This window comes from Saccopteryx bilineata, chromosome 2 (genome assembly GCF_036850765.1).
Source record: "Saccopteryx bilineata isolate mSacBil1 chromosome 2, mSacBil1_pri_phased_curated, whole genome shotgun sequence".
NCBI classification, from domain to species: Eukaryota; Metazoa; Chordata; class Mammalia; order Chiroptera; family Emballonuridae; genus Saccopteryx; species Saccopteryx bilineata.
The window spans coordinates 642894-896505 of NC_089491.1; the positions used below are offsets into that span (position 1 = coordinate 642894).

The 253612-nt window shown below is 58.9% G+C and overlaps 25 protein-coding genes, 2 long non-coding RNA genes, 1 other non-coding gene and 2 pseudogenes across 58 annotated transcripts in view; 15 read left to right on the forward strand and 15 right to left on the reverse strand.

Annotated features, from left to right (window-relative positions):
- The window catches only part of EXD3 (exonuclease 3'-5' domain containing 3), a 75551-nt gene extending 46950 nt beyond the window's left edge, over positions 1–28601 (forward strand). The window contains 10 exon segments of the mRNA XM_066259080.1: positions 1–73; positions 516–678; positions 763–908; positions 1391–1552; positions 12088–12141; positions 12330–12371; positions 12373–12462; positions 26090–26186; positions 27920–27955; positions 28219–28601. The exon segment at positions 1–73 is cut by the window's left edge and continues 4 nt beyond it. Of these exon segments, the coding sequence (XP_066115177.1) occupies positions 1–73; positions 516–678; positions 763–908; positions 1391–1552; positions 12088–12141; positions 12330–12371; positions 12373–12462; positions 26090–26186; positions 27920–27955; positions 28219–28532 (1177 nt within the window). The 3' untranslated portion in view covers positions 28533–28601.
- A 5187-nt stretch (positions 28602–33788) lies between these two features.
- Positions 33789–36367, forward strand: NRARP (NOTCH regulated ankyrin repeat protein). Its single transcript, XM_066255604.1, has one exon. It carries the CDS (start codon positions 34143–34145, stop codon positions 34485–34487), a length of 345 nt encoding a protein of 114 aa, XP_066111701.1. The 5' UTR covers positions 33789–34142; the 3' UTR covers positions 34488–36367.
- Positions 36368–44504: 8137 nt separating this feature from the next.
- Positions 44505–44580, forward strand: TRNAN-GUU (transfer RNA asparagine (anticodon GUU)). The gene has a single exon. It is a non-coding gene; the product is annotated as a tRNA-Asn (tRNA).
- Positions 44581–49228: 4648 nt separating this feature from the next.
- LOC136325188 (small ribosomal subunit protein bS21m pseudogene) lies at positions 49229–54243 on the forward strand (annotated as a pseudogene).
- A 4710-nt stretch (positions 54244–58953) lies between these two features.
- On the reverse strand, positions 58954–61377 carry TOR4A (torsin family 4 member A). The gene is made up of 2 exons (XM_066255606.1): positions 61144–61377; positions 58954–60379 (listed from the first exon to the last, which is right to left on the reverse strand). Exon 2 carries the CDS (start codon positions 60340–60342, stop codon positions 59116–59118), a length of 1227 nt encoding a protein of 408 aa, XP_066111703.1. The 5' UTR covers positions 60343–60379; positions 61144–61377; the 3' UTR covers positions 58954–59115.
- Positions 61378–64151: 2774 nt separating this feature from the next.
- NELFB (negative elongation factor complex member B) lies at positions 64152–76537 on the reverse strand. Its single transcript, XM_066255607.1, has 13 exons — positions 76209–76537; positions 75709–75872; positions 73808–73907; positions 73182–73412; positions 70302–70487; positions 69454–69566; positions 68293–68395; positions 67998–68093; positions 67719–67861; positions 67520–67626; positions 65304–65445; positions 65095–65203; positions 64152–64970 (listed from the first exon to the last, which is right to left on the reverse strand). Exons 1-13 carry the CDS (start codon positions 76308–76310, stop codon positions 64824–64826), a joined length of 1743 nt encoding a protein of 580 aa, XP_066111704.1. The 5' UTR covers positions 76311–76537; the 3' UTR covers positions 64152–64823.
- Positions 76538–85112: 8575 nt separating this feature from the next.
- Positions 85113–86522, reverse strand: STPG3 (sperm-tail PG-rich repeat containing 3). Its single transcript, XM_066259194.1, has 6 exons — positions 86414–86522; positions 86150–86307; positions 85944–86094; positions 85744–85832; positions 85366–85657; positions 85113–85243 (listed from the first exon to the last, which is right to left on the reverse strand). Exons 1-6 carry the CDS (start codon positions 86520–86522, stop codon positions 85113–85115), a joined length of 930 nt encoding a protein of 309 aa, XP_066115291.1.
- Positions 86523–89576: 3054 nt separating this feature from the next.
- Positions 89577–92599, forward strand: CIMIP2A (ciliary microtubule inner protein 2A). The gene is made up of 7 exons (XM_066255608.1): positions 89577–89632; positions 90647–90861; positions 90941–91203; positions 91296–91422; positions 91647–91741; positions 92052–92169; positions 92511–92599. The coding sequence occupies exons 1-7, from the start codon at positions 89577–89579 to the stop codon at positions 92597–92599; spliced, it is 963 nt and encodes a 320-aa protein (XP_066111705.1).
- TUBB4B (tubulin beta 4B class IVb) lies at positions 92592–95082 on the reverse strand. The gene is made up of 4 exons (XM_066255609.1): positions 94945–95082; positions 94546–94654; positions 94334–94444; positions 92592–93805 (listed from the first exon to the last, which is right to left on the reverse strand). Exons 1-4 carry the CDS (start codon positions 94999–95001, stop codon positions 92745–92747), a joined length of 1338 nt encoding a protein of 445 aa, XP_066111706.1. The 5' UTR covers positions 95002–95082; the 3' UTR covers positions 92592–92744.
- Positions 95083–95429: 347 nt separating this feature from the next.
- On the forward strand, positions 95430–97466 carry LOC136322702 (uncharacterized). Of its 2 annotated transcripts, none has more exons than XR_010728853.1 (2): positions 95430–95806; positions 96299–97466. It is a non-coding gene; the product is annotated as an uncharacterized lncRNA (long non-coding RNA). The 2 variants fall into 2 exon arrangements; XR_010728852.1 differs by having other exon boundaries at positions 95430–95746.
- A 3343-nt stretch (positions 97467–100809) lies between these two features.
- SLC34A3 (solute carrier family 34 member 3) lies at positions 100810–106091 on the reverse strand. 8 transcript variants are annotated; one of them, XM_066255610.1, is made up of 13 exons: positions 105996–106080; positions 105151–105270; positions 104848–104937; positions 104353–104481; positions 104130–104273; positions 103940–104051; positions 103666–103861; positions 103427–103516; positions 103241–103325; positions 102974–103141; positions 102761–102877; positions 102549–102673; positions 100810–101390 (listed from the first exon to the last, which is right to left on the reverse strand). In XM_066255610.1, exons 1-13 carry the CDS (start codon positions 106078–106080, stop codon positions 100926–100928), a joined length of 1926 nt encoding a protein of 641 aa, XP_066111707.1. In that variant the 3' UTR covers positions 100810–100925. The 8 variants fall into 8 exon arrangements, with proteins under 8 accessions (XP_066111707.1, XP_066111714.1, XP_066111710.1 ...); XM_066255617.1 differs by having other exon boundaries at positions 105147–105270; positions 105996–106070; XM_066255613.1 differs by having other exon boundaries at positions 104848–104961; positions 105147–105270; positions 105996–106070.
- A 97-nt stretch (positions 106092–106188) lies between these two features.
- On the reverse strand, positions 106189–108869 carry RNF224 (ring finger protein 224). The gene is made up of 2 exons (XM_066255619.1): positions 108622–108869; positions 106189–108369 (listed from the first exon to the last, which is right to left on the reverse strand). Exon 2 carries the CDS (start codon positions 108366–108368, stop codon positions 107898–107900), a length of 471 nt encoding a protein of 156 aa, XP_066111716.1. The 5' UTR covers position 108369; positions 108622–108869; the 3' UTR covers positions 106189–107897.
- Positions 108870–110443: 1574 nt separating this feature from the next.
- On the reverse strand, positions 110444–111613 carry CYSRT1 (cysteine rich tail 1). Its single transcript, XM_066255620.1, has 2 exons — positions 111495–111613; positions 110444–111194 (listed from the first exon to the last, which is right to left on the reverse strand). The coding sequence occupies exons 1-2, from the start codon at positions 111601–111603 to the stop codon at positions 110734–110736; spliced, it is 570 nt and encodes a 189-aa protein (XP_066111717.1). The 5' UTR covers positions 111604–111613; the 3' UTR covers positions 110444–110733.
- Positions 111614–113936: 2323 nt separating this feature from the next.
- RNF208 (ring finger protein 208) lies at positions 113937–117193 on the forward strand. Its single transcript, XM_066255629.1, has 2 exons — positions 113937–115469; positions 115696–117193. The coding sequence occupies exon 2, from the start codon at positions 116216–116218 to the stop codon at positions 117014–117016; it is 801 nt and encodes a 266-aa protein (XP_066111726.1). The 5' UTR covers positions 113937–115469; positions 115696–116215; the 3' UTR covers positions 117017–117193.
- A 1719-nt stretch (positions 117194–118912) lies between these two features.
- LOC136323796 (uncharacterized) lies at positions 118913–120397 on the reverse strand. The gene is made up of 2 exons (XM_066255628.1): positions 119898–120397; positions 118913–119649 (listed from the first exon to the last, which is right to left on the reverse strand). Exons 1-2 carry the CDS (start codon positions 120395–120397, stop codon positions 119031–119033), a joined length of 1119 nt encoding a protein of 372 aa, XP_066111725.1. The 3' UTR covers positions 118913–119030.
- Positions 120398–120482: 85 nt separating this feature from the next.
- Positions 120483–130014, reverse strand: NDOR1 (NADPH dependent diflavin oxidoreductase 1). 6 transcript variants are annotated; one of them, XM_066255626.1, is made up of 14 exons: positions 129784–130013; positions 129384–129461; positions 124906–125003; positions 123868–123966; positions 123684–123785; positions 123359–123568; positions 122987–123132; positions 122410–122630; positions 122214–122321; positions 122024–122138; positions 121791–121937; positions 121570–121688; positions 121397–121491; positions 120483–121278 (listed from the first exon to the last, which is right to left on the reverse strand). In XM_066255626.1, the coding sequence occupies exons 1-14, from the start codon at positions 129916–129918 to the stop codon at positions 121221–121223; spliced, it is 1731 nt and encodes a 576-aa protein (XP_066111723.1). In that variant the 5' UTR covers positions 129919–130013; the 3' UTR covers positions 120483–121220. The 6 variants fall into 6 exon arrangements, 5 of the variants coding, with proteins under 5 accessions (XP_066111723.1, XP_066111722.1, XP_066111721.1 ...); XM_066255625.1 differs by having other exon boundaries at positions 120483–121301; positions 122987–123108; positions 129784–130011; XM_066255624.1 differs by having other exon boundaries at positions 120483–121301; positions 129784–130011.
- Positions 130015–130051: 37 nt separating this feature from the next.
- On the forward strand, positions 130052–131271 carry TMEM203 (transmembrane protein 203). The gene has a single exon (XM_066255630.1). It carries the CDS (start codon positions 130072–130074, stop codon positions 130699–130701), a length of 630 nt encoding a protein of 209 aa, XP_066111727.1. The 5' UTR covers positions 130052–130071; the 3' UTR covers positions 130702–131271.
- A 2668-nt stretch (positions 131272–133939) lies between these two features.
- On the forward strand, positions 133940–142579 carry TPRN (taperin). Its single transcript, XM_066255621.1, is given in 5 exon segments — positions 133940–134021; positions 134024–135870; positions 141636–141897; positions 141988–142094; positions 142191–142579. Coding segments are annotated over 5 exon segments (2346 nt in total). The 5' UTR covers positions 133940–133954; the 3' UTR covers positions 142254–142579.
- Positions 142580–143873: 1294 nt separating this feature from the next.
- On the reverse strand, positions 143874–145739 carry SSNA1 (SS nuclear autoantigen 1). Its single transcript, XM_066254595.1, has 3 exons — positions 145622–145739; positions 144888–145087; positions 143874–144438 (listed from the first exon to the last, which is right to left on the reverse strand). Exons 1-3 carry the CDS (start codon positions 145671–145673, stop codon positions 144331–144333), a joined length of 360 nt encoding a protein of 119 aa, XP_066110692.1. The 5' UTR covers positions 145674–145739; the 3' UTR covers positions 143874–144330.
- Positions 145740–145824: 85 nt separating this feature from the next.
- On the forward strand, positions 145825–157262 carry ANAPC2 (anaphase promoting complex subunit 2). Of its 2 annotated transcripts, none has more exons than XM_066255632.1 (13): positions 145825–145973; positions 146250–146872; positions 148137–148269; positions 149228–149402; positions 150210–150329; positions 150891–151008; positions 151518–151699; positions 151934–152075; positions 152588–152663; positions 152749–152952; positions 156412–156541; positions 156716–156951; positions 157033–157262. In XM_066255632.1, exons 1-13 carry the CDS (start codon positions 145866–145868, stop codon positions 157243–157245), a joined length of 2460 nt encoding a protein of 819 aa, XP_066111729.1. In that variant the 5' UTR covers positions 145825–145865; the 3' UTR covers positions 157246–157262. The 2 variants fall into 2 exon arrangements, with proteins under 2 accessions (XP_066111729.1, XP_066111728.1); XM_066255631.1 differs by having other exon boundaries at positions 145835–145994.
- A 1744-nt stretch (positions 157263–159006) lies between these two features.
- On the forward strand, positions 159007–160746 carry TMEM210 (transmembrane protein 210). 2 transcript variants are annotated; one of them, XM_066255634.1, is made up of 4 exons: positions 159007–159102; positions 160032–160167; positions 160389–160418; positions 160530–160746. In XM_066255634.1, the coding sequence occupies exons 1-4, from the start codon at positions 159063–159065 to the stop codon at positions 160717–160719; spliced, it is 396 nt and encodes a 131-aa protein (XP_066111731.1). In that variant the 5' UTR covers positions 159007–159062; the 3' UTR covers positions 160720–160746. The 2 variants fall into 2 exon arrangements, with proteins under 2 accessions (XP_066111731.1, XP_066111730.1); XM_066255633.1 differs by lacking the exon at positions 159007–159102 and having other exon boundaries at positions 159520–160167.
- A 639-nt stretch (positions 160747–161385) lies between these two features.
- LRRC26 (leucine rich repeat containing 26) lies at positions 161386–162875 on the forward strand. The gene is made up of 2 exons (XM_066255650.1): positions 161386–162392; positions 162479–162875. The coding sequence occupies exons 1-2, from the start codon at positions 161726–161728 to the stop codon at positions 162715–162717; spliced, it is 906 nt and encodes a 301-aa protein (XP_066111747.1). The 5' UTR covers positions 161386–161725; the 3' UTR covers positions 162718–162875.
- On the reverse strand, positions 162876–188374 carry GRIN1 (glutamate ionotropic receptor NMDA type subunit 1). 12 transcript variants are annotated; one of them, XM_066255641.1, is made up of 21 exons: positions 187555–188364; positions 185124–185258; positions 182555–182731; positions 180398–180460; positions 179524–179624; positions 174197–174318; positions 173938–174112; positions 172710–172854; positions 172529–172612; positions 170554–170695; positions 170312–170439; positions 169367–169531; positions 169174–169292; positions 168949–169061; positions 168712–168860; positions 168456–168613; positions 168104–168265; positions 167849–167958; positions 167592–167737; positions 166216–166326; positions 162876–163782 (listed from the first exon to the last, which is right to left on the reverse strand). In XM_066255641.1, the coding sequence occupies exons 1-21, from the start codon at positions 187810–187812 to the stop codon at positions 163714–163716; spliced, it is 2832 nt and encodes a 943-aa protein (XP_066111738.1). In that variant the 5' UTR covers positions 187813–188364; the 3' UTR covers positions 162876–163713. The 12 variants fall into 12 exon arrangements, with proteins under 12 accessions (XP_066111738.1, XP_066111737.1, XP_066111732.1 ...); XM_066255640.1 differs by having other exon boundaries at positions 162876–164149; XM_066255635.1 differs by having other exon boundaries at positions 162876–166326; positions 187555–188374.
- On the reverse strand, positions 184016–184965 carry LOC136322701 (fatty acid-binding protein 5 pseudogene; annotated as a pseudogene).
- A 9206-nt stretch (positions 188375–197580) lies between the features above and the next one.
- On the forward strand, positions 197581–206967 carry LOC136323805 (uncharacterized). 4 transcript variants are annotated; one of them, XM_066255653.1, is made up of 7 exons: positions 197581–197747; positions 201638–201746; positions 202383–202498; positions 202691–202780; positions 202930–203061; positions 203351–203460; positions 206534–206967. In XM_066255653.1, the coding sequence occupies exons 2-7, from the start codon at positions 201728–201730 to the stop codon at positions 206700–206702; spliced, it is 636 nt and encodes a 211-aa protein (XP_066111750.1). In that variant the 5' UTR covers positions 197581–197747; positions 201638–201727; the 3' UTR covers positions 206703–206967. The 4 variants fall into 4 exon arrangements, with proteins under 4 accessions (XP_066111750.1, XP_066111749.1, XP_066111752.1 ...); XM_066255652.1 differs by having other exon boundaries at positions 197581–197716; XM_066255655.1 differs by lacking the exon at positions 206534–206967 and adding an exon at positions 203785–203884 and having other exon boundaries at positions 197581–197716.
- Positions 202510–209755, reverse strand: LOC136323806 (uncharacterized). Its single transcript, XR_010729010.1, has 4 exons — positions 209594–209755; positions 207913–208011; positions 203030–203128; positions 202510–202651 (listed from the first exon to the last, which is right to left on the reverse strand). It is a non-coding gene; the product is annotated as an uncharacterized lncRNA (long non-coding RNA).
- Positions 209756–209847: 92 nt separating this feature from the next.
- Positions 209848–213407, forward strand: DPP7 (dipeptidyl peptidase 7). Its single transcript, XM_066255651.1, has 13 exons — positions 209848–209993; positions 210067–210180; positions 210269–210408; positions 210503–210666; positions 210870–211005; positions 211101–211182; positions 211308–211474; positions 211659–211719; positions 212000–212118; positions 212207–212363; positions 212472–212536; positions 212877–212947; positions 213076–213407. The coding sequence occupies exons 1-13, from the start codon at positions 209909–209911 to the stop codon at positions 213230–213232; spliced, it is 1518 nt and encodes a 505-aa protein (XP_066111748.1). The 5' UTR covers positions 209848–209908; the 3' UTR covers positions 213233–213407.
- Positions 213408–214255: 848 nt separating this feature from the next.
- On the reverse strand, positions 214256–226198 carry LOC136323807 (endoplasmic reticulum mannosyl-oligosaccharide 1,2-alpha-mannosidase-like). Its single transcript, XM_066255657.1, has 13 exons — positions 225961–226198; positions 225204–225312; positions 224451–224566; positions 222196–222350; positions 221803–221912; positions 220549–220734; positions 219774–219922; positions 219221–219409; positions 217496–217686; positions 216781–216901; positions 216024–216221; positions 215817–215948; positions 214256–215159 (listed from the first exon to the last, which is right to left on the reverse strand). The coding sequence occupies exons 1-13, from the start codon at positions 226069–226071 to the stop codon at positions 214956–214958; spliced, it is 1971 nt and encodes a 656-aa protein (XP_066111754.1). The 5' UTR covers positions 226072–226198; the 3' UTR covers positions 214256–214955.
- Positions 226199–227226: 1028 nt separating this feature from the next.
- On the reverse strand, positions 227227–233805 carry UAP1L1 (UDP-N-acetylglucosamine pyrophosphorylase 1 like 1). Of its 2 annotated transcripts, none has more exons than XM_066255658.1 (9): positions 233463–233805; positions 232803–233007; positions 232381–232556; positions 231917–232089; positions 231480–231673; positions 230911–231051; positions 230205–230390; positions 229563–229674; positions 227227–229123 (listed from the first exon to the last, which is right to left on the reverse strand). In XM_066255658.1, exons 1-9 carry the CDS (start codon positions 233749–233751, stop codon positions 229040–229042), a joined length of 1560 nt encoding a protein of 519 aa, XP_066111755.1. In that variant the 5' UTR covers positions 233752–233805; the 3' UTR covers positions 227227–229039. The 2 variants fall into 2 exon arrangements, with proteins under 2 accessions (XP_066111755.1, XP_066111756.1); XM_066255659.1 differs by having other exon boundaries at positions 227228–229123; positions 229563–229629.
- Positions 233806–238243: 4438 nt separating this feature from the next.
- Positions 238244–243464, forward strand: SAPCD2 (suppressor APC domain containing 2). Its single transcript, XM_066255673.1, has 6 exons — positions 238244–238984; positions 240859–240971; positions 241560–241706; positions 242014–242121; positions 242206–242328; positions 242398–243464. The coding sequence occupies exons 1-6, from the start codon at positions 238384–238386 to the stop codon at positions 242524–242526; spliced, it is 1221 nt and encodes a 406-aa protein (XP_066111770.1). The 5' UTR covers positions 238244–238383; the 3' UTR covers positions 242527–243464.
- The last annotated feature ends 10148 nt before the right edge of the window (positions 243465–253612 follow it).

Consider the following 253612-nt stretch of genomic DNA (forward strand, 5'->3'; position numbering starts at 1 on the left):
TGGGATGGCAGGGGACCTGAAGAGCCTGGGCACCTCCTACCCAGCCCTGGCCCACGTGCAGAAGCAGCTGCAGGTCAGCACATGGGCCAGGGGGTGGAGGGGTCCTCAGCACCACTGCAGGTTGGTGGTGTCTATCCTCGCAGTGCCTTCCTGGCCCCAGCCCTGATCCCTGACCACAGATGACCAGAGGCCCAGACTGGGATCCCCCGGGAGGGGGTCCCTGCAGGTGCCACGACTTCCCCAGAACCAGCCCTGCTCTGGGCTCCTTGTGGGAGCTCTCAGCATGAACCTTGGGAGTTAAGACATCAGTCAGCCCCAGAGCTGACCGGTGGGCAGTGACCATCACCTTGAGACCCCCAGCACTGCCAGCCTTAGCCATCCTTGCCCTTCTGTCCCTGCACTGACCACTGTGGGGCACAGGACCTTCCCAAGAGCCCTGAGTGGGGCCGCGAGGGCATGGGTGGTGGCAGTCCTCTCCCCAGGACAGGCCTCAGCCCGAGGACAATGTCTTGCAGATCCGGGTGGCCGGCATGCCTGTCCCAGGTGTGGATGCCAATGTGGGCCCACGGGGCCTCAGCCTCCTGGTGCAGCAGGTGCTGGGTAAGCCCCTGGACAAGACACAGCAGCTCTCCAACTGGGACCGGCGGCCGCTGGACGAGGGGCAGCTGCTGTGTGCAGGTGTGCGCCCTCTGCCCTCCCCCCCATGCCTCCTACACCCCTGGCCCCCAGGCGGGAGGCTAAGGCTGGCCCCTGCTCACCCAGCTGCCGATGCCTACTGCCTGCTGGAGGTGTACCAGGCGTTGTGCAGAGAGCCTGCCCGCTTCCACCTGTCGGAGGACCTGGCCAGAGGCCTGAGGCCAGGACGCAGAGAGAGAGCAGGGGCTCAAGAGTCGCCCCACCCGCAGGAGGCCTGGCAGGTGACAGAGCCCCCGGGACCCCTTCACAGGATTCTCCGGAGGGAGGACCACCGTCCGTACAATGGGGGCCTCACACGTGTGGAGGGCTGGGTGGGAGGCTTGGGCTCCTCTAGCTGGACTCCACCTGGAGCGAAGGAACACAAAGTGTGGGTCACTTCCCAGAGGAAGGTCCAGCCCTTCCTGACTCCAGGCCTGGTGTGTCCCCTGAGCCCTGAACCCTGCTTCAGTGCACACAGGACCCCCAGAAAACGTGCATGCGACCCTTGGGGTCCAGTGTGGGTGATTCGGTATCATTTTACCGGTTTTCTGCATTGAGCACATATTTCTCACGGTTCTCTTCATCAAGTTTTTTTAAAAAGAGTGACCACACTGAGGCCCCCACTTCCCACCGAGCAACCCTGGGGCCCCCACTCCCCACTGAGTCCAGGGTGGGCCCGGGGGGCCGCAGGCTGCTGAGCAGGGCTGTGTTGCAGGCGCCTGCGACTGTGGGTGAGGACACGGCCCCCTAGGTCCCGGCCAGGGCCTTCCGCGTGGTGTGTGACAGTATGCTGCAGGGGCTGGCGCGCAGCCTCCGCTGTCTGGGCGCAGACGTGCTGGTGCTGGGCTCCGGGGACGACCACCGCCTCGTGGCTGAGGTGAGCATGCAGGGCTCTGTGCTGCCCGCCGGACCCTGTGTCCCCGCCTGCCAGGCTCTGTGCTGCCCGCCAGCCCTGTGTTCCCGCCTGCTGGGCTCTGTTGGGAGCAGGGCTGTGTGTGTTGTGCTGCATGGGCCACCCCACCCCGGAGCAGAAGGCACAGCACCCAGACATGGCAATGGCCACACAGCACTTGCGGCTCCTTTGACACAGGCAGACTCTGGTGGCCCTGCCCCGGGTCCTGGGGCACCTGGAAACGCTGTGTACCCATAAGCCCTCTGTCCTCTGAGAAGCCAGGGTGGATCCCTGGGTGTGTGTGCGCGCGCAGGCCGGGTGCCCTCCACACTGGGCTCTGTCCACGCCCACACTAGGGCTCCACTGGGGGCACCAGCCCCAAGGTCATGAAGGAGTGCCCTGTCATGGAGGGCAGCTCTGGGGTGACCCCACCACGTGGGTCACAGGGATCAAAGCCACGTGTCTGGTTTTCCACAGAGACTTGTCTGGCCATCTGTGTGGAGGTCACATTCACCAGATAAAAGTGGAACTGTGTGTCCAGGCGTTTCCCGTGCGTGTGTCCTACCAAACAGCCACCAGAGCGCGGCTGGCTGGGAGAGACACAGGGAGCCGGGCAGCACCCGCCAGAGGGCCCAAGGCACAGAGGAGGGCATGCTGTGCCGTCGGTGCCAGCCTGGTGGGCGCGGAGGGACCCCCACTCTCACGCGTGGAGAGGCTGGGCTGTGGCTGCCCTGGGCCTGGGCAGCTGCCTCTCAATTCCGGGGCGGGAACTGGGATGGTAATGTCTTTTTAACAGGTTTATTGAGATAGAACTCACCCGCCAAGTTCCCGTCCCTTGGCTCTTAGTGCATCCTCAGAGCTGTGCGACCAGTCCCTGGTCAGCTTTAGAGAATGGTCATTCATGAAGTGGTCACTCCCCGGCCCCTGGCAATCTGCTTTCTGTCCCTGGATGTGCGTGTTCCGGGCATTTTTTTGTATTTTTCTGAAGCTGGAAACGGGGAGAGACAGTCAGACAGACTCCCGCATGCGCCCGACCGAGATCCACCCGGCACGCCCACCAGGGGCGACGCTCTGCCCACCAGGGGGCGATGCTCTGCCCATCCTGGGTGTCGCCATATTGCGACCAGAGCCATTCTAGCACCTGAGGCAGAGGCCACAGAGCCATCCCCAGCGCCCGGGCCATCTTTGCTCCAATTGGAGCCTTGGCTGCAGGAGGGGAAGAGAGAGACAGAGAGGAAGGGAGGGGGGTGGAGAAGCAAATGGGCACTTCTCCTATGTGCCCTGGCCGGGAATCGATCCCGGGTCCCCTGCACGCCAGGCCGACGCTCTACCGCTGAGCCAACCAGCCAGGGCCCCGGGCATTTCTTTATGTGGCATCGTCCATGTGGCCTTTGGCGGCTGGCTGCTCTCCCTTGGCCTCCTGTCGTCCGGGTTCACCCTGTCAGAGCCTCTGTCAGCCTTCGTCTCATTTTGTGGCGAGTAGTGGGCCACTGTGCGGATGGGCTGTGGCTCTGGACACAGCCTTCTCATGTCCTGCCCGTGTGAATCGCTGCTGTAAGATGCAGCCGTACTACCTGACCAGGCGGTGGCTCAGTGGATAGAGCGTTGGACTGGGATGCAGAGGACCCAGGTTCGAGACCCCGAGGTCACCAGCTTGAGCGTGGGCTCATCTGGTTTGAGCAAAAGCTCACCAGCTTGGACCCAAGGTCGCTGGCTTGAGCAAGGGGTTACTCGGTCTGCTGAAGGCCAGCAGTCAAGGCACATATGAGAAAGCAATCAACGAACAACTAAGGTGTCACAACAAAAAATTGATGCTTTCTCTCTCCCTTCCTGTCTGTCCCTCTCTCTGACTCTCTCTGTTATAAAATAAATAAAATTAAAAAAAGAAAAGCTCACCAGCTTGGACCCAAGGTTGCTAGCTTGAGCAAGGGATTACTTGGTCTGCTGAAGGCCAGCAGTCAAGGCACATATGAGAAAGCAATCAGTGAACTAAGATCTCACAACAAAAAACTAATGATTGATGCGTCTCATCTCTCTTCATTCCTGTCTGTCTGTCCCTCTCTATCTCTCTCTCTGACTCTCTCTGTCTCTGTAAAAAAAAAAAAAAAAATGCAGCCGTACTGACCCTGTGATCTCTATATGGGTCTTCCTTGATGGATTTGGAACTGTTCTTCTGGGAAGCGGTCCCCACGCTCACCGCGAGGACAGAGCTGTCAGGGACCTGGAACAGCAGAGCAGTGGGCTGGCTGGTCAGCAGGCACCCTGGGCAGCAGAAGACCCGCGGTTCCTGCGAGCATGCGTGCTTGGCTCTCGGGCCTGGCTCAGCCGGCAACATCCCTGGCTGTCCCTGGGGCCAACCTCACTAATGAGGAAGCTGAGTTTGAAGGCCCACGATCATGGTACTCTCTCTGTCATAAAATAAATGAGAAGAGAGAAGCCCCCCATGTGGGAGGGCAAACCCCAATATCCTGCCTGGTCGGAGCCCCGCCTGTGTGCTGACCCCTGGCATGCATGAGCGGATGTCCACTCTCTCCCCTGTCTCCAGCCCCTCACAGACCACCTCTCCCAGAGGCCTGGTCCCAGCATCCAGGAAATGTTGTGCCGTTGGTGGCCCCGGCCACTGTCCCTGTAGAAAACCCATCTGTCCCCCAGCCTGGGTTGTTTCCAGCTTCTGGGAGCTGAGACTGAGCTGTCAACCTGGCTTCTCAAGGACTCCAGGCATCAGCGGTCAAGCAGCCCAGCCGCTGGGAAGAGGTGTCTTCCCACCAGCCCTGAGGGGACCCAGGTCTCCAGCAAGTGGGAGGCCGGGCCTGGACCCTGTCTTCCTCACCCACGATGGAAAAAGCCTGGAAGACGTTGGGTAGAAATGCAGGTGCTCAGGCTCGGTGCTGAGGGCTCACAGGTTGTGTGTCCTTCAGGTGTCAGCAGAGCCTCCTGCTCTGTCACGTGCCTCGTGCAGGGACGAGTGGGCGAGTGTGTGACACTCTCCTCAGGAAGGCTTGTACGCAGGGTTGGTCCTCGTCTGGTGCCCGGTAGCCATGCTGGTTGATATAAAACTTGCCCTGGACCGTCCAACGGGGTGGTGTGCATGGACCCCTGCAGTCCGTCTGGGAGTCTCCAACCGGGTCTGTGCCCGGCAAGGGGTTCCCATGCGACCGCCCCTGGGTGCCCTCGGGGTCTGCGTCTCCAATGGACTTCCATGACAGGCCACACGTGTGCTACGCCGCCGCCGGGGTAGAGGGTCATGTCCAGGTGACCGCTGCTGCCCACGTGTCCTGTCTGTTACAGAACTGGCCACGAGCACACCGTGCACCCACGTCCTTCTAGTGAGTCGGTTTGGAGGACCCTCAGAGGAGTCTGCTCAGGGCTCCTGGTGCCGCTCTGGCAGGTAGCTCCCTGGAGGCCTCCTGGGGAGGGTGAGAGCAGACGAGGGGCCTGGAGCTGCTGCCGCTGATGGGTCTCGGGCAGGACGTGGACTCACATCTCCCGTGAAGCTGGTGCGTGGTTTGTTTGCTGTGGCCCCAGGAGCTTGGCGTTTTTGCTGCTGTAATAAGTTGTGCCGTTCTGTTTTTCGCTGAGGCTGGAACTACGGCTGCCCTGGTTCCTAGCTGCCTCAGAGTCCATCTTATGTCCAGAAACCTTGTGAAACTCTCTCAGGTTCTCCTGAACTGGCTGTCCGTGCTGTGGGGTCCTGTGTGTAGGCATGCCGTCTATGAGCAATGACAGTTTTCATCCTTCCTGTCCGACCCTTACGGGGTTTCGTTTCTTTTCCTTATCTCACTCACTGAGAGAATCGTGGAGGCCTATGCCCTTCCACCTCGAACGAGGGGAACCACATTCCCGACAGGACCCTGTGGCACCGACCTGCCGTCCTGTGTGGCTGCTTTGGAAGCTCAGCTCTGTCTCAGGAGCACGTCCAGGGTGGAACATCTTTTTCCCTCACCTTCTTTTCTGGCCTTCTAGACCCGTTGGGGGGTCTCTCCTCTCCTCCGTCTCCGGCGACTTGGAGCGCACATGGACTGTCTGCTCCACAGTGTCCTCCGGCAAGACGTGCGGGCCTGTTGCTTGGCGGAGGAATGCCTGGCGCTGGCTCCTGTAAGTCAGGGTCACACAGCTGCTGAGCCGCCTGCCTCTTAGCCACTCTGGTAATCCGCGCCTTTCCCTGGGATGTCAGACGGCACAGCTGCTGGGACCCTCGGTGGAGCTCGGCTGGCTCTGGGAGGTGTGCTCAGCCCTGTGCCCCTCGGTCCCTGCGCCCCTCTCACTCCGTCCTCCGGGGACCCGTCCGTTTAGTGAGTCTGCTCAAGGAACGAGGATTCAGCCTCACTGGTCCTTTCTATTGCATTTTTTGGTTTCTATCTCGTTAATTCCCATTCTTATCTTTATGGTTTCCTTCCTTTGCTTTCTTGGGGTTATTTCCAAGTGGAGTGCTTAGCGCTTTAATTTTCAGGCTTTTAAATTTTATGATGTAAACAGTCAAGACCATAAATTTTTCCTGAAGTACTGTTTTCACTTCATTCTATCAGTTTTGTTTTGAGATGTTGTGTTTCCCTTAATTTTTTTTTAAATTTCAGTTCTAATAATTTTTGAGTGTCTGTTATAATTATTTGCTTGACTTTTTTTTTTCTTTTTTTAATAATGCTGTCTCCTAATTTCAGAAAACTTAGAATTTGGTAATTTTTCAGTTATGTTTTTAGAATGGATTTTTTTTTTTAATTCTTAACCATTTTTTTTAAGATTTTATTTATTCATTATAGAGAGGGGAGAGAGAGAGAGATAGAGAGAGAGAAGGGGGGGGAGCAGGACGCATCAACTCCCATATGTGCCTTGACCAGGCAAGCCCAGGGTTTAGAACCGGCAACCTCAGCGTTTCCAGGTTGACGCTAGAATGGATTTCTTACCTAACTGAATTGTAGCCAACGGGGGCTTGTTCTGTACACTGCCAGACTTGCTTTGTAGCCAAGGGGGTGATCCTTTTCATAAATGTTCTGCGTGGATTTTAAAAGAATACATGTTCTACTTGTATAGAACAATAGTCTATTTGACTATTTCTCCACCTGACTCTATCAAAGTCTGAGAGAGCTGTGCTGAATTCTCCTGTGATGGCAGTTACCAAATTCTTTGTGGTCATGTCAGTCTTTATTTTACTTGTTTTTTGTTTTTATTTTTACTTTATTTTTTTAAATTTATGTTATTAGGTGCATATGTGCACAATTTTTAGTACTCGTATATCTTTCTGTTGAGTGAAATCTTGTACAATTATGAAGTGAACCTCTTTGGCTCTAGTAAAACTCTTTACCTTAAAGTCTATTTAAACTAATGTTAAAATACCATTTCTCCAGCATTCTTTGGTTATTACTTATATATCATTTTCTCACGCTTTCATTTTCAACCTTCCTGTAATCTTAGGTATTAGGTATATTTCTTATAAACTGCTTCTGCCTGGATTAAAAAAATATATAGTCTGATAGTCTTTGCTTTTCAACTTAATTTAGTCCATTTACGTTTTTTGTAATCAGTGATATAATATGGGTTTAGTTGTATGGCTCGTTTTCTTTTTAGTTGCACTGTTCTGGTTTGTGCTTTCCATTTGTCCTGGTTTTTCCCCTTAGGTTTTATTAGCTTTATCACCTTGTTTTACATTGCCTTCTGTCAGTTTCAAAGTTATAAGTTCTATTTCTGTTCTTTTAAGGGTCACTCCAGAAATTTGAACATGTATAGTTCAGTTCACAATTTCTAAAGTTAAATTTAGTACAGGGGTCTTAGCTCAGTTTAGCTTTCTCAGCACTTTTCATCTTAACTGTTATTATTTTCCTGCCTTTTTTTTTTTTTTTTAAGTGAGAGGCGAGGGGGAGGGAAAGAGATGAGAAGCATCGACCCATAGTTGTGTCAATTTAGTTGTTCATTGATTGCTTCATATATGGGTCTTGACCAGGGAGCTCCAGTCAAACCAGTGACCTTGCTCAAGTCAATGACCTTGGGCTCAAGCCAGCAACCTTGGACTTCAAGCCAGCGACCTTTGGGCTCAAGCCAGAGACCATAGGATCATGTTGATGAACCCATGCTCAAGCTGGCAACCACAGGTTTTCGAACCTGGGACCTCAGTGACCCAAGTCGAAGCTCTATCCATTGTGCTACCACCAATCAGGTTACCTTCCAACATTTTAACAAAATGTGTTTTTTTCTTAATTCTACAAATTAGACATTGTATTTGTTTTATGTGTATGATGGCCTTCAGAGTTTATGCTGTGTGGATGTGCGCAGACATGACAGACCTTGCTCTAAGAAAAAGCAAGCTCTAGCCTGGCCAGGCAGTGGCACAGTGGATTGAGCGTCAACCTGGGATGTTGAAGACCCAAGTTTGAAACCTCGAGGTCACCAGTTTGAGTGTGGGCTCATCCAGCTTGAGTGCAGGGTCTCCAACTTGAGTGTAGAATCATAGACATGACCCCATGCTATCGTCCAAAGATCTGTGGCTTGAAGCCCATGGTTGTTGGCTTGAGCAGGGGGTCACTGGCTTCGCAAGAGCTCCCCAGTCAAGACACGTATGAGAGGCAATCAATGAACAACTAATGTAATGCCACTACGAGTTGATACTTCTCATCTCTCTCCCTTCCTGCCTCTCTCACACTCACTAAAAAAGAAAGAAAAGAAAAAGCAAGGCCTTTCTTGTTCAAAAGATCTCCCTTTGGCCATGTCCTTTCCTTGGGGCCATTTCCCCTGGGCCACTTTCTCTTCCTCTGTCCTGAGGACGTGTGGCTGGGTTTGTGATTGCAGTTTGACAGAAACTTGAGAACAGCCCACTGTGGGTTGGTGTCCACTGTGGGTTGGTGTCCACTGTGGGTTGATGTCCACTGTGGGTTGGTGTCCACTGTGGGTTGATGTCCACTGTGGGTTGGTGTCCACTGTGGGTTGATGTCCACTGTGGGTTGGTGTCCACTGTGGGTTGATGTCCACTGTGGGTTGGTGTCCACTGTGGGTTGATGTCCACTGTGGGTTGGTGTCCACTGTGGGTTGGTGTCCACTGTGGGTTGATGTCCACTGTGGGTTGGTGTCCACTGTTGCCGTTGACATGCCTGCTGTTGCCCTTTGTCATTCTTTTGTGGAGCTCATCTGGTTTTTTTTTCTCTCTTGACTACCCTTTCACTTGGTTCTTTCCTCATATTTACTTCAGTTCTGTTTGTTTTTAATTTTGTTACTCATGCCTGACCAGGCAGTGCCACAGTGGATAGACCATCGGACTGGGACATGGAGGACCCAGGTTTGAAACCCTGAGTTCGCCAGCTTGAGCGCAGGGTCACTGGCTTGAGCATGGAATCATAGACTTGACCCCATGGTCGCTGGCTTAAGTCCCAAGGTCGCTGGCTTGAGCCCAAGGTCGCTGGCTTGAGCCCAAGATCGCTGGCTTGAGCAAGGGGTCACTCACTCTGCTGTAGCCCCCCCCCCAGTGAAGGCACATATGAGAAAGCAATCAATGAACAACTAAGATACCACAACAAAGAACTGATGCTTCTCATCTCTCTCCCTTCCTATCTGTCTGTCCCTGTCTGTTCTTCTCTCTGTCTCTGTCTCGGTCTCTCTCTCTCTCTCTCTCTCACACACACACATACACACACACACACACTTGTTACTCATCACATAGCTGTCTATGTGTTATCACTAGAAATAATCACTTGCTTTATTGCTTTATTCTCCCCCCCCCTTTTTTTTTGGTGGTAAAATGTACATCACAAAATTTATCATCCTAATCACAATTTGCAATTTACAATTCGGTGGCCTGAAGTACATTCACAATGTTGTGTCGCCATCACCAGTATCTGTTTCCAGAAAATTTTCATCAGCCCAGACAAAAATTCTGTCCCCACTGAACAACCGTTCTTCATCGTCCCCTCCCCCACTCCTGGCCACCCACCGTTCCGCTTTCTGTCTCTGTGACTCCGACTCCCATCAGCGCCTCATTTCAGGGGAATCACACAGTATTTGTCCTCTGCTGTCTAACTTATTTCTCTCAGCATAATGTCTTCAAAGTCAATCTACGATGGAGCATGTGCCAGAGTTTCCTTACTCTTTAAAACAGAATAAATCCCATGTGTGTGTATCTTTGTGTGTGAGTGAGTGTGTGTGTGTGTGTGTGTGTGTGTGTGTGTGTGTATTTTTTGTTTGTTAACTCATTCACCTATTGATGGACACTTGGATGGTTTCCACCTTTCGGCTGTTGTGAATGACGCTATTATGTACCTTAGAAGAGCACCGGTATCTGTTTAAGTTTCTGCTTACAATTGTTTGGGGAGGATACCGAGAAGTGGAATTGCTGAACCTTAGGGTCATTCTATGTCCTGCTGCCACAGCGGCCGGCAACATGGGACATTCCCACCAGCAGTGCATGAGGACTCCAGTTTCTACAGCCTCACCAACACGGATGTTCCTTTTTTCTTTCTTTCTGGTTTTGTTTTAAATAAAAGCCACCCTAGTGGGTGTGGATTGTCTCCCACTGCGGTTCTGATGTACGTTTCCCTCATGACTGCCGATGTGGGTCATCTTTCCTTGTGCTTGCTGGTCACGTGTATGTCTTCGTTGGAGAGATATCTCTTCGAGTCTTTTGCCTATTTTCTAATTGGGTTGTTTGCTTTTCGTTATTGTTGTTAATCAAAGTCGTAGTTCTTAATAGATTCTGAACATTCCTTCCCAACAAGATACATGATTTGCAAATATCTTTGCCCAGTCTGTTTGTCTTTTTACTTTCTTGATGGTGTTCTATGATGTACACAAGTCCTTAATTTTCATGAAGTTCAGTTTATCTATTTTTATTTTTGTTGTCTTTGCTTTCGGTGCTATAGCTAAGAAATCACTGCCAAATGCAATCGCCTGGCTTTTCCCCAGTTTTTGCTTAGGAGTTTTTTTGTTTTGTTTTTTTTTTTCATTTTTCTGAAGCTGGAAACAGGGAGGCAGTCAGACAGACTCCCGCGTGTGCCCGACTGGGATCCACCCAGCACGCCCACCAGGGGGCGATGATCTGCCCATCCAGGGCATCGCTCTGTCGAGATCAGAGCCACTCTAGCGCCTGAGGCAGAGGCCAAAGAGCCATCCCCAGCACCAGGACCATCTTTGCTCCAATGGAGCCTCGGCTGCGGGAGCGGAAGAGAGAGACAGAGAGGAAGGAGAGGGGGAGGGGTGGAGAAGCAGGTGGGCGCTTCTCCTGTGTGCCCTGGCCGGAAATCGAACCTGGGACTTCCGCACGCCAGGCCGACGCTCTACCACTGAGCCAACTGGCCAGGGCCTCTTAGGAGTTTTATTGTTCAGCTGTTACGTTCTTGAGTCGGCCCCTGCATCCTCAAAGATAACTAATGATATTTAAGGAAGCATGTGAAACACACAGCGGAGCTGTGTGTGACATTTCCGCCTGTCGCCGCTGTCACCTCTCTGAGGGGCATCCTGTCCCCCTGTGGCATGTGGGAGCCTTCACTGGATCCTGAATCCTTTTGACGTGACACTCGTAGACTTTGATAACTTCTTTGCCTTCTGACGTGAGGAGATGTTCCAGCTTCGTTGCGTGCATTCTCTGCCTGAGACACGGAGTTAGCTATTTCTCCAAAAAACCCTTGTTTTCCTTTATCAGGAAACCTAGTTATGAACCCGTCTGGGCACAGGGTGCTCTCAGCTGCAGGGTTGGTTCTTGTTTCTACGCTTTCCCAGTAGACAGAGCGTGAAACAGTGTTGGCCTGGGACACAGGCCAGGTTCAAAACCCTCGGTCGCCAGCTTGAGCACGGGCTCACAAGCTTGAGTACGGGGTCACTGGCTTAAGCGTGGAATCATAAACATGACCCCATGGTCACTAGCTTGAAGCCCAAGGTCTCTGGTTTGAGCAAGGGGTCACTTGGTCTGCTGGAGCCCCCTAGTCAAGGCACATATGAGAAAGCAATCAATAAACAACTAAGGTGCTGCAACGAGGAATTGATGCTTCTCATCTCTCTCCCTTCCTGTCTTTCTGTCCCTCTCTCTGTTTCTCTCGCTAAAAAAACAACAACAAAAAACACTGAAGATTTCCATTCAGATCTGAGGTTCATGGTAAAATCTCTGGTTTTATCCATAGCTCCTTTCTCTCAGCTGAAAACCCTCACTCTCACAACATAAGCATCGTCAGTGTGCATTGTGTCACAGTTCACACACAGACATTTCAGAATAACAACGTCAGCGTCGCTGCCCACAGCAGGACCCTGCAGGGCTGTGCCCACTGCCGGTCTCCACGCAGCACCTAGAGATGTGTGGTCAGCAGCACGCGCGCTTCCGTGTCCCTAGAACAAGTCTCTCTTTTGGGTTTTTAGAGATTGCTTTTTAAATGCAATGTGGTTCGCAATGATGTAGAATGTTTGCATGGTTCTAAGACCAGATCTATAAAGCGAGACCATGCCCGGGACTGAGCTGGCTTCTCGGGTCCCGGCAGAGGCCACTCAGGGGAAGCCCAGCAGCCCAGCCCTGGAAGGCCGCCTGCCCTCACTGGTCGCCCTCGCCTCCTGCACAGGTCGCCAGGCGGGAGGGAAGGATCATCCTGACGTCGGGCCTGCCGTACCACAAGGTGAGGACCCCGCCTCACCCAGGCCTCCAGCCACCCCCAGTGCAGGCTCTGCCGCGGGGCCGGCGGCCGTAGACTTCACCCGGTAGTGCCGCATTACGGGTGGGCCACAGGGAGGCTCTTGAAGCCAGAGCTAGGGGAAGTGGGGCAGCCCAGACGGTTCTGGGCTCAGTGGCCGCCTCTCTTCGCAGCTCCGGGCCCAGGTCGGGGCTGGGCACTGCCTCTGGGTGGAGCTGCTCCCTCAAGGCCGCGCAGCAGGCGAAGGCCGTGCTCAGGCATTTCCACGTGCGCGTCACACCCGCAGACATCTTCAGCCGCTGCCCGGTAGGTCCTGGTGTGCCAGGGTTTGGTGGGCCGGTGCGTGAGCCGTGGGGCTGCCGTGGGCCGGTGCGTGAGCCGTGGGCCGGTGCGTGAGCCGTGGGGCTGCCATGGCCGGTGCGTGAGCCGTGGGGCTGCCGTGGGGCTGCCATGGCCGGTGCGTGAGCCGTGGGGCTGCCGTGGGCCGGTGCGTGAGCCGTGGGGCTGCCGTGGGGCTGCCATGGCCGGTGCGTGAGCCGTGGGGCTGCCGTGGCCGGTGCGTGAGCCGTGGGGCTGCCGTGGGGCTGCCATGGCCGGTGCGTGAGCCGTGGGGCTGCCGTGGCCGGTGCGTGAGCCGTGGGGCTGCCGTGGGCCGGTGCGTGAGCCGTGGGGCTGCCGTGGGCCGGTGCGTGAGCCGTGGGGCTGCCGTGGGCCGGTGCGTGAGCCGTGGGGCTGCCGTGGCCGGTGCGTGAGCCGTGGGGCTGCCGTGGGGAACCTGGCATGTCCCTGGTGGACAGCTGGACAGCAGAGGCCACGTGCCTTGGCGCCTCCACTCCTCTGAGCAGTCGTCACTGCCTCATTGGTGGTGTTTCCTCCACTTCCTCCCACACAAGGCGGGTGAGGGTTCGGGGGGACCCTGCAGCCTAGGGCCAAGAGGTAGCCAAGGTAAGTGGCTGCCGTCCGGGGAGCAGCTTGGAGGATTTGGGGGATGTTGTGTGCCCAGGGCTGGCCTCCCACGGGGCTTCTGGCTGGAGTATAGGAAGCCCTCGGAAGTCCTGTCTGGCCGGGGGTGGGAAGGGTGTGTTCCATTTTCCAAGGGCGACGTCCACAGCCACAGGCGGCACTGGGTACCTACCACCCTGACCTCTAGAGAAGTCTGGGTGAGAAGCTCCCCAGGTGAGGGTTCCGAGAGGGGTCTGGGGCCGGGGGGCCCCACGCTTACTCACCCTAGGAGGGCACCCCCCCTCCTCTCTGGCCGGCCCAGGTGCTGGCTGAGGGCGCAGGCTCCCCAGGCTATCTGGATGGGGGAGAGGTGATGCAGCCTCTCGGCCTGGCCCTGCAGGGGGTGGGGGCTCCCGGCACAGAGTGCTGGCTACTCCCAGAACATTCCGGAATTTGGGCCACGACCCGGAGCAGACCCCTGCACCCGCCCACCTGGCTCATTCCTGCCAGCTCCCCCGGGCCAGCATCCGGCAGTGGGAGGAAGGAAGGCCGGAGGGAAGCCCCTGTTTTCAGGCCCCTGCCCGGCCGGGGCCCACAGTGGCCTCTGGGCAGCGGGAGGAGCGCGCCAGGCCTTTCCGTCAGACTGGGCCCCGGAGGACAGGAACTGGGTCTGCTGCCTCTTTGTACTTGAGCGGCGAGTGTGCAGACCCCAGGATGTCCAGGAAGCAGGGAGGCATTTTAATGAGCTTTTCAGTGCCTCTGCTGGTACGTTTTCTTGAGAAAACAGGAAGTTGGGGAGCTGGGAGGAAGTCCCCACTGGCGCCCTGGGAAGCCCCGTGCTGGGGAGCAGCCTGGTCCCCTGTCAGACCCACGAAGGCCGGGCCTGGAGGGCAGCCTCAGTGAGGACTTCAATGAGCCCTTGCCCCAGCAGCCTCCAGCCGAGAGCACCATGCCCTGCCAAGCGGGCCTGGGCTGGGAGACCATACTGGGGGTGGCGTTGGGCAGATTCAAAGGCTGGGTAGCAGATCTCTGTCCTGGTGGGGACCCGCTCGTGATTGGTGGGGACCCGCTCGTGACTGGTGGGGACCCACACGTGACTGGTGGGGACCCACAAGTGCTGAGCCGGGCAGCAGTGCACGGATTCCGTGTTCTGACCGCAGGGCGGGAGGCGGGGGACCTGGGAGTGGGCGCTGTGCCTGCCCAGGTAAGAGGCAGTGGTGGCTGGCACCTGAGCGGCAGCTGTGCCGGATAAGGACCGGAGGGTTCAGAACATTCCAGCATGTGGCCACGGGCCCCGTGGTGGAGGAGGGAGGGGGCTGGGCCCGGGCTCTCAGGGTGTGGACTGGAGGGCAGGTCAGGCGCCCAGCCCCGCCCGGGAGGGAGGGGTGTGGGGCAGGGGGTCACCCGGCCTCAGCCCCCAACTCACTGCTCAGCTGGGGGCCCCGCCCAGCTGTCCCGTGTGTGATACATGTATGCACGTGGTCCGCAGGCGAGGAGAACGGGGTGGACCCCCGGCTTGGCGTGCGGCTGCCCTGGCCAGTGCTGGAGGGCACACGGCTGGTGGGAACGGGGTTGGTGCCAGGCAGAGACCAGGGGCGGGGGCTCTGAAGAGCTCGCTGCCGCAAGGGTGACAGGTGATGGGAGCCTGGTGTGAGGTGGACACTAGCACCCCAGGAGGTGGACACTGGCACCCCGTGGGCCTCCACGGGAAGTGGGGAACCCAGCCTGGGGAGGCACCAGGGCTCACCCCTGTCCAGCGGCACCCAGCCAGGCTCCGCTCCAGAGGAAGGCAAGCTGGGCATGCCCAGGCCAGGACCCCCTGGGTGGTAGCCAGGGTCCACAGGTGTTCACGAGACCCTCCTGAGAGGCCAGCATGACTAGGGCCAGGTGAGCAGAGAAGGGGTCTCTGAGAAGCCAAGGTTTCTAAATTGGAACCTGGCCTTAAGGATTGTGGAGGTGTCGTCGGTGTGGTGGGAGGACCAAGCCTGCACGTGTCAGCCGACAGGTGGCCTTAGTGCTCAGGGCAGAGGCTGGTCCCGGTCACCAGGAGAGGAGGCAGCGTCGGCCCGGCTCGTGATCTCGCACTGGGCACTGGGGGAGACACGGCCGCGGAACCCCCCCGCACAACCCTGGCGGCCCTGTCCCACCGGTACTCCCTTCCTGAGCGCCCCCCAATGTGCCCGCGCTGAGAGCAGCCGGAGGCTGGGCACGGAGTCCGGGCAGGCCTCATACCCATTCCCACCCGCCTCCCGAGCCCCTGGGTGCGGCACTCCCGGCAAACCCCAGGAGCTCAGCCTGGGCAGCAGCTGGGAACAGAGGACCCCCAGCCCTGCACACAGCGGCCCCACTCCCAGCCCAGGTCCAGCTGAGATGCTGTTCTCAAGGCCGGCCACGGGGGAACAGAGGTCCTCCCACCGGTGGACACTGACCAACCTAGAAAAGGTGCCACACGTACACCTCTGGGTGATGGCCTAAGGCTCCGCATGGTCACCAGACTGGCTCCACGGCCGCTGACCCTGCTCTGCCCCCAGAGGCTGCAGTGAGGGCTGGGTTGGCTCATAAGCCGGTGCGGACATCAGCAGGTGCTGGCCAGCAGAGAGCAGTACCTCCAGACTGACCCAGAGAAGGGCCCCGTGCCTGGCACCCCAAGGGACCTGAGCACCCTGGGCGCTGGCTCGGGGCCTCCGCTGCCCCCGCCCCGGCTGGAGCTGGCCGCCTCCCTGGGGACTCCGGCCGCCAGGCTGAGTTTCCATTTCTTTTCCTTCCTTCTGCTATTTTGGTGCCATTCCCAGAGGGGAAACCCACTCAGCGCCCGAGCATTCCCAGAGAAAGCCCGGCCGCTCTCAGCGTGGGCACATCGGGGGGCACTCGGGAAGGGAGTGCCGGTGGGCAGGGCCGCCAGGGCTGTGCCGGGGGGGGGGTTCCGCAGCCATGTCTCCCCCAGTGCCCAGCACGGGACCACGAGCCGGGCCGACGCTGCCCGTGGTGGGCGCCCTGAGCACTGGGGCTGGATTTCTGAGACACCTGCTGTGAGGACAGAGACCCTTGCGAGCCCGCCGGCCACGGGCCTGGTGGGTAAGGGGCGGTGGGCTCTTTGTGCTGGGCGGGCGGGGCTGTGACCCCTGACGCTGGCGATCCGGGCCTGGGATTATCCATCAGCAGCGGCTGCCAAGAGGACATTCCCAGTGCCGTCCACCATGGGAAAATATTTTATCAAAGAAATTTGAGTTTAAAAAAAAAAAGCCTACGCACAAACCCCTGACATGGCCAGGCAAAACGTCTATTTTTACTGTCCCTCTGGTCCCCTCGCTGTGATGGGGAGCGGGCCGTGGCCCGAGTGGGAGGAAGGGAGTGTCCTCCATGTCGGGGATGCTGGCACCCAAAATGTAGCGTGTCAGGGGGACTCCACGGTGGCCACCCCCAAGCGCCCACACCCAGAGCTCAGGTCCAGGCCGCCGGGATGCCCAGGCCTGGCCTCATCCCCAGGTCTGGAGACCCCTGCCTCTCTCCCGATGACCATCCCCAGATGGAGGGACAGACAGGAAGAGGCTCGGCAGAGCTGACCCCACCCCTCCCCGGCCTTTGTGCTGCTGTGCTGGAGGCCCCCAGCCCGGTTCCCACACTTGGTGCCCCCGGGGTCACACAGGCACAAAGGCTGTGGGAGGGATGGCCACCACCCTGCTCTGAGGCTACGAGAGGGGCCGCCCTGGGGAGGTCTGGGGGGGAGGACGGGCCGGAGCAGCAGACCCCGTGGGGCTGCCAGAGCCGTCTTGGAGTGTCGAGGGCAGTCGGAGCTACTAGGCAGGTTCTGGCAAGACTGGGGTCCGGCACTACCCCAGACTCCGGACGCTGGCTGTGGTGATGACCGAATGGACGAGGTCGGCACGACCCCCAGGGGTGACAGCAGGGTGGGCCCAGGCTGCTCCCAGCACCCACGAGGCCACCCAGGCCCTCCCACAGGTGGTGGGGCCTCTTCCTCTGCTCCTGTCCCTGCCCCCTCCAGAAGAGCCCTGGTCCTCACCAGATGGCCCTTGGGGAACTGAGGACCTGGACCCCCACCACCTGTGGCCCTTGGCTCCTGGCAGTCCTGGTCCAACCCCAGGAAGGACCCTGGCACTGCTGAGCCAGCATTGTCACCCACACCCTTCCCTGCACCTCCGCTGCTGCTGGTGTGCTGTCAGCCGCCCTTGGTGTGTCGTCCCTGGGACCAGCCAAGCGGAGGCACCTTCAGCGGCATCTCTACCCCAGGGCCTGGGGACAGGGGTGTGCAAGTCCCCAGCTTGTTTCACACCCTTTCTCTTTCCTTTGTCTGGGGGGGGGGATGCCCCAGACCCAGTGGTCAGTGTCACTCCTCTCTAGACCTTCGTAATGGGTGTTCCCGTCAGCGGTCTGGGGGCCCCTCAGGACAGGCTTCTCTGGCTGCACCGCTGAACACTGACAGAAGAGTAAACACATGTCCTGTCCACTTCCAAAAGGGGTGTCAAGCCTCAAGTCGAGACTCAGAGGACGCACCCAGCACAGGACGAGCGTGCAGCCCAGACGGGGGTTCCGTGCCGCCCAGGCTGCGGACGGAACGGCAGGCATATGTGCCCATCTGTCGCTGGGATTCAGCCTGTCCGTGGTGCACAGACACACCCAAGGCCACGACACCAGCCCCGAGCCCGGCCAGTGTGGAGGGGCCGAGGGCAGCTGGTGCAGCTGAGAACCAGCAGCTGGGAGCACGGGGGAGGGGCAGCAGAGAGGTTTCCGGAGCAAGCACTGGCGACTTCATGCCGTCCTCCCGGGCCTGGGGTCAGTGGAGGGAAGCCTCACCACCTGGGAGAGGGCCGGGATCCTCCTTTCCGAAGCCCTCTGCAACCACTGGCCAGACACGGCAAAGGCCAGCTCCTAAACCCGTCGCCCCAGGGTCTGGCTGCAGCCCGGAAGTGGGCTTGGGAGAAACAGGGAAGAAGGGCAGAGTGCCCCTGGCACGCCTTCCGCATGGTGGGGGCACCCCCAGTCTGCGGGACCCCAAGGTTCAGGGTCGGAGCTGGCGGCACACCTGACCCTGATGTCAGCAATCCGCAGTCTTCAAGCTAAACCACGTGAAATTCAAGTCTCAGTGTCCATCAGTACCCACCCATGTGTGCTGGTGGCCATGGGGTCCGGCTCAGGACAGCAGGCCTGACTTCTGCAGGCCGGCTCTCCACTGGGCCTGGGAGGAAGAAACAGGGCCCAAGGGTCTGCAGGTAAAGGAGGCAGGGCAGCTGTGATTTAAGTCTGGTCAGGGTCCTCAAGGTGATACAGCAGAGTCTGCTGGGCAGTGACACTCCACTGATGTCAGGGCAGGGACCTGTGGATGCATGCCCACCCCCACCCCGCGACCTGGGCACCTTGCTTCCCCGGCTGCACAAAGGAAGACAGAGGCTAGAGAGTGGGGACTTCCCCTCCCGCCCCCTCTCAGGCAGCTTGGCTGGTGGGCTCTGGGAGTCCTGCCTGGGCAGAGTGGGACCTGGGTGAGCCCCCTGCGAGTCCGGGAGGGGGCGGGGCCCCAGGGGAAGGAGCTCTGTGTAGCGAGAGGCCTGCTTCCCAATCCTGGCACCCTTCCTGGAGGCTGAGGTGCAGGCAGGGAGAAGGGTGGATTGTGGGGGTCCCTCAGAGAAGTGGGGAGAGTAGGCTCATGCTGCAACTGCTCCCTCCCCCTTCTTGGCAAACCTGTTTGATGAGGCACGTGTGTGTGTGTGTGTGTGTGTGTGTGTGTGTGTGTGTGTGTCTCCTGACTCAGTTGCCCTGGGGGAGGGGCCAGGAGACCTCAGCCCCTGTGCTCACCCAGACTGCCAGCTTCCTCCACACTGCTCCTCACATCACTCACACCAGCCCCTGTCCACCCCAGCCCTCTGCAACCTCCCTGGGCCCCCTACACCCTCGCTCCTGCAGCATCTGAGCTCCCACCCTCTCCACCTGGCCTGCCGAACTCCAATGTTAGATGGTGCTTCCTCCAGGAAGTCCTCCACGCCCTTGGCCCAATTGCAGAACACCACCACTCTTTGGAAGAGTACTTTAGGGTTACTGGGAACACAGGGGACAGGGATGGCCCCCTGACCCCAGTGCAGCCCTGAGCCAAGTGGGTGACAGGTCCCTGAGACATGACGGCAGGTTCAGATGCCAGGCTACAGGGCTTGGGTTCAGGGCCTGCCACCTGCTGTCTGAGCGCTGGGCTCCTCTCTCGTGTGAGAATGGGCAGGACCACCCCTGGCCCCGCCTGGGCTCTCAACCTCTCCCCAACTTTCCCAGTCCGCGCTGCTTGCTGGCTTCCCCTGTTCCCTCCCCAAGGGCCCTGGGCTGACTGGGTCCCCCAGCCCCACTCCCTACCCCCGCAGTCCTGGGTGGGAGGAGGCCCCCCCGACACCCCCCCCGGGCCCTGGGCGGGCCGGGTCCCCCAGCACCCCCTCGCACCCCCCCACCCCGCCTGGGCGCGAGAAGGCGGGCAGGCAGGCGGCCGTTTGCTTTTGAATCTCGGCCCGGCGCCCTGAGTGGCCCTTTCAAAGGCCGGCCAGGGGCGGGGGCCGTTCCCAGGCGAGCCCCGCCCTCCCCGCCCGCCCCTCCCCCCGCTTTCCCACGCGGCCCGGCCGCCGGCGGGTTCTCACGGCCGCCGCCCCTCCCCCGCCTGGGAACGGCCCGCTGCGCCCGGGGTGCCCGGGAGCCCCGGCATGGGGGGCGCCTCTCGGGCTCCTCGGGGACGGGGTGGGGTGCGGGTGGAGTGATACGCCGAGGGGGTAACGCTCAGGCGCCACGGGAGGTCCCGGGCGAGGGGGCGGCCAAGGGGAGATCTGTGCTGTCTGGGGGTGGCGGGGCTCTAGTCCAGGGGGGTGCCCAGTGAGGGGCATCTTCTGGTCCAGTTTCTGTTTGACTTGACCCAGAACAAGTGGTTACCCACCACCACCACCCCACCTCATGGAGAAATCTGTGGGGATCCCAAACAGGCCTGCCTTGTGCCGGGGCACAGGGAGCCATGACCTCTCCGTAGGGCTTCAGCACTGGCCTCTCTTGCTGCTCTGCTCCTGCAGAAAAGGCTGAGCAGGCCAGGGTGCAGACCCCCTGCAGAAAGTGGACTTCACAACACTGAGCACCTGCTCACAGGAAATGTCCCACACTTGATCGGAAATTCCCACTCAGGGCCGGTGGTCTTCCCGGTGGTGGGGGCCTTGGCTTTCTCATGGCAGAGTCCAGGAATCCGGGGCAGGAGGGCTTGGCCACCCGTCCGCGGGGACTCGGAGCCCTCAGCCTGCCTCGGTGGACCCAGCCCACCCAAGCAGGCGGGATTGTGAGGTCTCCTTCTGATGGACCTTTGATAGCCTAGGCTGGGCTGTCAGCCCCACGGACCCTACACAGAGGCGTCTGCAGTCCAGGTCCTCAGGGAGCCCTGGGCTGTGGGTGGTGCAGTAGGAAAGAGGGAGGCTTTGGGGGGCCGGAGTTCCCAGGGTGGGGCTGGGCACTGAGTGGGAGGCCTGCCACCTTGTCCTGTTTGCAGCCACTTCTATGTCCTTGGCAGGGGTGACCCTGGGCGGGCACTGCCTCCCATGCAGGCCCCAGTGGTCACCCTGTGCCAACCCCGCCTTCCCTCCCTGACCCTCAGAGGTACCAGCATGCTTCACCTTCACCCCAGCCGTGGCCGGTGGAGTCCCCTCAGCTGCTTCTTGGCCTCGCTCGGCCACTTGGCAAGTGTGCTCAGGGTTTAGGCCATGGGGCTTCCACTCCCAGAAAGTCTGAGGCAGGTGAGGTGGCCTTCCTGTCCCCATGGCAGGAGGTGGACCAAGCAGGAGTGAGGGGAGGATCCAGTTCAGGGGTTCCAGGCCCACACTTTCCTATGAGGCCAGGAAACCCTGTGAGGCTGCGTAAGTTCTGAGCCTGGCCCAGCCAGGAAAGCCCCAGATGCCACGATCCCTTCCCCATCTGCTCGGAGAGGCTGTTATTTAGGGATCTTCGTACCCCCAAAAATGGAGGCCTGGGTCACACCTCTGTCACTGCCCCATGTGGTGCCCATGGGTGCCCGTCCAGGCCGCGCACACAGTCACAGGGGCAGGGGAACACCTGAGGTCACAGGTACCCCCCGTTCACATCCCTGCCTGGTGATCGCACAGACGCACACCGCTCATGTCATATGTGGGTGCTTATAAGAGACACCTGCCGAGGGCTGGCTCTTGCACACTCACCCAGACCTGGCCCCCTTGAGTCCTTGGGGACTCTGCCTGGCCTGTGACCCGCCCCACCCCCACCCCCCAGGGGATCAGCACTGTGCTGACAGCGCCTGAGGCCCATCCCCCCGCTCTGTCTGTGCAGACATTGTCCTGGCCCCACAAAGGGGATGGGCAGTGGTGGGTGGGGGAGGGGCCAGGCCCGTGGGAATAGACTTTCCTGGGCCAGGGGGCTGGGCGCACAATCCAAGTCCCCAGCAGGGCCACCATCCCAGGTCTCAGGCCCTGAGGGCGACGCCAGGGAGCTGAGGGACGGAGCCTGCTTCATGAGAACAGAAGAGCAGGCGAGGGCACACTCCCGGCCAGGAGCCTCCCTAGGGGCCAGCGGCCTGGCCCTCCTGCCCCCAGCGTGTGCCCCTTCACATCCCACAGTGCCCTGGGGACCTAGGGGCTGGGCCAGCTGCTGGGGAAGGAGCACAGTCCTCCGGCCCCCGCTCCAGCCCATCTCCAGGGGTAACCAGGGCCAGGCTGGGCGGAACAGCACCCCGTAGTGCTGGGGACAGCGGGGTCTTCCTGGGCAACGTGGGGTGACAAGCTTGTCTCGGAGGAGGCTCCTGGGCCGTGTCACCTTTGAGAGCAGATGGCTCAGGGCCCACAAGTGGCTGCTGAGACAGCGTGGGAAAGTGAGGTGTGGAGGAGACCCAGGCCTCGGGCGCCTAATTGCTTCCTCCCCGCCGGTCCCACTCCGTCCAGCAAGGTGTCAGGGCAACACCCCAGGCCGGGGTCTCCATCCCAGCCCTTTGTTCTGCACCCGGCCCCATTTGTTGGAGCGTCTCTGGTGGGGGGGGGCAGTTAAGGTGGACAAGCTGGCCAGGTGAGGCGGCGGGACCCCTCCGTCTCAGGGTAGAATCCTGGACAGGGCCGGAGGCGGCTGTGCCCAGCAGTCACCTTGGGGGCCGGGGACATTGGTGTCCTGGAGCTGAGACCGGCCTGTGTCTCCCGTCCCCCTGACGTGAGCACCTGAGACACTGCTCAGAGGTTCTGGGAACCACTGGAGGCAGCCCTGGGGTGGGGGCGATGTTGACTCCCCTCGAGTTCTTGTGCTTTGTTTTCTCCCGGTTGGCTCTGAGTGAGAAATGACCCATTACTCCAGAGTATGTCCCAGCTCCTGGGTCCAGGCTCCCACCCTCCCTGCTGTGGGGTCAGACACCCCAGAATGGGGCGCTTAGGGCACCAGACTGACCACGCCTCCCCTCCCCTGCACAGGTCCTGGCTCTGCTGGGGCACGAGGGGCAGGGGTGGGCAGGGCCCTGCTGGAGCCCCGGGTCCCATAGCCCTCCCCCTTGCTCAGAAGCAAGGGGGCCCAACTTTCCCGGGCGGTCGGTGCCTGAGCTGAGCACAGAGGAGAAACCCCTCAGACCAGGCTGCCGGAGTGGCCTGGCCCCATTCCTCCAGCGGGAAGGTGGTGCCTGAGCCTCTTGACCATGCCAGGGCCCTGCTGGGCAGGGAGAGCAGGGTTGGCTGCCGGCCGGGCAGGGAGCCTCACCCAGGTCCTCCCTAGGACTGGGCCCTTCAAGGGGCTCCCAGCCTGGACAGGCCCCTCGCGCTGCCCTGCACCCTGAGGAGCACGGTTGTCTCTCACGCCCCTGCCTGGTCTCAGCCCTTCCCTCTTCAGTGAAGCCTCGGGGCTCGGGGCTGTTTAGAGGTGGTCACAGGCTTGAGCACAGTTTGCTGCACTCCGTGGTAGGAAGGGCCACTCGGCTCTGGGGAAGAGCATGGCGGGGCCCCTCCACAGCCCTCTCTCAGCTGTGTCCACCACATTCCTGGGCCCTGCCTGGAGCCTGCCCGTAAGAGCCCTCTCCTCAGCCCCTACCCATGCACCAGCTCCGCTGTTTGGTGTGTGCACAATAGACCCCTGCAGGCCTACGGGCCAGGGCAGGGCACGTGTGGGCCTCGCACCCAGGGCAGCCTGGAGCGCTGACGTTCCTGGGGACACGTCCCGGACAGATGCAGGGACCTGGCCTCTCCATCAGCCCAGGCTCATTAGCTGGATCACTCCCCTGGCGGGTGTGGCTGGGTGGGATTCCCAGGTTCTCAGCAGAGAGCAGACTGGCTCTTAGCTGTGGCCTTCAGCACCTGGTAACTGAAACCTCTGAGCCCTCCAGCTGCCTGACCCCCCAAGTCTCACCCTCATTGGAAGGGCAGGTGTTCCGGGGACCCGCTATGACGCCTGCTCAAACCCTCTCGAACCCAGCGAGATCTACCTCCCAGGGAAGTGGCTGGAGCAACCCTCTCGTCTGTCCCACCCTCCTGGGGCCTGGGGCTGCAGGGGCTGCACAGGGCAGATTGCCTGGAACCCAGAACCAGGTCCCTGTGGTGGCCCAGCCCCCAGGAGGCAGCCTCATGCCCGTGGGCTCCTACCCCTGCCCAAGGCTGTCCCTGGTTTGCCCTGAGTCGGTGGCACGGCAGGCGTTGGCTCTGAGCAGCCTCAGGAGCCGTGGGAACCAGGCACACAGGCGGACCCCTGGGACCAGGGAGCCAGGAACCTTCCCAGCCCCTCCTGCCTCCACTCACCTGGCCCCTCCCTCCCAGCCAGGATCTGGGGGCGGTGGCCAGCCCAGCCCTGCCCTCAGGCTCCCTGACTGGATGGTGTGTGTGGGGGGTGCCACAGAGACTGGAGGTCAGCCAGGGGGGACCCAGGACCCATATCCAGAATGCCACCCCAGTCTCCATGCAGACCCATGGGCATCCCAAAGCTGGGGTCTGCATGGCCCACCCAGGAAGTGAGCATGACTCAGGTGCCACCTATACACACCGGCAACTGGAGCTGAGGGGACCCTGCAGCTGAGCGAGTGACTCAGCCCCTCAGAAGCCCTCTTTCTTCAAAATGGGAGGCCAGAGGCTCTGCTGCTTGCTACCCCCTCGGTGGCATCAGAGAGGGACCGGCCTCAAAGGGACACTCAAGGGCAGGGCCACAGCCTCCCTTGAGGGGCAGCCAGCCGCTGCCCACCCACAGCAGGTGGGCAGGCGAAGGCTGCTGAACCAGAGTGGACAGGAGAGGGACAGGGAAGCCCAGGCTGCCAGGCCCTCCTGCAGGTGGGAGAGGCCGGGCAGAGGGCGGGCAAGCAGGTGAGGAACCGGCTTTTCCAGCCCCGGGGTGGGGGCAGGGCCTCTCAGGGCCCTATCGGGGGACAGTGGGCAGCAGCCGTGGGAACACCGGCACTGGTGGTTCCCGAGGGTGTGGCCAGGTCCCTGTGGATGGCACCAGGCGTTTGTCTGCGTGCCGTGACTCAGCGTGAGCTGGCAGCCCCGCCCTGGCATGCACAGCCAGCCCAGGTCCTGGGAAGGCTGGTGGACCCCGCACAGAGGACCCCACACCACCTTCCTGTTGCTGCTCAGCCCCTCCTACAACCTGCGGGCACTGTCCCCTCAGGCGGCCTGCTCAGGGGAAGCGTGGGCCCTTGTGCCAGGCAGCCCAGGGCAGCAGCAAGGCTGGACATGGAGTGACCGCGGGCCAGTCCTGCAGCCAGGGCTTTGCCTGCAAGGCTGGCCCAGGGAGCCCCCTAGACCTGAGACCAGGGGAGCAGTGCCCCAGCTGCCTACCTGGGCCAGAGGCCAGCTGAGTGGGGTGGCAGGGGAACAGGAGACGCCCCCCTGTGGAGGAGGGCTCTGCTTTGGGATCAGCCCTGCCCCAGCCCAGCTGGGTCTTTCCAGCAGAGATGGCCCCCTGGCCAGACGCAGTCCTGGAAATGTAGCAGTGAGGCCACAGCTTAGCCCAAAGTGTCGAAAGGCCCGTGGGAAAGGGGTGTGTGGGGGCAGGGCAGGCCCGGCCCCTGACACGGGCTCACCCTGCAGCTCCCAGGGCCCGAGGCCACCGCCCACCCACCTGCCCCCAGAGCCATGTCATCCCGGGTGCTTGCCCAGCTCACCCAGGAGGGGCCGGGAGGAATTGCAGGAGCACAGGTGGCAGCCCCATCCCTCCTGTGGCTTAGGAGCACCGCCCCCGGGCCTGCTCTTGACTCACCCTCCTCCCGTAAGCTGGCACACTGGTGTCCCCCTCAGGAGGGGCTGTGACCAGTGGGTGCAGCTCCGTAGATACCTGCCTGGGAGCCCGGTCTCCGTGGGCGCAGACCCCTTCCACTCTCCCATCCCCCAGGGGGTCCGGGGGGTCCCTTCTCACACCTGCCAGGTAGTAACTTGCATGAAACAGCCTCAGGCAGCTGAGTTGAGAGGGCAGGATTGACCCTCCAGGACTTGCCCACAACCCAGAGTCCGGGAGAGCAACAGCAGGGCTGACCTGAGCTCACCGGAGCCCACTGTGTGTCCCAGACAAGGACTGAATAGAAACAGAGTGGCTTCACCCCTGACCCCTCACAGACTTGGCGTTAGGCCCGCGGAGCAGCTCAGAGAGACACGGACACTGAAATGGCCCCGGCTGTCCTCAAGACAGGCTGCGAGGCCAGGGCAGCCATCGCTGTGACCCCCCGATGCTGGGCCTGGCCTCCCCCACCTGTGCCGAGCCAACCCCGGGCAGCACCCAGGCCTGGCTCTGTCCTCCCAGACTCGGGTTGGGAAGGGCAGCCAGGGTGATGGCAGTGCCCTTCAGGGTCTCGGGAGCTGGAGGAGACCACCCCGGAACCACTAGGAGCTGCTGAGGTCAGGAAGGACTCCCAGGAAGTGGTGTGCTGCCCGTGTTTCTGTGTCCTTTGTCTCCGTGAAACACCCTGGCCAGACCCAGAGAGACAAGGAGCATCGGGCTGGGGGGTGGGGGGGACGGAGGGAGCCTCTTGTGGCCTCAGCACCCACTCTGCCCCTAGGCCTGTAACTGTGACCAGTATCTGAAGGTTTCCAAGGACATGATGACCCAGCTCCTGAGGCTCAACGGCCACCAGGAAAGCCCCAGGGGCGGTACCGGTAAGCGCGCCCCTGGGGGAGGGAGGCGGGCGCGGGCGTGGTGGGGTCTGGACGGCAGCCCAGGTGCCAGCCGCTCCGGGGCTCGCCTGCAGCTGGTGACAGGTGGAAAGAGGACACTCGGGCTGGACCGGGGTGCGTCCGAGCTCCTGTCTGTGTGGCATGCAGGCTGCCCGTGCCGGGGACCAGGGAGTGGAGGCGTGCTGGGCCCCTCCAAGGCGGCGAGTACCACCCTCTCTGCAGTGGGCCCTGCTTGGCTGTCGCTCACCCTGCCCTGAGCGTGGAGCACACATGGGCTCTGGTGCACGCACACAGGTGTGCACGCAGAGAGTCCCTTGCACGCCCATGCAGCAGTGACGCTTGGCTACCTGAGCATTGCCGAGTCCGGGCAAACAGGAACGAGGACAAGCCTGGGTATCCGTCCCCAACCAGGGCAGGCTCTACCCGGGGACCCAGCCTCAGTTTCCCTTTTTGTAAAACTAGGAAGACTAGGGTGCAGGGCACCCAAAGCCTGTGAAGTTGCCCACTGGGGCGGTGGCTGTGCCTGACCATCGGAACCACTTTCTCCTGCACCCTCCAGAGAGAGGGGGCCCAGCGGTGGACAGTGCAGGCAGCCTTGGGCCCCCTTCTCAGGGGAGGGCTGGAATGGGGTGGACAAAGAGCATCTTAGGACCCTCTTGTGGGGTCATCCCGAGGCCGGGGCGCCTCTCCAGGAAACTGCTGTCCCCACTCGGCTGCTCCTGTCCTTCCCGCCTCCCTCTGAGGCCTGGCGTCTGTGCAGGGGGCCACCTGCCCGTGGGGGAGCTGTCCTGACACGTGTCCGGCTCCAGGCAGCTCTCAGCTGTGGCCGTGGCGCTCTGGAGGCCCGGAGGAGAGGAGCTGAAGCAGCCCCTCCACAGGCCGCCTGGTCCCCCGCATCCCCCTCCGCCTGGTCCCCAGCGCCCCACCCGGAGGCGAGGCTCTCGCTGCTCCTGGGGGGCCCGGGGTGGAGGAAGACAGCACACCCGGGGGGCTCCCTGGTATCTCGGGAGCTGCTGGAGAAGGGCCGGGGTCAGACAGGCTGGGTGGAGACAAGGAGGCCAGAAGGAGGTCGTGGCCTTTCTGGGCTCCGAGGAGGCAGCGGGGCTGGCGGGGGGTTGGGGGGGGCACCCTCCATTCAGAGCCATCTGCAGAGAGATGTTTGCCAAGCAAATTACGAAGGTCAACAGGACTAGGGAGGCCACTTCTCCCACCTGCTGGACGGGATTCCTCAGCTCTCCTGCCCCGAGCCCTGAACTGGCCCCTGGCCCCTCGCAGGCAGCCCTGTGCTCCCCGTGAGGTGGAGGCCTCGCAGGGCTCCTCCCCCAGGGTCTCTCCTAGCACCCTGAGCGCTCCAGCAGGTGCCCTGGGCACCCGCCCCCCCCCTCCGCTGTGGTGCTAGCGTGTTGTGCAACTGACTGCTTGGCAATGGACTTATCTGCTCATCGCCACAGATGGGCCGCCCCTGCCCCCGCCCCCGCCTGCCCGTTCTCAGGCCCACGAGTGCCCTAAGCGACTGATCTTGCGTCCAGAACATGTTTTTCAAGGACCTTTGAGCCTCAAGAACGTTCCAAGGTGTGAGTTCCCATGGGAGGGGCCTGGGCTGGCACCGAGGCGTCTCAGCCCCCTGCCCTTTGCCCCTCTCTGCTGGGGGTGGTGGGAGAGGCTGGGGCCACCGGGCCCTGTCCTCAGGGGTTCCTACCATTCTTGATTGACAGGTGACAAGGGCCAAAGCGAGGACACATGGGAGCCAGGTGAGCACTGGGACTGCCCACAGAGGAGACATGGGGCCCCAGGACCTGGACCCACCCTAAGATGGGGTTTGGGTCCTGGCCCAGAAGAGGGACCGCTCTCAGGGGACGGTCCCTGTGCCCTAGGCTGGTGGAGGGGACAGTGGCAGGGAGCAATGGGAAGAGAGGGCTGGGGTCCCTGGTGGGATGCAGCAGAGTCTGGCAGATGGGAAACTAGGGGAGTGCACACCTGGGGCCCCTGGGGTGACTGTTTGCAACCTGTCCAGGCTCACCCACAGGGGAGACACCTGGAGGCTGCACCTATGACCCCCCTTGCCGCTGGCTGGAGGAGGCAGACCTGCAGGCCAGCATCCCGGCCACGCTGGGCAACGGCACTCGGCTGCAGCTGGCGGGGGTCCCAGCAGGGGTGCTGCGGCGGCCGGGGCTATGACACTTCTACTGCTGCGTGGGCTGCGGCAAGGTCTTCTGGGAAGGCTCCCACCTGGGCCGTGTCACCTCGCAGTTCCACGAGGTCCTGAACAGTGCCCCCAGTTCCCGAGAGCCCAGCCTGGCCCCCAGCCGAGCCAGCAGCCCCTCCTGAGAGTGCCCCGGGCCCCACTGGCCCGCCTCCTGACAATAAAAGTGGAAAAGGCCCCGCCTGCGTGGGCCGTGGCTGCAGATTCATTTGTGTATCGGTCATTGCACACACCTGAGGCACAGCTGTGGGGCGAAGGTGACAATTTCCACATGGCCGGGGTGCTTGGCCCCCGAGCTGAGAACTTTCCTGATGATCGGGAGAGAGGCAGACGGGAGGTGCAAAAGGCATGCCTGGTGGAGGAGATGGTCTGGGCAAAGGTCCAGGGGCTGGACCGAGGTGGCTCCCCAAGTCAGCCGGAGCTCAGTGAGGTGGGAGGGGTGAGGTGGGGCGGACAGGCCCCCCTGTGTGCTGGGCAGCCCACCCAGTTTGCCTTGGCAGTAAACACCACCTACTCCATGCCACCCTCCCTGCCTTCTCAGGCCAAGAGCCAACCCTCTGGCTGGGGCTCCTCGGTCCTCCAGCTTCAAGGAGTGTAGACTGTGGGATCCTGGGGGACAGGGCCCCTTAGGCCAGGTTGGGGGGCTTTCTGGGGAACAGACCCCCGCCCAGCCTGGTGCCGGAGGCAGGGCGCCCGCCCTCATGGAGGCACCCCTGCCCGTGGTCTCCCTCCTCCACCCCTGGTCAGGGCTGGGTGGCCTCCTCCTGGGAGAGAACCCAGCGACCGCAGGACACGTCGCTGCACCCCTGTGTGTTCATGCCTTCGTCCTAGACCTCCTCTGCCCACACTGGGAGAAGCAGACGCTCAGCTGCACGGCTGACCCTGCGGAGGGCCCGAGGGTGCCGGGCCAGGTGTGCTGAGGAGGGGGTGCCAGGGGGCCCGTGGGGAGAGGCTCCGGCCAGTGGCAGGCCTGGTCCCAGACTGCTCTTTGCCCCCGCCCACCTCCTCCTGCTCACCCCCCAGGAATGCACCCCTCCCTCGCTCACATCCCTTTCCTGTCCGTCCTGCCCAGAGCGGAAACCAGCTCCGATTTGGCCGAGAAGCCCAGGCGGAAGCCTCCGGGTGCTGGAGGCCCAGGGCCTGCAGGTCCAGGTGTGATGGCCTCGAGTGTTGGGTGGACACCAGCCAGGCCAGGCCAGCCCTTGCCTCTGGCTGCCTGGTCACACCAGGGCTGGTACTCGTGCCTCTCGGCCCCTTTAGGGTGCAGCCCCAGGGGGCGGTCAGACTGAGGGGTGTGCAGGGTGGGGGCTCATGCAGGGAGTGCACAGGCATCCGGCCAAACTCGACATCTTTTCCTTTCCTTTCCCTTGGAGCACCCACCCTGTGCCATGCACCAGTCTACTCGGCCCCCTAGCAACCCCGGGGCCAGCTGGGCCAGGGTGCCGCTCCACAGCTGGGGAGGGGAGGCCCAAGCCAGACAGGCAACCCTGGCCTTCCAGCTGGCCAGGGTCACTGCTGAGTTCCAAGGTCAGGCAGGGAGGCCAAGGTGAGCATGTAAACGGGAACCCAGCAGGGACAGGGACCCTCTGCCACTGGGGGGCAACTTCTAGGAACAGAACCTCCGGCCCTGCGTCCTGTCCTGGGAGGGAGACGGACCCCACTCCTTCCCTGGTAGGGTTAAGAGGAAGCAGTAAGGATGCCCGGCCCATTTCCCAGCACAGCTGCTTCCTGGAGACTCTGCTCTGAACTGAGGCTCTGGACAGACAGAAACTTGAGCCAGGGAGAGAGGCCAGGGACCACAGGCTAGGGGACAGGAGGCTGTGTGTCCTTCCTGTCCCTGGCAGGTCCAGCCCCAGCCTCACTCTGCCCTTCTACTCTGTGCCACCCCTAGGAAGAGCAGAGGGCTACACAGTCCGACCTGCCTCTCCGCCTCCCCAGCCCTCCGGCCCCGGGCTGGCTGGCTGCCTCCACAAACCCCCCTGGGTTCACCTGCTTGCTGGCAGCCCACCCTAGTTCTGAAGCACCCACACTTGGTCCTAAGCCTCCCTCAGCCTGGGGACCACCTCAGGCTCCTTCACAAGCCGGGGTCAGACACCAGGCCAACCGGGAGGGCAGTGGCCCTGGTGCCAGGCGGAGCCTCAGCGGCCAGCCAGGCGGGCAGGAGCCGCCGCGATTGTCTGCCGCAGTTCCTGCCCCGGGCGTCCTTCCTGCGCACTGGCCGCGCTGGCCTGGCTGAGTGTTTGTTATTTGATCTGTATCCTTGCACAGCCCTTCTACCAGGTGTCTGGGCTGCTGGGAAGAAATCCTCTCCTCTTTCCCACGCTCCCCGACACATTTTAATGAATTAGCTGGAAGCCCCGCCCCCACTGCCCGCCTGCCCACCGGCCTCCCCGCCCTCCCTCCCCTGCCCAGCACCTTTAAGGAGGCCGCAGGCTTAGTTATCAGGACTTGCTCTGCTTTGGTTAGCCGCCCCCCCATTGCCCCATCAGTGCCCTCGTCCTCCTCCTACATCCCCTTACCCAGACCTTCCCAGCCCACATCCAGAACGCTCCCCAACCTGACAGCACCCCCACTGCTCTGAGTCTCCAGAGAAAATGGGTTCCCAGAGGGAGAAGGGGTATCTCTCCCAACTCAGGCCTTCACCTCGGGCCATCACCCAGGAGAAGGAGGGGGTCCAACCTGGTAGTCAGGGTTGGGTCTGTCTCCCCAGATATGGACTTCCCCTTCAGAGCCAGTGAATGACACCCCCACACACACACACACACACATATGCGGGGAGGGAGGGGGAAGGCTTCTCAGAGCCCCAGGGAGCCCCCTCCCCCTCCCCCCAAGGCATTTGGAACAAATGTCCTCTTTTTGGATGTGTCCTTCAGCAAACGTTTAGAACGTGTGCATTGGGAAGGCTGGGCTGCACAAGGTCAGCTCTGGGACATGGGGTGTGTGGCCCAGCGAGAGGGGGAGCAAAATGACCCTCTGGGCCACAGTGAAGGGGCAGGACCCTTGTGCCTCAGCGGTCTGTAGGCTCCTCATGCAGAGTGTGGCTGTCACCTGAGCCCACAGAGGAGCAGCCAGGAGAGGAGGGCTCCGGCAATGGCCGCACGGCAGTGGCAGGACCAGATACACCTATCAAACCTGTACGAAGGACGGGTGGGGTGGCCTGTGACCTCAGGCTAGATTCCCGTGGCCACTTCAGCCACATGGTCCCTCTTGGGGGGTGTTGAAGCTGCCAATTTCATGGCCCATGGTGGCGGCCGTGAGTTCCCACACTGAGCTCACAGGGCCCCTTTGTCTGCCCACCCTGACGCCTGCTGAGGGTGTCAATGGGACTTTTCTCCCAGGCTCTGCTCCCAGGCCCAACAGTCTCCAGAGGCCCTTCTCCAGACCAGGGGGCCTGAGCCCACCTGGACGGGGGCCTGTCTGTGAACCCACCACCTTCGAGGGACAGCCCTGGGCACGTCTGGGCCTGGCAGATGCATGAAAAACACAGACATGAGGGGGAAGCAAGTCTGGCCCATCAGAACATGTACAGCCGCTCCTCCCCATCCACCCTGTTCCAGGGGGCAGCGGGCAGCAAGTGGACCAGCCCTGGGCAGGGTCGCATGTTCTCTCACTCCAAGGCTGCCCCTGTCCTGGTCCCTGATGCTGGGGGGTGGGGAGTCCGGGGGTGTCAGCAGCCTCACGCTCCAGATGTTCACAGTTTAGCTGCATCCCAGACCTTCCTGGGCCACAGATGCGTCCTCACAGATTGACAAGGACCAGGAATGGCTCCCAATAGCAGTGACACCCCCAGGGTCACAACTAGAGAGCCAGGCCAAGCCAGGACCTGGGGGCTCCTGGCTCTTGTCTCTCCTCAGCCAGGGCTTACCCACCTCCTGGGGGTGGGGTCCCTGAGAGGAGCAGGTCTGAGCAGACTAGCTAGACCACCAGCCTCAGGAAATCCAAAGCCAGGGACTCAGAGGGTCCTGGCTACCAGGAGGACCACAAGGAAATCAGCCAGAGTCAGATCTTCATGTGCAGCTGGCCGGAGGCAGCCAGCCCCGGGGTGGCCTTGCCTAATTCTCCTTGTGGTTTGGCTCTGACCTCTCCCAGAGCGCAGAGCAAGGTGGGGATACACCCACTGGGTGATGAGGCATGGGGGGGGGGAGCCCATCCCCAAACAAGGCCTAACAGGGTGGTCCCCCGAGCTGAGGCCCAGAGGGCCTCATGGGGAATTCCCAGCAGCCTCTGAAGGAATGCAAGTCCCTGCCTGCTGCCTGGCTGCTGGCCTGGCTGCGGGCCTACAGCTCCGTGAACCTTTTCTCTTTCATTCCTGGCGACCACAACCAAGCTATAAACTGTAAAACCCTAATGGAGAAATTTGGTGGCAGTGTGAGAGTGTAAATTAAAAATGGGTTTACAGTTTGGACATGAGTCACGTCAGAGTTCCCTTTCAGAGTAGTCCTGGTGCTTGACCTGGGGCAGCTCACCTGGCCAGGCCTTCCTGTCCCCATACACGCTGATGGGGCAGCCCAGGAGAGAGAGGGAGGCAGGCCCCCGGGTCCTGCTGTCTGACCGCCCCTCCCGAGGAGCTGCCCGCCCCACCGCCCCCAGCCCTGGGCTTCCTCGTGTAGAAACCCGGCTTCTTCATCAGCCCTGGGCGGAAAGCCTCGGTGTTGGGTTCATGCCAGTCAGGTTGGAAGAAAAAACACGGGGTGTAATCCGGCCCGCTAGGAGAGCCGCCTTCGCGCGTGAAGGACCCGCGAGGCCGAGGCCACACGCCCGAGTTGTTCGTGGAGTGGCCACCCGTGTTGACCTTGTGTTCCGAGGGCCGGGCTGGGTGGGTCTAATCTGTGCGCTCGTCGGTCCTGCTGGGAACGCGGAGGGTCCGTGACCTGAGTTTCAGCAAACACGGACGGAGTAAGATCGGGGTCTCTAACTCGGATCTCCCATCTGAGATGTTCGTTGAACCCCCCTTCCCAGAACAGGCCACGCTCGGGTCTCCCTCGGGGTCGCGCGCACCCTGGAGCCCGCGCCAGGTTCCGTTCGCTCAGGGAGCTTGGAATTCCCCGGGGCGCCAGAGGGAAAGTGGGCGGGACGACGGCAGAGACACCGAAGGCGGGCCGGGAGGGAGGGGAGCCGGAGGTCTGGGGCGGAGGCGCGGCGGCGCAGGGACCTCCTCCTACGGCCTCCCAGCTCCGGGTCCCGCGCAGTCGGCGACCAGCGCCCCCTGCCGCGAAGCGCGAGGCCGGGACACGCCCCCGGACTCGGCCCGCCCCGGCCCTGCCCACGCCCCGCCCTCACCCAGCGCTGCCCAACCGGCGGGCTGCCGGCGCGCGCGTCACCAGCGCCCTATTGTTATGCAAATATAAAGGAGGTTAAAGGCGCCCCGGCGCGGCGGGCCGGCGAGTGCAACGGCGCGTGGGGTGGCGCGTGGGAGCCGCGTGGAAGCTCCAGCCGAAGCGCGCAGGGACTCGAGAGCGCGGCACCGCCGCTCCGGCTCGGCCGGCCCCCCGCGAGCGCAGCACCCGCCTCCGTCGCCCGCTCGCCCGGGCGCGGCTGGATGCGGCGGGGGCCTTGTGGCGGCGGCCCCCGGCCCCCAGCGCCCGGAGCGCCCAGGGCCGGCGTGCGGGGCCCGGGGGCGCCGCGCCCTCCATGCACCGAGGCGGGCCCCGAGACAGCCGGGGGCCCGCGCCGCAGCCGCAGCCGCCGCCCGCGCTGAGCCCCGGCCCGACCCGCGGCCCGCGCCCGACGACAGCATGAGCCAGGCCGAGCTGTCCACCTGCTCGGTGCCGCAGACGCAGCGCATCTTCCAGGAGGCGGTGCGTAAGGGCAACACGCAAGAGCTGCAGTCGCTGCTGCAGAACATGACCAACTGCGAGTTCAACGTCAACTCGTTTGGGCCCGAGGGCCAGACGGCGCTGCACCAGTCGGTCATCGACGGCAACCTGGAGCTCGTGAAGCTGCTGGTGAAGTTCGGCGCCGACATCCGCCTGGCCAACCGCGACGGCTGGAGCGCGCTGCACATCGCCGCGTTTGGCGGCCATCAGGACATCGTACTCTATCTCATCACCAAGGCCAAGTACGCGGGCAGCGGCCGGTGATGCCCGCCGGGACCCCGGACCCCGACCTGGCCGCGGGCCCCGCGCGTGTCGCCTCTGCTGTACCTTCCCGCCAACTACCTCGGTGTGCGCCCGGGCCCTCGGCGCCGCGGCCACGACGAGTCCGGCGCGCGCGTCCGTGCCCACGGGGCCCTCCCGGCGCCCGTTCTCCGGGGTCGGCGCCCCCCCGCGGCCGCCCGGGGCCGGGCAGGAGAGCTTCCCACGGCCCCCGCCCGCCGCCTCGCGGGTGGGGGCGGGGCGCGGGCTCCAGCCCCTTTGAAATTTGAGTCTCGCTACCAAGCAAGTTCGGAATCCCGAGACACCGGATCCTCCGCTCAAAATGTTTTCTCCGGAGGTGGAAGGCGGGTGGCGGGGACGCTGGGCCCGGGGCGTCCCCCGCCTTGCAGGACCCGCGGCCGGCGCGCCACCGAGAAGACGCTCCACTGTTGCTGGGGTTCTTAAACTATTTATCGTGTGTGTATATTTGTGGGTGAAGTTTGTGCGCCTGATTTTTTGTTGTTGTTTCGAATATATTGTGCGTGGTCAATGTGGTAATGGGGGTGGAGGGGGGGAGATGCATTTTTTTTTCTTAGTCTTAAAACTAAAAACTTGAGTCTGTCATTTCTTGGTTGCACTGAAAACACTGCCTAGCCCGATGGCTTTCCCGTGCTACTTCCTCTCGCCCTTTACGCACCTCTCCCTACTTTACTTCTTTCAGTCTCCTCTCTCCTGCCCCCCTCTCTCCCACCTTCCTTCCCCTCCCCTGCTTCTCCTCTCTCTCACACTCACACACACACAAACACACACACACCGTGTGAGTTTTGGAAGCCCTAGGCCTCTTTCCCTTCTGTGACCGGCCTCTGTCCCCAAACCCGGTGGTTTTTTTTTTTACAAAGTTTCCGCGGGAGCCTGGGTGCTCGGGTGAGGCGGTGATTGAGGGGGTGGTGGGGACCATACCTTGTCTAGCGAGTCCTATTCTAGTTAACAGTCGCTGCACACTTTTTTTAAAAAGTAAATGGATTTGCCACGATTAAATGTCATAACATTTATGACAATATAAAATATTAACATATTTTAAGCCAAGTTTAAAGGTGTATTTTTTGAATCTTGGTTTATAAACCCAATTTTAAAGGGCGTTGTATCCAGCGTTGTGTAAGCAACAGTGTACCCATATTTATATTTTTATAAAATACCTATAAGACTGTGAATCTCTTGTGCTAATTGCTGAGTGAGTTGGAAGGACCATTTGCCCCTCTTCAGCCTCCCGTAGTTTCAAGAACCCGATTCGAATCCCAAAATCCTACCATGGGGGAGGGGCCGCCAGGAGGGCTGCTGGGGGACCTGGGCGGGAGGCGGTGCTCCTGCGTCACTTTCTGTCCCGAAAGGCGCCCTTCCTGGTCTCCGAGGTTCCAATTTTCTATGCAACCCCACACCCCTTGTTGTTTTGATCCTGAGAAATAAAAGGGAGACTGAATTATTCAAATTTAAATGAGGCTTCCTGGGTAGAAGTGCTGCTGACCCTTCGTGCAAAAATGGGGAGCACTTGAGGACACAGGTGGGTGGAGGCCCTTTGTGCGTGGCTGGTCAGATTCGGGCAGTCATCTGTGGCTTTATATAAAACCCTGTGTGAGAAGAATATATTGATAATGTCAGTGAAACAAGCAGACATTGAAACTGAGGCACAGATTACTCCGAAAGGAGTTTTTCTGTATATTTTTTTCTAGATGCAAATAACTTTTTAATTATGTTAATTAATGTTAAGACTTTCTAGGCTTATGGAAGCTGTGTATGGGTCCCGGTCTGATCACTTCTAACTGGATGAAGTCTGCAGCCCATTCCTTGAGTGTACGATATACTTGTAGCCCAGCGTGAAAAATTTATAAATAAATTTTTCATTGAACTTTTTATATTAAAAAAAAAATAAGGTTTGTTGGTTCTTCCTTGGGCTTAGCACCCCAAGGGTCAGGCTGCAACATGCTGTCTGTGGGTGACATGTACACAATGCTTGGCTCGTTTTCATCTAAAGACCGAGCCTGGTAAATTGGCTCTGGGCTCGGTTCCACTGTTAACCCTAATGGTCCACATACAGGGTTTGTGAGGTGCCAGGGTCAGTGGGTCAGGCACCCAGAGAGCAGCCCTTTTTTCCTCTGTACCATGGCAAAGCAGCTGAGGCCTCTGTCTAGATTGTTCTGCTCAAAGCTCTTCCCACCCCTGACCCCCAGCCAGCCTGATTGGTGGGGCTCTGTGGGGAACAAGACCCCTCTTCTTGCTACTGTGGATTTGTGCTGGCCTGCCTCCTGCACAGAGGGGCATCTTTTATATTTAGGGGAACATCATTTCTCACTTCTGTTTGAGTGAAAGGCCTTTTTCTCATTTCTGACCCCTAGTGGTGTCTGGGAGATGAGGTGACCAGCCAGGCCCTGGGGCCTGCTGCTCCCCCCACCCCACCCCCCTGACCTGGATTGGAGTGGAGGTCTGCGGGGAGACCTGGGCCCGCTTTGGAGCCACCTGTGGGGCTCCTTCAGGGCGGGGCTGGAGGACACGTACTCCGGCAGAAGTAGTTAGTCGCCCAGAGGAACGGAAGGCAGGCAGAGGAAGTTTTCACTTGGCCATGACTCTCCGCTTTCAGGCCCCTCTGCAAGTAGCCTAAAGCAGTGGTCCCCAACCCCAGGGCCGCAGACCAGTACCGGTCTGCAGAGAAAGAATAAATAACTTACATTATTTCCGTTTTATTTATATTTAAGTCTGAACGATTTTTATTTTTTAAAAATGACCAAATTCCCTCTGTTACATCCGTCTAAGACTCACTCTTGATGCTTATCTGGGTCACGTGATACATTTATCCATCCCACCCTAAAGGCCGGTCTGTGAAAATATTTTCTGACATTAAACCAGTCGGTGGCCCAAAAAAGGTAGGGATGCCCTGGCCAGTTGGCTCAGCGGTAGAGCGTCGGCCTGGCGTGCGGGGGAGCCGGGTTCGATTCCCGGCCAGGGCACATAGGAGAAGCGCCCATTTGCTTCTCCACCCCCCACCCCCTCCTTCCTCTCTGTCTCTCTCTTCCCCTCCCGCAGCCAAGGCTCCATTGGAGCAAAGATGGCCCGGGCGCTGGGGATGGCCCCTTGGCCTCTGCCCCAGGCGCTAGAGTGGCTCTGGTCGCGGCAAAGCTACGCCCCCGGAGGGGCAGAGCATCGCCCCCTGGTGGGCAGAGCGTCCCCCCTGGTGGGCATGCCGGGTGGATCCCGGTCGGGCACATGCGGGAGTCTGTCTGACTGTCTCTCCCCGTTTCCAGCTTCAGAAAAATACAAAAAAAAAAAAAAAAGGTAGGGACCACTGGCCTAAAGGGTGTCAGTTTCTCTGTTAGCAGGTCAGACATGTTGCCCTTCCCAAACTCAAAGCCCTCCCCCCACCCCAATCCAGCCTCTCTGCCTGCTGCTTTCTGCCCTGAGGGTTCTCCCACACGTTGGTGTTACAGGCATTTACTGTCTCCCAGCTGGCCTGCTAGACTAGGGCCAGCTCCATCCTTAGACACAGGCAGAGCTGAGGGGATTATTTGGTGCAAATAAAACCCTGGGGAGGTGGCTTCTGCTGCCCAGCGCTCACTAGCTAGCTTTGGGGCACATGGGCTGAGAGTGCCAGCTGGGGGTGCTTAGCCACAGCAGGGAGAGTAGCTATAAGAACTTGGGAGTTGGGGTAACGAGAATGAAATCAGGCCTAGGCATGATGGGCCACCCACAGGCATGCTGGGCAGGGCCTCCATTCCCCACCCAGGGCACTTGCCCGTGGAAGTGGGGAGAAGCCATCTAAAACCAATCAAAGGTAGCGCTGTTCTTGGTCTTACCTTGCGGGGTGGGGGACACTGGCCCTGGGTGGAAAGGCCAGGCAGCCAGCAGACTCTGGGCGCTGGGGTGCTTTCCAGACACGTGGCTATCACCATGTGTGACTCTCTGTGGCTCCCTAAGTCCTCTTTTTTTAAAGACACGTTGGACTGAGACAAGCTTTGCTTCTCACAGGAGGCACAGTTTTCTCTGTGCGGACAAAAAGGAATCTGGACCCTGCTCAGCCTCACACCAGGGGAGGCTCAGTGAGTTTCTACTATCTTTCAGCCTGGGCTCTGGGGCAATGAGACTCCAGGTGCGCTGACAACACACTGGTCACCCTTCCATTGGCAGAGCCCCGGGGAGCCCCATGGCTCATCCACCACGTGGGGTCTGGGTAAAGTGCAGGCAGCCCCTTGCTTTGGTACCCCTGTGTCCAGCAGACAGGAATGGGTGCTAACACCTCCCCAGGCAGGCCTTCAGGGGTGGAAACATCTTTTCTTCTAGCCTCTTTGTGGCCAGGGTGAGAAAGCACAGCTGACCTCTCTGCCTGGCCTCTGGGACCCGCAGGTGTGTGTGTGTGTGTGGAGGCCAGGTAGAGGTCCCAATCAGGGGCACCAGGAGACCCAGAGTAGTGAGGTCTGGCAAGCAGGGGCTGGGCCCCTGGGAAACCCTGGAGTGGCTGTCATGGAGAAAGAAGACAGACCAGATGGACAAGGACAAGGTCCACCCCACTCCTTTAGCCAAGAGCATTGGCAAGTCCTGTCCAACTGTCATCTCTCTGGCCTGACCCTGGCCGGACACAGGAAGTATTTACTGTTGGAATGGATGCCAGAGAGAGACCAGGACACGCAAGAGAACGGTCAGCCAGAAAGAGCAATGTCTAAGGCAGCAGCGTGGGAGCCAGGACAGAGTTGGCCAGAGGAGAGCAGGATTTGAAGGCCAAGAGCCAGGAGACGAGGGGTTAGGAGGACATTAGAAGGCTGCACTCTGGATCTGTCCCTCCCCTGCCTTGCAGCTCAGCACAAGTCAGCACCGACTGGGGTGCTCATAGGCACAGGGGCACAGCCCTGCAGCTCTGACTCCAGGGAGCCCCAGTGCCTGCCTCCTGACGCCTGTGCGGAGCCCACAGAGAGGCCTGCTTCCACCTGGACCTCGAAGTACGGAAAGGGGGCCGCGCTGGTGCAGCTGGGGGACAAAGCCTGAAGCCAGAGAGTGAGGACGCAGGCCATAGGGGGCCATGAGAAGTCTGGGAATCGCCACGAGGGCTCCTACCGGGGGCCCCCGGCGGCGGGCCCCCTCCTGGTGGCTTCAGGTCTCTGGAGGCCGGCCTGGGCTCTGCTCCCCCCACCAACACTCCCCTCCCCTGGTCAGGCGCATTCTTTTGCTCTACGTCGGACCGTCCCTCCGTGCGTCCGTCTGTCGGTCTTTCTTCTCTTGCCCCTTCCAAAGCCGCGGCCCCCATTCATTGCCGAGGCCTCTGCCCTTTCCTCCGCGGGTCCCCGCTCGGCGAGCAGCTGCTATGCTAATGAGGGCGGGGGGAGGCGGGGACGACGGGCCGGGGCTGGTGGCGGGCGTGGGGGGGGGTTGCAGCGGAGGAGCTGGAGGGGGAGGCGGGGGGGGGCGGACCCTGGGGGGGGACCCTGCCTGGGTGGGAGGCTGGGGGGAACTGCGATGGTGGGGCAGGCAAGGGGAATGAATCTAGGGGACCCGGCTAGTAAAACCAGTGTGGGGAGGCTGACGGCCCGCCAGTGGCGGGGAAGCCGGGCCGTGGGGGGCCTGGCTAGAGGTGGGGGCAGGCGTTTACAAAAGCCAGGTCTTTGTATTCAAAACCAGCCGGGGCCATTCACGGCCGGTGGGGGCGGGACCGCCTGCGCACCCGGAAAGCTCACTGGGCAGAGTGGGGGCACAGGGTGGGGGGACCGCCCCTGCAGCCCTGGCTCGCAGACTGCCCCGCGCACCCACTCGCCGGGCGCGGGGTGTGAGCGGTAGATACCAGCTGTCATCCCTGTCCTGGGGTCACGGCCTGGAACCCGCGGCTCGATCAGCTTCCCTCGCGCCCCCAGCACCCCCCACCAGACGCTGCTGTGCGTGGGGATCGGGTACGCCCCACGCGGGTGGGGTTCTGAGCGGAGATGAATGGTCGGACACCCCTGCCCGCCCCCAGGACTGGGTGGTTGATCAACCGGTACGGTGGGAGCAACCCCGGAGGCGGAGCCTGAGGACCCCCCCGGGACTTGGCGAGACGAGGGAGGGGGTGGAGGCTAGGTCCAGCGGGAGACTGGGACGCTTACTATAGAGCCCACTGGTGTCTGAGGGGCGACTAGGAATGGGGGTAGGAGGCTCCGCGAGCCTGCCCCTACGCGCCGCTCCTCAACTCGCGCGGGAATTCCACGAGTGGGAACGGCGGCAGCGTCCGCAGTGAGTTGCAGGCTTTCGGATAACGAATCCCGGGTTAGCTGCGCCGGGGCGGGTCTCAGACCCGGGTAAGGGAGCCGGCGGAGGACCGAGCAGCATGGCCTGTGCTGCCTCTCCGCGGCCACGGCGGGCACTGCGCCCAGGGTCCCGGTGATCCGAGGTGGGCAAGACCCCTGCCAGCAGCACTTCGCTGCCACCAGGGCCCGAGGTGGAGTTGTCGGGCCGGCGCCCGGCACCAGTCTCTCCGGGGTCGGGAGCCCGAATTCCGCTGCTATGGAGCCCAATTTACGTCTCCTGGAAGACGAGAGTTGAAAGCGGTTCCTATGAGAGTGACCGGGCCGAGGCCAGGTCTGAGCAGCGAGCTCTGGCCGCAACTACCAGAGCCGGTTTTACTAGGTGTGAGAACAGGGTGAAAGTGCAGGATTGCCCAGAGAAGAAACTGAGAAAGGGTGAGAAGAGTCCAGAATCCTCCATGTCTCCTTTGGGTGACCTTGGGAGAGAATGTCCAGCAGGCCTTAGGGGGTGTTGCTCAAGTTACAACCCAGCCAATCTGTGGGGCTTGGAGATGGAAAAGGACCAGAATATCTGGACGCCTGTGGAAGGGCGATCATAGAGGCCCCCAGCAGGGTGGGCAGGGAAGGCGGGGAGTGGGGTGGGCAGCGTCAGCTGCACCTTCAGCATGTCTCAGGAAAAATGACTCGTGGCTTCTGCTGTCCTTACAAGAAAATCCAAACCAGGGCCTGGAGCTACAATCCCATCATGGTCCTCATCGAGCAACTAATGTGTGTGCTGTTCCCCTTTTGGGTAGAATGGAGTATGGAATACATTCCAGGGCCCTAGGGTCATGAGTGGACAGTTAGCAAGGCATAGAGTCTCTCACAGCTCTGTGGACATGGCCACCACAGGTCACACTTCAGGACATACACCACACCTGTCCCTAGGAACCATCAGGACTAGTCATCTCATGGAGCCTACCGCCTCAGCAGAGGGGGCCAAGGGCAGGCAAGGTTCTGACGGTCCGGTGTAGGTTGGCATTGGACTTGCAGGCTCTTACAGCCATCACTCCACCCAATTCCAACAGGCGTGCGTGTGTTGGGTAGATGTAAGGAAAGAAATCACCCTGTTCAAAGTTGTGCCTGCTCAGAAATGGAACCAGAAGACCAGGTTCACCCCTGGTGTGCACTCCCCTAATGGGCAAAACCCACCTCTGCAGGTCGGTGGGCTTCCTTGTGGACCAGACCCCCAGTGGAACCAAGCCCAAAATTTTCCATAAGCTTCCCAAAGAGATACAACAAAATTCAAAACAGCAGTGGCGTTAACAAGACAAAGTGTGTTTCTCATCAGAGAAGTGGCAGTAGGTGGTCCTAGACTGGTTAGTATGTGGCCTTAGGGTACAGTTCCTTAAATATTGTTGTTCTGCAGGGTGGGCCTTCCATTCACATGGCTTAAAATGGCAACTCAGCTCCAACCATCGAGTCTAATCCCAACCCAAGGCAAAAGAGAAGAAGAGGTTAACTAGGGCTTAATTAGAGGCTAATTAGTGTCCACTCCTTCCAGGACACTTCCTAGAACTTGCTCTTGCCACATCTGCTCACATTCCATTGGCTAGAACTTAGTCACATGGCCGACCTCACTGCTAGGGAGTCTGGGTAATGTAGTCTGTCCACTTGAAACAACTAGCCAGCCAGATATTTATTAAACAAAATGGATTTATTTGGGAGCAACAAAGAATTATAATTCAGGATATGCAGTCTAATGGTGAATGGCACTGTCATAGAGGACAAAGCAGAGGATTGCTTTTGTATAGAAGAAAGGGGAAGTTGGGAAGGGGTGTTACAGAGTCCCTTGGGAGAGACTAGGAGTTGGAAGTGCAGTGGCTTTTCATTGGCTGGGTTGTGACCATCTGTCCTCGACTGAGCTGTTGCTGGGCAAGGGAGAAAACCTCCTGCTGGGGTACTAACTTAGAAAATATCTGTTGAAGCTTGACCAGGTGGTGGCACAGTGAACAGAGAGTCTGCTGAGGACCCAGGTTTGAAACCCCAAGGTTGCCAGCTTAAGCGCAGGCTCACCAGCTTGAGCTTGGGGTCACCGACTTGAGCACGGTTCATATATATATATATATATATATATATATATATATATTGCCCATGGTCGCTGGCTTGAGCCCAAAAGTTGCTGGCTTGAGCCCAAGGTGGCTGACTTGAGTAAGGGGCTACTGGCTGAGCTGGAGCCCCCCCCCCCCAGTCAAGGCATGTATGAGAAGTAATCAATGAACTAAGAGTGGTGCAACTACAAGTTGATGCTTCTCTTCTCTCTCTCTTCCTATCTGTCTGTCCCTGTCCCTGTCTCTCTCTCTCTCTCTCTCTCTCTCTCTCTCCTCTCTCTAAAGAAAAAAAGAAAAGAAAAGAAAGAAAAAGAAAAGAAGAATCTGTTGGAGATGCAGGCATTTTTTCCTGCCTGGGGTAATTGACGATCAGTGGAAGGGCCCAGGAGCTCCCCCTGCAGGCCTTTCCATTACAGTCTCAATGATGAGGTTTCTGTTTATTACTCTTCACATCTTTATTTAGGGCTCTGCCAGCTTAGGATCAGGGAAGAAGAGCGGGTAGTTGAGGAAGGTGGAGGCTGTAGGTCTGGTGACAGCAACATCCAGGCCGTCCCTGCTGTGTGTTTGGCCTTCTCGCTCTGCTGGGAATACACACAGAGCACACTAGCATTGAAGGTTTGTATGAAGAACTTTCTAAGAACTGAAACTTCCAGAAAGAGGAGGAACAGGATAAAAGACTGAAGAAGACCTCCCAAAGGTAGCAGAATGCCGGCCTCGTGCTGGCCGAGGGACGTCCATCTCCCGGTCTGATCTATGGCATTTGCACAGCCCTTCACCCTCCAGAATCCTCCAGGTCCCCTCGGTCATCTTCCAGGCCCCCTTGGTCATCCTCCAGATCCCCTTGGTCATCCTCCAGGTCCCCTCGGTCACCCTCCAGGCCCCCTTGGTCATCCTCCAGGTCCCCTCGGTCATCCTCCAGGCCCCCTTGGTCACCCTCCAGGCCCCTGGCCCCAGGTCACTGCTGATCTGATCTGACTTGGGCACCCAGTTTGTGCCTGCGCTCCGACCCTGTTTTCCACAGCAGTCATTGTGTCACAGGTTAGGCGAGCAACACAGTGTCTGTGCATTTTCTGCTCTAATGGCAGAAATCTGTTTCAGGCAGAAAAATAATCTGGCTGAAAACACACAACGCAGGGTTCTTTTCATCGGTGGTGTTTCAGCAGGAGTGCGGCAGCATCCTGGGCCACCGCGTGCGGCGAGACCAGAGCTGTGCACATGGATGCGGTTTGCCCCTCACGCCTCCTTCCTGGCTCTGCTTGCCTCGACCTCCTCACCCTTATCTCACAGGGAAGTAATGAGCAACCCAGCCCTTTGAATTCTCAAGATTATTGGGTCAATAAAACACTCCTTCTCAAGGCTTCTTCTCTTCATGTTGATAAAGGCTGAAAGAAGATCGTTAGGCTTATCACTTATATTCCTAAAAATCAATTTATTGTGGTATAATTCCCATACAGTAAAACGCAGCCATTTATCGTGGGATAAGTACTGAGAGATGTTTATGCCCACGTAACTACTGCCACAATCAAAACACAGAACCTTTCCTTCACCTTCCAAAGTCCTCCAGGTCCCCTCGGTCATCCTCCAGGTCCCTGGCCCCAGGTCACTGCTGATCTGATTTCCAGCACCGCAGGTGAATCGTGCCAGTTCTAGAATTGTATATATCAAAAAAAGGGTCCATGTGGGCCCTGGCCGGTTGGCTCAGCGGTAGAGCATCAGCCTGTTGTGCAGAGGTCTCGGGTTCGATTCCCGGCCAGGGCACATAGGAGAAGCGCCCATCTGCTTCTCCACCCCTCCCCCTCTCATTCCTCTCTGACTCTTTCTTCTCCTCCCGCAGCTGAGGCTCCATTGGAGCAAAGATGGCCCGGGCGCTGGGGATGGCTCCTTGGCCACTGCCCCAGGCCCTAGAGTGGCTCTGGTTGCAACAGAGCGACGCCCCGGAGGGGCAGAGCGTCGCCCCCTGGTGGGCGTGCCGGGTGGATCCCGGTCGGGTGCATGCGGGAGTCTGTCTGACTGTCTCTCCCCGTTTCCAGCTTCAGAAAAATACAAAAAAATAAAATAAATAAATAAATAAATAAATAAAAGGGTCCATGTGGAATGTACGTTTTCCCCTGCTTCCTGACATTTGGCATAATTCTACTGAGATTCATCCATGTTGTTGCCATGTTTCATTGACTTTGGGGGAAGGGGTACCAGTCTTTTTTTCCTTTTTCTATTGTTTTCACTAGGAAAAAAATCTGAAAATGCAAGACACAGGATTGTTTTCATCGGTAGTTTTTCAGTCAATAGAATTATTTTCTCCAGTGAAAGCTCAGGTGTCACAAGGACACCCTGAAGAACCCCACGGAGTGGGCACAGGCCCACCCCTTACATTTCCAACATGGGCCAGTGTCCCTGGGGGTCTGTCATAGTCCATCTTTTCCTCTCAGGCACTGAGCCCTAAACCCCAGAGCCAGCCTCGCCCAGGAGACTGTGTGGAGCTCACTGCTTCAAAGCTGCAGGCTTGAGACCAGGGGCCTCTTCACTGCCAGAGAAAAGGATGCTGTGTACTCCGTCACTTTGAGAGAACTGATGTGTGAATTCCCAGTGTCACAGGATGCAGTCGGCATACAACGATCAGTCACATTTCTATATTTTAACATTTATGACATAAAAAGAAATGTTTGCACTTATTTTTTAGATCTTACTTATTCATTTTTAGAGAGAGAGGAGAGAGTGGGAGAGAGAAAGAGAAGGAGGGAAGAGCAGGAAGCATCAACTCCCATATTTGCCCTTGACCAGGCAAGCCAGAGGTTTTGAACCGGTGACCTCAGCGTTCCAGGTCAAAGGTTTATCCACTGCACCACCACAAGTCAGGCAACATAAGACATTAAATACTATAACAATTGCATCACAAAACGTGAAAAACTTAAGGATAAACTTAATGATAGATGTGTAAGCCTCCTCCAACAGAAACTATAAAACATTGCTAAGAAAAAATTTAAAGACCTAAATTAAATATTCATGGTCTAGAACAGTGGTCCCCAACCCCCGGGCCACAGACTGGCACCGGGCCATGGGCCACTTGGTACCGGTCCGCAGAGAAAAAATAAATAACTTACATTATTTCCATTTTATTTATATTTAAGTCTGAACGATGTTTTGTTTTTTAAAAATGACCAGATTCCCTCTGTTACATCCGTCTAAGACTCACTCTTGACGCTTGTCTCGGTCACGTGATACATTTATCCGTCCCACCCTAAAGGCTGGTCCGTGAAAATATTTTCTGACATTAAATCGGTCTGTGGCCCAAAAAAGGTTGGGGACCACTGGTCTAGAAGATGCAATATGGTTAGAATGTCAGTTCTGCCCAAATTCATCTGTATATTCAATGCAATCACTATCAGAACTCCAGCAGGGATTGTGTGTGTGTGTGTGTGTGTGTGTGTGTGTGTGTGTGAAAATTGACAAGATGATTTTAAAAAGTGATTTGGAAAGACATGACAAAAAAAAGACAATAATCTTGACAATAAAGCATAAACTTAGAGGATTTCAAACACTTCAAGACTTACTACAATAATCAAGACTGTGGAATTGGCACGTGGATCAATGAGATAGGTTAGATTCCAGGAATTGCCTCACACACATACTATTAAATTAGTTTTAGCAAGGATGCAAACACGATTCAATGAGGTAAGGAAAATCTCCTTAACAAATGGTACATCACCAACATTTATCCATGTGGAAAAAAAAGAGAGCTCTGAACCTTCACACTATTTATAAAAATCCGTTCAAGATGGATTATAGACTTAAATGGAAATGTATAATATAATGATAAAACTGTTATAACATAAAAGAAGTCTATGGTCATATCACCATGAACAAGCCTGATCTTATCTGATGTCAGAAGAAAACAAAAGAATAACTTCATGATCTTGAGGTAGGCATATTTTCTTAGCCAGGAGAGAGAGAGACAGGAAGGGAGAGAGATCAGAAGTATCTACTTGTAGTGGTGGCACTTTAGTTATTCATTGATTGCTTCTCAAAGGTGCCTTGATGGGGGGGGGGGGGGCTCCAGCTGAGCCAGTTACCCCTTGCTCAAGCCAGTGACCTTGTGTTTTTTCAAACCAGTGACCTTTGGGCTTAAGCCAGCAACTGTGGGGTCCTGTCTATAAACCTGGGCTCAAGCCGGATGAGCCCGCGCTCAAGCTGGTAACCTCAGGGTTTCAAACTTGGGACCTCATTGTCCTAGGTCGACGCTCTATCCACTGTGCCACCACCAGCCAGGCATGGGGTAGGCATATCTCTTAGAGAAGACACAGCGCTGTTGACTTGAAACAGATAGCCAGATAGTTTATTCCAAAACAACAAAGAATTGCAGTTCAGGACATGTGGCCAAATGGTGAACCATAGGCCAGTCCTGAGAAACAAGGCAGAGGAATCTTTGCCAGAGGAGAAAAGGAAGTTAGGAGCGCTGCTATAAACAGTTCTTTTTTTTTTCTTTTTTCTTTTTTTTTCTGTATTTTTCTGAAGCCGGAAACGGGAAGAGACAGACAGACTCCCGCATGCCCCCAACCGGGATCCACCTGGCACGTCCACCAGGGGGCGACTCTCTGCCCACCAGGGGGCGATGCTCTGCCTCTCCGGGGCGTCGCTCTGTTGCGACCAGAGCCACTCTAGCGCCTGGGGCAGAGGCCGAGGAGCCATCCCCAGCGCCGGGGCCATCTTTGCTCCAGTGGAGCCTTGGCTGTGGGAGGGGAAGAGAGAGACAGAGAGGAAGGAGGGGGGGAGGGGGGGAGAAGCAGATGGGCACTTCTCCTGTGTGCCCGGGCCGGGAATCGAACCTGGGACTTCTGCACGCCAGGCCGACGCTCTACCACTGAGCCAACCGGCCAGGGCCTATAAACAGTTCTTGCTGGGCTCTGCAGTTAACATCGGGGATGAGAGCTCTCCATTGGCCCACCGACTTCATTTTCATTGGGGTTTCAGTTTATTAATTTGTACATTTCCCCCCCTTTTTATCAGCATCTTTCTTCTGAAAGCATTGCTGATCAAGTGTCAGGTTTTTTCTGGTTTCAGCAGCCCTTTGTCCCTCAGGCCAGGAGGAGACCCTTCTGGGTGTCATGTCCCACTTGGGAAAGCACCCAGACTGCAAAACTGTTGAGGTCACACTTGAGGAACAAGGAGGGTCAGGAGGGAGACATTTCAGGCACTTTTTCTCTAAAACCCATATGTTATCAAGAAGATCAGAGTCTACGGCCATACCATCCTGAGCACGCCCGGTCTTGTCTGATCTCGGAAGCTAAGCAGGGTCGGGCCTGGTCAGTACTTAGGTGGAAAGATCGTGATCATCAGAGGCCCGTGAGTCAGCACCAGGGGCTTGGCAGACACTTTCAGATAGGCCTGGTCCAGTGCCGGCTGCTTCCGGGGCTATAACAGCACACCCAGGACGGTACTGAACACACGTTCAGGTCACCAGACAGTGTGCCGGTAAAGTCAGAGTTTGGTGTTTTCTTTAGATGCAAATCCAAGAGTCTGACCCTTTGGAGTTTGGCTGCACACGGGTTGGTGCCTGACAGGGGCCTTTCCAGTGAGGCTGAAGCTCCCCAGGTGGAATCACCTTCTCTAGCAGGACTTGAGCCACTGTAGAGGCCGCAGCTGGTCCGCAAGGGAAAATTTCAGTCCAGTGAGAAAAACCTACAGACCATGACTTAAGATATATTTATACCCAGATGATGAGGAGCTGTATGAATTCCATCCTCCAAACCTCAAATGGTCCGTGGGGCAATTTGAAATGCCCAGGGCAGTGCGGACGGACTTCCCGGGATTGTACTTTGCACAGGTAGACAAGGGAGGTCGGTGCCTTTCACAGCCGCCCCCAACCCCAGTACTGATTCTCAGATACTCTCCTGTTCATGGGCCAGTCACTCGGTGTTTGTCCAGTAGTCAGGAGTGAAAACAGCGTCTCCAGGACAATGGGGTTGTTATTTAGACTAAACCAGAGCTCGTTTTATCAAACCAACAGTAGTGGGATCTTCTCGCGTCTTGTTTTCCTTCTCTGAGGCCAGTGTTGGTCCTCTCTTGACGGTTTTCTAAGTCATCAACTCGGCAAGTATCCCTTCGGACCATGACAGAGGGGCAACAACTCCAGCACAGGTGTGCGTGGGCACCAACAGCTGGTTTCAGGATGAGGTCCAGAGGTCAGGTCGTTGCTTCAGAGCCCCGCAGTGGACACCATGGAGCGTCAACCGATGGTCATTGGTGCCAATGTAACACCAACAGATACCCCCAATTTGGGGTGCAGTGAGGAAGGAAACTTTACTCAGTGCAAACCAGCTCAGTAGTGACACGGCAGGGCTGGGCTGCCCCAGCATCAAGCGGCCTGGGGTCCAGGCCCCTCTTCAACCAGACAGCTCGGCTCTGCTCCACAATGGGCCCCACAGTGGTTCCCCTAGAGCTAGAGAAACACAACCTTCCTAAAAGTGTGCTCCCAGAGCCACCAGAAAGTGGCTTGTATGAACAGAAGTCCCCACCCTTGGTCCCTGATTGCAAGTGAGGATGCCAAATCCACATAAATTGATTGGTCCAAAAGGCACTGTCCTGATTGGTCAGAATAGAGCCCCTCTGATTGGTCAGGCTCTTGCGCAGAAAAGGCTGCCCGGCTCTGCCTTTTTTTTTTTTTTTTTTTTTTTTTGTATTTTTCTGAAATGAGAAGGTGGGGGGGGAGGGCAGACAGACTCCCGCATGCACCAGACCAGGATCCACCGGGCATGCTCACCAGGGGGCGACGCTCTGCCCATCTGGGCCATTGCTCTGTTGCAACCCGAGCCATTCTAGTGCCTGAGGTGGAGGCCATGGAGCCATCTCAGTGCTCCGGCCAACTTTGCTCCAATGGAGCCTTGGCTGCAGGAGGGGAAGAGAGAGACAGAGAGGAAGGAGAGGGGGAGGGGTGGAGAAGCAGATGGGCGCTTCTCCTGTGTGCCCTGACTGGGAATCGAACCTGGGACTTCCACATGCCAGGCCGGCGCTCTACACCTGGGCCAACCAGCCAGGACCCGGGCTCTGCTTTTTTAATTTGAGCAAGCGAGCCACCAGGAACCCTTCTTAGTTCTCAGGGTTCACAGTGGTCTTAACCAAGAGAGGGTAGTGGCAACAATGGCCCTAAGACAAGGAGGTATCCCCAAGCCACAAGGCCCAATTGCTGACTCTAGTATCCTTGTGGCCCTGAAGTGGCCCCAGGTTTAGGGTGAGCACCAAGGGCATTGCCTCCCTTCTCATGGACAAAGGGACAGGGGAATCTGGCAGTTGGGCCACCCAAGGGCAGGTGGGTTCATTATACTCTCCTCTAAGGCTTTAAATGCCATGTTGTCCCATTCTTCCCATAGAATTGGGTCCAGGTGCAGCCCTGGTTCCACTATCAGACACCCAAATATTGAACCAGGGTTTGGGAAAACTGCCATGTTTACCTGTGACCTTTGGTCCCTTAAAGACTAAAAGCTTTGCCTGACCAGGTGGTGACGCAGTGGATAGAGCATTGGACTGGGATGTGGAGGACTCAGGTTCGAGACCCTGAGGTCGCCAGCTTGAGCGTGGGCTCATCTGGGGTTTGAGCAAGGCTTGATCCAGGGGTCACTCGGTCTGCTGAAGGCCCGCGGTCAAGGCACATATGAGAAATCAATCAATGAACAACTAAAGAGCCGCAAGGAGAAATTGATGTTTCTCATCTCTGTTCGTTCCTGTCTGTCTGTCCCTATCTGTCCCTCTTTCTGACTCTCTCTGTCTCTGCCAAAAAAAAAGGCTAAAGGCTTTAGTAAGTGGATGCTGTCTTCCTGAGAGGAGGGTTCGAGGAAGCAAGCAGGTAGAGCCTCTCGGGAAGTTTCCGTCACCCGGCTCCATCCCGGGCTTGTGAGAAGAGGGGCTCTCGGGAAACACCCGAGACCACAGTGTCCCAGTGACGTTTCCTTCCCACGTGAGGGCACAGGCCTTGGAGTCCCCACGATCTGCAGAAGGTGTGGCATGCATCGGTTCCAGGAAAGAGCCCACTTCCAGCTGGGATGGGGGCCAGCAGCACAAGAAGGTCAGGAACAGGGTGTCCAGGGATGACCACGTGGTTACTGCTGGAGCTCCTGGATACAACAGGCAGCCTTGGCCTGTGGGCTGTTTCACAGGTGAAGCAGAGTGCTACCCGGACAGGGGCGGGGCCAAGGCCCAGGTCATGTGATCTCAGCGGTGGGAGCGATGCCCGGAAGTGCCTCTTAGGAGGTCCTAACTCGGGAAGAGGCTTTGAGGTCCTATTTAAACCTTTTTAAAAATCTTTTTCTTTTTTTAAAATTTATTTTAGAGAGAAAGAAAGAGAGAGAGAGAGAGACATCAGTTTGTTCTACTCAGTCACGCATTCATTGGGTCATTCTTGTTTGTGCCCTGACCGGGGATTAAACCTGCAGCCCTGGTGTATCAGGAAGACACTCTAACCAACTGAGCTACCTGTCCAGGGCTTGTGAATCTTAGCAAGAGGTGTGCTGAGGATTCTGCCCAATCAGCTGCAGACTTTGCCCATAAAGAGGTGGCAGCTTATCCAGTGGGGACAGTGGTCAGTGCCCCCAGGTTCAGCTACAAGGCTGCTGGAAATGGGACAAAGAAGATGTTGAGGGGCATTTAGTTCCCTTAATTGATTATTCAGACAGCTCCTGGCAAATTCTAGGGTTCTGTTCCCCCTTTGGGAGACCTTCCAGCATGGTACTTCTCTGGAAGTCTCGGCCTAATTAATGAGCAGGGATGGGGGAACTGAGGAGAAAAGGGTGGGGATCTCTCAAAGGGACCAAACAAAAGGGGGCAGGTTCAGAGCAAAGGAGCCCGTGAAGCTCACTCAAGACCCCCTGTTTGCACGCTGAGGCAGGGCTGCTTTACAGCAGTGGGGTGACTGGTGTCACAATCTGGAGAGCGCTTTCTCTGAGTGGACGCAGAGGGAGGGTAAGCAATGCCCCCGTTGTCCTCGAGTTGGTCCCTGGGAGCTGGGAGGTTAGAGGAGGTTGGCTGGAGGGCAGAGGGTCCCCAAAATACGTTTGTAAGTCCTTCTCCCAGTGCCCTGGCTCTTTGCAATCATAGCAGAAACAAGGGGGTTGGAATTTTGTATAACAACTCTCATTGGCCGGGCAGAAAATGAAGAATTTTAGCCATTTTTTCTTTCAGGTGACTCATATACAAGGTGAACAAGCTGATTTCCCTAATTAACGTTATCTGTAGTGGACATGGATTCCCAGTCCATCCTGGTTTGTTTGGTTTTTGTTTTTTTCCATTCTGGCCCTTTTCATAGAAGGGAATGGTGTCTGTTCAGCCCCTTAGAGGTAAGAGCTATGTGAGTGGAAGGAAAGTCAGGATTTTCCTCCGATTGTAACAGAGTCACAAACAGGTTCATCAGGCTTCCGGGAGCAAGTCAGAATTTTGCTCCACCAAACTGGCTTTGGGAAAGGCTACTGGAATTGCTTGGTGGAGGTTTCCAGACAGTGTTCTAGGATTTTGTCAAAAGTTAGGGAAGGGGGGGGTTGTTTGGGGGGGGGTTTGTTTAGCTCTAATCCCAAGGATTTATTATTTTTTTTTATTTATTAATATTTTAAAATATTTTTTAGCCTGACCAGGTGGTGGTGCAGTGGATAGAGTGTTGGACTGGGCCCAGAGGACTCAGGTTTGAAACCCCAAGGTCACCGGCTTGAGCATGAGGTCAGGGACCTAATCCCATGGTCGCTGGCTTGAACCCAAGGTCACTGACTTGAGCAAGGGGTCACTCGCTCTGCTGCAGCCCTCCGGTCAAGGCCCATGTCAGAGAGCAAACAACTAAGGTGCTGCAGTCAAGACTTGCTCCTCTTTTCCCTGTCTGTCTGTCCCTATCTGTCCCTCTCTTTGTCTCTGTACAAAAGTAAATAAATTAATGAATTAATAATATATTTTTGAGGTAATATCGGTTAATAAGATTATATAAATTTTAGGTGCACAACATTGTAATTTGACTTCTGTCTGCGCTACGGTGTGCTCATCCACCCAAAGTCTCCTTCAGTCGCCATGTACTACTTAACCCCCTTCACCCATGCACAGAGAATGAGCAGGACAGAGCTTTCGGGGGTAAAGGAAATATTCTGAGCCTGAATTATGTGATGTTTGCACAACTCTGCAAGTTTACTAAAAATCATTAAATCAACCGCTCAAAATGAGTCAATTTTGTGGTCTGTAAATGATACCTCAATCAAGCTGTTTTTATTTTTATTTTATTTTATTTTCATTTTTCTGAAGCTGGAAACAGGGAGAGACAGTCAGACAGACTCCCGCATGCGCCCAACCGGGATCCACCCGGCACGCCCACCAGGGGCGATGCTCTGCCCACCAGGGGGCGATGCTCTGCCCATCCTGGGCGTCGCCATGTTGCGACCAGAGCCACTCTATCGCCTGAGGCAGAGGCCACAGAGCCATCCCCAGCGCCCGGGCCATCTTTGCTCCAATGGAGCCTTGGCTGTGGGAGGGGAAGAGAGAGACAGAGAGGAAAGCGTGGCGGAGGGGTGGAGAAGCAAATGGGCGCTTCTCCTGTGTGCCCTGGCCGGGAATCGATCCCGGGTCCTCCGCACACTAGGCCGACGCTCTACCGCTGAGCCAACCGGCCAGGGCAATCAAGCTGTTTTTAAAAATAAATCAACAGGCCCTGGCCGGTTGGCTCAGTGGTAGAGCATCAACCTGGCGTGCAGGAGTCCCGGGTTTGATTCCCGGCCAGGGTACACAGGAGAAGCGCCCATCTGCTTCTCTACCCCTCTCCCTCTCCTTCCTCTCTGTCTCTCTCTTCCCCTCCCGCAGCCGAGGCTCCATTGGAGCAAAGTTGGCCCGGGCACTGGGGATGGCTCCTTGGCCCCTGCCTCAGGCGCTAGAATGGCTCTGGTTGCGACAGAGCAACACCCTGGATGGGCAGAGCATCGCCCCCTGGTGGGCATGCCGGGTGGATCCCGGTCGGGCGCATGTGGGAGTCTGACTGCCTCCCTGTTTCCAACTTCAGAAAAATACAAAAAATAATAATAATAAAAAATAAAAATAAATCAACAAAAATTACATTAAAAATACTTTTGCGGGCGGTGGCTGCGTCCCGGGTCCTGTAGAGTGAAGACTTAATTCCAAGGTCATAGCAAACCATCTGAAGTTCATTGCCAGGACTGTGATGGTGCAGGACGGAAACGTGGAAGGTGCATACAGGACCCTAAACGGAACCCTCACCATGGATGGGCTCACTGAGGACATCAGGCGACACCGGTACCATGAGAAGCCTCGCCGCCGGCGACAGAGGGAGAGCTAGGAAACCTGCCGAAGGATCTACAACATGGAAATGACTCGCAAGATCAACTTTTTGATGCGAAAGAACCGAGCGGATCCATGGCAAGGCTGCTGAGGCCTGTGCATAGTAGGCCCTGTAGGAAAACCCTGTCCAGCTGTGTCTCCACCTCTTGTCTTTGTGCAACCCCGTTTTCTCTTACCATTTCTTGCAATAAACTCAATCATGTGTGTGTGTGTGTGTGTGTGTGTGTGTGTGTGTGTATAAATACTTTTGCCCTGGCCAGATAGCTCATTTGACTACAGTGGTGGTCAACCTGGTCCCTACCGCCCACTAGTGGGCGTTCCAGCTTTCATGGTGGGCAGTAGCAGAGCAACCAAAGTATAAATAAAAAGATAGATTTAACTATAGTAAGTTGTTTTATAAAGATTTATTCTGCCAAACTTAGCAAAAATCCGACATAAAGTACTTGGTAAATTATTATTATTATATGTTTATTATTTATTTATTTATTTATTTATTACAGAGACAGAGAGTGAGTCAGAGAGAGGGATAGACAGGGACAGACAGACAGGAACGAAGAGAGATGAGAAGCATCAATCATTAGTTTTTCATTGCGCGTTGCAACACCTTAGTTGTTCATTGATTGCTTTCTCATATGAGCCTTGACCATGGGCTTTCAGCAGACCGAGTAACCCCTTGCTGGAGCCAGCGACCTTGGGTTCAAGCTGGTGGGATTTTGCTCAAACCAGATGAGCCCGTGCTCAAGCTGGCGACCTCGGGGTCTCGAACCTGGGTCCTCTGCATCCCAGTCTGGCGCTCTATCCACTGCACCACCACCTGGTGAGGCTATTATATGCTTTAACTTGCTGTAACTCTGTTTTATAAATTTTATAAAGTAAAGTTACTTCCCTACTTTATAAATCACCATTACTGTGGAACCGGTGGGCGGTTAGAAAATCTTACTACTAACAGAGATACAAAAGTGGGCGGTAGGTATAAAAAGGTTGACTACCCCTGTGTTAGAGCATCAACCTGAAGCACAGAGGTTGCCAGTTCAATACCCGATCAGAGTACATACAGGAACAGATTGATGTTCTTGTCTCTCCCTTCCTCTCTCACTGAAATCAATCAATAAATTTTTTTTAAATAAAATAAAAATATTACAAAAAAATAAACCAGCCTGACTGGGCGGTGGCACAGTGGATAGATCGTTGGACTGGGATGCGGAAGACTCAGGTTCGAGACCCCAAGGTCGCCAGCTTGAGCGCGGGCCCATCTGGTTTGAGCAAAAGCTCACCAGCTTGAGCCCAAGGTCACTGGCTCGAGCAAGGGGTTACTCAGTCTGCTGAAGGCCCGCGGTCAAGGCACATATGAGAAAGCAATCAATGAACAACTAAGGTGTTGCAATGCGCAATGAAAAACCAATGATTGATGCTTCTCATCTCTCCATTTCTGTCTGTCTGTCCCTGTCTATCCCTCTCTCTGACTCACTCTCTGTCTCTGGAAAAAAAAACCAAACAAACCAGAATGGTTAGGTTTGTAAAACTAGATGGTTAAAGTATAAAGAAAACAAGGTAATTATCTTGAAAGTTGCGGAGTTATCCCCTGAGGTGGGGGCATAGCCAGTGAGCAGCAGGAACCCAAAGCGGCGTCTGGGGGACCATGTCCTGTTTCTTTTTCTTTTTTTTGTATTTTTCCGAAATGAGAAGCGGGGAGGCAGGCAGACAGACTCCCGCATGCACCTGACCGAGATCCACCCGGCATGCCCATCTGGGGTGTTGCTCTGTTGCATCCAGAGCCATTCTAGCGCCTGAGGCAGAGGCCACAGAGCCATCCTCAGCACCCGGGCCAACTTTGCTCCAATGGAGCCCTGGCTGTGGGAGGGGAAGAGAGAGACAGAGAGGAAGGAGAGGGGGAGGGGTGGAGAAGCAGATGGGCGCTTCTCCTGTGTGCCCTGGCTGGGAATCAAACCTGGCACTTCCACATGCTGGGCTGAGGCTCTACCTCTGAGCCAGCTAGCCAGGGCCTGTGTCCTGTTTCTTGACCTGGATGGTGTGCAAATGGGTACTTGCTTTATGATAAAACTCTGAATATGTATTTTGCTTTAAACACTTTTCTCAATGTATGCTATACAATAGCCACCCTTCACAACACCAACCAAAAACATACATGTAATAAAATATGAGGAATAAAACGTAATAAAAACGAGGCAGGCCTGTCTGCAGAAAATCACAAAGCTCTACTGGAAGATGTGCCAGAAGCCTTAGTGAACATGCAGCTCACCAAGGAACCAATACCCCCCAAATCCACCTGTAGACAGTGCAATTCCAATGAACCCGAAAAGGTTTGCCAAATGATTTGACAAAATCAAGTTCTAAGGGGAAGAGCCCAAGAAGAGCCAAAGGACTTTGCAAGAAAAACGCTGTTCCACCAGCTGTTGTGACTTCTGCAGATACGAGCACAGCACAGTGCTGGCCCCACAGAACAGAGCCTGATAAGACAGTGTTGCCTGACCAGGTGGTGGAGCAGTGAATAGAGTGTCAGCCTGAGACACAAGAGGACCCAGGTTTGGAACCTAGAGGTCACTGGCTTTAGTGTGGGCTCACCAGCTAGAGTGCCAGGTTGCTGGCTTGAGCAAAGAGTCACTGGCTTGGCTGGAGGCCCCCCTCCCGAAGGCACCTATGAGAAAGCAATGAACTAAGGAGCCACAATGAAGAATTGATGCATCTCATCTCTCTTCCTTCCTGTCTGTCTCTCACCAAAAAGAAAAGAAAAAAGAGGGCTTGGGGGAGCTCCTGGGGAAAGTCCTTAACCTGCTCAGGTTAGTGGGTACCGGGAACTGTAGGTAACCATAAGCCTATTAAGGAGAATAACACCGCAGTGGGGGGGGGGGACCAAAAACAGCAAGAAATAAGAAAAGAGACGTACAGGAAAAGTAGGACAACTAAAAGGCACAACATAAAGTCAAAGGACTTCACGTCTCTGTATGCCGTCTCTCATACACCTTGACAATGACCGAACAGGAGGGCTGGGCGCAGGCTGGGTTCCTGTGTCACGGATTCGGCCTCCCAGGGGTTGGGGTGGACAGAGCTGGGGTTGACACAGCCCTGGGGCTCCCACACCTGCTTGTCACCCCCCACCCCCCAGGGAGCCCTCACAGCAGACAGCAGCCTGCGTCCCTGGGCAGAACGCCGCACCCTCCCTTCCTGCCCTGAGCTCAGGGTCTGCGCGCCCGCTTGCCCGGCCAGCGGATTCCAGGAGCCCTGATCCCATCCCGTCTCCTCGGCCAGACCTTGACCCTGGGCTCTAGATGGTGGGGGAGGGGGCTGCAACCACGCGGGGCCCTGGGACAGCCGACCTGCCAGCGGCTCTAGGGACACGACCTCCGAGGGTAGGGGTCGGACTGAGTTCAGCGGTGGGGGGCGCACACAGCCTCTCGCCGGGGACACTCGGCACCTGTTGGAGAATCGAGAGCTGCCGGCGTAACCCGCTTCACCTTGGCGGAGCCCCCACTGCGACGGCGCCGCTCCGCTCAGTCCCCCTTTTCGGGTCTACAGTAGTTGTTGCCGGTGTACTTGTCGCCTGTGCATCCGTCTGTCTCCGGAGGCCACGCGCCCCTCTCGGGTGTGCTGGGCGCGCGGGAAGGGCGGCGGGGAGACGCGGGACCCACTCCCGCGACCAGCACAGCCTGGCGCAGCCCAGGCTGAGCCGCACAGCCGCCAGGCGGCAGCAGCAAGGCCGTCCTCGGCATGAGGCTGCGGGAGGGGATGGGGGCCCCGCTCGCGGAGTCACCGCACAAAAAGACAACTGCAGAGCAGGGGTGGGTCGAGTGCTGCCCGGCGACTGGGGAGGGTCCGGGCTGGCAGGATTGCGCCCCTCCCCCCAGGTCTGGGAAGCGTTGGGCCCGGGGCTCTGCAGCTCTGCCCGGGAGTCTAAGGTAAGGAATCAGTCCTCAGCTGCTTCTCTCCGTTCCCAGCTCTGGAGCAGGCTGGTGGCCAGGGCGGGGGTGGGGTGGGGGGGGGAATCAGACAGGTCAGGGCCCACCTGGGCCACCTTTAACCTCTTTTGCTCTGAGAGCAACCCACCTTCCAGAGCATTCAGGCAATTTCACTGGATCAGCCCTTTGAGTGGACACAAACACCCACCTTGTTGCCTCCTGGGCGTGAGGCTCCTAGAAATCCAGCCAATCTCCAAGATTCACGAGGCAAGACACATCCAGGCCTCTGGGTCTTCAGAGTGAAGAGGTGTGCAGACAGTGGGCCGGTGTGTGTTTGGGGTGTGGGGCGTGTGTGTGTGTGCGCGTGATGGCTGCTACAGGCACCCTACAAAGCTGTGGTCACATCCAGCTCTGCAGGGGACCAGCTCTGGGCTGGTCCCGGCTGCTCACCCTCCCTGAGACCATCTGTTCTGTGTCACGGGGACAGACTTCCACCTCCTGAGCGGGGCACAGAGTAAGCGCTGAGGAATGCAGCGGAAATAAGAACCCAGAGAGAGCCTGACCAGGTGGTGGCGCAGTGGATAGATCATCCACCTGTGATGCTGAAGACCCAGCTTTGAAATCCCGAGGTCACCAGCTTGAGCATGGGATCATGGACCTGACACCCCAGTTGGGGGTTTGACGCCCAAGGTCGCTGGCTGGCTTGAACCTTGAGCAAGGGGTCACTGGCTCGGCTGTAGCAACCCCTCCCAACCCCATCAAAACACGAGAAAGCAATCAATGAAGAACTAAGGTGCCCCAACTATGAGTTGATGCTTCTCATCATCTCTCTCCCTTCCTTTATATGTCTATCCCTTGCGTCTCCCTCTGAAAAGGAAAAAAACAAAAAACAAAAAAAAAACAAAAACAGAGATTGGGGGCTCTGGGAGGCTGGAACTGGAATTGTGAACCAGCTGCAGCGCCATAGACAGATTTATTAGGGGCCTTGGGCAAATCCACAGGGTCTCCTCCCCACTACTGTCACCAAACGCCCCGTTGTGCCCGCTCGTGTCCACTGCATTTGGCTGTACCTATGTTATAAGAGGTTCACCCTGGCCACCACTTGTTTGCAGCCAGTGACAGCAAACTCGCGGCCAGCGATGCGGTAGTAGCTGAGCTGCTCGGCCAGAAGCTCAGCGCGGGCCTGCTCGGGGAAGAAGCCCTCCCCAGCCATCTCGTCCCGGAAGCAGTTGACCACGTCCCGCTTGTCCAGCAGCAAGAAAGGCACGACGGCTGCGGCCTGCCACAGTGGATGCTCACGGACCAGGAGCGCCCTTAGGCTGGCGCGCAGCTCCTCCTCGGCCCGGGAACTGTGGGAGCCTTCAGGATGCAGAGGCAGCGTGCGGGAAGCGTTCTGCAGCACGAAGCGCGTGATCTCCGCGCCCCCGGAGCTGCTGAGCAGCACGTAGATTGCGTTGCGGAAGTGGTGCGAGCGCTGGGGCTGCAAGAAGCCGTGCAGCTCGTCCAGCAGCGTCGGCGGCATAAGCTCCACCTCATCCAGCACCAAAAGCGGGGTCTTCTCATCCGCCTCGGCCTGCGCCACCACCTCGGCCACGCGACGTGCCAGCTCCTCACCGCAGTCCTGCGCGGCGCGTGGCTCGGGGCAGTGGTGCCGCACGTGGTACTGCAGCACGAGCGAGCTGTCCTCCAGCACTGCGCGGAAGTGGCGTGCCAGCAGGCGGCCCACGTGGCTCTTGCCAACACCGCTGGGTCCGTGAAGCGCCAGGAGCAACGGACGGCTGTGCACGTGCGTGGACAAGTAGTCCCGCAGCAGCGCCACAATGCGCTCCACGGCGGCCGCCTGGCCGAATACGGCGCGCTGCAGAGCCTTCTCCAGCCCGTCCAGGTCGTAGCGCTGCGCATTATCGTCCAGGTTCTCGATAGCGTTGAGCACCTGGAAACCCACTATGGCCACGAGCAACCACAGGCAGCGCTGCGCGCGGCTCCGGTGCTCCACGCGCGGCCGGTACTTGCGCGAGGTCTCGGGGTAGAGCACGCGGCTGTACCGTCGCTTCTTGCGTCGCGTCCTCGAGGGCAGCTCCGCGGGGCCGTCGAAAGTGAAAAACTGCGGCTGGTCCTGGTCCCCACGCGGCGCCGAGGAGCCGGATTCCAGCCTGGCGCCTGGCGTCAAGAGACGCCGCTTGCGCAGCAGACGCACGCTGCGGCGCAGGCGGACCACGGCGCGAATCGGCACCATCACACTCTGGCCGCGGGCGCTGGGGGCCGCGGCCGCAGGCTCCAGGCTGGGCTGGCCGCGGTCCATGGCGCAGGGGCGGCGTTCGGCATGCAGGTCGCCCTCTCTGAAACAGGAAGACGGGAGGGTCTCCAGACTTCCGCCCAGCTGACCAGGAACCATCCCCCCAAGAGAGATCACCCCCCTGGGAGGTCCGGGGAGCTGCCCCACCGCCAGGGCCTGTTCCCGGCCTGCTGGGTCAGAGGATCCCGGCCTGCTGGGTCAGAGGATCGTCTTCTCTGACCAGGAAGCAGCTCCCCGCGGGGCCCCATGCAAATCCCTCGAGTCCTCCCATAAACAGCCGCGGGCCCTGAGGAAGTGGCCAGTGCTGGGGTGAGGGGGGTGCCGCTTATCAGGCGGCCTCTCGGCTTCCTGGAGGAGGAGTCAGTGCCGGCAAGGCGCCGATTAGGGGTGAATAAGGGTCAAGGCCGGACCCCGCCCCCGTCCGCAGCTCCGACTGCCAGGCGCCAGGGGCCTTCGGTGTCCCAGGAGCGGCCACTGAGAAGCAGAGGCCCGAGCCCCCGCTGGAGTTGCAAGGCACCCCGCACGCTTAAGAACACTTGGGGGAGCAGAGTCTGGCTGGAATTTCGGCTTTTTAGAAAGGGTCCCAGCCCTGTCCCCAGGCTTTGCCCAGGCCTCCCAATACATACTGGGATCGTCACAACATCCCTCCATTGAACACTGTTGGAGGGCGGCGGGAGCACCCAGAGACGGGTGGGGGTGGGGTGGAAGAGGGACAGAAAGACGAGTGGAGAAGGTGGGAAGAGCCATTGAGGACACAGCTGAAGAGATGCGGGTTGCACGTCCCTGGCCCCCAAACCACCCCCGTACCTGCAGCTGCGTCAGGCCAGGCTCCTGTTGGCTCCCAGCCCCCCAGCGAAGCCCCCTGCCTGCGCCAGACACTGAAGCCAGTGACTCAGGAAGCAGAAAATGCCAGCTTCCCGGTGAGAGTCAGGCTGCCGTCGGGAGCCTGGGGCCTATGTGGGCCAGCTCAGGCCTGGAGGGACAGTGGCACCTGCGGGTCCCCAGGGAGTGTCCAGCGGAGGAAGCTGGGGGAGGTTTCCGCTTCTATGCAAAGGAAGTGAGTCAGGGGTGTGGCGAGGGCGGGACTTGGGCTGGACAGAGGCGCCAGAGAGGGAGGCCTGGCTGGTTCCCCTAGTTCCCCAAGTAGCGGGTCACCACCGCTCCATAGTCCTGCAGGCCCAGAATACCTAATGAGGCGGAGGGCCTCTCCTCCCCTGGGGCCCCACGGGCCCTTGCACCTCGATTTGCCTTCCACAGACCCCCACCACCCCCAGGGACATCTCCTCTGGCATCTGAACCTCCCTCCACAGGGCCCCCTGGAGGGACACGGGAGTCCCCGAGGGACACGGGAGTCCCCACATCCCTCCCTATTCTCTCCCCTACCCACTCTTTCCCCTGCCCTGACCCCAATCTGGGGTCCCCAGAGTAGGGCTCATTTCCTTTACTTCCCCCTCCCTCTCTACCAGGGCCCCCATCACCCCCTTCCTCTTCCCCTGGGCCCAACCCTGGAGCCCTCAGGACAGGGCAGCACACCAGGGGGTATTTCTAGCACTGGGGAGACGACCCCCACATGCTCAGTGTCCTGGGGGGGGGAGCAGATTTAGAAAGAGCTTGGGGCACCTGATCTTTGGTGGCACGGTGGATAAAGCATCGACCAGGGAACACTGAGGTCGCGGGTTCAAAACCCTGCACTTGTCTGGTCAAGGCATATATGGGAGTTGATGCTTCCTGCTCCTCCCCCCTTTCCCTCTCACTTTCTCTCTCGCCTCTCTAAAATGAATAAATTCAAAAAACTAAAAATAAATAAAATAGAAAGAGCTTGGGCTCTTCCCTGGCCACCAGCTTCACATAACCCTGCCTGCCCCACCCTCTCTGTCTGCACAGGTGGCCCTGCCTAGACAGTCCCAGTTCCATCCGCAGCACTCCCGTGTCTGTCCACAGTGATGTCCCAAACCAGTCCTGGCACCTGTGTCAGACGTCTTTCCTGCCTGTGGTCTCCCCTGTGCAGCCCCTTTTCATCCTCTGTGCTGCACACCTCTGTCCACAACAGGTCCCTCCACCAGCAGGGCTGGTCCCGTCCTCTGAGCTGCTTCTGTACCCCTGTGCCTGCAGCAGGGAAACAGTCACAGGCTTGAAGCTTCCCGTTTTCTCTACAGTACGGGATTGACATTGTAGTCGCACGCAGAGTTCCTGTATGTCACCTGCCCAGTGTCTCCTGGCCCCATCCCGTGTTTCAAAGCCCTGCTCCCCTGCTGAGAAAGCACCACCCCTGGGACCTGATACCCGGTCCGCACAGGGCCAGGTACCCGGGTGAAGGCCTCAGCCTCCTGCACTTTTCTGCCCATCTACAGGGATGAAGGGGCCACAGGACCCCACCTGTCCATGTGCCACAAGACCCATCACCTGCACCAGTTCTGGGAGGCCTCCCCTCTCATCTCCACGCCCAAATTCACTGTCCTTTTGTCTTCAACCTCCTCTCTACACATACCCTTCAGCTGGCTGCTCCCTGCCCCCATGGGGGTTCTGTCTCCCACATGACTTGCCGGGAAGTGGGTGCCCCCATGCTCCTCCTATCCTTCTGATTCTCCACTGTGGATACTCACGTGGTCAGACCACACCTCCTACTCCCCCCATTCCCTCATCTCCCAACAGGGTTTGCTCAGGGTCACTGTCCTGTCTCAGCATTTGTCACAGCCTCTAGGGCCTGACCTCCTCCAACTGTATGTTCCCAGTACCGGCCCCTCTCACGGTCCCACCTAGGTGTCCTGGTCACCCACCCCCATTCAAGCCCACCTCCCACCCTCCAACCCTTCACCCACCAGGGCCTCCCCATTCCCTCTTCCAAGATGGAGAAGCCGATACCCTGCCCCATCTTGACCTTGAGACTGGGTGCAAGCACCGGTCCAGTTCACTCTCACTGGCTCCCCCCATGACTGGGTTCTTTCTTCATCCGCTCCCCTGGGACCCATCTCTGCCCATCCACCTCCCAATCCAGGTCCTGGCTCCCTGCTTCCCAGAGATGGAAGCAGCCAGAAGGGAACCCCAAGTCTGCACCCACAGATCTATCTGCCTTTTCGGAGAATGTCCGTGCTCCCATGAGGACCCGTTTGTGCCCTGGCTTCACCCCTCTGGCCCACTCAGTGACAGCCAGCCACATTTCCCTCCCTTATGGGTCATTCCCATCAGCGTACAAACATGTCGTTCTTCCATCTTAAGGGAAAAAATAAAGCAAGCTTCTTTTATCTATTTTTTCTACAGAGAGAGGGACAGAGACAGACAGACAGGAACAGAGAGATGAGAAGCATCAATCATTAGTTTTTTGTTATGCATTGCGACACCTTAGTTGTTCATGGATTGCTTTCTCATATGTGCCTTGACCGCGGACCTTCAGCAGACCGAGTAACCCTTTGCTCAAGCCAGCGACCTTGGGCTCAAGCTGGTGACCTCGGGGTCTTGAACCTGGGTCCTCCGCATCCCAGTCCGACGCTCTATCCACTGCACCACCGCCTGGTCAGACGCAAGCTTCTTTTGACCCCTCAAATCCCGGCTCTCCTCAGCCACCCTCCCAGGTGTCCCCAGTCCCTCCCGCACACCTGAGGGGCTGCGCCTGTCAAAGTCATTGACCTCCTTGGAGGGACTTCAGCATGTCCTGCTGGTGGGATCCAGTCTGGTGACCTCAAGCAGCCTTGACAGGAAAGGCATGTCCAGGCCTTCCCACCCGACCTGTGGCCCACAGACGGAAATGCCCCAAGAAGGCACCTGATTCCTGGGCTGCATCTAACTCCCTGGAGGCACAAAAAAGCTCATCCGCTGGGTTTACCAAAATGTTTGCCTTTTATTATTTACATGTGAGTCTTGTCATCTGCAACCAATGACTCTGACCTGGCCAGGACCGTGCAGCTGAGCCAGCAGCACACACTCCAAGGTGAACCGACGCAGCAGGCAGGGCCCAGGTCCCTCGGCTAAGCCTGCCACACGCGTGCTGCTGGCCAGGGAGGAGAGCTCCCTGCCTACGGGTCCTGGTGCAGCAGACTGTCCACTGCCAGATGCTCAGGAGGTCCTCAGAGGGGCCAAACCTGACCCAGCTACATTACCTATCTGTGCCACACACCAGCCTACACACTTCTTGGAAAACAGGTGGCTTTCTCCTCATCCCTACTGCTGCCTGCTGTCCCCCTACAGCGGTGGACACCGCACCAGGATGGAAGAGCTCCGCGCAGCTGCAGTGAGGGCCAGGCCCGGGCTGTGCTTCACGGACGTGGCCGGGCACCCACCAGGGGCAGTGACACAGGTCCCACTCACACGGATGTAACCCAGGTGAGGGTGGGGCTGAGGCACAGAGGATACCCTGCCCGTGGCACGACCCCAGGGTCTCCACTCAGCCCACTGCCCCTCCCCAGAAGCACCGCTGCCTCCAGGAGACACAGCTCAGCAATCTCCGGCCGACCAGGAGATGATGCCCGCGCCCAGCAGCCCCAGGGGCAGCATCAGAGCCCCGCTGGAGCAGGCACGGTGGGGAGGGGCAGCTCTAGGGCAGGGGTCTCGGCGGCCTGGACCGGGCTGGGCTTCCGGTGGTCGAGCTGCTCCAGCTTCTCGCTGAGCTGGGAGTAAAGCTCCTTCACGGCCTCTCCACTCTGCGGACAAGTGCAGGGCCGGGGTCAGGGGCCGGGGTCAGGGGCCGGGGTCAGGCCCCGTGGTGGCGGGGACACACGCAGGACACATGCCGTGCACCCAAGGGTGCGGGCAGGCAACACCCACCTGGCCGGTGGGCTCCAGCGCTTTCTGCAGGGCCGGCAGCCTGGAGGGGGCAACGCGGTGATGCAGGTGGAGGAGGAGCCGCAGCACGTGCCGCTGCACGTTCTCCTTCCTGGAAGAGGCACAGCCAGCTGCAGGGGCCCCGCCCCCTTCCCCACGGCGCCCCGCCCCCTGCCTGCAGCCCCCCTGCCCCCAGAAGGTAGGTCAGTTACCTCGGGGAGGCGGTGAGCAGGAAGCCCTCAAACAGGCTCGTGCAGAAGTCCTCCAGGGCAAACTCATCGGCCAGCAGCGCCAGGTTCCCCATGAGCAGGTGGAGGAAGATGTCCCCGAAGGCCAGGTCACTGAAGGTCTCCACTGCAGGCACAGCAGGCATCAGCCTCCTCGCCCAGAACCCGCACTCCCTGCTGGGGCCGACCTGTCACCCCCAGCAAGCCCTGGGGGACTGCAGGGTGGCACTTCTGAGAGGGGGGGTGGATCCTGAAAGCCAGAAGCCAGGCCTGGACAGGTGGGGGCCGCAGCGGGGCGGGGCTACAGGAGGGCCCAGGAAGGGGGGGAGCCCCAGGGACTTTGGCTTCAGTGGGCTCCAGAAGAAACAGGAAACAGCGCTAGCCAGGGGATCTTGTGGAGGTCCCCTGTCCTTGCAGAGGGAAGAGAACGGAAAACGTTCCCCTTTTTCTTTGAAACCACAGAACCCTAAAGAGACTGCTTAAGTGCCACAAACCAGTGACAACCAGGGACACAAGTGCCTCAAGCACTTTGTCAGCATGTTGATTTGAACAACGCATCTGAACAAAAAATGTGTGTCAACAGAAAACCATGGTCCCTGCCGGGATGTGGGCCCAAGCCATCGGGCTGGGCAGTTTTTAACAATGCCCTTATTTTATCAACACACCCGCTACGCTGTCCACAGCTGGTGTGGACGGTGGGACTGACATGCTGACCTCCACCGAGGGGACGGGGCTACACACAGACCCCCATGGAATGGGCAGGAGGCATGGGGCTTCAGTGCTCACAACAAAAAATTTAAAAACAGAGATTTACTAAAATCAATGTCCGTCCTTACTAGCACTGCTCTAATAACAGAAATAACAAGTGGTTCCAACCGGTCGCGCCCACCCGAGGGCCACAGCGCGCTGGGGACAATGACACCCCGGCCGCAGCGGGACAGCCCATCTCCAGCAACAGTAAGACAGAAACAGAGGCGCTGGGATGAAAGGAAAGGAGGCACACACGAGTCATTTATAACCCGGTTCCCGGACGTGTCCAAACAGAATGTCGCCCACACTGGGCCAGCAAGTGAGGAGCTAAGGGGTCCAAGACGGGATGGCCCTGCAGGACCCAGTGGGCTCAGTGCTGTCACAGGCCCTACGAGGAGGGAGGCGGGTGCAGGAAGGCCAGAGCCAGAGACAGACACGAAGATGGGAAGAGCTGGACAGGCTGGAGGGAGGAGCCACAAGCCAAGGGTGCCAGCAGTTCCTTGTGGCCGAGGCCCGTGCGGCCAGCGCATCACCCAGAGCCTCCAGAAGGAGCCTGCCCTGCCCTCCACCTTGAGGTTAGACCTGGACACTCACTTCATCCAGACTCTGACCTCCAGAATGGGAGGAGGACGAGTTCATGCTGTTGGGTTAGATGGTGGCTGGGTATAAATTAATACCCACAAAAGGACAGGTTCCTCCACATGAGGAAGTCAGGAAACAACATGCTTCCTCATCAGACATGTCAATGGCCTAGAAACACACTCTGTGAGAAACGGGCAAGACCTTCACTAAGAAGCCTCAACACCCAAGACAGGGCCTGAGACAGCAGAAGCTGGTGGGCCTATGTGCACCCTGGGAAGACCACACGCTCCCAGAAGCCCCTTCTCCCTGACAACCTGCAGCTTTACTCAGGGGCCCACTTGAAGTGGTCCACTCAGACCTCTCTCTCTTCTTCCTGGCTTGCAACAACCTGCCCCCTCCCCATCCTCCAGGGGAAGTGGCCCCTTCAGTGCCTCTCAGGGACGCCACCCTGATGTCTGAGGACGTGGGAGGCAGCACACCTCTTGTCAGGATCAGATTAAGGTGGCTCTTTCACTGCTGTAGAAAGAACTCTTCAATAAATGGTGACAAAACCAAAGGACGTGTCCCGGCCGGGTAGAGCATCGACCTAATGCACCAACGCTGCAGGTTTGATCCCGTCTGGGCACATCTAAGAATCAACCAACGAGCATAGAAATAAGTGGAACAACAAATCCGTGTTCCTCTCTCCCTAAAAAGTCAATCAACTTAAAAGTCCTTTTAATTAAAGAGAAAAAAAAAAGAGCGAAGGGCGTCTGTGGAAGCACAAGGGGACCTGCTCTGCGTCTGTACCACAGTGACTTCCAGAAGGTGGACACTTCAGAGAAGCAGACTGGCCCCCGAGGCGGGCGGGTGGGCCCCCGCAGACTCACCGAGCCCGGGCAGCAGGCGGAGGAGCGCGTTCTTGTTCCTCTGCTTGGTGATGTGCAGCACGTAGTACAGCCCCACCTCACAGGCCATGCGCTGCTCCTGCAGGAACCTGCAGTGGCGAGCGCCCCAGTCCTGAGGAGTACCGCACACGGCTTCCCAGGGAGCCTGAGGGAGCCACCCACCCACGCCCTCCAACCGTACTTTGTGAAACTCTCCGGAAGCACATTGGGATAGGTGGCTGGAGCCTTCTCCTCGGCAGGGAGCTTCTGGTCCACACTGAAGGCGTGGTCGTCCACCACGAAGGACATGAGTGTCGGCAGGAACCTGGTGATGAGCTCCACCTCCTGGGGGGAGAGGCCCGAGAGCTCGTCCAGGCACACCCTGGCTCCGCTACCCACCCACCCTTGGGCCACCGTCCCCATGCCAGCCCTGCACCCCTCGCAAGCAAGTTTGGAAAGGTTCCCGCCTAAGTCCCATTACCATCTTGGGCTCCTTGAAGACCTGGCTGTCGATCATGTCCCAGGCCCCCTGGCCCAACGCCAGCAGCCTGAGCAGCAGGAGGAGGTCAGGGCTGTCCTGCGAGGGAAGGGGCCTCAGTGCCAGCTCACCTGAACCTCCCTCTCCCCTGACCTTCTAAGACTCAGTGGGCTCCCGGTGTTGCAGCCTCACTAATGGGCTCCCAGGCACTGTCCATGTGAGATGCATGTGCCTCCTGGGTCATCACAGACCTGGCCACCCATGGTCCACATCCATGTGCCCAGCTGAGGGCACTCACCCTGGGCAGTGTCTCCTGGCCGACCAACTCCTGCAGGTGCCTGACAGTGCTCAGTGACAGGGTGTTGATGGCGAAGGGGTCACACAGGATCATGGACAGATCCCTGCAAAGATAAGCCCCTGGCATGAACATGGGACTTGCTGACCCATGGAGGGGCAGCCACATGCTAAGCGTTAGTCTCTGACCCAGGGAGATGCCCCTCTACAAGAAACAAGCCCACCTCACTCTACACTCCTTCCCCCCAAAAAAGGGTCAGTTTGAAACTTGTACTTTACTCAAAATACTGAGGAATTAAAAAGTTCTCAAGAAAATTAAGGCCATGTTTGCTTCTGAGGACCTATCCCAGACTCCATGATTTTAGCCAGGGTCCCACAGAGAAAATTATAGGCAGAAAAGGGTGCAGTGAGCTCCAGGATGAGGTCACCACCCACACCTCAGCATTCAGGCAGGCCTCAGAGGATGCAGACACTAGTGTACAGCCTGGCTGCTCAGACCATACACGTGTCTCAGCTGCAGTCACGGTGCCAGACTATTCTTCTAAAACGTGCAGGGATGGCCTGACCAGTGGTGGTGCAATGGGTAGAGCGTCAACCTGGATGAGGATCCAGGTTCAAAACCCTAAAGTTGCCAGCTTGAGCACAGGCTCATCTGGCCTGATCACAGGCTCACCAGCTTGAGCGTGGGGTCATCAACATGACCCCATGGTCGCTGGCTTGAGCCCAAGGTCTTTAACTTGAGCAAAAGCTCACTGGCTCAGCTGGAGCCCCCCGGTCAAGGCACATATGAGAAGCAAACAATGAACAACTAAGGTGCCGCAACTGTGTTGATGCTTCTCATCTCTCTTCCTGTCTCTCTCTAAAAAAAAAAAAAAAAAAAGCCTGACCTGTGGTGGCGCAGTGGATAAAGCGTCGACCTGGAAATGCTGAGGTCGCCGGTTCGAAACCCTGGGCTTGCCTGGTCAAGGCACATATGGGAGTTGATGCTTCCTGCTCCTCCCCCCTGACTCTCTCTTCTCTCTCTCTCTCCCTCTCTCTCCCCTCTCTAAAATGAATAAAAAAAAAAAAGTGGGGACAAACATGGCAATGGACACAGCGTGTTCACTGGACACCCGCAGACAGGACTCTGGGAGGCTGGGAGCATCCATGAAAGACCAACCCTCACCCCAGGACTTGCTCCTGACCCTTCTTCACTCCATCGAGAAAGCCCTGCAGCTCCCGGGCCCTCTTGCTGTCCACAAAGCGCTCACGAATGCAGGCGTCCAGGCACCAGGTGAACTGCAGGAAAGTCAGGACAGGAAGCACAGTCAGATGTGACCAGAGACCGGGCTCCTGGTCACCTTCGCCTCCTGTGCTGCTCAGGTCTTGGGTTGACAGCAGGATGACTGTGTCACCTCACCAATGCCTGGCTTGGTGCCAGGTCTCGTGCCAGAAACAGAGGGCACAAAGGCAAACAGGGCCAAGGGCCTAAGTCCCCACTGGTCGGGTGGTGTGTGGAGAAGATGATATTTGGGCTTTGTTCTAGAAGCGGCCCCCTCTCTGGTGGCCCCCGCTGCATGGTGTCAGGGCGGGACACTAGGCAGCCCCCCAGGAGGCGAGGCCATCTTGGTGGTACAGCACCCAAGCAGGGCCCAAGGGCAGCGCAGAAAGCCCAGGTCCTGCAGCGTGGTGCTTGCCAGTGAGCAGCCCAAGGGCTCTGGGACAGGGCAGACCAGAGGCCCCAGAAAGCCTGGAGGAGGCCAGACGGATCCAGGAGCAGCTTCAGGGCCGCCAGCTGGACTGCAGTGAGGGAGGGAGTGAGCAGACCAGGAGGCGTGGCCATGAATGCCTCCCCAAGCAGATTCAGCAGCCGTGATGGAGGGGCTGGTGCGTACTGGGTGACCAGGTAGGTGGGCAGTCAGCCCAGATACGGTGACCAGAAAGAAACCCAGCAGGGAAGGGAGAGAGTAGCCGAAGAGGAGACCAGAGGGCAGGGGGACCAGGCAGGAGCAGGGGCAGGGGCAGGGGCACTACCTTGTGGCAGGGGTCCACGGAGCAGATGTCGCCCACATCCAGGTCGTGCAGGGACATGAGCAGCTCGGCCCGCAACGTGCAGTAATGCACATTGCGTGTCCGCAGGAAGAGGGTCCGGAGGAACTGCAGCACCATGTCATACAGCTTCACGTTCTTCCCCACCATCTGCGTCAGCTTCTGCACCACCTGGCCGGAGGCCCCAGCACATCAGAATCGGCCAAGGCGCCCCGAATGGCCGTGGTGATGGCACCGCCCACTCCCCTGCTCCACGCCCTTCCTACTTTGGGCTGAATATCACCTCTCACCAAATACTGACTGTCGGCTGGCAGTGTTTCTGGTTCTGAGAAGGTGAAGCCCGTGTCAGATCCACAGTTTCTCTTAAAGGCCACTGACCTGTGACTGCAGATGTCACCAGAAGCCCCAGAAGATCTGCCCCCGCCCACCCACTCAGCTGACATGGGGAGGACAGGAGGATACATAGTCCCCTTCGAGGACACGTGGCGGCCACTGTCCTCTCTATACTGTCACAGCTTTGCTGCCGTCCTCTCAGGCCCTTGGCCACCCCGCACCTGCCCCCACTTGGAGCCCATGCAGTGCGACCCCAGCAGGGGCTGGGTCTTGGTCCACTGGTGTGAAGGACAAGTAGGACAATCTGGGTTAACGGACACAACAGAATCCCAACGGGCACCAGGCTGGACACAGTGAGGGAGATCAGCAGGGTGGCAGGAGCAGTGACGGACCTAACAGGACACTTTGAGCCCCTGCCGAGGACTGCCACAGGCCTCAGGGTCCCGACAAGCAGAGCAGAGCCGGGGACGCTCCTCTGCTGTCCCACGGCTAACACGTGTCCTCACCAGGGGCCCACCCAGCTTCACATGTGGACAAGGGCACAATTCCAGATGACCACAACCCGGGGCTGCCGACTCACAGGGCAGCCGGGCACACAGCCAGGGCTCCAGTGGCTGAGCCACACAGGGCGATACGTGAACCCACAGCCAACTTCTCCCCTTGCAGGGTGCATGCCACACAGCAGGGAACCTGGCTTGGCTGGAGCGTGAGGAAGGGGAGGAGACCACAGCAGATCACAGCCTAAGCCCTGCCCCGAGACAAACAGGAAGCCAGAGGGTCGGGTCCAGAGACATACTCCAGGGCCCATTCAGGCAGCCGTGTGCAGCCACTGGCCAGATATTCGGAGAACACATTAAGCCTCACCCTACCTCCCACCAAACACACAAAACGCCAGGTAAAAGTCGAATGTCAAAGAACACAACAAAACATCAAATGCCACTCTCAGTTTATGGTCACTGGTCACCGTCACCTCCCTCCTGGATGAACAGTCATCCCAGAACCAGGTCAGGTAACTTCAATGACACCCCACCCCACTGGAAAAGCCAAAGTCTCCAAAGTGGCTTCTGGCCCTCCAAACTCACCTCCACCTACTCAGTCACTTGCTCTAGGCTCCAGTCATACCGACACCTTATCACCTCAGAAAGCCCAGACTGCTCTTCCTCCAAGCCTCTGCTCACACCCCCACCTGGCTCTTCTGTGACCTCACATATGTGCAGCGCTTGTCCACCCTTCGAGCTCTCAGTGGCCAACATGTGATGCTGACTGCGTAGTGTCCATCTCCCCATGAGACTTCAAGTCAAGCATCTCAAGCTGCAGGCTTGCTGAAGGGCCCCCAAGCATCTATGGCAAGGAGACAGCACTCAAGAAATGTTTGCCAAGCCTGACCAGGCGGTGGCGCAGTGGATAGAGTGTTGGACTGGGATGCGGAGGACCCAGGTTCGAGACCCTGAGGTCGCCAGCTTGAACGCGGGCTCATCTGGTTTGAGCAGAGCTCACCAGCTTGGACCCAAGGTCGCTGGCTTGAGCAAGCGGTCACTCGGTCTACTGAAGGCCCACGGTCAAGCCACATATGAGAAAGCAATCAATGAACAATTAAGGTGTCGCAACGAAAAACTGATGATTGATCATTTCTCTCTGTTCCTGTCTGTCCTTATCTATCTCTCTGTCTCTATAAGAAAATAAAAGAATGGTAAGAAATGTTTGCCAAAGTAACTAACGAGCCAAGAAGAAAATCATCTCAGACTGATAAGGCAGTTAGCGATGCAGTGGATAGAGTGCTAGACTGGAACACAGAGGACCCAGGTTTGAAACCCTGAGGTTGCCGGCTTGAGCAGTCGCTCGCTTGAGCGTGGGATCACAGACGTGACCCTGTGGCCGCTGGCTTGAAGCCCAAGGTCACTGGACTGAGGAAAGGGTTACTCGGTGTGCTGTAGCCTCCTAGTTAAGGCACATATGAGAAAGCAATCAATGAACAACTAAGGAACCACAGAAAAGAATTGATGCTTCACATCTCTCTCCCTTCTTGTCTGTCTGACCCTATTTGTCCCTCCCTCTCTCTGTCTCTATCACACAAAAAAAGAAAGAAAAAAGAAAAGAAAGAAATCCCCCAGAGCTGAAGAGAGACACATTGAACTTAAATGAAAAGACTTTTCTTCAGCCTGACCTGTGGTGGCGCAGTGGATAAAGCGTCGACCTGGAAATGCTGAGGTCGCCGGTTCGAAACCCTGGGCTTGCCCAGTCAAGGCATATATGGGAGTTGATGCTTCCTGCTCCTCTCCCCCCTCCCCCCTTCTCTAAAATGAATAAATAAAATCTTAAAAAAAAAAAAAAAAAGACTTTTCTTCAAGTATGTGAAACTCAAAAGATTCACACCTGGGCACAGCACTGCAAAGCCCCCGCTGCACTGGTCCTGTGTACAAGCCTACCCTTCCAAGGACAAAACAAGCCAAGCATTCAAAAGGGTGGAGAAGGAGCTGGCCAGGGCAGCCTCTCAGGCCCCCAACCTGCACACAGCCCTGCCTCCCACCTCACCTCTCCCTGGCGCCTGGTTTTGGGGGAAGGACTGAAGAAGTTGTGCAGGACGGAGAGCTCCGTGCTGAAAAGTGCAGTCTCCTTCTCCAGGATGTACTGCTTCAGCAGGGGGGAGACCTCATCGCCAAAGAGCGCCTGGTTGTCCTGCCAGATCTGCCGCTTCACCTCCACCGCACAGGCCCGGTACAGCTCCTTGTCGGCCATGACCAGCTTCAGCTTCTTCTCAGGGACCTGCGTGACCACACAGACCGCTTGTAAGCGACCCCCGTGCTCTAGGGTCTGCCTCAAGACAGGTCAGAAGGGCTCAACCTCCCGCCCCCACAGCAAAGACCACCTCCCACCCAGCCCCCACTGAAAGGAGCCCCTGCAGCTGCCCCCAGGCCCCGGTCGGTGCAGACAGCCATGCTCAATACACACAGCTCTTTCCTAGAGACGGCCCACACCCCAACTCACATGCCAAGCTTTGGTCTCTCCACACCCCAACTCACATGCCAAGCTTTGGTCTCTGCAAGGCTTGTCACAGAGAAAGCAGCACAGAGGACGTGCCTCCCAGCTCCCCTTGCTTGGGGAGGCAGCTCAGGAACCCCCCAGGAGCTAAGCTGATGAGCCAGCCTCGTGGCTCTTACCTTGGGCAAGTGTTTCATGACGCACATCACCACTGGCTGCAGAGATGGCATCTTCACCAAGGAAAAGCTCTTCTCCAGAAGGTCTTCTAGTTTCTTGTACCTGGAAAGACTCAAATGGCTGAGCTAGTAGCACAGGACCAAGTCAAAAGCAGCTACCTGCCTGTCCCCAAACAGAAGAGAGCTAAAGGCACCAGTCTCCACAGGCGGGGACACATGGGTGAGAGGTTCCCTTTTCACATAGAAGCATGTTGTCGGGAGCTGATCAACAACTGCTGGCTGACAAGGTCACAGCAGAGAAGATCCACAACTGCTGGCTGACAAGGTCACAGCAGAAGATCAAAAACTGCTGATTGACAAAATCACAGCAGAGAAGACCAACGGCTGTTGGTTGACAAAGTCACCACAGTGAAGACCAATGACTGCCAATGGCTGCGGGTTGACAAAGTCACCGCAAAGGAAAGGCACAATGGTACTTCCCCCTTTGATCTTTTGAATTAATCTGGCCTTATATCCTCCCATTTTCTGGGTGTGTGCTATTATTTATGGCACAGGGATAATAGTACCGTGCTTTCCCTGTAGATTCGTAGTAATTTCTTTGGAAATGAGACAGAGGGTGTGAGTTCCACAGAAAAGCCTGTAAGCCCCTTGAACTGGGCTCATAAACATAAGCGGCTGGCTATGATATCCCTCGTAAAGGGTTAAGTTTGTAGGAGAATTTCTTCTTATTAATCATGTTAGAAAGAATAGATTGTGACTTATGAATAGGTAGAAAACAGTAACTATACACAGAGCACCTTTCAGCCTTCACTTAATTCATCACTTTACCTCCCTAGCCTTTTCATGTGATAGAGAAACTTTTCTTTCTTCTTGCATACCTGACCTGCAGGTGATGGAACACTCTGGAGAAGAATAAAGTTAGAACTTAACTAGTGTATGAATATAGTAAATAAATAAAATTTGACTAGACAAATAAAATCTTAGGTAAGGTGTACTGGAATAACCCATTGCATGGCCTTGGATGGGAACACAGCCAACAAGAAAAGAATTGTTTTGTGACTGAAGGCAGTTGTTGGGCTTTTCTCAGTAAAACATTCTCATGAGATTTTTGTACTTTCCTAGGTTTTCCCTTCAGATAAGGAGCGGAATGTGGAGGGATCCATAGAAGCAATAGCAATTAATGCCTTCTGATATTATGTTGCTACTAAGCTATCTTGCAGGTGTACTCTATGTATCTTTAAGCAAAAGTTACTCTTGATGTTATGCCAATTTCTCAGTAAACAAGCCTTTTGAAGTCTTGTGAATAATTAGGACACTGCATGAACTCAGGGCCATTTGCCTGAGCAAGCGGTGGTCCTTTGCTAGTCCTTGATGATTTCGTCTGCTAATCTCTCTCTCTCTCTCTCTCTGCGCCCCTGACTCACAACAACAGTAAGGTAGAGGTATTAATTAGTACTAATCTTTTAGAAGTTTGTACCAATATTGTTATTGCTATTCAAGTTATTGTACAACTGTACTTTGAATAACTTACTACCTGATTTATAACTTTTAGATATGAATTAACTGTTACCTAGAAATATATAACCATAGTGAAACAAAAACAATGATTAATCAATGTATTCAAAATACCATGTGATTGTAACTTAGTGTGTGTGTATAAAAAGAAAGCTAGACCAGCATTTGGCAGAGATGCCTGGCAATAAATGCTAACGAGAGAATAAAGAGAAAATAAAGAATTCGGCTCTCTCACTCGACTTGCGCCAACACCGTCTCTTCCTGTGGGACCCCTGGATTCCCCCCGGGGCAGGACCCCGGCAGCATGTAGCCAAGGGGACAGGTGGGAAGTGCTGCTAAGTCCATTCCCATGCCGAGAAGGGGGCTGCACATGTCACCTGCCCAGCTACCTTTCTTCAGCTTTTCCCTCCAAGGCAATGGCTGACACACGTTCCAGCAGCTTGTCCCGCAGCTCATCAAACACGGACTGGTGGAACTCCAACCGAGGCGTCCCGTGCAGGTCCAGAAAGGGCAAGGCCGACTGCAGGGAAGGCAGCAGCACGCCATTCTCTGTCTGGGGAAGCAGAGTCAGCGTGGGGTCGATGTTGCTTATTTAAGGGGTGGGGGGCATCAACAGAAACCATAGCCACAGCCACGTCTGGCCAGGCACGCAGGATATGCCCTGATTATAGAAGGAAGGGGCTGCAAGAATGTTTCTAGCGTTGTAACTACAAGAACTGAAAAAGACACCCAGACGTCGGTCCATCATGGAGCACTAGCTCATTCTCCCATCCCAGAGAACAGACGCAACGAGCGGTAAAAGAAAGATAAATCTGCCCACTGCCCACGCGCCCGCGCCCCACTGCCGGACTCAGGCGCCGACGGCCCGGCCTCCGTCCCCCCACAGCACCTGAAACTGCTCGATGGCTTTCAGCGGCTCGGTGCAGTTGGTGAGCGTCTCCTTCAGGTCCTCGCCGTTGGCCACGCCCAGATCCTGCAGCCCCGCGAACATGGCCGAGGCCCCGGTCCCAGCCCCGGTCCCGGCCCCAGCCCCGGCCCCGGCCCCGGCCCGGCTCGGCGCCCCATCTCCGCCGCGCTCCGCCGGACCCCCGGCAGCCCGGTCGCTCGGGCCGCGGGGGCCGCCTGAGCTCCGTTCCCCGGCGCTCTCCAGTTCGGCCGAGTCCCCCTTCCGCAGCGCGGCTCCACTTGGATGGCAGCCGCCCACTTCCGCCCCCCAAGAGTGGTCGGTCCGCCCGCCAGCCCGCCCCTTCCGGAAACGCCTCCGCCGCGCAGAGGTTCCTAAGTAGAGGAGCTGCGTCCCGCGGAACCGCTGAGCGGGAGAGCAACCTCCAGGTGAAACACGACCACCAGCGAGGCCCCGCCCACCGGCCCCGCCCACTGCGCGTCTTCCCTCCGCCCAGGGCGCAGGTTCGGCCCCGCGGGGTTCGCCACAGGCCCGGCCTCTGGCCTTGTGCTGGATCGCTGGGGCCGCGGTCGGAGCTCGGGGTGTGCGGGGCACCACGGCAGGGGGCACGCCGGAGAAGGGGGCGTGAAAGGCTTTATGAGTTTATCGATTTTAGAGAGAGGAGTGAGAGACAAGGGGGATGGGTAGGAGTGGGGATCACAAACTCATCGCAGCCCCCTCTTCTGCGGGCCTTGGCCGGGCAAACCCTGGCTTCTGAACCCACGCGACCTCAGCATTCCACGTCAACGCTCTAGCCACTGCGCCACCCCAAGTCAGGCCGTCTTGCTGAATTTCAAAACTGCTGTTTTAGCTGACTGTACTTATTTTTTAAATGAAAAACCCTGCTGCCGCCCTCACAGCAGCCTCCTGACGCTTCGAAATGACCAAATTTATACTAAATCTAGAGGAAGTCCACGGGGGCCTGCGGGAGACGCTCTCGCACTTGCGTCAACGCGAGAGCCCCACGGGCGGAACGCGAGGGATACAGCGCCCCCCGCCCACCCCTTCACTTCCGCTTCCTGTCTGTAAGCCCCGCCTCCGCTTTTGTGCGTGCTCCTTTTGCAGTCTTTTGGGGACGGGTACCCAGAACATGTTAGTGGCTTGTTCTGTTTCAGAGAGAAGAATCCCGAGCGTCAGGGCAGGTGAGCAACCAGGTGCTGGGGTTGCACAGAGCGGCTGGCTCTCCTGCCCGCAGGCCTGTGTGGGTCTTCTGCAATCCAGCTTCCACGCTGTGTGTCCTCAAGCTGTCCAGGATTTACTTGGTGTAAAGCCAGTAGCCCCGGCCACCATCACAACCGCCAGGCCCATGCAGGGTCGCATTTGATTCGGACGGTAATGAAACGATGGAGCCAAGAACTGGTGGGCTTTAATCCTAGCTTGCACCTGGCCGGCAAGAAATACTCACAGTGGGAAAACACTTCCCTTTCCATTCATTGCTCCCAAAGCCACTAACTTATCCAAGTTGCCTAAGATCAAAGGTTTCTACCTCACCAGCCTTACTCACCTCTGTTCCCCATCTCCTTCTCTCTGCACAAACTTCACAAGCTGGCTTCTTCAGCACTCCACCATCCTGGCTGCCTCTCCTCTGCATGCTGATGGCAAGATCTGAGAGAGAGCCTCCTGGTCTGCCTTAACATATAGTGTAGAAATTAAAGCCTTTAAGCCAGTATACAAATAAGGAAGTCTTTGATACAGAGCCACTCATCTGAGGCATAAATGGGATTCCTCATAAGAGTGCACCACCACCCCACATCATGCAACGGTCAAGGGTATGGTGAAAAGCTTAGTTTTGTTTTGATTTGTTTTGTTTTTTTACAGGAACAGAGGGATAGACAGACAGGAACGGAGAGAGATGAGAAGCATCAATCATTAGTTTTTCGTTGCAACACCTTAGTTGTTCATTGATTGCTTTCTCATATGTGCCTTGACCCCGGGCCTTCAGCAGACCAAGTAACCCCTTGCTCGAGCCAGAGACCCCTTGGGTCCAAGCTGGTGAGTTTTCCAAAAATTTTTTGCTCAAGCCAGATAAGCCCGCACTCAAGCTGGCGACCTCGGGGTCTCAAACCTGGGTCCTCTCTATCCACTGCGCCACAAGCTGGTCAAGCTGTTTTGTTTTACAGAGACAGAGAGTCAGAGAGAGGGACAGACAGACAGGAACAGAGAGCTGAGAAGTATCAATCGTCAGTTTTTCGTTGCGCATTGCGACACCCCAGTTGTTCATTGATTGCCCTCTCATATGTATGTGCCTTGACCACGGGCCCCCAGCAGACCAAGTAACCCCTTGCTCGAGCCAGCAAGCTGGTGAGCCTTTGCTCAAACCAGATGAGCCCGCGCTCATGCTGGCGACCCCAGGGTCTCGAACCTGGGTCCTCGGCATCCCAGTCCGACGTTCTATCCACTGCGCCACCACCCGGTCAGGCGAAAAGCTTAGTTTTGAGAAGATCTTAGGATTTGAAGGATGTTGAAAAGGTTTTAGTATTAAAAGGGTGGGAAAGGCTAAGACTAAGCCATAGGCTATGAGGACCTTGCCAGTTTACAGCCTGTCTCCCACACCCAATGCAAACTATCATATAAGCAAGCAAACATATACATCCTATTTACAAACATTTGACTAACACTCAGGGACCATTTAGTGGTTTCTAATTCAAAGTCCTTGCTTATCTGTTGCTTGTCTTTAAGTACTCGACAGGTCAGCCTTTAATGGAGATCAGACTGTTTCTTGAGACTGACTAGCCTTTGGGTCCATACTTTTTGGCACCAGCTAACCCTTGGTTCGGTTCCAGATTGGACTGTGGCATTGAGTGTGTTCAGCGGTTGGCCTGGCTTTTTTAAGATCAGGTTGTCACCCAGAACTGGCTTTTTTGTTTTTCTTTTCTTTTTTTAGCTTTTGGCCTGACCCTTTTGTGGTCAGGGGGCAGTTCTAGAGTGAGACTGACTTGCAGGTTGCTGGAATTCTTGTAGATTGTTTTTGGTGCAAGCTCTAGAGAAGTCTCTGAAAAGTGGGGTCTCAGTTATTTAAATATTAAGACCACCCCTCCTCCAGGAACTCAGGTTTCAAAGCCAAAGTCACTCTTTGTGGTCATATTTAATTAAGTGGGACAGATCTGACCAAAAGTAATTTGGAATATTAGTGGTCAGTGTGGGGAGCCTTTTGAGAGTTTTCAAACTTACTTTCCTTAAACCTAATTGGATAATAACAGCACTAAAATTGGCAAAGATGAATGGAGTGCTTATTCAAATGGTATTTCGAGGTTTCCAAACCACCAAGAATCTGAAGTTGCCTCTTTACAAAATGAAGTTTCAGAAATAAGAGACTGCTGAACCTTTTTATTTTATTTTTATTTTTTTAGTGAGAGGAGGGGAGACAGAGACAGACTCCCACATGTGCCCCCACTGGGATCCATCCGGCAAGCCCACTAGGGGGCAATGCTCTGCCCACCTGGGGACCTTGCCCTATTGCAACTGGAGCCAGTTTTTAGCGCCTGAGGCAGAAGACAGGTAGCCATTCTCAGTGCCCCGGGGCCAACTCGCACTAATGGAGCCATGGCTGCAGGAGAGGAGAAGAGACAGAGAGAGAGAAGCTAGAAGGGGAAGGGTGAAAAAGCAGGTGGGCAGCACCTCTCCTATGTGCCCTAACCGGGAATTGAACCTGTGACATCCACATGCAGGGCTGACGCTCTATGACTGAGCCAACCTGCCAGGGACGAGACTGCTGAACTTTTAAAGAGAAAAATAGGCCCTGGCCAGCTAGCTCGGTGGTGGAGCATCGGCCCGGTGTGTGGAAGTACCAGGTTCGATTCCCGGCCAGGGCACACAGGAGAAGTGCCCATCTGCTTCTCCACCCCTCCCCCTCTCCTTCCTCTCTGTCTCTCTCTTCCCCTCCCGCAGCCAAGGCTCCATTGGAGCAAAGTTGGCCTGGGCACTGAGGATGGCTCTGTGGCCTCTGCCTCAGGCTCTAGAATGGCTCTGATTGTGGCAGAGCGACGCCCCCTGGTGGACATGCTGGGTGGATCCCGGTGGGGCGCATGCGGGAGTCTGTCTGACTGCCTCCCCGTTTCTGTCTTCGGAAAAATACAAAAAAATAAATAAAGAAAAATAAAAGGCTTCAGAAGCTGCCTGTTTGCCTCCAATACAGTGCTTTTTTTTTTTTGAGAGAGTGAGTTGCTTCACTTTAGTTGTTCATTGATTACTTGTCCTATATTTCTTGACCAGGGAGAGGGGGTAGTCAAGCCAAAGCAATGACCCCCTGGGATCATATCCATGATCCTGTGATCAAGGCAACCCCGGGGTTTTGAACCTGGGACCTCAGCATTTCCGGTCGATGCTCTATCCACTGTGCTGCCACAGGTCAGGCCCACGGTGCTGTCTTGCCCTTCACCTTGACTTCCTTGTCTAAGGGACCATCCCTGGAGCCCTTAGACTTTTCCTTCTCAGCTCCAACTCCTCACACTCTGACCTCCCACTACCTGCTTCCTTGCCTCCGATACTATTTTCCGAATTTAAAGTTAAGCTCTCTGAGGATCTCCATAGACCTTAAATTTTGTGCGTTCTCTGCACTGAAATTGAATGGCGAGCCATAGTTAGAGAATTCCCCAAGGTGACTGAGGCTCCTCACAGATTTGTTGAAGAATTTGACACAGATATTCAAACCTACCAGCTCGGGTTTCCTGATTTAGATCAGCTAGTTCATTTGCCAGTCGATGAAGACCAAGTGTAGTGTTCGATGAGACTTACATGATATAACCACCCTGCAAGGGATTTAGAAAAATAAACCTGATTTTTTGGCAAATCCTAGAACAGTGGCTGGAGACCTCAAGCAATTACAGTAGCCTTTCCCAAAGCTTGTTGATTGGAGCAAAATTCTGACTTGCTCACAGACGCCTGATGACTTTGTTTGTGACAGTTATAATAAGACCTCGGCTGTTTTTTAAGGAAAATTCTGGCTGAACAGAGACCTTTCCCTTCTGTTAAAGTGACCAGGATGGAGTGGGAAACCATGTCCACTACAGATTTAGTTAATATGGCAAATCACCTTGTTCACCTTGTAGATGTCACCTGAGGGGGAAAAAAAAACAAAAAACGGCTGAAATTCCTAATTTTCAGTATGGCAAGTGAAGGTCCCTATACAAAACCCCAAGCCCCCAATTTCTACTGATTGCAAAGAGCCAGGACACCAGAAAAAAGACCATTACAAACATAAGCACTTGAGGCTCCCTCAGCCCTCCAAGTTCGCAGGGACGGGCTTGAGAATGACAGGCACCCTGCTTCTTCGTCAGCTTGGAGAAACCCCTCTTCTGATTGGGGGTCAATCTCCTTGTTGTTGAGAGCCCTATAGAACAACCAGGGTTTCAACAGGGCTCTACCTTTGTGACAGCCCTGCTCCCTCACTTCTGTTTCCTGCTCTAAAGTACTTAACCTTTGTCATGTCTCATCTGCTCACTACCTCTGCACTTACCCCACGGCATCCCTTCTTTTTCCTGAATAAATCCTTTCCAGTGGTGTGAGACACCCCGTCAATTCTGTTTTATGGTCGACAGTATTATTGCTTGAGGACATGGAGCACTGCCACCCTAGAAGCTACCTGCACCAGGTCCCACCAGGTGCGTGATGCCCTCTCCGTTCTTGTGCTTCCAGTGGGGGGCGGGGGAGACGGTGGCCGCCCCTGGGCTGGCAGTGGGAGTGGGCAGTGGATGGTGGTCCTCACATCACCATGAACATCTAACCCCCAAGCTAACACAAGTTGGTTGACCCTCAGGCTGAGGCTGTGAATGTGAGTCCCTGGAATTCCGGAAGGTCACAGGGCTGGTGGGCACTGCCTCCTCGATGGGCTCCCTATTGCTAAGTGTGTAATCCCCTCCTGGACCCAGATTCTGTGTCCCTCCAATCCCTCCAGCTCACCTTCCATCCCACCAGCGCAGTGTCCCCAGGCTCACCACACCAAATACACACCCTCTCCCTTTTTTTTTTTTTTTTTTGGATTTTTCCGAAGCTGGAAACGGGGAGGCAGTCAGACAGACTCCCGCATGTGCCCGACCGGGATCCACCCGGCACGCCCACCAGGGGGCGATGCTCTACCCATCCAGGGCGTCGCTCTGTCCCAACCATAGCCATTCTAGCACCTGAGGCAGAGGCCATGGAGCCAACCCCAGCACCCAGGCCATCTTTTGCTCCAATGGAGCCTCGGCTGCAGGAGGGGAAGAGAGAAAGACAGAGAGGAAGGAGAGGGGGAGGGGTGGAGAAGCAGATGGGCGCCTCTCCTGTGTGCCCTGGCCAGGAATCAAACCCAGGACTTCCGCACGCCAGGCCGACGCTCTACCGCTGAGCCAACCGGCCAGGGCCCCCTCTCCCTTTTTTTTGAGAGAGAGAGAGAAAGAGAGTGAGAGAGAGGCAGGGAGGTAGGAACATCGAGTTGCTCCTCTATGTGCCCTGACCAGGAAATCAAACTAGCAGCCTCCACTCTCCAGGACCACACTCCAACCAAATGAACTATCTGGCCAAGGCTTTATTGTAATTAACTTTTAGAGAGACAGAATGAGGAAGGGAGAGAGAGGGGAGGAGGAAGGGAAGTGTTTGTTTCACTTAATCGTGCATTTTTGGTTGCTTTCTGTGTGTGCCCTGACTGGGGATTGAACTCTCAACCTTGTTGTTTTGGGCTGATGCGCTTAACTGACTAAGCTAACGGGTCAGGGCCACCCTCTTCCTTTTCATGTGTCTTGATTTCCAAGGTTTGCTCTGCTAAAAATTCCCTTTTCTGCCCTGGCCAGTTGGCTCAGTGGTAGAGCGTCGGCCTGGCATGCAGAAGTCCCGGGTTCGATTCCCAGCCAGGGCACACAGGAGGGGCGCCCATCTGCCTCTCCACCCCTCCCCCTCTCCTTCCTCTCTGTCTCTCTCTTCCCCGCCCACAGCCAAGGCTCCATTGGAGCAAAGATGGCCCGGGCACTGGGGATGGCTCCTTGGCCTCTGCCCCAGGCGCTGGAGTGGCTCTGGTTGTGGTAGAGCATCGCCCCAGAGGGGCAGAGCATCGCCCTCTGGTGGGCGTGCCGGGTGGATCCCGGTCGGGCGCATGTGGGAGTCTGTCTGACTGTCTCTCCCTGTTTCCAGCTTCAGAAAAATAAAAATAAAAATAAATAAATAAAATTCCCTTTTTTGCTGTGCTGCAACCAGCTCAGCTAGTAATTCCAGGTCCTGAGAAAGATGCGGAATTAAGAAAATAGACTCACTGAGAAAAGAGGATGGGATCGGGAGGCCTCTGCAACGCTGATGGCAGGGACAGAGAGCGAGAGCCCCTGGTCTGCTTTATTTTAGTGGAGAAAATTAAAGCCTTTAAGCCATATGCAAATAAGGAAGTCTCTGATACAAAGCCACTTATCTGAGGCATAAATGGGATTCCTCATAAGAGTACACCACCCACCTGACCAGTGGTGGCACAGTGGATAGAGTGTTGACCTGGAATCCTGAGGTCGCCGGTTCGAAACCCTGGGCTTGCCTGGTCAAGGCACATATGGGAGTTGATGTTTCCTGCTCCTCTTCCCTTCTCTCTCTCTCTCTCCACCCCCAAAATAAATAAATAAATAAAATCTTTAAAAAAAAAAAAAAAAAGAGTACACCACCCCACATCATGCAACAGTCATGGGTGTGGTGAAAAGCTAGAAGGAAATTGAAAAGATCTTAGTATTAAAAGGGTGGGGAAGAGCTTAGTCTTAAACTAAGCCTTAGGCTATAAGGACTTTGCCAGTTTACAGCCTGTTCCACACTGCTGCCCAGCAAACTCTTGTCTGGTCCCACTTCTGACTTTGAGCCCTAGGGATTGTTGATGGTGTGTCTATGAGCAGGGCTTTGGGTCTCCCCATCCTGGGCCAACCTCCCAAGACCAGAGCTCCCACAGCTCTCTGCTGACCACTAGCTGAACTGGTCAGCCGGGCCCAGCAACAAGCATCTGAAATCCCACTAATTCTCTCGGGTGCTGGGATTCAACCCCCCATCTGGTTCAGCCCTAGAGGTCATGCTAGGAATCCCTGGGCCTTGGCCTGTCTGCAGAAGAGTTTATGGACCACCATAGGAACAGCTGTTGCAGTCTTGGGCCTGCCCCAGGTAAAAAGCAGGCTGATAGTCCAACATCCAGGTTACTGCAAACAGGGCAGGGCCCTAACATGGAACGCCCAGGGAGTCTAGTGGCTGTGGCTCAGCCTGCACAGCCCTGGGTGAGTTCACAGGATATTTGGACAGGGGCTGGGGGAAATTGGGACAGGCTCTGACGAGCTGGTCCTCTGTCCTCTGGGCCCTCCCCAGGGGCTGGGCAGGCTGACCTCACCTCAAGATGGCAGTTCGGGGAGTCTGACCCCCACTTCTGCCCCAAAAGTCAGTTCTTCAGCTCAGCAGCCTGGTTCTTTGGTAGATGGGCAGTTAGCCTGGTCCTCTGGATGGGGTTACCTGCACTGCCCAGAAGGACCCCTTCCATATTGAGGTAGGCCAGAAAGTCTCAGATTGCCCCCCACGCATCCCAGAGAAGAGAGCATGTAAGGGGAAACTAAGGGAGACCCCGGCCAGGGCAAGACACATCTGCAAGACAGACGTCTCACTGGATGAGGGTGGCAGCCCCGCACACGGCAGAGTTCAGAAGAACCAACAGAATCTATGCAGTGGAGGTGGGCAGGCGGGGGCTTTGGGGTGGGCCCACCTTGTCCACAGCTCACAGAAGTGTTAGTCTGCTAGGAGGGTGTATTAGGGTGCCCAGAGGGCGAGAATGACAGACTGAGGGCACCGAGTTCCACAGGGAGGACTGCCAAGGCCCCCTGGGGTGGAGCAGGGTCCATGTGATCACTGGCCTGGCCGGGCTCAGTCCAGCGGGCTCTAAAGCGCACAGAAGGGGCCTGTGTCATGACGCTTGGGTCTTCTCACGCCCATAACCACGCCGGGCACCGAGGGGAAGCGCGAGTTATAGCAATCCTCCACGTAGTAGGCGGCTGGGCCCGGGGAGTGGGCTGCAGAGAGACAAGGTGGGGGCCCCATGCAGGCTATGACGTCAGCCGCTGCGCAGCCCTCACCTTCCGCGGGTGTCTGCGCAGCCGGGGCCTCCCCTTTCCGAGGCTACTACCTTCCTTACAGGATTTGACCCAGGAGGCAAGCGCGGGCGAGCGGCTCACGGAGAAGGAGAAGGCAGGCAGGCGCCGGCTCTTCAGGCGGTACCCGGGAAGGGTGTCGTAGGTGTTGGGGCTGGGGCGCTTCTCACCCGGGGCCTGCAACGTGGGCTGGGCACAAGGACCTGCACCCCAGGCCTGCGGCAGCCCCGGACGCGCGCGCGCCTCGGCTGCTTTGGAAGCGGAGCGGCGGCACCCAAAGCTGAAAGCCGGGACGGAAGGGCCGCCAAGTGGAGAGTAGTCGGCGGGCGATGGCCACTAAGGGGAAAGGATGCTGCTGAATTCAGCCCGACGCCCCCACCCCCACCCCCGGCCCCGCAGGACCTCGCGGCCCCGCTCTCCACCTTGAGCTCCCGACTGAAGTCGACTTTCTGCGTGAAGGGGCTTTCGCTCTGGAACCACAGAGTCTGCCACGCCCTGCGGCCACCGCCGTCTGCAGTGGGGACAGTGTCGTTGGGGGAGGGCAGGCCGGGGGGGGGGGGGGCGAGGCCCCGTTTGTGGGGCTGGGGCGGCCGTTGCGGTTGCGCGGGGGAGGAGCACGCACCGATGGTCGGGTGCTTGCGACCAATGCTGAAGTGAGGGTGCGGGGTGGATTCACGCACCGAAGCATCGGGCACCTGGTACTGGGTGGGGCCTGGGTTGTCCAGGTTGGTCGCGATTGGCGGGCGTCGCTCCTGCCCTGTTAGGAAACAGCCCTGGGACCTGGGTCCTCACTGCAGGCCCCTCCCGCCCCTGCCCGCCTCTCCGGACCAGACTGGAGAAGCCCCTCCATTTACGCAGCTCCTTCAGGATCTGGGTGCAGATCGGCGGGCACTCCCGCAGGGGGTCAATGTACATCCTGAGGCCCGCTGGGAACTCCTGCGATGCTGGGGAACACGTCTCCTGCCAGGCGGCCCCGGAACCTGGGCCTGACGGCACAGCAGCCTTGAGCCTGAAAGAGGCCAGCCTCCATCTACCCAGACTGCTGGCTGCCCCATCGAGCTGCTCCCGCCCCCACCCCTTGCCCTAAAAGTTACTGGGCTGGCACTAATGGTTGTGGCCTCAGGGGACCATGGGTCCAGTGTTGGCCTCCATTGATGTAAAAGTTTGCCAGGAATTTCACAGCCTTCTGGTCAAAATTCATTGTCGGGGTCTTCGGCTGCCTTCCACATGGCCACCTTGAGGCTCTGTGATCTCACTGGCCCGTCATGCTCCGCCCCCGCCCCCTTTGTTGCCGGGAATTCCGGGAGGTGGGGGGGGGGAGAGCATTGTTCAGCCCTGGAGAGGCTGAGGCAGTAGGATCCCTGGAGGCCCCTCCCTTGACCTACCAGGTGGGTCACCCTGGGTCACCTATGTCAGGAGGACCCCTACCCGGCCTGGGTGACTCCTGGCTTAGCCTCCTGTCCCCCCCTTCCTTGTCCCAACTGTTCTCCTTTTCTGGACTTTGGGGGTTACTCTATCAGGGCTTCTGGGAGACTTACACTTGGCAGAAGGTAGAAAAGGGAGTGGGTACTATGCCATGCCCAGCTGTGCAGGGCCACCTGGAAGGAAGCATTAGGGTAGGATGGAGGGTCCAGGGAGGCTCCCTGGAAGAGGAGGAAACCCTTGCAGGAAATCCATTCCTTCAAAAAGCAAAGCTGGCCTGACCTGTGGTGGCGCAGTGGATAAAGGGTTGACTTGGAAATGCTGAGGTGGCCAGTTAGAAACCCTGGGCTTGCCTGGTCAAGGCACATATGGGAGTTGATGCTTCCAGCTCCTCCCCCCTTCTCTCTCTCTCTCTCTCTCTCTCTCTCTCTCCTCTCTAAAAATGAATAAATAAAATAAAAATGAAAAAAAAATAGTTTAAAAAAAGCAAAGCAAGGTCGGATGGGTCGGAGTGGACTGGGCTGGCCTTAGAGGCAGCTCCGGCCGTGAAGTGCCTGGTGGCCCTGTCACGCAGCCCTGGCCGTGAAGTGCCTGGTGGCCTTGTCACGCAGCCCTGGCCGTGAAGTGCCTGGTGGCCCTGTCAGGGTTGAGGTGTGGGAGCCCACATTCTACTTGGGGGCACAGAGGCCAGAGGGTATCACAGATGGCTGAGGCTGCCCAGGCTGAAGTACGAAAGAATAGCCCAGCGGAGTGTGAGCCTGTCTGGGCACCAGGGCCCTCAAAGTGCCCTCTGAAGTTGACCAGCTTGTCAGCTCCAGCCCTGACCTTGGCCTAATCCACTGGCAGGGCCCAGTCCAGAACATCTCATCCTCTAAGCCCTGCCCACCCTGACCGTGTCTCTTCCTGTCCGGATCCCTCCCATCCAGCACTGACCCTGACTGGCTTTGGGAGGCACGCCAGATGAACAGAGACTCGTTTGAGGAAACACGGGTTTTATCAGGGTGAGGGGCTCGCAGCCAGTGCTCGGGGCCTCCTGTGCTGTACAGTATTCTCTGAGGGCAGAGTCGAGAGCAGCCACAGGCACGGTTTTGTGAACAGAGCTCTTATTGTTGGACATCTAGGCTAGCTCTGATTTCTCTCTTAACAAATACGGCCACGATGGATGACACTGCACGTATGTCTTCAGTTAAATGTCTACCGTTTCCTTAGGAGAGATTCCTAAGAGTGGAAGCAGTGGGTCGAAGTGTGTCATTTCTTGTATGGACTTGATCTGTTTACCTAGATTGCTTTCCAGTTAGCCTGCACCAAAGTAAAGATAATTCTCACCATCACCCTGCCAGCAGTGAGAAACTACCATTATCAGCATTGATTTGATGGACTTCAACCTTCTGTCCACATGTTTATTGATCACTTTTTTTTTTTTCTTAAGATGTTCACATTTTGTATGCACTCTTCTAGTGGGGTGGTAATTTCTCATACTTTTGTCATGTAAGGTTACACACACACACACATACACACACACATACTGCTAGCCTATCTGTTCATAGTACTTGTTGCATACTTTTCCCCCAGTTTGTGGTCTACCTTTTAGCATTGTTTATGATGGGTTTTTTTGGCATGTACTTGAACCTGCTAATCTTTTTTTTTTTTAGCGAGAGACAGAGAGACAGGAAGGGAGAGAGATGAGAAGCATCAAGTTGTGGTTGCGGCACTTTAGTTGTTCATTGATTGATTTCTCACATGTGCCTTGAGCGGGTGCTCCAGATGAGTCAGTGACCCACCTGGCTCAAGCCAGCAACCTTGGGTTTCAAGCCAGTGACCTCTGGGCTCAAGCCAGTGACCATGGGATCATGTCTATGATCCCATGCTCAAGCTGGTGAGCCTGTGCTCAAACTGGTGACCTCTGGGTTTCAAACTTGGGTCCCCAGCGTTCCAGGTAGATGTGCTATCCACTGTGCCACCGTTGGTCAGGTGAACCTGCTCATCTTTTTCCTTATGATATTTTGTATGGTTCAAGTCTTTCCTTACAAAAAGAAAGTAAGAATCAGAATTTGTCTAAAATGTAAAATAGCACCCAGCTCAGGGCAGAGACCTTTCAACCTCACTGTGGAGGGTTGTCACGTGTCTCTGAAGCTTCCAGGCCTTTTTTCTTTTCTTTTTTTTAGTGAGAGACAGACAGAAAGGGAGAGAGATGAGAAGCATCAATTTTTTGTTGTGGCTCCTTAGTTGTTCATTAATTGCTTTCTCATATATGCCTTGACTGGGGGGCTACAGCAGACCAAGTGACCCCTTGCTCAAGTCAGCAACCTTGGGCTCAAGCTGGTGAGCTTTGCTCAAACCAGATGAACCCACACTCAAGCTGGCGACCTCGGGGTTTCCAACCTCGGTCCTCTGCGTCCCAGTCCCACGCTCTATCCACTGCACCACTGCCTGGTCAGGCCTGCTTCCAAGCCTTTTGTCTGAAGAGCAGGCTTAGGTTATGTGAGGGACTGATTCCCTTAGCCTCTGCCTGGGGGCTGCTGGCTGCCTGGGGTTCATCCTGGACCCCACTCCCTGACAGGGCTGACTTGGGCCTCAGCTGCAGCAACAATCCCAGTTTTCTGAACCCCGAGGTCCTCGGCATCACACCTCCCAGCCTGTTGCCTGTCTGGGCCTTGGTGTCCCGCCTGTAAATTGGGAGCGGGAGCGCTCACAGGGTTAAGGAGGGGCCTGGCCCAGGTCTTGGCCGCAGTGGGGCCTCTTCACAATGGTTGCCAGGTAACAGGGACTCCTCCCAGGGAAGGGAGCTGGACAGGAGGCAGGGGCTGCACAGCAAAGGTGGAGTTGAGGCAAGATGACAGCCACTCAGAAACAGACCCTCTTCACGCCGGAACCTCACTATGTCCCTGGGTAAGCACAGGACTCCCGCAGGGAGAGGCTGAGGCAGCGGGCTCGGGCCACTGGTGAGGGGACGTCCAGAGCTGGTCTCCAGGGAGGGGGGTGAGGCCGAAAGGCTGAAGGGGCAGGAGGACTCAGGGGCCCAGACCGACCCTCCCAGCTGGTGGTGCCAAGGACCATGCCAGGTGGGCAGCACGTCAGGGGCCGAAAACAGGGGTAGTCGTGGCAGCTGGCGAAGGCCGGCAGAAAACGTGCCAGACGCTCACTCCATAGTGTTCCACACGCTAAAGGTGAGATAAGCATCAAGAAAACTGATCGTCATCCATGCCAGGCTGCCTCACGAGGCAGCCCCACCCCCCAAGTGAGATCCACAGAGGGTGTGTGCAGAGCTACACGCACATGTAGAGCCATGTGAGCAAGTGGGACGGTGGGCAGGGAACCAGACCGAACTTCACAGTGGTTCTGGAGGAAACAGTGGGACGGGAGAGACTTAAGCAGAGGGCTCCGGACCTCCGAGAGCTTCACGACAAAGCCCACGCCACTGCCCTCATGGCTAGGTGCCACTCAGCTCAGCCGTCACTTCAACCAGCAGCCCTCTCGCCTGCCTCCCAAATTCTGGTCCCATTCACTGGCTGCTATCTTCCTGGGTGGCAAAAGTTTGGGCGGATCCCTGCCAAACCTTCCCAGGGGTACCACCTGGTATACAATGGACCTCCCTGTGCCTGGGCCCAGACCCTGTCACCATCCCTGTAAATGCTTCCAGGTAGCTCTCTGTTCGGTCATCTTTAAGCCGCTTGCTGCTGTTGGACGACTGGGTACCAGGGAAGGGGGGGGGTGTTGGTTATCTGATGGTGGTGGTGACGATGCAGGTTCAGTGCTTGGCATATGCTACCCATTCGAGCCTCCAGAGGTCCAGAGCCAGGTGTCCTTGCATCCTCTGTTCCGAGGTTGGGTACCTGGCCTGGGCCTGGCAGGATGGGTCCTGTCCTGGCCCACTGACCCCACCTCCTCTTCCTCCCTCTGCAGCTATGCTGGCTTTTACCCGCAGCTGCGCTACCAGGTGGGGAACACCTATGGGCGCACCACAGCACAGCTGCTCACAGACCCCAGCGTACAGAAGAGCCCATGCTCCGTGCTGTCACCCGTATCCAAGCCCAAGTTTATCGAGGACTTCAGCAAGTCCAAGCCGCCTCCAGTACCCTGCCGTGAGCTGACAGAGCCTTACATCCCCCACTGCACTGGTGAGCTGGGGTCCCACTGCTCTCCGGCCCTGCCCCTCCCTGCTGCCCACTGTCGCTCACAGCTGCCCTGTCCGTACAGGTCTGAAGCCCTACAAGAACTTTGAGAACCTGGGCCGGTTACCACCCCAGGACCTGGACGCTGAAGGGCCGTCAGGGGTAGAGAATGTATCCAAGCAGATCCTGCGGCCTGCTGGCATCATGCCCTACCCCCCGTACCCCCCGTGCCCACCAGGCAGGAAGGGGGACTCCAGGGGCCTCGGACACCCAGGCTTGCGGCTGGCGTATGGGGAGGAGGGCTGGAAAACCCCCACTGCTGCTCACGAGGCCCCTGAGCGGTACCAGGTAATTGGGAGACACGCTGGGACCAGCCTTCCCCACGCAGGACTCAGAGCCGGGGCTGGGGTAGTCACCTGCTCCCTCCTTTCCTGTCCTAGCTGTACCACTGCAGGAGGGACGAATACCCACCCCCAGCCCACCAGCAGGAGACATTAGATGTAGGCAGGTTCCACAGGCTACCCCAGCTGGATCACCCCAACCTGATTCAACGCAAGGCCATCTCAGGTGGGTGCCTGGGTTGGGAGAGGGACAGCCCCCCTGCCAAGGCCCCAGGGGCCAAAGCAGGACGAGGGTGAGAACAGGTGAGGAGGGGTGCCCACCGGCCCTTCCCTTCCCGGAGCCCTTGCCAATGTTTAGGGAATGAAAGGAGCCTGGGAAGACTGTGACCCCGCTGGGAGCAGGCAGGTGGTGGAGACCTGGGGTGGCACCCTGACCTCTTCCTCCCCCAGGGTATGCTGGCTTCATCCCCCAGTTTGCGTGGGTGATGGGCATGAACTACCGCGATGGGGTCACACAGGCCATGGATCAGTTTGACAAAAACCAGGTACGCGGACATCCAACCTGGAGGCACTCCCACCGCCAGGCCTCTGAGCAGGCAGTCCTCAGCCAGCTTCCCTAGAAAGGCTCTGCCTAGCCCTCTTCCTAGGAGACTCCCCCCACCCCTTCACCCCTGGGTCAGGTGCCAGTCTTTGCCCTTTGGTCCAGGTCTATCTAGGCTTCCTGCACTGGAGCCTTGTGGGGAGGGAAAGACAAGACCCCTGGGCATTAACCAGTCAGCACCAGCACTGCCCCACCCAGGACAGTTTGCTGCCTGGTGGAGGGAGCACATGGCAGCCACACCTGTCCTTTCCCAGTTCTTGTTTAGAAACCCCTTCTGTGCCCCGGGCGAGAGGCTGCCCCGAACACACTGGCCCAATACCACCATCTACAACAGCCAGGGCCTGATACCCTTCTACATGGGATTCATACCATGTAAGTGCACTGATCACCGTGGGGTCAGATGGCTGGGGCCCCTTATGCTGTTCCACAGGCACAGGGCAAGGGTTATGTCCCTGGGGTCCCCTGACACAACATCCCCTTTTCCTTAATGTGGAACGGACTGAGGACCTCTTGTACTAAGTCCAAGACGAGCTGCCTCCAGACAGCACTGGTCTTCTGGACGTTCAGGGTGGACAGGCTAGGCCTGCCTTCAGGAGGCCAGTCCCCAGGGTAGCAAGGAAACCCCAAAGCCTGTGCTGACATGACTGCCCCAACCCACCAGCAGCCACTAGCCCATGACAAGCACAGGTCAGCTGTTTGGTTGCCTTTTACAGCCAGGCAAAACCACTTTGCGCTGACATTTGGCGACAGCACCCGCAAGGCCTACCAGAAGGAACTGGAGAGGAGAAACCAGACGCTATGAAAATGCTTTTAATGGGGTGGCATCTGTACAGCATGTGATGTCAAGACAGGAAGACCAGGTACACAGTGCGACAGGGCTATCAGAGAACAGGTGTGAGTGAATAAAGAGTTCTCACGACTCCACGCTTTCCTGGTACCAGACAGCTCTAGGCCACCTCCTCCTCGGCCTCCTCCTCAAACTCGCCCTCCTCCTCGGCCGTGGCATCCTGGTACTGCTGGTACTCGGACACCAGGTCGTTCATGTTGCTCTCGGCCTCGGTGAACTCCATCTCGTCCATGCCCTCGCCCGTGTACCAGTGCAGGAAGGCCTTGCGCCGGAACATGGCTGTGAACTGCTCCGAGATGCGTTTGAACAGCTCCTGGATGGCTGTGCTGTTGCCGATGAAGGTGGCAGACATTTTTAGCCCCCGGGGTGGAATGTCACAGACAGCTGTTTTTACGTTGTTGGGGATCCACTCAACGAAATAGCTGCTGTTCTTGTTCTGAACATTAAGCATCTGCTCATCCACCTCCTTCATGGACATGCGGCCCCTGAAAACAGCAGCCACGGTCAGGTAGCGGCCGTGGCGGGGGTCACAGGCAGCCATCATGTTCTTGGCATCAAACATCTGCTGGGTGAGCTCGGGAACCGTCAGGGCCCGGTACTGCTGGCTGCCCCGACTGGTGAGGGGAGCGAAGCCGGGCATGAAGAAGTGCAGGCGTGGGAAGGGCACCATGTTGACGGCCAGCTTGCGCAGGTCAGCATTGAGCTGACCAGGAAAGCGCAGGCAGGTGGTGACCCCACTCATGGTGGCTGACACCAGGTGGTTCAGGTCACCGTAGGTAGGTGTGGTGAGCTTCAGGGTTCTGAAGCAGATGTCATAGAGAGCCTCGTTATCAATGCAATAGGTTTCGTCTGTGTTCTCTACCAGCTGGTGGACTGAGAGGGTGGCATTGTAGGGCTCCACCACAGTGTCCGAAACCTTGGGCGAGGGCACCACACTGAAGGTGTTCATGATTCTGTCCGGGTACTCCTCCCTGATCTTGCTGATGAGGAGGGTGCCCATCCCAGACCCAGTCCCCCCGCCCAGGGAGTGGGTCAGCTGGAAGCCCTGCAGGCAGTCACAGCTCTCCGCCTCCTTCCTCACGACGTCCAGCACCGAGTCCACCAGCTCCGCGCCCTCTGTGTAGTGTCCCTTGGCCCAGTTGTTCCCGGCACCACTCTGACCTGCAAGGAGAGCAGCTACTAACTCCTTGGCCAAACAGATGTCTCCAATGACCAGTGAGTCAACAAGGCAAGGTAATATGGTACAGGGTGACACTCTGTCAGGGAAAGCTCACTCTGCAGGTATAAAGCAGATGAACCCCAAATAAGGCAACAACCTGCCTAATTAAAAATTAAGCTGGGGTCGGGCTGCCACGGTTTAACAATAAGCCAGCCCCTCCCACCGCCGTCCCTGCCAACTCCGAAGGACAGATGAGCCGCCACTGCCTTCACTGCAGGGAGATTACATCGCGCTCCTTCTCAGATCGGACAGCTGGGCCTTCCACCCAAAGCTGCTTCCGAAGAGGGATTGAGTGACGCACAGGGGGAGGAGGGCGTGCACTGGGGGCCCGCTTCTCCGCGAGGTACAGTGCGGCTCACAGGTCGGTCCTCCACTCGGCCGTTCGGAAGGTAGTGGTGACCTTGGACACCCCTTGACCTTTGAGTCGTCCTGGCTCCCAGGGCGCCACCCAGCCCCCCTCCGCGGCTCACCAAAGACGAAGTTGTCAGGCCTGAAGATCTGCCCGAAGGGTCCCGAGCGCACGGAATCCATGGTGCCCGGCTCCAGGTCCACGAGCACGGCGCGGGGCACGTACTTGCCACCTGGGCGGGGGTGGGGGGCAGGGCAGGAAAGGCGTTAGCGGAGGGGCCGGCCGCCGGGCGGAGCGGCAGCAGAGGTGGGCTCAAGGGGCGCCAGGTCTCACCAGTGGCCTCGTTATAGTACACATTGATCCGCTCCAGCTGCAGGTCACTGTCTCCGTGGTAAGTGCCCGTCGGGTCGATGCCATGCTCATCGCTTATCACCTCCCAGAACTGCAGAGAGACGCGGGCGGGCGGGCCGGGCTGAGTCACGCCGGCCGGCGGTGCCCGGAGCCGGCCCCGCCCCGGACGGGCGCGGCTCTCCCCTCCCCCTGATCCCCCGCCGCTGCCGGTCCGGTCCCCGGAGGCCCCGCGCCGACGCCCTCGCCCGAATCCCGGCCCGGGGTCCCGCTCGGGGCCCGCAATGCGGGGGCGCCGCCCGCCGGCTCGCCGCCATCTTCCCTGTCCGCCTGCCTACCCGGCACGCCCCGCCCGCGCTGGGCTCCCGGCCCCCAACTACGCACCTTAGCGCCGATCTGGTTGCCGCACTGGCCGGCCTGCAGGTGCACGATCTCCCTCATGGCGGCGGCGGCGGCGGCGGCACGGGAGGAGAAGTGAGAGCGAGAGCTGAGGAGCGGGCGCGCAGAATGGTACAACCGACGCTTCGCCAACGCTTATAAAGCCGCCGCGCCCGCCTCCGCCAGCCTCCTACTGGGCAGTCAGACCGAGGCTGGCAATGGGGCCTCGTTTGATTGGCTGCCAGTTCGTCAATCGAGCCGCTTAAGGCCCGCCTTCCCAACTTCGCTCGCTGTGTATTGGCCAGCGGAGGCCTCCTCTCTCCCTATCAAAGTTCCCCCCCACCTCGCACGGCGATGCTCTGTCCATTGGGCGTTTCAAATGATTGATTTGTCCCCTCATTGGCTGGCTCCGAAAAGCACGCCGACAGGCTGGCGCTATTGGCTGCGCGGGGCCAGCGTCCTGGTAACCGCCGCAGTGCCTCGGGCGCGCGCGCGCGCGCGGGGGGGGCTGCGGTGCGCGTGGGGCCTCGGACCCGCGAGGCTGTGGGTGGGTGCCGCTGCGAGCAAGCGTGCCCGCGTCCCCGCAGTCCCGGTGGGCGAGCGCCTTTATAGGAGAGGCCGCTGCCTTGGATCGTCGCGAAACGGGGGCGGGCGCGCGTGACCGTGGCCACCCTGCGGGGGTCTCGGAACAGAGGAGGGGCGCGAGGCCATTCACAGAGACTCACAAGGGCTTGGAGGCTTAGAGTCCGCGGCTCCGGGTCCGGCCTATGTGTGGAGTATAGGCCCTCCCCCACAACCATACGTAGAGGTCTGGAGCTCAGGGCGCCCCCCTCCTGGGTTCCGCGCGCCCGTGGGGGGTGGCGGGCAGGTGAGGAAGCGCGTGGGCCACTGCACCTGGGCGGGAGCTCGGGGAAGGGGGGCCAGCCGGGTCCCTGGCCCTGCAGCCTTGAGCTTGTTGTGGAGACGGCGCTGGCCCGGCTCCCGTCGCCCTGGTGCCTGGGCCCCAGCGCTGCCAGCGCTATGGAGACAAGGGCGGTGCCCAGACCTCCCTTGGTGTGGGCGGCCCCCATCTGCAGGCTCCTGGCCCTGTTGCCTCAACTGTGGTCGGCAGTTAGACCTGAGCCGAGCCGAGGCCAGGTACAGAACGCCTGCTGGGAGGAAAGCCCGGGTGCCTAGCAACATGCCAAACTGGGAAAACAAGGACCTCTCTCCCCCAGGGTAGCTTTTCCTCCCTAGCATGTTGCTAGTCATGCGGGTTAGACCCCCTTCGAGGGGGGGGGGGGCAAACAAGGGGGTCAGAGAATAAGCAGCCCCCCAGGAAGGTGAGATTAAATACATCTGGGCCTCGGTTGTGTTTCAGCTCCAGGCCCAGGAAAGCAGCAAAACCAGACAAACGATGCCATGGCTGACACCGGGAGCTATGGCTGACAACCAGGACCTGCTACACTGACTAATGACCCCTGAAAGGACTCTCTTGGAAAGCTGATGAATATTCTATTAAGATCCTCCGTTGGGACCTCAAGTGTGGCTGCCTCTTGAGCAGGAGCACGCCTACTATGCCTACCACGCCTTTACCCCACTCCCTTCCCCCAGGCGTTTTCCTTTCTCCCAAGCTCCAACGGGCCTTGCGTTTGCCTCTGTAACTTGCTTCTTGGGCCATTTGTTCTACAGTCCACTTCTACCTCTGACTTTCTTTCTTCCTTTCTCCTTTCCCTCCCTCCCTTCCCTCTTTTCTTCCTTTTCTTCTATACTTCAACTCTTGACTTTGAATTCATTCTTAGCCAGAACTCAAGGTTGCTGAACAAGGTCTGGTCTGATTCCAATCATGGGTAACATTCTGGCACTGTTTTCGTTGGCAACACAGCCATGGATCACCATGTCTGGGCTATGTTTGGGGGTGATGGGGGGGCGAAACTTATGAAGGAGTGATTGCACCTTTAATATATTGCCTTAACCAACAGTACGCTTGCATTATAAAATTTTGTAACATTTTACAAAGGATAGTGTTGGTCAGATAAGTTTGTAAATATGATATATATGTTTGCTCGCTTATAGTTTGCATTGGGTGTGGGGGACAGGCTGTAAAGCAGGCAGGGATGTTGTAGCTTAAGGCTTAGTTTTAAGACTAAGCTTTTCCCCACACCCTTGACTGTTGCATGATGTGGGGTGGTGCACTCTTATGAGGAATCCCATTATGCCTCAGATAAGTGACTTTGTATTAGGGACTTATTTGTATATTGGCTTAAGGGTTTTGATTTCTACACTATAAAAGGAGAGCAGAGAAAGGCTACGTGGAGGAGAGGAGAAGCAGCCAAGATGGCGGAATGCTGAAGGAGAAGCCAGTTTGTGCAGAGAGAAGGAGATAGGGAACAGAGGTGAATAAGGCTGGTGAGGTAGAAACCTTTGATTTAGGAAACTCGGATAAGTCAGTGGCTTTGGGAGCCCTGAATGGAAAGGGAAGTGTTTTCCCACTGTGTGTATTTCTCACCCACCAGATGTGAGCTAGGATTAAAGCTAATGGCCCACCAGTTCTTGGCTCCGTTGTTTCATTACCGTCTGTCCAAATCAAATGTGAACCTGCATGGGCCAGGCGGCTGTGATGGTGGCCGCAGCTACTGGCTTTACAGATAGGTCACAATCTGGGGTCTGTACTGGATAGTCTTCCTGGCCCTGGCCACTGGACTTTTCTTTTTCTTTCTTTCTTTTTTTTTTTTTTTTTAGAGACAGAGAGGGATAGATAGGAACAGACAGACAGGAACAAAGAGAGATGAGAAGCATCAATCATCAGCTTTCCGTTGCGACACCCTAGTTGTTCACTGATTGCTCTCTTATATGTGCCTTGACTGGGGCTACAGCAGACCCAGTAACCCCTTGCTTAAGCCAGCAACCTTGGGTCCAAGCTGGTGAGCTTTGCTCAAACCAGATGAGCCCACGCTCAAGCTGGCGACCTCGGGGTCTCGAACCTGGGTCCTCCGCATCCCAGTCCGACGCTCCATCCACTGCGCCACCACCTGGTCAGGCACTGGACTTTTCTTGATTCTGGTTTTCTTGGGACACTTCTTACCCTCCTTTGTCTCTCAAAGTGAGGGTGTGGCAGGCAATACCTTGTTCTCCTCTTTCTGGAGGGAATGAGTTCTCTTGGCCTGTGATCCAGAGTACCAGGCAGGGTACTGCGGCAACCTGGGGCATTATTACAGCATGTCATCGCAGCAGCTGCCTCTGTGGGTAAGCTGTTGGGACAAGCAGCACACTGGATACAGGTGAGCCTTTGTATGCCCTGGAGAGTGGTCTGCAGCTCACTCCTCAGGATTGCAGTCCAGCAGGGCCTTGGGTACCACCAGCCCTGTCTCCCACAAAACGGCGAAGAAGGAGGGCCCGGCCTCTGTTGACCAGAGGCCATGGCATGTGGGGTATGCGGGGTTACCACCTGTCATGCTGGGTCCTCACAGTGACCTATAAAGTAGCTAGCTTAGCTGCCCAAGCAGCTGTGACCAGGCCCTGGTGCTGCAGCAGGGAGGCCATTGAGCCTCATAGGAGAGTTGTCACAAATCGCTGAAAAAGGGAGAAGCTTGGACCCCCCCCTCCCAGTGAGCCATGCAAACAAAGCCCTGCCAATGTTGCCATTTGAGATGTTAGTCAAAGCCCTCTCTCCCACCCAGGCTGTGTAGCCCAAGACCCCCCACTGGAAAAGGCCCCTGCTTCCTGAGACCAGTGCCCAAAAGGGCTGGCCGTTCAGCACGGCACCCCCACTTTAGCGGAGCAAAACAGGTTGAGTCGCTCACCTAACTGGGAGCCCTCGAGATCCCTGTGTCTACCTTGCCCCTCCCACTGCCCCGGCAGTGGTGGACACTGGCCGGCAACAAGACAGCGGGACCCTCTCTGTGGGTCTTAGGCCGAAGCCTAAATACTATGGCTGCTGCTGCTGCACAGAGCTGGGCGGGAGAGGCCCTGTAGGTCCCTCCCCTCAGCCAGGGGTGTTCCTGCCACAGTGTGGAGCAGTGGGTCAGCAGTGGTCTGTGGCCAGGTGGGAGGCCAGCGGAGAGGGCACAGGGAAGCCCAAGCAGGGCCGTGGGAGTGCTGGACTCCCGGCCCTCGTGCTGCGGCCAGCAGCTGTTGCAGACACATCCACAAGGATGGCTTTGTTTACTAGTGGCTACGGTCCCAGTGGGAGGGTGTGTTACCTCTAAGCTGGGCAGCAGGCAGACAGTCATTTGTGGCCTCAAAGGACCTGGTGGCCAGCCTTTGTGGGCGGCCTCACCCGCCCCGGAAGGAGAGGTGCATGGGGTACTTTCTTCCCTCTTGCTGACTTCCCAATCTCCCCAGGGAACTGGCCAGACTAGCCCCTCCCCAGGGAACTTCCATTGCAGGGACCATGAGGCTGATGTCAGACCCAAACGAGTGTCCAGGGTCACATAAGTGGGGGGAACCCAAGCTGGGGTGACCCGGCATACCACACGTGCCATGGCCTGTGGTCAACAGAGGCCAGGGGTTTTGCTCCCACCAGGTCCTTCATGGCTCCCAGAACAGAGGTTAGTTCCCTTGGTGAACCCTGGCTCAGGAGGCCCAGGAGCTGATTGGGGGAAGGGGCGTCTTGGGGTTCACAGGGATGGTAATGGACAGAGGGCCTGGGGACATGGGGTGGGGGAGGCAGAGGGAACCTGATGGACAGGGGAAGACTGGACAGTACGTAACAATGGACCCTGGGCTACCCTTCCGTCTTCCGGACCACTCCCACCTCTCCCAGTCCATCTGACCCGCTGCCGCAGCTGACTTTGGAAATAGATGGCACACCAGACTCCTGGCCAGTGCTGTTCTCTGGCCCCTCTCAGGGCATGAGGACAGGGAGAGAGACTGAATTCGCTGAAGCTTTCTTTTCTAGTTGGTGGCGTGGAGGGTCGGGCTGGGCTGGGCTGGGCTGGGGTTGTGGGCAGCAGCCCTGGGTTGGAGGAGAAAGAGGCCCCAGGCAGCTTCCCTGGTGTCTGGTTACTGGCTGGCGCAGACCAACCTTCCTGTGTGGAAACCCAAAGCGCCACGGCAGGGAGGGGCCGGGGGGCCGGAGCCCTCTCCTTGCCTGCAGGTGCCACCCCAAGACGAGTGGGACTGCACGCTCAACCTGGCGGGAGGGCTTTGCCCGCCTCGCACGCAGCCCGGGGACTAGGCGGGGCTCGCGCGTGGGCTCCAGGTGCGGGCGGCGCCTGGGGCAGCTGCAGCACCAGCTTCCTGGTAGGTCTCCGGGGCTGAGCAAGCCTGGCAGCCCGCTAGGCAGTCCAGGGTGCCCAGGGACCCAAGCGCCGGCTCTCCCGCCGCCCCCGCCAGCCCTGCTCCCTGCCCGGCCTGGAGAGAGGAAGAAATAGCAGAAGGGAGAAGGGGCAGAAGAGGCGCTTCGGGGTCCCCCGACCCCTTATCTCACCCCCCCCACACACACACACTTGCTGAGCCTCAGTCGCGTGGCACCCTCCAGGCCGACCAACCACCGTGGGGCTGGACGGCGGAAGGGCTGCTCGCGCACGTATCCTCCGGGCATCCGGGCGTGGGAACCGGCCGTTTCTCCCGGCACCCACCAGGAAGGACCCAGCCGCGTTCAGGCTCCCCAGTCCCCAGATTTCGACTTCGGGAAGTCTCCACGCTCCCAACCGCCGCTTGGTGCCTTCTGTCCGCGGGGAAAAAACAAACAAACAAGAATTCCAGCCTGGGGCTCAGGGGTCATCTGTGTGTCCACACCCGCGGGGGCGGTCAGCTCCCACGCAAGGTCGCTGCAGACCCCCGAGTGTCCGCTAGAGGGCAGCCAAGGCGTTACTCCAACCCCAAGGAAAGGTGGGGGGATCCCCGGGCAGTGAGTGAGTGTCCGGGAGTCAAGAACACCCACATCTGGGTCACAGCTTCGTTTATTTGCTAAGAAGAGCCCCTCTGACTCAAAAGTCCACTACTCCTGGGGTCCCCCCAGCGAGGGTCCCCAGAGCTCAGTGGGGGGCGGGGACGCCCACCCCTCACAACTGCTGGGAGGCCAAGACCTCGGGGTTCTCGTAGCAGTGGGCCTCCTTTGCGGTGGCAGGAGGGGAGCTGCAGGCTCTGCAGGGACAGCAGCGGCTCACCAGGCGGTCCCAGGGCTCCAGAGAGTGGAGCCAGAGGGGCAGCCAGGCCCAGGACCGCAGAGGGCGGGGCAGCCAGGCTGGCCGCCGCCGCTGCAGGACGTTGATCAGGATGACGAGGAGCACCAGCGCCACCAGCGGCCCCCCGACCGCGGCCAGGACCGTGTTCCCCGCCAGGGAGAGCCCGAAGGTGGCCAGGGGTAGCAGCAGGAAGCTGAGCAGTAGGTAGGCGACCGCCACCCAGCGGTAGCGAGCGGTCAGGTCCCCGAAGCGTTTGGCCAGTGGGATGGGCAGCCGCAGGACAGGCACCACGTACCACAGCAGGATGCCGGCCACATTGAAGAAGAAGTGGATGAGGGCAACCTGGAGGGTGGGGTGGCATTGACACAGGGTCCCTTGGGCCCCTCAGGTTGCCTTGACCCTCCCCACCCTGGCTGGCAGAAAGGGTGCTAAGTCCAAAGTCAGTCTGGGGTCCTGCTCATTGGCTGAGACAGGCCACCTGGGAGGGCAGATTCCGGCCAGGTGTGGGCGTGCTCTTCCTGCACTGCCCCTTCGCTTTGGGGATAACGGCGGCATCATCAACAACCCCATGGATCTGACTCTCTTCCCCCCTGGGGCTGGCTTAGCCTGCCTCATGCCTAGTGACCCTGCTCCTTCTCATCCCTCAATGGGCTTGGCCACCCAGCCCCGGACTCTGGCCTAGCTCCTGTGGGGAGGAGCTGCAGGACCCCACGTGGAGGAAACACCTCCTCCATCCAGGGGCTGCTGGACTTGAGGAATTGGTGCTGGTGGGCTCAGTCTGGCGGGCTTCCTGGAGGAAAGTGGAGCAGGGCCCTGCACTGGGAAGGTCTGAATGAACAGGTGAAAACTGGCCAGGGCTCAGCCTTCTCTCTTCCTGTGGGCAGCAGCAAGACTGGGCTGTTGGCAGCTGCACCTGTCTGGGCACCCGGGCAGAGGCGGTAGAGGAGGGATGCTCAGCCAGAGCCATGGACTCCCAAGAATAAACAGAACTGGATGGGATGGGGTGCAGGGCACAGCTCTGAGGGGCTAAGGACAAGCTTCCTGAGGCATGCCCTGCCCAGCACAGGGAAGGCAGACCTTGGCAGGAACACCACGTGTTGTCCAGTAGGGACCAGTTGAGTTTAGGTGACAGGTGGGGGACAGTATCCTGGAGGTAGTAAGAAGAAAGGGGCTCTAGGCCCCCCCAGGGCCAGGAGGCCTGGAAGGAACACACAGCCAGGCGCACAGGATGAGAAGGTGCGGAGGGCACCTCTGGATCACACAAAGCTGCAGGGGGGACTGGGGGGATCCCAGAGATGTCCACAGGATCTCTGGGGTCCAAGGAGATGGAGCAGCTTATCCGAGCAGGCCCTTGGAGGTGGGTCCCAGAAGAGCTTGAGCCACGGCTAGCCTGGGGCAGGTCTTGCACTTCCTGTCTGCAGGGCTTGATGCAACGGGACTGGGGGGCCCAGGAGAGGGGAGGAGGGAGGGGAGAGGGAGAGGGGAGAGAGAGGGCCGTACCTGGAGGGCACTGAGCAGCATACTTGAGGGGCTGGCCAGGGCAGCCAGCAGAGCCGTGGTGGTGGTGCCAAGGTTGGAGCCCAGTAAGAGGGGGTACGCCCGCTCCAGACTGATAACCCCGACCCCTGGAAGAGACGAAAGTCCCTATGGGGCCTTGAGCCCGTGCCCCCACATCCCCGTGGCTGGGCTGGGTGCTGGCCTACCACACTCACCCATGAGCGGCACAATAGCCGCTGTGAAGACACTGCTGCTCTGGAGCACGAAGGTCAGGCCAGCGCCCACCAGGATGGCCAGGTAGCCGCTGAGCCAGCTGAATGGGAAGGGGAAGTCTGGGAAGGGAGGAGAAGCTGGGTCACCCCTGGCCTGGCCTCTCCCTCCCTTGCCCACACCCCCACCCCCGGCTTCTGTCCTGTGTCTCGACGCACCAGCGTTGATGACGGTCCGCACAGCCTCAGCAATGCGGCCACGCAGTACGGAGTTGAGCAGTTTGACGATGAGGACCAGGCAGGTGCAGAGGACAAGCAGGGAGCCAGCCAGCAGGATGAAGCCCACAGCCAGGTCTGTGAGCCCTGTGCCCGCGAACAGGTGGTGGCCTGGTGGCAGGGCAGCGTGGGTGAGCAGCGGAGCAATTGTCATTGTGTAGGGTGGGGTGGGTGGTGGGTCTGGGGGGGGGGGCAGGTGCTGGGCCTCACAGGGCAGCTGCTCCATGGTGGCCGAGCCATTCATCACGGGGCAGGGGCCGGAGGTGTTCACACAGTCGCTGCTGTTCCCTGGGGTCTGGCGGGGGGGGACAGGCAGGGCCGGCTCAGGACAGGCTCAGAGCCAGCGGGAGCGGGCAATTCAGCAAGGTTGGAGGGTGGCGGTGAGAGGTGCCTCACCATCTCTGCCCTGGTGCCACACCACCGCTTGATGAGGCTGCTGTTGGTGGCATTGCCCGTGGCACTGCTGGTAATCACCTCGGCATCTAGCTGTGACAGAAGGGAGGGAGGTGACCTTGTGCCGCACTCTCAGGAAGTCGCCCGGAGCTCAGACCATGGCGGGGCCCAGACCCTTCTCCTCTGACCCCTCTGCCCAGGCCGGGGCAGGCGGGGGCCCCCGGGGCAGCCACCCTCCTCACCTGCACAATAAGGTGCGTGAGCGGCTGTGTCAGCACCTTGAGGATGTCGGGCGTGCGCCCCCCGGGCTGCAGGCTGGTGGTGTCCAGAGCCAGGGCACTGAGCTTCTCCAGCAAGCCCGCCGCACTCTCCAGGGGCAGCAGGATCAGCACCGTGAGCCAGTTGAAGATGCTGTGCACGGCGGAGCCACCGAAGGCCCTGTGGCCACGTGGAGCAGAAAGGGGTCGGTCGCTCCGCTTCCGGCCTTGAGGGCCCCCCGCCCTCCCTGCCACTCACCTCCGAAACTCATCCCGATCGCCCGACTGCGCCATAGAGACCAGGGTGCTGGTGATGGACGTGCCCACGTTGACGCCCATGATGATGGGCACGGACGCCCGGACGGTCAGCACTGTGGGGGTGTGCCGCGTCAGCCTCCTGTGCCCCACCCGCCCACCACTGGCCCAGGATGGGGGTGGGGGGCACTTACACTTGGAGGCCACCATGCTGACCACAATGGAGGAAGATGTGCTGGAGCTCTGCACGAGTATCGTGACCAGCACCCCGATGACCAGTCCAGCCACAGGGTTGGAGAGCACTACGTTGTCCTTAAAGATGTCCCCAGCCACCTTACCTAGAGCCGGGAGGGAGGTGCACTGAGGCCATGAAGCCTGGCTGCCTCCCTGCCCCGGCCCACCGAGCTGGTCACTCACTGCCCAGCAGCTGGAAGGCAGAACTGAGGATGTCCAGGGAGCAGATGAAGAGGTAGAGGTTGCCCAGGAGCCCACAGACCTTGAGGAAGCCGATGAGTACCCTCAGCAACCTGCCGGCCGTGCTGAGCTCTGAGGACACACGCAGGGCTTTTCTCAGCCAGCCCGACCCCCCCTGCCCTGCCAGTCTGCCTCCCCCCCCCCAGGGCAGGCCCTGGGTTCCCCTCCTCTGCTTCTTTGCTGAATGGCCAAGCAGATAGCCCCTGGGGCCTCCCAGAAGCCTGCCAGCAGGAGGGGGAGGAGGGGCAGGCTAGGCAGGGCAGGCCGCTGAGCAGAAGGACAAAGACAAGGGTCCCCGGATAGTGGTCTTCGTGGTGAGTTGGTTCCCTGTTGGGGCAGACCCCCTCCCTGCTCTCTCTCCCCAGGGACCCCCTCCACGCTCAGAACCTGAGGAGTCAGAGCCCCATTTGGCCGGTTCCCGGGCGCCTCCAGACCTACCTTTCCAAGACTGGCCAGTGTCCTTCAGCTGAGGGAGGGCCCAGGGGTCCATGTCCCCCTCTTCCAAGGCAGGGGCAGAACTGGAGGACCCTGTAGGGGTCGGGGTCAAGTTTCCTGGACACCCCCAGGTAGGGCATAAGGGAGTGGGGGAGGACCGTGGCCCAGGGGCTTGGGGTAAGGGGCTGAAGCAGGAAGTGGGAGGGAAGGGGGCCGCCAACTGATCTAGCTCTGACAAGAGCTGTCGGGAGCCCCCTCCCCAGCCACCCAGAGCAAGGGGTCGAGGACTGGGTTCCTGATACCTGCATTTCCTAGACTCTGGTCCACCAGGCCAACCGTGTCCAGAGCAGAAGGGTTGACCTGGCCACCAGTGAGGGAACTCGGCATGGATTTTGGGCAGGGACAGACCTAGGCCCAAACCTGGATCTGTAGGGTGGGGTGGTGGGGCAGGTCAGACACCTCTCCTCCTCCTTGCCCCGCCAGGTCCCTGGTTCCCCTAACCTCAGAGGCTGTCCTCCCCCCCCCTCCCCACCCCCTGCCGGCCTCGGTGACCTCCTCCTCCTCCTATCCGCGGAGTATGGCTCTAGTGACCTCAGACGGCTGTCAGGCAAGCGCAGTCCAGTTTCAGGGGCAGAGCTGAGGGGGCCCTGGCTGCCTGGCTCCCTCGCTGGTCCTGGCTAAGAAGCAGGCCTCGTGGGTGGCCCAGGGCGTAAGTGCTGAGTGAGGCACTGGCCGGAAGTGCCTGGGAACCTGGAACCCGGGGACCTCTTCTATCAGATGTCATCGGGGCCATTGCAGATGGTCCCGGCTTAGACTTTGGCATTTGATACCAAATGGTGCCGTCTCCGCTTGATAAGGGCCGCACCCCCGGGGCAGGGGGGCAGGGCACGGAGCTGAGGTGCTCCCCTCGAGCTCAGGGTTCCTGTCCTCAGCCTAACGGGTCTGCAGCCCCCATGGAGTGCTCTGCCTCCACTCTTTCCCTGTCCTCCAGGGCCTGATTCTGGGAGGCTTTCTGTCACCCTCCCTCCTGCTGGCCCATAGGCTGGTCTCTCCTTGTCCTGGGAGGGGTGGCGGTTACGCCCTGGGCCCGGAAGTCACCCAGCCCTGGCCCCAGTGTCCCTGGGCCTCCTCCTGGTTCTCGAAGCTCCTACCTGTGTGGGTCGTAAGGGGGCACCTGCGGGGAGGAGACACAGGGCGGGAGCAGCTGTGGGTCAAAGATCCGTCCGATGCACACATGACCCGTTGTGTACTGATCCCCATTAATGTTTACCCAGGAGCAAGGCCCACAGGAGTCCCCGTCAGAGCCCCGGGCACCTGCCCTGTCTCGGTCCCACGGTCACCCTCAGACAGGTGCTCCAGACCCTGAGCTAGCTAGGCCAAGGGCATTGCAAGGCTGGGCACTGGCCCCTGAGTGCTGGACTTCCACCAGCAGGGGCCTTTATAACACCATGCCGGACGGCATGCTGCCTGCCCAGGGTAGGGCGGCATGCCTGGGGGACTCTTGGGAAATCTGTCTGAATCTCTGCAGTCCTTAGGTGAGTCTGGTTGTCCCTGGCCTGGCAGATGGCTGGAGGGAGACCCTTTGGACTGGACCGGCGGGAAGGGGACCACCAGTCCCTGAGGTCATCCCGTTTAGACCTGGGTTCCATTCAGGGCCGAGCACAGCGCCCTGCAGGCTGCAACAGTTGAGGGGGTGGGGCCTTCATCTGCAAATGGCAGGAGGGCGGGCCCCCCAGTACAGGCTGCACTGCCACCAGCATCCCCCCCGGCCCCACCTGGACCAGGAGGAGGGGCCCACCCTGCTATCTCCACAGCTGAGCCTCGATGGACCCCATCTGTTGTGGGGTGCCCCTGCTTGAGGTCGCTCCCCTGCCTGCTCCTAGGGTGCTGGGAAGAAGAGCAGCCCTTCCCCCCTCAGCCCTGGTCTCCCCAGGGGGCCTGCTGACTCCAGCACCCTGTTCGATGCCCACCAATCCCTGTGTGCCTAGGGGACTTTGCCCCAGGAAAGGAAAAGGTTTCTGAGTGTCCTTTCAGCAAATTCCCTGGTCCCTCCCTCTCCCTGCCACTCAGGGCTGGTCCAGCAGTCCCTCCCAGGGGCTCCCGAGTCACACAGCTCCCTTCCCCGGGTGGGGTGGTGGTGGGAATATTGCAACCTAACCGGAGAGGCGTCTGTGCCCTTAGCCTCCAACACCTGCTGTGGCCCCTCCCAAGGGTCTGTGTCTTGGCCACTGGGAGGCAGAAGGAAGCTGAGGACCAGGAAAGGGCCCGGTGTGGGCTTAGCCCTGCTGAGCTGTGAGACCTCGGGTGGGTTCCACCCTCTCTGAGCCTAGAGCTGACCCTCTCCTTGGACACTTGTCCTAGCAGTGACTTGATGCTTGCAGGGGACCCTTCCGGAACACCACCCGACACACAGTGGGGGCTCAGTGAGCTTTGTTGAGGGAAAGAACTCCACAGGGACGGCCTTGCAGGCCAGGATTCAGGAGGCAGCCGGCCCCCACGCCTCCAAGGAGAGGCTCAGACCTCGGATTCAGGAGGCAGCCGGCCCCCACGCCTCCACGGAGAGGCTCAGACCTTGGATTCAGGAGGCAGCCGGCCCCCACGCCTCCACGGAGAGGCTCAGACCTCTCCGATGTTTCACAGGGACAGAGAGACCCGCTCCAGCAGGACCGGGAACTGCCTTGGCCGGGTCCTGGAGACGAGCCACCAGACCCTTGTAGGGTTCATGCTCTAAGCTGAGTCTAGGCCTGGAACGGGGCTTACAGATGACTCAGACGATAGTGCCCCTGGTCTGCACACGGGCTAGCATGGGGCCTGGGAATCTCGGCCAGATCTGGCAGGGGGTCCCCCAGGACCCTGCAGAGTCTCGCAGTACTGTGGGTACAATCTCTAATCTTAGGCCGCGGCAGCGGGGCTGTCCATGGGGGGCGGGGGGCGGCACCCAGGATGCTCTGTCCCCAGGCTGTTCTGGGCCTGCTCTGCCTCAGAGGTTCCGAGGCAGGTAGGCACACTGGCAGCGGCCACTTCCCTGCCCAAGGAGCTGCGGCTGCCAGAGCTCAGACCTCGGGGCTGCTCGGGGGGTTCCAGCAGAGGTGGCCGCAGCCCCAGCAGCAGCACCCGGGTTGCGGGAAGTGGGGCTGGGGGCCCAACGTGGGGCAGAACACAGCTGGTTGCCGAGTGATAGGCACGCTGCCTTTGACGGGCATATGAGACCGGGGCTCCACACGAGACGGCTCCCGCTCAGCTTTGATAGCCAGGAAGGCGGCCAGGTCGAGATCCAGCATGGCCACCCCTCCACGGGGTGTGGGCGTGCTCTGGCGGCACTGCGGGCAGGGGATCCAGCGTTGCTCATGGGCTGGCATGTCCAGCCGCCGCACGCACGCCTGGCAGAAGGTGTGGCCGCAGTACAGGCGGCGGGGTAAATGCGCGGTGAGGTCGTAAGCGGAGTAGCAGATGATGCAATCGCCGCGCCTGATCCCGGCAGCTGTCCCCTCCGCGGAGGCCTGAGGAACCTCTGGCTGCAGCATCCTGGGGAAGGGGTGCAAGGAGCTGCAGCCGGCCCCACCCACCTCTTCCACTCCCTTGCATGGTCAGGGTCCTGGCACCAGGAGTCCACCCCAGAGGACAGGAACCCGGGCCTCTGTGGATGCCAGGGTTTGGGCACAGCCGGGGCCCTGTGGGACAGCATCCTGTCCAGCTGTGGGATCTTTCTCCATGGCTTTCCTGCTCTGCCTCAAGCCCTCACCCACCCCAGCCTGCCTGAGCCCAGGCCTCTCTTACCTGCATTCGCTCTGCTGGGTGGCTCTGCCCAGCCAGAGGGTGGCCAGGGGTGGGGGGACCCAGGGCGCCCTGCAGCTCCTTCCCTGGGGCTCACGTTACTGGCCGAGCCCGAGTCAGCAGGGAGGCAGGTGGTGGCTGCAGGCGGGCAGGCTCCCCTTTCAGCCACAAAGCACTTGCAACTGGATCCACCAGTGCCTCCCCACTCCGCCCCACCCCACCCCCTTCGTGTCCAGACTGGGCTCCACTGATCCCCCACCCAAGCCTGTTCCTTCTGGCTCATCTTTCCTCCTCATCCTCCCAGACCCTCCCCCCACCCCCAGTCTCAAACTCTCTCCTGTGTCCCCACTGTCGTACGCCCTCTCTCCCATTCAAGAAAAGCTTTCTGGTCTTAACCTGGGTGATGCCTGTTATTCATCTCAGTTCAAGCATTGCTTCCTCCAGGAAGCCTTCCAGGACTCCCACTGGCTCAGAGCCCTGAGGGACCTGCTCCTCCCCAGCTCAACCACAGTGTGAGGGTCCATGTTGATTTGCCCCAGTGCCTTCATCCTTGCCTTCATCATAGGGCGGTGGCCAGCCCTGAAAGGCCCCAAGGAGGCACTCAAGCATAGATGTGGGGATCCCCGTGCACACACATGGACCACCCAGAAGCTCTCTCAGGCACAAGGCATCATGGGCAGCCCTGGACACACTCCCATCAGAGCCACCTCCTCCTGGGGCCAGCTCAGTGACTGGGGCACAGGCACAGCAAAATGAAAGTGTGTAGGAGAAGGGTCAGGACAGGGTCAGGACCCCCAGGACCCTCTCCACCTGGCTGTGAAGTAGCCAGATGCCGGAGGGGACCCTCCTTGCTCCCACTACCAGGACAGTTTGCAGCCTCTTGGATTGATCTAACAGGTTTCTGTGGCTGGCCTGGGTGGGGTCATCCCGTGGTGCGGGCTGGCCATGGGGCAGGGGCCAGGAGCCTGGCACTCCCGAGTCCCTGCACTGTCAGACCAATGATGTGTCTGTCCACGCCCAGAGACCGGTCCTGCCATGTGGCCAGTTACTGTGGGTCAGGGGAGGGCTGGCCCCAGGACCTGTCTGTCCTGCAAGGCCAGCTCGACTTCCTCCTTCGGCCACCTCTGCCCAGCCCCGGAAATGTCAGGATTCCCAGTGCTGGCCTCTGCTGACTCCTCACCCCCGGCATCCCGGCCTCACCCCAGCAGTGAGGCAATGCCTGCTTAGCAGCTGAGCTCCCTGCACGGCCCCCCGAGCAGGCGTGCTGTGCTGCACACGGCAGGAGCCGGGAATTCCGAGGGGCCTCCCCTAGCCCAGGCCGCCTTTGCCTTTGGGGCCCTCCAGGAAAGCCCAGGCCCTGGGGGTTTGGACAGGGCTGAACAGCAAGGCCTGGCATCACACAGCAGATGTTCAGGGACTGAATGCTTCATGGGAAGCCAGAAGAATGTCCCAGCTGAGGTAGGGCGGTGACTCACATTGGTGAGCAGGGCTCGGTCCTGGCCGCTGCCGCTCCCACTCCCAGAAACCTGCCAACACCAGTCTCACCCACCACCTTCCTACCAATCCAATCCTCCTCCTGGAGGCCTTTCTTGGGGCTCCACACCCCAGGTTCCACGCACAACATCCTGCTGTTGGACCCACAGACGGACGTGGCTCCCGGCTTGAAGCCAGGCCTGGCCAGGGCAGGGGCACACTCCAACTTTTCCTGCCCAGCCTCTGGGCAGGCCTGGGACCGGCAGTGCAGGTCAGAGAACCACAACAGTGGCTTCCCGACCTCCAGATGTCCCACAGAGCCAGGGTGCCCTCCCCAAAGGAATCACCTGAACACAGCACACTCTGCTTTATTACCTCAGCCCTGGGCCCTGAGGCAGGTGGTTTAAGGGTGTCCCCAAGCTACCACCATGGCCAGCACCCAGGGCTCCTTTTCAAGGGCCCCCAACTGAGCTGTTGGCCTCCTTGGCACATAGATATTCTTGTCTAGGGGTGGGGGTGGGGGACGATGGCCCAGTGGCCGCCCCAAACGTTCATGCACTGCGGTGGCTGCCTGAGCAGAGAGTCCTGGGGCCTGCTCTGCGTGCGGGTCCTGGGCAGGCCCACGGCCCAGCAGGGGCTGGGCTAGGAGACCACGCAGCAGCAGCTGTGGCAGCGACAGAAGCGAGGGCAGTGGCAACAGGAGCAGCAGGGACAGCAACAGCAATGGTGGGCGATGTCGTCGCCGCGCCCAATGGGCGGCAGGCCAGTGTAGGTCAGTCCTGCTGGACGCTGCCCACTCCCGTAGGGGTTGCCAGGCTGCTGCCAGGTCTGCTGCCCCTGGACGGGAATAGCCCCCTTGGCGCCCTTGGCCCCCTTGGCCCCCTTGGCGCCCTTGGCGCCCTTGGGCCATGCTGTCTCCTCAGTGGGCTGCAGGAGGCGGGTGGGCTCAGGGCTGCAGGAACCCACAGGCAGAGACTGCAGCTCCGAGGAGGAGGGCGTCCCCTCCAGCTGCCGTTCCAGGTCAGGCCGCAGGTGAGCCCGGGGGATGCTGATGTGGGCGTACGGATTCTTGACGACCATCTCATAGGGGTCCATGGTCCGGCCTAACAGAGATGGGCAGAGGAAACTGCTGGCTCCGTGAAGTGGAAGAGTTGCAGCCCAAGAAAGTGCCCACCCCAGGAAAAGCCAGGCTGCGGAGACGCCAGGGTGTCTGTGTGTGTGTGTGTGCCTGGGGGGTGCGACAGGTGCGAGGGACGGTGAGGGCCAGTCTCCCAGCTGTCCCCCCAGGCGTCTTGCCCTTCCCTGAGTGGCAGTGCCTGGGTGGCACTGGGTGGAGGAGTCTGGAGGTGCCGCTGAGCGGGTCCTACGGGGGAGCCCCAGTGCGGGGAAGGCCCAGCACCCACCTGCAGTGGCAATGGCAGTCCGTCCTCTCGTCCTTTGGGTCAGGTCCCAGTGCCTGTGAGCTGAGCTACTGGCAGCAGCCTTTTCCCTCCTGGGGAAAGGCGGGGCCATGGGCGGGACAAAAAAAAAACGGGGTTCCCAAGATCCCAGGCCACCCACCCTTCCTTCTCAGGTGGGTGGTGGCCATGGCCTGGGCTCTGAGGGGACACTGCCAGCCTCGGTGACTCAGCTTAGACACGTTCCAGAAATGTTTCTAGGTCCAGGAAGGAGGGCAGGAAGGAAGACTGGGGTCAGGCCCTCAGATGCCAGCCTGAAGGTGATCTGGGGACCTAGCCATCACTCATACACCTCCAGAGCCCTTGCTTTGTGGCAGAGGGCAGGGATTCTCATTGCAATCCACAGCCTCTGCCTGGTAGACAGAGATGGAGATGTTTGAGAGCATGGATGTCTCAGAGAGAGAGAGAGAGAGAGAGAGAGAGAGAGAGAGATGAGAAGCATCAATCATCAGTTTTTCGTTGCGTCACTTTAGTTGTTCATTGGTTGCTTTTCATTCGTGCCTTGATGGCAGGGAGGTGGGGTGAGGGGGGATGGCTCCAGCTGAGCCAGTGACCCCTTGCTCAAGCCAGTGACCTTGACTCAAGCCAGCAACCTTAGGCTTCACACCAGCAACCTTTGGGCTCCAGCCAGCGACCTTCGGATCATTTCAATGGTCCCACGCTCAAGCTGGTGACCCCGCACTCAAGTTGTTGAGCCTGAGTTCAAGCCGGCGCGACCTTGGGGTTCCAAACCTGGGTCCTCAGCGTCCCAGGTGGATGCTGAATCCACTGCGCCACCGCCTGGTCAGGGATCAGAGGCTTGCCCTTTTAAATGTTTTTTTATTTTTTTTACAGAGACAGAAAGAGAGTCAGAGGGAGGGATAGATAGGGACAGACAGACAGGAACAGAGAGAGGTGAGAAGCATCAATCATCGGTTTTTCGTTGAGACACTTTAGTTCAGGGGTCCCCAAACTTTTTACACAGGGGGCCAGTTCACTGTCCCTCAGACCGTTGGAGGGCCAGACTATAAAAAAAACTATGAACAAATTCCTATGCACACTGCACGTATCTTATTTTAAAGTAAAAAAACAAAACGGGAACAAATACAATATTTAAAATAAAGAACAAGTCAATTTAAATCGACAAACTGACCAATATTTCAATGGGAACTATGCTCCTCTCACTGACCACCAATGAAAGAGGTGCCCTTCCAGAAGTGCGGCCGGGGGCCGGATAAATGGCCTCAGGGGGCCGCATGTGGACCACAGGCCGTAGTTTGGGGACCCCTGCCTTAGTTGTTCATTGATTGCTTTCTCATATGTGCCTTGACTGCGGGCCTTCAGCAGACCGAGTAACCCCTTGCTGGAGCCAGCGACCTTGGGTCCAAGCTGGTGAGCTTTTGCTCAAACCAGATGAGCCCACACTCAAGCTGGCGACCTCGGGGTCTCAGACCTGGGTCCTCCACATCCCAGTCCGACGCTCTATCCACTGTGCCACCACCTGGTCAGGCGAGGCTGGCCCTTTTAAAAAATTTTTTTAATTGATAAAAAATTGATTTACACACTTCAGCTGATAAAACATCTTACAACTGGCGACGCGCGCGCTTCTAACAGGTGACATTTCTAGCTCATTTCTGAAAACAGTTTTTCTCTGATTGGTGGGCTCTGGGGCCTCCGGACTCGCCTCCAGTGTCCTCATCCTTGGCCTTCAAACCCTCTCCCACCTTCATCTGGAAGGTGGCACTTAACACCTAACACACAGGCTGGCCGCGTATGGAGGTGGCAACAGATGTCAACACTTGTCAACACACTGGCGAGCTCCCCCTGGGTGTCACCGGATTCCCAGTTCTTGAGGCTCAGGGGGAACCTCCAGGAAGGGCGGGATCCAATCAGACGTGGCCCAGAGACCAGGGTGACCCGGGTGGCATGCGTGGGGCCGGTCGGACCAGTCCGAACACGAGTTCTACCGATGCGACATCCGATTCAGGAGGGGGAACTGAGCCAGAGGCCTTGAACTTAGAAGGCCACAACAGAGGGCCTCTGCGCAGGCGCCGTGAAGCCCGCCCGGGTTCCTGCAGACTCCGCCCCTCGCTGCGAGGCGAGGCGGCACTGCCGCATGCGCGAAACAGGCCCGAGGCGGCCTGTGGGAACTTGATTCCCCAGAAGCCTCCGCGCTCGAGGGTTTCCCTAAAGACCCGGCTCGGGGTCGGCTGGCTTCGGACCGTCCGGAACCCGGCTTGGGCCGCCCCATCTCTAAACCGCGGAGCTCGCGGGGCGCGGACCGCCGCGGGCTCCGGGGGCGGGGCGCTGGGAGGGGGCGGGGCCCCAGGGAGGGGCGGGGCCTGGCGGCTCCTTGTTGGCGCGTCTATTGGGTGAGCGGGTGAGACGTGAGGACCCTCGGCTGAGGCTGGGCTCTCCGATGTCCACTGGCCGGGGCTGCCTCAGTTGTCCCCCCCGCTTAATGCTAAGGCCCATAGGCCCTCACTGCCCCTCCCACCAGGCACCTGCTCACTTGCGTACCTCTCACACCTGCTCCTGCTGACCAAAGAAACTGAGGCCCACACACTAGCCTGGGGCCACACACGGGCCCAAGGACTCTTCTTCAGCCTATTTTGCCCAAGAGGGCTCTCTCACCGGGAACACAGACCTCTCTGGGCTCTGTTGCCCTGCGGGGACCGGGGACTACAGGTGCAGTCTGGCTTGTGCAGAGGGGGCTGTGGCCTGAAGGGACGCGGACTGTCCAGACTGCAAGCACGCTACGTGGTGGCTGTGGCAGGGCTGGGGACGGCACTCCAGGCTCCCACAGTCCTTGTCCCCTGCCCTTTAGTTGCCATTATGTCCTTTGCCCACCCTGTCACCTGAGGGCAGAGGTTATATCCCAGGGGAACAGGAGCCTGGCTGAAAGAGGAAGCAGAAAGGAATGGGGTGGGGTTTGGTTAGCACTCAACTGTGTGACAGCTGGGCACGTGCTGACCTGATAGGATGCCGGAAATGGCCACCCCACCCTGGCTAGGTGCGTGTCCTCTGTGGGCTGCTGCCCCACAGTGGCTTGTCCAGCTGTCAGACCTTTGAAATACCCCTCACCCCACCCATCTGTCTAACCATCCTGGGGGCCTTCTCCAACAACTGTCCGTCAGTCCACTCCTCTGATACCTGTTTGCCCACCCTGCAAACCCTCTTAGAGTCACATTAAGCCTCCCAACGCTGGGCAGAGTCTGGGTGCACCTGCGAGCCGGAAAACTCCGGAGGCATTCCCACTGGGGGCTGAGTGGAAAAATAAGCCGGGACCCTGACTCTGGGGCAGGACACAGGTAGCCCCAAGGTAGAGCCCTGGGAATAAGCTTTCCTGGGACCACCTCTTGGCTCTGGCACTATGAACCTTCGGACTGCGAAAATATTTCCTTTCCAGAATTATTTGGGGGGGGGGGGAGCTTGACTAGGACCCAGGGTCAGCCAGGCGGGACGGGGTTGACGGGGTTGACAGGGGACTGGAGGAGGGGCGACGCGGGAGTCCCCACCCGCACGCGGTCTGGGGGCAATAGGCGACCCCGAGGGCGGGTGCCAGGCCCTCTGTTGATCAAGGGGCAGCCGAGAGACTGGCCCCGCCCCGCGGACCCCGCGCGGGTCCCCAGGCAGGGGGTGGCGCTGCGGGCGCGGGCGGGCGCCGCGCGCACTGCGGTCCCCGCGCCTCCGCCGCAGAGCGCGCCACGCTTCGCACGCACCTGCCGCCGCCGCGCTGCGCCGCGCCGCGCTGAGCCCGCGCCCCGCGCACCGCGTCCTGCAACCCGCGCCCCGGGAACCGCCGTGGTCGCGCCATCGCTCCAGGTCGCCGCTGGAGCCGCAGGAGCCGCCGGGCCGAGGCGCGGGCGCCGCATCCGGGCCTGCCTTTGAGACAACCTCTGCGGCGGCGGCGCGCGGCTCGGGGACGCCAGGCTGGGGCAGGTGAGCGCGGGCGGGGCGGGACGGCCGCGGGGTCGCTACTCGCCGCTCCTCTCCGCCCCGGCTGGGGTCGGACCCCGGGGGCGGGGACCGGGGAGGGGGCTGGGTTCCGAGTCCAGCGAGGGTCAGGGTCAGAGGTCGGGCGCCCCGGTCTTTTGTGCAGGGCGAGGGCGAAGGTGGGGGTAAGAGTGGGTCCGGGTGCTGCCCTCACGCTGTCTCTCACCTGCAGCTCGGGCCTGGTCCAGGCCTCTTCACTGCTCCCGCCACCGCCGAGCCCGCGGCCGGGGTCCGCCCGCACCGAGGGCGCAGGCTAGCTGCCTTCCCTGGGCACCCTGCCCTGGAGCCATGGGGCCCACCTAGCCCCTGCCTGCCCGGATGTCCCAGCCCGGGCACTGCTGACCTCGGCTGCAGGGGGAGCCCCCCCCAAACCCCCTGGCCAGCCTCAGCAGCCAGAGACCCTGGGTGAGCCCCTGGGCCAGGCCTCCAGCCCAGGGCAGCCTCCCACACCCCCCTGCCCCTGCCTCCCTCCGCCTCCTCCGCCCCTTCCTCCTCCTCCTAGGACTGGACCAGAGAAGCCACTGTGGCCACTGGGAGGGGCCCTGCCCCCCCAGCTCTCACCAGCTGCTCCTCGGGGTGGCCGGGGTCCCCACCAGGCCTGGCGGGACCAGGATGCTGCCCCTGCTCCTCCTCCCCGGCCCCACCCAACGCCCCCTCCCACCTTAACACCCCGTCTGACTGGAGACAGCCGGATGCCGGCTGACCCTGGGCCCGAGGCGGGCAGTGGCTGGCCGGGCCTCCTAATGTCCTGCCTGAAGGGCCCCCATGTCATCCTCAAGATGGAGGCCATGAAGATTGTCCACCCTGAGAAGTTCCCCGAGCTGCAGGCGGCCGCCCCTTGCTTCCCACCTGCACCCCGGCCCACCCCAGCTCTGGCACCCAAGCGCGCCTGGCCCTCAGACACGGAGATCATCGTCAACCAGGCATGTGGAGGGGACATGCCTGCCTTGGAAGGGGCACCCCGCACGCCACCCCTGCCGCGGCGGCCCCGCAAGGGCAGCGCGGAGCTGGGCTTCCCCCGCGTGGCGCCCGTGGACGAGGTCATCGTGAATCAGTACGTGATCCGGCCTGGCCCCACCGCCTCCTCGGGGCCCCCTGCAGGGCCGTCGCCGGCGGTGGGGGAGCCCCTGGAGTGCCCCACCTGCGGGCACACGTACAACGTCACCCAGCGGCGGCCTCGCGTGCTGTCCTGCCTGCACTCTGTGTGTGAGCAGTGCTTGCAGATCCTCTACGAGTCCTGCCCCAAGTACAAGTTCATCTCCTGCCCCACCTGCCGCCGTGAGACTGTGCTCTTCACCGACTACGGCCTGGCCGCGCTGGCTGTCAACACGTCCATCTTGAGCCGCTTGCCACCCGAGGCACTGACCGCCCCGTCCGGTGGTCAGTGGGGGGGAGAGCCCGAGGGCAGCTGCTACCAGACCTTCCGGCAGTACTGTGGGGCTGCGTGTACTTGCCACGTGCGGAACCCGCTGTCAGCCTGCTCCATCATGTAGTGCCCGCCCGCCCGCCACCACCAGCCGCCTGCCGGTCCTCGCGCTGCTGCTTCAGGGACCCGGCCCTGCCCTGTCCCCTTCTGGCCCCTCACCCATCACAGCTTCTGGCCCCCATGTGTGTGGCATTGCCTCTGCAACCAACTTTGCCATTAAAACTCTGCCAAAGTTTGCATCTTGTCCCTGGACTGAAGCCTGCTGCTGTGGCCTGAACCCTGGGCCAGGGTGGACATCAAGGACTGCAGCCCAGACAGGGCTGCCAGAGGGCGGCCCAGCACTGCTTGGCATCAGCCTGCTTTGCTCGCTGGCCAGGCGGGGCCAGGCTTGCTGTTCAGAACAGCTGGACCTGGCTCTGTGTGTGTGTGTGTGTGTGTGTGTGTGTGTGTGTATGCGTGCAAACGCTCCACACATCTGTGCGGATCCAGCTGCCGGCACGCACCAGGCAGGGTTGTGTGGGCAGGTGTGCAGAAAGAGTGAATGCTTTGTGTACTCTGGCCACTGGACATGGGGGCAGTTGTGTGGGGAATAGCTCAGTCCACCTGGCTTCTGGTGACCACCTGACCCTCTGAGGTTCTGTGGGAACGGCCTTTGGGCCAATCTGAGCCAGGATGGGGACATGGCCGGCCAAGACTCTGGTAGGGCACAAGGGCCTGGGAGCCTCCTGTTGGGCATTTGCATGACCTGGAGTTGGAGGAGGAAGCTTGTTGGGGGTGTGGAGCGGAGCCGCCTGGACAATGACAGAGTAAAGGTGAGGACGGTAACGTAGTGGCAGCGGTTACCGTGGCTGCTGTTTATTGAGAGCCACATCCTGGACCAGGCACAATCCTCGGCCTGTCACCAACAAGCCCATGAGGTGGTGCTGTGACTGTGCCCGTCCTTCAGATCAAGGACCCAGGCTCAAAGACGGGAGGTTGCAGGCAGCCAGAGGCCTCGGCTCGGCATTCCAGCTCCAAGACCTGGCTGGGTCCCTGTCCTTTGTAGCTCGGGGGTATGCACCGGACCCCCAGGTGCTCATGATGGCTCCTCGGGTCCTGACCTGTGGGGGGGAGGCCTTTTGTGGGCTGAGTCGGCACAGTAAAGGCCTCCCCCTACGGCTGTCCTGACCTTCAGGGAACACCCGCTGGCTATGATCTGGGATGCAGGAGGAGGGGGTTCAGGAGACCTGTAACCCCCTGCCCAGGGCCCCGCCTTCTCTGAGGCATCGAGGCAATGCAGACCTCTGTGCACTTCAGTGTCGACTGCCTCTCTGGCAGACATGCTGGGTTTGGATGCGGTGGGAAAGAGAACCCAGGGTCAGTATGGTGCTGGTCTGGAGAGGGGTGCTTGGGGCCCTGACCACAAACCTCTTCCAGGAATGTCCTTGGCACTGTTGACTGTAGCAACTGGTTCCTGTTTAGGCAGCAGGGTGATTTGGAGTATCTGGATGGGTCAGGGCTGACCACAGGCTCCCGGGTGGCCCTGGGCCCAGTTTTGTTAAAGTTGTTTTTTTAATTTTTTTATTTTTATTTATTTATTTTTTACAGAGACAGAGAGTGAGTCAGAGAGAGGGATAGACAGGGACAGACAGGAATGGATAGAGATGAAAAGCATCAATCATTAGTTTTTCATTGCGTGTTGCGACACCTTAGTTCATTGATTGCTTTCTCGTATGTGCCTTGACCGCGGGTCTCCAGCAGACCGAGTAACCCCTTGCTGGAGCCAGCCACCTTGGGTTCAAGTTGATGGGCTTTTGCTCAAACCAGATGAGCCCGCGCTCTAGCTGGCGACCTCGGGGTCTTGAACCGGGTCTTCTGCATCCCAGTCCGACGCTCTATCCACTGCGCCACCGCCTGGTCAGGCCCTGGGCCCAGTTTTGAAGGCTAGTGCCTGGTCAACCTAGGATATTTTTTCAGCCCGGTCATCAGGCCTCAGAACAAGGTGCTCCTCAGGACCAGGGCCCGTGGCACCAAGCCTTCAAGACATGGCCAGTCTGAGCCTCCAGGCCAGTGATGTCAGGAGCAGAGGTGACAGACCCTGCTCAATGTCTGGAGTGGTCGAGCAGCATGAAGAGCAGCCCCAGCAACATGAGTGGCGTGAAGATGAGCAGCAGGCCCAGCAGCTCGAGGGCCAGCAGGCCTAGCAGCGCCAGGCGGCGGGCGCAAGGTCCCTGTGCCCGCAGAGCCCAGAGCCGGGCACCCAGGCAGGGCGGGCAGGGGAGGAAGGGCAGGCAGCCCCGGCTGCCCACAGGCCCCGCCAGGAAGCGCAGCTGGTAGCGGTGCTCCAGGTGGGCCCAGGGCCCCGAGCCCCGGCGGGGGAGGGCGGGGGGTGGGGGGCTCGGGGGGCGCGGGGGCCCGTCGGCCTGCAGCAGCTCCTCCTGCAACCGGCAGATCTCCCACTCGAGCATGGGCGTCTTCTGGCGACAGAGCGGGCAGCGCACCCGACCCAGGTCGGCACTGGAGGCTGTGCCCAGCAGTCGGTGCAGGCAACCTGAGCACAGGCCATGGCCGCAGTTCAGCAGCGCCAGGCGGTGCTCGTCAGGCCCATAGGGCTCTGCGCAGATGGGGCACTCCTCGTCCTCCTCCTCGTCCTCCTCTGTGGGCCCAGCCCAGGGCGGGGCTGCCGCTGTGATCTTCAGTAGGGGCTCACTGTCTGGAGTCCTGGAAGCGGGGGCGTTCCCAGAGACCTGGCTGCCCAACCCTTCATCTTCTAGCACTTGGGACAGTGGGTCCAGGTGCTCAGGGGCCAGGGAGGCTGAGGATGGACCGGGGAGCCCCGCGCTGAGGTCGGCAGGCCCATGAGTAGGTGTGCTGGGGCAGGAGTCAGGATGGGTGGGGTGGGACCCCAGGATGACAGTGGGGTGGGGAGGGCTGTGAAGGTCACTGTGGCCTCCGGGTCTGACACTGACCTTGAAGCAGCCACCGCCTCTCCCAGGGTCCTTGCCCCTACCAAAAGGAAGCTCCGCTGGGGCCCCAGTGCCTGTGCCAGCTCTGGCTGCTCCTGGGCCCACCCGAGCCCAGCGGCAGCGACTGACCCGGACAGACGGGCTCCAAGTGGGCTGGCCTGCCCAACTGCTCCGACAGGAATTTCCCTGAGCCCGGAAGGCCCACCCCAGGTCTCAGGGCGGGGACAAGGGCTGTACCTCCCTCCTCCCTCCCCTTCCTTGCTCTTGAGCCATACCCCCTTCCTTCTGGGCCTGAGGCTGCTGCTCCCTGGGCTGAGGGGATGGCTCACACCAGCCTGGCTGGGTGACTCCTGCTCCTTTCTTTCCGGGTCCTCTCCAGACCACCGTCCCCCCTGCCCAGAGTCATGGCAGGGCTTGTATGAGGTGGGCACACAGCCAGCAACCACCAAGAGGGAATCAGACCCAAAGTGCTGCAGCCAAGGTGGCTCGCGTGTCCCCGCCATGGGGGGCTGTCCTATCCCTAGATGTGGGCCCACCCCCGCCCTGAGGCACCACGACAGCACGAAGAAGACAGGTCAGAAGCTGCCACCCTGAGCCCGTGATTTTATTGCTGAGGCTTTCTGGAACCCGGCGAGGATGGTGTGTGCTTGTGTGACACATACGTGGCAGAGGGTGACTGGGAACCTACTGCCCCTCAGGGACAGAGGAGGGGACACTGGGCTCTCCCAGGGACCCTGTACCCCAGGTTCCTACACTATCTGGAAGCTGGTGTTTAGGGAAGCCCCCTCATGCCCGTCAGGCTGCTGGTGCCTTCTTGGGTTACCACCCTGACCAGGACCCAAGTCGGGGCCAATGGGAAAGGCCAGCTGGACCTGAGAAATGCATGGGCAGTTGGGTGAGGGCTGAGTGTGGCCCCTGGATGATGTGTAGCTGCGCAGGAGAGCTGGCCATCCTCCCACCTGGGGTCAGGGCAGGTGGCCAGGCCGGCCGGCGGCCCCTCAGGCCCACGTCTCGGTCTGGAAGCACAGTGATCGCTGCAGGTGGCCAGGCCGGCCGGCGGCCCCTCAGGCCCACGTCTCGGTCTGGAAGCGCAGTGATCGCTGCAGGTGGCCAGGCCGGCCGGCGGCCCCTCAGGCCCACGTCTCGGTCTGGAAGCGCAGTGATCGCTGCAGGTGGCCAGGCCGGCCGGCGGCCCCTCAGGCCCACGTCTCGGTCTGGAAGCGCAGTGATCGCTGCAGGTGGCCAGGCCGGCCGGCGGCCCCTCAGGCCCACGTCTCGGTCTGGAAGCGCAGTGATCGCTGCAGCCGGGCCAGGTAGGCGGCGGCGTCAGGGCCCGAGAGCCCGCCCTCCTCCTGGAAGACGGACGTCAGGGCTTCCGACACACCTGCCGGCATGAACTTGGCGTTGCTGGAGGGACAGGCCAGACAGACAGAACTCAGTGCGGCCAGGACACCCAGAGGGCTGGTGCGTCTCCCCCCCAGTCCAGCCCAGCCCAGGCTCACCCTGCCAGGTAGAAGCAGGCACCCTGGTGGTCCAGCAGCTCCCACACCAGGGGCCCGAGCTCCCGGAGCCGGTGCTGCACGTATACCTTCTGCTCCTGCAGGGTGGGGCCAGTGAGGGTGGGGTTGGTGAGTGTGGGCCCCAGCCCTTCCCCCTCCTCTCCACAAGTACCCACCTGCTCCCGGGAGAAGGCTGTGACCAGGGTCAGGCAGCCCCTCTTCTCCAGCTCTGTCCACTCAGCCTCCCAGTAGAAGTCCTGGTTCCGTCGGCGGCAACCGAAGAACAAGAGGTTCCCTGGGGCAGGGGGGGGGACGCAGGGGCCTCGAGCCTGGACTTGCCAACGGTCTTAACCCAGCCCACCTGGCTCCCACCCCGCCCAGTGCCCTGTTCACTCACCCTTCTGACCCTGGGCCACGCGCTCCTGGATGGCGGCTCGGAAGGGGGCCACGCCGGTGCCAGGCCCCACCATTATCACGGGTGTGTCTGGAGTCTGTGGGAAGGTCAGGCCTCCAGGCCGCACCCATAGGGGCACCCGGACAGGGCCTGTTGTAAGAGGGAGGTGGCGTGAAGAGACTTGGGAGGATGAGGGACCTAGCCCCCATGCACACGCTCCAGAGAGCAGGGGTCACCTTGCCCAGGGTCCAGAGATGCCAGCCAAGAGGAGCAGAGGCCCCGGCGGGGCTCCTTGAGGCGAGTCTGGTACTGCACCACCGCCACCAGTATCTGCAGCCTCCCGGGGTGAGCCTAGAGGACGGGACGGTGAGCGCCGGCCGGCTGGCACACCCCTGGGCCGGCAGCCCAGTCCCAGCGGACCCTCACCAGCAGAGAGGAGGCGATGGAGAAGGCACGCGGCCGCACTGGGGGGATGAGGTCCAGCAGGTAGTCCGGGGGGATGGCTGCTGCTGTGTGGGGGAAGTCACACAGCACCTGCAGAGAGACGGCCTCAGGGGGGCTGTGGCCAGCGGGGACCGTGTGGCTCTGGCCCGGGGCTGCCCACGGCCCCCCTGGTCCCCACCTCCAGGGTGGTCCTGCGGGGCCGGTTGCAGTACTCGTGCAGAGCTTCTTGTCCAGCGGCGGAGCTGAACTCCAGCAGCTTCTCCCGTTCCAGCTCGTGGGGGGAGAGGCAGGCCAGGATCTCGAAGAAGGAGCGCCGCGGCACGCTGGCGATGTCCAGGTACCGGGACACGAGGTGCCGCACGGAGCAGGGCTGGGGCAGCCGCTCGGGGCAGGGGACGCCTGTGGCAGGGAGCAGGAGACCATGTGGCACGGAGCAGGGCTGGGGCAGCCGCTCGGGGCAGGGGACGCCTGTGGCAGGGAGCAGGAGACCGTGTGGCACGGAGCAGGGCTGGGACAGCCGCTTGGGGCGGGGGACGCCTGTGGCAGGGAGCAGGAGACCATGTGGCACGGAGCAGGGCTGGGACAGCCGCTTGGGGCAGGGGACGCCTGTGGCAGGGAGCAGGAGACCGTGTGGCACGGAGCAGGGCTGGGACAGCCGCTTGGGGCAGGGGACGCCTGTGGCAGGGAGCAGGAGACCGTGTGGGGCCAGGGACTCGGGGGGGCGGGGAGTCGGGGAGACCGGACCCGCAGCTCACCTGGCTCCCGTGGCCGCAGCGTGAAGCAGTGGTCAGGGTCCAGGCCCACCGCCCGGCAGAAATGCTGGACGTGGCCGGCCGCGTTTTCAGGCTGGATCAGCACCACGTCGCCGGCCACAAAGCTGGACGGGAAAGCACGCCGGGGACTTGGGGAGCCGCAGAGGAAGGAGGCCAGTGTCCAGGGAGGCCTAGGGCCCTCGGACCGAGGTCGTGTCCCCCCCGCTACCTGGCCTGCACTCCGCCTTGCTAAGGGCCTGCTCTGGCTCCTGGACGACTCCGCGCTCAGGCCGTGGCCCCGGTGCCGTGTCCGCGCCCTCCGTGGGTCCCCAGCACAGGCTCAGCTGCCTGCTTGGTGTCTCAGGCCCTCCTTACCTGAGCCTGGAGCTTGTGACGTCAAACTCAATGAGGCGAACATCCTGGAAGTGGGAGGGGCCGGTGACCCTCTGGTTGGTGACCATGCGTGCCAGGAAGGGCTGCAGCTCTGAGGGGGGGCTCAGAGGGTCTGTCGTGGCCTCGTGCTGTTCTGCAGAGCACGTCCTGGGGACCTCCTGAAGGAACTGCAGGGTGAACTTGGAGGGCAAACTGTGGAGGGAGCACGCGCCCATCAGACCAGTGGCAGGTCCGGGGAGGCCCCAGCGAGGCCGTGGCCAGGCCGCTCTGCTGCACCGGTAGGCGCTGAACTGGGACCCACACTCACGGTACTCCGTGGGGGATGACGCCGAGGTCCAGGGGCACGGGGTGCAGCCTCAGCACCTTCTCCCACAGGTCGTGCAGCCAGGGGTCGATGGCAGCGTCGGGCCTGGGCAGAGGGCACGGGTGCCGGTCAGAAGGGACCCCGCTCATGCCGGGCCCGTGGGAGACCCCGCTTCCCCCACACTCACCCCAGCTCATGCTGGTCGTCGCCCAGGCCCACGGGCAGGAGGGCGGCACCCCCGAGCTGCAGCAGCCGCCGGTGCAGCTTCTTGGCCACAAAATTGAACCTGTGCAAAGGGCAAGGCTGCTGTAGTCACTGGGCTGGAGACGAGGGGAGCTGCCCAGCTGGCCACGCGGGGCAGAGGGCAGAGCTGTGTGGGACACTCGGTCGCGGCCCCTGGAGCACGGAGGACAGCCCCACATCTCCTTGGGGCCGGCCCATCTCACTGCCGGCTCTCTGGGGAACGCTGTCCGTATGGTGTGGAGGGACTCCCACCGCCCGCGGGCCCGTGCGCTGGCGTTAACACACAGAACACACCCACAGACGAGGGTCACGCTGTCACCACTTTCTGCCCTTTTCTAGAGTGAGCATGGGCCTCCTCCCACTGTCTGGCCCTGAAGGTGTCGGGACCCCAGGAACCCCCTCAGCCCGTGTTGGTCAGTTAGGGTTCTGGTGTCCTGTGATCGGATGTTGCGTGAAGCCTGAACACAAACACCTTGGTGTTCACCTGGGGAAATGACCCAAAGCAACACTACCCTTTGCTGAGGACACAGATGTGTTGTGAAGACGTGGAAAGAAGAACCCGAGATGGCTACACGGCCACGCCAGGGACGTGGTGGCCTCTGGGGCAGCTCCCCAGGGCGGGGCTCTTTCACACCCACTGCCCATTCCCACTGCGCTGTTTGTAATAAGCCAGATAGCTAACGAAAAGCGTTTTTATACAAGTAGGGAGAGGCCCAGGTGGGCCTTTGTTGTCCTAATTCACACGTGAACACGTGACACTAGCTGGTACCACACATCTCCTTCCACCCTGGGAGTCCCCTTGGTGCCTCTGAGCTGGGCTCCCACTTTGCACCCTGCCCATCCTTCAACCTAACGAAAGCGCCCACGGGGGAGCATCCGTGGGACAGGGACGCATGGCCAGGGTCCCAGCCTAGTGTCTGGCAGCTGCACTCAATCCCGGGGACAGTCCCACCGGCCAGCAGCCCGACCTACCCCTACTCACTTGGCATAAGAGGAGTCCCCGAGGCCCAGGACGGCAAAGTCCATCTGGCAGAGGGATGTGGATGGCAGGTTCTTCCGGAAGATGAATTTCCAAAAGCTCTAACGCCGGAAGAAATTAAGTTAGGGGCCCCACTCTGTCACTAGGACCCCAGGAGGGCTGCACCCTGAGCCTTCCCAGGGCCCTGCTCTCCTGCCCCTTGAGAGCTATTACTATAAAAAGACTGCTTTCGCCTGATGAGTGGGGGCACAGTGGATAGGGTGTCGACCTGCGACACTGAGGCCCCAGGTTCGAAACCCCGTCACAGGCTTTAGTGCGGAGTCACCGGCTTGAAGCCCAACATTGCTGGCTTGAGCAAGAGGGTTACTGGCTCAGCTGGAGCCCCCTGGTCAAGGCACATATGAGAAAGCAATCGATGGCCCTGGTTGGCAAACTGCGGCTCGTGAGCCACACGCGGCTCTTTGGCCCCTTGAGTGTGGCTCGTCCACAAAATACCACGTGCGGGCGCTACCTCGATAAAGAATGTACCTACCTATATAGTTTAAGTTTAAAAAATTTGGCTCTCAAAAAATTTCAATCGCTGTACTGTTGACATTTGGCTCCGTTGACTAATGAGTTTGCCGACTATTGAAAGGTGCCGCGCCTGACTTGTGGTGGTACAGTGGATAAAGCGTCAACCTGGAAACGCTGAGGTTGCTGGTTCAAAACCCTGGCTTCCCAGGTCAAGGCACATATGGGAGTTGATGCTTCCTGCTCCTCCCCTTCTCTCTCTCTCTCTGTCTTCCCTCTCTATAATAAATAAATAAAATCTAAAAAAACAAACAAAAAAAAAACTTAAAAAAAAATGTGGATGGACCACATTTAAAAAAAAAAAAAAAGGTGCCACAACTATAGGTTGATGCTTCTCATCTCTCTTTCTTGTTAAAAAAAACAAACAAACCATTTTTTATTCTATCACAAACGCAGGAAATTTGGAAGCAAGAAATCATGAAAAAGCTGCCCCAGAGTCACCACCAGAGTGTAGGGCTCCACTCCTGCCCCAGGCAGAGGGCTCTGGGCTAAGTCTGGGCTTCTCAGTGGATGCAGGCTAGTGAGGATGGAAGACCACTGGGTCCTCACTGGGGCGGGCCACCCAACTCTCCCCGGGTTGAAGGAAGCACCTGCTCCTACTTGGGTCTCCCGGAAGGCTTCTCTCTCTTCACACCAAGAGTCCCTTCTTTCTCAGCCCTCTGCAGCAGGTCTGGGTCTCCATAGCCACCACAGCAGCTCAGTGCTGAGCCTGTCCTCACCTCACTCCACCTCCCTCCTCTGGAGCCCCTTTCCTGGGCCCTGAGCCACTAACAGGTGGCTGGGTGCTGGCTGAGGACCCACAGGTCTCCAGAGGTGCTTCCAAAGCACGGCTTCCTGGCACCTTCAGCCTTTGCTGACCAGCCCCCCCCCCCTGCACAGACCTCTGCACGTGGCCCCAGCCAAGGCCATTGGGGTGGGATGACCCCGACTGTGTGGAGGCACAGCTCTGCCTGCTGGCCCTGGGCCATCCCTGGCCTTCTCAAGGACTTGACTGCATTGGCCACCACTGGGGACCATGCCAGCTCTGCCTCCCAAGACCCCGTTTCCTGAAGGCCGTAGAGAACTTCTCCCAGGGCGCTGCCTGAGAAAGGCCCAAGTCATGACCACATGTCTGAGCATACCTTCATCCCCTCCACACTGACTGGTGACCTGTGGGCACCTAAGTTGACCCTGCCTTTGCTTAGAACCTGAAGCTCTGCTCCCAGATGGACCAGGGAGGCAGACAGTGCTGAGGAGCTGCTGTTCCTCTGAGCCCTGCTCTGAACCCTGACAGCTGACACCCAGGAGGACACACATTGGTTGGGAACCCTTTGCATTCCCGGTGGGCTCTAACCAGGCACATGGCGGGCTCTCGAGGTGACCTGTCCTTCATGTCTGCGACCGTTTGTTACCCTTCTGCGATAACTTCCTTCTGTTCCTCATTCTAAAGCCTATTGGAATGAACTTAGAATTTTCGTATCTTCTTTCCTGTCCCTGTCTTGTTTTTTGTTATACTTCCCAGAAGAGTTTCTCAACTTTATCTTTCCAAAATTTCCTAGTATCGTTTCAAATAGCGTTTGTCCGTCTCCGGCGTCGTCCGTGGGGGCTGAGTCCTTTTCCCTTCGCAGGTAGCACCTCTGCTCTCCCGACTGCCTTTACAGGGGTCTTCCCCAGAGTGTGTGCTGGTTCCCTGGGGTCTGTTTGTACTTCAGCTGACAGAAGTGTGTTTGGGCCTGTCTCCCAGTGGGTGTCACGGCCGGGAGGTAGGGCAGGGACCCGGCTGCCCGGCCTTCTCCTGTAGTCACTCAGTTTCCCCAGAGAGCTCCTATGGTCCACTCGCCGCCTGGGAGTGGACCACATCTCACCCATGTTCTCAGAGGACTGGAGCAAGGAGGCTGGTGTCTTCCTGTTTAGTACACACTGCTCACTGAGCCTGGCATTTCAGCAGGACCCATGTCCCTGCCTGAGTCCCTATGCATCCAGTCCCTGCTGTGGCTGGGGAGGCCCCTCCACCCCGTGACCACCTCCATGGGGGTGCCCCACTGCCCCACCCTGCACTCTGCCCTCCTTTACCCAGCCTCGTCTCAGCATGCCCATTATCACTGTTGTGCTCTTGGCTCCCAACAGTGAGCTTACACCCCTGCCCTGACTGCCCAGCCCAGGTGATGGAGGTCTTCAACCCCTCCTGTCTGCACCCCGCATCTCCCACACCCACCCTTCACCTCCTGCCTTTGACCCCCTGTGACTTGTCTTTGCTCCTGTCTGAAGAGACCCTGTGCTGAGGTCCTACCCCTGGGGCTCCTACGGCAACCCCACTCCAATCCTGTTCTTCAGTCTTCAGCCAGCCCCCCCCCCCCCCAGCAATTTAAATCATCCTGAGTCCCTCTCATAAGTACCTTCTTTTTAACTTCTTAGCCCCAACTAAGAGGTTAATTCACAGCCAGAAGCCTTTTGGAGTTGTTTAACGTAGACATTCCTAGAAGATTCTCTCTGCTGCCTTCCTCCCTAATCTCATTCATTGCCTGTGACCCTGTTATCCAGCTTCTCTCCCTGTGAGCATCTGAAACGACTCTGCCCCAGGTCATCGGTTCCTTTGCTGATAAACCCCACGGAGAAGGCCTCTCAGGCCTTATCTTACTTCTGTGCAGCTTTGAGTGCTGGAGACCTTCCTCTTGAAACAGTCATCTCCCTACCCTTGAGCGTGTCGATGGTGACTTCCCTCTTCATGCTGCTGGGGCCACTTTCCTGCCTCCTTACAGCCTGTCCCGGGCGAGGAAGGAGCTTCCTTTCTCAGTCTTCCTATTTTGGCGTATCCAACAAATACGTCTACCCAGGACTCTCTCTGGAACTCCAGACCTACCTTGTATCGCCACCTAGGCAACTCACAGACACCGGGCTCTCACTAGTCTATTTCTGTGCGTGGAACTATACCATCCATTCTGGTTCCTGTGCCTGAATCCCTGTCTTAGATCCCACCTTCTTTCTCACCTTTGAGATGTCTGATTACATGTCCTGTTGAGTACCTTAACATCTCTGGGGTGTGTCCACTTTTAGTTTCTTGCTCTCCTACAGCCTGGTCTCCTAGGGACAAGTGGTGCTTTTGCTTGAATGCAAATGTGGCTGCCGCCCTATGAACCCCATAGCCTTTCATATCAAGCTCGTCTGCCTCACTGCAGCAGCCGGGCTTCTTGGGACTGGACTTTGCTTCTGGTTCTCCTCCCCTCCCACCCTACTCCGTGGCTCAGCCATCCTGAACTGCTTTCTGCTCTTCCCAGAGGCTGGGCTGTCTCTACTTTGTACATACTGCTCCTTCTCTCTTGGGGCCTGGCTAGCCCCCACCTATGCTTCAGGATTTAGCCTATACTCCTTTCTTCCAGAAAGCTCTCCCTGAACCCCCAGGGTGGGCTAGATAGTCCTTATTAATGTTCCCATTACACCTGGCACTTTCCCCAGCAGCATGTATTTCCTAGCATGGTAATGGCCTAGTTAGACCTGTTGCTTCTGCTATGTTGTTAGCTCTATAAGGGTAAAAATGTGGCTACTGGCTTCATAGCTCAGTTCCTAGCACTGGATCATGCTTGGAATAGAATGTGTGCCCAAAAGACAGCCAAAGAACGGAAGAATGTTCCCTGAAGGTCAAAAAACGTTGAAATACATATATGACCCAGGCTAGATTCATACACAGTCCTGAAACATAGGAAAAGTTAAAATGGTGACAAAATGGTGACCTGTGATGAGTTTATTAGGGAAGACAACCAGAACCCCCAGCTCCACCCAAGAATACCCTGTCAAATCCATGGCTATCAGGCAGCACTGTCAAATGACAAGTATTTATTGTGCCTCTCAGACTCTCCAGGCAATGAGAACAAGGTGAGGGTCAAGGGCAGGGATCTGAGCTCCTGAGCACACAAGCCACTTCAGGTCAGCCTTACCTTCATGTTGTCAGGGGGGTCTCCTTGGCCTGTAGTTGCACAAACAAATATCACCAGGGGCTCACTAATCAGATTCACCTCAACAGAAAGACACACGTGTAAGACCTCAGGCTGTAATAACCAGGCCATCTATCCCGCAGCCCGGCCCCTGTCCTTCACTCAGGGTAATAGGGCAAAGGGACTCCGTGAACACCCGCGAGCCGCCGGCCTTCCTTCTCTGAGGGTCCCCTTCCCCATCTGCTAAGATGAACGGCTGTTCCCAAGCTTTCCCTTCCCCCAAAATCCTCCGTAAGGGAAGGGCCCACTCTCAGACAAAACGCGGCACCCTGGAGTCGAGGGCTCTGGGGGCCGACGCCCCAGACCTGCTCGGTCTCTCCGCTGAGGACCAGGGAGCTCTCACCACCGGGTAGGAGTCCAAGGCCTGCACCCGGCAGTCTAGCCGCCGGCGCCGGGCCTCGCGGCCCAGTCTCTCCGACACATCTTGGGCCGTTCCCGTCTGGCTGCCGAAGAGCACCAGAAGCCGTGGGCTCGGCATTGGGACGTGAGTGCACCCCGGGCACCCCCCCCTTGCACTCGGGAACGGGTTCAGCAAGCAGCGACCCAACAAGTCCAATGCCCTGGAGCGGCTCTGACTTCCGACTTCCGCCGTCGACCGGAAGTGACGACTTTTAGCTGCGCCGGGCGGGGCATGGCGTCCGAGCGAGGCGGGCGTCCTTTGGTGGCCAGTGCTGGGTCCCGGACCGGAGCCGGGGGATCGGCGGCGCGCCGGGGCCGAGGGCCGGGGCAGAGGGGCCGCTCATTGCCTCTCCTTCGCCAGGGCGGGCGCCGGAGTGACCTACGGGGAGAGGAGGCGCAGCCCAGCCGGTGGGACGCTCGGCTGGGTCCCGGCCTGCGCTCAACCGGCGCGATGCTCTTCTCGCTCCGGGAGCTGGTGCAGTGGCTGGGCTTCGCCACCTTCGAGATCTTCGTGCATCTGCTGGCCCTGTTGGTGTTCTCCGTGCTGCTGGCGCTGCGTGTGGACGGCCTCGTCCCCGGCCTGTCTTGGTGGAACGTGTTCGTGCCCTTCTTCGCCGCTGACGGGCTCAGCACCTACTTCACCACCATCGTGTCGGTGCGCCTTTTCCAGGACGGAGAGAAGCGGCTGGCTGTGCTCCGCCTCTTCTGGATCCTGACGGTTCTTAGCCTCAAGTTTGTTTTTGAGATGTTGTTGTGCCAGAAGCTGGTGGAGCAGACTCGGGAGCTCTGGTTCGGCCTGATCACGTCTCCTGTCTTCATTCTCCTGCAGCTGCTCATGATCCGCGCCTGCCGGGTCAACTAGCCTCGCAGAGGGGCCCCAAAGGGAGCGTTCCATAGCTGGAATGCTGGACCCCAAGCTGAGGACCCTCCAGGAAGTCTGAGGACCCAGTCTTCAGACCAGAGAAGTCTGAGTCTGAAAGCAACTCCAGCTGGTGCTCTGCAGAGTGCTCATTTTTCTCTGTACCAATCATGTCTGAAACTGTTCCCCCAAGCAGAGCTGAAAACAGCAGCCTTGATCCTTAAACTGTATTTCCTGTTATTTCATGCTTTGAATAGTTAAACCTGAATTGGGATCTTAAGAAGGGCCCCAGGCTAGACAGCTACAACTCTTACAGAAATGGCATATAGGTAAAATGTCCTAACGGACTCAAATGGGCTCTGCATATTTTCATGGATCCTAAAAAAGGACCCCTTGTGCAAAGCCTGCAAAACCAGCCAGCATCGCTGACCTAAGAGCTCACTGTCTTATTCACCCAGACAAGACACCTTAGACATCTGAGCTCTAAAAAAGTGTAAATCCACTTGTATTTCCTCCCCTGTGCCACTGGGGAAAGGATGACCCTTTCTGCATTCCAGCCAAGGCAGACAGGAATGTGTTGAAAAAGCATGATCAGGACCTGTCTGGAGATGTGTCACCTGAGAAAAGAACTTTGCTTTGAAGGCTCTGCTTGGCTTTCTATCCCAGTGGATTGCAATGTCACGACTTTTCCACCACCTTGTGGCCAGCACTGTTACCTCACCTGAGACTGATTTAAACCTTCCTAAGGGACCTGAGAGAGGAACAGGTGCTCTATAGGTGTTGAGACTGGCAAGTGGGAAGTTTGCGAATGGTCTCAGCCCGCATTTGTTGGCCCGAGGTCTTTGGTTTGATACCAGTCAGGTGCCAAATGAGAACATTTGCTGAGGTAAAAATAAAATAGAATGTTTTGCTGAAATGCACAGTGGTTGACTGACCTATTGGGAGTGAAGTCACGTGAGTGCTGAGCCAGTCCCTGCTGTATGGTATAGATGGCTCCAGAGCTGAGGTTGTAGGGGGAGCTGGAACCTGCTAGAGCTTCATGGGTGGATGGGGAGGGTTTCCTTCCAAGAATTCTTACTTCCTGCCTTGGAAGACAGGGTAGGCCCATGGTGAGGTCCTACCCAAGTGGTTTGTGTGACATCAGAGACTTGGCGTCCTGCCAGTATGTGGTCTCTGTGGACCTTGCTGACACTCTGTAGAGCAGAGGTCAGCAAGTTATGGCCCAGGCCTGTTTTTGTACCCATCTGTTTTAAAAGGTTGTGAAAACACAGAAGAATGACAGGAAGTAAGCCTGCAGTGTACAGGGTCTCTCAGTCTTGGCACTGTTGGTTTTTTTGGGTAAGTTTATTCTTTGTTGGAGGAGAATATTATAGAATATTTAGCAGCATGCGTGGCTTTTACTCACTAGATGCTAATAGCATCTCTCATTTGTGACGACCAAAAGTGTGGCCAGACATTGCCAGGTCTCCTGGGAGAAAAACTGTCCCTGATGAGCACTAGCAGGCTAACATGTTTACTGTTGGCCCTTTATAGAACAGGTTTGTGGGCCCTTTGCTGAAGATGGATGCTTTGTGGCTACTGAGGTGCTTGGGTTGGAGACTGGTCCAGTTTGTCCCACAGCTACAAATTTGTCTCCTACCTGGGAGTGGCCTAACTAGTGTCGAAACCAGATACAAGCTAAACATTTGAAGTGGGTTTCCTTTAAATGTTATTTTTAGTTTGCGTTCTTTGTTGTTCTTGTGTTTTATTCTGGTATTTCAGAGTAGGGAGTCCTGTTGCTGTAGAAGTGATGAGAATAAGAAGGTTTAGCTTCCTTTGGAAAGATGATTTACCGCATGGCATCCAGAAGCTGAGACGGGCCCTCAGGTTGAAACTGGGTGCCGTGGGAGCTCCTGCCCTGAAAGACGAGTGGTGTAGGACAGTGGTCCCCAACCCCGGGCCGCGGACTGGTACCAGTACCGGTCCGTGGGCCATTTGGTACCGGTCCGCAAAGAAAGAATAAATAACTTACATCATTTCCGTTTTATTTATATTTAAGTCTGAACGATGTTTTATTTTTTAAAAATGACCAGATTCCCTCTGTTACATCCATCAAAGACTCACTCTTGACGCTTGTCTCAGTCACGTGATACATTTATCCATCCCACCCTAAAAGCCGGTCCGTGGCCCAAAAAAGGTTGGGGACCACTGGTGTAGGAGGTAGTAGTATAATTACTGAGCTACTGCTGACTGCAGGGCAGGTTATAGTAGGCAGGCGTTATCTGTCTGTCAGTGCTCCCCAATTTCCTCTTCTCCCCTTGGCTCCAGGGTAACTAAAAGAATATGGGTACTGGGCAGCCTTCAACAGGAGTAAGTTTCCTCGTGGCACGTGGGCTGGGAAGCTGTGTCCTAAGGGTCAGTGGGACCCCTACCAGCGTTGGGATGAGGGAAGTTCAACAGTAGCTTGGGGAGGCAACGGGGAATACACGGCGGGGCTTCTGTGGCTCTTTCTGCACTGGAGAGCTGTGGGCCTGCTTGCCTGCGGGCAGGGAGTCCCCGTTTCTCTGTGTCTCCTCACAGCTTCCGCACTCCCGTCCACGCTTGGTGGGCCCTGGGTGGCCAAGTATGGGGTAGAGCTTCTCCGAGTCTGAGGAACACAATCTGTTTGGGCTGCCAGCAAACCCAGGGGTTCGAGAACCCAATTCCTCAGCACTGCTGGGGCTCCAGCATTGGCATCTCTGCTAAGTTTCGCGGGGTGACCAAGAACCGCAGGTGGGCAGTCCATGGACCTGGAGGGACCTGGACCAGGGTGCGCGAGGCTGGCGTGCAGCCTGTGCTTCGCCCACGGGAGCGGCGGGAGCCTTTCGGTCCTGGGCAGACCCTTCTTTCACAGCGTTTTCAGCGGGGAGAACTGGCGGGCTGGGTGCTGGCACGAAGAGGAAGGACCTGGCATGGCAAAGGTCACGCGCAACCCGAGGTGCAGGGGTCGGTCTTTGGCTGCCCGCCAGGACCCGCCCCCGTCAGGCTCAGCCCCCCACGCACCCAGGGGCTTGGCGCAGAGGCGGAAGTGAGGGCTGCAATGAGCTGCGCGAGGTTTCGGGGGCGTGCCCAAGGGGACCTCCCCCAATGGAGGCCGGCTCCGCGGCGGGCGCTGTCCAATGAAGCCCTCGGGAAGGCGGGGCAGGGAGAGCCTTTTCCAATGAACGGGGCCGGCCATCCTCTCCTACCGTAGGTAGGGCAGCCTGGCGCGGGGCGGGTCTGAGCCGGCCTTCCCCCAATGGGCGGTGGCCGCGGGGGGCGTGGCCGCGGCGCGAAGGCCGGCGGCGGGCGGCGGCCGCAGTTCCCAGCGCGCGCTGGCTCCGGCGGCCGCTCCGCAGCATGGCTGGCCTGGGGCGGCCGGGCCCGGGGCCCCGCGCTGCGCTGCCCGCTTGGAAGCGGGAGATCCTGGAGCGGAAGCGGGCCAAGCTAGCGGCTCTGGGCGGGGGCGCGGCGCCGGCGGCCGTGGCGGGGGCGGCGGGGCCCGCGGAGACAGCGGTCGAGCGGCTCGTATTGGCGGATAGCCTGGGCCCGCTGCGCGAGAACCCGTTCATGCGGCTCGAGTCCGAGCGGCGGCGCGGGGCGCGGCGCGGCGGGGGCGCAGGCGGGGCGGGGGCGCGGCCGGTGCAGCAGCTGCTGGAGCTGTACCGCCGCGTGCCGGGCGTGCGCACCATCCGCGCCGACAACATCCTCATCATCGAGTCGGTGCCCGGCTTCCCGCCCGCCTGTCCCGGCCCCGCCGCCGGCCCGGCTGCTCACATCCGCGCCGCCGAGGTGCTCGTGTACGAGACGCCCGTCTACGAGGCGCCGCCGCCTCCCGGTCGTGTCAGCCGTCTGCTCCAGAAGTTCGACCCCCCAGCCGCGCCGCGCCGTCGCGGGAGCCCGGAGCGCAGTCGCCCCCTGCCGCCACCGCCACCGCCGCAGCCGCCGGTCTCCGGCCAGGCCACCTCGCGCGTGGGCGAGCGCGTCGCCTGCTTTGAGCCAGAGCGTCTCTGCACAGGCCCTGGGGCTCGACGCAGCGACTTCCTGCAGAAGACCGGCAGCAACTCCTTCACAGTCCATCCCCGGGGCCTGCACCGCGGCGGGGGCGCTCGCCCGCTTCCCAACGGGCCCGCGGCCCCGGAGTCCTGTGCCGGTGCTGCCAACGGCCTCGAGGGCTCCGCGCTTGGGCCGGGCGAGTGCAAGCCAAAGGTGGAGTCGGGGAAGCCCCCTGCCCACCCGTCCTCCAGCCCCGGGACCCCCAGTGCCACTCCAGCCGCTCCCCCGGCCTTGCTCACGCCCAGCCCTGTCAGTGCCACTCCCAGCCAGCGCCAGTGGGTCTCCTCGGCCACCAGCGCCAACAACTCCTTTGAGATACGGCCAGCTTCCAAGCCAGATTTGGACACAATTCCAGCTGGGGACCTGCAGGCCCGGGCCCTGGCCAGCCTCCGCGTGAACTCCCGCAATTCCTTCGTGTTTATCCCCAAGTGCAAGGTCTCTGGGGCCCCTCCTCCCCAAGGGAGGCAATACGTGGAGCTGCCAGAGGGAGAAGTTGTCTGGGCCTCCCAGCGCCTGCAGCAAGGAGCCCAGCTGGTGCCTGGAGCGGATGGTGTGCCTGTTCGTGGGAGAAACCCCTTGGGGGTCCAGCAGGGGGCTGGCCCCAGGCCAGCCACTGCCCTAGTGGACCGGGCTGTTAGATGGCAGAGGCCATCCTCGCCACCCCCATCCCTGCCCCTGCCGGCTACCTCCGAAGCTGAGCCTTCCCAGGGCTTCGGGGTTTCTGGCTTGGCCAAGAATGGCGGGGAACCTGGGAGGCCAGGGCTGCCTGTCACCTTCATCGATGAGGTGGACTCGGAGGATGAGGTCCCCCAAGAAGCCAAACTGCCCTGCTCTGGGGCCAGTGCACCTCCCCAGTCCCATCCATCTGAGCCCCTGCAGCGAGGTGGCAACACCTTCACGGTGGTGCCCAAGAGGAAGCCAGGGGTCCTGCAGGTCAATGGGGAGCCTGGGCCACAGGAGGCTGAAGAAGTGGAGGCTGGCAGGCTGGCAGAGCCCCCTGCTGTCCTGGGGACTGCGCTGAAGAAGCACTATCCCACTGTGCATGAGATAGAGGTGATTGGTGGTTACCTGGCCTTGCAGAAGTCCTGCCTCACCAAGGCTGGGTCCTCAAGAAAGAAGGTTAGTGATGGGAAGCAGGGTCACTGGCCAGGAGGTAAAGAGGTGATGGGTCACATGTGCCCTGTTCCCAGGATACCTGGCCTGGGTGGGGGACTGCTTCTGTGGGGATCACATGAGAGCTCCAGGAGGGACTGAGCTGGGGGATCCCTGGCCTGGGCCCCAGTAGAGCCCTAAAGACGGGCTTTGGGGAGGCTTATTTACCCTGTACCTCAAAAGGCTGGTGTGGAGTCCAGCCAGTGCCTCTCTGTTGATTCTTGAGGCTTTGTCTGGGATTGGCTGGACAGGCCTGTCTCACTGAAGGTCCAGTTGGGAGAAAAGTCTGGGCCTGGTGGTTCCACTGGTCACCAGGTAAGAGACAGTAGTCCTGGCACGATCTCCTGGACTCCTGGGCTATTCAGGTGGCAGATGCCAGGACAGAAGTGGGAAGGGGCAGGAGGCCTGTGGTTTGGGTGTGGCTGGATCCCTGTCTTACCATCCGTCTAGGGGAACAGTACTGGGAGCCACTTGGAAGGGGGTTCTCATGTCCCCAGAAGGTGTGCCAACCTGGAGTTCAGTACCTGGTCTTGTGAGAGTGTTTCTTGAGCTCTTCTTGTGTGCCAGGCTTAGTCTGAGCCTGGGGTGCGATCTTGGGGAGAGATGAGGGTGACCCCCTTGTTGGAGAGGAGAAGCCTAGGGTGGAGAGAGACCCAGGTACCCCCTTGTTGGAGAGGAGAAGCCTAGGGTAGAGAGAGACCCAGGTACCCCCTTGTTGGAGAGGAGAAGCCTAGGGTGGAGAGAGACCCAGGTACCCCCTTGTTGGAGTGGAGAAGCCTAGGGTAGAGAGAGACCCAGGTACCCCCTTGTTGGAGAGGAGAAGCCTAGGGTGGAGAGAGACCCAGGTACCCCCTTGTTGGAGAGGAGAAGCCTAGGGTGGAGAGAGACCCAGGTACCCCTTGTTGGAGAGGAGAAGCCTAGGGTAGAGAGAGACCCAGGTACCCCCTTGTTGGAGAGGAGAAGCCTAGGGTGGAGAGAGACCCAGGTACCCCCTTGTTGGAGAGGAGAAGCCTAGGGTGGAGAGAGACCCAGGTACCCCTTGTTGGAGAGGAGAAGCCTAGGGTGGAGAGAGACCCAGGTACCCCCTTGTTGGAGAGGAGAAGCCTAGGGTGGAGAGAGAACCAGGTACCCCCTTGTTGGAGAGGAGAAGCCTAGGGTGGAGAGACCCAGGTCCAAGGCCAGGATCCTCACTCCCTGCAGCCCTGCCCTGCCCTGCCTGGTGGCCCGGAACCCTCTGGGCACAAGGAAACGTTCCTCAGATTCTTCCTGGTCTTTTTATTGTCTGTCTCTGGCTTGGGGCAAATTCCAAGGATAGCTCCTTGTGAGCTGTTAGCAGGCAGGGGGGCAGGGGTGCTTTTCCTAGAACCGTGGGGCAGAGATGGCACTGGTTCCGGCACTGGTGGGCCTCTCCTATAGCTGCTGGTGTTTAGGAGCCACCTGTAGCCACCTCTGCCTCAGCCTCAGTTTCTCTGGGGTCATGAGGGTGGTGAGGTGCCTGCCAGGCTTGCCACCTCCTCCCTCCGTTTGCTTCCTTTTGAGTTCCTGCCTCAGCTTGGCCTTGACACCACCTCTCTTCCTGGTGTCATTCTTCTCTGCTTCCCTGGTGAGGGCATCGGCACTCCCTGCCAGCACCCACTGCTGGTCAGGCACCCACGCCCAGTGCCTACAGTGCCCTCTGCCTTGCCTTGCCCGGCCTCCTCTTTTGGGTGGCAGGCCATGACTCTCCCCGTGGTCCCTGCTCCTCCTAGGCACAATCCACCCAGCAGCCAGTGGTAGTCTGGCCGCCAGCCCCATCCTGTGTTGGCAGCTCGCCTGCCTGCCCCTCCCTCTTCTGCTTTCTGACCCTTGACCCCAGCTGCACTGGGAGGCCGTCCTCCCCCTGCTGGCCCAGGAACTGGTGGTGATAACAGTAACCTGCTCTGTGGATGAGGAGAGTGAGGTCACAGAGCTCACAGGACGGCTTCTGTTTCTAGAGCTGCTAACCTGGCTGCCCTTCCACTGGGCGCCCGGCTTCTTCCTGGGCCTGGAGGGCTCAGCCCAGAGCCTGGTCATCCTGCGCCCAGCTGGGTAGAGCTGTGGGGGTCACTCATGGGTGGGTTGGTGTGAGCAGGGCAAGGTGAGGCCCTGAGGGCCAGCAGGGGAAGAAGAAGTGAACAGAGGAAGCAGAGCAGCCTGGGACCGTCTCCACGCTAGCCTGAGGGGTTTGTGGGTCCAGATGGATGATGCCTGGCATGGCCAAGTGGCCTGGCTGGGGCTCTGCCATAGCAGCATGACCCTGCTGGCAGTGACTTCCTGCCTGGGCATGCACCAGCTGCCCCGCCCAGGGTGAGCTGGATGCATGTTGGGTGGGATGGAGGGGTGGGGCTGCCCAGCTCTTCAGAGCAGCCTGCCAGCCAGTCTCGGGCTGCGTCCATTGTCCCTTCTGTCTATGGACCCTGTGTCCTCCGCCCGCTGCCACTCCCGAGCCTGGGCCACCAGGCCTCGTGCTTACCCAAACCCCTTCAGCCAGCCTGTGGTTGGATCACTGCCCTGCTCCCCCCATCTCGTGGCAGGGACATGGCAGGCTAGAGGCCAGCAGGACCTTGGGGCCAGCTGTCCACTTTGACCCCTGCATGGCTGGCTGTCGTGGGGCGGCGGGAGAGGTGTTGGTGCCTTTTCCAGGGGACAGGTGCGGTGGGCTCTGCCGGTGGGCTGTCGAGGCAGCAGGGTCAGCAGATCTGGCCCCTGGCTGGTACCTCACTGGAGGGTGTCTGCCCCTGGTTGGTACCTCACTGGAGGGTGTCTGCCCCTGGCTGGTACCTCACTGGAGGGCGTCATGCCCTTGTGCAGCCTGGAAGGTGGGGGCTCCTGGCCTGCCCGTGCACCTGGGAGGCCGGCTTGGCGGGCACATGTCCCCACTTAGTTATCTCTCTGCAGAATCGCAGATGCTCTATCGCTCTCTCCCCGAATGGCCAAGGTGGGGCTGGCTGCTGTTGGGCCTTGTGTCCTGCTTCCTCTCACCCCAGCCGGCCCCCAGCCTGTCTGGTGGGTGGGGCTGCGCCTCAGCTCTCCATGCCCACCTCCCATGGGGTTGGCACTGTGGGCCTCCCCTTTGTGAGGTGCCACCTGGCCAGGCTCCTGCCTGTCTGGTGGCTCCTTTCCCTCTCCTTTGCTCTCCTTTCCTTTTCATCTGCTGGTCCTCTGCCCAGCCTGAGGATGTCAGTGTCCCCAGGGCTTGATCCTCAACACGGGCTGTCTGCCCTCGCCTCACCTTCCTTGACTAGTACCCCAACAGCCCGACTCGCTGGTGTGGCCTTGGCCCTCCTTCTTCTGTCCTCGGACCCACAGTACCACTGCCCTCTGGGCTTGTGCTGTCACCTCCCTGCCAGTGTGGAGCCTTGTACCCTCCTGCTGTGTGGGGCAGGATACTGGGCACTGTTGTGGCTGGATCTGTTCTCATCTTCCTTCCCCCCACCAGCTCTTCCTGCAGGTGCCCCTAAGTGGTCTTTCTAGGGCCCAGAGGGGCAGGCCTGGACCCTGCACTGCTCAGCTTCCCTGCTGGCAGGTCTGCCCTGGGCTAGGGGCTCTACTTGACTGGGGGTCCCCATCGTGGGCAGCTGTAGGAACTTAGGCAGCGGCTGCGTGGGTGGTCAGAGCTTGGGGGATGGGAGCCAGCCAGGACCCACCTGATGGCTGTGTCCCGTGCAGCGGGCAAAGTCCCCAAGGACAGGTGACTAGGTGTGTGCCAATTCCAGTTCCACATTCCTCTTCCGCCTGCCCAGTGTGTGGAAGCTAGCCACCCCCCAGCAGCGTGAGTCACAGGGCAGCCTGTGACCTGAAGACGAGCACCCACAGGAGGAGGCTGCTGAGGATCGTGGAGACGGGAGCGGATGTGGGGTGGGACCCAAACCAGGCTCCAGCTGGGAGCAGGCAGGGCCTGTGAGCACTGCCCTGCCCTGCCCCCACCTGGCCAGGCTGTGCCAGGCTCAGTGCCTGCGTATGCCCAGCCCCCTCGGTCTCTCCACTAGGAGCTAGTCATGTGGACTAATGAGGGCAGGCTAATCCGGCCTGGCCCTGGCAGCCAGCCCTTCCTGTGTCCGCAGCGGTGGGGGATGGGCCCAGAGGACTCAGGGTCTTCAGGGATAATGTCATGTGTCCAGGGGTGACTGGGGTCCCTGTTCACTAAGGGGTCTTGGGGCAGGGGGAGGCTTCTGCTGGCAGCTCCATCTTGCCTTGGGCTCCTAGAGGATCTGTCCCTGAATCCTGGGGTGCCAGTCTCAAAGAGCCAGGCAACTCCTTCCCCCAGCTGACTGGCAGTGGACGGGCACACGCGGACACTGGTGGTCACCCCCCTGGGCCAGGTTTCTGCCCTGCTTGACTCCTGGGGCAGGAGCAGAGCAGAGTGAGGGAGTGTGCCTCCCAGTGGCAGGAACAGACCTCTCGCTCCTGGTTCTCCCTGACTTGGGTGGTCTGTCTCTGCCCCTGACCACTTGTCTGGGCAGGTGACTGGGGCAAGGGGCAGCGGAACTGGGCCTCGACTTGCCCAGCAGGTGTCTGTGTCTGAGCCTTGCTGAGATGGGAATCCCAGGAGCTCGGTGGCAGGATTGGGTGCCCACCTGAGCAGGACTTCGTGTGCGTGTGTGGCTAAGAGAAGAGAGGGTGGAGTGTGTCCTCCCTGTTTATGGACGCTGATGGGTCCTATGTGTCCCCCGAGGCCAGGGTCTGGGTCCCTCTGTTGCCCTGGGCCACCAGCCCAGTCTTCCTGTGAGGCCCCTCCCTGTCCTGCGGTCCCTGGGCCCCATAGTTCTCTGCCTGGGGGCCCGGCTCCTGCCGGCTCCTTCCAGGGGAGGAGGAGGAACCTGAGCTGGCTGCTGGTGTCCTGTGCCCGGAGTTTAATATTTCGAGCTCCAGCAGGACTGCTTCCATCTGCTGCGGGCGAGCCGAGTATTCATTACCGACTGCCAGGCCTGGCGGAGTCCTGCTGAGCAGGCCTGGGGGCTTGCGGCTCGGGCGTGAAATTCTGGGTGGAAGAGGGCCAGATGGGCAGCCCAGGCGGGAGGAGTCACTGATCCCACGCTCAGTTCAGCCTTAGACTGGCGCTGACTCAGTCTGTAAAATGGGGTGATAGCACCTGGTACTGCTTTCCTGGAGCTTGCATGTGGCCGCCACCTGGTTTCGGCACCTCGTTCAGGCCCTTGGGGACCTGGCCTTTGGTGTACCAGGCCCTTGCCCAGCAGTGGTGGTCTGTGCTGAGCTGGGTGGGCAGGACCCTCCAGGTCTCCAGCAAGCTGGGACATGAACTTGGCTCTGGAGAGAGGCCCCAGCCAACAGCAGGAGCTTCTAGGAGCCTAGGATGTGGGGCCCCCAGTGCAGCCTGACCTGTACTCTGCTCCTGTGTGGAGCCAGCAAGTGAGAAGAGGTGTGGCTGGTGCTCTGCTCCCAAAAGAAGGCTGCCCTTTGACCCTTTGAGCTGCCTTAGGCTTCCGGAGACTGTGAGGGTGTTGGTTGGGGCCTGGTCTCTGGGAGGCATTACTTGGGGTGATGTGACCCTGGGCCTTGGGTGCAGGTCTTTGGGCACAGTGGTCCTGGGTGCCTGTAGGCAGCCAGACCCAGTCCTTCTGGGGGCCTACAGGGTCCAGGTGGAGGGCTCTTCTCTGATGGGAGGCAGCCCTATCTCAGAGCCTGTGAAGGGATCAGCTTGAGGACCGTGGTGGCCAGCAGCAGGCCCTGGCTGATGTGCTTTCTGCCCCTAGATGAAGATTTCCTTCAATGACAAGAGCCTGCACACCACGTTTGAGTACCCTTCCGAGAGCTCCCTTGTGCAGGAGGCAGAGGCTGAGGCTGAGGCTGAGGCTGAGGTGGAGGCCGAGGGGGATGGAGAGGAGGAAGAGGAGGAGGAGGAGAGGCCCGGCTTAAACGGGGCCATGGAGAAGCCCTTTTCACTCTTTCTGCCCCGAGCCACATTTGTGAACAGTGTGGCCCCCGAGAGCCCTCGCCTGCCAGACGGCAGCTCAGGTAAGTACTTACCTGTCCAGGTGGGCGGCCCAGGGGGTAGCCTGGGCCACATCTTTATGTATTCACACATCTACACATTCGACTGTACAGGCCTGTCCAGCTACACTCCAAAGCACTCCATAGCCTTCAGCAAGTGGCAGGAGCAAACGATGGCACAGGCCCCAGGCGAAGTGGAGCCTTCGCAGAAGGAGGTCATGGTGAGCGGGGTGGGGGGGGGGTGGCCAGGCACTGGGTGGAAGCGGGTCTCTAATGCCTGGACGAGTCTCCCATTGACTGCCTTCCTGCCCCTTCAGCTTACCCCCGCCAGTCACAATGACCTCTCGGACTTCCGCAGCGAGCCAGCCCTCTATTTCTGACCAGGTCCGCCAGGACGGCCAACTTCACCATCATTCTGCACACCCTCTTCTGCCCTGCCAGGCCCTGTCCCCCCATAACCCTCCCTCCCTTCCTGGGGCACTTGGGGCCATCTGGGTCTCCCAGCCATGGCTTGGGGACAGGGTCCCGCTGGTTGGGTGTGTCCATAGTGAAGGACTGGCTCAGATGCCTGTCCTCTACAGGACTAGAAGCCTCCCCGGCCCACCCCCAGCCCCGTGGCTGAGCTCAGCCTGTCCCCTTTGTGATGAATGGATGTTTGTTCTTGTCTGTGATGATGGACTCAATAAACAGCACTGGACGAACCCGCCTCCTTGTGTGGTCCTCAGCCTGAGGAGAGAGGTGCAGGGCTGGGGTCGGCAGGGCTCCACTGAGGTGCTGGCAGCAGACAGGAGCCCACAGAGGGTGTGGGGGGGGGCAGCTTGGGAGGTGTTCCCGGGTGCCCCCCACCTCACAGTGCTGGTTTGTCCCATAGCCCATTACTCTCCTTGTCATCCCCTTGCCTAGAAGAGGGGCCTCCCTGTCCATGTCCCCAGTCTCTGGGGCAGCCCCTTTTCACGCAGCGCTGGCACCGTGGGTCTGCTCTCTTAGGCCTGAGATTCCGTACCCATGGGCCTGGACTGCAGGTGGTAGGGGTGGGTGTTAGAGCTATTGGGTCTGAAGTGATTTCCCTGAAAGGCCAAGAGCCTGGGAGGGGACCAAGGGCAGGGCAGGGGATGGGGTGCTCAAGAGATCTCTCCCGTTTGGCTTGGAAAACTCCCTGACCCATGAGTCTTCGAGCTCCCTTGGAGTCAGTGCTAGTAGCTAGCAGGGAAACCCAACAGACCCTGGGAGGTGACAGGAGAGGCAGAGCTGCCTGCTGGGAGAAGCTCCAGATGGCTTGGCTGCCTGCTCAGTTGCAGTGTGGAGCCAGAGCCATTTACAATCCAGACATTGAGGTTGTCCCTCCTGGAGAATCCAGGATTGGGGTGGGGGGAGGGTGTTTTTGGTGTTTTCCTGGGAGGAGTGGGCCTGGGTTTCTCTGGACTTGGATTCTCAACCTATACTTGCTTGCCACACACAACCCCACACTCCCGCAGCAAGCAGTTGCAGGAACCCTACAGGGGCTGACAGGCCAACAGAGATGGACCTAGAGAGGACTCAGAATGGAGGGCTGGGCTCTAGCCTACCTGCAGAGCTGGGAGTGGGAATAGCTGGTGGGTAGCCAAGGAGGGTGGGAAGCAGTGATGCCACTGGGCTGAGCAGCTCTAGAGTCACGGAGCTGAAGCACAACCCTTGCTGGGCTACCAGATCCCAGAAGGACATCTCCCTATGTCAGGCCTTGTGCTGGACACCAGGGGGTGGCAGGGACCAGAACTAGCAGGCAGAGCCCCTCAGTGAAGTCTGGTCTGCGTGTGCTGGAATCAGGTGAAGGGGCCACGAACAAGGAGAGAGGGTGGGCAGTGCAAGCGTCCTAGGTGATACTCAGGGACACTCGCAGCTCTGCCGCTGAGGGGAGAGAGGCCCTCCTCTCCACCCCACCCTACCTCATGGAGGAGCCACACTGGCTCTGGGAGTATCCGACTGCCCCACTCCTGACAGGGCAGACAGCAGGATAGCACAGATCTTTAAAAAAAAGACAACCTTTATTGACAGTCATGGCCACTAGGGTGAGCCCTGAGGTGAAGGAGGGCCCATCCCTTATCCACTTGCTTGGCCTGGGCACCTGCTGGCAGAGGGACAACATGAGGGGACCCCCATGTTGCTGAGACTGGAAGCAGGGCCTTCCTGCAGCCCAGGGGGGCGTGGAGACTTCAGACAGACCCAGAGCAGAGGTGACCCAGAGCCCGCCATCCCTGTTGCCGCTGTGAGCACATAGCTAGGACCCCCCACGTGGTGGGCTGTGCCTAGGTCTTTCTTGCTCCACCCAGGGGCAGTGGAAGTTGGCAGCTGCCTCTCTTAGCACCTGAGAGAGTGAGAGAAGGCAGCTGCTGCCACAAAGACGCTTTGAAGACAGACTTGCTGGGAGCCAAGCTGTTGATGGGTGCGGTGCAGAGAGACCTCTGCCCACCGGGGGCCTTGTCAGCTGTCCTTTCCTCCACTGCTCTTCTGTTCTGAAGCTGTGGCCTTGGCCAGGTTCCCAGCTTGTCTCTTCAGGACACTAAGCAGAGTCTGTGAACTCTCCAGGATCTGGAGACAGAGACGTAACGGTGGCTATGTCGGAAATTCCCACAACCCAGCCCCCTCACATGGCTATGGCAGAACCTGGCCATGGGTGCTGTAGGACAGGAGCAGCCGAGAGGAAGCCTCTGAGGGAACAGGAAGGGACAAGGTCGAGAGGGCCCTTTTGCCCCAGAGTCTAGCCCAAAGCCCCTTCCTCGCCACCCTGGAATGCCAGCCAGTCAGCTCTGGCTCCTGCTGCCGCTCTGCCCTTCAGTCTGGAGCAAGCCACATGGTACTGAGTACAGTGTACAGAACAGAACTGGCGACACGCAAGGTCCCCACTGATAGCTGGACCATCACTCCCTGGTGGACTTAGCCATGCTACAATCCTGTTACTTCTAAGTGTGGGTACCTCAGGCCAGAAATGCCTGGGGACTTGCCTGGCACACAGATCCCTGAGCTGCCCTGAGCCCCACCTTGAGATAGGCGGCCTCTGTCTCGGCGATGGTCTGATCAAACTCCTCTCGAGAGGCGATCTTCCGTCCCAGATTCTCATCAACTCGGGCCAGTTTCTCACTCAGCTGCTTCACCTCATTCTGCAGCCGCTGCTTCTCATCCTCCTCCTGCTGGATCTGCCGGCACAACTCCTCTCGTTTCTGGAACAGCTCCTCAATGCCTGGGGTGGGCCGAAGGGGCAAGGGTTGTGGGCACGGGGCAGGAAGGACAGCACCACCCTACCTGCTCTGGAGCCCACTGTTTTTGTAAGACACAAGGGTAATGAATGCAGAAACCAGGTGCCGGCTGAGCCAGACCAGTGTCCTACCTTCCAGGAGTCTCACGTTTATAAACAAAGTACCGGGAGCTCCAGTGTCGCAATCGGTCAGCGCGCGGTACTTATAAAGAAAGTACCGCACGAGACCACCCGGCGCGAGGCCGAAATCAATACGTACTCAAACCATTCGTTTCTTTTCTTTCTTTTTTAATTTTCTTGCTCACGCCACAGATATCCAGCACTGGGAGCGTGGTACACCGTGGCTGTGCGCTGGACAGGTCCGAACGGACTCCGCGCCATCCCGGCCGGGCCACCCATGCTCCAACAGTACAACAAACTCAGCGATGCGCCGTTGCCCGGCTACAGCCTGAGCCTGCAAGCCGGCCAGCCCCGCGCCCTCCCCGCTTGCCCTGCGAGCCGCGCTGCGCGGCCGCTCACACTTTACGAGCTCGTTGTTGTAGTTCTGCAGCGCCGCGCCCTGCTGGGTCATAGCCGCCGCCCTGCGGTCCCTGCCGCTCCAACCGCCGCTAGCGCCGCCGGCGCCTGCGCAGTGCCACTAAGCCGCGCGCCCACCGGCTAACGTCACCGCGGCGCGCCTCTCGAGGTGCGTCATCGCCGCGCGCGCGCGCGCCCAGGCGTGCGTCATCGCCGCGCGCAGCGTCGGAGGAGCGGGTGGGTGCCGATGGCGGCGGCCGCGGCCGAGGTGGGCCCTCCCGGGCCGGCACAGGAGCTGCTGGCGGCCTGGAATACCGTGAGCACCGGGCTGGTGCCGCCGGCCGCGCTGGGACTGGTGAGGCCCGAGGCGAGGACGGTGGGTCGGTGCGGGGTTCCCGGGACCCTGTGCATTGTGTTCACCTATGACTGCCTCCTTCTTTCATTTCTTCCTTCCTTCCTTCACATCCCGCCTCGTTCGGCTCCCCTGTCCGCCCGGCCGCGGACGAGGGGCCGCGGGGTGTTCGCTTCCTCTCCTCCGCTGTGTGCCTTCCTCACCGTTCCCCACCTGTCCTCGCCCTGCCCACCTCTCCGTGGTGTTGTTCCCTTCTCATCCTATTCTTCTGCCCTGCAGGCGTCCTCCCGGACCTGCGGCGCAGTCCCCCCGAAGGAGGAGGAGCTGCGGGCGGCGGTGGAGGTTCTGAGGAGCCACGGTCTGCACTCGGTCCTGGAAGAGTGGTTCGTCGAGGTGCTGCAGAACGACTTGCAGGCCAACATCTCCCTCGAGTTCTGGAATGCCATCTCCCAGCGCGACACCTGTGCGGACGAGCCCCAGTGCCTTCTGCTGCTCCTGGACGCTTTCGGCTTGCTGGAGAGCCGCCTGGATCCCTACTTGCGTAGCCTAGAGCTCCTGGAGAAATGGACCCGCCTGGGCTTGTTGATGGGCACGGGCGCCCAGGGGCTGCGGGACAAGGTCCACACGACGTTGCGGGGTGTCCTGTTCTTCTCCACTCCCAGAACCTTTCAGGAAATGGTCCAGCTCCTCTATGGGCGCTTCTTGAGAGTCTACATGCAGAGTAAGAGGAAAGGAGAAGGGGGCACTGACCCGGAACTGGAGGGGGACTTGGACAGCAGGTATGCCCGCCGCCGGTACTATCGGCTTCTGCAGAGCCCCCTGTGCGCGGGATGCGGCAGTGACAAGCAGCAATGTTGGTGCCGCCAGGCACTGGAGCAGTTCCACCAGCTCAGCCAGGTCCTGTAAGTACTTGTACCGGTGCGCCCAAGCCCCCGTTCCTCCTGACTCTTGTTTGTTCCTCTGGGTCCAGCTGGCCTCTGCAGAGAGCTGGCCAGCTGGCTGGGGTCTCTGCCACCTGTCCTGATAATCATGGACATGGCAGAGGGAGCGTTGCCAGGGCCTTTGTGCTATGAATTTAACACGTGTTGTCCTTGACGCAGGGTTGTGTGTTTGTCCCTCACGCTAGCCCAGGGTTTCACACTTTGCTTGTGCTAAGATCCTCTGTGATCCCAAACTTCCTGCCGAGTTCAGCTGTGCCTTTTGTAGGCTTTATGGGAAGAACGATGTTCATTCTACCCTGTAGTTGCAAAAGGTGGGCTTGCTGTTTCTTCTCTGTAGCATAGTTTGGAGTTTAGGCCAGCAAGCTGGGCAGGCAGATTCCTCTTTAGCCTTCTGAAAAGGAAAAGATTTTGTTGTTGGTGTTAGAGCTAGGTCCCACCCTCTGTGGCCACTTATAACAATTTTATCCTGTTGAGTGAAGTGTGGGCTTCTTGCTGGGTCCATCCCAGATGAAAGTTACACAGAAGTGTTCTTACTCATCTTCTTATGACTCTCTTTGCCATGGTAGACCAGGATTTGTCCTAGAGGTCACCCGCAGTGACACTCATACGTCTGTGGCCAGGGTGGCGATGCGTGTAGACATAGTTTCAGAGTCATTTCTAGGAGATGAGGCTTTGATTCCTGAGAGCCACACAGGCTGCTCACACGGGGAAGGCCAGCGTCCCAGCCCAGGCCCAGAGCCAGCTGGGGAGGGCAGGCAGTGCCTCGCCAGTGCTCCGTCCTCAGGATCCCTGGCACGGTGCCTCTGTTGGAGAGTTGTGACGACGGATGCTCTGGTCTCGGGGCGGGGTGTGGATGCGTGTGCTCTGCGTGCTTCACACGGATGCTCTGGTCTCGGGGTGGGGTGTGTACGCGTGTGCTCTGCGTGCTCCACACGGATGCTCTGGTCTCGGGGTGGGGTGTGTACGCGTGTGCTCTGCGTGCTCCACACGGATGCTCTGGTCTCAGGGTGGGGTGTGTACGCGTGTGCTCTGCGTGCTCCACACGGATGCTCTGGTCTCGGGGTGGGGTGTGTATGCGTGTGCTCTGCGTGCTCCACACGGATGCTCTGGTCTCGGGGTGGGGTGTGTACGCGTGTGCTCTGCGTGCTCCACACGGATGCTCTGGTCTCGGGGTGGGGTGTGTACGCGTGTGATCTGCGTGCTCCACAAGCAAGCTCTCCTCTAGGCACAGGCTCAGTCTTCTGGAGCGGGTCAGTGCCGAGGCCGTGACCACCACCCTGCACCAGGTGACCCGGGAGAGGATGGAGGACCGCTGCCGGGGCGAGTACGAGCGCTCCTTCCTGCGCGAGTTCCACAAGGTGAGGACGCCCCCTTCAGCCCCTGGGGACCAGGGGATGGGTTTCTGGCCAACCTGGCATGCTGGCTTTAGATGCAGCCAGGGACTCTGATGACCCAGGCCTCACTGGTGGTTGGCGCTGTCTTGGTGCTGGGTGGAGGCCGGTCCTTAGGGTCCCGTCTTGGTGACAAGCAAGGAGGAGCCTGTGCTCAACAAAATCTGTGCAGAGTCGCATGGCTGGAAGCAGTGCCTCGGACGCTGTGCCCCAAGGAGGGGCCTCAAGGTGCCCGTGCTGTTGGAGCATGGTCTGAGACTCTGCTCTGGGCCCTCTGGAGTTGTGGGGGAGCTAGGACCAACTGTGGGGGGCTTCGCAGCCTGCTCCCACTTCCCAGTTATCTTCCCCACTGCTTCCTAGTATCTGCCGCCTGAGGGTGCAGATTAGCTGTGATGTGGGGGTGGGGGTGGGGAAGGATTCAAAGCTGGTGTCCTTCTGACAGTGGTCTAGAGTGGGTGTGGGTCTGGAGGCCTGGTTGGGGTAGCCATGCTGCCCCCAGGTTGCAGAGTGTTTGGAAGGTATGTGGGGAGATGTGTGTGTCCTGGGTCCCTGTGGTGGGATCTCCTGTAGGTTTCCATGTTTGCCCTCAGAAAAGTGTTCACTGTACACTGAGCAGTTGCATGTGGGGGCTCGCTGTGTGTGTGGTCCCCAGATGTGTCTGTGTCTGCCTCTCAGGAGGAAGTGAGCCCATGCTCTGTGCCCTATGTCAGGGCCACTGTTGCACGTCAAGGGGCGGGGGTTGCATTGATGGAGGGCCTGGGATGCCCCCTTGGGGCCCACCCCCTTGCTGCTTTTGATGTGCTTCTGGCCTCGGGGACTGCCCAGGGCCCAGCCAACAGGGTGCATATCTGGGCAGCTTGTCCCTGCCTCTGTTCTGGGTCATGCTGGGCTAGGCCCCCTTCCTATGCCTGTGCTTTCCCAACAGTGGATTGAGAGGGTGGTCGGCTGGCTGGGCAAGGTGTTCCTGCAGGACGGCCCTGCCAGGCCTGCATCCCCAGAGGCTGGGCCCACGCTGCGGCGCTGGCGCTGCCACGTGCAGAAGTTCTTCTACCGCATCTATGCGGGCCTGCGCATCGAGGAGCTCTTCAGCATCATTCGAGGTCAGCCCCGCCCACCCCTTCGCCCACCCACTGGACCCCCGCCTGCCTTGTGCCCTGGCCCTGCAGCTCCTAAGGGTGGTAAGGGATGCCTGGGGGGTGCTGTCTGGGGAGGAGCTGGCCCGCCCCCACAGGGTCGCTCCCCTAGCCCAGTGTCTGAATCATGGCCGGTGTTTGAGAGGAGCTGGCCCGCCCCCACAGGGTCCCTCCCCTAGCCCAGTGTCTGAATCATGGCCGGTGTTTGAGAGGAGCTGGCCCGCCCCCACAGGGTCGCTCCCCTAGCCCAGTGTCTGAATCATGGCCGGTGTTTGAGAGGAGCTGGCCCCGCCCCCACAGGGTCGCTCCCCTAGCCCAGTGTCTGAATCATGGCCGGTGTTTGAGAGGAGCTGGCCCGCCCCCACAGGGTCGCTCCCCTAGCCCAGTGTCTGAATCATGGCCGGTGTTTGAGAGGAGCTGGCCCCGCCCCCACAGGGTCGCTCCCCTAGCCCAGTGTCTGAAGCATGGCAGGTGTGTGAGAGGAGGTGGGCACAGTGCTTTTAGCGTCCAGCCCCTTCTCCCTCTGTCTCTCGTTCCTGCTCTGGACTGGCCCTTCAGTGCTGTGTCTCCCTGCCCTTTCGGGTAGTGATGGTCAAATGTGTGGGCACCTGAAGGCATAAGGGAGACTGTTGGCACTGAGCGGGGGTTCCGTGCTTCAGGTGTGGGCCTGGGTGCTCACCCTCCAGGCCCCACTGCCTGCGTGTTCTCTGGCACACACACTCCGTGTGCATCCGTGTGTGCGGGTGCGTGTGCGAGGGCTGTTCCTCTCCACAGACTTCCCAGACTCCCGGCCAGCTGTCGAGGACCTCAAGTACTGCCTGGAGAGGACTGACCAGAGGCAGCAGCTGCTCGTGTCCCTCAAGGCTGCTCTGGAGACACGGCTCCTCCACCCCGGTACAGGCCAGACCGCCATTCACCCCCAGGGCCCAGATCTAGGAGCCTGAGGGTCCAGTCTCCCGGCCGCCTGCAGGGTTGCGGTTAGGGGGGCGGTGAAGAAGCAGTTTTGTGGTCCTGGCTGGGTAGCTCAGTTGGTTAGAGAGTCATCTTAACATGCCAAAGTTGCAGGTTTGATCCCCGGATCAGACATACACGAGAATCCACCAATGAATCCACAAAGGAGTGGAACAACAAACTGATGTTTCTGTTTCTCTCTCTCTAAAAATCAGTGGATTAAATAAAAAGAGAAACACTTTTGGGGGGTTGACCTGGGGGTGGTATGGTACATAACCCCAGGACACAGACTGCTTGATGTTGGGGGGACTCGGATCTGGGGAAGCTCTGAGAAATCTCATGTAAGCTGTGGCGCTGGGGGGGGAGCGGCTCCCTGCAGGTCGATGTCCTGGGAGTGAGGTCTCGGTGGCCACCTGAAGGCCACCTGGACAGCCTGTGCCTGCCTCGAGGTCCTGGGCTTGTCCTGGGCACAGCCATCATCTCCAGCTTCCTCTCTTGCTGTAGGTGTCAACACGTGTGACATCATCACCCTCTACATCTCTGCCATCAAGGCGCTGCGCGTGCTCGACCCCTCCATGGTCATCCTGGAGGTGGCCTGTGAGCCTGTTCGCCGCTACCTCAGGTGAGCACTGTGGGCACTGCTAACCCCTCCGTTCGTGCGGCCAAGGGGACACCAGGGACACTGTCTTCCTGCTGTCCCTGCTCAGTGACACCGTGCCCCCGTCCCTTCTCCTTTTCCAACACAAAGAGGTGCCCCGGCTGACTAGACTCTGGCTGACGGGAGGAGTGGGGTCCATAGCAGGGGCCAGACTTGGTTAGAGAAGGTGCTTGAGCTGCCGCCCTGAAACCTCTCGGGGGCCGCAGGGCTGGGCAAGGCTGTGCGGTGCCTGGAACTGCCCTGATCTCTGCCTTTGCCTCTTGGCAACAAACGGCCCCGCCCTGGGTGCATCTGGACATCTCAGCTCCTGCTGCCACGAGGGGTGGTTTGTTTTATTTTAGGGAAGTCCAGCGGGCTTGTCCTTGGCCTGGGGCCGGGGCGCTGGCTGTGGGGTGGGGGGAGTGGGGATGTGTGCCTGTGGTCAGGCAGGCAGTCATGGAGGCACCTGAAGGCCAGCGCGCTCGCACGGGCAGGACGCGGGAGGACACGGTGCGGCAGATCGTGGCTGGGCTGACGGGGGACTCGGACGGGACTGGGGACTTGGCGGTCGAGCTGTCCAAGACGGACCCGGCGAGCCTGGAGACTGGCCAGGACAGCGAGGACGACTCCGGCGAGCCCGAGGACTGGGTCCCCGACCCTGTGGATGCTGACCCAGGTCTGTGCCACCAGCCCTGCCAGCTCTGCAGGGTGGGGAAGGTCCGGCTGGGTGGCTCTCTGGTCTTCAGGGTTTGCCCTATGTGCCTGAGGCTTGAGGAGTCAGAGGCCAGTGCCCCAACTAGCTTGGCATCCCTACCTGGGCCTCATAGGGTCAGCAAGTTGGCCTCCCCACCCAGGTGGTGCCGCCTCTGTCCACTGAGGTGCCAGGGACACCCCCTCCCTTCCTGCGCAGGGAAGTCCAGCTCTAAGCGGCGCTCCTCGGACATCATCAGCCTGCTCGTCAGCATCTACGGCAGCAAGGACCTGTTCATCAACGAGTACCGCTCGCTGCTGGCCGACCGCCTGCTGCACCAGTTCAGCTTCAGCCCTGAGCGGTGAGGCGCCAGCAGCCACCCCCACACCGTCTCCGACAGCCTGCTGTTGGCCCCAGCGCTGCCCCGGGTCCCCTCGGCTGGCGGGCACTGCCCTGGGAGGGCGGGGAGCAGCCCCGTGCGGGGGGCCTTGGGCACTGTGCTGCGGGTGCTGGTGGGTGGTGCCGCTGCAGCCCTGACCTGGGAGGGCGGGGAGCAGCCCCGTGCCGGGGGCACTGGGCACTGTGCTGCGGGTGCTGGTGGGTGGTGCCGCTGCAGCCCTGACCTGGGAGGGCGGGGAGCAGCCCCGTGCCGGGGGCACTGGGCACTGTGCTGCGGGTGCTGGTGGGTGGTGCCGCTGCAGCCCTGACCTGGGAGGGCAGGGAGCAGCCCCGTGCGGGGGGCCTTGGGCACTGTGCTGTGGGTGCTGGTGGGTGGTGCCGCTGCAGCCCTGACCTGGGAGGGCGGGGAGCAGCCCCGTGCCGGGGGCACTGGGCACTGTGCTGCGGGTGCAGCCCTGACCGGCATCCTCCTAGGGAGATTCGCAACGTGGAGCTGCTGAAGCTGCGATTTGGCGAGGCCCCCATGCACTTCTGCGAGGTCATGCTGAAGGTAGGCGCGCAGGCCCCGCCCACCATCAGCTGCACCCCAGCCCCACTCACCCAGCCTCCCTGAGCCTGCCCCACGGCTCCCCCAGGACATGGCTGACTCCCGCCGCATCAACGCCAACATCCGGGAGGAGGACGAGAAGCGGCCTGCGGAGGAGCAGCCACCATTCGGGGTCTACGCCGTCATCCTGTCCAGCGAGTTCTGGCCCCCCTTCAAAGACGAGAAGCTAGAGGTGCCCGAGGACATCAGGGAGGCCCTGGAGGTCTATTGCAGGAAGTACGAGAAGCTGAAGGTACAGCCCACACCTCCCTGGGCGGGGCTGCAGCCTGACTGGGAGGCCCTTCCCAACGGGCAGTGTCTGGTCCTGCCGAGCACCTGGGCGCCGGCCACCTCCGCTGGCACACGCGGTCCTTGCTGTCCCCTCCTGACGCGTGTCTGTGTGGAGGTGAGAGGGTGCTGCCCGCGTTCTGCGTCCTGGCTGCCTCCTCTGTGTAGCCGAGTGTGTGCATGTCCTGGCATCACCCGCGTCTTCCTGGCAGCAGCCTCTGCTGCTCTGGGTGGCCCTGTCCCTCTGGGCTTCCTTTCCCACCGTCCACTCTCTGGCCTCTGAGGACTAAGGGCTGGGGGATTGCCTTGCCCCAGGGAGAGCCAGGCTGCGTCTGCTGTGTGGGTCCGTGCCCAGCAGCCACCTCCAGGGAGTCTACAGATTGCTCTGGACGTGGTGCCCTCTGTGCCCCTGCCCTGCCCCTCTGTGCCCCTGCCCCTGCCCTCTGTGCCCCTGCCCTGGCCTAGAAGCTGCTTTCCTGGGTCTCAGAGCACTGGATGACCAGGATCGAGCTGTCTGTTGCTGGGTCCTGGGGCACAGGGCTGGGTGAGCCGTACATGGAGGGAAGGGGCAGCGTGGCCGAGGCGTGTGGCCGGCAGTCCAGGGGGCAGGTGTGGGCAGGTGGAGCCTGGCGGAGGGGAGAGCGGGTTCAGTGGCGTGGACGGCCCTTCCTTCCAGGTAATGGTTCAGCAGGGACTTGTTAGGAAAGAGGAGAGGGGACACCTGTCCCAGGTTTCTGGGGACAGGCGGAGGAGTGGGCTCATGGGTCCCGAGAGGATGCTGGGCACCCACGCTGGAGATGAGTGGAGTCGGTGTCCAGGTGCAGACTCTGGGCCCAGGAGGAGCGGGCTGCCCTGGAGGTGGGAGCCAGCGGGCGGGGCCCCGGTGCCTCAGGACGCAGTCTCAGGGTGGGGGCAGCTGGGACTGGGGGGCTGGCAGGGGTGGCGCCCCTCCAGGTGTGCTCTTCAGGGGCTTTGGGCCTTGTGCATTGCCGTTACAGGTAAGGAATCCAGCTCCTGAGGGAGGGGGGAGCCTGTAGGCCCAGTCCCTGGAGGGGCTTCCTTCCAGATGTGGAGAGTGGGAGGCCGTGTTCCTGTTCAAGGGCACGGCCACTAAGCGAGTCTGCTGCCTGCGTGGCTAGAGAGGCAAGGGCAAACCCAGGCCCGTGCCTCTGCCCCCCCCAGCCGAGCTCCCCCCAGCTGTGCTGCACATGGGCAGCACTGGCGTGCTGGCTGGAAAGGTGCTGGCCTTGGGTGGAGCCAGGGTGCCTGGCGGCCATCTGCTGGTGCGCCCAGCAAGCTGCCGCCTTGGCTCCCGTCCTCTGGGCGTGGGGCTGGTCCTCACTTTTCCCTCAAGAACTGTGGAAGCAGTTGGAGCAGCACTCGGCCCAAGTGGCTGGATGTGTCCTGGGGTAGCTGTAACAGAGCCAGGGACGGGCTTCAAACTGCAGCACGTTTGTATCTTAGTGATGGTGCCTGAGGTGTCACAGAGTGAAGGTGCCACGAGGCTCTGCTCCCTCTGACGGGTCCAGGCGAGGGTCCCTCCTGCCTCTCCCAGAGTCTGGGGGCCTGTGGTGTAGGAGCCACGCTCCAGCCTGTGCTGTTGCGTGGCTTCTCCCCATCTCTGTTGCGATCTCCCTCTTAGGAAGGTATGGTCCTATTGGGTAAGGGCTCACTCGACTCCAGTGTGACCTCATCTCATTCCCCATAAGGCACGTTCTGAGGTACTGGGGGGGTTAGGACTTGGAACATCTTTCGGGGTTCACAATTCAGCCCATGAGAGTCCACCCTTTGGGTCCCCAAACTCATGTCTTTCTAACATGCAGAGCATGTCCAGTCCATTCCACCATCCCCCAGGGTCTTACCCACTCCACTACCAACTCTCATGTTCCAGATCTCATCTAGATACCCAACTCAAAAGTCCCAGCTCTCAGCAGCTACATAGCACGTGAGTCAGGCGAGGATGGGACTTGCCTGTGACACCAGACAATAACTGCCTTTCAAGTGTATAATTGTGGGGAAGACGGAAGGAGGAAGGGAAGCAGAGGGGCAGGGCACAGGCCTCAGCGTGTCAGACACGGCTTGAAGCTCCATCAGTTTTGACGGCAGAGAAGAATCATTGGCTGGGTGCTGTCCTTTCAGCCTGCATGGTGGCCCCGGCTGCCCACCAGCCTCTGCACTACAGAGATAGCTCTGCCCGCCGGGCACACACTCATTCAGCTAGCTGTCGCCCTCTCAGTCCAGGCCTGCCGCATTGCCACGGGTCAGTTCTCAGCAACCTGCTTGGCCCCCGTGCAGGGCGTCTGAGACGCAAGGCAGGGCCCTCGCGCCTCCTCTGGACCCCTTCTTGGCCTCGGCCTGAGGCTGCTGGCTGGTTTCACCGTGGCACAGCCCAGGTTTTGGGCCACACTCCTGGCTTTGTCCCCAGAGCACACAGGAATGTCCAGATTATCCGGTGCTGGGTCCTTGTGTTAGCCAGTTTCTTTCTCATAAGGAGAAACCAGGCTGCCCTTCCCCACCCCCACCCCCTCCCCCTGCTTGGTAATTTCAGCTAAGTGTCGAAGTTCAGCACCTGCAAGTGCTGCTTCCACCCAAGAGAATAGCTCGGCCAGGTCTCTGCCACCTTTCCTCCAAGTTCTGACAACACGTGCCTGATTTTGACAGACCTCTCACCACAGTGATCTCTACTGTCTGTGTTCCCAACACCTGTCTCTTCAGGGCAATCCCGGCTTTTGTGAGCAAGCAGCTCAAACTCCCGGCCTCTGTCCATCACCCAACTCCACGGCCACCTCCCCATCTTTAAGTATTTGTTATAGCTGCCCCCCCTTCCTGGGACCAGAACCTACTTCCTGTGGCTGCCATAACTAAGTGCTACAGGCCAGGTGGCTTAAAACAACATGGACGATTGTCTGCCCTGGAGGACGGAGTGGGAGGTGAAGGTGTCTTGGGGCCCGGTGCCCTCTGAAGGCTGTGGGAGGGAGTCTTCAGCCCCTCAGCTCCTAGTGGTGCAGGCCAGCCCCGTGCTTGGCTTGTGGACGTGCCTGGTCTCTGCCTCTGTCTTCACGGGGCTTTTTGCTGTGTCTGTGCCTTACATGTCCTTTCTCTCACAAGGACACCGGTCATGTTACATGAGGGCCCAGTCTACTCCAGACTGTCCTCAACTTAAACTTGCAACGGCCTGTTTCCAAGTCAGGTCACCTTCTGTAGTTCTGGGGGTGAGGACATATGAGACATGGTTCAGCTTCTAACAGGTGTCCTCGTTGGGCCCTCATTGTTACATTGTGGTAGTTGGGGGTTGGGACTCAGAGCCCCCCCCACACACACACACTCCCCCTGCTACTGCCTGCCTGCCTGCTTAGGGTGGGGGAGCAAGTCAGGAAGCCCTTTCCTCAGCTGGGCTGCCTGTGCTCACCGCCGCCTTCCTCAGGCCATGCGGACCCTCAGCTGGAAGCACACCCTGGGCCTGGTGACTATGGACGTGGAGCTGGCGGACCGCACCCTGTCTGTTGCGGTGACCCCTGTGCAGGCTGTCGTCTTGTTGTACTTCCAGGATCAAGGTGAGCCAGCCGCAGCTCCGGGCCTGGGCCTCACCCTTCTCTGTTGGGGAGGGGTGGGCAGGACTTGGGCAGCCCCTTCCTGTCTCCTTCCCGAAGGGGCCTGGCGGGGCTGATGAGGCAGGGGAGGGGCGGCCTGCCCGTCTGCCCAGTGTGCTTGCCCATCTGCCCACACAGCCAGCTGGGCCCTGGAGGCTCTGAGCAAGGTAGTGAAGATGCCGGTGGCGCTGCTGCGGAGGCGGATGTCGGTGTGGCTGCAGCAGGGCGTGCTGCGGGAGGAGCCCGCGGGCACCTTCTCCGTGGTGGAGGAGGAGCGGCCCCAGGACCGCGACAACATGGTGCTCATTGACAGCGACGACGAGAGTGACTCGGGCATGGCCTCCCAGGCCGACCAGAAGGAGGAGGAGCTGCTGGTGGGCCGGGCACAGTTGGGCTGCGGGAGCGGGGAGGCGGCCGCGGGGGCGGCCTGGCTGACGCAGCCGCTGTTTTCCCAGCTCTTCTGGACGTATATCCAGGCCATGCTGACCAACCTGGAGAGCCTGTCACTGGAGCGCATCTACAGCATGCTCCGCATGTTTGTGGTCACCGGCCCCGCGCTGGCCGAAATCGACCTGCAGGAGCTGCAGGCCTTCCTGCAGAAGAAAGTGCGCGACCAGCAGCTGGTCTACGCGGCTGGTGTCTACCGTCTGCCCAAGAGCTGCAGCTGATGCCCGCCAGGCCCTCCCCACACAGTCCCCACCTGCCTCTGCCCTGTAGGAGGGACAGCCCAGCCCCCTCCCCCCGCCTGGTCACCCCTCCCCCCACCCCTACCACCACACCCCTGCCCTGTCCCCGGAGTGCGGAGTAAAGCGGATGGTTCTTCATCCTTTCCCTGTCCCGGTGGCTTTGTGGGCCCCCCACAAACACGTGATCCAGGTCTCCCTCCAGACTGCCTCTCCGCTGCAACCTGGCAGGGAGAGGAAGCAAGTGAGGGAACTGCAGAAGAGCCCGGGGCCGCACACCTGTGCTTGGGCTCTGAGCCTGAGGGAGTTCTGGCACGTGGGCATCTCCGGGCCCGCAGCTCAGGCAGGAGCCAGCGCGCTGTGTTTTGGAGGCCCTCGAGCCCTCCGCCAGGCCTCCAGCTCCGGACTCCTCTGGCCTTCAGAAGGAGCGTTGAGGTCACTCTCTCTGCCCAGCCTAAAGGTCCAGACCCCAAGTGCCGGGCGAAGAGCCCCAGGGCCGCTGCCTGGACACGTGGGTCCATCAGAATGTCTGAGGTGTGCAGGTGGCTGAGCACCTGCTAAGTCAGAAACTTCCTGCAGCCCCAGCAGGAGGAGCTGCCTTGTGGGACATGTCCTTGTGGTGAGAGGGACTGGACATTTGCCCTCCTGTTGCAAACTGGAATCAAGTGATCTCTACTTGGGGCCCACGACGAAGTGTGCTTTTAGGGAGGCCACTTACTTCCACATCCTGGATATGTGGTCAGGGCGCACCTGAGGCTCAGAGCTCATAGTGCCAGACAAAGGATCCTGTGAGCCCAGCCTTCCCCAGCACAGCAAATCACCTGTCCGATGTCCTGGTCTGAGGCCAGTGCAGGAGGTCCAGCACTGCCCTTGACCTGAGGTCCCAGGAGGTGGGGTAGGGTGTTAGGTGCCCAGGGCCCAGGCCTTCAAAAGCTGCACAGGGCACCACGGCTTCCATTGCCAAGATCTTGGCTCCTCAGTCAGGAACAGCTAGGTCTAGCCTGGTGGCAGTGTTCCTGCAGGCAACAAAGTCTCTTCTGAATGACTACATCTGCTGTCCAGGCATTCCAGGCCTGGAGCCGTGCCCACGGCTCCCAGACAACCCCGTAGGTCCCCACAGGCCACCTCCCAGTGCTGACCTTTGCCTTGTCTAACTCCCTAGGGATCCCTGAGTGGCATTCCTGATTCTAGGAGCGCCTACTCCAGAGAACTCTTGTCTGACACAAGGGGTTATGGGGAAAGGGTGGGAATTAGGCTCAGAGCTTAGGCAATCTGAGGATTCTGACAAGCCAGCAGCCCCTTTCTTGGGGCCCCACCGCAGGTCTCGGAGACCTGGGCTGTGGTCACAGCAGAGGGGCTTCTCTGAGTTTTCGTGGAGGACCTGGAGTCGCCCAACACCGGCACCCTCTTGGCCCTGAGCTGGCTGTGCCTTTGTCATCCTAGCCAGAATGCAAACCTGCTGGACTGGCCTGGCAGGGTGGCAGTGCCAGCCTTGAGCATGGGCTCACCTGTTCCGTGTCCCTTTGAACTCAGTTTGGGAATGAGTGTGGTATAACCCAGTGTGTCCTGGATCACAGCATCACTCAGGTGCAGAGGTGTGTCAGGTCAGGGAGGCCCCACATGACCAGAGGCCAGCCAGGACCCAGCTGTGCCTCCCTTCTACCCCTGCCCAGCAAGCTGTGGTGCAGGCACTTCCTCTTGCTGCCCGGCTGGTTGGAGGAGGAGCCTGGACCGTTGGGCAGGGAGGAGGCTGAGGTTAACCCCAGCCATGCCAGCCTGCAGGCAAGTCCCTTGGGCAGTGCATGCCTGGTCTGGAGACCAGACCCTTGGAGGGACACACAGGTAGGCCGTAAGGTGGCTGTGGGCTCTAATTCTTAGTGACATGTTTAAGGTGGAGCCTCCAATGCTGCCTGCAGCCATTTCTGAGCCACCTGCCCCTAGAGGAGCGTGTTGTGGGAAGGCCTGTGGCCTGTGGCTAGTATCTCCCGTCTCTCCTAGGTGGTCAGGGACCCCCTGAGTGCCCTCCAGACCTGGGGTATGGGTTGGACCCTCCCCCAGACAGCCAGTGTGAGGGCAGTGGGTGCAGGTCCACTCCCTGGGTTTCAGCCCGTTTGTCCCAACCTTGGGAAGAGAGCAGTGACGTCACTGACCATCCATCCTCAGCTGAGCTGCTGCAGACCATATTCTGAGAAACAGGCGTGGGACAACCTAGGTTTCCCTGTGCATTGTCTCCATTACCCCACAGGCCCAAGTGTAGGACCTGCCCCGCCCCTTCTCCTATGAAGCACCCCACCACCAACAAGGTCAGGCAGCCCCACCATTGCCTCTGCCTCAGATCTGGCCAGGACACAGGAGTGGCCCCCAGGCCCATCCTGCCGCACCCAGAGCCCCTCGAATCCCGGGGCCCAAGGGTGAGTGAAGCTCAGGCCGAGGCCCTGCCCCCACCCTCCCTGCCTCACAGCCCCACTGTGAGGTCAGCGCCTTCCATGAGTTCTGTCCAGAGGGGTGTGCTGTGGGGCTGGGGCTGGACATGGCCTCCTGTCCCCGGCCTGACTCCTGCCTGGCTGGAAGTCCCCTGGGCCTGATATATTTGTCCCTTTCGGTCATCCCCGCTGCAGGTGCCTTCTCCTGCCCCTACCCCCACCCTCAGCCAGGGTCCTTCCTCTGTCCAAGTGGGCCAGGCACACCCATGTCCTGGTGGCCACCAGGGTTGGAGGTGGCACTGGGAGTCCTTTGCCAGCAGCTGACAACAGCTGGGGCCCTGTTTGCAGCTGGAACCTACTGCGAGTGCAGCCTTGGCCTCAGCCGGGAGGCCCTCATTTCCCTGCTCGTGGTGCTAGTGGGCATCAGCGCCAGCTGCTTCTTCGCCCTCGTCATCGTGGTTGTCGGCGTCATTCGAGCCAAAGCGTGCGTGAGCCTCAGGGTCGGGTGGGTGGGTGAGGGCTTCGGGGCCATGCTACCTGCCCTGGATCCTCGGTCTGGCCAGGAGGGGGGCCTCTGCCCCTGGGTGCGGTGTCACCAATAGTTGGAGCACAGCATTTGCAGACTGTACAGTGGGGAGAGGTGCAGGGGTCACTCTGGGCTTCTAGAGTCCAGCCCTCGTTTCACACCTGCCTTTGCCCTCACAGTGAAGCATGCACCCGAACCATGGACAGCAGGTGAGTGACCCCAAGGGAGGACATCAAGGGTGAACTGTGCTCCTGCTCCCTGCCCCTGGGAGGCATGGCTCGCAGATGCGGAGGGAGCAATGGCCTGGCCCCCTTGTGCAGTGTGGTGGGGCACTTCGGGGTCCCGGAAGCCGAGATGGACCTGCACACAGTGCACATGGAGCCCCACCTCATGGACCCCAACCTGGAGGTCTCCATGATGCCACCCCTGGAGGATGAAGGCCTCATGACGATCCCCCTGGACCCCTCCCTGACTCAAGAGGAGCCTCCCTGCCCACCCCCACCTGAATAGGGCTGCGGGCAGCTGGGGGAAGAAAAATTAAACAGTATTTAGTGGTTCTGGACTGTCCTCCCAGAGTCCCTGTGCAGCTGCGTCTAGGGGTGGGGAGAGGTCTGTGTGCACCTCTGTCATCTCCTCTCCAGTGGGGGGTGCGCAGTGTAGCACCAGGTGCCACCGTCTCACCTCCAGAGCAGGGAGCCACACCCTGGTCTTCCACTTCCTCCTGCAGTAGCCTCAGCCCCAGCTCCTCCTGGCATCTTCCTGCTGCTTTGTTCCATGAAGCTGGCAGAGATCCTGGGCCTCTGCCCACCCCACCCTCAGAAAACCCGAGGGCAGCACCTGCAACACTAGCCACTCCGGGGGGAGTGGCATCTGATAGAAAAGCCTTTGCTGGTGTCCCGGCTCCACCCACACTGTCCCCTTGAAGTTCGAGGAGAGTCCTTAGGGGGTTGGATGAGGCAAACGGGACTCTTGTCTCCCCTGCCTCCAGGGCACAGCCTGTCTCTTGGGCTCGGGCCCTCATCGTGTGCTCATGCTCCAACCAGTCATGCACCTTGGGGATGAGACTATCCTACCTGGGTGAAGGGAGAAGGGGGCCCGCTGTCTATGTGTAGGAGGGACGTCACTTCACTGAGTCTGGGACTAGTAGAGACAGGTGAGAAGCAGGGCGCACTAGGGCCCATTCAGTGTGTCGCATCCACTGGGGGTGGTGTGTGTGTGTGTGTGGTCGGTCCAGCTGCTCGGGCCTCAGAAAAGCTCAGGGTGGTGGGCGACACAGGGGGTGTCAGCACCGCTTCTGGCATGGAGCCAAGAGAAGCTTGGAGTTCCGGGACAGGTGACTGCTAGTGCTGGGCTTTGGCTAAGTGCCTAGTCCCCGCCCTAGGCGGATCCAGCCATGGGACAGGAACTGCCCGCACTTGAACCGGAGAGTTAATATTTGTGCCAGCGCAGAACGGACGGACGGGTTCTAGGGACAACGGGCAGCAGGCCTCCCACTGCGGGTCACACAACTACCCCCATGCTGAGCCCCTTTCTCTCGTGGCGGCCGCCGCTGTTGCTGCTGCTGCTGTCTCGGTGGCCAGTCTGGGCTCAAGCGCCCGTTGCGGCCACCCTCACGGGAGCCGGGAGGACCCTGAACTGCCCTGAGGCGTGCGCGTGCGCTCCGGGCGGCCAGGCCAACTGCTCGGGGCGCGCGCTGCACGCAGTGCCGGCGGGCCTGAGCCCGGGCGTGCGCGCGCTGCTGCTGGCCCACAACCGTGTGCACGCGCTGCCCCCCGGAGCCTTCGTGGGCGCTTATGCGTTGCTGCGCCTCGACCTGAGCGAGAACGGGCTGCGCTGGGTGCACGCGCGGGCTTTCTGGGGCCTGGACGCGCTGCAGCGGCTCGATCTCAGTGCGAACCAGCTGGAGGCGCTGGCGCCTGGCACCTTCGCGTCGCTGCGCGCGCTGAGCGACCTCTCGCTAGCGGACAACCGGCTGGTGCGCTTGGAGCCCACAGCGCTGGGCGCGCTCCCGCTGCTGCGAGCACTCAGCTTGCAGGACAACGAGCTGCCTGCGCTCGCGCCCGGCCTGCTGTCCGGCCTGCCGGCCCTCAACTCGCTGGGCCTGCGCGGCAACCCCTGGGTCTGCGGCTGCGCGCTGCGCCCGCTCTGCGCCTGGCTACGCCGGCACCCACGGCCCGCGCCAGGTGAGCCCCCCGGACGCAGGCGGGATGGGGCGGCCGCTGCTGCCACCTCTTCGCTGCTTGACGCCGCGCCCGCCCCTGTTCTGCAGAGGCCGAGACGTTGCTCTGCGTGTCACCGGGGCGCCTGACGCTCAGTCCCTTGACCGCCTTCCCCGACGCCGCCTTCCGCCACTGCGCGCAGTCACTCGCCCCGCGGGACCTGGTCGTCGTCTACGCGCTGGGGCCCGTCTCCTTCCTCGCCAGCCTGGTCGCCTGCCTGGCACTGGGCTCTCTGCTCGTGGCCTGCCGCACGCGCCGCGGCTGCGCTGCTGCCCGCGGGGATCTCTGAACCCCAGCCCTGGCTGGGCCTCGCCTGCGGACCCTGGGAGCCCCGCTGCCGTCGCACAAGTCCGAGTGGACCGCGGCTGCCCTAGAAATCTTGCCTCTATCCCCTGCCCTCCCTCCCTCACGCTCCCTGCGGGCGTCAACAAACGACACAGACCGAAATGTTCGTGACATTCTTTTAGGCATCACTGCACACACTGGGTCTGGGGAGCGGTGCGGCGCGTTCCCGGGCTTCTGCGGCGGAGGGTTAGCACGCGTCCGCGCACAGGCGGCAGGGGAGGGCACGCGCTCGGACACGGGACGGGACCGGCCTGTACAAGGTGGCAGGCAGGGCTGAGAACAGTCCCGAGCCAGCGACTGGGGAAGTCCAACCTGGGCTGCATGCCGGAGGAGGCGACGAGAAGGTTCAGTCGGAGTCAGGAGGAAAAGGTCGGAGGCAGCGGGGAGCCCCAGCGAGCCCCTGGGAAGCGGCTGCCGGTTGGAGAGTGTCAGGGTCTGCAGTCCCGGGAAGGGCAGGGCCGGTTCCGCGAAAGGAATCGAAAGGAGAAGGGGGGTGGGGGTAAGAAGAGGAGAGAGGGTGGATCCGAGGCTGGTAGGGTTGGGCGCTGCAGCAGGGGTGACCCAGCCACCTGGGGCCACAGGTCCCCACTGGGGCTCTGGTGGTGGCTGGGGAAGGGTGGGCTTCAGTCTCTGCTCCAAGCCCCTCTGTCTGGGGCTAGGTTAGACCTTCTCCCCACTGCTCAGAGACCCCAGGGCCCTGCCTCTGCCGGAGCGCCCTGCGGCCCTGCCCAGCCAGCTCAGCTCTGGCCCGTCCTCGGCCGCTCTGGTCTGCGCCTCGGTCCAGCAGGGGCTGCCTGCCAGGCAGCAGGGCGGACGAATGGACAGGAGGCCCAGGGTGGGCAGTCTCGGGCGAGTGGGCTTCCCTCAGGCCTTCCCCAGCAGCAGGACCCATCAGTGTCCTTGGCCGGGCTAACTGGGCAGGTGGGCGCCTCCGGGGGCCTCACACCACGGTGCTGACCGAGGGATCTGAGAGGTTGAGCGGGCCCGTGATATCAGTGGGATGGTACTGCTGCAAAATAGAAATACACAGACAAGGTGGCCCGTTAGCTCGGCGCTCAGGGGCACACGTGGGGCCGGGACGGGTGGGCCGGCCGGCCGGCCGACCGGCGGGCAGGCGGGCGCGGCCTGGGGGAGGCTGGGGGGCGCTCCTCCCCCTGACCCCGTCGTGCTCCGGGACTCTGCGTGGGCCAGGCCGCTGTCCCGTCCATCTGTCTGTCTGTCTGCGGGGGAGGGGGGCAGAGGAGGGCGGGCAGGGCGTCTCAGCTCTCCCTATGTCGGGCACACATCTGCAGCTGGCCCTCCTCCCTCTCAATAGCACGTCGCGGCAGCACTGTGTCTTTTTGGTTTTGCAAAGCGCCGCGTCCACCCCCGGTGCTCTATAAATAAGAACCAACAATCAATACCCGCTGGCCCCGCTGGCCGCCAGGGACCCCAGCCCTGAGCGCCCAGTGCCACCCTGGCCCGGACCGGCCTCAAGACAGGGGCAGAGGATCTCAGCAGCCGGACCGACCCCACCCATCCCGACAGGGCCACCCCACCCACCCAGACCTCCCTCTGAGCAGGTGCCCAGCCCGAAGCAAGTGGGAGCTGGGCTGCCCTCCCCCACCCAGTACCCCCAGTTGGTAGGGCCCCCAGTCATTCCTGCAGGGAAGGGCCAGCCCCAGATGCCACAGGAGGCCAGGGCTGACTGGCCTGGGGGACGGTCCCTGGCACCCAGGGAGGCCCAGGTGAGGCCTCTGATGGGAGTATGTCCCTGGAAAGGCACCGTGAGAGTCTCTGAACTGCACCTGAACCAGTTAAGGGACATGACTGTCTGCTCTGGGCGGGAGCAGGGAGCAGAGGGCAGGTCGGTGACACCATCGCCTGTGTGCTCCTCCTTTCAGCTGCCTGCCCCAAAGTACCGTCTGCCGGGGATGCCTGCACCCTCGGACTGTCTCGCCTCTGCTACTCTCCGGGCCTGTGCGCCCCCTCTCTTCTTCCTGCACCCCTGGTGGTGCCCCTGGTTCAGGCCCTGCCCCTCTCTCCAGGCTTGGGCCGTCTGTGCCTCAGCTCTTGCTCCAGCCCCACTGACTCTCGCTGTTCCTCCACCGTCCCTGTGCCCAGCCCGTCTTGGGGAGAGGAGCAGTCGTGCCCCTCTTGAAGCACTCTGGTGGCTTCACCTTGAATTCAGATTGGTCTGTGCCAAGCGCTGGCTGTTTCCTGGGGGCCCGCCCCTCTTCCCATGCACTGGAGAGGGGGGTGTGTACCCGCTTCCATCTTGGAGCATGGCGCCTGTGGGCTCAGGGCCAACCTTACTCCTGAACTGCAGGGAGTCTGCTGGGCTGAGGGCTGTGCTGGCTCTGGGTGGCCCTCTCCCCACCTGGGACTGGGGTGCCCCTAGCAAGGCTGGGTCTGTTTGGAAGGTTTTTGGTCCAAGCATGCTCAGCCAGTGTGGTGATAAGCTGCCCAAAGCAAGAGGGCAGGGAATTCTGGACTCAGGCAGGAGGCCTGGTTCTGATGTGAGCCTATGGGGTGGGCCGGGGGGTCAGGAGCTGAGGTGCTTGCTGGCCTCCTTCAAGGAGGCCTTCCCTTCCTGGGCCTCCTCTGTCTGGGAGCCTCTGTGCCCCACGCTCTGCAGGCCCTGGCTTTCCGGGCCACCCCCACTCATTCATTCTCAAATCCTCTGGGGGCTGCCGGCACACCTCCTACAGGAACCTTGCTCAGCCTGGGGTGGGAGCCGCCCCCTGTGGTCCCATCCACTCCCTGCCTGACAGTCCCCTGTGGCTGGGGGCCTGTTCCAACTCCAGGCCCCAGCCGTCCACCCAGATGGAGCCAGGCCCGGCCCCCAGCCCCGGCCCACACAGAGACCACACGGAGGGGATGCAACAGGCATGGCTCTGGTGAGACACGTGAGACAGGTGTCTGGGTGGCAGGGCTGGCAGCCAGACAGATGGACGGATGGGACATCACAGCCACCCCTCCACCAGACGTGGCGGGGAGGGAGAGGGCAGCACCCCCCCCACCAGGAGAGGCTGAGAAACTGACATAACAGTGAGGTGGTGTGGCCTCCCGATGTGTGAGGAGCCCAGGACAGGGTGGCTCTGGGCTCCCAGGGGCCCCTGGGCATGGCCCCAAGGTGGTGAGGCTGACTGGCTGACCAACAACATGACACAGCTTCAAGATGGCGCATGGCGTCATGGCATGGGGGGGGCAGACTAACGCAGAGACACATGGGGAAAGAGGACCCAATGAGAGCCAGTGGCAGAAAGGCCAAGAGAGAGCGGCCTGGAGAGTCAGAGAGAAGAATACCTAGTGTGCTGGGCGAATAGAGATGAGGGCAGAGGCCACAGCGGTCGGGATGGGGTGGGGTGGGATGAGCGGGGGCACGCCTGATGCACGGGACACAGACACGGAGGGGGCGAGATAAAGAGTCGGAGACGGGACTGGGCGTTCTTCCCCTTACCGTGTCTTTGGAGGACCTACGTCTCTTGAAGCTGGAAGCCAGGGTGGAGGTGATAGCCCTAAAAGTGGCTTTCTTTTTAGGGTCGGGCTCTGCTCTACCACTCTTTCTATCCTAAAATGAATATGTATAAGTGATTAGACGGCTAAGGATGACGGCCACACCTGCCCTCGCCTGCTCCATGGTGGCCGCTGCCCGGCCTGGCCAGCCACTCAGGCCCTTGCTCCTGCCTGTCTCCTTGTGCTGGACTGCTGGACCGAGAGCCAGACACACGCAGGTGGCCTCTGCTCCTGCCCCGGTCAGGCCTGATCTCGCTGGTTGCTGGGGGTGGGCTTGGGATAGACGGTTCCCATCCGGCTCTCTTCCTGGGAGGTCTGCCTGGCTGCCTGGCTCTTGGGTGGCCCTGATTGACGGGCATCCCAAGGAGGAGGTGTCTCCCCAAGCACTGGAGGAGCGGCCCCTTGGGCCCATCAGCCATTCTGACCCCTGAGGGGGCACGCCAAGATTCAGGAAGGTCCGAGGGGGCCAAAGGCAGGTGTCGACATGAATTGGAGCAATAGACAGAGGCAGTTCCCGGGACCCTGGCCTTGGTTATGATGGCCAGGACGGCTCTGTGCCTGCCAGTGAGAGCAGCGACCAGGTCCCAAGAGCAAGAGTGGGCAGATGAGAGGTTTGGGGGCTCCAGCAACCCGTCCCCCCAAGGCCCTCCCTCTCTGCACTGCCAACTTCATCCCAGCACACAGGCTCTGGGGAGGCACCCAGAGAAAGAGAAGAGATGCAGCAAACTGGACTTGGACCGTGGGGCAGGAGCCACGGGCCGACACAGGCTGCACTGCCTGCCTCACATCGGGTGGGCCGTGGGTGTCCCTCATGCAGCCTGTCCTTTGCTGGCCGTGAATTCCCACAGACAGGGCCTGGGGTGCCAGGCGGGACCAGCTAGACTGCTTCAGACTGGAGTTACAGAATCGAGGACACAGCGAGGCATTGGGGAAGGGGGCCCCGGAGGGTGCTGAGGAGGGGTGCGGGGCGGCGAGGGCAGAATGCGCCTTAGACTCACGTGCTACGCCCAGGTGGGTCCCTGTCTTACCCTGCCTCAGTTTGCCTTCCTATGGAATGGGCGCTGGTGGGCGACTCTGGAGACAGAGGGGCCAGGCGGAGGCCTGGAGCAGGGCGTGTGGCCTCCCTTGGCCTGGCTTGGCAGTGGGCAGCCACTTGCAGGTGGGCCCCCACCAACGCTGCCCCTGGCTGTGGCTTCTAGCTCCAGTCCTGCTCACATGGGTTCCCAGAGCCAGGGCTAGTGCTTCGGCCTGTGGGAACGGAGGGGGGCCCGGGCCAGGCTGGGCCATGGGCACCAGGCCTCGGAGGGTGGCCTGCCCTACCTGCAGGTTCTTTCTCCACACGTTCACTGCGGCAAAGGCTAGCTGCATCTGCTTTCGGCGGGCATCCTTGTGCCGCTTGTAGGCAATTTCAATGAAGATCAGGAAGATGCCAGCCACGATGCCCCCAGCCACCAGCATGAAGACTCCTGTAGGCCAGGACCCAGTGTCTCAGCTCTTGGCCCACTGGGCTGCTGCAGGTCCCCTGGAGAACCCACCTACCGTCACCAGGGATGGTAAGGGGAAGGGAGGACCCCCACCTGCCATGTTCTCGAAGGTGAGAGTAGCAGGCGCATTGCTGCGTGAGTCACACTCCTGGTACCGCACCCACGTCTTGTCTAAGTCTTCCATGAAGCCGTTCTCATGGGACCTAGGTGGGTGGGGCGAATAGTGGCGGATGAGGGCCTGGGTGGGGCTCACGAGTAGGGGCGGGGCCTGAGCGGCCTCTGTCACTGAGGTGGGGCCCTTGGAGAGCGGAGGGGAGGGGGGCTGGGCGGCAGATGAGACTGACTCACTTGAGGATGGACAAGGAGACATTCTGCTTCCAGGGGCTGTCCTTGCGCATTCCGATGCCGAAGCCAGAGCGGAAGAACAGCTCGCCGGTAGTCACGAGGTCGCACTTCTGTGAGGCCTCAAACTCCAGCACCGCCGAGTCCCAGATGAAGGCATGCAGTTTGCTGCAGGCAAGGACAGAGGTTACGGGAGCCCCCGCACCGCCGGGCTGCCCTCGACCGCACGTTCGCCCTTCTTCCACCTGCCAGCCTGAAAACCTCACGTCTGTCCCAGTCCCGCGGTTCCCGTCCAGCCAGGACACTCGCACTTGTTTTTTAAGGGTGGACGCTCCCCCGTGTCCAGCCCGGCCCTCACTTGTCTCGCACGGCCTGGATGGCCTCGGCCGCACTCTCGTAATTATGCTTCTCCATGTGCCGGTACATGGTGCTCAGCTCCACCTGCCGCCGGAAGTAGATGTCCACCGAACTCTGTTTCACCGTCGCGTAGATGAACTTGTCCGAGGGGTTCCTCAGCTGCGGGGTCAGAGGCGGGCTCGCGGCTACTCTCCAGCCCCAGCAGAGGCGGACCCCGCTGGCCTCGCGACCCCGCCCCCAGCAGAGCCACGCCTCACCCGCGGGTCGTTGATGCCTGTGATGCGCTCCTCGGGCCGGTCCAGAACCAGGAAGGCAGCCAGGTTGGCAGTGTAGGAGGCCACGATGATCATGGCGAAGCCGGCCCACACCATGCCCAGGATGCGTGCGGAGAAACTTCGGGGGGCGCCTGTGGGCAGAGAACGGTCAGCTGCGGGCCTGCGGGCGACGCGGGGACCGGACGGGGCGGTGCAGGGCAGGGCCTGGAATAGCCTCACCTTCTCCGATGCCAGAGTTTAGCAGGACGCCCCAGGAGAACCACATGGCGGAAGACAGGGTCAGCGCGTCCTCTTCCTCTTCTTCGCTGTTCACCTTGAACCGGCCGAAGGGGCTGCAGGGCGCAGAGGGAGGGCGGGAGAGGACGGGAGAGGCAGCCTCGCCCGCCCCTCGCCGGCTCCGCCCGCCCCGCAGGTGGAGGTGAACGGCTCCCGGGCCGCGCTCACCTGAAGCGGTCCAGCAGGTACAGCATCACGGCCACCACGTGCACCGACAGCCCCACCAGAAGCCACAGCGTGCTCTGGAAGGGCTGCATGAAGGAGTCCAGGGTGCTCCGGGGGATCTCCTGCCGGTGGGCAGGCCGTCAGCGTCGCTTGGGCCCTCCCAGGACTCCACCCCTCGCCCCGGGCCCCTGCCCACCTTCTTGACCAGAATGGTCAGGCCCTGGTACTTGAAAGGCTTGGAAAATTCGATGTACTGTGCGCGTTCGTTGTTGATGGTCAGCGGGGCCACGATCATGTCCGCCTGCCCGCTGAGCAGCTCACCCATCATCCCGTTCCACTCCTTCTTATTGCTGTTGTTCACCTGTGGGGCGACGCAGCCGGTGGGGACGCGTACACCGGTGGCCCCACTCCACAAACAGGTTGCCGCCCTGGCGCACCGCTGGGGGGTCGCCTGCCCGTAGCCTAGCTTAGCCTGCAGGCCCCAACCACTCAGACCCACCCAGCCTACAGACCCCGCCCACTCAGACCCACGCACTCTGCAGGCCCCGCCCAGAGACCCCACCCAGCCTGCAGGCCCCGCCCACTCAGACCCCACCTAGTCTGCAGGCCCCAACCACTCAGACCCCACCCAGTCTGCAGGCCCCGCCCACTCAGACCCACCCACTCTGCAGACCCCGCCCACTTAGACCCCACCTAGTCTGCAGGCCCCAACCACTCAGACCCCACCTAGTCTGCAGGCCCCGCCCACTCAGACCCCACCCAGCCTGCAGGCCCCAACCACTCAGACCCCACCCAGTCTGCAGGCCCCAACCACTCAGACCCCACCCAGCCCGCAGGCCCCGCCCATGCAGACCCGCCCAGTCTCCAGGTCCCGCCCACTCAGACCCACCCACTATACAGGCCCTGCCCACTCAGACACCGCTTGCCTGCAGGCCCCGCCCACTCAGACCCCACCCAGCCTGCAGGCTCCGCCCGCTCAGACCCCACCCAGCCTGCAGGCCCCGCCCACTCAGACCCACCCACTCTGCAGGCCCCGCCCACGCAGACCCCACCCAGCCTGCAGGCCTCGCCCACCCACGGTCGGACCCACAGCAAGACCCTCCCACTCGTTCTGCGCTGGCTCCCAGCAATCCCGGCGTACCCGCTCTTGAGTGCCGAACTTGCCATCGGCCACCAGGTGCACCTCATAGGTGAAGTTCATGGTCCGCGCCAGCTTGATGAGCAGGTCGATGCAGAAGCCGTAGCAGCACTGAGGCACCGTGTGGCGTGCTGGGGGAGGAGGTTCGATGACTGAGGGGCTCCCCGCTGAGTCAGTCGGGGGGGGGGGGCCCCCCATACCGGCACTCGCGTCCAGGCTTCCATGGGCCTCAGCCCTGCACTCACGGCTTCCCGGCGAGGTGTCGTTGGGCCCGGTGCAGATCACTTTCTTGACGGGGTCCCCGTTGACTGTGATTTCCTCCTTGCACGTGCCATCGCTCAGCGTGGGCTTGACATACACGAAGGGCTCCTGGTGGATCGTCACGATCTTGGGGATGGAGACAGAGACCTAGCCTGGACCACCCGCCCTCACCAGCGGGTGAGGGGGTGGGGGAGGGCACTGTCCTCTTCTCAGCGCCCAGACTCCCGGGACCTGCCACACCACCTCAGCATTCAGAAGACACATGGCTTCCTGAAACACTGTGCCCTTGTCCTTTAGCCACTGTGCCCAAACTCTTAGCCACTTGTCCTTTGGCTCTTTGGCTTGCGCATCACTCCCTCCATCAAAGAAGCCTGCTGGAACGTCCAACCTGTCCTGAGCACCTTCTCTGCCGTCTCGGGGATGAGGAACAACTTGTCCCAGCGCAGAGTGTGCCTCATGAGGACAGGGGCATGTCCCCTGACGTCCCCTCGGAGCCTGCACGGGACCCAAGGCCCACAGCCACCCTTGTTGAATACTCAGCATTTTCAGCAATGAGTCCTTGTCTGGTCATCCACTCTTCCTCCCTCTGTCCCCTGCGGATCTCCCCTGTCCTCTCTCCCTTGCCTGCCTCTTCAATCTAGGGGCCCCTTGGGGTTGGAGCTGGGGCCCTCTCTCCTCCCTGTCCTTCAGGGGCTTGTAGGCTGGGGGCAGAGGGGCCTGAACCAGGCGCAGCACGTTGAAGGTGGTCCAAGGGGGTGTGTGATACTGAGCTGAGCCTGCAGTGAGCAGGGATCTGAGAGGCGCCCTCTGCTGCCAGCACAGAGGAGGGTGGGCCTGCGAGGGTGCACAGGCCTAAGCCTCCGCGGTGGGGGCAGCATTTTATCTTTTTTTCCGTGGGGGTTGCGAGCCCTTGAAGGAACTTAGTGACTTTTTAAACTTTCATTGTTTTTCTCTTAGACAAGCTATATATATTATGTATACATATAGATAGATAGATAGATAGATAATATATATATGAATGTTTGTGCTCTTTAAAAGTCAGTGTGAAAAAAAGTAGAAAGCTGGCAGCTTGGATGGGACCATCTGGCCACTGGTGTTTCAGGGTTACTTTCAGGCTCTTCAACATGCAGTGTCTGAACCTTAGGGAAAGCCCACTTTGCTTATCAGAGGCCGTGGGGGTGGGCCCAGAATGCAGACAGGGCTGAGAGGTGTTTGAGGACCTAGGACACTTGAAGAAGGTTGGTTGATGAGCTCAAGATACTCGTCTGGCGTTGGTGTGGGTCAGCATGGGGAAGGACTATCAGGAGAGTGTCTTTGGAGGAGAGAAGGGGCCCAGGAATGAGCCCAAAGGAGCTCAGGCCAAGGAAGAGAAGCAGTGAGGGATGGTCCTACAGTAGGCAGCGCAGGGAGCTCCTAAGGGTCTGGGGAGGGAGTCTAGGAGGGAAGTGCCCACCCCAGGGAGTGCTGCAGGGAGGCCAGGGCCGTAAGAGCAGTATGGCCCAGTCATGGCCTCCTGCCACGAAGCTGGAGTGGGGGATGGCTAGGACCACCTGGAGGAGTGATCAGGAGTGCCACAGTGGCCTCTCTAGGACCAGAATTCAGCACAGAGCGCTGAGGCTGAAGTCCACAGGATGACCACCCATCGATCTGGCCTTTTGTCCTCCACCAGCTTGTCCCCTGGGGAGTCTTGTCCTTAACAGCTTCCTCGGATTTAAATGGGGTTGGGTCCCCTGGGCACTGGAGAGAGCCATGGGTGGGGGCCGACAACCTCCTCTCCCCGCTCCACCTGCTCTCTGAGCCTCCTCTGTGGTGCGAGGTGGGGGTACAGGCAGCCAGGGGCCAGTCTTGTCCCCACTTCCTTCAGGTACTTTCATTGACCTCGCTGTGCCCTCCTCTGGGTCTGAGGAGTTGGAAGGCGTGTCCAGGGTGTGGGTGCCGGGGCAGTGCAGCGGGCCCCACCTTCAGCCTGGTGGACATCTGGTACCCTCGAGGTTTCTCTGTCTCTCCGCCCGGCCAGATGATCTTCCGGTCGTTGGGGATGACCTGGGGGTGGGAGTATGAGATGGAGGGTGGCCACGCAGGGGTCTTGGCCCCAGGACTCTAAGGCCCCAGCCCCCACCCCCTCGTGACCCCCACCTACGTGGGTGCCGTTGTAGATGCCCACTTGCACCAGCTTGCGGTTCTGCAGGTTCATGATGCTGTAGTTGGCGAATTTACGGTCCCCGTCCTCGTTGAACTCCACACGGCCAGTCACCCCGTCCGCATACTTGGAAGACATCAGCACTCTGGGGGAGGCAGCGTGGGTTCAGCTTCTCAGGGCCACTCCCTCGGTGGCCTCCTGAGCAGCCCGAGCCTTACTTTCCGCCTGTCCCCATCCCGGTCAGACCCTGGAGCTGTGAGCCTGGCGGGCGGGTGGCGTGCTGGTCTGACCTGCCTCCACCAGGTGGACAGCCCAGGTATAGCCGCCGAACAGCTCTGTGCACCAGGCCTTGTGTTGGGGGTTCTCTGTGGTTTGGGACGTTCAATCCTCATAGCAGCCATCCTCACTTTACAGACAAGGAGGTAGAGGCCCAGAAAGGACACAGTGCCTGTTTGCCAGTGAGCGGTTGAGGTCCTGTCTTTCCGCACGCGCACACCTGCCTGTGTGCACGGTAGCCTGCCCTTCGGGACACACCTGTGTACCCCACGTGATCCTTGTGTGGTATGCAGGTACTTGTGGCATGTGTGTGTGTGCCTCGTGCTTCTCTGGGCCTGTGTGCCTATGTCTGTGCCTGTGTGCACCTATGCGCCTCCATCTGCAGTTGTGTGTGTGCTCCTGCTGTGGGCGTGGCGGACTGCGTTGGCTACTCAATCTGGGGGGTGAGATCTAGTGATGAGCTGGCCCTGCCCACTCTGGTGCACAGGGTTCAGGGCACTGTGAGCTCACTCCTGCCCCCCTGTGGTTATGCACTTAGGTCTGGGGCCGACCCTGGCTCTCTACAGGCTCGGGTGCCAGCCCTGCATCCATTGTCTGAACTCCTGGGTCCCTGGAAGTGCCCGGTCCCCACCTCTAGCGGCAGCCTCCTGCCAAGGGCTGTCAGACACCCTAGGGAGTGGGGTAGGTTTTCAGGGTTGGCAGTGTTCAAAGCTAGGGGCAATTTAAAAGCTGTGGAGGCAGCGACCTTCAAGGTGTTGGTGCGAGTGGCACACGGGACAGATGACTATTACAGTGGAGCAGGTGGTGGAAGGGAGGAATGGAGAGAGGAGGGCGCTGGGGTAGGTGACTGCATCTGGAGCCTGTGGGCAGCGGCTGAGCTGGACCAGACGAAGGCCCGATACCTCCACCTCCTAACAGCCCGGTCCACCTCCGGTAGAGCGGCCCCGCCCACCTCTTAAAGAGCGGCCCGGTTTTCCAGATGTTGGTGTTGCCCACGCAGCCCCGCGGCGGGTCGGTGATGTTTTCCTTCTCCAGGAGCTCGTGCACCGCCTGAGCCACCACGCCCACCGCGTCGCTGATGTGGGCCGACTCGTTCTTGCCGTTGATGAGCTGCAGCCCGATGATGCCTGGGGCAGAGCGCGCGCGCTTAGAGCCGGTGGGGGAACCCCCACCCCACCCCACCCCCACCCCCCGCCGGGCCCAGCACTCACCGTCAGGGGCGTAGCGCAGGGCGTTCCCCGAGATCTCGCGCTCCCCCACCAGCCACACGTACCCCGAGCCGGTCATGTTCAGCATCGCCGCTGCGCGGTACACGGTGGCAGCGTCGTCCTCGCTGTAGGGCAGAGGGGGGTGACGGGCCAGGATTCCAGCCCTCCGGGAGCCAAGGCCGGCTTCCAAGTCCCCAGCCCCTCACCGGGAGCGGGGTGCCTGGGAACACCACAGGGTGAAGTGGCCAGCCCCTGCCCCCAGCCCACGTGAGCCAGGGGACCCCACAGAGGTGACATGGGTTGGGGTCCAAACCCCCAGAGCTTCTCTGGCTCTCTTGCTGCGCCCTCAACCGTGCCCTTGTCGTGCCATCAGGGACAAGGTGGCCTGAGACGCCCTTGGCATGAGATGCCCTATGGCACTGCATATAGACTATCTTATTTAATTCTCACAGGACCCCTACGAGGCTGCCATTAGTGCTATCCCTGTGTCAGGAGGGGAGACTGAGGCACTCAAGGCACATTAGCGGTGATAAGCAGCAGAATCAGGTCTGTGCCTGGACAGTTCACCCCCACACACCTACCCTTGTGCCCTCCTGAACAAGCCCCAGAACCTCTGGTTCTCTGTGTCCACATCTGAAATGGGGGGCTGGGGGCCCTCCAGGTTGGTCAGATGCTGGGGGGACCCAGCACCTGGGAACTGCCCTGAGAATTGTAACAGAAGCCACAGGAAAGACAGGAGGGGTGCTGCTCATCCTTCTGGGGTCTGCAGAAGCAGCTTGCTCTGCCCAGCACGCAGGCTGGGACCTCTGGCAGGACAGAAGACTGACCTTGCCCGGCAGACACACATGCTCTTAAGATCTTGTAGTGTCATCCTCATGGATGAGGCCCTGTGGACCCAATCCCCTAGGCAAGGGTCCCCAAACTTTTTACACAAGGGGCCAGTTCACTGTCCCTCAGACCGTTGGAGGGCCGCCACATACAGTGCTCTCCTCTCACTGACCACCAATGAAAGAGGTGACCCTTCCGGAAGTGCGGTGGGGGGCTGGATAAATGGCCTCAGGGGGCCGCATGCGGCCCGCGGGCCGTAGTTTGGGGATGCCTGCCCTAGGGCTTAGGTCTCCCTGGTCTGGAAAAGGACTTTGGACCTTGGTGAGCTGTAGAGCTATGGGGAATCCTCCCCAACTCCCACCTTCCCTTCCCTGCTGGGCTGGACCTGGCCCCAGATAGAGCTGGACCATGGCAGGCACCTTGCTTCTCCGGTGCATGCGCAGTGGGGTGGAAAGGGGTTGAAGAGATTAGCTGCCTGGTGAGTTATTGTCACAAAGACTCTGACCCTGGAAACCAAAGTGGCCCTAGGTTGTCTAAGGGGTCTGACCCGAATTTTCCCAAGAATTAACCAACGAAGATATAAAAACCTTCAGCATTTGCTCAAAATGACAGGGCTAGTGTTGGAGGTAAGCAACATCAAGTAAGGGTGCTCCGGGCAGCCCCACACTGGTGGCCTAAACAGGAGTGTTCAGCCTAATCACTGGCAAAACCGGCCATGCCCGTGTTGGGTGCAGTGTGCCCACTGTCAGCGGTGCCCACAAAACCTGGCAGGGCTGTGACATTTGTCAGGTGGAATGACACGCATCTATGCTTGTATCTTGTAAACGGATACTCCTCAGGAACACAGCTGCAGACAGAAGCCTGGCCAATCCATCAAACTGTTTTATGGAAATAGCTGGCTGCAGTAAGAACGGTTTCAGGAAGATAACAAGAAAACGTTTGGTAATGAATTCTCTGCAGGGGGTAGAAAATTAGTAAAAAAAAAAATTAAGATTGGCTCTGATGGGACCTCTCTGCAAAATGCATGAAGTAGGAGCCAAATGTGTCAGCTTGGAGTGCCTGGGTGGAGAAGACTCGAGCTAGCCACTGCCCCAGGGACAGTCAAGCATAGCCTTGCCACCCTGGGCTTCTGGAGCCGGGCACGCTGGGGGCTGCTCTGCCCTCTGCTGTGGGACTCTGGCACCTCTGCTCCAAGGAGACTGCCTTGTGAGGGGTGGCGTCTCTGCCAGCCCTGCCAACCCAAAGGCCTTGCATGGATGGACACAGAGGGGTGTTGGTGGTGTGCGGATGCCGTGAGTACTGTGCTTTGGGGGGCAGTGTGCTTAACTGTGTGCACACATGTAGCATGTGGTGTGGTTTATATGTGATTGTGTACATGTGTGCACTGTGTATGTTGGTATAAAGTATATGCATGCATGGTGTGCATGCACTTGTATAAGGTCTACCGGAAAGTTCTGTTCGTTTCTATCACAACAAGTTTTGACACGTAAGCACGTTTATTTGGCGCATGTGTGCCTCTCTATTTTTATCACTTAATGGATACATACTGACGTAGCAAATTAACTAAAACAAAGTTGATTCACGTTAGTCTTATGTGTGAAGCCATAGTGTACCCATGGCTACTGATAAAGTTCATTTACGCCACTGTAATTTTTACAAATTTCAACAAGGAAAAATGCTACAGAAGCATGTCTGTCGCATCCACCATATTCCCCGGACTTAGCACCCTCTGACTATCACTTGTTTTTGTCCTTACAAAATTTTTTGAAGGGCAAAAAATTCAAAAATGAAAAAGATATCAAACAAGCACTGTTTCAGTTTTTCGCATCAAAAGATAAAACATTTTTCAAAAATGGGATATACAAATTGCCCTCACGCTGGCAAGAAATCATTAATAATAATGGCAATTATATTATTTAATAAAGTTTATTGGCGGTAAGAAAAATTTGTATTTTCTTTTATTCCAAAAACGGACAGAACTTGCCTGACCTGTGGTGGTGCAGTGGGATAAAGTGTTGACCTGGAAATGCTGAGGTCGCCAGTTCGAAACCCTGGGCTTGCCTGGTCAAGGCACATATGGGAGTTGATGCTTCCAGCTCCTCTCCCCCTTCTCTCTCTCTCTCTGTCTCTCCTCTTTCTCTCTCTCTGTCTCTCCCTCTCCTCTCTAAAAAAATGAATAAATAAAAAAAAAAACGGACAGAACTTTCCGGCAGACCTTATATATAGGTGTGTATATATGTATTTGTGTGATATGCCTGCATGTGCATGCATGCAATATTTTGTGTATATATGTGTGTGGTGTCTGTATGGTGCCTGTGTGAGCATGTGCATGCATTGTGTATGATGTGTATATGGTACATACACATGTCTGTGTGTATGTGTGTATAAGATGTGTGCACATGCATACAGTATGTGCATGGTGTGTGTTCATGTGTATGTGTGTGTAGAGTGTATGTGCTCATGTGTGTTTTGTGTATGGTGTATACATGGTATCTGTGCATGGTGTGTGTGCAAACACATGGTGTGTGCATGTGTATGGGAATGGTGTGAATATGTGTGCCTGTGCACATGTGTATGCATGTTTGTCCAGGTCTGTGGATGTATGTGTGCATGTGTGGTGTACATATAACGTGTGGGCACATGTAGTTATATGGTGTGCGCTCATATGTGTGTGTGTGGGAACATAGTTCATGTGAGTGCCTCTGTGTGTCTAGTGCATATTCAACTGTCTGCTATGACCACGTTCCCTTCTCTGGGCTGACCTTTATTGGAGCCACATTCGGCAAACCAGTCCTCAACCCTGGAGTTAGTGACATGAGACAAGACCTTCTCAGCCCACATCAGAAGGCCTTCCCCACGTATGCCTGCAGGGAGACCAGAGGGAAAACAGTGGCAAAGTGCTTGCCCCTCTGCTGGGACCTGGGTGTGGCGGGGTTCCATAGATTGGTTTTCCATGTGGCTTTCTGGACCATGTCTTGGTAATTACAATGGGTGGGTTGGTCAGGTGTAATTTGGGGTGACCTCGTCCTTTGCAGTTGTACTCAGCAGTTGAACACCTATGTTTGGAGTAACAGCTTCCTTGGTTTGCTCTGCCTTGGATGAAGGGGCCTTCTGATCCCCAGTCGACTGTCCACAGGCCCATCTGCCTGCCGATTGGTGCACCCACCCATCCATCCTTGCGCCCCACCACATCCTCCCAATCTCCCGCAAGCCCTGTGATAAGTGAGAAATAGAAATGAATAGAAAAATAAAAAGGGAGGGAATGGGCGGGGCTTATTCTGGGAGGGACTTTGCTCTGGGAGGGGCTTTCTCTGAGTAGCTCCGGGTTGGGGTTTTCTAAGTGGGGTTTTCCTCTGGGCGGGGCTTGCTCAGTGCACCCTCCTGACTTTCCCTGGGCACATCCTTGAACCTTTCTCCAGAAACCCTCCCCCACAGCGCCAGGGTTGGATGGTCAGCGTGGGCAAGGAACTCCTGACTCTCAGACCCGACTGACTTTGCCACTGTAAAACAGGAGGGGGGCAAAATTGTCACCCTCTTTTTGCACCTCTGTGGCTGGAAGTGGGGCTGCTTCTGGCCTTCTACCTTCAAGACTCCTAGGTTGTCCCTGTCCTGTGATCTGTCCCAGGCAGAAGGGCACATCTAAGTCTGTGCCAGAGGTTTGTTGACTGAATGTGCAAACAGACACCTGCCCTGGGACTCAGGTAGTGCTGCCTCTTTCTGACCTGCAGGACAGCAGATTTGGGGTGTGTTCTTCTGGGCAGAATGATCTCTGCAGTTTTTCTGCACTCGGTGGGAGCTCAGCAGAGCTTCCAGGACTGGGCAAACAGTGGGGTGGGCCCACCCAGGCGCTCTTGGCTGTCCCGTGGGATGGGGCTCTTCTCTTTTCTCTTCTGGGTAGCCTGTAATTTCCTTTTTGAGGAGAACCATTCTTAACCATTGGAAAAGAAGGGGCTTTTTATGGTAGGCTGGTCCCTGAGGTTGTGGTGTGGGCTCAGGCCCTGTCAAGGGCAGCTTGGTTTCCACACGCCTCTAACTGGTTCTCCTCTCCTGCTGTCTACTCCAGCGGCTCCAGGCCTTCAGTCTACGGACTCTAGAGCTCTCCCTGCTGTGGGCCTTCCCACCTGGGCTCACCTGCGCACCAGTACATGTCTTCTCGGGCCCTCTCCCTGAGCCTGGGTCCCAGACGCAGTATCAGCCCGCCTGTCACCGGGGCCGTGTTTGCCTTCCTAAGGGCAGGGGCTTGTCCGTACCCCACCCCAAAAGCCCAGCTCAAGGCAAGTGGCAGCAGCGAAAGGGAGGGAGAACCCAGGGAGGGATGGACAGACGGACGGACGGTGTCCCACCTGCCAGGCTACCAGGTCACCAGGTGTTCGAAGTGGGGTCTCTCTTAGGCAAGGGCATTTTGGAAGCTGAAACTCAACTTCAGCCCGATGGTGCCCCAAGCCTTGGCCCAGGCGGGGGGCTCCTGCGTGAAGTAGGGGGAGGGCTCAGCCCAGCCTCACCTGGCAGAGAGGATGATGACCCGGGCTTCCAACTCCCGCGCCTCCATCAGCAGGGCCGTCACGTTCTTGGTCCCCGGGTCAAACTGCAGCACTTTCTCAGCCTGTGGTGTGAGCGGGAGCATTAGCAGGTGACCGGGGCAGGGGACATAGTGCCTCAGGGGCGAGAGTTGGGCCGCAGCCGCTAGGAACCCCGAGGCAGCTCGGCTAGGGCTGCCCCGGCCTGCACCTGCCACCTGTGCTGTTCAACTGTCCTCCTGGCTCCTCGCTGGCCTGGCCTCGCTCGTCCTTGCTGCAGCCTGCTCGCTGTCCTTCGCTGCGCCCTGCTCTCTGCACCTCTCTCTGTCTGTCACTGCTGTCCTCTTTGCACTGAGCATGCAAGCTGAAGTGGGCCGAGACGCAGAGAGCGTGCAGCGGACAGGAACGAGAAGAGTTTTGGAATGCAACTGGGAGCAGAGATGAGGCTGGCTTTGCCCACACCACGGGAGATCCTCTCGGGCCTGACTCCACAGGCCCCTGCGGAGTGGCCGGACCCCAGCAGGCAGGCGGGCGGCTGGACGGGTGGGCTCCCTCCTGGGTTCCACGAGGAAACCCCGGGGGTCCCAGAGATTCGCATGCACTTCCCGGAGAGCAGCTCCTCTTGCGGCATGCCTGCCTCTCAGGCGCAGGCCAAGGCCGCGGCTGTGGTGGTGGGCCGCGGGGACCCACGCGGCCGCTCCTGCCCTCTCCTGCCTGTGGCTGCCTGTCTCACGACCTCACTCTCCTCACTGCTCTGGCCCTGCGGCTCCGCTGGGCCGGAAAATGGCCCCAGTGGCTGAGGCGACAGAGGCCAAGGCTCCCTAGTCGGTGGGTGGCGTGCACGTCCATGCATATATACCTTGGGTCCGCGCTTGTTGTCATAGGACAGTTGGTCGAGGTTTTCATAGTTCCTTTTTTTACTCTGATGAATAATGTGCACAGAGAAAATATGCAGACACAGAAGAAGATTATAAACGGTTGAAAATGACGGCGCTAAAGCAATCACACCACCTCCTCGGCACGTCTGCAGATGGGCACGTACCTGGAGCTCGCAAACACCTAGGCCCGGGACGGGGCAGGGGCTGGGCAGTGCTGGGGACGAGGGGCCCAGGGGCCACTGAGGCTCCTGGCCACAGAGCTGTGCTCTTGGAAATGGTCGCAAGGGGGAGAAAGGAAGACCCTGCCCATGTCCATGCCAAATGGATCCCTTTGGGGTCCCACCTGCCGCACCCCCCCTGCCATGCACCTGCTGTGTGGCCCCACCCCACATCAGTCCTGAATGGGGGTTGAGCAGCCCCTCCCTGTGCCTGCCCCTCTGTCCCCTCCTCCCCATGTCCCCCCTTCAGCCTTTCTAAGAGCTGCCTATGTTTTGTTCTCACTAACTGGTGTGCACACACCCGGTGGCCCACTGCAGAGTGGAGGAGTTTGTGTACCTATGTATGTGTGCACAGAGGTGATCGGCGTTAGTCTATGTAAGCCCACAGGCAAGGCCAGTGCTGTGTGTGTGCGTGCACACGTGTGCGAGACGGTGGGATAAGGCATGCCCGTGGGCCGCATGCCCGTGTGGGAGTTCTTGGCGGTGCAGTGGGAAGACACGTGGTCTGAGTCTGTGGCAGGAGGTAGAGAGTGACTCCGTGTGCCTGTGAGAGTGTGCACTGGTGGTTGGGTGTGAAGAAGTGTGCCTGATGAGTGTGTGAGTGTGCACTGGGTGTGTGTGTGTGCACACAGCCCTGGGAGGGTATGCCAGGAAGTAATATGCCTACCAGGTGTTGAAGGTGCTGTCTCAAGAGGGGTAGGGCCCCGAGGTACTAATAGACAGCCTTCCCTCCCAGCCTCAGCCAATCCCCAAAGCAGGAACCCCCAGGACCCTCTGGGTCTGCTCTCTGGCTTCACCCACCAACCAGCACCCCCTAATCCCTTCAGGGATCTATGGCACTTTGGGGCCCCGGAGTTGGCATTAAGTTTGTTGAAGCCAGCTCTGACTGCCCAGAAAGAACATGCTCCCCACCCCCCCCCTTGGCCTGGCCTCCCCAGGCCCTCCCCAGCCTGGCCTCCCTCCCTCTCTGCCCGGCTTGGTCTCCACTCCATCCGGGGAGCCCGTGACCCAGGGGCTGAGGGCCAGGGGTCTGGACTGGGTGAAGGCTCCCCCTGGGCCTCTGGTGAGCACCAGCTCCTCCTCAGTCTGGCAAGAGGGGCGGGCAAGGGAGGAAATGGGGGTCTCCTGGACCCCCAGAAATCGCCACTCTGTTCTCTGCCAGCCCCACAGAGTGGGGCTAGGATTGGGGAAAGGTGGTCAGTGCGTCCTAGAAGTATATGCCTAATCGGTCCCCAGGAGAAGCCCCACCCTGTGGTGGGAGGTGAGAAGAAAAGATCAGGTCAACAGAGGGACGGGGAGGCCTGAAGGGGGCCAACCAGGGGCGGGTGTTGAGGGACAGCTTTGTGTCCGCTGATGGGGCTCTGGCGAGGGCAATGGCAGCTGTGAGATGGAAGGCTGTGTGTGGTGGGGGGCAAGACCGGTGTGAGGACACTGAGAGGGTCACAGCAGGGGGCAGCTGGGTTCTTTCGAAGGGAACGAGGTGCAGGGTCGCCATCCCTGAGAAGGGCGTCCTAAGGGAGGCCGCTGGGGACGGGGCAGGAGCGCCCCGAATTCTGAGCCTGGCTGGCGGGGGTTGGGGGGGGACTGCGGGGGCGGGAGAGAAAGGGTCCGGCCAGAAGCGGACCCGAAGGACGACTGGGTGAGTGGGTGAGTGGGTGAGTGGGTGGACGGGGCGGGGTGTTTGCGGAGCTCCAGGTGGTCCTGCCCTCGCCCCGCAGGGACTGACACGAAGGAGATTTCGACTAATGGCAAAAGCAAGTGAAATGAGCCGAGGACAGGCTGGGGCGGGCGCTCGCCAGACGTGGTGGTGCTGACCATGCACGATGGAAAGAGAAGTGTTCACACACGGGCCACAGACACGGCGCAGACCGCTGCTCCGCCTGCTGCGCAGGCGCCCCCCGCCCGCGGCCCGGGGCTCACCTTAGACTCGCGCTCCTCCAGCAGCGTCTCCAGGCGCTTCTGCGCCGCGCGGCCCTCGTGGTCGTCGCTGACCAGGAGGATGATGTGGTTCCAGCTGTAGACGCGCATCATCTCGAACCAGACGCTCGACTGGTGGGAGTAGGGCGGCACCGTGCGCAGGAAGCTCAGGTGGATGCTCTGCGGGAGGCAGGGCGGAGCTGAGGGCCGCCGGGACCCCCGCGCGCCCTGCCCTCCGCCGCCGGCCCGCCCGCGGCCCTCTCCCTCCCCCGCGTCCTCTCGCTCTCCTCCGAGGAGTGGCGGCCCCGTGTCTGCCCAGCAGCGCCCAGCACAGCTGTCAGGTGTCTGTGGAACTGTCCTTGGGCTGAGCCCCCTCCCCCATCTGCAGGCAGCCTGCCCCCGCTGGACAACTGGGCTCAGAGAGTTCCCCTAGACCCTTCCCTCCCGCCCCCCAGGGGTGTCACACGGGCCCTTCCCGACTTTGTTAGGAGGGCCTCCCTCTTGGGGCAAATGTTTCATTTCTTCTCCAAAAAGTGTCGAGATTGTGCTTGCTGGTCCCGCCCACACCAGCTGCCAGGGGCGTCCACGAGGACGGGGAAGGAAGTGAGCTCTGCCCTGGGCAGTCCAGGCCTTCCGCCTGTCCAAGCAGTGCTACAGTGTCCTACTAGTGTCTCCGCGGACCCACTCTGATCTCGTGGTCCTCTGAAACTTCCAGAATTATTTTTTTCAGCTGCTCCCCCTTTGCGAACTGGGGTCAGTGCCTTGGAACCCCATTGCAAGAATGCATGCGCCTTGGCCTCTGTCCATCATCCACCTGGTCACGTGGCCGCAAGAGAGTTGTATTGAATAGTTGGGGGTCTTGGAGTGGGTCTGACCCAGGCCTTCCGGTCCATGTGTTGGGCACAAGTGAGCTGCGAGTTGGAACCATCTGTGGGGTCAGGGTGGAGCTGGAGGTTTGGCTATAACGTGGGTCCTCATGCCGGACCAGAGAGTTGAGCCAGGGTCTGGATCTAGGCTGGGGGCACGTATGCTGCTCTGGCTGCTCCCTCTATAGAGGCGTTTTTCTCTTCGCATTTGAGGAGGCTGGTGCTCAGAGACAAAGAGGCAGTGGCTGGAGTGCGCAGGAACGAGCCGCCCACGTCTCCACAGTCAAGGGCACCTTGGCTGCTTCCCAGGGCTTGCCGTTGGTGCCTGTCACCTTTCAGTGGGCCTCCTGCCTGAGTGCAGGTGTGTGTCACTGCACATCTGGAGGGGCCTGTGTGTCAGTGTGAGAGTGTGGATTGTATCAGTGTGTGTAGGAACACTGTGTTATATGAGTGTGCATGTGAATGTGAACGTATGAGCGTGTGATGGTGTGTGGTGTGTACATGGTGGATGTGTGCAGGGGTAAGAGACGGTGGACTTGGTAGCTGTGAGTGTATGTGTTATGTAACTGTGTATTTTTTTTATAGCATTAAACACATTTATTTACTAACCAAAGGGTTGATCCTAATTAAACCAACATTTGGAAACAGTTGCATGTAAAATGTTTATGATAAAGGGAACTGAACAAAGTAATGCAAAAAATAAAAATAAAAAGCATGGAGCAGTTTGCTTGTTGAACTGAGCTTGTTTATCCTCACAGCTAATTCCTGTCCGGAAGGATGATGGAATTCTTACTCTACTTCTTCAGAGATCCGAGTACAGGTGATGTTGTTTATGATGCCTTCCAACCCTAATTTCCCGCCTTCCAATTTCCTGCTTACGGTGCTTTCCTTCCCGTCCCAGTCCTGCTGCTGAACCAGGGCGCCGAGTACAGAGTTGCACAGTCTGAGTTTTTCTGCCATCAGCAGTAGTTTCTTCAGACTTCTCTCCCAGGTTACATGAGAACTGTGTTGTTTTCAACGTGCTCTCAGTTTTTCGGTGAGGTTCTTGCCATCAGAAGTGATAATACAGTCTGGTTTGGCCATGGCGCCCATTTTCCGCAAAGCCATGCCCACTCCTAGTTCTTTCGTGTACTCGTCAAAGCCTTTGCTCTCCACCAAGCGCCATCTTCCTGCCAGCTGCTGAATGGTGGCCGTGGTGGTCACAGGAGGCCCTGCAGCAGACCTCAGCAGGGGAGAGTGCGGTGCTGTGGGTGTGGCAGGGTAAGTGTGTATTTATTTATTTATTCATTCATTCATTTTTAGAGAGGAGAGAGAGACAGTGAGAGAGAAGGGGGAGGAGCTGGAAGCATCAACTCCCATATGTGCTTTGACCAGGCAAGCCCAGGGTTTCGAACCGGCGACCTCAGCATTTCCAGGTCGACACTTTACTGCGCCACCAAAGGTCAGGGGTAAGTGTGTATTTTTGTACATGTACATGAGTGAGTTTGTGTGTTAGTGAGGCTATGAGTATGTATAGGTGTGAGTGTGTAAGCATGCACAAATGTGCATATTCGTGCATCACCTTGTGTATCTGGACCCCAGAGCCCCTAGTCTGAATGCCTGTCCATGTCCCCCGTTGTGGGCAGCTGCTGGTGGCCCTGAGTCACAGGAGCTGTGGGTCTCAGCATGGGGCAGAGTCACTGGGCCAGCCAAGGGGTCAAGCTTACCTTGTCTGAATAGATGGACATGCGGGTGGTCAGCCCCAGGACGGGGATGCGGTAGAAGCCGGCTGTGTAGGAAACGGGGGTGGGGGTGAAGTGGTCATTGGGGGTGGGTGGATGGCTGACTAGGATGGCATAGACCTGTGGACAAGGGGACAGTGTCAGCTTGAGCAGGGGTGGGTTGCCCCCTGCACCCAGTGCCCTACGCTGGAGCCACTGTCCAGACACAACAGAGGCTGAACTGGGCAGGCAGACGTGGGGGGAAGGGTTCTAGGTCATCATTAGTGTGCACACACCCACAAGTCAGGACCCCATAACCACCCTCTGAGTATCAACAAATCATAGTGGCAAGCCAGAGGCAGAGCAAGGTGGCAGGGGGGGGGCTGACAGAACACACAGGAAGATGACAGACACCTCCTCACGCTGCCCCACCCCCAGGCCTCCTCTCACTCCCCTCACAATGCAGGAGCTGCCTTGAGGTGTGTACTGAGACCCTGACAGGGAGGATGAAGGCTTGTCCCCTGGCTGTACAAATCATCCCCAGAGTGGATCATGGAGAAGGCTGGTGCTGAATCAAGCTAAAAACCACACCCATACCACCCACTGTCCTCGTCCCTCATCCTGGCTCCGAGCTGGTGTTCCAGAGACTGAGCTGTATGTGGCTGGATGAGGAGCTACCCAAGGACTCCATCTCTTAATTGGTGGCTTCTCAGGGTGAGCTCGCTTGCTCAGTTTGAATGAGACCCAAGGCCAAGGCACAGAGTGGGGTGGGTGGTGGGGCAGCTGGACCCTCCTGCCCGGACCGAGCCCTGTCCCCTAGGTGAGGAGTGGGAAGGGGCAGACACTAGGATGGTTCCACACATTCCTCACAGGACTTATGTCTGTCCCAACTCTGCCTTCCTCCTTCTGAGCCACAAGGACCACCTGCTTCTGCAAATGGAGAGGCCATGTGCGCTGGTCCCAAATGGCCAGGCAGTGGTTGCCACGCCAGCACAGTGCTTGGCTAGCAGGGTGTGGTCAGCAAGCGACAGCTATTGCCATCACCTTGGCTCGTGGGGCTGGCTGTTCTCTGTGGGAACAGTGCCCACTGATTGCAAAACTGTGTGTTGGAGGAGGGATCCCCAAAAAGGGTCTTACCTGGGCCCCTGATTACCCTTTCATGTCCCGCTCCATTCCACGTGAAACATGTGACAGAAGCCACTGGCCACAGAAGTGTTACTCAGGCATAGGTGCGGCTTGTGAGGTGGGGAGGGGGGAGATTTCTGAGCCAAACTCTAACCTGCCCTTGGCAGGTAGATCTGCTTGGACTGGTCAGCCCTCCCCTGGCCTTCACCTCCAGTTTGCACACAAAAGTGCCCGATCAGTGTTTGCATGAGCATGCGTGTACATGACATGAAGATGTTTGGGAACACATGCTAGGAATGCATACGTACACAGTGTGCCCCCAACGTGTCTGTATTTTATGTGCATTTGGATGGGTGACCTGAGCCCAGCATGTGTTTGCATGTGCACCCGGGCATTCAGAGTCGCATGTGGCACGAGAGTGTGTGTGTCCTTGTATGTGTCTGGGGGGCAGGGAAGGGCAAGTGTGCATGTGCAATTGATTGTGTATTGCCGATGTGCATGGGTGGGCTAGTGTAAGTTTCTGCCTCTTTGCCATAGGCCTGTGTGGAGAGGAGCGGATGTGAGCTGCACACCCGGGGGCGGTCCTGCCTCTTACATAAAGGGCTGCAATGCAGTGATCCTGCAGCTTTCATTGGAATTCAGCAGCAGCGCGCCCAGGGGCGGACAGCTCCCACAGCGAAATCCTGAGTCCTGTCTTCCCCCTCTCCCTCCTCCCCACCCCAGCGCCCGCTGCCAGCGGCTCCCACGCTGAGCTCTAATGCCTCTCATCCCTACCCTGTGGCACACCTGGCTTCAACATCTGGGCATTTCCCAACTCATACAGACCTGTGGCTGGGGGGAAGGGGAAGGAGGAAGGGAAGGAGACCTAGAAGCCAGGACAACGATGGGCAGCAGGCTCATCCTGTAGAAAGCTTTGCAGGCAGAACTCCCTGCCTGCCCGGAGTCCTCTCACCTCCACCCCACCTCCCACACACGCGGTGAGGAAACCCACTGCCAAATTCCTGTCCCATGTCAGCACACACCGATTAGGACCTCAGGCTCTGGAATCCTTCTGAGGACCGGCCCCAGCAGCAGGTGACCAGTCTGGGGGCTAAGATGGAGCACCATCTGCTAGTGAGACCAAACCCTCTCCAGAACGAGCCAGCTGTCTTGGGGAAGGGTCCTTTCTTCAGGAGAGGGAGAGGGCCGGGAAAGGTGGATGAAACGGGGACAGCGGGAGGGGTGGAGAAGGAGGGGGAGGGGGATGGTAGGAGGTAGTGGGGGAGGGGTAAGAGCTGGTGCGTCAGGGGTCCTGGGGACAGGGACCGGGCACCTGGCTGGAGATGAGGTCCTCGCACACCGACAGGGCCATCTGGATGGCGTTGGGCTTGTGGGTGACGGAGGTTGCGTTGAGCTGGATCTTCCAGGAGCCGTGCCGCTTGTTGGCCTGGTTCACGGCCTCGCGGAACACCTGCTCGTGCTTCCGCGTGCTCAGCACCGCGCCGATGTTGACGATCTTGGGGTCGCAGGCAGCACGGGCGAAGGAGCAGGAGAAAAGCAGGGCGAGTGTCAGCAGACGCATGGTGCTCATGGGCTCCGGGCAGCGACCCGGCTCTGGGCAGCACGAACGCGGGGCCCTCGGCCCATCCCCAGCGGGGCGCCCCGGCCGTCCTGCGCGCGCCCGATCTCGCGGTTGGGGGAAGCCACGTCCCCAGGAGCCTTAGGCCCAGAACGTCTTCGGGAGGGAAAGCGGCACCCGAGCCTTCGGCCGGCGGGGACTGTCCTGGGCTCGCGTGGGTTCCTGGCCCCGAGCGACCGGCGCTGTCCGCGGTGCTGAAGCGGGTCTCGGCGTGGCTCCGTCCACCTTGCGCAGAGAGGACACCGCGGAGGCGAGTCCTCCACGGGCTTCGATGGTCCCAGTCTTGACGCTGCGGCCACTGCGGCAGCTGCGGAGCCTCGAGCGGGACCCACGTCTTCTACCCCTCCCGCCGTCCCCGCTTCTTAACACGGAGCGGAGGGAGGGCGCCTCCCGCGCCAGGGTGTGCGCCTGCGTTCGTGTGAGCGTTCGCCGGAGCGCGGAGAGCGGGGGGAGTGAGTGTGTGCGCGTGTGCGCGCGCGTCTGTGGAGTGGGCACCGGGACAGTGACCTGAGCTGTCTTGGACCTGAAAGGAGCTGAGTTTAAGTAGCTTACAGTGTCACCGCGTTCGGTCTTGTGCGTGAACGAATGCTGCGGTGCCAGTGTGTACATGGGTTTGCTCGCGCGCGCGTGCGCGAGTCCTCATCCACAGTGGTGTTTCGGGACCTGACTGCGGGCTGGTGTCGCAGGGGTGTGCAGAGGCCCTGAGCCACTTTCATCTGAGGGAGGGACAGTGCAGCACCCCTCTCCAGAAGGCTCAAAAATGGGGAAGAGACACCATCTGCCTGGCCATGTGACTTGGATGGACTCCCCCAAAAGAGTTGAAAAGAATAGAAAGGATGACAGCGGCTGCCCCAGTGTTTAACTGGGTCTTCTAGCAGAATCTGGGGGTCTGGACCCAAACCAGCTATAAAGAATAGAAAGGATGACAGCGGCTGCCCCAGTGTTTAACTGGGTCTTCTGGCAGAATCCGGGGGTCTGGACCCAAACCAGCTATAAAGAATAGAAAGGATGACAGCGGCTGCCCCAGTGTTTAACTGGATCTTCTGGCAGAATCCGGGGGTCTGGACCCAAACCAGCTATGAAGAGACAAAGGCCAGCGGTGGTGTGTCTGCAGCAGACAGGACTAAGGTTAGACACCAGGAAGCACTTGCCCTGGCAAGGTCTATGCTGGGATAGACATTCTTGTCCTCTGCTTCCACTCCTCTCCCCTCTGAAGCCCCGCTCCTAATTCACTCCCAGAACCGCTCCCCAGTTTCCACCCCCACGCTTCGTTCCCGCCTCTCTCCGGAGCCTCCTTGTCCCTCTGGTCCTCATAACCTTAATTCTTTGTCCCCCTCCACTCCTGGAGTGACTTCCCCCTCCCTAACAAAAAGGATGGACGAAGCCCCGCCCCTGCCAGTGACGTCACCGTTTCCAATAGCAACTAAAGATTCTGCAGACCCAACGGCAAAAGCCCCCACTGGGGACAAAGCAGGGTTGTCCCCACACCTGCGATGTGCTGAGCGGTGGAGAGGGGAGAGTTCATTCTCTTCCCACCAGAGTCCTACTCCTGGTCCCCTCCCCTCCCCCACAGCGTTGTTCTCACCGCTGGGCTGAGCCAAACACGGACGCTGTGGGATGCCCTGCGCTGAGGGGCAGGGGCTGCATGCAGCGGTTGGCAAGCTCCCTCTCGGGGTCCCTGCTCTCTCAACGAAGGGAACAGGTGCCTGGCGGTGAATGAGCCCACATCCTGCTGCAGCCCCACCTGTCTCTGATTCTGGGATCGAGTGGGGAAAACACCAGCCCTGGAGTTGCTTGCTCCTCCCGTGAGCTCACAGCCCGGTACGCAGGGTGTGCTCGAGGTCCCAGAGCTGGCCCCATCTCCAAGGGGTCTGTGGCCTATCTCTAAACTTCTATGGCCTCCAGCAGGTCAGAGTCTGGAGGCTTCATGGGTGCATGGGCACAGGCAGCCACCGGGGCAGCCAGCTCGGGGTGGTCAGACAGAGGAAGGGATTTGGCAGCTCTGGGTGGTCAGACAGAGGAAGGGATTTGGCAGGACTTCAGCAAGAGGATCTGTCCCACCCTCCCTCCGATCCACTCACTCTAGACGTACTGGAGCGGCTTCTACTGGCCCTGAAGAGACCATTTCTAGATACTCAACAATCTGTGAGCTGGTTGTTGCACAGCTGGGGGCTTGGAATTGGCCATGGTTGGGAGTATTTATACCAGGGGAACGGCCAAACACTGCAAAGCAGGGTTCTTTATCCCCCTCAGTGTGTCAGCACAGCACTGCTTCCCCCGGGCTGCAGGTCCTTAAGCTTTTGTCTGGAGCCTCTTGCAAGGTCCCCAACACCCAGAGATGGGGTGCCCTTGCCCCCTCGGACCAGGTCTTGTCCCCTTGCACAAGTGAGTCTTTCCTGGGCTCCACTCCCCATTTACCACCTGTCAGCGTCTTCCAGACCCCCCATATGGGCAGCATTGGGAGGAGGTTTGCAGCCATAGAAAGCCTTTACCTAGCTTTGCCCTCCTGTGACAGGAGACCTGGCTGAGACTTGGACCCCTCTGAATCCTGATGAGTCAGATCCTTTGGACGAGGTGCTGCCCTTGGCCAGGTGCAGAGGGAGTTCCTGTTTTGCCCAGGTCTCCCCATGGGAAGGTGTTCTTAGGTGCACTGCCCCCTGCCTTGCTGGCTCATTCAATTCAACAGCCGGTGGAGGGAACGGCTCCCTCCCCTCTCCCACTCAAACTACTGGGCTGTCAATCATAGACACAGCTCCTCCTTGGCTTCAGTCCATTGGCTAAGGAATTATCACATGATCCAAGAAGACCGCTCAAGGATCTTCCCCAGGATTTTGGCCAGATCAGAATCTGGGATAAGAACCCATTTGTACATCCTCTCAAGAGCCATCTATGAACACATGTCTGTCAAGAGGAAGCCAGTTTGAGAGAAGGAGGTGGACAGGTAGGGGAGGAGCAGGTGTGGAGGAACTTATGTCCAGACACCTTCCCCACTGTGGGCTAAGTGGTCAGAGGAGCTGCCTTCCTCTCCTGCCCATCTGCTCTGAGGACCTGCTGTCAAATCAGGGCTGGGGAGATGAGGCAGGCTGCCGGCAGGCCCACATCAGGGGCTCTGTCCCCTGATCTGCAGAAGCCCAAGAACCCTCACAGAGGACAGCTGCAGACAGCAGTGAAGCCATCTTCCTTGCCCTCGTGCTGATGCGCACTGGCACACCCACGTCCACATTGTTTCACTGCAGGCCTCCACCACAAGGTCTCTCCACACTCTGGCTGCACATCCCACCTTTCCTGGAAGGCCAGTCTCCCAACATCACAGAGGCCCCATGCATGCCACCACGGGCAGGGCTGAACATTCACACTTCATTCCCTCCACGTTTACTGAGCACCTAAACATTCACACTTCATTCCCTCCACGTTTACTGAGCACCTACTATGTGCCAGGCACTGCTCCAAGGGCTAGGGGAGCAGCAGTGGAAAGTTAGACCCCTGACTCAAAGTATCTGGCAAACAAATAGGGACCTTTAGACTGGTGGTCCCCAACCCCCAGGCCGCGGACCGGTACCGGTCCGTGGGCCATTTGGTACCGGTCCGCAGAGAAAGAATAAATATAAATAACTTACATTATTTCCATTTTATTTATATTTAAGTCTGAACGATGTTTTATTTTTAAAAGCTGACCAGATTCCCTCTGTTACATCCATCTAAGACTCACTCTTGACACTTGTCTCGTAAGTTTGACAATTATATTTAAAAATACCACAGTTTTTACACCGGTTGCATAATTTTATTTTGTGCATTTATCCGTCCCACCCTAAAAAGGCCAGTCCATGTAAATATTTTCTGACATTAAACTGGTTCATGGCCCAAAAAAGTTTGGGGACCACTACACTTTAGACCATTTCACGCAGCGTTACATAATCGGAAGAAGAAAAAAAAAAGCGGAACACAGCAGAGAGTAACTGCATTGTGTGTGGAGTTTATTCAACATGCATTCCTTCAGATGGGGCGCCTGGCTCCTTGCCTTTGGATGTGGCCTGGACTTGGTGGCTCTTCCAATGAATGGAAGTGGTGGTGTGTGACTTCTGAAGTGAGGTTTGAAAAGAACAGCTTCCCTAGGACTGTCTCTCTTGGGTCTCCTGCATCATGTTGCGAGGACTGTCACCAGCCCTGAGTAAGGCCATGTGGAGAGGAACTCCATGTCAATGGCCTCTTCTTCTGCTTCTTCTTCTATTTTTAAGTGGAAGAGAAAGGAAGCACTCCTTTGTTGTTCCGCTTGGTCGTGCATTCCTTGGTTTCAGCTGCATATTTTGAAAATATTTTCTCTCAGTCATGACTTGTCTTTTCATTTTGCTTAACGCAGGGGTCCCTAAACTACAGCCCGCGGGCCACATGCGGCCCCCTGAGGCCATCTATCCGGCCCCGGCCGCACTTCAGAAGGGGCACCTCTTTCGTTGGTGGTCAGTGAGAGGAGCCTAGTTCCTATTGAAATACTGGTCAGTTTGTTGATTTAAATTTACTTGGTCTTTATTTTAAATATTGTATCTGTTCCCGTTTTGTTTTGTTTTTTTTTTTTTTTTACTTTAAAATAAGATATGTGCAGTGTGCATAGGGATTTATTCATAGTTTTTTTTTTTATAGTCTGGCCCTCCAACAGTCTGAGGGACAGTGAACTGGCCCCCTATGTAAAAAGTTTGGGGACCCCTGGCTTAACGTTATCATTAAAGGGCAGGAATTTCAGCCTGACCAGGCGGTGGCGCAGTGGATAGAGTGTCGGATTGGGATGCCGAGGACCCAGGTTCGAGACCCCGAGGTCGCCAGTTTGAGCGCGGGCTCATCTGGTTTAAGCAAAAGCTCACCAGCTTGGACCCAAGGTCACTGGCTCAAGCAAGGGGTTACTCAGTTTGCTGAAGGCCCGCGGTCAAGGCACATATGAGAAAGCAATCAATGAACAACTAAGGTATCGCAATGCGCAACGAAAAACTAATGATTGATGCTTCTCATCTCTCCATTCCTGTCTGTCTATCCCTCTCTCTGACTCTCTCTGTAAAATAAATAAACAAACAAACAAATAAATAAATCTAAGTTTTAAAAAAAAGACAATGACATTGGGATTTTTTTGTGGGTTTTTTTTTTTTTTTTGTATTTTCTGAAGCTGGAAATGGGGAGAGACAGTCAGATAGACTCCTGCATGCGCCCGACCGGGATCCACCCGGCACGCCCACCAGGGGCAACGCTCTGCCCACCAGGGGGCGATGCTCTGCCCCTCCGGGGCGTCGCTCTGCCACGACCAGAACCACTCTAGCGCCTGGGGCAGAGGCCAAGTAGCCATCCCCAGTGCCCGGGCCATCTTTGCTCCAATGGAGCCTTGGCTGTGGGAGGGGAAGAGAGAGACAGAGAGGAAGGAGGGGGGGTGGAGAAGCAAATGGGCGCTTCTCCTGTGTGCCCTGGCCGGGAATCGAACCCGGGTCCCCCGCACACCAGGCCGACGCTCTACCACTGAGCCAACCGTCCAGGGCCGACATTGGGGTTTTGAACTTAGGACCTCAGGGTCCCAGGTCAACACTCTATCCACTGTGCTACCATAAGTCAGGTGAGATTTTATTTAATTTTTTTTTTTTGCCTCATCTGTGGTGGTGCAGCAGATAAAGCAATGACCTGGAATGCTGAGGTCACCAGTTCGAAATTGCTAGCTTGTCCAGTCAAGGCACATATGAGAAGCAACCAACTACTACAAGTTGATGCTTCCCACCCCTCCTCTCTCCTTCTCTCTCTCTCTCTTCTTTCTCTAAAATGAATAAATAAAATCTTTAAAAAAATAAAAAATTTTTGGCCCTGGCCGGTTGACTCAGCAGTAGAGCGTCGGCCTGGCGTGTGGGGGACCCGGGTTCGATTCCCGGCCAGGGCACATAGGAGAAGCGCCCATTTGCTTATCCACCCCCCCTCCTTCCTCTCTGTCTCTCTCTTCCCCTCCCGCAGCCAAGGCTCCATTGGAGCAGAGATGGCCCGGGCGCTGGGGATGGCTCCTTGGCCTCTGCCCCAGGCGCTAGAGTGGCTCTGGTCGCGGCAGAGCGTCGCCCCTGGTGGGCGTGCCGGGTGGATCCCGGTCGGGCACATGCGGGAGTCTGTTTGACTGTCTCTCCCCGTTTTTAGCTTCAGAAAAAAAAAAATATTGATTTGAGAGGAGTAGTAGGGAAAGGGAGAAGAGAGAGAGAGAAGCATCAACTCATTGTTTCACTTAGCTCTATTTAGGTGTGTACATTTAGTTGTGTATTCATTGATTGCTTTTCATATGTGCCCTGAGCAGGAGTCAAAGCTGCGGCCTCTGGGACCTGTGGGTCAATGCTTTATCCATTGAACAACCCAGCCAGGGTGAGAATTTATTATTTTCACATTACAATAACCAATAAAGACTCCTTTGTCTACCAGTACTGACTCTAACCTCTCAAGATTGTATCATTAAGCATTATGATCTATGCATCTTATAAATGCATAGTGCTGTTGGTGAGTGCATTTTGAATTTCAACATCGTGTTTCCTTTATATGTCTGTGATAGTGCCTCTGAGATCTAGTTATATTTCCCAGTATGTCAGCGTTTGGTATAAATTCACCCTGCAGTTTACAATTGTTGGGAGTTCTAAGAATTCCTGATTCTCTCTCTCTCTCTTTTTTTTCTTAGATTTTATTTATTCATTTTGGAGAGGAGAGAGAAAGAGAGAGAGGGAGAGAAAGGGGGAGGAGCAGGAAGCATCAACTCCCATATGTGCATTGATCAGCAAGCCTAGGGTTTCGAACTGGCGACCTCAGAGTTCCAGGTCGACTTTTTATCCACTGCGGCACCGCAGGTCAGACAAGAATCCCTGATTTTATTTTCCTTGATCAGTCTCAGCTTGTCAATTTTTTTTTTTTTTTTGTATTTTTCTGAAGCTGAAAACGGGGAGAGACAGTCAGACAGATTCCCGCATGCACCCGACCGGGATCCACCCGGCACGCCCACCAGGGGGCGATGCTCTGCCCACCAGGGGGCGATGCTCTGCCCACCAGGGGGTGATGCTCTGCCCCTCTGGGGGGGTCGCTCTGCAGAGACCAGAACCACTCTAGCGCCTGGGGCAGAGGCCAAGGAGCCATCCCCAGCGCCCGGGCCATCTTTGCTCCAATGGAGCCTTGGCTGCGGGAGGGGAAGAGAGAGACAGAGAGGAAGGGGGGGGTGGAGAAGCAAATGGGCGCTTCCCCTATGTGCCCTGGCCAGGAATCGAACCTGGGTCCCCCGCACGCCAGGCCAACGCTCTACCGCTGAGCCAACTGGCCAGGGCCTAAGCTTGTCAATTTTGATCTTTACAAAGAAACAACTTTCTGCCTCACTGATTTTCACTAGTTTTTTTTCTGCTTCCTACTTCATTGACTTCTCCAACCTTCCCTCTTTTCTTTCACTTGTTTTGGATTTCATTTGCTCTTTTTTCAAGCTTCATTAAGTTAGAAACTGTCAACTGACTGTCCTTGAACACCAGTTCCATGACCAACAGGAATCCCCTCATTTTGGGTGTGATGAAGAGAGAAACTTTGGTGTGAACAGTTCAATGATAATACATCAAGCAGGGATACGAGAATAGCATTGCTGTGAGGCTGATCTCCAGGACCAGAGATCTTGTCAGCTAGGATGCTCGGAGATGCTCCTCTCTGCCCTCCTGTGCCCAATGACTCCAGAGAGACGTCTTCAAGCAAGTCTGCCACAAACGCAAAAAAAAAAAAAAGGCAGTTTTTCAGATACAATGCACTTTCCAAAACAGTCAGAGAGCTGCTTATATAAACATAAAAACCCTGTCCCTGGTCCTTGATTGGTCCATCCTAATGCAAATTAAGACTCCCAGTTCTCGCAGTTTGATTGATACAAAGGCAGTCCTGATTGGTCAGAATAGAGCCACTCTTGTAAGGTATTTTCCCGCGGAGGAAGAAAGGGCATGGCCACCAAGTGTGGAACAGCAAAAGCTTTATTTAATAGAGCGCTTCCCCAAGGAGGTTCTCTGATCCACCAGAGGAGGTCCAGGGATGTCGCGCAGCCTCCCCAGTTTGGGGCGGAGGGGCGTGTGTGGGGTGGGGGGGTGGTAAATTATAGCGTCCGTAGGGTGGTCGGGTTGATATGACGTAGCTAAATTTCATTGGCTGGCAGACAGTCGGTTGTTTTCAAAGGGCTCCTGGGAAGTTTCTTTTGGAGCGCATGGGTGTGGGCGGTTTCAGCCAAAGTTCCCCCGCCTGGTTCCCCACGTGACCCTCCCCCCCCCCCCACCATTGCCAACCGACCTCACAACTCTGATTGGCCAGAGCTGCACGGCTCTGGGAAAAGCCTCAGTCCCACTGGTTGAAACTGGACTCCCAGAAACCTTTATAAGGGCTGGCCCAGGGGCCAGAAATACACTATCCGTCTAGCACTTCATTGGGGGTTTAGGTGGTTCAGTGCAGGTTCAAGCAGTTCAACACAGGGGCATCTTTGAGAAGTACAGTTTGCATGAGAGTCCCGCGTGCAGAGATGGCGCTAGAGTTTGTTTTAATTTGAGTGCACTTAGCCACCAGGAGCACTTCTCCTAGGTGTCTGCTTTTTTTCCCCCCTTCAGCATTCACAAAACTTAGGTTTTAATTTTTGTGAACTTCCACCTCTTCTGAAATAAACATCTATTCTACAGTGACACAGTTCCCTCTAAACTTTGCTTTAGCTGCATCTTGACCTCCCCCTGCCCCCCACCACGCTATTCAAAATGTTTCCTAATTTCCCTTGTGATTTCCTCCTTGACCCCTGGTTCCTTTATAGATACGTTGTTTTCGTTTCTCAAACGGGAACGAAAGGTTTTATGGGTCTGTGCACAAAACCTTTTTATTAGATTAATCCAATTATGGTTACAATGTGTCGCATGACTTCCAACATTTTACATTGATATGCGTTTGTTTCATGGCCCAGCATATGTTCTGTGCTGGCGCATGTACCATAAACATTTGAGAAAAACCTATCACCCGCCGATGTTGGGTCGACTGGGCTCTAGATCCCTGGTAGGTCGCTACTGCTGTTCCAGGTGCTGCGAACCCTGCAGACACCCACCCGCAGGTTACCTACAGCCAGGGTTGCTGAAAGCACTGGGTTCGGCCCTGAGCCGAGCAGGTCCGCGGCAGCACAGGTCGGCCACGGGGGGTTAGGGGGTGGGTAGGGTGCGCCCGGCCAAGTGGGGGACCCGCAATGCGTGCCCCGAAGACCAGCGGGCCAGATGGATGGAAACCACCCCCCGCACGGGCGGGGGTGGTCGCTGAGACAGTGACGGGCCTGCTTCCCCTGGCTGGGCCGGGGCCCCACAGCCGCGGCCTGCACCCTCAGGCGGAAAATAAGCCTGGTAGCAGGGATGGCACCCAGGAGCGGGTCGCGGGGCGCAGGGACTCCCTGCCGTGATGGCGCAGCTGCCCCGGGCTCAGCGCCTCCCGAGAGGGTGCGGGCCCAGCGGTTCCGCACTGACCACAGGACGTCGGGGCAGCGGGGCCAGGAGCGCAGGGGACGTAAGATGGGGGCCCGGTGAGACTCGCCCCCACCAAGCGAGCCGGCTTGCTGCCAACGCCAGCACCGCGTTGGGAAAAGACCCGCGGTGGCGCTTTGGAGATGCGAGCGCGCGGAAGGGCGCAGGCGCAGTCGGCCCAGCCCGCGGTGACGTTCCTGCGCACGCGCGCAGAGCTCGCAGAGACCGCTGGCGGAGGGGTTGCCATGGAAACTTGAGGGCGTTGGAAACATCTCTCCGACGTCGCCGGGCCCGTCCCTGGTCAGGGTTCCGCCACCCGCGCCGCTGCCCCGGGACTTCATCGCGATGACGCTGAGTGCTCGCGCTGGCGGGTGAGGCTCGGCTCGCGGCCTCGGGTCGGAGGTGCGGACGCTGGGGTCCCAGGCAGGATGCGCTCGGGGGCCGGACTCGGCGTGCTGGGTCGGGGAGGGCGCCCTAACCTCTGCTCCCCGAACCGAACCGAAGCCCCCCGGGGGGCTCTGTCGTCGGGAGAGAACGCAGCCGGTGACTGATCTTCCCCGGGGGACGTGACCCCGAGCCCAGCCTCGGGCAGGGTTCCTCTGCGACCGTGTTACGATAAAAGAAGACTGCTTCGTCCTCTTCTTCTAGCAAACGAAGGGACCCCCCAGTCATGCAGTTATCCGCTCCGGAGACAGAATCCTCCGCCTTGTCACCCCATGGGAGCCCAGACCCTGTTCCAGCTCCTCACCACGAGCCCTCCTGACACCTGTGGGTTCTCACGGTGCCGCAGAGCGGTAAACCCCACCTGTGCACCTGCTGTGTTGGCGGTGGTCTTTGACAGAATTGCAGATTCACAGAATTGCCTTGAATGGGGACCCGCCACTGAATAATGGTGCCGCCCTGAATAATAATGGTGGTACATGCCCGGGCTGCCAGGTACCCTGGGCTGGGAGGCAAGTTCACCATCAGTGGACCTCGGGTACTTCATCAACACCTTCAGCTTTGTGTGTGAGCCCGTGTGTGTGTGTGTGTGTGTGTGTGTGTGTGTGTGTGTGCGTGTGCGTGTGCGTGCGCGCGCGCGCGCCTAGAAGTAAGGCCCTCAATGGTATTGTGGTTATCTGATTAGGTTTATATCTTCATTTGCCTAATTTGCTGGCCTCTAACCTCTGATGACCTAAATGTGTTGTCTGCTTTCTAATGTCTGTCCACAAACATTCGCAAGGTTATTTGTTGTGGACCGTAAATGGCAAAAAGCCATTGTAGATTCGAGGCTTAGCAAAAGGCTGAGTTCTCCCCCCTCCACCTCCATATTTGGCTATTATACTATTTGCACCCACTTCACTTGCTTCCTTAAATTGCTGGAAGCAATTTACATGCCCTTCCTCTTACTCTTTGTTCCTGTTTGTTCCGATGTTGGTTGATTTTACTTATGCATTGTAGGGGGGTTCCTGTTTTAGCTTAGGATGTGTAACTTTGTATCAGGGACTTTCTTGATTTGCATATGGCTATATAATAAAGCAAACTGGGCTCTGGAGCACTCAGATATTGCCATCAGCATTTGAAGAGTCCTCCCGGTCCCATCTTTTTAATAAGTGTGTTTTCTTAATTCCGCACCGTTACTAGGAGCCGCGCTGGTTGGTCCGTGGCAGTTATTTCTCAGAGGGTCCTTTGTCCTGGTCACGGGTTCACAACCTTACAAGGACTCCCTCCTTACTGTGTCTTGGTTTGTGTGTCCCTAAAAGCTACTTTTTTCTTAGTTCTTTCTGCCTGGAATTGTGAGCCTTTGGCCACTGATAAGTGATAACAACAACAAAAAACCCCAAAACCCCCGCCACACTAATAGGCTCTCCCTTATATTCATGCGGTTATTTCTGACTCCCAGGGTTTAACAATTATGGAAAAGCAGAACTCCCTTACATGCCCTTTCCCCAGACAGGTCCTGCAACAGGCCCTTCTGGCCCTTGAGTTTTCCTCACATCACGGACCTCAAATTTAAATCACAAAAGTTGGATCTTGATCTCAGTTCAATAAAATAAAATGTGTCTGCTGAGGTCACTGTGGTCCCATCACAAGGCCAAGTGGTTCAGGAGTACCCTGGGGACAATGACCATAGTCATTTTGTTCTCTGGATTGTCCTTAAACTGCTTTGCAGGAAGTGTTTAATGCCACTCAAGGAACTTGTACATATGGAGGGGCAGAAAATTTACTCATTCCCATTAGAATAAATGATACTTTTACCTGCAGTGCGACCTGTGTGCCTCTAAATATTCTTTACATGGGCGGCAGGGTCATCGCCGCCTACTGCACAGTAACATCCTGTGTTTTCGGAATAATTGGTACAGATTTCCATATTTTTAAAATTCCCATCTGTCCAAGAAATTACATTATCTTAAAGAGAATACCCAGAAATCTCAAAAATAACACACGTACAGGCTATTAATTTCCAGCAGGGATAACTGGTTCCTTCTTCACCCATACTCTGAGTGACAGTTCCCCCAACAGGGACAGAACCACCAGAAAAAGGAGATCATTCCTGTCTCTGACCGTAGAACTCACCAACGGAACCTCTGCTCTGAAGCTCAAAGACTAGCCTATATCCGGCCTGACCTGTGGTGGCACAGTGGATAAAGCGTCAACCTGGAAACGCTGAGGTTGCCGGTTCGAAACCCTGGGCTTGCCTGGTCAAGGCACATATGGGAGTTGATGCTTCCAGCTCCTCCCCCTTCTCTCTCTCTCTGTCTCTCTCTCTTCTCTCTTCCTCTCTGTGTCTCTCCTCTCTAAAAAAATGAATAAATTAAAAAAATAAAAAAAATAAAAAATAATTAAAAAATAAAACAAATATAAGTCTTTAAAAAAAAAAAAAAAGACTAGCCTATATCCACTCACTAATGATGTCACATGGCCTTGGCTGGCTGGCTCAGTGGTAGAGCATTGGCCCAGAGTGTGGAAGTCCTTGGTTCAATTCCCCAGAGCCAGGGCACGCAGGAGAAGCGCCCATCTGCTTCTCCACCCTTCCCCCTCTCCTTCCTCTCTGTCTCCCCCCACCCCTGCAGCCAAGGCTCCATTGGAGCAAAGTTGGCCCGGGCGCTGAGAATGGCTCCATGGCCTCTGCCTCAGGCGCTAGAATGGCTCCGGTTGCAATGGAGCAACGGCCCAGGTGGGCAGAGCATCACCCCTGGGTGGGCATGCCCAGTGGATCCCGGTCGGGTACATGCAGGAATCTGTGTCTCTGCCTCCCTGCTTCTCACTTCAGAAAAATACAAAAAAGAAAAAGAAAATCCCATGGTCCTTGGTTTTCTCTTAGCTAAACAAGGGAAATGTTTGTTATAATAAATATTTCTTGTAAAATCAATGTAAATACTACAGAAAAAATAATGACTAATATAAAAAGTGGAGTAGAATGGGGGAAGAAGCCACCCACCCCTGTAAAAACAGACCCAACTAGATTCCAGGACCTGTTTTCCTTGCCTGACCTCAAATACAGGTTCTTGGCTTCAGGACCTATTACAAAGAATAACCGTTATTTTATTTCTGAAAGTTGCCTGTGATGCAGTTAGCCAAAGATTTGGCCCAGTCTTAACTATCACAACATTATCACTGACATATCACATAGTTCAGTGGATCCTCCTGTTACAGAAAGAAGACACACAAACTCAGCTGCACAAGCTTCAGTGCACACACTTGAGTTTAATCCACAAAATCCCAGCAGTGGGAAATCTTGATATCACAATTTATGTCCTGTGGCCTCACTTTGTCCTTGGCCTAACGAGGTAAACTGGTAAAAAAAAAAAAAAAAAGTCAGCCTCTGGTGCTATAAAAAAAACCTTTGATGAGACCCCTAAGGCTCTCCTGTGAGTCTTCCCCCTCACCCCCCCGTGCTGGGAGCATGAACTCGGTCAGTTGAACCCCCGGTGTGTTCCCAGTGGTCTCAGGCCGCGGGGCATACACACTCCGCATCTGGGCAGGTGCAGGTCTGGCGGGGCCTGCGCCCAAAACACTACACGTTGCCTGGTCTTTCTCCATTGAGAAAGACTATTCATGCACTGGACAGAAGTGGACAATAGAGCCACTTTCATCCTCCTCGTACCTGTCCCAGTGCAGACTGTCACCTGCATGCAGTATGAGCCCAGCCTGTCACCCGCTGCAAGGGAACTGCCCCCATCCCCACCCCCGTTCAAAAACAATAGAACCGCACAGGGACCTTCATTGTCCTCGCTGAGTTTGTCACAGAGGAAGAGGTTTCCGATTGTGTTATTTTCAGTAAAAAGTGTCGCTGTCCGCCCCTCCCGTAGAAATGGAAGCAATTGTCGAGATTACAGCGGAATGTGATTCTCTTTGTGCTGGCGTTTCTGCTGCTCTGTGGCCTCCTGTCCTACATCAGCATGGCTGACCAGTGGAAAGGTATCCGTGAGCGCCGCAGACAGCCGAGGGTTGACCGGGCGGCAGCGATCTGGCCAGCCGGCTTGAACAGCTCCAGCAGCCATAAAGGGCAAGGAGTGGGCAAGAAATCAGATAAAAAGGAGTGCAGAGTGCTCTCAGCTCCCCTTGCTAGAACGCGGTTGTTCACGTGACGTCCTCTGACTCTTCCTGCGAGTCAGCTGTGGGGCTGGCGCCTGTCCTCTGCCCTGAGGCTGAATGCTAAGGGCATTCCGTGGTTCTCATAACACACACTACCCTGTGTCTGGAGAGGACCAGCAGAGAGCTGGTGAGGATGTAGAGGATCCTCTGAAATTCTCTGAGCTTGCTGATTATAGGAGGAAAGCAGACAGGCTGCCGCAGGTCACCACGTGTCCTTCCTGATGTGGAAACACGAACGCGAAGTAGTTGAGGTTGTGGGTTGGGGATGAGAACTAAGCTGGCCAAGTGCTTCAAGAAGGCTCGGTTCTCTCTGGCCATTCTTGAATGCACTTTGGTGACTTCCCGAGGCCTCGGCATCCTTTGTTAAGGAAAGTACCCTGCCTGGGCGTCTTCTGTGAAGCAAGGTTAATGTTCTCTAGGCCCGGCTGCACACTGAGTTAAATAGGTTTTCTTGTTTAGCCCCGAATGGCAGGTCAGTGGAGGAGCAGAAGGTGAGGCCAGCAAACCCGCCCGTCTTGCCAGCTCCTAGGAATGCAGATGCTGACCCAGGAAAAGGCCCGGGACTGTCACCTCAGGTAGGTTCAGTGAGCTTTGGGTGGGGCTGTAACCCAGCTCAGTTCCAGAAGCGTCAGAAGAGTTTGTAAATTCAAACCGACTGCGAAGAATGCTTCTTCTTGCCACCTGTTCTGTGTTTCAATCTCACTTCTCCTGGGTTGGCTGGACGACATCTGGGGAAGGAAGGAAGAATATTTTTTCTTTGTTCTCAGTTGCACACCTGCTGGGCTCTGGTCCTGGGTGAGGTAGACAGGACAGGCCGTCCCTTCTCTCCTGGAACTACAGGCTGGTGGGAGACACAGGTAAGATGCCAGCAACCGGCCAGTGGCCCATGAGTGCTTTGTGCCACAAGTTGCTGATGGTGAAGCGGGAGGCCCAGGGCTGGTCTGCTGTAGGGTTCTCTGCGGCTCCAGTACAGGACTCGCCTCTGCCCCTTTGTGCCCCCTTACAGTCTGTGCCAGCTGGAGATGCCCCAGGCCCAGTAAAGACTCGGAGGACAAGAGGCCGGATGACACCAAGAGGCAGGAAGCGGCAGGGGACACGGAGCTCACCAGGAAGAAAACCCACAGAGGACGGTTGTCAGGTACCAGGAGCAGCAGATTTGGGTCAGAATATGCGGAACAGAGGTTGCTGTGTTTGGTGTGTCTTTTCTGAAAAACACAGAAAAAGAACCAGCATGTGGTTAGCATATCTTCTTTTGAAAGCAGACGATTTACAGCCATCCTAAGAGCCGGCCCAGGATGGGGGTGGGGTGGAGTGACTGCTTTCTCCTAGGTGCCTGGCATGGGGGCAAGGCTGAGCCCAGCTGGGCAGCCACCACGGGCGCCTGCGTCCCTGCCCCTACCCTGCTGATGGCAGCTCTCTCCCTGAAGCTGGCGAGGGGCAATGATAGAGCCGGAGCAGGGCACCGAAGTCCCTTCCAGAAAGGCAGAGGCCCCCACCAGGCCTTCCTCTCAGGCCCCCAGGATGCAGGACCAACGAGGTAAGGCCCCACCTGGGCGTCCTGATGGAGAGGAGAGGACGTGTGGACACACAAACCGGGCGTGTGGGCTCAGACACAGCCCCCTGCAGTGCAGGCTGAGGCCTGCCCAGAAGACAAGGTCAGCCCTGTTGCCAGGGCCTGTGATGTCTGCCGGCCCCTAGATGGCCGCCTCTCTGGACAGACTGGACTGCTGTGGGGCGTGGGCCGCCCAGGGGCCGGGGGCACCACCTTCTTGCTGCTCCAGGAATGGCCCGGGCAGGGGTGTGCTCGCAGCTCCCAGCCACTCCGCACCCCAGCTGACCGGCCCTCTCCCCGTCTGCCCAGGAGGCTGCGGAGGAGGTGACGCGGAGGGTCCACTCCCTGTCGGGGAAGAAGGACGGGCTGGTGCCCATGTTCATCAACACGCACAGCGGCCTCTTCACCCACGTGGGCGTGTTCACCTTGGGCGCCAGGGCCGACAGCTACTACGAGTACCTGCTGAAGCAGTGGATCCAGGGCGGGAAGCAGGACACGCGGTGAGGCCGCCTCTGCCGCCCGTCCCAGCTCTGGTCGGGGCCCCTCGTGGGGACGTGGTTCCTCTCAGCACAGCCACTGTGCCGGGCAGGAGGCCAGGCCGGCCACGGGGCCTGGTGCTGAGATGCGTCGGGGACTGGCTGCAGTCACCGAGGTTTAAGACTTGAATAAGTAGAACGATACCCTTTGTTTGTGGCTGGGAGACTACATTTAAGATGTCAGTACCACCCAAAGTGATCTGTAGACTCAATGAATGATAACTCCTATCAAAAGTTCCAGCATTTTGCAGAAATGGAAAAGTCGATCCTTAATTTATATGGAATTGTGAGGAGCTGGAATAGACAAGGCAATCTTCAAATGAAGAAACCTCCAAAGGTGGAGGACATACATTTCCCAGTACCTTACCAGAGAGGTACAATATTCGAAACAGTGTGGAGCGAGCACAGGACAGACACGCCTAACCAAGGGCTGAAGGGAATGTCCAGAGACAAACTCAGGCACAGCGGCCGACGGGTTTCTGCCAGCGCGGGAAGTCCACTCGGCGGGCAGAGAACTTGGTCATCAGCCAGTGGCGCTGGGACCACGAGATAGCCACACGCAAAGAATGAAGTTGGGCCCCTCCCCCTACTCACACATAGAGAAAAATGACCTCAAATGGAATCAATGACATAAATATAAAAGTTAGAACCGTAAAACTCTTTCAAAGAACGGGTAAATCTTTACAATCTGGATTTGGCAGTGACTTCTTAAATAAACCTCCAAAAGCACAAGCAACTGAGGAAAAAACAGACTGGCTGGACTTCATCAATATTAAGTTCCAGCCTGACCTGTGGTGGTGCAGTGGATAAAGGGACGACCTGGAATCCTGAGGTTGCCGGTTCAAAACCCTGGGCTTGCCCAGTCAAGGCACATAGGAGAAGCAACTGCTATGAGTTGGTACTTCCTGCTCCTCCCCCCTTTCTCTCTTTTTCTTTCTCCTCTTGCTAAAAATCAATAAATAAAATCTTTTAAAAAAAATTTCATGCACCAAAGAACAGTATCTACAGACTAAAAAGGCAACCCCCAGAATGGAGCATTTTCCAAACTCCATATCTGACAAAGGGTTAATATCCAGAATGTATTTTTAAAAGCTAAAACTCAACAACAATAAAACAACAAAAACTAAAACTCATCCGACCAGGCAGTGGTGCAGTGGATAGAGCACTGGGCTGGGACGCAGAGGATCCAGGTTTGAAACCTCAAGGTCTCTGGCTTGAGCACGGACTCATTCGGCTTGAGTACAGGGTCGCTGGCTTGAGCGTGGTATCATAGACATGACCCCATGGTCACTGGCTTAACCGAAGTTTGCTGGCTTGAGCAAGGGGTGACTCGCTCTGCTGTAGCCCCCCGGTCAGGCACATATGAGAAAGCAATCAATGAACAACTAAGGTGCTGCAATGAAGAATGGATGCTTCTCATTCTCTCTTTATCCCTATCTGTTCCTCTCTCTGTCTCTCTCTTTCTGTCTCTGTCACACACACAAAACAAACACACTAAAACTCAACAAATAAGAAAAAAGCACTGCCTGACCAGGCGGCGGCGCAGTGGATAAAGCTTCGGACTGGGATGCAGAGGACTCAAGGTTCGAGACCCCAAGGTCACCAGCTTGAGCGCAGGCTCAACTGGTTTGAGCAAAAGCTTACGAGCTTGGACCCAAGATCGCTGGCTCGAGCAAGGGGTTACTTGGTCTGCTGTAGCCCCACGGTCAAGGCACATATGAGAAAGCAATCAATGAACAACTAAGGTGTTGCAATGAAAAACTAATGATCGATGCTTCTCATTTCTCTCTGTTCCTGTCTGTCTGTCCCTGTCTATCCCTCTCTGACTCTGTCTCTGTAAAATAAAAAAAAAACCACCTTTATTAACAGGGTACATTATGACTTATGAATAATTCAGCACAGACGGATGAACATACCTGTGCCTGCAGTTGCAGCATGCGTCAGAGTGGAGAGCACAGGGTCCTCCTATCTGGGGAAACCTCCCCCGTCTCCTATTCAAAAACAGGGGAAACACCTGAAGAGGTGTTTTTCCAGAGAAGAGGTATACATGTCCAATAAGGACGTGAGAAGATGCTCCATGTCACGTCTCATTAGGAAAACGCAAATCACAGCCACAGTGAGATCCGACCTCACACACTCATGGGGGACGCAATCAACCAAACAGGCGACAACGAGGGCTGGTGAGGACGTGAGACGTTAGAACCCCGTGCACTCTGATGGGGACCGAACATGGTGCCCCGGCGATGAACGGCAAAGAATGTTGCCGTTCGCCAAGAAAGGAAAGAGAATGACCACGTGACCCAGCGGTCCCACTCCTGGGTACACACACAGCACAGTTGAAAGCAGGGTCTCAAGGGTCTCAAAGAGATATTTTTACACCCAGGTTCATAGCAGCCTTACTCAAAACAGTTAAAAGGTAGAAACTATCCCAATGTCCATTGATGGATGACTGGATAAGGGAAATACGGTATCTACATACATTGGAATGTTATTTACTTTTTTTTCTTTTTATCTGAGAGAAGGGCAGGAGCATCAGGCTGTTCCTGTGTGTGCCCTCGCCGGGGACTTGAACTGGCAACCTCTGGGCTCCGGGAGGACGTTCCAACCACCTGGGCCACCTGGCCAGAGCGGACTGTTACTTCTAGAAAGGAAGGAGGTTGTGACACTCTCTGTGACCCGAGTGGACCTTGAAGACATTATGCCCAGTGAAATAAGGTCTACGCACAAGACTCCACCACGCACGGGGGGTCTGCTGAGTGGGCGAACCCAGGGAGACAGAACGTGGGGCGTTGTTAGAGGGGTGAAGTTTTGGGGGGATGATAAAATAGGTTTGGGAAGAGAGAACGATGAGTATTGCACAACGTTCCAAATGACGTTAAAGCTAATGATGTAAGAATGGTGAACACACGCCTGACCAGGTGGTGGCACAATGGATAGAGCGTCGGACTGGGATGCGGAAGGACCCAGGTTCGAGATCCCGAGGTCGCCAGCTTGAGCGTGGGCTCATCTGGCTTGAGCAAAGAGCTCACCAGCTTAGACCCAAGGTCGCTGGCTCCAGCAGGGGTTACTCGGCCTGCTGAAGGCCCGTGGTCAAGGCACATGTGAGAAAGCAATCAATGAACAAATAAGAAGTCGCAACGTGCAACGAGAAACTGATGATTGATGCTTCTCATCTCTCTCCGTTCCTGTCTGTCTGTCCCTGTCTATCTCTGCCTCTGTAAAAAAAAATAAATACAAAATTTAAATATTAAGAACATTTTTTTTTTAAAAAAAAAGAATGGTGAACAGGCCTGACCAGTTGGTGGCGCAGTGGATAGAGCCTCGGACTGGGATGCAGAGGACTCAAGGTTCGAGACCCTGAGGTCGCCAGCTTGAGTGCGGGCTCATCTGGTTTGAGCAAAAGCTCACCAGCTTGGACCCAAGGTCGCTGGCTCAAGCAAGGGGTTACTCGGTCTGCTGAAGGCCAGCAGTCAAGGCACATATGAGACAGCAATCAACGAACAACTAGGGTGTCGCAACGAAAAACTAATGATTGATGCTTCTCATCTCTCCGTTCCTGTCTGTCTGTCCCTATCTATCTCTCTCTCTGACTCTCTCTCTCTTAAAAAAAAAAAAAAAAAAGAATGGTGAACAGGGTACGATTCGACATTGGCACAGATGCATGTGGGCAGCCCTGCAGGTGCAGCAGGGGTCAGTGCAGAGAGCACAGGGCCCGTGTGGGGACCCAAGCTCCACTCTCACCTCCCGCAGCTGGCAGCTTTTAGGTCTAAAAGGGGCAGAGCAGGGAATGTCGGGGACCAGGCCTGGCTGCCCAAATCTGTGGACTGTTGAGGGGACCCCCCCCAGAGTTATTGGTCCCAGGAAGTGGGGCAGGAGAGGGCTTCTGGACCCCCGGACGTACCCATGTGTGCAGGGCCAGCAGGTGTGGCCGGACAGTCCGAGAGGGAATCAGAACACACCTTCCTGGTGCCACTGCAGATGGAGACGCCGTCTGGAGGGTCTGGGAGGAGATCACAGCGGATCTGTGGTGTGGGCTTGGGGCCCAGCGCCTGAGCTGAGAGGAGGGACGGGATGGGGAGCAACCCAGGAAAGGGCCGCCATCCAGGGGAGAGGGCTGCGTGTCCTTGTCGCTGGACCTGGCCCCCACTCTGCAGAGGCCACGGGGGCCCCAAGAGGACAGCTCTCTACTTAGTGCAGGGCAGGCAGCCCTGGGTGCAGGTACGGGGACAAAGGAACAGAGACATAGGGACACGGGGATATTGATACTTAGAGACACAGAGACATGAGGAGGGGGGCATGGGAGCACAGGGACGTGGGGCTGGGCACACGGGGACAAGGGGGCAGGGACACGGGGCTGGGCACACAGGGACAGGGACATGACATGGGGCACATTGGGACACAGGAACAGAGACACAGTGATAGGGACACGGAATGGACACACAGGGAGAGGGATATGGCGTCACAGAGACACAGGGACAAGTACACAGCGGTGGGCACACAGGGACAGGGACACGGGGGCATGGGGACACAGGGACGGAGACACAGGGACGAGGACACAGGGACATGGGAACACGGAGAGAAATGGTGTGAGGAGATGGGTTGGGAAACACAGGAATGGGGAGCACAGGGAGAGGGATGTGGGTGGTTGAGCTATGGCACTGGGTGACCATGGGATGACCACACCCATGGGGTGGTGTGACATGATGAACAGTCATTGTCACCACGTTGGTTGCCTCAGTGACAGTCTTGGGACAGTGTGAGGAGGGCAGCCAAAGGGTCAACTCACATGGCCAGACCTCCCTTACCAGCCCTGGCCTGGTGGGGTCCCTTGGGCTCCAGGGTGGCAGCCAGAGCCCAGCACCCCAGCCCTGTCCTGGCCCCAGACAGGCCAGGCCTAGGCAGAGACCGGGGCTCAGGGACAGCTTTGGGAGTGGGGATGGGCACCTTCCCTCTGCAGCCAGGAGCAAGGGAGGTGGGTCCTGGCCTCTGTGGCTGTAGCCCCTTCCCCAGGCCTGGGACTAGCTGCCGGGGAAGGGGAGGTAGTATCTCTGTCCTCTGGGCACTGGCAGCTCCCAGGAGAGGGGGGCTGTCTTGCCAAACAGCCAGTGAAAGGACTGGCCCAGCGTGAGGGGAGCGGGCCCCAGCTCCCAGCCACGGCCTCCGGCTCCCCCCACCCTCCCCCGGCTCTCAGCTACATTCCCGCTGCCCAACCCCTGCCTGGGCTCTGGGACCCCTGCCTGGGCTCCGGGACCCCTGCCTGGGCTCTGGGACCCCTGCCTGGGCTCCGGGACCCCTGCCTGGGCTCCAGGACCCCTGCGCCACTGCCCTTGAAGCCCCTCATGGTCACTGGACAAACTCCTTGCTCACGGCTGTCCCTTTGCGTGAGACTCCCCCACCCCCATCTTCCGAAGGCTCCCTCCCTCCCTCCCTCTGGTCAGTGGGGCAGTCTTCTTCCACCCTGCTTCTCCCCCCACTGGCTTGTCTGCAGGGGGGTCTGGCCCAGGACATCTCCATGTGGCTGTGAGGTCTGGACTGTGGGGATGGTCCCTTCTCGCCCAGGTGCATGTTGCCAATGTGCCCACCTGGAGCCTGGCACAAGGAAGACCGGCCTGAGGGACCAGTGGGGTGGAGTGTGGCAGGCCAGGCTGTCAGCAGTGGCCGCTGGAAGACACATCCCTTCCCAGCACCAGGCCCTAGAGCACTGGCCTGCTTTATGTGTCCCCACGGCGACCATCTCCGTGGTGACACAGTGGCCACGAGAAGCCTGAGGTTAGAAAGGAAAGAACCCAGAAGCTGCCAGCGAGAGGAAAGGGCCAGCCCTGCACCCAGCCCCGCCCCTGCCACCACGTGAGGGTGTCCCCGCCGGTCATGTGACCAGCTCACCCGGCTAAACAGATATGAGCCCCCAGCCCCCGCCGACTGGGCCCTGGGCTCTGGCCCTGCTGCTACTGGCGCTGGGGCTGCACTGCCTGGATGCCCAGGGTAAGTGGGGGCCCGCGGGTGTCCCCGCCACCGCCTGGGGCCGCCCCTGCTGAGTGAGCATCGCGCCCTCCAGTCCACAGAGGCCTGGACCCCAACTTCCGCGAGAGCTACTTCGAGCAGCTTCTGGACCATTTCAACTTCGAGAGGTTCAGCAACAAGACCTTCCTGCAGCGATACCTGGTGTCAGGTGAGGGCGACCCGAGGGACCCCCAGCCCGGGGAGGCCTGTCCCACCCTCACCCCACCCCTTTCCTGCCGCCCCCCTCCCCCCCGCAGAGAGGTTCTGGACAAAGAGCGAGGGGCCCCTGTTCTTCTACACGGGCAACGAGGGGGATGTGTGGGGCTTCGCCAACAACTCGGGGTTCATCCTGGAGCTGGCGGCGCAGCAGGGAGCCCTGGTCGTCTTCGCGGAGCACGTGGGTGCCGGGTCCCCGCTGCGGGCCGGGGCGGGGCGGGGGCGGCCCTGCGGGCGGCGGGGGGCGGGGTCAGCGCCACCCTTGTCGCCCGCAGCGGTACTACGGGAAGTCGCTCCCGTTTGGCCAGCAGTCCACGCAGCGCGGGCACATGGAGCTGCTGACCGTGGAGCAGGCCCTGGCTGACTTTGCCAGGCTGCTCCAGTGGCTACGGCAGGACTTCGGGGCCCAGGACGCCCCGGCCGTCGTCTTTGGCGGGAGGTGGGTCCTCCCGGCTCCTGTCTCTCCGGGGGTCGAATGGGCACCCAGCCCCAGGGCTGACGTTTCTGTGGGTCTTAGACCTTTCCTCCTCGAGGTCCTAGGGGGAGGCGGGGGGTCTGAGGAGGGGAAGGGAGCAGTGCTGGGTGCATCCCCGACGCTGGGTGGGCAGGACCACAGCCGTCCCTGTGCCCGCCCCCCACCAGCTACGGAGGTATGCTCAGCGCCTACATGAGAATGAAGTACCCCCACTTGGTGGCCGGAGCGCTGGCGGCCAGCGCACCTGTAGCGTCAGTAGCAGGCCTTGGCGACTCCTACCAGTTTTTTCGGGACGTCTCTGCGGTGAGCTAGCGAGCGGGGGGCTCAGGGGCCCCGGGGGGTCGGGGTGGGGGATCCAGACACACCCTGGTTGCAGCCACAACCTCTCCTTTCTCCAGGACTTTGAGGGCCAGGGTCCCAAGTGTGCCCAGGGTGTGCGGGATGCCTTCCGGCAGATCAAGGACTTGTTCCTGCAGGGAGGTGAGGAGGCCACACCCACCCCTGCTGCCTGCACCCCAGCTTCTCCCACCCCTCCCTCACCTCGGCAACACTCCCTGGCCTGTGCCAGCTGCCCTTAAAGGCCTTGTCCCGCCCCCTCCTGGCAGCATACCTCACGGTCAGCCAGGAGTTCGGCACCTGCCAACCTCTCTCAGGCTGGAAGGACCTGGTCCAGCTCTTTGGGTTCACCCGGAATGCCTTCACGGTGCTGGCCATGATGGACTACCCGTACCCCACCGACTTCATGGGGCACCTGCCTGCCAACCCCGTCAAGGCAAGCACCTGCTCCCACAGAAGAGGGAGGGCCTAGTTGCCCAGGGTGGTCAGTGCCAGGCAGCCCAAGTGCTATGCGTCTACTCTGAAGCCTGGGGCCAGGGAAGGGTGAGCTGGGAAGGGGCTGCGGGCCACAGGGGGGTGTCTTCTGCTGAGGTGCTCTGCTGCCCCTCCCCCACGACTAGGTGGCCTGTGCCCGGCTGCTGAGTGAGAGCCAGAGGATCCAAGGCCTCCGAGCACTGGCAGGTGCGTCCTTTCCTCAGCCCTGGGCCTGGTGCCAAGAGGAGGGGACTGTGTAGGCGTGGGGACCCTGGGGACCTCAGGGCCCAGGACACTTCCACATCATTTTAGGTTAGGAAGTGGCCATCTCCTTCTTGGCCCAGCCTGGGCAGGAGCTGCTGGTATAGACCTAGGGACCTCATTTCTCCTGGGCACATGAGACCCCACAGCCGGGATGCCGGCAGGACCCCTCTGAGTGGCCAGGGCGGGTGTCCAGGCACCTGGCCTCAGCAACCCTCTCCCCCAGGGCTGGTGTACAACTCTTCGGGCATGGAGCCCTGTTATGACATCTACCTGCAGTACCAGTCCTGTGCAGACCCCACGGGCTGTGGCTCGGGCCCCAGTGCCAAGGCCTGGGACTACCAGGTATGGGGGAGTCCTGAAACTGCGGGGGTGGGGTGCTGAATGAGGTGCCCGCCTCACTGGCTTGACCGCAACCTGGGGTGTCCCACAGGCTTGCACTGAGATCAACCTGGCGTTCTCCAGCAACAACGTGACGGACCTCTTCCCCGAGCTGCCCTTCACCGAGGAGCTCCGCCAGCAGTACTGCCTGGACACGTGGGGCGTGTGGCCCCGGAAGGACTGGCTGCATACCAATTTCGGGGGAGCTGGTGAGGTTCGGGAGGGAGCGGGCATCCTTTTTACCCCCATACTCACTGAGCCAGCCAAGCTGGGGTCTGAGCTGCCCTGTCCCCCACCACTTGCTCTGTCCTTTTCAGACCTCAAAGCAGCCAGCAACATCATTTTCTCCAACGGTGACCTGGACCCCTGGGCAGGGGGCGGGGTGAGTTCCAGGGGCCTCATCAGGCCTAACTGTCCTGTGCAGGGACCCTAGTGGATTTGCAGAATCTTCCCACGGAGTCCCCTTTGCCTGTGCCATTGGCCACACCTAGGTCTGTACCCCCTTACTCCCTCTTCTCCCCTCCTGGTTCTTTTTCTAACTTGGTGGGACCTGGCCTCTGGCTCACCCCCTCTCTCTGATCAGACATATCAAGGCTATGCAGTCGCCTCGAGTTGCTGCTCTAGCTGCACCGCATGGTGGGAACAGGCAGGCTGTATTGGGAGGGCTGGGGGCCAACTGTCCCAGAGCTTGCACCACACATGTGACATCGTCTCTGACACAGATCCGGAGGAACCTGAGTGATTCAGTCCTTGCCATCACCATCCACGGGGGAGCACACCACCTAGACCTCAGGTGCGGTCCTGCCTTGGGAGGGTGCTGCACCTGGCCTGGCCTGGGCCCACAGTGGGACCTGGCTAGGAGTCCTGGGAGGCCCGGGTTGGCCTTCCTGCTGAGTGCCCTGTCCCCTGCCTGCTCTTCAGAGGATCCCACCCAGCAGACCCCACGTCCGTCCAGGAGGCACGCAAGCTGGAGGCCACGCTCATCCGCCAATGGGTTGCGGAGGCCAGGCGGGGGCTGCAGATGTCGCGGGCACGGCACAGTGGCGTCTCTGAGGCTGAGGGGAGCTTCTCCAGCTAAGACCAGAGAGGACTAAGGGGTGCAGTCCAAGTGACTCCAGGGCAGGGCCTTGCCCAAGGGAGGGGCTAAACCAACGTGGTGGCCCAGCCAAACCCCACGAGGAGGGAATGGACATGGTGAACGTACTGCCCAATCTCCATGATCAGCCACACTTAATAAAACAGTCCTCAACTCTTGGGTTGCTGTTTAGGGGTGACAGGTGGGGGCCAGCTGAATCATGACACCCAAAACCAGAGGCTGCCCAAGTGACTCCCACCTCCCTTCTCTGCCCCATCTTTCAAATGTCACCAACTTGTCACTGCGAGCTTGTCCCCCAGGGAGCCCTGCTAAAGGGCTCCTGTGGCTCTGCCCCTACCACTCCCTCCTAGTCCCTCTTTGGGGGCCCTGGGCATTGGGCAGAGGCTGCCTCAGGCCCCATCTCCTGGCAGATGGTTGAACTCCCATCAGAGCACCAAATGCCCTCCAGTTCTGAGGGCTCTGGGTAAGGGGGGGGGGCACAGCCAGCAGCCACCTGGGCTGGGAAAAGAGGCCACTTCAGAGAGAGGGTCCACGCCTCTGTAAGCACAGGATGTGCAGGGTTGGGAGCCAGGCTTGTGAGTTGAGGGCAGCCTGGGGACCACCAAGGGAGAATGCGGGGACCTGCAGGGGGCCCAGCCTGGCCTGGAGAGCCCAGACCTCAGCAGAAGTGGCCCTGGCTCCTGGGGGAAGTGGACTTTCTGGAAATGATGAGGGCAGAGTGGGGCCTGTCCCAGGAGGTCACTATGTCCTGGGGGGCAGGGGACCCAGGACAAGGCCAGGTTTGTCTTCTCTGTGGAAACTGCCCTGGGTCAGTCCTAAGGGGTGAATGCTGCTGGAGGGGCAGAGGTGGCCCCCACCCTGAGGTGCAGACACCTCACGTGCCAGAGCTACGTACAGAGCGGGTGACCACAGGATCCTAACTTCAGTGGACAGTGTGAGGGTGACCAGCCCACTCGCCCCCAGTCCCACCCAGGTGTCGGGAAGCAGACTGCATGAACATGGAGGTGCCACAGCCAATCCACTTTATCCAGACTGAAGGTCCATCCCACTGAGGTGGGAGCAGCACGCCTTGCCACCTGCCCACCAGACCCTGCAGGATCCCTGAGTCCAACACGTAAACCGCACAGCCAGCCAGGAGCCCTGTCCCCCGGGGTCACAGACACCCCGAGACCAGCGAGGCAGAGCTGCGCCTGGTGTCCCCTCGGCTCTTGCCTGTGAACACAACATAGGGCCTGGGGACCCACAGTGGCCCCAGAAGGTGACCAGAGGCTTGGGACCCCCAGGAAGCCCATCCTTGTCCAGCAGGACATTCAGAATTCAGGAATGTAAGTTATGATTTGAGATATCTCGGGAAGAAGGAAGGCCCCCCGTGATGGACCGGACCCTCCCCAATCACAGCACTGGTTCTTGCTCCTTGTCCTTAACGATGTCCCAATGGACCCCAGACAAGGAGTGCACAGCCAGGGGCAGAACAGCTGCTGCCCGGCGGCCGCCCCCAGCACCGCATGAACCTGAGACGTCGTGGCACAGCTGCCTACTGCCTCTGTCATCAGCTTGGCCCGGAGCACATCCAGCCAGCTGGTGGACACCACACGGCCAAGAGCCAAGGAGGGCGGGCCTACCCAGGGCAGAGGTCCTGCTGACAGGTGCCCTCAAACACAGGAAGTGACAGACCCCGGGCAGCGCCCACACGGAGTCGTCCACCCTAAGCAGGGGCCCAGATGGGCAGGGGGTGAGCCTCGGTGTTGAACACGTAGGTGTCCAGGCTGACCAGGTCCCGGTCATCAGAGAAGAGCAGGTACAGGTACTTGAGAGTCTCGCCCAGGAAGAAGCTCTCCATCTTGTCCCTGGGCTGGGGGTTTTGGGGATCCTGGACATTGCTGATGGAAGAGTAGCCACCTGAGGGGACCTGCAGAGAGCCGCAGCCACGGCGTCAGCGCTGTGAGCACAGCCCGCTTCTTACACCCAGGCTCAGTCCTCCTAAGTGCCGCCAGCCAGAGGGACCCCAAACGCCCCCTTCCTCCCCACAGCACACAGGGCCTGGGTGGAGGGCACTGAGGCCTACAGGGGTCTGGCTTCCCCAGAAATGCCAGCTGCCCTCAAGTGAATGATGGGAAGTCCTGCCTCCAGAACTCCACGGAGGTGCTGCAAAGGTCCTGAGGCCACCCGACAGACAGGTTCAGAACCCACAGCTTCCCACACCACAGGGCTAAGGTCAAGTCTTAGGTCTGCCCAGCAGGTGGTGGGCCCTGGGCAGGGTGTGACCTTCTCTGAGCCATGGCAGCTGGGCCTGAGGACAGTGGGGAGCAGTGGTCCGTGCTTGTCCTGCTAGAGCAGCAATGACCACGCCACACGCAGGATCCAGGAGGGACATGCTCTGTGCTCCTTGGGACACTGTAGGGACCCACCCCACCCCAACTGGCTGGTCCCTCGAGACAGGATGAAGCAACACTCAGGCCCTAAGACTCTGGGTCATACCTAGGAAGGGGCAGGTCATCCCAGAAGCCACAGCAAGCCTGCCCCTCACCGTGCGGCCACCCTGGGAGGGGACCGGCCAGCAGCTCACCCGCGTGTAGGTGTTGAAGCTCCGGAGGATCTCCCAGCCCCAGTCCTGGTACTTGCCGTCCCCCGTGAGCCGGTGCAGGTAGAACAGACTCTCCACCGTCTCGGGACGCAGCAGGTTGTGCCTGTCGGCCGGCTGGGGACAGAGGAACGGCGTGAGGCCCACAGAGCGCCCTGACCCCAGCTCTGACCCTATCCCCGCCCTACTCACCTTGACCTGCACGTCCTTCTGATCCTTCTGTGCGTACAGGTTGAAGTGGGCGATCTCGGGGCTCAGCCCTGTCTCCATCTGCCTGTTCATCTGGTAGCAGGTGTCCATGAGTTCTTGGGCCAGCGTCATGTGGTCAGCAGGCAGGCCATGATGGGTGCCCAGGGCCAGCGTCCCTGGCAGGAAGCACACCAGGTGGTCCTGAAATTGAAGGGTCCCCTCACCACTGCGGAGCCAGCGGCTGCATGGGGTCAGCCTGGGTCCAGTGCTGCTCCAGCCTCCCACACCCCCGGGCAGCCTCAGCCTCCACAATGGCAGAAGCAGGACAGGTGACAGACACCCAGGGCAAGCGCCGGGGGCTCAGCGTGGGCAGAGGACGGAGTGGTGGGAGAACACCTGCCTCCCGGGGAGCAAGCCTGACCCCGTCCCGCCCCAGCCCACAGACTGTAATGGAGCACCAGCGGCAGGGCGAGGGCGGGGGTGGGGAGCGGGGTCACCCCTGCCCAGCCATCATGGGACAGCCAGGCCATGCAGCCGGGGGTGGGGATGGGGTCACCCTGCCCAGCCATCATGGGGAGTGGGGTCACCCCTGCCCAGCCATCATGGGACAGCCAGGCCATGCAGCCCACCTGTGACACCTCACACTCCTCGCCCGCAACTTCCCTGTTCTCTCCTGGTCGAGATTTGGAGCCCCAGGTGATGAGGACAAGGGGGTGGGCCCCAAGCCCCCAGGCCCCACCTGGACCACGCAGGTGCTCACCATCTTGGCGCTAAAGCGGCCGTGGGTAAGCTCCCCCACGAAGGTGAGCTTGCTGGGCTCAGATTTACGCAGCAGGTGCTTCTTGATCCCCTCGACAGCTTCCAGGTAGTCCTCCAGCAACCTGCGAACCACCGGGTCCTGTTCGCTCAGAGCCACGCGGAACCCTGGGCATCATCTACACGCGCACAGCCATGAGGCCTGGCACAGCGCAGCCCGGGGTGGTGGCCTGTGGTGGGTCAGCCCACGGTGCCAGGGCGGTGGGAACCTTCTGCTTCCCAACCAGCCCCAGAGGCCCTGGGAGGCGACTCCCCAATGCCGACGGCCTCATCCCTGCACTTGGTGTCAGCCTGGAGCTGCACCCCTCAGGGCCCCGGTCCCATCACCCCAAACAGGAGATGGCGGGCCGTTCCAGGTTCCTCACGGGGCTCCCACGCTGTGTAGGGGTGCTGTCCGTGAGTGGGAGTGTCATGTTAAGCACCCAAGTGACACGTGGAGGGAGGTGCCCTGGTGCCTCCTCCTGAGGACGGAGCAGCACAGCCCTGCCTCCTCGGCCGGGAGGGAGCTGGGGTCCTGCAGCCAGACCCCAACTGCGGCTCAGCACCAGGCCCTGTGGCCGGCCTGGCCTCCTGCCCGGCACAGTGGCTGTGCTGAGAGGAACCACGTTCCCACGAGGGGCCCCGACCGGAGCTGGGACGGGCGGCAGAGGCGGCCTCACCGCGTGTCCTGCTTCCCGCCCTGGATCCACTGCTTCAGCAGGTACTCGTAGTAGCTGTCGGCCCTGGCGCCCAAGGTGAACACGCCCACGTGGGTGAAGAGGCCGCTGTGCGTGTTGATGAACATGGGCACCAGCCCGTCCTTCTTCCCCGACAGGGAGTGGACCCTCCGCGTCACCTCCTCCGCAGCCTCCTGGGCAGACGGGGAGAGGGCCGGTCAGCTGGGGTGCGGAGTGGCCGGGAGCTGCGAGCACCCCCCTGCCCGGGCCATTCCTGGAGCAGCAAGAAGGTGGTGCCCCCGGCCCCTGGGCGGCCCACGCCCCACAGCAGTCCAGTCTGTCCAGAGAGGCGGCCATCTAGGGGCCAGCAGACACCACAGGCCCTGACAACAGGGCTGACCTTGTCCTCTGGGCAGGCCTCAGCCTGCACTGCAGGGGGCTGTGTCTGAGCCCACAACCACAGTGCTCAGGACCTCCTGCCCTGGCATGGCTGTCTGCTCCTGCTTCTGTCTGCCCCTGACCCCAGGGTAGCTGGTAACAATCAACTGTCCTGGATTCCTCTCATCTACCTGGTGAACTCCTATTCAGCCTTCAAGACCCAACGAGCCTGTTCCTCTAAGCTCAGACTCGCCTGGGCAGCACCATTCACTTGTGCCTCTACCCAACATGCTCACCCATCCTTGATGGATAACTTCCTCTGAGATAAAGCTGCCTTATTGCTCTCCGACCTCCAAGGACTGCCAAGACCTGGCCACACATGGGCACTGAGGACATCTCAGGGGGAAACGACCGAACATAGGTGTTTGTGCCACGTCAACAACACAAATACCGTGACTCTCATCGTCGGTGTGAGCACAGGGGCCCATCCCCATGCCACTGCAGGGCCATGGCACAACCAACCCCCCAGAGCTGCAATAGAAGGCCCCGGGCACGCTGCACCCAGGGGGCCCAGGACATGCAGCCAGAAGGGCCCAGGGCCACCAGAGCCCTGCATGACACGCCACCAGCTCTGGCAGGGCCCTAAGGACACAAGCTGCATGGGCAGGGCCCGAGCAGAGGCCCACTGGCCAGTGAAGGCCTCGCAGGTCTGAGCCTCAGCATCAATGGGAAAACGAGACTGGCCTGGCCTGTGGTGGCGCAGTGAAGAGAGCTTCGACCTAGAATGCTGAGGTTGCCAGCTCCAAACCCCAGGCTAGCCCGGTCAGGGCGTGTGTGATAAGTAATCAATGAACAACTAAAGTGAAGCAACCATGAGTTGGTTCTTCTTGTTTCCGGCCCCTTTCTCTGCTCTGTCTGTAAAATCAATAAATAAAATCTTAAAAAAAAAAGAAAAAAGAAAGAAAACGGGACTCTAACGAAGAAAGACAGCAGCCTCGTGGCCCAAGGTCCGTGTCCACAGGACGGGCTCTCGTTGCTGCAAGCCAGACCCCACCGGACACCAGGTGCCCCGTGCCTGAACCACCAGACCCCAGGTGCCCGTGCCTGAACCACCAGACCCCAGGTGCCCGTGCCTGAACCACCAGACCCCAGGTGCCCGTGCCTGAACCACCAGACCCCAGGTGCCCGTGCCTGAACCACCAGACCCCAGGTGCCCGTGCCTGAACCACCAGACCCCAGGTGCCCGTACCTGAACCACCAGACCCCAGGTGCCCGTACCTGAAACTTCTTCCACAGGACTGGCTCCCGCTGCTGCAAGCCAGACCCCACCGGACACCAGGTGCCCCGTACCTGAAACTTCTTAACTCCTGTGAGACGAGAGAGCTCCCGGAACTCTAGCTGGATGCTGGTCACCTCGGCCACCGTGCTGTCTGATGTCCACCATGGTGGGTGGGCCACGCCAGTGCCAATGTTCACGTCCGAGTATGGAATTTTGGAGGGCGTTTGGAACGCAGGCATCAGCCGATTCCCAAAATCTTCCTGATACAACACACGCAGAGGGAGGCCATGCTACCACGAGAGACCACGTCTGCCTTGCGTGGCGCAGACCCGTCACCCACCTCCATCCAACTACGAGGACGAGTGTGAGCCCGTGGGCTTCACAAGGCCGCAGCCCTCCACGGGAGCAGAGGGAGCTGGCCTCGTGAGCTCTGAACAATGTCCCTGGGGCTTTAGGGGGACAGGCCGTGCTGCTCGGCTTAGCTCATACCAGAAAAAAAAAGAACCAGAAAGGAGGGAGTGGAAACCCCGCCCCCACCCCAGAATCCCTGGAGCACAGGAAAAGCTGGGCAAACACTCGAGACCCAGGTCCGCAAGGGGGAGGCCCCTGCACCAGGAAACTCACAGCTCTCTGCAGGAACAGCCTGTCTCCAGACAGGTGGTAGGCGCTCAGAAGGCCCCCCAGGATCCGGATGGTGCTCTCAAACAGGTTGACGTCCACATCTTTCTGAAACTTTAGGTTCTTGGACACCCACCTTCTAGCTTCTCCAAATTCTAGGACATGAAACGGGAGAGGGTAGAAGACACGCTCACAGGTTCAGTGTGTCCCCAGGACCTTTCACTCTGAGGCCATGTACAATCTCCTGTCTTTATCCTGAGGGTGCAAAGGCATGAACCCTGAGTGTTCAAGTCTGAACATGAGCAGGCCAGCGTGCAACTGGGAGCTCCAGTGGCCGACAGCAGAGGCCACGGCACAAAGCCCACGGGAGGAACTCGGTGGCCGTCACAGCCTTTCCAGAAAACGTCAATTCAGAAACAGCTGTGATGCCGCATCCCAGCTGGCCCCTAGCTGTGTGGCACAAGGTGGACCTTAGGGACAGATGCCAGGTGCTGGCAGCAGCTACATCCGAACATGTACGACCTCCCACTACAGGGCCACCCCCTGACTGCGAGAGAAACCCAGGCTGGCAATGCCCCAGGATGTCCACCCTGGCTGCATGCTGGGCTCTCTGCAGGGGCCCGCTCAGAGGAAGTGCCCATGACCCGCACGTCCACTCCTGTCACCCAGAGAGAGAAAGTCCATGTCAGTGGACACAGCAGGTGGGGACCCGGGGCAAAGCGAGCTCACTTGCTCACGTCACACACGCGAGGTTGGCTGTGTGCTGGAGAGCGACACGTACCTTTCTTCAGACCCAGAATCCACATGGTGTCCAGGGAGTCGATGAGCGTGAGGCCGAGGCCGAACCACTCGCTGAAGGACCTGGACACAGGCTTCAGCTCGTCGTGGCCCCAGGCGTACTTGCGGTATCCGGTCCACGCGTGGCGGAAGGCATCGATCACGGCCTTCTGGCGCTCGTTAGGGGGACCTGCGGGGAGGGGATTGGGTCAAGGGGACCCGGACCTGACCAGGGAGGACAGAGCCCTTCCGTGGCCCTCAAGCAGGGACACTGATGACCTGGGGGACACTGCCCATCCAGTGCCCCAGAGCAGCAGTGGACAGCATGAAGTTCTGGGCACAGTGCCAGAGATCAGACCCTCAGAGCTGGACACAGCTGTTGAGGTGGCGAGGCCTGGGGGGACCCCACATGAGGGCTTAGACTTGTGCCCCTGGCCCAGTCCCATCCGCTCCCCCAGGGCCTGGCAGGCACCCTCTGGGGCCACAGGGAGCACTCGGTGAACAGACATTTCAGGCCACAGAGCAGTAACACCTAGGGTGGAGAGTATCAACTGTGACAGGTGCTGGTGACAAGGGCCAGACCACCTCGTCTTTCATGAGCCCACACCTGGCATCTTCCCAGAGGAGAGCCCGTGGGGCAGACACATCTTGGTCTTTTTGCAGCCTGTCTGCAGGTCCCACAAGGTACCTGGGAGTTCTCACCAAACGAGCAGGAGACCGCATCCATGAGAACGTGTCCCTGGCTTCACACCAGGTGTCCTCTTCTGTGGGGCTGGAGGCCTCCCCTTGTGGTGCCCAGGGCTCTGCCAGTCCTTCTCCAGGCCACATGATCCCTGTGTCCCCACAGGCCCAGCCGCCAGCGGTGGCCACGAACTCCTTCACCCCCTCACAGAAGTGCCAGTGCCCAGCACGTCCCCAAATACTGATGTCCGCGTGTGGGGACCCACCCAGCCTCCCGAGCCCCTCGGGCCCAGAGAGAGGCCATGGGCAGCTGTGTATCCACATCACCAGGCCCCCCTTGGACCAGACACGAACAGGAAAATGAGCCTCCCACACACGTACCCTGTGGCCACAGCCCTGGACGCGGACAACGGGGTAAAGGAGCCACGAGTTGCTCCCAAATCTCCAAAGAATGTGTGACCCCAAAGACCTGGCACCAACCTCAAAGGGACACCAGCACGGCACTCCATGCCCTGGGCGCTTACCTGGGTATCCACACGTCCTCCCCCCTCCATCAGGACGCCAGGTGGGGCCTTACCTCGTTGGTCCTGCATCCTGGGGGCCTGAGAGGGAGGCCTGGTGGGGGCCTCTGCCTTCCTGGAAGGGACTTCGGTGCCCTGCTCCGGCTCTATCATTGCTCCTCGCCAGCTTCAGGGAGAGAGCTGCCATCAGCAGTGCAGGGGCAGGGACGCAGGCGCCCGTGGTGGCTGCCCAGCTGGGCTCAGCCTTGCCCCCACGCCAGGCACCCAGGAGAACGCAGTCACCCCACCCCCACACGGGGCCGGCTCTCAGGATGGGCGTTAAGGTGTCTGCTTCAAGAGGCAGATAAGCCAGCCACATGCTGGTTCTCTTTCTGTTTATCAGGGAAGAAACACCAGATGCAGTGGCTGATTTTCTGTGCGTTCGGACCCATGTCTGCTGCTCCCGGTACCTGACGACCGTCCTCTGTGGGTTTTCTTCCTGGTGAGCCTCGTTCAACGCCTCTTCCCTCCTCTTGGTGTCATCCTGCCTTCTGTCCTCTGAGTCTTTACTGGGGGCTCTGATCTGCAGGTTGGGGGGCCCCCGCCGGGCATGCCTTTGAGGCTTCTAGGAAAACGTAAGAGATGCTTATGAAGAGAATTCAGCTACCTACGAGCTGCCGTTCTGTTTCCACTGGGGACCCCTCGTGAGACCCAACCCCAGGAGCGCTGTGTACGAACGTACTTATTTGTGCTTTCACTGTGACGTTCAGATTTGGGGGGAGCACCTTCCACATGCCATCTCCTGGCCCTGCCTGACCCAGGTGAGACTCTGCCAATCGTGTGCTAATGCTGCTTTGGGAGGGGGCTGAGCCCAGGCCCAGGACATCTCCAGCTCTCACTGACCCTAGGGGGCTAAGAGTCATACAAAAGGGTCAGAGGTGCCCTGGCCGGTTGGCTCAGTGGTAGAGCATCGGCCTAGCATGCGGAAGTCCAGGGTTTGATTCCCAGCCAGGGCACACAGGAGAAGCACCCATCTGCTTCTCCACCCCTCCCCCTCTCCTTCCTCTCTGTCTCTCTCTTCTCCTCCTGCAGCCGAGACTCCATTGGAGCAAAGATGGCCCGGGCGCTGGGGTTGGCTCTATGGCCTCTGCCTCAGGCGCTAGAGTGGCTCTGGATGCAACAGAGCGACACCCCAGATGGGCAGAGCATCGCCCCCTGGTGGGCATGCCGGGTGGATCCCGGTCGGGCACATACGGGAGTCTGTCTGCCTCCCCATTTCCAACTTCAGAAAATACAAAAATACAAAAAAAAAAGGGGGGGGGTCAGAGGCACGTCCTGTAAATGGAGCTGAGAGATCCCTGTAGCAGGCCAGCCCCAGGCCTCCCACTTCATCCTCAGCATGTGTGGTAAAGACGCCAGGTCCAGTGATCAGCTGTGGAGACCCAGGTGCGGTACTGAGGACAGCAGTCCTCCACAATGGCTGTGGCCAGAGACACCTCCAAGAACAGGACAGAGGCCCATGCTCCAATCACAGAATCTCAGCTTTTTTTTTTTTTTGGCAAAAGAAGGGGAGATAGTGACACAGACTCCCACCAGGATCCACCCAGCAACCCCATCTGGGGCCAACGCTTGAGTACTGAGCTATTGTTAGTCTGTGGACCAACTGAGGCATCCTCAGCATCCGGGGCCACCCTCGAACCTGTCAAGCCACTGGCTGCGGGAGAGGAGGGAAGGGGAAGAGAAGGGGGAGAGGAAAGGGGAGAAAAGCAGATAGATGGTCGTTTCTCTTGTGTGCCCAGGCCAGGAATCGAACTTGGACGTCCATACGCCAGGCTGATGCTCTATCCACTGAGCCACCGGCCAGGACTGGGTTTTCAACATATACCCACATCAGCTGTGAATGCACTCTCGTCATGAAGACTCAGATGACTCAGAATGGGCCCCCCCAGGCTGAGAGAATCAGAGCAGCTGAGTGAAACCCACAGGTCTCGAGGACAGGGCTCTAGTCTGAACAAGAGACAAGCCCAAGCATCCTCCCAGATTCTAGCCCCAAAGGGATGACGACATACACCCCTGCCACCCAGGCCTCTCCTGGACTGCAGGGGTCACAGCGTGGGGGCGTGTCTTTCAGGGGAGACTTGTCATATTCTGCTTTCTTAGTTTGACGGTCCACGAGCAAAGAACGGCTGAGAGGAGTGACAGGAAAGCTTGTCTGCTTTAACGGGGAGGAGATGTGCTCTTCTGCCCACAGGTCCTGGAGAGGGTGAGAGCAACCTCCCATCTGTCCCGGGGACAGTGCTGCAGGGTGTGAGGCCACACCTGGCCCCGCCTCTTCTCCCTGACTGCTGACAGAGCGTGACCCCAGGTGCACAGTGTCTGTGTCCTCATAGGCTATCTTCTTGGAACCACTTGTCTCCAAGGGGTTCATTTCTGGTTTTCTGACTGCCTCCTCATGTCCAAGTCCCCTCTCCCTGCTCTCCGCCCCAATTGTAAGGGTTGGGGTGTCCCAGAACCAGAGCCCAGCAGGTGTAGAACTGAAAACAAAAAAATATATTCTTCCTTCCTTCCCCAGATGTCGTCCAGCCAACCCAGGAGAAGTGAGATTGAAACACAGAACAGGTGGCAAGAAGAAGCATTCTTCGCAGTCGGTTTGAATTTACAAACTCTTCTGACGCTTCTGGAACTGAGCTGGGTTACAGCCCCACCCAAAGCTCACTGAACCTACCTGAGGTGACAGTCCCGGGCCTTTTCCTGGGTCAGCATCTGCATTCCTAGGAGCTGGCAAGACGGGCGGGTTTGCTGGCCTCACCTTCTGCTCCTCCACTGACCTGCCATTCGGGGCTAAACAAGAAAACCTATTTAACTCAGTGTGCAGCCGGGCCTAGAGAACATTAACCTTGCTTCACAGAAGACGCCCAGGCAGGGTACTTTCCTTAACAAAGGATGTCGAGGCCTCGGGAAGTCACCAAAGTGCATTCAAGAATGGCCAGAGAGAACCGAGCCTTCTTGAAGCACTTGGCCAGCTTAGTTCTCATCCCCAACCCACAACCTCAACTACTTCGCGTTCGTGTTTCCACATCAGGAAGGACACGTGGTGACCTGCGGCAGCCTGTCTGCTTTCCTCCTATAATCAGCAAGCTCAGAGAATTTCAGAGGATCCTCTACATCCTCACCAGCTCTCTGCTGGTCCTCTCCAGACACAGGGTAGTGTGTGTTATGAGAACCACGGAATGCCCTAAGCATTCAGCCTCAGGGCAGAGGACAGGCGCCAGCCCCACAGCTGACTCGCAGGAAGAGTCAGAGGACGTCACGTGAACAACCGCGTTCTAGCAAGGGGAGCTGAGAGCACTCTGCACTCCTTTTTATCTGGATTTCTTGCCCACTCCTTGCCCTTTATGGCTGCTGGAGCTGTTCAAGCCGGCTGGCCAGATCGCTGCCGCCCGGTCAACCCTCGGCTGTCTGCGGCGCTCACGGATACCTTTCCACTGGTCAGCCATGCTGATGTAGGACAGGAGGCCACAGAGCAGCAGAAACGCCAGCACAAAGAGAATCACATTCCGCTGTAATCTCGACAATTGCTTCCATTTCTACGGGAGGGGCGGACAGCGACACTTTTTACTGAAAATAACACAATCGGAAACCTCTTCCTCTGTGACAAACTCAGCGAGGACAATGAAGGTCCCTGTGCGGTTCTATTGTTTTTGAACGGGGGTGGGGATGGGGGCAGTTCCCTTGCAGCGGGTGACAGGCTGGGCTCATACTGCATGCAGGTGACAGTCTGCACTGGGACAGGTACGAGGAGGATGAAAGTGGCTCTATTGTCCACTTCTGTCCAGTGCATGAATAGTCTTTCTCAATGGAGAAAGACCAGGCAACGTGTAGTGTTTTGGGCGCAGGCCCCGCCAGACCTGCACCTGCCCAGATGCGGAGTGTGTATGCCCCGCGGCCTGAGACCACTGGGAACGCACCGGGGGTTCAACTGACCGAGTTCATGCTCCCAGCACCGGGGAGGAGAACTCATCCGGGAGCCAGGTTTCCGTTCGAGGTGGAGACGGCCCGGGGACCCGCTGGGGTGCGTCGGCCCCGCCCCGCGCCCTCACCCGCCTACTCCGAGGAGCCCGGCTCGCGCACGGTGCAGCCGGGGCAAGAGCCCCTGCCCAGCACAAGCGTCTGCGCCTCCGGCCCAGGACGGCGAGCGGGACGGCGACCACGGGGCCCGCCGGACCGACCCTCACCCGCCAGCACGAGCGGCGCCGTCGGGTTTTGCTGCTGTCGTCGCTCTGATCAAGGCTCAGCGTCACCGAGATAAAGTCCCGATGCGGCGCGGGCGGCACCGGCGGATACATGACAGCGGCGAAGGGGGCCCGGGGGACGCCGCCCACTGGCGGTGTCAAGAGGCCCAGTGATGGGAAGAGCCAGATGCTCTGTTTTTCGGACACCCACGGGCAGCCATCGCAGGTCCGGCAATACTCCGCCCATCGTTTTCGCCGCCAATGCGCGTGCGCCACGCCCTCATACCACCACTGCGCGTGCGCCGCTCCCTCATACCGCCACCGCGCGTGCGCTCGACTTCGAGGCTCCTGTGAGCGGCTTTACGTTTCACGGCACCTGCGTCTTCTCGCTCCCGCGCCTGCGTGGTGACCTTGCTCCCCCCCAACACACACACATACACTGGTTCAGTCCCGCGCCTGCGCACATCTTGCCCGAGTCTGGGCATAGCTCTGCGAAAGGGGCGTACTGGGCTGCTGTTTGGGGCGCTGTGTCCTTGCGCTTCCCTATCATTGCACCCCCGGCTCGGCTGCGCCTACTGGAGGAAGGGGTTCTGGACGGGGCGGCCTCCTGGACCCGTCACGGTCACTGCGAGTTTCTGTCGGGGCCGCTGGTCTTCAGAGGGTGCTGCGGGACCCCTACTTGGCCGTGCGCGTGCTTCTCCGTGTGGCTGGCCCTCTCCGCTCCGGGCTTGTCTCGCTGCTCCCAGTAGCCCTGCTATAACCTGTCCCGGTGTCTGCAGCGGCTCCCTGCGGTGTGCGCCGCCTGAATGGCACCTGACTCCTCCTCTCCTGCTCTCCTCCTATCCCCCTTCTCTTCTAAGGGCCTTCCCAGATCCCTGCAGGTCTCATCCCACGCAGTTCGGCGCCTAGTTCCAGCGACGCCCTCGCGAATCCCTCCTTGCACAGGCAGTTACCAGGGAAACTGTGGCATCTGGAAGATGCACGGGCAGGAGGGCGCAGTCACCAGGCTGTCAGCGCTGAGAGTGTAGGAGTTCACTCTAGAGAGCTAGTTCAAGGGGCAGGTTCTACCCGCCCAGGTGCCTGACCCACTAGGTTGTCGCAGGCCCGCCAGATCGTGATAGGGAGCTGGCCAGAGCAAACAGAAAGGGATTCTTTGGCTTCTTGGTCAGCTCATAGCGCGTTCATCTCGACGTGTGAGCTCCAGCCCTTTATGGACAGAGCTGTGAACACCTGGTGGTGCCCTTCCCACCACACATGCTGGTCAAAGACTGCACTCTCCAGGCCTGGGTTCAATCACAGCACGTGGTATTTATTGGCAACCACCACCACCGCAGAAAAGTCAAGTTTGGCGGTCTTTTTTTTTTTTTTTTTTAATTATTTTTTAGAAAGGAGAGAGAGAGACAGAGAGAGAGAGGAGAGAAAGACCGAGAGAGAGAGAAGGGGGGAGGAGCAGGATGCATCAACTCCCATATGTGCCTTGACCAGGCAAGCCTAGGATTTCGAACCAGCGACCTCAGCATTTCCAGGTCGATGCTTTATCCACTGCGCCACCACAGGTCAGGCTAGTTTGGCGGTCTTTTAAATGCAATTGTTTCATTAGCAGTTGTCTGGGATTAGAGATGGGAGGGGGGTGGTGGCTAAATCCAGCTTCTTGACTGTAGAGTGGATGCTGGGGTGCACACCTGTGAGAAGTGACTGAGCACCCCAGTGGCCTGGTGCGATGGTGTCCTGTAATCACATAAGCTATAAATACTGCAGGAAACTCGGTGAGGGGCACCTGGGACTTCTGTGCCGTTTGAGACTTTATATGAAGCTATAATTATTTGAAAATAGGTTGTTTTTTTAAGTGAGCTGTTTCAAGAATTTGCCCAGCAAACTCTACTTAGAAAAGAGATTGTACCATGTTCCAGTTCTGGCAGAGAGAAATGGCTCTGGGCAGGACCCTAGATCTGGGCCTCCACCTGGGTGGGCCTCCCTCTGCCCTAGGCCCCCTGCTTGCCTGTGGAGGAGCTGAAAAGTGGAGCGCAAGGCACACGGTTTGATTTTGAGGTTTACAAAAAAACTGGGAGGCCTGGCCTAGTCCTGACTCTGCCCTCGTGCGCAGGCTGAGATGTGTGCAGGCGGCCACAGTCCACCTCAGGTCACTGGAGGAATCGGCCGCACCTGAACCCACCATCCGGATAACATCCTTGCCCCGGGAAAACCAGTAGGCTCCCTGCAGGCTGCATTTGTATGCTCCTCTTCACATCTTCTCTGACCCTCCAGAGAACAGGGGGCAGTGTGAGCACCAAGACCAGAAGCGACTGGCAGGCTGGGTTCGGGGATGGCATTCCCCGCCTCGTTCTATTGCACTGGCGACCACCACAGGAGGCCCCGGCATTAGTCCCACTAGTTCCTGGAGAAAGCACCGTAAAACTCAGCAGCCTAAACCAGCCACAGATGTGAGAGAGGGGCTGAGGCCCCGGACAGAATGGAGGGGATTCCGTCTCAGGCCAAGCTGCTCTCCCCAGCACAGCCAGCCCCTGAGGGTAGTGAGTCCGGCCCCTTCTGCTGTTGGCCCCGGATGGCAAGCTGGGCTGTGGTACCCCCAGCCTCAGCCCAGTTACTGGTTCAGCTGCCAGGGAGGGAGGGGGCAGCCCCCTTTAATGCCACCTGTGAGGGAAGTACCATCCCCCTCCTGTCGTTTGGTCTGTACATCTACCGAAAAGCAGGATATGGCTGGTGCTCCGGGGGGGAGCCACAGTCCAGTCTCACTCAGCTCACAGGCAGGACTGCAGCTCCCACTCAGTGATGGCCACACCTCCCTCAGCTCCACTGTCCAAGGTCCTGAGTCCTGCTCCCGCCGGACCTCACAGCCGTGATGAGCTGAAGAGTGCTCATTGGCCCACAGAAGGCCTGTGGTCACTTGTGTCTGGAAACCAATGACGGGACACGTCGCACCCTTGTGGAGCAAACCAGGGCTTTTCTCTCTGTGTTCCATGGTCCAGAAAGGCACAGCTGCCTGCTTTCCTACCCGGAGCCCTGGGTCAAGGCCACATCCACGCCCCTGCAGACCCCGGGTATTCCCAGGTCTGGAAGCCAGTCAGGACTGTAATTCCCTGACCCCGTTCTCGTCCAGGATGAGTGGGGACTGGAACTCTCGGCCTTGCAGGTACACCTCCAGTCCCTGGAAACAAGCCAAGTGTCTACCTCTAGGCCCTGGGTAGAGGTCCCAATTCTGCGTAGAGCTGGGGAGGGGCTTCTAGGAATAAGGGTCAGATGCCACCTCAAAACCGCAGGTCAGCATGAGCCCTACCCACAAATTCAAGCCAGAACTTACCCAGAGGGGAACGGCTAGCATTCCTTCTTCAGCAAGGCTAGGCTGGCTCATCCTCCCCACCCCTCCAGGGACCTTCAACAGCTTCCCCCTCACCCCACCCCATCCCACCCCACCCCACCCCACGTCCTAGAATTTCCTCTGCAACTTAAGGACCCGCTTACCCCATTGGTAAAACGAAGCAGAACTGTGACTTTCCACCCAAGCACCCACTTCCACCTGGAGCATCTTCCTCTGATCATGCAGGCCTGACCCCAGAAAAGACCCCAGCCAGCCAGGCGGCTCTCACCTCTCCAGAGTAAGACACCAACGGCGAGATCTCACAGACGGCTGGAGGCTCTTCACTGCCGGACAGGCTGAGGGCAGGTCCACTTGTCAGAATCTGCTCAGAGGTGTGTACCCTGGCGGCCACCCCCGGCACCACCCATCACGGAGCTGGCCCTGGCCCAACCTGGCCCTGTGGGCTGACCACCACCACCACACACCCAGCTCCCTACAGTCTTTTTCTCAGTAATCGCTTCCTCTGGACCCAGAGCCCTGAGCGAACTGCCCTGCCCAAGCGACAGGCCCTGATATGGGCTGGAACCCTGCCCTCCCTTGCGAGCATCCCTCACAGAGCCTGGACTGCCAGATTTAGCTGGTGGATGTGGACAATCGGAAAAATAAAAACCTAAATGTTCTTTCCTCTCTCAGCCCTGAAAAGTGACTTTTATTGCTGTTTTCTGCATGTCTTCACTGAGTCCTGGTTTCAAAACTCACGAATGAGCCATAGGTAAGGCTGCATATCCCCACCTTCCCCTAGGGCCCTGAGCAGACCTTGAAGGGGTAGGCCACCAGGCTGTAGTGGGGGTTACGGTATGGCCGAGCTGGGCACACAGCCACCTGCTTAGACAACAGTAGAGCTGGAAGCAACCGAAGGGCCCAGACTCACCTGAGCAGCTCGGGAAGCCGGGCCCCACAGGCATCCACAAAGCGGGCCCCTGCCTGCCGGGCCCAGCGGTAGTGCTGGGTGAGCAGGGCCCGCCGGGCCATGGTGGGATTGTCCCTGTCAGCAGAGTCAGCATTCTTCAGAGGGGCGAACTCCTCCTCCCGCGGTACCTCAAAGGCCACAAAGTTCCTGGTGGGAAAGGAACCAGTGACCCGACATCCTGGCCCCACGGGTCCTGGTTCTGGGCAGGTGAAGGCTGGGCCAGGGTTGCAGTGCCCGAGTGGGGCCTGTTCTGTAAGAAGCAGGCCTAGAAAGGGCCCCAGAGGTGCTGTCTGAAGTCCTCCCTCTGATGGCCACCAGTCAAACCCCAGACCCTGGGACCCTGGAGTGATGGCCAAATGCCCTGAGAGCCCCTTGCGCCATTGCCTGGAAACAGCAGAAGGAGGGCTCAGGAGGGGCCAAGTGTCCCCCCCCCAAAGTCCACAGCCCCTGCTATTTATTCCTTGTGCACCCACACTCAGTGAGGGCTGCTTCCTCTGGCCTCCTCCCAGAGACCTGCCTGTAGCCTCCCAGCTCCCCAACGTGAAGGAGCACTCCCACTTTGTCCCCCCACCTGAGCCTCCACATCCCCGCCTGACCGGAGCTCGGAACCCCCCCACTACCAAAATAGGAAGGAAGATGGGAAAAATAAACGAATTCTGCCACTAACTCAGCAAACTGGAACACATCAAACACGAACTTCTCCATCTTTATCCCGTTTGGTTTTAGCGGCTTGACCAGATTTCCCTCCTCGTCCACGTACGGGACCTTCTTCACAGCCACGTGTGGCTTCAGCAAAGGCTCAAACTCCCTGTGGGTACAGGCGGGCAAAAAGAGGAAAGGCACAGTTCAGACTGGGCACCTGAGGGAGCCCAGCCAGGTAGGGGCGGGTGGCAGATGGTCCCCAGAGGGCACTGAGCGGTGGGAGCTGAGCTGGCTCTCTGGGAGGGCACAGGCGTCCTCCCACACCCACTCCCACCCCCGGGAGCCAGGTACCCTCATCCCCGTCCACGTGAAATGGAGACTGGGGTGGAGGTGGTGCTGGTGGGCCAGGAGCCACCCCACAGGAGGAGGAGGAGGAGGAGCAGGCCAACCTGACTGCAGAGCCTTACACCAGCTGCCCGGCTCTTGGTGCCTCTGGCTTCTTTAACTGCCAAGAACCTATTCCCACCCCAGCGCACAGTCCAGCTCCTGACCCCAGTCCCACCCTGCTCAGGCCGGCCTCTAGTCACTGCACACCTGGTTACCACCTGGAGGAAGCGTCGAGTGAAGAAGTGGTTGCAGATGTTGCCTGCATTGTAGAGCAGGACCCCGTCGGGCCCGCGGAGGCTCGCGACCTCCGGGCTGATCTCACTGTACTCCACCACCTGGGGGACGCCATCCACCTGGCACACCACGCCCACCGGCTCCTCAGGGTAAGCCTTTTCCACCACCTACAGCCAGGACAGATTCGCTGGGAAAGCTGGGGGCACAGGCGGGACACCGCGATTGGATCTGGGCGGGGGTGGGCGGGGGCCAGGCGGTACGGGGCGGGGCCAGGCGGTACGGGGCGGGGCCAGGCGGTACAGGGCGGGGCCAGGCGGTACGGGGCGGGGCCAGGCGGTACAGGGCGGGGCCAGGCGGTACGGGGCGGGGCCAGGCGGTACGGGGCGGGGCCAGGCGGCAGGTGGGCTCACCTTGGCGCCGCAGTCCGCGCCTTGCAGCACGCAGAAGCCGATGAAGGCAGGGTCCGCCAGCCGGGCCAGGATGTTGTCCACACAGTACACGTGCACAAACTCCACTCCTCGGCGTCCCATGTCCTCTAAAATCTGGTGGTCCGCCAGCGCGCAGTACAGGCCCCCGTTGCCATCTGCAGAGGAAGAAAGGGGTGCGCCTTGTGAGGCCTCCCACCTGGCCTCCGCAGACTCGTCCAGGTGTCCTGGAGGTAGGAGGCCCCTCAGGGAGGGACCTTGTACCTACGCAGCTCTCACTATCCACCTAGTCCTGTGTTTCTGCCATGTGACAAGCGGAAATCAAGGACGAGACAGGGGAGGCCCCTCTTCCCAGAACCACGCAGCCTACGGGTAGCCCATTCTGACCTCTGTCCCAGCCTTCCTGCCCACTAACTACCTCTGTGTTCCGAGCCGGGGGCGGGGCACACCTGGGGCCATGGCAACCTTGTCCTTCCGCTCCAGGATGGCCCTGCCATCGAAGGCCACAGCAGGCAGCATGCGCTGCTCAAACATGACCACATTGTTGGGGTCCAGGTGGAAGAAGTCATGCTCCTTGAAGAACGTGGCCGTGGGCTCCAGCGTGAACTCACTTGTCATGATGTACCTGCCAGGGAAAGTCAAGCCCAGCCGCCTGTAGGAAGGCGTGGCTCCACTGGCCTTTGGGGCCCTGACAGGGGGGGCTGGCGTCAGGATCCCGTCTGGGTGGGGGCGTCAGGCCTGCCTTGGGTGGATGCCGGGCTCTGTCCAGGACTGTGCAAGGGTTGGGGTTCAAATCTTGGTATGGGGCAGAGCTGGAGCTACATGGGGAGGGGGATCACTCTGGGACCCAGGTCATGCAGGAAGGGCACACCAGGGCACCGTGCAGTGGGTTCCATGGCGCTCGCCAGCCAGCTGTTCCACCCGCCGAATCCGCTCTGCCTGCAGCTGATACAGGGTCTTCTGGCTGGGCAGCCCCACCTGATACATGCCCTTGGGGTAGGTCACACCCAGGCGAGTGCCCTGCCCTCCAGCCAGCAGCAGCACCGCCACCTTGTTCAGGGCGATCTGGTGGAAACCTGGGGGTGTGGGGGCCATGAGGAGACGCCTGGGGCCTGCCACACTACCATTTCCTTCACTTCAGAGCAAGCCAAGCTTGCGCTCGGGACTGAGACTTCTGACAGCCACCGGACAGACATTTCCAGGTAACCATTCTGATGTCGTCTGGGCCAGGACCCCACCTAAACCTAACCTTGCAGCGACACTTCAGAGGTTCTGATGACGTCCTCCAGGGTTCATCCCCTTCCTTAAGAAGGAACACGGGATCTGATCGGTCTGCTTTGCCGCCTAGCCCCCCACCTGACCCCGCCTCCCAGCTGTATGGGGAGGGGAGACTTCACAAAGTAATAAGACAAACTAAACTTCTCCAATACCTCTCCTCTCACCTTTCTCTATGGGTTAGGCCCCTTCCGGCCGGGCAGGGGCGCCCCGCCGCCAGGACCCCCCACCCCGCCTGGGCCTCCCGCCCGCCTACCTTCCTCCTCCCAGAGCCGGCGAGTCTCGGGGTCGCTGCGGCTCACGCTGCCCACGCGCTCGGGGGGCAGGGGCTGTAGGCGTTGGGCCAAGTCCGGCGGCGGGCCCGGGGGTCGCGCACAGGCCGCGGCTGCGCGCTGGCAGTGCTCGCGCAGGGCCTCGGGTTCCAGCGGCTCCAGCTCCGCCAGCAGCGCGGCGCGCGGCCCCGGCGCCAGCTCCGCGCAGAAGCGCAGGAGGTGCTCCTGGCCCGCGCGCTGCAGCCGGGCGCGCACGTCCTGCTCCGAAGCCATGTCGCCGCCGCCGGCCGTGTTGGCACTCGTGACCCGCACGCTCCGACCGGCGTCACGGGACCCGGAGGGCTGAGCTGGCCCCAACGCCCCGCCCCCGGCCTGCCCCCGAACTTTCGGCCTGGCTGGGGCCCCGCCTCCGCCGCGACCGTTCAGCCAGACCTCTCGGGTCGCGCCCGCCAAGGTGGGCGGAGGAGCTAGATGCCGGAGGCTGGGAACGCCTCTGAGGCGTAGAAGTCGGGGCGCCTCGAATCGGGGAGCCCTTACCCGAAGGTTCTGCAGTCTCCCCTTGCCGGGGCGCAAGAGGAATTACTTCCATTCAAATACACCTTCTCTACCCAGTGCCCTGGGGTCGCCCGAGGGGGAGGAAAGGGTCTGTCCCAGCACACGGCCATGTTTGCCCTTAACCAAGACTCCTAGCAGCAGGGACATCAGTCCAGCAAGCAGCCAGAGTCACGGCTGCGGCGGGCTGGGCAGGGCTGCAGAGGATGGACCCAGGTCAGCAGCAGGGCAAGGTGTCCAGACGTCACCAAGGTCATCCTTGGGGGCTTCCTCCTTCATACCCCTCCTCTTTCCCATTGCCCTGTGACTAGAAATCCCCCAAGTGCTGCCCCATTGCCCTGCCTTGTTATTTTAACCATCAGACTTTAAAATATCTTGCTGTTGATGACCTTCCTTGTGACAAATATGAAAGTATATATCTTCGGCCGTCTTGGGGCAGAACTTTCTTTTGAAAACTAGTTTTATGAAATCTAAAAGTAATATATGCACATGGTTAAAACGAAGTTAAATGGTGTTTTCGGAGCTGAAATGAAAGGCAACCTCTCCCCCAGGCCTGCCCCCCCCCATGAGGCAATTGTTTCCTCACAGAAAGGTTCTGCCCATCGACCTCCACACACACACACACACACACACACACACACGCCCTTCCTGGACGATGAAGGAGAGCTCCACAGCCCCCTTGGGGGCCCGCTGTAAGTTCTGTGGACCTGAAAGAAGTCCTCTTTCCAAGGATGGTCTGAGGCCTGTCTCGGGGCCTTTGCACTTGCTGTTCCTCCTACCTGGACAACAACTCTTCCCCAGAAAATCGCATGACTTCCCGCTTGGCATTGCCAGGCCTCTGCTCACATGTCACTTCCTTGTGGAGACCTTTCCCTCCCAGGTCATGTCTGCTCAGAGGGCACCCTTCCATCCTTCTTCTCTGTTCCTTCCTGCCTTTCTACACTCTCTGCTGCCTGACCCCTGACTCCCCAATAATGCACACACACCCCACCCAGAAATAAACCTCACAAGAGATGGATGTTTCTGTCTCACCGCCCTGCCCAGCACTGTAGATCAATGCCCAGCACACAAAAAGCAGGCAGTCAGGCAGTTCGTGCTTGTTGACTGAATGAATGAGTGTTGGCTCCCAAACCCAGTACGGTGACTGGGCCACAGTAAGTGTTCAGGAAGTGCTTGCTGAATAAATGAATGAATGGTTTTTTTCATTCATTGGTCTGCTCCAATAGTTTGTGGCAGTTGAAGGACAGTGGGAGACAGGTGTGGGAGGTGGAGGGTGTGTGTGGGAGGTAGGGAGTCAGGGAACAGAGAGGCCTTCACACCCCAAGACAGAGTCCATGGGAATTCTTATCACCCCTGCCTTTGAATGCAGGTATCTGAACATGAACCTGGGGCCTGCCTTGGCCAGGGTTCGACCCCCCGAACTCTGTCTCAAGTCAGAAACGGGCCTGAGATAAGAGGGTTTGAATGATCTGGACTGTGTAGCCAGAGGCACCTGCAGGAACAAAGGAAAAGGAACTGGGCCACTCGGGCAGAGGTGGGCATGCCAGTGAGACAGAGGTGGGCAACAACTTCCTGGACCACCTGCCAAGGGCGGGCTGTGGCCAAGGAGTCGTCTTCCCTTTGCCTGAGGGCCTCATCCAAAGGGTTCAGGGGGACAGGGCCCAGAGACCACCAAGGCTCCCTGGTTGTCACTGCAGAAATAGAGACCTGAGGACCCTGGGACATGCTCCGGGCCTGGAGGCGGCTGCCCGCTTTCACTCCATGTCCAGTGTTAGGCGGGAGACAGAGGAGCCCAGTCGCCCTGCACACCTCCAGGGAGCTCCAGGCTGGCGCAGCGAGAACATAAGAACATAATTACAACTGGGATTGGTGCTTGAAAAGTACAGGGTCCACAAGGGACCCACTTGGCCTGGGGCTCTAAGGAGCCCCCCAGGGTGATAGCAAAGTTGAAAGCTATCGAGTTGGGAAAGTGTTGGGCTAGGCTGGAAAGTAGGCTGGAAGGAGGAAGTGATCAGAGTTCAGAGCAGGAAGGACACAGGGGCCACGCCCTAGTCCCATGACTTGAGCTGGCATGGATTCCAGTTTCTTCTGTACCTTCCTCCAGAGCCTAGCCAGAGGCCAGAGAAGCCCACAGACCAAAGTTCAGCAAGGGCCACTTCCCACACAGCGTCAGACTCCTCTGCATGGTGAGCTCAAGCTCATGGGCCCGGGCCTGACCTGGGCACTTCTGGTCATGCTGTCCTGGTCCTGAGCTGCAGCAGCGTCACCTGCTGCTGGCTGCTGGCCTCCACACCCACACTAGCCCCATAGAGCTGTCCCCAGCCCACCCCAGCCCACAGGCCTCACTCCAGCTCGGTGCCTCACCCAAGGATGGCATTTTTGCTGTGACCTCCAGGATAATGTTTCCCATGTGCCAGCCATCCACTGAGCACCCACCGTGGGCCACAATGATGCCAGGTCTTGGGGTGGCCCCACCCTGCTCCCAGCGAGCACAAGGACTCATGCAGAGACAACCACCTTAGCAAGGAGAAAGCTGCCCCTCGCTTTGAAGGTCAGAGCAGCTACCCTGCCTTTCACAGGTACCTGAGTGGAGTTTTGAAGGAGGCCCAGTGATCATCCAGGAACAGACAGGGAAGGGCATTCCAGGTAGAAAAGACACCACGCACAAAAGCCCAGAGGTGAGGGGGTGCCAGCTACCCTAAGCATGGAGGACTGGGAGGGGTGTGCTGGGCGCAGAGTAGTAGGAGAAGGGAGATGGCTCGAACGCTGTCCTGGGACCTTGGCCAGTCCAGCCCCTAAAAGGAAAGCCAGGGACAGACCAGGCGCCAGGAGGTGACTCCCGGCTCACAGATTTCTAGGTTCCCCCAAATTCCTTACCACAAGGGATCCGTGACTTTGAAGGGTAATCCCAGGGTCGAGAAGTGGACCCAGGACCCTCCCTGGCTGGGGCAACTGCCCTGCCTTGGGGTCCAAGGACACAGAGGCCCAGGTCGGCAGGCCACCCAAGGTAGGCTTGAGGGAGGCTAGCCAGAGGGACAAGGTGAACCCTGCACTGGGGGCCAGTCTGGGGTGTCTGGTGACTCTGCTGATTTATTCCTGAAGCTGGACAGTCTGTCTAGAAAGCAGCAGGTGACACATGAGAAAGCTCAGTGGCAGGGTGCTCCTGGCATGGGGTTGTCTGGGAAGACCATGGGGGAGGCATGGGGACATGGGCAGGGCCTGGAGAACCAGCCACGGTGAAGGCAAGGGTTTCCAGGCAGACAAGCCTCTTGGGCAGCTCCCTGGCTTCAGGAGTTTCCTGCCATTCAGCCCTAGCCCCTGCCCAGACTGACCAGACAGAGTGACTGGATTGGCTGGAAAGGAAGAAGGAACCCCTGAGGAAACAAGGCTGCCCGGGTGGCCTGCAGAGGCCAGGAGAGCCAGGAGAGCAGCTGGAGGAGGTGTCCAGCCAGAGGAAGAGGTTGGAGCAGAGGACCTCGGGAGCTGAGGAGAGCTGGTCACCAGATGGGGATCTGGGGACACAGGAAAAAGTGGCTTTGTCCTGCAACAAGCAGGAAAGGCCAGGCTGTCCCTAGGGACCAGGGGAGGAGCTAGCAGCTGTGTGGACAGAGAGGCCTCTGTCAGGGGAAGCGCCCAGCTGGCTGGAGCCCACAATCCTCTCGGGGCCGCCTTGTTGCAAGAGAAGGAGGTGCCCCCGAGTCGACAGTGTTTGTTTTTGCCCAGGACCCTCAGCGAAGAGCGCCCAGGGGAGACCGAGAGGGAAATGGGTCCCTAGAGGGGGTGTGTTCCCCATCCTTATTCCACCGAGGCCACTTGGGGACAGATTTTGTATTGGGCGCCAGGCCTCGCCTCTTGGAGAGAAAGGCCCGGCAGCCAATCCGAGAGAGGGCCGAGCCGCTGCAAGAGGGTGGGTGTGGGGAGCAGAAGAGGGTCCGCTCGGGTCTCCCTCCCCGACCCCTCGAGGCCGGGAGGGAGCCGGAGTGGGGGAACCCCGCCCTGGGGTGGACCCTCCCCTGCCCGCTCGGGGCCTCCGCGCGCCTCACGCCCCCACCCGCACTGCGGCCCGAGCGCCCCGGGCGCTGGCCCCTCGGCCGGAAAATCAAACCGGGGCTGGCGGCCTCTCAACCAATTGAGAAGGAGTCGGGCCAGTCTCGGCCAATGGCCGCCGCGTATGCTAATGACCACTGACGCCACGAGGAGGCCCATTCAAAAAGTAGCTGCTATTGTCGCGGGCCCGGTTGCGTGCGCGCCGGCCCGGCCCCGCCGTCGGGCCGCGCGGGGACCGAGCTGCGGCGCACGCGGGGGCCCAGCCTGGGGGGCCGGCTCGGGACGGAAGCCAGCGCCAGCGGGCCCATGGCGGGAGCTGCGATGGCCGAGCCGGGCTGCCCGCCCCCCGCGGCGCCTCCCGAGCCCGGCACCGAGGGGCTACCGCGAGCCTTTCTCCAGAGCCTGCGCACCCTCTTCGACATCCTGGACGACCAGCGGCGCGGCTACGTGCACCTGCGCGAGATCGAGTCCCGCTGGCAGGGCGCCGACGCGCGCGAGATGCCCCGCGGCGTGCTGGAGGGCCTGCGCCAGGTGGCCCCGGCCAGCGGCTACCTGACTTTCGAGCGCTTCGTGGCCGGCTTGCGCACCTCGCTGCTGGGCACCGACCGCGGCGCGCGGGGCCCGGCGCGCGCCTCGGCCCGGGGAGGAGGCGGCCCCGTGCGGGCCGGGGGGGGCCAGCCGCCCCCGCCGCCCCCGCAGCGGCTCGTGTTCGCGCCGGCCGACGAGCCGCGCACGGTCCTGGAAAGGAAGCCCCTGCCCCTGGGCGCGCGCCCCCCCACGACCGGCCCCGGCGGTGCGGCCCGGAGCCTAGAGAAGCTGTGCGGCCCGGCGGAGGCGGCGCTCGGCCTCGCGGAGCCCGAGCGGCCGCAGGGCGCGGCGCTGGAGCGGAGCCCGAGCGCGGATGCCGGTGAGTTCGTTTTTCCCGACTCCCCACTCACTAGGTCATCGAAGGCCGGAGCCCGAGAAGTGCCACCCGGGCATCTCCCACAGGGAGCGGGGGCAGGTCGCATCAAGAGAAAGAGACTTCGTACCTACCTGTCTGTCCCTGTGTGCTCAGGGACCAGGAGGCAGGCTGGCCCTTCCCCCACCACAGCGTGAGCCCACCAGGGTCAAGGGGCCGGTGGGTGGGTGACTCCGCAAACCCCACCAGGAACCCATTCTGTACTAAACATGAACTGAGTACTGTGGACACCTGGGTGTAAGGGAGGGGGGGTCTCCATCTCACCCAGGTGAGTAGAAGCACCCCCCCCACACACACACACCTGGGGACACGTGGGCCCTCTCATTGCTGGTGACTGCTTAGGCGGAGGCGTTTCCCTGCGCATATGAGAGAGGGTCCTTTAGACTGTTTAGGGGCCCTTTCTGCCTGCTTGGGTCCTTCTCAGTCTGACGGCTAGGCCAAGAGGGTGGCCCACTGAGGTCAGGCTGGCAGGGACTGCCGCTGTGAGGAGGACCTGGCCTGGTTGTCCGGCGTGGGTGGGCGGGCCTTGGAGGCCTCTGGGGTTAGGGAGAAACACAGACTACAGCCCCCCGGGGTGGCCAGCAGGCTCCCTCCCACCTGGCTTCTAGTCCAGTGGAAGTGGGACCTGCTTTATGTCTGATGCAAGGCTAACCCCCCCCACCAGGGGGGCAGTTTCCAGCCCTGTCTGTGCTGCCCTCTGCTTGTCAGCCTCGCTGGACCCCCCACCTCAGCCTCTGGCTCTTCCTGCTGGCTCTCCAGCCGAGCGTCTAGGGTTCTTTTATGTACGGACCTGGAATATGCCTGTGGCCTTGATAGTGGACGGAGCCCAGATGTTTTGAAGTACCCCCCCCCCAGCCTCCCTCTGCTTGTGCTTTCTCCGCCACACAGCACTGCAGGTTGGAACGTGAACTCGAGCCTGCTTGGATCCTGTCTGCCAGGGCTGGCTGGCGGCCCATGTACCGCCTTGTGCCAACCCGCCCACTCCCCATGGCCTCTCCAGATGAGCCTGGCGTGGTGGGTAGGGCTAGGGAGCCAGATGAGGGTGCCCTCCACCTGCACCCCTCTCCTCCCTTCCCGGGAAACCCTGCACATGCTCCCCCATCCCCCAAGGGAGCCGTCTGGTCCTCCAAGGGGGCTCTCACAGGAAATCCCCGGCTTTCTGGCTGCAGGTAGACATAGAGCTGCAGAAGCTCCTGTTGCCTGATAGGTGCACTGGGTGGGGTCTGCACACAAGCTGAGGACTAGCTGCATGGTTGGTGATCCCTACCCGGGTACAGTTAGGTCTCAGCGCCTGCCCCACCTGTTCCCTGCATGAACTCACCTTTGAAAGCCCGGCTCTAAGGAGAAGAGTAGGGAAGACCAGAGACCCCCCTCTCTTACTCAGAATATAGAGGCTTTGAGCCCTGAGGTGGGCACTGGGGGTGCAGAGACAAGCTGGGTAAGCCTCTACTCTTAGGGAGCTCACATTCTGCATCCGTGCGCATATGTGTGTGGGATGTGCAGACATTCAGCCACAGGCCTCAGGCAGATGTGAAGGGAGCTGGTGGGAGTCAAGCGAGGACCAGACCCCACCCAGGTACAGAGGTGAGGTGTGGGCCTGGCTGGTTCGCTGCTTGAGACTCCGAGGCAGGACTGAGACGAGGAGGGGCCCGGAGAGGCTCTGAATTGCCGATGACCCCAGAGGCGTTCGGGCCTGGACTGAGCTTTGCGAGGCTGGGGGTGGTGTGTGTGTGGCCGGAGAGAAACCTAGAAGCCTGGCTGTAGGGGTTGAGCTTGACTAGGCAGGCCTGCAGTGAGCCAGGCCCTCACCTCTGCTGCAGGTGCAGTGGGCTGCAGGGCCTGGGAGCTCGGCGTGGGGGATGCCCGGCGGGCCCCCCGTGCCCGGGGTGAGCGTCGGAGACACACCATCACCAATGGAGTGGACTGTGACCTGGTGAGTGGGGGGTCTGGGGGGCTCTGGGGCCCTCTGCATCTTGCCTAGGATGGGGCTCGGCTCAAGTTTGGTCTCCTGGACCACCCCTCTGATTGGGAGGGGGCCGCCAGGACTGGGTTCCAGAGGTGGCCTGGGATAGGAACGGGGGTGAACTTTAAGCACCTCTCGCCGCCCAGGTTTGAATCTAGCTGAGGAGTGGAATGGCCCAGGGTCAGGTCAAGAAGTCCTTCCGGGAGATGGCGGCCTGGGTGGGCTGTGGCCATGGGCTTGGCCGCCTCCCCAGAATTGCCCCTGCCCCAACCTGCTGCCTGAGGCAACATCTGCTCAGTGGGCCCAGCTCACCAGCCGTGGGGTCACCCCTTACTCTCAGGAGTGGGTGCTGAGCTCCAGACAGCGACCCATGTTCCTGGGGGAAGGCCACTGTGGAAGGGCTGAGGGGGGCTAGGGACCCCCGGGAGGAGGAACAGGGCTGGGCCTCCCAACGCAGAAGCGTGCGGAGGGCTCCCGCGCAGGCGCGCATGTGGGTAGGTACGCGCAGGCTCGCGCCAGGTGTGTGCTCATTGGTGCCTGTGCTCCTGCCTCTGGCAGCTGAAGCAGATGGCGGAGCTGGAGCAGGAGAAGGAGGTGTTGCTGCAGGGTCTGCAGATGATGGCGCGGGGCCGCGACTGGTACCAGCAGCAGCTGCAGCGCGTGCAGGAGCGCCAGCGCCGCCTGAGCCAGAGCAGGGCCAGTGCTGTGAGTGACCGCCCCTGACCTGAGGCAGAGTGACCCTTCCTCCACCCACGGCGACCACCCACCTACTCCCGGCACCCAGGCAGGTGTAGGACTGCCCTTCCTCTTCAGAGCGCAGCAGCTATTCCTCCTCCTAGGGTGCTGGGACCCCCTCACAGTATTGCTCCCCACCAGCAATACCCTTGGGCTCTCAGCTCTGAGCGGTAACTTTCAGGGACAGGAGGGTGACCTGTGGGGACTCCCTCGAGGCCCAGGGACTGATCCTGGGATGTCCCTGCTCTTTGACCACCCCTCCCCTGCTTCCTCCTAGGACTTTGGGGCGGAGGGGAGCCCCCGCCCGCTGGGACGTCTGCTGCCCAAGGTACAGGAGGTGGCCCGGTGTCTGGGGGAGCTGCTGACCGCAGCCTGTGCTGGCACGGTGAGTGTCCACTGTACCACCCCACACATCACCCTGGAGGCTGAGCCAGGGACGCCAGGCCTGCCTGACTGTGCCTTCCTGTAGGCTCTGCCCTCGCCTTCCTTGGGGCCCGCCTGCGCGGCCCCGGCCCCCACCTCAGCCCCGGCGCTCGGCTGGCAGCAGCAGACCATCCTGATGCTGAAAGAGCAGAACCGACTCCTCACCCAGGTGAGGTGCAGGAGGGTGGGGGGGGGTGGCTGGCAGCCTGGCAGGCCCTGACTGCCCCGCCCCTGCCAGGAGGTGACCAACAAGAGTGAACGGATCACTCAGCTGGAGCAGGAGAAGTCGGCCCTCATCAAGCAGCTGTTTGAGGCCCGTGCCCTCAGCCAGCAGGACACCGGGCCCCTGGACTCCACCTTCATCTAGTGGCCACAGGCACGGACATGGGCCTCTCAGGCTCACCTTGGCCCTGGGCGGGCACCCACCCCTCTTGATCCCAACCTCTCAGGCTGACGGCCACCCGCTGGCCTGAACGTCGCCCTCCTTCCTCCCGGTCTGGGCCTCCCCAGAGCCCCCCGGCCTCCCTCAGCCCCAGGTGGAGCCAGCAGGTGGACAGCTCCCAAGGTATCCTTCCATCCTGGCCTGGGGGTGGGGGGTGGGGGTGGGCGGAGCCGAGCTGGGGTAGGGCTCCGTCGTGCAGGCACAGCCTGAAGCTGCTACAGCCAGGGTCAGTGGACCGCCAGGGACCCCTCTTCGTGTTTACCAGATGTCAGGCTGCCCTGGGCAGATACGCTCGCTCGTGGCACCCCTGTCTCATGTTTACAGCAGGCCTGTCTCCCCCTTCTCCCCTGGGGTCTCCAGTAAATGGTACTGGTTGCGCTAGACTGCACTTCCGGAAGCAGCCAGCAGAGGGCGTCACCTGCACGCTGGACGTGGGACCTGCAGCCCCCCCCCCCCACCTTGGTGTCTCATGTGGGAGAAGTAGGGGACCTGGAGGTGGGCTGGAACACCTAAAAGTCTAGCTGGTGACTGGGCCTCGGGGACCCAAGGGCATCTTCTCTCAACCCAGGTCACCAAGACTAGGGAGCTGCTGTCCCTCACCTGGCCAAGATGCAACCCCGACAAAACCCCACAGAGCACTCTGTGATCTGTGCCCAGGCTCAGGAACTTGGGCCCACCGGGCAGCCTGGCCAAGGCAGTCGGGGATCGCCAGTTGGCTCTGGTGTGACCCTCACTGCAGGGGTGGGTGGGAACTATGAGTCTGGGAGTCCCAGACGTGCCTCAACATCCCTGGTAGACCAAGCACCCCCGCCTGTAACACCCTCCCCCTCCCTAGTGATGGGTCCTCCCGGAAGGGAGGCCGGAAGGGGACAGGTCTGGGAGGGCAGGACACAGTCCCCAGCACTCAGGCAGACCTGCGGTGCATAGGTTAGACCGGTGCCAGGCAAGGAAGGGTCCTGGTTGTGAGGTGGGTCCTGTCCACCAGGATTTCCTCCAGTCTGCCTCCTTCATGGCTCTTGAATTGGACCCTCTCTCTCTCCCACGACCAGTCCCACCCACCCTCACGGAGGGTTGTTCCCTGTGCCGTGGCTCTCCAGATGCAGCTCATGACATTTCCAGGAGTGAAAACCTCCATGCCCGGCTCCTGATCTTTCCATGATTCCTTGGCAATTCCAGGCCCCAATGGCACAGGCTCTGAGCCCCCACCCTAGCCTCTTTGGTAGCAGGGTGCAGCTGTGCAGCCTACCCCCCACCTCTGGGCTTTGCACATGCTGTTGCATCAGTAACACCCCAGCCTGCTTCACCTGGCTTGCTCCTCCTGGGTCCTCCAGAACAGGTCCAAACTGCCAGGGAGCTTGGGAGGGAGGCAGGAGACAGGACAGGTCTGCCTCGTGGAGACTGTTAGCAGAACTCCCACATGAAGCTGACCCTTCAGCTGCAGGAATAACCTAGTGATACAAAGGAGACAGGGAAAGTGACTTCCCTTGGCCTTGGTTTGGTGTTCCACGCAGGTGACATCAGGTGCCTGTGTGGTCCTAGCGGCCTCCAGGGCAGGATTTTCGGTGGTCCCACATTGGCAGGGCCAGGCCACTGGCAGAAGCAAAGACCTCGGGAGAGATCCCTCAGCCTTGCACAATGATGGTTGGGGTGGCGAGATATGGGGATCCCTCCCCCATGCCTTGTAGGGTGCTGAGCAGCATTCCTGACTCCTCCACTAGATGTCAGAAACAGCCAAAATGTCTATGGAATGCAAGTTCCAAGAAAAACGAGCATTTTCAGGTTAAAAACACATGTTCATAAACATAAGGAAAGAATCTACCATGAGAGCCAGCAGAAACAACGGACTAGACATTTCAGATGTTGGAATTACCGGAACACAAAATAAATTTTCTATGTCTAAGGAAATAAAAGATCCTTGAGAATGTGAACAAGGAATCATCTTGATGGTTTCTTATTTTATAAGAAGTATCTTTATATAAAGGTGACTAGTAAAATAGTAGAAAATCAAATAAAACTTCTAGGAATACAAATACATACTTGAGGCCCTGGCTGGGTAGCTCCGTTGGTTAGAGCATCATCCTGAATAAGCCAAGGTTGCAGGTTCTATCCTTGGTCAGAATGAGAATCAACTAATGAATGCATAAATAAGAGGAACAACAAATCGAAGTCTCTGAAAATAATTTTGCTTTTTTATGAAGTGAGAGAAGGGCATGCAAAGAGACAGACTCCTACATGCGCCCCGACTGATCTACTTGGCAAGCTCCCTAAACGTGATCCTCTGCCCATCTGGGTTGTTGCTCCCTTGATCGGCAACCAAGCTACTTTTCGTGCCAGAGGCCAGGGAGCCATTCTCAGCATGGGCAGTGGGCAACTCACTAGAACCATCAAGCCATGGCTGCAGGGGGAGAGGTGGAGAAGCAGATGGTCACTAATCCCGTGTGCCCTGACTTGGGAATTGAACCCAGGACATTACACACTGGGCTTACGCTCTACCACTGAGCCAACTAGCCAGGGCCAAAAACAGTAAATCTAAAATGTTTAAAAACAATTGAAATCCCAAACTAAGTGTACCAAATTTCATTTTTCTTTTATTTTTTATTTTTGTATTTTTCCGAAGCTGGAAACGGGGAGGCAATCAGACAGACTCCCGCATGCGCCCTACCAGGATCCACCTGGCACGCCCACCAGGGCGCGATGCTCTGCCCATCCAGGGCTTCGCTTTGTCACAACCAGAGCCACTCTAGCGCCTGGGGCAGAGGCCAAGGAGCCATCCCCAGCGCCTGGGGCCATCTTTTGCTTCAATTGGAGCCTTGGCTGCGGGAGGGGAAGAAAGAGAGAGGAAGGAGAGGGGGAGGGGTGGAGAAGCAGATGGGCGCCTCTCCTATGTGCCCTGGCCGGGAATCGAACCCTGGACTTCCGCACGCCAGGCCGATGCTCTACCACTGAGCCAACCGGCCAGGGCCTTGTACCAGATGAAAGTCTCAGCACTGCAGAAGAGAGACCTAGTGAACAGAAAGAGAAATGGGAAATAGGAGAGATGGGTCTTTTGTGGTTTCTTTTTCTAATTTTTCCATAATTGGGTTGGGGAAGGAGAGAAAGAATCATCAAGTCATTGTTCCACTGAGTTGTACACTCACTGCTTCTGATATGTGCCCTGACTGGGGATGGGACCTGAGACCTCAGAGAACCAGGATGGTGCTCTATCCACTGATCCACCCACCGGGTCAGGGCTGAGGCGTGGGTCTTGAAGGCAGGGTGTGGGGGTCGTTCATCTGGTTGGATGTCCTGTAAGACAGGGCAATATGTAAAAATAAATGCTTACATTTTTCCAGAATTGTCTAAATTCACCAGTTCTCAGACCCAGGAATCCCCGCCAGGGTGGATAAAAGATGCACGTTTTCTCTTACAAGAAACATAAAGGACTCCAGGGACAGAAAACCAATGAAAGACCCGCTCAGGAACGGCCGTAACACCGGGGAGGTGAATAGGTCTCGGATGCTGAGATAGGGTCACCTTTAACCCAAAGACCATCCCCAGAGAGACTGCCTTTCAAGAACCAGGGCAAGATAACATTTTCTAACAAAATTTGAGAGTTTACCACCAACGGGACTTCATGAAAAGAAATTCCTGAGGAAGGGCTGCAGGAAAGAGATAAAATTCAACAGGGAGTCTCACCTGTGGACGAGTTAGTTGTCTCTTGCTGCAGAACTTCCAACTCGGTGACTTGAAACAGTAATTACTCTCTGACCCTGTCTGTGGGTTAGGGACTTGAAGAGCCACTGCACTTTGCAGCTCTGGCTCGGCATCTCAGGAGGCTGCTTGAGTGTCCTCACTGAGTGGTAGCTGGTTCCCTTGGAGCACACGACCAGGAGGAAGGAAGCCTTGTGCCTTTTAGGATCTACTCTCGGGAGTCACACCGTCACTCTGTCTTCTGTTCCTCAGAAGCCAGTCCTTTCTCAAAACCTGTCAGGGGAATTAGGCTGCATAATTCAAGTAACCTGTGCGGCTACATATACTGCTCGCAAAAAATTAGGGGGTATTTCAAAATGAATATGGAGCGATAAATAAAAAAGCATTACATTTTTTTTTTATTAAACAAGAACATCAGAAAAGCAAAAGACAAGTCAAAGAAAGTTGTTCGATTATGCAAATAAGATACAAACCTTAACTTTTATTTCGTTGGTGAAAATGCACTTAAAAGGCTGAAAGTACTGGAGTATCTGCACATTCCCTGATCCCCTAATTTTTGTGAACAGTGTGTGTGTGTATAATGTTTCCCGTTGATTTAAGAGAGAGAGGAAGGGAGAGAGAAGCATCAACTCCTTCTTCACTTAGTTGCTCCATTTAGTTGTGCACTTGTTGATTGCTTCTTATATACACCCTAACCGGTGACCTCTGGCACGCCAGGTCGATACTTTATCCACTGAGCCACCCAGCCAGGGCCTGTGCAGATATTTTTAAACCAACCAAACTATGTCATCAAATATGTGGAGCAATCTAAGTGAACACTGTATATAATTATAATAGTGCTAATTTATGTATGGTGCAGGAAGGTAGGACTGAGATGATGTCAATAATGGCACATAAGTAAGAAGCGATGATTTGAGATCAGCCATTCTATAGTACATTATTCATAGGAGGGAAACCATGTCACTGTTTTTTTGTTTGTTTGTTTTTAGGTGAGAGGAGGGGAGATAGTAAGGCAGACTCCCAACTGGGACCCACCTGGCAACCCCATATGGAGCCGATGCTCGAGTACTGAGCTAGTTTTAGTGCCTGAGGCAGACATGCTAGGACCAACCAAGTCATCCTCAGCACCTGGGACCATGCTCAAACCAAATGAGCCACTGGCTGCGGAAGGGAAAGAGGGAGAGAAGGGAAAGAGAGACGGAGGGGGAGAGAATCAGACAGTTGCTTCCCCTATGTGCCCTGACCCAAAATTGAACCCAGGATGTCCATACCCAGGCCAACACTCTATCCACTGAGCCACCAGCAAGGGCCAATTAATTTTTATTAAGTGCCTTAAAGTAACTAGAAGAACCAGATTTCTTTTTTTAAGATTTTATTTATTGGCCTTGGCCAGTTGGCTCAGCGGTAGAGCATCGGCCTGGCGTGTGGAAGTCCCAGGTTTGATTCCCAGCCAGGGCACACAGGAGAAGCACCTATCTGCTTCTCCACCCTTCCCCCTCTTCTTCCTCTCTGTCTCTCTCTTCCCCTCCCGCAGCCAAGGCTCCACTGGAGCAAAGTTGGCCCTGGCTTTGAGGATGGCTCTATGGCCTCTGCCTCAGGGGCTAGAATGGCTCTGGTTGCAACAGAGCAATGTCCCAGATGGGCAGAGCATCGCCCCCTAGTGGGCATGCTGGGTGGATCCCGGTCGGGCATATGCAGGAATCTATCTCTCTGCCTCCCTGCTTCTAACTTCAGAAAAATACAAAAAAAAAAAAAAAAAGATTATTGATTTTACTGAGTGGGGGGAGCGAAAAACATCAATCCATAGTTGCTTCACCCTAGTTGTTCATTGATTACTTGTCATATGTACCTTGACTGGGCAAGCCCAGGGTTTCGAACAGGCGAACTCAGCATTCCAGGTCGCTGCTTTATCCACTGCGCCACCACAGGTCAGGCGACAGAATGTTTTAAACAAAGCAAAGCCAACCCATTTGAAGGGGATACATTTCTAGAAAATACAACATGAACTCAATAAGGAGCAGAAAGCCCACCGAACCCTGAACCAGTAGGAGAAACAGACACAGGGGTAAAACATACTGGAAGGAGAACATCGGACCGACTGCCTTCCCCGGGAGGCTGTCCTCTCTGGATCTCAGGAACACGTAACCCAAACACCGGGCAAGTTTTTCAGAGGAAAACATACAATCTTGAATTCATAATCTTGCGTTCAAACCCAAACTGGGCTTTTGCAAGAATGGAAAAATACAGTCTCATCCATTTCAGTCACATAACAAAGTGAGACAGTCCAACTTGGGTTAATCCCAAGGCAAGATTGGTTACATACTTTAAAATGTGTTGTAATTCATAACATGGACAAATTAAAAGAGGAAATAGGACAGCAAGGGACGCAGAAGGAAGCATTCAACTCAATGTCAATTCAGGTTTGTAAGAAATTTTTGGAGTCTGGGCTGGGTTGCTCAGTGGCTAGAGTCCGGGCGTACCAAGGTTGTGGCTTCGACCCCTGGTCAGGGCATGTAGGAGAAGCAATCAATGAGTGCACAACTAAACAGAACCACTAAGCGGAACAGCAAGTTGATGCTTCTCTCTCTCTCTCTCTCTCTCTCTCTCTCTCTCTCCCCCTTCTTCTCTCTATCTCTCTAACATCAATCATAATAATTTTAAAATTGCATTGAATTTCTATAAACCAGCAAAAGAAATCCTTAGAAAATGTAACTTAAAACTGTAACATAATATCTACCAAGTACTAAACCTAAGAAAAAATGTGCGAGAACTTTATAAGGAGAAAATTATTTAAAACTTTTTTTTTTTTTTTTTTACAGAGACAGAGAGAGAGTCAGAGAGAGGGATAGAAAGGGACAGACAGACAGGAATAGAGAGAGATGAGAAGCATCAATTATTAGTTTTTCGTTGCGACACCTTAGTTGTTCATTGATTGCTTTCTTATATATATATGCACCTTGACCATGGACCGAGTAACCCCTTGCTCAAGCCAGTGATCTTGGGTGGGTCCAACCTGGTGAGCTTTTGCTCAAACCAGATGAGCCCGCGCTCAAGCTGGCGACCTCGAGGTCTCAAACCTGGGTTCTCGGCATCCCAGTCCGACGCTCTATCCACTGCGCCACTGCCTGGTCATGCTAAAACATTTTTTTTCTTTTCTTTTTTTTAAGATTTATTTATTTTAGAGAAGAGACAGAGAGAGAAATAGAGAGAAGGGAGTGAGGAGCAGGAAGCATCAACTCCCATATGTGCCTTGACCAGTCAAGCACGGGGTTTTGAACTGGCGACCTCAGTGTTCTAGGTCGACGCTTTATCCACTGCGCCACCACAGGTCCGGTAAAGCTAAACCATTTTTAAAAGAGCTACAAGAAAGTCTAAGTAGATAGTGATATAAACCATGTCTTTAAAAAAAAAATTGATTGATTTCAGAGAGAAAGGAAGGGGGAGAAAGAGACAGAAACATCAATCTGTTCCTGTCTGTGCCCTGGCCAGGGATCGAACCGGCCACCTTTACATATTGGGATGGTGCTCTAACCAACCAAGCTATCAGGCCAGGGCATAAACCATCGTTTTGAATAAGACTCGACGTTGGAAAGATGTTTATTTTGGGGGTGCTCTCCGTCTCTGGAGTACCCACACCTTTGTCTTCCCTCTCTTCTCCCTCGCTCCCCCCTCCACATCACCTATGCCTTTCTCTCTCTTGAACTCCAGTGGTTCTTCTCATACTTCTGTAACTGGTTTCCTGAGCCCACACAGCCCAGCCGGCTTCCCTTTCCTACCTCTGTGACTTTCTAAATAAACTTTCTCTTACTTAAAAAAAAAAAAAAGTCATTTCCCCCAATTGGTGTATAGTTTCAACATAATCACAGTTGCCATCCCAACAGGTTTTCAAGGAATTTGGGTGGGTCATTCCAAAATTTCTGTGGAAGAGCTAAGGGCTCCAGGAAAAGAAGTGGGCAGGGAGGACTTTATTCCCCAGGATGAATGTCCTGGGGTGGTGAATAGAGACACCAGGTGTGTGACCTCAGGGCAGACAGGTGTCCAGGTGACACATGGCACTGGGACAACCAGTTCTCTGGCTGGGACACCCAAGAACTGGACTTGCCCTCTGCACATTCTGCAGAAAACCCAGTCCAGGTGGACAGAGGCTTGCAGTCAGCATTCACACCTTTAGAAACAGGAATGACTTCAGGCCTCGTGGTTGATCCCTCACACAAGACCCAACAGAGCTAACGACGGAGCAGGAAGCAGGTACACTCGGACTAATAAGGAGCTTCCATGAGTTTACAGCCGGAGAGATCATGTCCAGGGCACCACTGACCCTTGAACAACATGGGTTTGGGGCACTGCAGCCTCAAGCGCAATAAAAAATTCCACATATAACTGTAAGAACCTACTGTTGGCCCAGAGCCTTACTGATAACATAAACAGTTGATTCACATGTATTTTGTGTCATGATATATACTGTATTCTTATAGGAATGTCATCTAGAGAAAAGACAATATTATTAAGAAAATCTGCCCTGGCCGGCTGGTTCAGTGGTAGAGCATCGGCCTGGTGTGCAGGAGTCCTGGGTTCAATTCCCAGCCAGGGCACACAGGAGAGGCGCCCATCTGCTTCTCCACCCCTCCCCCTCTCCTTCCTCTCTGTCTCTCTCTTCCCCTCCAGCAGCTGAGGCTCCATTGGAGCAAAGTTGGCCCAGGTGCTGAGGATGGCTCCATGGCCTCTGCCTCAGGCGCTAGAATGGCTCTGGTTGCAACAGAGCAACGCCCCAGATGGGCAGAGCATCACCCCCTGATAGGCATGCTGGGTGGATCCCGGTCAGGTGCATGTGGGAGTCTGTCTGACTGCCTCCCGTTTCCAACTTCAGAAAAATACAAAAAAAAAAAAAAAAAATCATATGGAAAGTCCTGGCTGGGTAGCTGCATTGGTTAGAGTGTCATCCTGATTCATCAAAGGTTGTGGGTTCAATCCCTGGTCAGGGCACAAGAATCCACCAATGAAGGCATGAAGAAATGTGACAAGAAATCTGTGTTTCTCTCTCTCCCTTCCTCTCTTTAAAAATCAATCAATAAAAAAGTTATATAAGGAAATGAAAACACTTTTAAACTGTTCATAGAAAAAAAAAAGTCTGGTGTAAGAGGCCTTGCACAGTGCAAGCCCACCTTGTTCAAGGCCAGCTGTGCACTTAGAATGCCTGCAAGGTGTATAAGAGGCCTTGCACAGTGCAAGCCCACCTTGTTCAAGGCCAGCTGTGCACTTAGAATGCCTGCAAGGTGTGTAAGAGGCCTTGCACCGTGCAAGCCCACCTTGTTCAAGGCCAGCTGTGCACTTAGAATGCCTGCAAGGTGTGTAAGAGGCCTTGCACCGTGCAAGCCCACCTTGTTCAAGGCCAGCTGTGCACTTAGAATGCCTGCAAGGTGTGTAAGAGGCCTTGCACCGTGCAAGCCCACCTTGTTCAAGGCCAGCTGTGCACTTAGAATGCCTGCAAGATGGGCCCTGGCCGGATAGCTGGGCTGGTGACAGCCTTGTCCTGATATGCACAAGAATGCCTGCAAGTCAATAACAAGAACACTTCCTAGAACAGGGGTCCCCAAACTATGGCCTATGGGCCGCATGTGGCCCCCTGAGGCCATTTATCCGGCCCCCGCCGCACTTCCAGAAGGGGCACCTCTTTCATTGGTGGTCAGTGAGAGGAGCATAGTTCCCACTGAAACACTGGTCAGTTTGTTGATTTAAATTTACTTGTTCTTTATTTTAAATGTTGTATTTGTTCCCGTTTTGTTTTTGTTTACTTTAAAATAAGATATGTGCAGTGTGTATAGGGATTTGTTCATAGTTTTTTTTATAGTCTGGCCCTCCAACGGTCTGAGGGACAGTGAACTGGCCCCCTGTGTAAAACGTTTGGGGACCCCTGTCCTAGAAGATGGCCTGCAGATGTGAACAGAGGTTTTTCAGAAGAACTTAAGCAGCCTGACCAGGTGGTGGCGCAGTGGATAGAGTGTCGGACTGGGATGCGGAGGACCCAGGTTCAAGACCCCGAGGTTGCCAACTTGAGCGCAGGCTCATCTGGTTTGAGCAAAAGCTCACCAGCTTGAACCCAAGGTCGCTGGCTCAAGCAAGGGGTTACTCGGTCTACAGTCAAGGCACATATGAGAAAGCAATCAATGAACAACTAAGGTGTTGCAATGCACAATAAAACCTAATGATTGGCCTGACCTGTGGTGGCGCAGTGGATAAAACATCGACCTGGAAATGCTGAGGTCGCCGGCTTGAAACCCTGGGCTTGCGTGGTCAAGGCACATATGGGAGTTGATGCTTCCTGCTCCTCCCCCCTTCTCTCTCTCTGTCTCTCTCTCCTCTTTCTCCCTCTCTGTCTCTCCTCTCTAAAAATAAATAAATTAAATTAAAAAATTATATTAAAAAACCCCTAATGATTGATGCTTCTCATCTCTCTCCATTCCTGTCTGTCTGTCCCTGTCTATCCCTCTCTCTGACTCACTCTCTGTCTGTAAAAAAAAATTAATTAAAAAAATTTTATATATAAAAAAAAAAGAAGAACTTAAGCAAGCCCGCACCAGGAGACAACCCCTCCACCAGAACGCGGGCCACCGTTCTGATGTCAGCGCGGACGCCGAGGCAAAGTATTATAGAATGAGGGAAGGAAGCCAGTTTCAGAGCAGCATGGCCAATGAGGAGAACAGAGTCCAAACACCTGGGAAGGCAGCCCAGTGTGTTCCTCAGAGATGCACCGTCGGGGGTGGGGGAGCATGATAAAGCAAGAGGAACAACATAAGACCCGAGAGCTTGAACCCTTCGGTCCGGGGCCACTGTGATCCGGGATCTGCTCCTGCATTGTTACTGCCCTCTGCTTCTACTGTAGGTCCTACCACGTCTCCCAGGCAGCACGGGTGCCGCCCCGGGAGGGAGGCTTCGGCCAGTGTGCTCCGCCCCGGGAGGGGGGCTTCGGCCAGCGTGCTCCGCCCCGGGAGGGGGGCTTCCGCCAGTGTGCTCCGCCCCGGGAGGGGGGCTTCGGCCAGTGTGCTCCGCCCCGGGAGGGGGGCTTCGGCCAGTGTGCTCCGCCCCGGGAGGGAGGCTTCCACCAGTGTGCTCCGCCCCGGGAGGGAGGCTTGACCAGTGTGCTCCGCCCCGGGAGGGAGGCTTGACCAGTGTGCTCCGCCCCGGGAGAGGGGTTTCGGCCGGTGCGCTCCGCCCCGGGAGGGGGGCTTCCACCAGTGTGTTCCGCCCCGGGAGGGGGGCTTCGACCAGTGTGCTCCGCCCCGGGAGGGAGGCTTCCACCAGTGTGTTCCGCCCCGGGAGGGGG

Coding starts and splice junctions, on each gene's coding strand:
- RNF208 (XM_066255629.1), top strand. CDS start 116,216: ATGCCGGCTGACCCTGGGCCCGAGGCGGGCAGTGGCTGGCCGGGCCTC.
- TUBB4B (XM_066255609.1), bottom strand. CDS start 95,001: ATGAGGGAGATCGTGCACCTGCAGGCCGGCCAGTGCGGCAACCAGATC. Junction 94,655..94,944: donor GCAACCAGATCGGCGCTAAG/GTGCGTAGTTGG, acceptor GTCTCTCTGCAG/TTCTGGGAGGTGATAAGCGA. Junction 94,445..94,545: donor GTACTATAACGAGGCCACTG/GTGAGACCTGGC, acceptor ACCCCCGCCCAG/GTGGCAAGTACGTGCCCCGC.
- GRIN1 (XM_066255635.1), bottom strand. CDS start 187,812: ATGAGCACCATGCGTCTGCTGACACTCGCCCTGCTTTTCTCCTGCTCC. Junction 179,625..180,397: donor ACAACAAGCGCGGACCCAAG/GTATATATGCAT, acceptor CTCACACCACAG/GCTGAGAAAGTGCTGCAGTT. Junction 170,696..172,528: donor AGATGTCCACCAGGCTGAAG/GTGGGGCCCGCT, acceptor TCCATCCCCAAG/ATCGTGACGATCCACCAGGA.
- ANAPC2 (XM_066255631.1), top strand. CDS start 145,866: ATGGCGGCGGCCGCGGCCGAGGTGGGCCCTCCCGGGCCGGCACAGGAG. Junction 150,330..150,890: donor GACACGGCTCCTCCACCCCG/GTACAGGCCAGA, acceptor CTCTTGCTGTAG/GTGTCAACACGTGTGACATC. Junction 151,009..151,517: donor CCTGTTCGCCGCTACCTCAG/GTGAGCACTGTG, acceptor TCGCACGGGCAG/GACGCGGGAGGACACGGTGC.
- TOR4A (XM_066255606.1), bottom strand. CDS start 60,342: ATGGACCGCGGCCAGCCCAGCCTGGAGCCTGCGGCCGCGGCCCCCAGC.
- LOC136323807 (XM_066255657.1), bottom strand. CDS start 226,071: ATGTATCCGCCGGTGCCGCCCGCGCCGCATCGGGACTTTATCTCGGTG. Junction 222,351..224,450: donor GCCCGGGACTGTCACCTCAG/GTAGGTTCAGTG, acceptor ACGTTTTCCTAG/AAGCCTCAAAGGCATGCCCG. Junction 219,923..220,548: donor GATTCTGGGTCTGAAGAAAG/GTACGTGTCGCT, acceptor TTCATGTCCTAG/AATTTGGAGAAGCTAGAAGG.
- SLC34A3 (XM_066255610.1), bottom strand. CDS start 106,080: ATGTGTGCATCGGACGGATCTTTGACCCACAGCTGCTCCCGCCCTGTG. Junction 104,482..104,847: donor CACTGGCCAGTCTTGGAAAG/GTAGGTCTGGAG, acceptor GTGTGTCCTCAG/AGCTCAGCACGGCCGGCAGG. Junction 102,878..102,973: donor GCGGACCGTCATCAACGCTG/GTGCGTCGAGAC, acceptor CTCCCTTCCCAG/ACTTCCCCTTCCCATTCAGC.
- LOC136323796 (XM_066255628.1), bottom strand. CDS start 120,397: ATGGCGGGGACACGCGAGCCACCTTGGCTGCAGCACTTTGGGTCTGAT. Junction 119,650..119,897: donor GAGGCGGTGGCTGCTTCAAG/GTCAGTGTCAGA, acceptor CCCCGCTTCCAG/GACTCCAGACAGTGAGCCCC.
- CIMIP2A (XM_066255608.1), top strand. CDS start 89,577: ATGACAGCCACTCAGAAACAGACCCTCTTCACGCCGGAACCTCACTAT. Junction 90,862..90,940: donor TTACATCCCCCACTGCACTG/GTGAGCTGGGGT, acceptor CTGTCCGTACAG/GTCTGAAGCCCTACAAGAAC. Junction 92,170..92,510: donor CTACATGGGATTCATACCAT/GTAAGTGCACTG, acceptor TGCCTTTTACAG/CCAGGCAAAACCACTTTGCG.
- STPG3 (XM_066259194.1), bottom strand. CDS start 86,522: ATGAATTTTGACCAGAAGGCTGTGAAATTCCTGGCAAACTTTTACATC. Junction 86,308..86,413: donor ACCATTAGTGCCAGCCCAGT/AACTTTTAGGGC, acceptor CTGTGCCGTCAG/GCCCAGGTTCCGGGGCCGCC. Junction 85,833..85,943: donor TCGCAAGCACCCGACCATCG/GTGCGTGCTCCT, acceptor TCCCCACTGCAG/ACGGCGGTGGCCGCAGGGCG.
- SSNA1 (XM_066254595.1), bottom strand. CDS start 145,673: ATGACCCAGCAGGGCGCGGCGCTGCAGAACTACAACAACGAGCTCGTA. Junction 145,088..145,621: donor CAACAACGAGCTCGTAAAGT/GTGAGCGGCCGC, acceptor GGCCCACCCCAG/GCATTGAGGAGCTGTTCCAG. Junction 144,439..144,887: donor CAGAGGCCGCCTATCTCAAG/GTGGGGCTCAGG, acceptor CTCTGTCTCCAG/ATCCTGGAGAGTTCACAGAC.
- DPP7 (XM_066255651.1), top strand. CDS start 209,909: ATGAGCCCCCAGCCCCCGCCGACTGGGCCCTGGGCTCTGGCCCTGCTG. Junction 210,181..210,268: donor GCAGCGATACCTGGTGTCAG/GTGAGGGCGACC, acceptor TCCCCCCCGCAG/AGAGGTTCTGGACAAAGAGC. Junction 211,006..211,100: donor TTTTTCGGGACGTCTCTGCG/GTGAGCTAGCGA, acceptor TCCTTTCTCCAG/GACTTTGAGGGCCAGGGTCC.
- LOC136323805 (XM_066255653.1), top strand. Junction 202,499..202,690: donor GCCCGGGACTGTCACCTCAG/GTAGGTTCAGTG, acceptor CTTTGTTCTCAG/TTGCACACCTGCTGGGCTCT. Junction 203,461..206,533: donor CAGGATGCAGGACCAACGAG/GTAAGGCCCCAC, acceptor ATCTGAGAGAAG/GGCAGGAGCATCAGGCTGTT.
- NDOR1 (XM_066255622.1), bottom strand. CDS start 129,918: ATGCCGAGCCCACGGCTTCTGGTGCTCTTCGGCAGCCAGACGGGAACG. Junction 123,569..123,683: donor GTCATCCCCCACGGAGTACC/GTGAGTGTGGGT, acceptor CTCCCTCCACAG/TTTGCCCTCCAAGTTCACCC. Junction 122,631..122,986: donor GCTGCGGCCACGGGAGCCAG/GTGAGCTGCGGG, acceptor TCCCTGCCACAG/GCGTCCCCTGCCCCGAGCGG.
- UAP1L1 (XM_066255658.1), bottom strand. CDS start 233,751: ATGGCTTCGGAGCAGGACGTGCGCGCCCGGCTGCAGCGCGCGGGCCAG. Junction 231,052..231,479: donor TTCCTCCAGGTGGTAACCAG/GTGTGCAGTGAC, acceptor CTGTACCCACAG/GGAGTTTGAGCCTTTGCTGA. Junction 229,124..229,562: donor TGGTGTCTTACTCTGGAGAG/GTGAGAGCCGCC, acceptor GCTTGTTTCCAG/GGACTGGAGGTGTACCTGCA.
- TMEM210 (XM_066255633.1), top strand. CDS start 159,791: ATGGCCTCCTGTCCCCGGCCTGACTCCTGCCTGGCTGGAAGTCCCCTG. Junction 160,168..160,388: donor GGCGTCATTCGAGCCAAAGC/GTGCGTGAGCCT, acceptor TTGCCCTCACAG/TGAAGCATGCACCCGAACCA. Junction 160,419..160,529: donor ACCCGAACCATGGACAGCAG/GTGAGTGACCCC, acceptor CCCCTTGTGCAG/TGTGGTGGGGCACTTCGGGG.
- LRRC26 (XM_066255650.1), top strand. CDS start 161,726: ATGCTGAGCCCCTTTCTCTCGTGGCGGCCGCCGCTGTTGCTGCTGCTG. Junction 162,393..162,478: donor GCACCCACGGCCCGCGCCAG/GTGAGCCCCCCG, acceptor CCTGTTCTGCAG/AGGCCGAGACGTTGCTCTGC.
- RNF224 (XM_066255619.1), bottom strand. CDS start 108,368: ATGCTGCAGCCAGAGGTTCCTCAGGCCTCCGCGGAGGGGACAGCTGCC.
- TMEM203 (XM_066255630.1), top strand. CDS start 130,072: ATGGCGTCCGAGCGAGGCGGGCGTCCTTTGGTGGCCAGTGCTGGGTCC.
- NRARP (XM_066255604.1), top strand. CDS start 34,143: ATGAGCCAGGCCGAGCTGTCCACCTGCTCGGTGCCGCAGACGCAGCGC.
- SAPCD2 (XM_066255673.1), top strand. CDS start 238,384: ATGGCGGGAGCTGCGATGGCCGAGCCGGGCTGCCCGCCCCCCGCGGCG. Junction 241,707..242,013: donor GCCAGAGCAGGGCCAGTGCT/GTGAGTGACCGC, acceptor GCTTCCTCCTAG/GACTTTGGGGCGGAGGGGAG. Junction 242,329..242,397: donor AGAACCGACTCCTCACCCAG/GTGAGGTGCAGG, acceptor CGCCCCTGCCAG/GAGGTGACCAACAAGAGTGA.
- NELFB (XM_066255607.1), bottom strand. CDS start 76,310: ATGTTCGCGGGGCTGCAGGATCTGGGCGTGGCCAACGGCGAGGACCTG. Junction 75,873..76,208: donor AAGCCATCGAGCAGTTTCAG/GTGCTGTGGGGG, acceptor CTGCTTCCCCAG/ACAGAGAATGGCGTGCTGCT. Junction 64,971..65,094: donor CGCTGGAGCCCACCGGCCAG/GTGGGTGTTGCC, acceptor ACTTGTCCGCAG/AGTGGAGAGGCCGTGAAGGA.
- CYSRT1 (XM_066255620.1), bottom strand. CDS start 111,603: ATGGCCCCGCCTTTCCCCAGGAGGGAAAAGGCTGCTGCCAGTAGCTCA. Junction 111,195..111,494: donor GACTGCCATTGCCACTGCAG/GTGGGTGCTGGG, acceptor CATCTCTGTTAG/GCCGGACCATGGACCCCTAT.